Here is a 288,358-nt window from a genome sequence, read left to right on the forward strand (position 1 = left end):
TGATTGTAACAACACTCCAAAACCACAAAAATCCCTCAATCTAGATCTTGAGTGACTGTGGACAATTTTAAAATGGTTTAGACACTTTGAGCTAAATTTTTAATGGCATTTATGCAGCTCTGTGATGTCTCTTAGTCAAACCTCTTGCTGGTGATCTGCTTGTATTTGCCTTTCAAATTCCTTTTCTGCTTCCAACACACACCTTTGCTTTCCTCAAGCAGCATCTGCCAGGGACAGTTTTCTCAGCCCTCCTTCATCAACAACATTTAGCAAAATTGACAACGAGCAGTAAACATTTATGTAACATCAGATTTCAAACCCATTATGAGCACAAGCTTTCTAACTGAGCTTTTACCAATAGCCTGAGAGCTTTTCAGGGATACTGCCTGCACATCTCTTGGAGATTTCCCATTCTTCCCCCTTGGGCAGAGACATTTGTGCCACAATGGCGCAAACCACACTCATGCACAGAAGTTTTCTGTGGGTTTGGGTTTGGTTGGTTGGTTTGTTGGTTTGGGTTTTTTGTTGTTTTGGGTTTTGGTTGGTTGTTTTTTGGTTTTTAGCTGAGTTGCTTTGGGGTTCTTTTTGCACTTGACAGTCACAAGGAAAATATTGTCCTTATCCCCTTCCTTTTCAGAGCTGGAGGAAGCCAAGCACTTTTTTTTTTTTTTTTTTATGACACTCATCAGCAGTATCAAGCCATGTATCACAAGGAACCATTTTGGAATAGCAAGGTAGTTTTTAAGTGTGAATTAGTAATAGAGGTACCTGTTGCCTCATTTTTTTTTAACAATGTGAGGTTTCAAAGTAAACTGATGAATTCTATGTGGCTTTCTATAAATCCATGCCTCATCCTCTCTGGAGTTCCATCTATTCACTTTCCTCTGTGCTGCCTAGCATAAAAGAATCTTTGGTGTTGAACAAATGCAAGTAAATTTTACTCTTAGATGTTTCACTGAGAGTGGGGCAGAGATAGATAAAAAATTAGCAGCCCAGATCATGCTGTTAATGATACATTTCAAATAACTTTTCAGATCAATCATGTCTCTTGTATACTTTGGACACACGAGACAACACAAAGAGATAATCTAAGTCTCTCAACTTAACTTCTAGGCATATTTCTATTTGTTTCTTTATAACCTGCTCCTGAAACTCATTTGAATTCAATAAGTGTCACTTCTTCTGCTTGATCAGGTTATTCCTCTTCTTTCTGACAATAGTAGTCTGTGAAGAAAACTTTAAATGCAAGATTTATCTAAAAAATAAAGGTGAATCAAATCTTTCAACATTAGCACCTGTATTTTGCTCCTGTTAAAGGGGCTTAGGTAATTTTTTTCCTTCTCTCTTCTTGAAACTTCAGCATAGCTTTCACTTCCTTATGAGTCATAAAATTCAGAAATTGGTTATGATATGTTTTATTGCTTCAGTAAAAACAACTTCTCCCTACTGAGGAAGCAGGAGTCTGGGTGCAGAAAGAAATCTGCAAATATGCAGGCATGCTATTCTATTAGATAATATTTTAATTTATAGAGTTTATGTTTTCATCACAGTTGTTGGCTAATGAATCAGTTGGAAACCAGACATACTTTGCTTGAATCAATACCAGTGTTTTCAGTATCCACCTACTAACTCAGCCAGTAATTTTCAGTGGATGTAGTGTTCATGACTGATTTGCTTAGCATCCCGAGGCCACTTATCTATGTTAAATGCAGTGGTTTCCTTCTTGTGAGTAAAAGATCAAAATGTTTTATGCAGAACAGTAAAGAATAATGAACTTCAAGTATCAGATTTGGATCTATACATGCAGTTTGGTAAAGTAGACTACTGAGACATACTTACTAGCCCATGACAGTGGTACAAATAGTTGTGATGAATCAATATTTTAAGCTTAGTTAGTCAGAGAGAGCTATGGTATTATTCAGGAGGATATGCAGATATGAATTCTTTCATAATTTACTATGTATGATAGGTTTAAACCAAAAGGTCATGGTAAAGAACAAACTAGTTCTTCACAGGATGTCTGTCTCATTCAGTGGATTAAAACAGACTGTGTTCACTTACAGGCAATTATTCAACATTGTGTTTTCCCTTTATTGCTCAGTGTATATTCCACACCATATTTATTGCACACAATACAGTCTTACTTTCAACACAGATCTACTCAAGTTCTCAAAGATTTCTATGGCTTTGATACCTAGTTTTGAAGCACAATAGAGGTTTCCATAGGCCCTCAACTCGTCTTTATGGAAGATTTCCCCCTATGTGGACCCAAAATAATAAGAGATACAAATCATCCTGTAGAATTGACTTCTGCTTTTAATTATTTCACAATCTGTTAAAGTTTGTGCCATCTGAAAACAGTACCAGCAATGATTCATACTTTTTTCCATGTCATAGGTGAGAATATTAAAAAGCACCAAGCTAAAAGCAGGTCTTTGGGTAATTTGACTGTTGACAATCCTTTTGGGAGGTGATTTTTTTCCATTAAACCTGTAATTTCATATGTATCATTCATTCAGTTTAACTATCCATTTAAAAAAGGTTCCATTTTATTTCATGTAATGTTATTATTTTAAGCAAACAGTATTAGATCAACTGTTTTTAGAAATCTGTTGATATTTATCCTTTCTGCCAGTTAAGAACCTCATCTGACAAAGAATTTTTTGAGAAGTATTGTCTTTGAGAACCAAATTATAACGTACAATTTTATTGAGATTCTTGTCCAAGGAATAACATAAGCATGATTGAAAAAAATCTCAAAAGAAAATTTAAAGTGTAAAAGGTGGGAAAGTTAAGTTCAAAAGTTATTGAAATATTTATTTTTATTTTTTCTCCATACTCCCCTAAAAGTGATTTTCTAGTGCTGTTTTGCCAGAAAAATGGGCATTTTTGGTTCATTCTGCAGCCAGCTAAAGTGGAGGATTTATGATCCATTTTGAGAAATTTTATGAAAAAAACCCCCAAAGTATCAATGAAAAAATAGGCAATTTTGCCACAAAAGGTCAAACAAGAAAAGATAATTGATCTACTCAATTATGCATTAACAGATCTGTTCAACAAAGTAATTTGCAAGTGTCCTCTGAGTATTATTGGTTGCTAGGGCTCACCTAGTTTATCAAGAACTGACTCAGATAAAGGAAAACAGTGATTTTCAGACTCCTAAGCTATTCTGAGATGCCATTTGTTTACTTTTTTTCTGACATGAATATATGCAGTGGGCCTTGAGCAATATCTGTCTGGAACCTTTAGAGTCAAGGTCAACATGGATTGAACCTCATCTCTGGGTTGTTTAAGATCCCCAAGACTGCAGAGCCTGACCTTGGGCCTGAGAAGGAGTGGCAAGACTTTACCCTGTTACAGAAATGGTGTCAGTCTGCCAGCTCCCAAGACCTCAGTCCTTATCCTTGTCTGCCTCTTTCCTAAGCTGAAGAAAACCCTACCACTCCTACATTTCAGAGTGGTCATGCCAGCCTCCTTGGATAGGCCATGGAGAAAGGGGGGCAGTAGCAGCAGACTGCTGGTTTATGAGACATGCAATGGGAAGCTTAGAGAAGTGATTGCTTTCTTCCATTGGTTTGTGGGCCTGCTATATCCTACTGGCACTTTTACTGCTCCAGTGGCATCACCAACTGCAACAGGAACACAGAAATGATGATTATATCCTCTTAAATATGATTTGTAGTGGCTAAATCAAATTCTATTTAATTTGAAGATTTTATCTGAGCTTTTACTTGCTATCCAGAGACTCAAGGAGCAGAAAATGGCTTACCATTAATTATGAATATCTGTGGGAAACAGAAATCCAATGACAAATTGTGCTGCCAAGCCCCCTTGATGCCTAATACACATTGGTCATGCTTATTTTGTTCCCATAGAGTGGTTTGTCTGTCATATTCCTATCAGCTTCTTTTATGATTGCTTTTGGGTTTATATTATTTTTGATTAGCTCATGTTTTAGATCATTAGTTCAACAAATAACCTGTAGCCCAGTGACAGATAATCTGTACTGAGTGAGCATCATTCAACCAAGTCCTGACAATTCCCCCGATTTAGTTTTTAATAGTCATTTTAAACACTTTAAATAAAAAGTTAAATGAACATGAATATTGTTCTCAGTTTCAAATTTTATATATCCGTCATTTATTAGAAACCCACTCTAGGCTCCATCATGCTAATCAATCATTTTGGGTAAGTTATTACATATGCATTACGTAAAGAGATAAACACACTTTCATTTTTCAAGTGCTGTTGTATGTGCTATTCTTTCTTGTATGTACAGCCAATGACCACAGGAACAGGTTAATACCAATTTCTGTTTAAAAATTGACCTTTGAATGCCATTAATTTATTGATTTTTAAGTTTCCATATAGTTTAAGTTGCACAAATGGATTTTGAATCACCTACTGACCTATGTTTCTCCTCTAAAGTCCTCCAATTTTCTGGGAAAGAATTGGATTTGGGGCAGTAGAGTCTTAATAGAAAGACATTGTTTGGGTATTGCTCAAAAGTGCTAACACAAAGAACAATGTCCTCCATCAGCACAGATGGCCTATGGAGGAAAATCAACTGATTATAACATCAGAGAAATGGTTATCTTATTAGGGAAGTTAAAAAAGATTCTGAGTAGGTATTTGCAGCCTTGTAATGTTATATTCTACAGTTTCTTATCAAAACTGAGAGGAAAGAATAGGAGGAATATTGAGGTAGGAGGAAGTATTCAAAGGCTGCCTGCCACTAAGTTCCATGTCCTGATTATAGAATCCCAGAACAATTTAGGATGGAAAAAACCTCTAAAATCATTGAGTCCAACCATTAACTGAACAATCTAAGTCCACCAAGAAATTATGTCTTCAAGTGCCACATCTACTTATCTTTTAAATACCTCCAGGGATGGTGACTCAACCATTTCCCTGGGCAGCCTGTTTTGAAGGTCGGCAACCCTTTCCATGAAGTCGTTTTTCCTAATATTCAATCTAAACCTCCCCTGGCAGAAGTGAGGCTATTTCCACTTGTCCTATCACTTGTGCTTTAGGAGAAGAGACCAATCCCTATTGATGCCTTTTCCTGGTCTTAAAATCAAGAGTCATACACGGTTAGAAGGGGAAAAGGGATTTTACCTTGGTATTTATTTTTAAGGATCCTTAGGTGTACACTTCCAGGTCATATGCATCGAGATGCACCCCGCCGAGTGTGTATCCCCCCCAACATTGGGTATAACATAATAGGTTTTACTAATTAGCATATCTATCAAAGATTCCCCAATGAGAGGCTTGAGTGAGCCCCCCTCCCAAGGAACCTTCCCCTGGATGATTCTATCTTGGTTTACAGAATGTGTTCTGGAGAGGACATTAGGGTCTGGGGCACACTGATCCCTAGCTACAAAGCTTCTAAAATGTTTAGTCTCTCAGCTTGACAAACAAATCCAAGAATGTAGGCAAAAAGCACTAGGAATACAGAAGTTGTAAAAAAGTATAACAGGGGTATAAAAGAAAAGGCAAAAATCTTCATGGCATCACTATGTCACCACAACCTCTTTTCAGATAGTTGTAAAGAATGAGAATATCCCCCTTGAGCCTCCTTTTCTCCAGGATAAACACCCCCAGCTCCCTCAGCTGCTCCTCATCAGACTTGTGCTCCAGACCCTTCCCCAGCTCTGTTGCCCTTCTCTAGACACACTTCAGCCCCTCAATGTCCTTGTCATGAGGGGCCCAGAACTGGACACGGGATTTGAAGTGTGGCTTCACTAGTGCTGAGTACAGAGGGACAATCACTGCCCTGGTCCTGCTGATTGCTAATCCAGGCCAGGTGCCATTGGCCTCCTTGGCCACCTGGGCACAGCTGGCTTATGTTCACCTGGCTGTCAATCAGCACCCCCAGGTCCTTCTCCACTGGACACCTTTCCATCCACTCTTCACCAAGTCTGAAGCATTGCCTGGGGTTGTTGAGACCCAAGGCAGGACCTGGCACTTGCCTTGTTGAATCTTATACAATTGGCCTTGGCCCATTGATCCAGTCTGTACAGATCCCTGTCTACTGTGGACATACAAGTACTATTTTCCTTGAATGCTGTTGTTTTGAATGTCTCTGTGGAGATGGACAGAGAGGGCGGGGTTCGAGACAGACCACTATCTTCAAGTTGCACAGGGGGCATTTGTACATATGCATTATATATCTCTATATAACTCTATATATATGCCCAAATAAAATATACAGACTAGATATAATAGATACAGCATGCACACAAATTTCACAGGTACATCCATGTGCTGCATGAATATATGTTCCCACAGCCTATGCTAGATGCTGGCCAGGTCTGTGAGCATCTCTAAAGGGAAATCAAAAATCAAGGGCAAAGATGGACCGATAACTTCAGGTTACTAGACATGCTCATGCTGCAAGCTAAAGCAGAGAGAAATCATGAAAATCACTAGTTCTCAGTTCTTTGCTTACTGTCTTTCACCTGAGGCATGCTTATCTCTTTTGACCACGTAGACTGGCTCAGTGTGTGCTTGCACATAAGCTAGGGGCACAACTTAGCATGTGTTAGTAGGACTGCCATGAACGAGTGTAGTATTGAAAGGTCATTCACTAAACCTCAGTCCATGTCAAGAGATTGATGGCAAAGATGCCCTGACATTCTTACTAAGAGATCACTACCTTGTAATGCTTGTGACCATGCTGTGCCATTCCCAGAACTGTGCCATAGTCCAGAAGATAATGATTTGCAGATCCAAGGCTGAGCTAATCCAGCATACAAATGCCCTGCAGATCCCAGACAAAACTTGGAGACCATCAAGCCCAACAGAATGCACTACAGCAAGAGGGTCTTGATGATCTCAGAGGTTTTTTCCAACCTAAGTGATTCTGTTATCACAGCTGCACAGTTTCAGCACTATGATGAATAGTTTTCTGGTGAGAGATTCTTGTTTTAAACACTAAAGAGAAGCTTCTGTTTACCAAAGTGTAGGCCCCCATCCATTGACCGTAAACAATCCAAATGGATGTGTGCATGGTTGGGTGAAGAGCAAGTGATTGAATGTAAAATGTGGCATGACACATATGTATATTAAAGTGGGATGAATCAGGGCCATGGAATACTCTGATGATATTACTAGTCAGCTTCTACTTTAGTGAAAAGAAGAAAATTTCTCAGAAGCAAAAAAAAAAACCTCCCAAAATTGAAAAAAGATATTTTGATGTCATTGCAGTTATTGTCTCTAGACAATTTTATTTTATTTTCTTGCATGTTTTCCTGATGCTACTTGTTCATGAAAGTTAACACTGTAATTTCAAGAAAGTGGCATAATATTTAGCTGAAGATTTTGAAAGCCTTAAAAGGTTGCATCTTAGGAACAGTATACTCACTGGACTTTGTTTTATTTGAAAGCTTGACTTCTTAACAGAATTTATTTCTCAGTCTTGCCTTAAAATGTATGAGTTGTGCATGATTAGTGGATTCATATACATTTTCCTTGAATAATCTTTTCTCTCCTAAACCTGTAGAGTGAATTTAGTGGCTTTTCAGTGCTAAAAGACCAAAGACTGTCCTTCTTCCCAATTTCCTTTCATTGGTTTTTACTGTCACTGAAAGTGGAAGACAAACCATTAGAGAAGCAAATACACCCCATGAGGCATATTTAATTTAAGATGTATTTATCTTGCAAGAAGGACACAGAAAAACATCTTCTGAGAGACATTTGAAAAAGGAATCAAACAATACTATTGTAAATCACCAAATGCAAGTGCAGTCTTTTGAAAATTCCATGGGAGAAGTGATATGCACATGTAAAAATTTCTTGTTGAATTTCAAACTCAACAGCATTCTCTGCTCCCACTCAAAAAATGACAAGGGCATGCCCCAAATTCACAGTTACAGAATGTGCTTAGGCAAAACACTTTTCTTTTTCTGAGTGGAGGAAATCTATTGTGTGTGTCAGATTTTGAATGCTCAAGGGATACCAGTCATGATATCCATTATTATCAGACAATAAATCCTCTTGTTACTCCAACTATTCTGACAGAGGGAATGCCTCAATGTAATGAAAAAAATGTTTGAATTATCAACCTCCTGGCCATTGCACCATATGGAAAGCATTGCTTGGGAAATACTTGTCTAATTTAGCCGTATGTGGCATAAATTAACTCAATGATCACAGGTTAAACATCAAGTTACATATGATGTAATATTTAGCAACACCCAGACTAAGAAAAACTGGTTAAAAAGTAAACAGTCATAATGTCCAAGTATGTGAAACAAAACAACTACATTTACATTTAGGCATCTAATGATAAAAATTTTGCAGAAATGGCATAATGTGCTCTGCTCCCACCAGCAAAATCTGTCTGGAGAGCAGAGAGCAGAGTGAATTCAACATATGATATCAACTGGACATGTATTAGGTAATTTCTCAAATTATATGCTGGTTTATGCCGTAATTAGATACCTAAATCTCAATGCCCACATTAAATATTTTCAAAGTGTCCGTTGCATGTCAAGAAATCCAGCTTTTCCTTGGGAAATCAACTGCAGGGATAGTTTCCTCTTAAAAAAAGCCCCACAAAAGATTCTTAGTGAATGCTAAGTACAAGACTTTCCAAAGGAAAACAAACTGATGACCTAGGAAGTGTGGCTCTTTGTCTCACAGAAAACACTATAGCAACTTTTCTGGTTTATAAGGTGCAAGTTTACAAGAAGTGCAAAATGCTGCACATCTGACCTTGTTTTAAGCCATGCGTAGATTTAAAAATTCCTTGGCAATATTTTATATGTTACCAAGAGTCATGAAGCAAGGTAACTCAAATCCAGATCTTCAAACTGATTCTGATCTCACACTGACTTGGCATCAGTAGAACACTGTTGGTATCAATTATATTACTTTGATGATTTGCACTGATACCAATTCAATCAGGAAGACTCACGATAAGTAGATTGTGAATGACTGGATATCATGTGCTCTCCCTTTTGCTTTCCACTAGAGGTACTAAATCAATTTTATAAAGTGCCATACATCTTTATAACTGTGGATTTTTGTCTCCATTAGGTCCAATTATTCTTGTTTCCCTGCCTGTCATTTTTCATGAATGCTTCACAAACATTATTGCAGTGGCAAATTACCATTGCCCTTTCTTGACTTCAAAATCAGTGTAAATGTTTATGGCATTGCTATATGGTGGCACTGTGATAAAATCTGAATGTTAACATAGGCAGGGAGATACTGCACCAGGCAGGTAATGGCAGACTGAAGCCAGAGTTCAGAGCAAGTCTGAACACAGCATGTTCAGAACACCTTGGAAGTGTTTCCTCAGCTCTGGGCTGGGCCCTCCAAACTGAAAGCTGTTGGGAGGTTTACTGCAATCATGGACAAGAGATAAATAAAGAAAAATACATCTTGTCTTCTTCATATTTGACTGAAAAAAAGTGATGGAAAGTAGGCCAAGAGTAAAGAACAAGAGTCTTTGTATAAAACCATTGCAGAAATACTCACTGGCCATCACTCTCGCAGTCCCAGGAGGTCTTTACTGCTATCAGCTGGTTGACTCATTGCTGCCTATTGATTTTGACTTTTCAAATTTTTACTGAAACATTATTCCAGGTGACTGTTGTTCCTCATTTATAGCTAACTTTTGGTCTGCCCAGTATGTCTTCTCCTGCCACATACTTTTGTTTCACTCCTGCTTGTGCTTACACTTTCCTTTAACGTCAGTTGAATTTGTGAGACCTTTGTCATGAGGGAGGCTCATGAGGTGGATCTCTTTGCCATGCAAGTCCTGCAATACCCTTTCTGATCTCAGCACTTAATTAACACCCTCAGCGTGGTGCTGGTTTTGTTACTAATGAAGTCAGCACGAGAAGAAATACCACTGTGGTAGTCAGGGTTCAGAGCTGACCTCCTGACTTGGAGAGGCTGCAAAGCAGCCATGGCCAGCCTGACACATTTTTTGAGAGTTTGCAGTAACAGTAGCTGGTATTCTGCTAGAGACCTGCTACAGTCCCGGTGTTTCTAGACACTCATCTGATAGACTAGAGATCAAATCTCCAGTTTCCATCTCTTCTTATAAAAATGTGAGAAACCAAGAGATCAGTCCTTCTACCAAGCAAAGAGGCTTTTCGCTACGCTTAGTGCTCCACAAGATGATTTGGAAAACACAAAAGAAAATCTGTAGACAAAGACCCTCTTCCAGTTTGGTACTCCAAGACAGGTAACTGCAGGCAAGCCACAGAGAGGGCTGTGCTGAAGCCCATGTGGGTTTATTCTTAATCTCAAGCAGAAGTGGTCTAGCCAGGCATACAGCACTGATAAAACACTGGCAGAAGAGCCAACTTTCTTCTGTTTGAAATCTCCAAAATTCATAAGCTACATGACAGAAATAAAAGCAAATGCTACATAGCAGGGCTTAAAAAATAGCAGGGGAAAACATTTTACATTTACAACATTGAAGCAGGGGTCCCATCTCTGATAAGGGGTTCACATTTATGAGCTGACCTCGAACTCAGTGCACCCTCTCACAAAAGCACCCATTCAGTGACTTCAGCTCCCCACCTGGGCCGTGGGAATGAATACTCCCTCTTTTCCTTGGTGTCATGTGCCAGCCAAAGCAGCTTATGAAAGGAAATAAATACATGAACATTCAAGCATACATGAGAGAATAGAAGTTTTATTATCACAGAGCCAAATGTAGCTACAACATGGCTCTAGCAGCAAAAGTCCTCCGGTGAAACCGTGAGAAATGTGCTGCCAAATTCTTCTGTATGTTCAATAGCTGTGGTGAGATTTCCAGGCTCAGCCCGAGTGTGATTACCTGGCATGGGTACCACTGCTTCCCATGCCTGTTTAATGATGACACCCAGGCCCTCCAGCCTGCAAAGCTCAAACATTTGTGTCTCATCACTACAATGAGGAACAAGCACAAAAAACTAAAAGATTCATGCAGGAACCCTGAACACCTGCACGCTATCCTCCCTGGTATAAATGACATTTCTGGTGATTCCACTTGCAGCAGTTTTTATTTTCGGTGTAAAGGATATACCTTACACCCAGAATCTGTTTTGACAGAGGGAGGAGCAATATCACTGTGTCTCCCTCAGGGGCATCACTTTATCACCGTCCAAAAAACAATTTTCCTTGTGTCAGGATTGAGGCCATTGTAAGAAATGCTTGGAGCAGCAGAATTTGAGACAGAAAAAATGTAAAATGGAGGCCAACCCTCAAGCATGAGGAGCCTGTGTGAACTGAAGAGCTGGGGGATGTTGGTTAAAGCTGTGATGTCTGGCAGACCTGTCTACACCTGGCCAGCCCTTCAGACCTACTGCTCAGTGGGCTCTGCACTACCCATTGCCTCCATACATGGGATGAGGAGATCTCAGCTATGGGGCAGGTCTTTACCTGTCTTGTAAGGACCCTGGCCAAGACCTTCATGGACACAAAAAATTGTAAGCCAAACCTCCTTTTTTTTCATGATATTTCCCCTGCAGATTTCCCATTCTGATGGAGATGGTGAGACTTGCTGCAGGTGGATGAAACCTCAGAAAACAGTCCTCAGAGCTTCATTTCCCTCAAGATCCACGTAACATAGCAGACTCTAGAAATATGTTCCCTTTCTCAAGAGAAATGGAAATGGGTATCACCTGCACTGTGGGAGGTGCTCAGTTTGAGATGGAGTCCCTGCAAAGGAGTTAGTTAATACAGCTCCTGGCATTTCTCAGCATTTACGAGGGTGGTGTTTTCTATTGCAGCTGAACCCAAACTGCACCTGTAATTTATTTAGCTCTCCCAGAATGGCTGTTGATGGGCAGGAAAGAAGAAAGGCCTGTAGGTAGTTCAGATGGGCAGTAAAAAAGGAAAAGATAATTCTCATAAACTTCTGCTGCTGGTAAACACATAATTCAGACCTGAAGCTCATTTCCAGGTCTTTCATAATTCAGAAAATCCCCATATTGAAGACTTTGAGCTAAGACAAGTGTCTTGCACTTACATATTTTTAGTATACAGAGAAAGCACTTAAGCTGAAAACCAGAAAATTTGAGAAACCAGAAGTGCAACAGAAATGCCAGAGGGCACACTCTTTAACCACCCTGTAAAAGCAGAAAAAGAACTACTACCTAATTTCTATATTATTTGTTTTAATTCAAAAAATAAATAAACCCCACTGATTTATGGTTCAGGCAGTCCACTTATTCTTCCTTAAAGCAGCCACTTCAGTGAACAGATTTATAAAAAAGTCAAATCATTACAACTTTCTGAACCCTTGCAGTTTCAGATCTGTTAGTAATCTTGGCTGTTCAATAGGAAGTATATTCTATCTGTAGTTAATGACCTTTGGTTCCTGCTGTGAACAAAAATGACAGAAAAAAACCAGTGCAACCCACTCACCCTTAATATTTGCACAAATCACCTTTGCCTAGAAAGGAAATGCTCTTTTATTTTGTTTTGTGCTTCTCCAACTTCTTCAGGAAATGAGGAGTACTGCCTTTTCTGGCAGCACCAATTAAATAAGCAGGTTTGTGGAAAATTACACAGCATCCTACATTTTTAATCCAGTTGCATGAAGCTATAGTCCTGTGGTGATCCCCAGCATGGCTCTGCTGTTTTGTAAGAGCAGACAGTGGCAGAGCTGATGTGCTAGAGGCACTATATATGATAATTGCATACAGGTTAAGTGCTTTGCAAATTAGCTGTGCTTCATCATCCACTTTCTTTTTACTGCCGTTCAGGTTGGCATACCAAGTGTGCTGAAGGTGACTTGTCTAATCTGCAGCAGCTGGAACACCCTGCCATCCCCACAAAATGATTTCCTGCCATTTTCAAATGAAGCTTTAGGAGACGGCTGTTGTTCCGTCAGAAGTGACACATGGCACCACGGATTTTGTCAAGGAGCAGCCTTCTCTGGGGCTTTATGTGAATCACTCTCTGAAAGAGCATCTGGGCTTAGGAGGCCCGTTTTGGATTCAGAACAGCACCTTGAGGTGTTTCTCTCAGATTTCTGCAATCCACCTCCATCCTTCCCCAGGTCTCCCCAGCACAGCTGTGCTGAGAATTACCTCTATGCACTGGTAGGAAAACCCCTACAGTGGCTCTTGTGACTGACATTTCCCTGGACCTTCAGGTACTTCAGTGAGATAATGCAAGATGCGTGCTCTCTCTAGGTGTCTAAGGTAACAGAAAGAGATTATGTTAAGTGCTTGGTAAGAGGCATTTTCCATTTGCAACATTCAACTTCATTTAGCTGTAATGCATGAAAAAATTGACCCACGTGGGTCTTAATCTAGCCATTTAATTGTACCCCTGAAGTGTGAATGCGATAAGCATCACAGATTTTGGCACAGTTGACATTTCTTTTAAGCAGATGACAGTTTGAAAGGATGGGAGCATATCCTTTTATCACTGCAACAGATAAATACGCTGCAGGGTGATGGAAACAGCTTTACACACTGGCAAGTGACAGAAGAGAAAGTGGTGGGGAAAAAGGCACAAAAGGCAGGACAAATTTAAATAAAAAATGAAGCACAAAACATACAAGTGCCCTTAAAGCCTCTCTGATGAATTCACATTCTGAATAACTGGTGCAGTTGACCAACAATTGTCAGTGAGAAAATTACAAGACTCTTATACAAGACTCTTAAAGCTTCCTCAGAAGTGTCTTTAAAACAGTGGATTGTTCCATGGCAGGGGGGAAGGGACCCCAACAGTGGATCTTGGACATGTACAGTGGTAAAGCTGAAGGGAGACAAGGACTTTTGGTAAAGAACAGGGAGGCCCTCATGTTCAAAATCCTGTCCTCTCTCACATCAGTGTTTTAAAAAAGCATTTTGTTTGTTGGTCTAGGAGTCTCAGTCCTTTTAGCAAGCCAGTATAGTGCTTTCTGGGATAGCAAGACCTAAGAATTTCCAAGAAACATACCTTTTTTCATGGTCAGAAGCAGTATTTTCCAGTGGTGGGCTGCAGAAGAAGCAGATGGGAATGGGTAAGGAAAAGTTCTGGATGAGGATCACCAGGACCGTAGAAAACAGGAAACCTGTGTTTTTAAGGGTCTTTGGTTGCTGTGGGAAATTGCCAAAGGAATACTTTTCTGACAGCATTTAAGATTTTCAGCAACGCATTTTTGTCATTGACAATATGTTTTTTCATGCCCCCAAATCATCTGAGTAGCTGCCACCTAGGGAGAAACTCAGCTGAGACTATAAATCCTGGAAGACACAGGCACCTATCGAGTCGCCTGAAATCGGGCAGCTGAATTTCCATATTTATCAACCTAGATAAGCAGAATTAGCTGCCAGCTCAGGAAGATCCTTGGACTGAGAATCCATTATAACCTTTCCTATCTCAGGTTCTGTAACCATTGATTGTTTCCTCCTTGTGTACTTTCAGGGTGTGATAGCAGAGTTTAAATGCATATAATGGTAATTCAATTACATGCAAGCACCTGTCTAGCATATATGTATGTTAGCTTATCATTGGCTATCAACTATCTGTCAGATAACGTGGCAGAGTGAGAAAATCTATTACTAATGGAGCAATAGCTTCAAAAAGCAGTAACATGGGACCCTAGCAACTGTAAATGTGAAAAACGCCATTTGCATCTAAGAAAGCCTTTGGGTTTCTTTGTAAGAAAATTATTTGAGGAAGTGATAAATATAAGGACACAATTATTGCAAATGTTAAATAATTTCCTCACCCATTTTACAAATATTTTATTCCTCCCTACCCCCTATGAAAAAAGACCCTAAGCCTCTGGAGAAAGAAACAAATTCTAACAACATTACTCTATCAGGCAGGTAATTGGAGGGGATCTTTCTTCTCTCTTGCCACAGATAATAAATTATAGAAGTTTTTGAGAACCTAATTATGTCACTGAGGAAACACTAACATGACAATATGAATGTTTTCTTCAAGCTAACATGATTTTGGGAAACCGTTATTTTATTTTAAAAGTACTGCAGAACTCAACTCTGGTCTATTTTTAAAATGATGGATTAAACAGAAAATTTTTAATTAAATACTACCCTGGCTGCTTTGCCACAAAAAGACAAAAGACCAAATGTCAATTTGAAATTAAACTCATATAGAAGCTGAGCAAACAATAAGGGGATGCATCACTGAGCAAATTATAGCAGTGCAGATATATAGCAGATATCCTGATTATGTTTTATTTATTGTTGTTAAACCACTAGGCAAATGCAACTCCACAATACTGTGTTTCATGACAATACTTTTGAAGAACTTGAGGCAATAAAAGCATGCAAGTTTATGCTCACTATGTATCCATGAAGACTTAATGGCTGCTCAATACAGATTTGAAGCAGTTGCAAGAAAGGCCTCAGCACTGTAATACTCAGGGCAGAAAACCCTCAGCTTCCAGTACTCCAGACCAGGAGTCAGTGATGCTGTGCCAGACCAACTAAGGATGCATTTCCTTCCTGCTCAGTGCTCTCATGGCATCCACAACACCCATCTTACAGAGCAAGGATACTTAAGCCAGTCCAAAGCGAAAACTAAGAGAAGGTTGCTGCTGGAAATTGTGAGACTGACTGTGGGCATTGTCCTGAGAACTGTCTCAAACTCGTATGTGCAGATAGGCTCAGGACCACCACCACAACAGGTGGACATGCTCCTGTCTCCCAGGCCCAGGTGGCTCTGCCAGGTGGTACTGAAGGCCAGAAATTGCCTCTTTCATGCAGGTTCTAAGCATATAAGAGCACACCCCCTTTGTTTTCTTGGTCCTCTGTAGCATTGCTTCCATTCTGAACTTCTTTTTCCTGAGGAGGAAGGAGTGGTGCTTTCTTTTCACCATAGAAGCATATCTATACCAGCAGCAAATTAGATACCCCAAATGTAGGTTTCAATTCTTTCCAGGGCCAGGATAAATAAGAATTTGTATCACCTGGTTTCTAAGAAGGTGCATTTGCAGCAAACCTAACACAAAGTAGAAGAATACCTTGCCTCTGAGGCCCACTCCTTCTCTGAGTGAGTGGAAGGCTACCAGTGCTGCCAAGATGTTATTTGAGTATGCCAAGCAAGCCAGGATCTTCAGGAGACTGTGATGGGGCCACCTGTCAAATATGTAGGTGGGCTTTTAGGTAAGTGCATTTTAAGATGGGGATGTTTGTCAGTGTATGCAATGGTAAAACTCCAGGTAACTGAGCTTGCTATGGAAAACTAGGAGACTACCATCAGGTGCCTTAAGAAGGGTGAGTAGGGTTTTCTTGGATCATGCTGTTGGAGCAAGGTGTGTTACCTCTAAGTCACACTTGGTGTGACAATAGTGATTTTAGATCTCACCCTAAAAGTTTTGCTGTAGCAGGGAGAAAATCTGTACTGGAGAGAACCTGAAGATGCTGAGTCCTAAATCATATTCTAAACTGGAACAAAAACCCTTTGCAAGTTACTAGACCTTCTTTTTTTGTGTTAGGACATAAAACATAGGCAAAATATGTAAGAACATACACCTCTGTGTGGAGCTTAGGAGCAATAATGGAAAAGACTTAAAACTCATGTTGAAACAAAGTCTTGTGGAGTGAAGGATTTTAATTTTCTTTGTCTCACTCTCTATTTAAAATTATTTTTGTGGACTGCTAAAAACCTTAAAATGAAGGTACAACTCTCCTGACAGTATATTTAAGTCTGTTCACGATATATGCAATTCTCTTTGTTTCCTTCCAGAGAAATACCGTGCTCCCTCTCCCAGGGCTCCAGAGAACACCAGTACCAATCCTTTCAAAGACCTCCCTATAGCCTTCCTCCTCAATTTTTCCAGATTCTCTTAGCCAGAGGCACTTTTTTTTCTGCATTCCTGTTGTTTTTATGACAGATCTATTCAGATAAATTTTTCATTTTCTCTTCCATAGAGCTACAGTTTGAGACCCTAAGGGCTTCCAAATAAAATGTAAAAATAGCATGAGAACAAAGCTTCCAGACAGTCTTTCTTCAATCTGCGTGGAAACAGCAAGATTTTTAGCTCATTACACTACCTTTTCAAAGTCTTATCTTTTTTTGGAAGTGTTTTTGAGACACAATTTGGATTTTAAAAGTCAGGTTTTCATTCCTGTTTTTAAAAAAATCCTGTCCATCAGTGGATTCAAGTGTAAATAGTGGACTCTATTTAAAGGGGTGGAAAACAAGACTTTTGAAGTTTTGATGTAATTAATCCTTGTTCCACTGCTTGCTGGTAGATCAGGGACCTGGACTCAGGTGGGCTCAGCCCATCTTTTCACATGGTCTCAGCCCCCCCACTACTTGCAGGCACTGCTGTGACTGCCTCCATTCCTCCTCAGCTCCTCTGCAGCTTCCCTGATCTCAGCACCAGGGCTCCCCTATAACACCGCTCTAACAGATACTGTTTTGTCCTGTTGAATCCCTGTTTACTATTTTGTCTGGCATCTTTTTCACAAATTCTCAAAAAAACCCTAACTTCAGGCTTTGTCTCCCTATCCTTATCTGTGCTGAACACCTTCCCAGCACACCTTCCCAGCTTACAGAGACCTTTCAGGCTTGAATTAATCCTTTCCTCTGTCTGGGTTTGCACTTGCACGCTTTCCTCACACTATACCTTGGGAAGCTTTTCTTTTCTGCCTTCATTTAGTGCAGAGGGATGCAATGTCTAGAGAGGAAGAAGGCCTGTATGGAAGTTTTTAAGCATGGATCAGAGCATTTAATGAAGGTAAATCATGAGAGACAAAAAGAGCAGGAATCACCAGTCAAAAAACCTGAAAAAGCTAAAGAAAGTATTTTATAAAATCATACATTGCTGCCTTTCTCCTTAAGCCCTTCCTTCTACATAGAACAGATAGCCCAATCTCAAAAATAAACCTCAAAAATAAAGAGAATTGCAGAAGGAGCTGTGAAGGCAAATCCCTTTTTTTTACAAACATATACAGAGCTGAGGGTCAGAGACAGTGAGGCAGAAGGAGCTGTGAGGGCAGCACAGGCACCATGGTGACAAACGTAGTGGCGCTTTCTGGATGCCAAAACGATTCCCCTTGTCACAGTGTTTGCCAGAGATCAGGAGGCAGATGTGCCTCAAACAGATGTTTCCCAGGGACAGAGAATGGGACATTTCTAAAACATTGGAAATACCTGAACAAAGGTTTGTCTGGGGGAGTAAAGTCAAAGAGAAAGTTCCTCTGTGCTGAATTTCCTTCTGCTCCACCTCTGACAGACGCTGTGGTACCGACATTCCTTCTCCGCGCCTCGCCAACACAGAGACAGCCTGCAAGGGTTTGTGCTCTAAATTAAACATGGGGAAAACCAGGTCGCTTTTCATTCTTACAATACCACCACAGTTACCACTACTACTACTACTAAAATAATAATAAATCAGGTCTATCCCAGTCTGAGCATCAGCAGATGATTCTTAAACCAGGGAAGTCTCCTGCATATGAAAGGTAATAAAAACACTCAATAATGATGTGGGATAACTTCCCTGACTATCTGCTACCAAAAAAAATGCAAATATGATCACTGCCTTGAATTCGAACCTGGAAAACTACTAAAATGCCAAAAAGAAGTGGGATTTTGCCTAATGACTAAAAGTTTTAATCCTTCCTTCAAGTAATGAGTTTGGCAGTATTAGTGTAATGTGCTTCATACCCTTTGAAAAATAAACATTTCTGGTTTAGATAGAATCTAAATGAGCTTGGAATTAAAATAATTCTTCATTGGCTTCAAATTAGATGGATTGGCCATGTCTGAGCATTACTGGTACTTTATTTAAGATGACATATTGGCCTGGCATTTCCATTTTTAATGTGGGAAGCTGTGTTTATAAATAAGACCTTTCATCTAAGGAACAGCAGCTTAAATTTTTTGAAAACTAGCAGAGATCTATTTAAATGGTGTCTTGCACACTGCTCAGGCTGGGTACCCTGAGAACATGTAAATTTGTCTTACTTATGATAAATGGACCCATGAATAACTTCCAAAACTTCCATTTTTTGCCTCCTGCAGTTCTTCCAGCCACGAAAGCATTAAAGATAAAGTATTTCTTGGATGCTTTGATAGCACTGAGGAAGGTGTGCATTTGATTGACATCTTTCAAAATATTTCTGGCCTGATATTTTCACGTCATGTCCTGTAAAGGAGTTATATGCATCATACTGACAACATGAAGGAATTTTTTCCTCCCCAGTTACAAAACCAAAAGTTATCCAGAACAGTGCAGGAAATGTAGCCTGGAGATATTTCTAGCCCCATCTCTTCCAATTTTCTGATAGTATCTATAAAACTGTTGCTACTCTGGCCACCAGGAACTGAAGCAGAGCAGTGGGTGGGTTCTATCTGCCTTCCTTGAGGGGTAACCTTGAAGCATGTGATAGCATCAAGCCCAGCACAAATATAGCAACCATGGCCATTTTCATTCCATAAGTCATCCTACATTTTACACACTAGTGTGGAAGTTAGAGCACTAAATGAGAAAAGAAAGCACCTTGATCTCAAACCCTTCTCAGGATGACAGTATCTCCCAGAGGATGCTCCTCTGCACCACCAAGGTACAGGCCAAAATTGCCTCTGAGGACAGAGGCAATTTTTATTTGGTCAAATTGTAGTTGAATCTGATGGAAAGAGACAATCCCAGGCACATCTGCTCCTGAACAAGGGGACTTGCTGCTAGGATACAGCTGTACAGGGTGGGATCCAGGAGCAGCAGGGTGCCCAGAGCCTCACTGTGCTTCAGACTGGAAGACATGGAAGACTTTGCTCATGAAGCAGAAGTGAACTCACCCATTTTGTGAGACTCACAATGATACTGACCCCAGTGACCAACAGTCAGCATCAACATCAGAAGCAAACAAATCGCTTGTTCCTGCAGCTCTCAAATAACACCTCTCTGCTTCATATGGCTTGTAGTGGTTTGGTCCAAAATACTCATTACTGTTTATCTTCTGTGAGATAAGAATTAGGAGAAATGCAAAGCAGGCACCAAACTTGAAAGAATATAAAGAAGTTTATTAACAGACCTAAAAGAAGAAAAAAAATTACACCACACCTTCAGAACTCTCCTCCTCCCCCCACCTTCCTCCCTTCTCCCACTGACAATGTAAAAAGACAACCTTTAAGATGTTCAGTCTGTTTATCACTTCCATAACAACCTTGTTCAGTCCATTTAGAAAGAAGAGTCTCTTTTGCTCATGCTGTGAACATTATCACAACGAGACAGCCGCCCACTTCCAAATAACTTTGTTCAGTCCATTTAGGAAGAGGAGTCTCTCTGCTTGCATGTGAATCCCTTCCCCCAACTTGCAGCTTTTCCCACAACTGCTTTCGAGGGTCCACTCTTGAAGGTTTTTGGGGTACAATTTTAAGGTTGAGCCATTCAGAAACAAAAGTTCTCTTGACCCATCTCTGGGAGCACTTCATCTCCAAGAAGAGAGGCCCTTCTCCTTCCCTGGGAGCAAAGGGTTTTCCTCATCTTCATCGTTAGGACTATCTCTGGGAGCCTCTCTAGGAACTGAAGTTTTCTCCTTTCCCATTTGGAGCAAAAGTCCTCATCTGGTCCATCTCTCCCTGTCCAAATTTCTCATGAAATTACAGCTGCGTCAGCATCTGCCTATCTCAGCACAGGTGCTGAGATCATAGGTACAAGCTGAACACTCCACCCCCCATATCTTCATGAAATTACAATGGGTACTCTGATATATCATAGCTTCACAACAGAATTTCAGCTTTAAGCATCTCCTCTTTCTTTTCCCTCAGGTTTTCAGCTCTTCACAGCACTAAAAGGGTTAATCTCACCTCGGCCTTGCAGCTGGAATGTGGCTTATCACAGGGGAGAGTGGGGGAGAGCTGAGCTGCTCCGGCTGCCCACAGCAGGGTTTGGGGGGGGTGTCCGCGGGTGGAACAGGGCCCATCGGCTCCAGGATGGCGTGGCCCGGCCCAGCCCGAGCAGCCCCGCTCGGGCCCCGCAGCCACCTGTCCCAGCACCGGAAACAAGAGAGAGAGCTGGAGGGGTTTGTCTATTCTTAAGTGTGGATCACAGAGGCGGTCACAACTTTAAGTGGCTTAAAGAATTGTCCATATTCAAACTGGCCAGCTGATAGGTACGTACATTCCTTGGGGGAGTAGAGTAGAAAGTAATCTTAGACAGGCAGAAAACAGTTATTCTTTTAATTTGATAAGCCCTTTCCTAGCAGTTGGTCAGCAGATGCAAGCAGGAGTTGTATCCACATCACAGTTGCAACAAAGCCATCCCTGCACGCTAAACATTTTCAGCACTTGCTGATGAGAGTTTTGCTTTTTGGGGACCCCCTTCTAAAACGAAGTAGCCCAATTACTCAGCATGCTGGAAATGCAGCTGAGTGGGAGCACATGGGATGGAAGACCTGGGCTATAAAACAAGAAGAACACTGGTCAGAGGATATAATTTTATCCTTTACACTGGAGCCCACAGCAAGTATGCCACATATTGGAGCATCTTGAAGGGCTGCTTTAGATCTGGAGCGAGATCAATTCAAAATCTGAGAATTAGCAGGTAACTTTGTGACTGGGAAAAACTGGCTAGCAGCTTTGAACTATACTGTCTTCCAAGGCTGGGGAAAACCTGTTGCGAAGAGGCAGTGTCCAGGGTTATTCTTGTTTTATTGAGGAGGGCATCTCCCATTTTTATTCTGTGCTTGTAAAGCATTGAAACTGTGGCTCCACTGCAAAGTAGCTGCAAAGTTCCTAAGGGTTTAAGACAGCCACTTTCAGCAGCCTTCATAAGAGGACCAGAAAAAGCTCAGCTAAAGCCAAACTGCCATGAAACATCCAATAAAGTCTTCTCTTTCTGCAATGGGCAGGCAGTAGCAATGAGATACCAGTCCAAGGGACTCTATATCAAATTACAGCTGTGCTGAGGAACGAAATTGCTGCTGTCAGTTATTTGCAGTTAAAGCACAAGCACAGGAGGGGGAAATACCAAATGCTTTTACAGTGCCCTAATGACTATGAGTCAAGAGCATTATTTATGTTTGGCAAAAAACCAGCGTGAATCCAGGGAGGTAAAGCACTGTTGCTGCCACCAGGCACCACCTGCTTTTCCCTGCTGACCTGCCTGCCCCTGGGGGAGCCCAAAGCAAAGCTCAGAGGATGAGGGTCTCCAAGCGGGCGAGCAGCACCGAGCTGCCCTGCCAAGCTCTGTACTGGTGCTGGTGCCTCTGCATTGTCAACCACCATCCTCCCACGTCTCCTTCCCTGGTGGCACCAAGAAGATGGATATAAAAACTAGACCAAATAATTTTTTATTATTTTTAATTTCCACAAACAGGATCTTGATAAATTAGATTGCTAGATTTTGTTTGTAGCAGCTAAACAATCTTGTAATGGCTGAAGAGCTAATGAAATGTACTTCAGTCACTGAACTGAACTGGTACATGATTTAATTTCCCCATACGTTGAAAAACTATATAACTATCAGGATTTCTTCTCAAAAAATGTTTGAAAGACAGCTGATAAATCTAGAAGTGTTTATTCTATTCTTCACATTATTTTTCTTTTCTAATAGGGGTTAGGATTCCTCTTGACCTTCTAAATTTTAAATTCTTTTGTCTGTAGATCATATTAATTTGAATCTAACAATTTAGATCAAATCCTTTAACATCTGCTGTCAATTAATTTATGAGTTGCATTCACAGAGTACAGAAAGAGAGTATACAGCAAATTATTTTTAATTTCTTCAGTATACTAAAATGTGGAAGAATTATTAGAATTCACCACACTTGGGCCAGGGATAAGAGTTCCTTCAGGCTTGAAATTTCAAATTGGCTTCCTAATGAAGTTATATTCATAATGCAGAGTTTAATTATTACACTCGATGAGATATTCAGAAGACTTCCACTTTTATGGAGCTGCTAAAACTGTAGTTAGAGTTAATTAATAGTACAATAATCAACCAGTCTTTATGTCTGGGTCAGATTTCTTTTATATAAACATAGTCCTGAAAAATCCATATCTGAGCTCTGTGTAGTTACTTGGACTGTCTTCACAGCTGCTAGGAGAGAAGGTACCCAAACCGTGCTCAGGTGGACCCATAAGCTGGTTACTGCCTTAGGGATGTCCATCTCCTTGGCTAAGCAGGGAGCAGAGCTGGTTTAGCCCAGGTGCCTCACATTTAGGTAGCTGAAGTTAGGCACCTAAGAAGGACTTAAGTCTTCATCTCTTGGGATTATTGCAGCTTTTTTTTTTCAGGCAACAGAATATTCTCAGGTTTTTTTGGTAATTTCTAGTCATGTTAAGTCTTGTGGAATTATACACAACTAAAGCTTCAGAATAGAGCATTAATCCCATCATACAAATTTAATCAATTAGACTTTGAAGTAAAGAATACAATTCTGATTTATGCTTCTTACATTTCCTTGCCCCATGCCTGTCATCCCTGTGGAAGACTGCTTTTTCAGATCATGTATCCATAAATATAGGAATATATGTACTAGTAGGGCTATCATTCCTATTAGCAATATGTACCATTTAAACTGTTCATGAAGAAAGGATATCCTAAACTGATGCTATAACTTTTTTCAAAGTTTTTTCATGCAGTTAAGTATATTTGAAGAGATCTATAAATGACACGTATTCCCAATATGTGTATGGTATATCACTGGTTTGGATTCTTATTTATCTTTATTAGAAGTCATATCTCAGTAATTCTGCAATCTAAATTTTTGATCCTCAGATAATGATATCTTAAAAGTACCTACGAATTCTTGAAACTGGGTCCCTTGAGACTACAACATAGTGATACACCAAAGAAAGAGTCAGGACTGAAAAACTTGCCCTAGTTTTTTTGTGGTTATATCAGGTTATATACAAAAAGTTAATTTAATCATAGTGCTTTCATAAGTATTTCAAATGGTTATTTTGAATATATGTTCCAGAGAGGTATTTTGAATGTAGGATCCCATGAGGCCTGTAGCAGTAAGACCATTAAGTATCTGTGTATAATATACGAAAAGATCAAAGGGTAAGATGAATAAAAATATGGCCATGTTTGATGCTGACATAGTCTGCCAAATGCTACAAATTGAAACTGAGGATTGATCTGAAATAAAATGTTTGAAGAGGATCAAGGATTACAGAACTTTGTAAGCAGTGGTGAGGGCATCTGGAACACAGACAGCTTTTTCATCTATCCTCCCAAAAGTCAAACGGAAAGGGGTTGAAAGGGACAGTCAAATCTGGCAAATCAACAAATGGTTACAGGACTGGTGCCACAAGCCAGGGGTTTGGCTACTTGGATGATGGGACTTGCTTTGAGAAGCCTGAGGAGTGATGGGGCCCGTCTGTCAGAGAAGGGAAAGATCTTTGGTCACAGGCTTGCTGAGCTGGGGAAGAGGCTTTAAATTACAGTTGCTGGGGAGGAGAAGCCTCAATCCACCCCACTCCTACCAGTCTGATGCCAGGGCCAACAAGAAATGCTCAGAGCCTGGAGAGGATTTACAGGTCAGCAGGAGAGCACCAGAAGAGCAGCACCAAGGAATTACAGCCCCTCCAGCCAGTAAGTCATCTTCATTGAGAATCACAGAAGCATAAAATCATTAATGTTGGAAAAGACCTCCAAGACCATTGGGTTCCAACCTTTGACCAAACACCACCTTATCAACTAAACCATAGCACCAAGTGCTATATCCGGTCGTCTCTTGAACACTGCCAGGGGTGGTGACTCCAACACCATCCTGGGCAGCCCATTCCAATGCTTAACCACACGTTCAGTGAAGAAATTCTTCCTGATGTCATCTGAACATCTCCTGCTGCAGCTTGAGGCCATTTCCTCTTATCCTGTCACAGGCTGACTGGGAGAAGGGACCAACCCCTACCTGGCCACAACGTCCTTTCAGGGAGTTTTAGAAAGCAACAAGGTCTCCCCTGAGCCTCCTTTTCTCCAGGTTTAACACCCCCAGCTCCCTCAGCCACTCCTCACATAACTCACTCTCCAGACCCTTCACTAACCGTGTTGCCCCACTGAGAGTCCATCTTAAATGTCTCTATGCAAACACACAAACCACAGGGAATAAACAAGAGGAGATAGAGTTGTGCACACCCCTGCAAGGCTGTGATCCTGTTGGCATCACAGAGATGTGGTGGGATGGATCCTGGGACAGGAGTGTTCGAATGCAGGCATTTTAGGAAGGACAGGCAGGGAGACCAGGAGGAGTTGTCTCCATCTATGTAAATGAGCAGCTGAAGTACAAGGAGCTCTGCCTGCAGACAGATGAGGAGCTGACTGAGAGCTGAGGGGTCAGGATTTAAGGAAGGGCAGGGACAGGTGACATTATAGTAGGGATCTGTGACAGGCTGCCCTACCAGGAGAACTGAATGGATGAGGCCCTCAATAGACAGGTAGGAGCAGCCTCCCATTCACAAGTCCTGGTCCCCATGGGGGATTTCAGCCACCCCAGTATCTGTTGGAAGGACAACCCAGCAGGGCACAGGCAATCCATGAAGTTCTTGGAATGCACTAATGATAACTTCCTACTCCAAGTGGCAGAGGAGGCACTGAGGAGAAGTGCTGTGCTGTGCTGGACCTTGCTCTCACAAATGAGGGGCTGGTGAGGAATGTGAGGCTCAAGGGCAGCCTGGGCTGCAGTGACCATGGAATGGTGGAGCTTGAGATCCTTAGAGCAGTGAGGAGGGTGCACAGCCAGCTCAGTGCCCAGGATTACAGGAGAGCAGACATTGGCCTCTTCAGGGATCTGCTTGGTAAACTACCAACCCTGAAGGGAAGAGGAGACCCAGGAAGCTGGGTAATATCCAAAGATCACCTCTTCCAAGCTCAGAAGCCATGCTTCCCAACAAAGAGGAAGACAGGCAAAAATGCCAGGAGGCCTGTGTGGATGGATAAGAAACTCCTGGACAAACTCAAACACAGAAACAAAGCCTACAGAAGATGAAAGCAAGGACAGGTAGCATGGGAAGAATACAGAGAAATTGTCCAAGCAGCCAGGGATCAGGTTACGAAAGCTAAAGCCCTGATAGAATTAAATCTGGCCAGGGATGTCAAGGGCAAGAAGAGAAGCTTCTAGAGGTACATCAATGATAAAAGGAAGACTAGGGAATGCGGGCCCTCTCTGGAGGGAAACAGGAGACCTGGTTACCTGGGATGTGGAGAAGGCTGAGGTGCTCAATGACTTTTTGCCTCGTTCCTCACCAGCAAGCTCTCCAGCCACACCACCCAAGTCACAGGAGGCAAAGGCAGGGATTGGGAGAATGAAGAGCTGCCCACCATAGGAGAAGATCAGGTCTGAGACCATCACAGGAAGCTGAAGGTGCACGAGTCCATGTGACCTGACGAGATGCGTGCACGGGACCCCAAGGAAGCTGGTGGATGAAGCTGCTAAGGCGCTGTCCCTCATATTTGAGAAGTCATGGCGGTCCAGTGAAGCTCCCACTGACTGGAAAAGGGGAAACCTAACCTCCATTTTTGAAAAGAGGAAAAAGGAAGATCTGGGTAACTACAGGTTAGTCAGTCTCACCTCTGCACCTGGAAAGATCATGGAGCTAAACTGCCTGGAAACTATGCCAAGGCACATCGGAATTAAGAAGGTGATTGGTGACAGCTAACGTGGTCTCACTAAGGCATACTTAGGATATGTACCTAATTTCTAAGTAATAAAAAATGCTAGGCGATATTTTTTATTTGAAATAACCACCTACTATTCCAGCTGCAGATGTATCATTCAGTTCCTAGATTCTGTTCTGTAGCAGAATCATTTTGCCTTATCTTTAAATAAAACTCTATTCAGAGGATATAGCCTGGAAAAAATATGCCTTATTCATGAAATTGTTGCTGTAATCTAATCAATTAAGAACTTAATGTGTAGGCTTTTTAGCTACTTTTGACAGAGAAAAAACATTTAGAATTCAGATTGTGGTTTTGGTAACTGTAGCATCAACTGTGAAATGAAAATCAGGGTGGTTTTTTTTTTTTTAATAATTCAGAGGTTCTTTTTTATGAATGAAAGAAATTGCAGTCCTAAAAAAGTCAAAGCATGTAATCAGAACTTGTAAAATATTCCATTCTGTTTTATGACATCTCAACTCCAATCAAATAAACAGAGCCAGAAAGAACCGGAGACTTGATTGACTGTTTAAAGGAAAAGCTGTCAGTTTGATTACAGGCAAGTGAACAGACACATTACTAAATGTAAACTGCATTTAATTTTATTATGCAAGCAGCTTTAATAGCGTCACAAAAAAGTTATGCAAACTGAAACACTGGGTGCAATTGCACACAGATTTCTGATAATAAGTGGGGGCTGTGGATCAAAGCTATTTTCAATTTAAGTGTTCTAAATTTATTAGGGAGCAAAAGGTAATTAAAAATGAGTCAGCATCAGAGGAAAAAAATCCCCCCACCACGTTGTTTCCAACCCAAGTGGTAGAGCTTTCAAGTAGGTTTGTAACAGTAGGTTCTTGCAGTACTGCAAAGAAATGACTCTATGGTGCTTCTATTCAAAATTTGCAGCATTTTTTGACTCCCTTTTTGCTCTGGTTTCATTCCCCATGTGTAATTAATTTTGAAATTCAAAATTACTCATTAAGTGAGATGGATGCTTGACACTAAGCTTGTGCGGGTTTTTTGGTCTACCCACAGAAGGAAGCAAGACACGAACCATTTCATAGAATCATGGAATCATTTAGGACTGAAAAGACCTCAAAGACCATCGAGTAGGATGGTAAACACAGCACTGACAAGTGCACCACTAAGCCCTGTCCCTAAATACCAACATCTGCATGTCTTTTAAATACCTCCAGGGATGGTGATTCCACCACTTCCCTCAGCAGCCTGTTCCAGTGCTTGAAAACTCCTCTGGTGAAAAAATTTTTCCTGATATCCCATCTATATCTCTCCTGGAACAACTTGAGGCCACTTCCTATCATCCTCTCTGGTTAGGAGAAATCATTATTTTTCTTCACCTGGCTGCCCAGGGGAGATAGTTCAAACCAGACTCAGATGAGGACTTCTGAAAATGCTGGGATATGCAGCTGCTGTAAGCCCAAAAGTGGACTTTGCAGCAGTGCCAGTAGTTCTGGGTTGCTGTATGTTGAGGGGAGATCAGACTTCAGCTGGGTTCTCCCACAGCCCATGGGACCCTGGTTTGCCAAGCTGGAGAGCCCCTCCCTGCCTGCTTATTCCTTCCTCCTGACCCACCCAGCAACACAGTTACAGACCTGGAACTGCTCCAGTAATGCACAGCTGAGAGAAATGTGCAATTACAGCATCTGATGCATGTCAGACAAAACTCAGGAAGGAAACTGAGATGGGGAGATGGGCAGGGGTGGCTGCTACATGATTCCCAGTAGGAGGGCAGCACAGCTCCCTATCTGAGCACCTGTTCCCAATGCAAAGACAGGAAAAAAATGTTGGAGGGTTTGTAGGTTTCAGCCAGGGAGCCTGTAGTAAAACACAACAGTCCTGAAGCAGTAGATGGCACATTCTCACAGCAACAATATGTCCAACAAAAAGCAATTCTGTAGCAGGCTTTGTTGTTTTGGCTTTTAAAAAAAAAAAAAAAGAAAGAAAATTTAGTCACTAGAAAGGAAGCTGGCAAAGCCTGGAGATCAGTGATCACAATCTGATTACATTCAGTGTGGAAAAAGAGAGAAAAAGGGTTAGTTTTGTCAAGCTGAGGGAAATTATGAAAAGTGATTCTTTTCTGACTGGCAATCTTTTTTTTTTTTCTGGTTCCTCAGAGGACTGTTTAGAAACTTATATTAGATGACTAAAAAGACATGGATGTACAGTTGAAAAGATGTAATGTTTTTCAAAAAGCTCCTTTTAGTTCAGTAGCAAAATGAAGGTGATAATTTGAGTAACAGATGTTGCAAAGAGAAATGGGAGGAATAGACAGCAGTCAGTGCAAACTCAGGGTAAGCTTTTGGAGCACAGAAAAATGGAACAGAAGTCAGCAGATAAGAACTTTGGAAAAGATACAATCGAACAGCAGTGTGAATGGTGATATCTGTATTAGGAGAAAAAGAAATCTTAGTGTACTAAATATACCTGTCATGAAGAAGAATAATAGCACAGCTAGTAATGAAGGAAAATAGTAGAGTTTTCAACAAATAATAATAATAATAATTTTTTGTTTGGAAGGAAACAGAATAGCTCACTTATTCATGAAGACACAAGATGTGCTTATTATTCAAAAGGCACTGAAAAATAAGATATTATTTCTAACTGCCAGCTATTCTTAAACTAACTGGCCTGAGAAAGTATCAGCACAAAAGGGCTAGGCAAGGAGATGTGTGACTGATGCAGCTACCTTCAGTACTGTTAAGTCATAGTGCTTAACAAAATTCCACATAATAAATGCAGCTATTCTGACTTCAACCCCAAATATAAAAATTAATTAATAATTATCAGAACAATGAAAGTCACTCAACACAATTTGACTGCAACAAGGCTTGGCAAAACAAACCTGATTTTATTCTTCAGTGAGTTTGCTTCCTGTCTGATTGCTGTACTACATATACATAATAGATGTAATGGATGTATTTTTATTTTTTATCATCACACACACATCTACACACACATCCCAGTTGAGAAATTGGCACTTTACAATATCAATAACCTTACACTAAACTGTTTTAAGATCTCAAAGGGCAATCCATGAGGGCATACCTTAAGTGGTTTTCACCAAAATTAGTGCTAAGTGATACTCTTCATCATTTCTATTTGTGTTCTAGAAATAAATATAAAATCATTCCTAATACAATTTGGCTTAAGCCTATACACAGGAATTTATCTAATGATATCTGCAACGAGGGCAGAGCACCAACAGAGAATGCTCTCAACAGAGCATGAGTCCAGACCATAAGCTGAGTCCAAATCATTAGAGTCAAAAGAAACACTGTACGTGTTGGAACATGGGGTGCTGGTCATGCAGAGACTAAGACCCTCTGTCCCAGCACAAAGCACTTTTAAAAGATTTAAGTACCTTAAATGAGAAACTGAGTATTACTACAGAAGGTAACAGTTTTGGTGCCTATATTTTAAAGGAAATTAAAATTATTTGGGATGACAAAAATTATTGAAAATATTGAAAATTATTAGGTTAAATTAAATAAAATTAAATTTAATTAAAAATATTAAAATTTCTCATAGTGGAAAACTAAGGACTCTATTTATCCTGTCAAAGAAAGGACTGGGAAATGACATGAGCTGATTGTCTTGCTGGAGAAAGATGCAAAAGGACTCAACTTTAGCAAAGATCAGCACACAGAGAGTCAATGGTTGAATACTGAGGTCATCCACAGCCAGGTGAGAAATAAAGCAATCTTCAAAAAATGACAGGCCTTGACCATTGGAGCAGGACATTAGAGGAATAAACTTGATAACCACAAGCCAGGATTAAGTGGCTTTCTGGAAGCTGTGCTTCAGTTAACCAGGGGTAACTGGTCTCTGGGTAAGGATAATGGGACCAATATTAAGCCTTTTCGTGCAGATCATCAGGCTGCTTGTTTAAAGGTTCCCCTCTAATCTTAAACACTAAAACCTGGTAAGACAAAACATAAGAGTCAGAAGGATAAATGCTGAAAGTATTAGAGGACGTTTAAAACATGTAAATTATAGAGATGATACTGTGCATCTCTCCATCTTGGGTAAATACCAGTATAATTTTGATTCTGCAAAGATCTTAATTATGGTAATGATTTTATGTGGGTTAAGTCCTCAATGTTTCAATAGAATTTAAGCATCTGTTTAGATCAATCAAAGTTTTACCTGAATACCTAAGACTGTGAAATTTCCCTTCTCAATATTAAAATGCACCTTCTGCCCAGTTTATCATTTGTCACTGATTATAACTGATTTCCACAGTCTTTAAGGAAAGAGGAACCAGACTGAATCACATGTTTTTAGTAATCTAAACCTTTCTGTAGCAAAAAAAATTTTAAAATAGAGGTTTGTCTGAGCAGCCAGGTAAGATGAATATAATGGCAAGAGATCACACTTGGAAAAGAGGGTTTGTGAATTTACTGGAAACTTTGTAACATGAAAGAGCATGAGAAAACCTGAAAAATCATACTTAATTTCATGCTGTTTCAATATGCCCCACAATATATTCAATGTACATTGTTGCAGAACCACAAATACTGCCTCTGTGTCTGTATCAGGCACATTTGGTCTTTGATAAAACAATTCCTCCACCCTCATCCTCATCCTCAGTTTCTATATATTGAAACTCATCCTTAATGAGATATTCTTATTAACGGCAGTGGAGAGCACTGGGTCTACTCTTTCCTTCCAGAAACACATGGTAAAAATTTCCAGTTTCTCATTTTGGCCTCCAGAGGTCATCCAGACCTTTACCTTGGAGTGCAGTGTGTGCAGAGCGAGGGTGGCTGGAAAAATCCCATTGATAGCTTCAGTGACTCATCAGTCTTGTTATGGACCAGAATAAAAAGTGAGAAGATATATTCCAAAAATATACCACGTGGAAAAAAAAGAGAAAAAGAAAAAGATAAAAGAGGAGGGGGAGGAAGAAGAGGAGAAGAAGGAGAAGGAGGAGAAGGAGGAGGAGAAGGAGAAGAGGAAGAAGAAAGAAAAAAAGAAGAAGTACAAGAACAAGAACAGGAGAAAGAAGAAGGGGTAGGGGAGAAAGAGAAAAAGAAAGGGAAAAAGAAATCTAACCAATTAATTACAATCTTTTAAATATGTGTTAGAGATTTCTTTGGTTATTTTATTTCCAAAGTGGTCCCCAAATGTGTGGAGGGAATGCTCATGTGTTTCCTGGCACAACACAGAGCAATCTTTGACCACGTGGGAATCAAAGAGACATCTCAAGCAGCCAGACAGAAAAGTCCAGATGTCTTGTAGACTATTATACCATTATTTTATTCATTTGGAGACAAAATGCCAGGCTGTGCAAGTCAGATAATTCCTCTGCCCCAGTGCAGTGACAGGGGAGAAGATGTGAGCACACCTGTACCTGCAGAACCTTGTAGGTGGCCACATTGCTCCTGCCACTTCTGTCCTGATGAAGCTGGCACAGGAAGCTGGGTTGCGCTGGAGAGGCTGAGGGATGCTGAAGCCCCTCCCCTGCAGTAGGAAAGACAGATTTTGGCAATAGGTTGTTAAGTTAAGGTCTGGAGTCAATAATTACTGGACTCAAAAGAGTCCTTAGCTGTTCTGTTTGTGAAGTTAGTATGTGTGTAAAGCACCCATTTTCCTCTGAGAACTGCCTTAATCTCTTTGGAAATTTGGCAGAATATACTCAGAAAGTACATTACATTTATTCTTAATTAAGAAATTCCAAGAAAGTATTTAACCTGTGGTCTCAAAATGAAATGTGAAGGTAGTTAATGAGAATGGAAATCTAGTCTGAATCTGCAGAGAAATCAGCAAAGTTTTTTATGTAAAAGATCCAGTAGAATGTATCTATATGGTATGGAAATCTTTGAGGGACTATGTCAAATGAAATCCAGGCTATTAGGATACTTACAAATGCAATGTCTTTGTTTCAGTGTTCCTCCTTGTTTTGCTACTTAAATTCTTCCTACATAATTTGTAGTTATCATTCACAAACTGCCTCATACTTCAGCCCTACTGATTATATCATTCCAAGGGTGTCCCTAGTCCATGTTTCCTCTTCACACAGACATATTCCTCAATATAACAAAATGAAAGGAGTGCTGAAAAAGGTCCCCAAATGTGTGATATGATAATGTATAGCAAGGATAATTGCTGGAACTGGAGAGACACTTGCAGGAACCTAGAGTGTCCTGGAGAAAGTACTTCCATTTTTTACAAGTTTCTGCACTTAAACCATCCTATGGTTTCTGCTGCTTCTTAATAAGATGCCTAAGATTTTTTATCAGGTTTTGAAAAATAATGGGCATGATTTCTAGAATAACAGTATCTATTAAAAGGCTGCAGGATGTAAAGTAGCGTGATATTACCTCGAGATGATTACACATCTCTCTTTCAACATATTTGTCAGCTTCAATTTTTCTTTTAATTTCAAATTTCTACCATTTAATTATCAGGGAGACTGGAGAATGGAGAAAATTCCAGGTTTATGCAAACCACTGGATTCCTTGTGTACATGAGAGGTAAAAGTGAGGGCTGTTTAGATGGAAAGAAATCTCAATAACCTAGAGATAACAATGCTTGATACTTTCATGGCAGTGCATTCGTTCTTGTCAAATCTATGAGAACATATTAGCATACTTCAATTTAGATGACAGGTTTTCTTTGTTGCTTTTACGGACAATTTAGTCTGTTCTCAAATTCAAAAGTGCTTTAAATGACTTGTGTTGAGGTCTTGTGATCCACTTTTATGTGGTTTAGTGGTGGACTGGGCAGTGCTGGGTTAACAGCTGGACTTGATGGTCTTAAAATCCTTTTCCAACCTAAATGACTCTATGGTTCTATGATCAGCAATATCAATAAGGACATCCTGAGTAATTATTCTTTGGCTTTTGTGATATTCAGCAACACAAATAAAAGCAAGCATAAACACATAAACACATTTTTTTTCTAAAAAAATGGCAGCATATGTTATGTTTTAGCTTGTTCCTTTCCCTAGTTTTCAGTCTTTGGGATATTTTACTTGCTTTCTCTTTAAGAAAATTATGTGAGAAACTAATTCCAGATAAATGGCTCAGAGTACCTACTCCTCTTTGGAAAAATATAGAACAGAAAGGGGGAAAATCTTAGAAGACTTGCAGTTCACCTTAATATCAACTTCAAGCACAGTAATGGCACCCTGCATGTCCAGGGCAACAGAACAAATTGGCAGCCAAGGAAACCCACTGAAATATTTGAGAAGTGGAACTTGACTTCGTACTATGTCAGGGATATGGTGGCATTTTCTCCTATAAATCAGTAACAAAATCAAAATTAACTGCTCCAGGTAGAGATGCAGAAATGATGCAATTTTTTAAGCACTGTGCATATCCAGTATATGTTAGCTGATATGAAACTGAAATTTCTCATTTGCATGTTGTTATGCTTTTGTAACAGACTTGAGTGTTTGGTGGCCACAGAAGATGAAACCTATACCTCTCTGCAGAATTAATGCATGTGGAATATATAATCACTCTATTAATTTGGGAAATTTTGAGACCTATGGTATTAATTTATGCTGAAAGGGGTATTTCCACCAGAATTCAGATGAGTCACTTTCTCGGGGAAACACAAAGAAACTTTCTTTGTCTGAAGGTTTTTCTTCACATTCAATTTAATCTGTTATCAGGCAGAGAATGTGTAATAAGCTGCCTTTGGTGTTCTGCACCACGCTTACTGTACGTGCTTATTGGCTTTAGGAGATCTGCCAGAGCAGCTATCAGAGTACCTATCTTGTTATGTCATCCCTAAAATGCTCTTGTACAACAAACTCTTGTTCCTGATAACTTCTGTAATGTTTGAGTTGTTTCAATTTATTCATTGAATATAATCTCCCAACGACTTAAGAAGGTGACCTGCAAATAAAGCTTTGTGTAGTTCTATTGCGAAGAGTCTGGTATTTTTCAAAAATGCTAAAATCAAATTAAAAAGTAACCTGTATTCCTAAAGGGAACACTATGCATAAATGACATCCCTCTGGAACTTATAGATAAGATTTAAAACATCCTGAGGAATTCTGTATTTCTTCATTTAAAATCTTGGTATTTTTTCTTGGAGATTGTACCAACAAGCACAGAAAATACACGCACATTAGAACTGGGAAGGTGTATTTCATGAACGATAAACCCCATCAGCACAACTTACTGCCTATCCTGAGCTGACAGTTTAAGAACTCGGTAAAATACTCTGACAGGTTAAATAAGTGGTAATGGCATCATTATAGCTGTGATGGCCCAAGAATGCGAGTGAGGAATATGTGCAGGGAGCAGTACAGGCATTACTACAGACCTTGGAAAAAGCAGTTTTAATTTCTCACCTCAGAGGAACGTACTCCCTGCAAGGAGGCCCCTTTTTACCAGCGAGGTGGGGGCCACAAGTGCCCTGCAAAGAGCACTCACAGCAGCACCCGAGGGCCTGGCTCTGCACTCCTGACTTTTTGGTGGCTTGTGATTGATGGCTGGTTTGTGGAGGTGATTGTGTCAGCCCATGGGAGTTGGTAATTGCTGCGTTATTGCTGCTCATTTTCATTGCGGGCTCTGGTTAAGAGAAAAGAGTGGTGATTAATGGCTTTATGTTGAAGTCAAAGAGTGAAACCAGACTTTCAGTCCTCATTATTGAGAGGCCACCTATATGCTCCAGGAATCCAGCAGTTACTAATTAATTGAACAACATAATTACGTTAAACTTAGAACAAATGTTCTCCACCATACTTAGTTGAAAGATTTCTCCTTCTGTTTCAGCCTGAAAGGAGATAATTTGTGCTGGAAAGCCCGAAAAATATCTCTTCTGTTTACAAACCTTTTTAACCTGTTTTATAGTTCTGTTAAAATAATAATTTATTATATGTTTGTGAATTTGGCTTGTTTTCCTAGGACTCGTGTTTCTTCCTGACAATTTCCGCACTTACAGTTATGTACTCCAAAACACAGAGAAAATAACCAAGACAGTGAAGAGTTTGTTTAAACTACCACATCAAAGAAGTATGTAGCTAAGACCTCTTAAGGCCAGACATTGATAAAAACCCGTTCAGCAAGTACAAAACAGTAACTGCATCACTGTAATCAAAGCGTTCTCGTGAAGCCCATGATCAAGTGAACACAATACTGGGAAATAAGAACCCATTTCTTGGAAATAAAGTCACTTTTAAAAGGAGAAAATTCATTGTGTGTGTACTTGCAAATGAATTATACCTTTTTAGGTGCTTACAGAACCTTCATCTCTAGAAGGGGTAATATAATTACAGTTAACCTGTGACCAAAAGCTGAAAATGTACTTTTGGATGGAAAGATAAAAGAGTCATCTGCAATGTACAATATATTGAACTGGATAACAGCATTTGCTTCAAAGCTCAAGGACACCTCAGCATCTATAATTAGAAGGGCTCTCAAAGGGCACAGACAGATTCTTTCAACTGAGGTAGGTGACACTTCTTTTAAAACAGCCCCACAGCATGAAAGTCTGACTTCCTTTTAACCTTTTAAGGAAAGACAAGTACTGTCAGCTCTGCTTTTGACTTTACCATCTCAAAGCAGATATACCTCAATAAAAAGTCAAATGATACAGCCAATAGATGTAGTTGCCTTTTAAACTGCAATTCTGAAGTCTAGTGCTGACTGAAGGAGGTTTCCAACATTAATTTATTAAGGTGTCTGAGCTTTTATAATCTTTCTGGAATTATGTTCTCTCCATTCTTGAGTGTGACAATAAAGATTTATACTTTCCCCTCTCTCCCAAAAAATCCCTGAGATATAACCTCCTCATATCATGAAACTGAGGGACTATGACAGACGCTAATCCTGACCTTGGAGGAGGCACCTTACAAAAGGAAACACCTATTTACTTAGAGGAGGGCCCAAGAGAGGCTTTGTTGCCTTTCTAAACACTAAAGGGTGAGTGAGAAACATCAAGTTTTGAATGCTGTGCATAACAAGCAGTATTGGAATGTCATATATTTTTCTCCTTTCCTTAAGTATTTTAAGCTTCTCCTGCATCTGGATAATTGATATGCTCAAGGCAATACCTCCCTGTATGATTCAGATACTGAAAGGATCCATGAGTCTCTAATGGGAACTGCATCTTCATGCAATACAGTGAAATAGCATGACTTCAAAAAGTTCATTATTTTGATTATTGAAGTATCATCTCAGTATTATCTTCAGTACAGCTACTGTGGTACAAGAAATAAATTTATTGGCTCTAAAGGGCATATTATGCTATCAGGTTAATCTGAACCAAGTTCCTGCAAAACCTCAGAGTGAAATCCTACCTCACTTTCTGGAGGCAGACTGATTTTAAAGCATAAAATAGATAAAGCTGTTTTAATATTAAACTGTTGCTATGCTTTTATTAATTGATGCTATGAACTTAATATAATAATTTGTGTTGATTTTATATATTAGTCCTGTTTGAAGTTTGTACATTATGCTGCAGCATACTGATGGGACACAGGCAGCTTTGGCTAGCATCCAGGAGTCTGAAATCATCAGAAAACATTTTTCTTAGTATGAACCAATGCGAAGCAGATTCTGTCTAGAATGGTAGAAAGTCTAAAGGGGCAGTGTTGTATCCCCAGTGGTCTGAGCTTGTGTGCACAGCAAGGCTTCTGGGGAAAAAGCAAAACCAGTCCTTGGGCAAAGCAGGCAGGCTTTTGGCACAACTTCCCATCCCAAAAGCTCTTCTTTTGGGAACACTGGCTCCTCTTCAAGGCTGAAATAGAAGCCACAACCCAGCTGCTATTTAAAGGTTGAGAGCAATTGCTCTGAATTTAGTTTAATTCCATCCATCAATTAGACAGATCTGAAAGGAAACGCAACTGGTACCTGGGGAACGGAGCAGGATTTTAGCAAGGAAAGAAGTGATAAGGTCAGTGTCTCCCATGGGATAGAGAAAGACCACTGATTACCACCTGTGGAAGATGCAGATGCAGACTGAAATAAATTAAATTCTAGCAATTATCAGAGTATGCTAATATTAAACTGTACCAAATAGGAATCACTTGAATCAGCATATGATTAGCAAACAAGCTATTTTATTTGTGTAATGCAAGAAGCTAGTTCTATGATTCTAGGGGAGTGGTTAAATCTCTCCGTTCTTTTCCAAGCAGTTGTAGACACAGGTGGAATTAGTCTTTATTATCCAAGATATTAGAAATATTTTTTTTTTTCATCTGCACCCATGCTTTAGGGACAACATTTAGTTATCCTCATCAGCCAGAAATCCCTCTGGATTTCAACTACATCAGTACAAATGTCTGCCCAGGTGTCAGGATGATGCAAAGAGCTGCTGGCTGGGGTTTGCTTTCTTGGTGCCAGACAATGAGAAGGAAGCCCTCAGTCTCAGATCAGCCCAGATCCAGGGTATCTCATGTAGCATTTACTACCCCTCTCAAAGCTGCAAATGATGGTCTGCAGGTGAGATGCAGAAAGCATGGTCTCTCTGGAGACCCTAAAATAAGGAAAACAATCCCTGACAAGTCCTGTGACTCTGTCACAGCATGCACATGTGTTGGTAACATACTATGCAGCTGGAGAAAAATTTGTCAGACTTCAGCTTACACCAGCTTGAGCTATTTCTGAACATAGACCTCCTCAATTAGGTTGAGATTCACCACAACAGCAATATAAAGGCTGGATGGTTTTACAAATCAGTTTGAAATTATGATGCAGTAATAAAATGGGTAGGAAAAACGGTAACAATGTGAAATGAGTTTTTAATTCCAAGAAAGCAAAAGTAAGGTAATGATAAAACCACTGTTCAGTTTGCACACAGGTCTTCATTCACTCACAGACAAGAAAATTCTTTAGAGCAGGAAATTATAATGAGAAAATGAAAAAAACACTAGGCCAGCTTTAAAAGTCAATTTTAACTGCAGAAATATCATCTTTAATTGTAGAAATAGCCTGAATTCTGAGGACAAGTAGTATGATCTATCTTTTGCTCAAAGTAATTAGTTAAATTCGAAAAAAGAGGTGATTAAAGGCACATTTGAATTAGTCCTTAGACTCTCTAAGAACATTCTTGTCTATGCTGCAAAGGAACAAAAGCACTTTTATGGAAGTGAAATAACACCAAGTCCCAAGATGTCACATGAAGAGAGCTTTAATAGTTTGGATGACTCCTAGTTCAACAAGAAAACTGGCCAGGGTCATTACAGGTGGGGTGGACAAACTATTCCACAGGTATAGGAGAAAGGTTCACGAAGGATGTCTGCACTTCAGGCGGCTCTCTTGAAAGCTGTTTATTGCATAGACAAAGTTACAGCATTTCAGGGAGTGGGTATCCAGAGCCAGCCCTGCAGCTGCCAGCTCCAGCTGTGGGCATACCTGAAGCCACTTTCTGTTCAAGTTACAAAGCATTATATACTTTTCTTTGCAGAGTATCTTAATACATAACAACCAATAAGCACCATACACAATACTTTTACATTTGCCTATAGCCTATCATAACTACTACCATCACCATATTATAGTCATTATTATCCAATCACAAGAGTAAGTAAGTTACAATTTAAGCTTACAATGGAAAATTCTCAGACCTCTCTTCTTCTTCTTGCTACATCAACATTTCTTGTTTGCCTCCGATATCTTTTTGGTAAAAACATGTTTTCTATTTACTTATGTTCTTCTTGAGACTTATTTACTTGGTGAAAAACATGTCTTTGTTTGTAGTCACATACCTTTGTCCTAATCATAAAAATTTCCTTCCAACCTTTGCCTTCTCAGTTATTCAGTGGTCAGTGTTTCAGCAAAACATCTTTTATTCTATATCAAAACTTGCTTTCATTTCTATTTCATCCTTAGTTTCTACATTCAGAGATCTTTCTGCCAAGCCTGCATATCTGTGAAACTTTCTTACCAAACTTTCATCCTCTCCAACACACAGGAGAAACACATCATGCCTTGCCAGTGATTTACACAACTATTTGTTATTAGACTGAATTCATGGGGGTTTTTTCTTCATCCTGGCAAGGTATAAACAACTCCAGTGCAAATACAACCTTGACAAATTTATTCTGAAAGGCAGTGGGCTTAACAAGCTAACTGTGCCATCATGTCATATCCCTAACCATGTCAGAGTTGACTTTCAGTAGCATCTTCCATTATCCATCTGTCAAAAAAGTAGGAGCCCTCAGCTTCTTGAGAGACAGACAAAAAACTCTTACTTTCATCTGCAGTAGCAATAAGCAGCAGAAGAACTTTCTCTGGATCCTCCCTGAGCACTTCACTACCTTGCTTTGCCTTAGCACTGCACTAAGAAAGAGTCAAGGCAGAGAGGAACACGCTTGTTTTAAGATGGTTAGAGAAACCGGACCTGAGGATGTTTTTCCAGAGACTGACCACTAACCAGACCTTGTCCCACCTAGCTATGTTAAAATGTCAGAGAAGGACTAACAGTGCCTCCACCATCATGCATCCTCATTCAAGGAATAGTCCACGGGCAGGGACAGAGGCCAGGATGCTCTGACCTTCAGCCTCTGTGTCATCCAGGCAGGGTCTGTGCCAGGAGCAGAGGTCAGGCAAAAACAACTTCTTGCTTCTGAGGGGAGTCTTGTCAGGAATTTCAGCAGCAGCTTTCAAGAAGGATGCCAACGAACATGTCTGAATAGCAATGATTTCCAGGGCCAGTGACTCACTCCAAGCAATGGGTATCCTGGTGTGAAGAGCTGTGGCACCAGCCCCAGGAAACCAGTGCCTGCCTGGGGCACTGCAGGCTTGGGTTGTATTTATGCAGCAGCTGAAATCGCTGTGCTGGGGATACCCACACTGTTTGTTCTGGTTGACTTGTTAAAGCAATTTTCTGCTTCTAACAGCACTCCTGAGTGGTCATGGGAACCCAGTGCCACCATGTGGCACCTTGGTCAGGAAGCCACACTGGTGGCTTCCCCAGACACATGGCAGACAGATGGAGATCCCCACTGCTCTGTCATTGTATATGGGGGAGGAAGGGAAGGTCTCCCTGGCCTCCCTCCTCTTCTCCTGCCAGCCCCTTCTACCCAACTAAATCTGAATTTCCAGTGGCACGTGGGTCCCCACCCTCTGTCTGCTTGGTCCTGCCAATGCACCTCTATCCTCACCAGACCCCTTAGATCCTTATGTGGCCCCCAGAGACACAGACCTGTTACCATGAGCTCTCCTGGCAGAGGGTAATGAATAATGTTTCCCTACAGGCAACACACCCTGAATTTTAGCCCTCTGCTAGTCTTTAGCACACTGCCCAAGAGAAGCAGAAACCACTTACGTGTTACTTATTCTTCCTAAATTTGTTCTTGGGAAGAGCTGAGGAAATATGGTTGAAATATTTAAAAAAATCCCACCTAAGGCAGAGGCAAGCGTAGCAAATTTCAGCTTGAGCAGTTCTGTGTAGTGATAAAGCAATGAAAATAGAGCTAATGGCAAATACTAAGCAGACTTAGCCACAGGCAGTTTTATTAGCTCCAGCAGGAATGTGTGGTGTTTTTCCTACAAATACTGCATTGAAGTGCTGTATCTCTCACTCTGCTTCTGTTCAGCTAGCAGCAAAACCCTAAGCAAACTTCTCTGTATGCACAACCCTAATTGAAAACAAAGTAAATTAAATGAATTCTAAGCAATGCCAATAATAGCTACTAGTTATTTTGCAGTAAAAATACCAATATTTTATCAGTTTTCAATAACTGTGTTTTCCTGCTGTTTGCAATGACAAGAAATTTCTTCCAGTAACAACACAGTTCTTCCCATGAAATTATTCAGCAGGCCTCAAATGAGCAATATATTAAAACCATACTAAACAAAATTACTGAAATGTAATTGTGCTGCAAAGAAACATATAAAATTTGAATTTCCATTTGGTGACTTTGCCTTAATCTCATTTCCAGCTAAACTCTTTTGCAAGAGTTTCCATTCAATAACTTTCACCATCACTGATAAATGGAAAGGAAGATATAGTGCTGGGTAGCACAAAACAATTTCTAGGGAATGTATTATACACATTTATCTTATTTTATGCTTGTAATTTATAAAAATAATTTGTGATTTTTTTTAGTCTCTTCATTACCTGAAAAAAATATTTAAAGTGTTTATACAATTGCTCTGCTGTGAATGCAATTATCCTGAATGTGCAATTAGACTTTCCAGTTAAATTATGGTAATAAGTTTATTTAGAATAGTTCCAGTCAAATGTTTTTTTGAAAAGCTAAAGTTCTACGTAAAAAATGAAAGGTTGGTTCTTCACCCGGCCTGTATTCTCACTCCAGTGTCTGGATCTGTGGCACACTTCTTGTGGCCTTATGTTTTATGAGATTCGTCAACCAAACGAGGTAACAGCACTTTCCTCATGCAGATATTCAGGAACAAAATTCTTAGGTTTCATTTCCAGAGAAAGCAAAGAAAGCAGTGCTATTGTTGAGCCTGCACTGACATGTTCCCAGCTGGGGCCACTGAGCCCCTTGCTCTGGGCTCTCCCTTCGCAGAGAGCCCAGAAGGGCTCAGAGCACAGGAGATTCTTTCAGTACTTAGTCTGGGTAAGGAAGGGGTCTTCTTCAGTGATTCAGGAGTCTATAAAATATTAGAATCACAATCCCAGGGGTTATTCAAATCTGTCTTTAACACTGTACTGAAAAGAGTTTCTTTGGTTGCTGCTGAACAGAAATACTGAGAAAAAAAATCCAAGAGTGTTGAAAGGTTTTGTGGTGACAAAGAATTTCCAGATATTTCAGAGAATGTTAAAGAATAAATTATTTCTGGTTTATTGAATATTCCTCAGATACTAGTTAAATGTCAATTCAGCCCCAAACTGTCTTTCTCCTTCATGGTACCCTGCCTTATTCAGAGGCCAAATGATCTTATTGTTGAGCCTGGTGAGACCACATCACATGAGAGAATGGAGACTTATGCAACTCCCATGTGGTAACATGCTGATGGAGAAACAGCTTTTATGCCAAAATCATTCTTACAGAACTTGCCCATCCAATTCTAATTAGAAGTTGGAAAATTTTAATGAAAGAAAACCATGAATATTTAAAAGACAATAGCCTGCTGGTAAAGTATTTAAATTCAGCTCTTCTGCTTCTCTCTTTTCGCCCACCATCCAGCCTTTGCCAGTGCCTCTCTTGGGGGACTCAGAGATGCACAAATTGTAGTCTCTCTTCCAAGCACTGGCTCTGATTTCCTTCCAGCCAGCTGTGGTCAAAAGACTTGCTGGGGAGAAAAGCTCCTTCTTGCAGAACAGTACTTGTGAGGTCTTGCCAGAACAACTGGGCTTATCCCTCACCACTCCATAGTCACTGGCATGGATTTCTAGTGAGTCATTGCTGCCAAAATAATCTGAAATGGTAGCTTACATCTAGAGCTATACAAAATATTTTCACTTCAGTGACAATGCCCCTAATTTTATTGGTCATTTCCATGGTAAATACTCTACAGCATGGCTAGAGTTTGCAGTCATGATCAAATGTTGTTTTCATAGGTGGTACAAATGTGTAAGGCTGAAACTAAGTACACAGGCATGTTGGACAGCTCAAGGCACAGGTAGCAGCTAGGGAGATTTATTAACTTGGCTCCATATGGTAGGCACCTAACTTCCATACAAATTACAAAAGTTAGGTACTTAGCCTGCTTGGCTGTTTTGATATACACTCATCAATGTGTACCTACACTGGCAGGTCTCTAGATACCTTTAAAACATACTCCATTAAAGCATAAATCTCCTTACAACCACTTGAACTTTCTCTGTGCTAGGACTACCTCCTGAAGGATATGCAGGCATCTGTCTGCCCCCTCACCCCTTGAAAGCCATGTGGAACTATACATATCTCATTCTGTAGCCTTGAGAGTCTGGGCTCTTGCACACAAATCAGATCAGAAATTGGAGCCTCTTTATTAAAATGTATCTGGATTTTTTCAGTTAAAGAAAGAAGAATACAAAAATTACTCCTCTATTCTCACATACTAGCAGAAAATTAGCTTGAATGCACAGAATTATATAGTAATAAGTAAGTCAAGAAAGAATGAAGATTGCATTAAACACCAAAGTGATCATGAGCAGTGGCAGTTAGCTTCTTTAGGCTCTTTTAACCACATTTTCCCATTCTAGTTTCCATTTGTTAATTTAAAACAAGTGTGTATTTTCCCCGCTTGAGTTTTTCTTAGCTGTAACGGTCACCATGGTTATCACAAAGACAATTTAAATGTTAGGAATGCACAAAATTTATGTTTAGTGGTTCATTCCAGAATATACTTAAAACTCCTGAAGCCTGTGGATAACAAAGGTGGTTAAAGAAACCTCTCTGCTCAGTCATATTTATTTCATAGATTTGTTCACCTGGATGGTTAAGACTTTAATAGGACACATTCCTGAGAGATGGAAATCTGCATCTGGCCCTTAAACTGGCTGTATGTTTTACACCAAAGAATCGTTGTGGGTTGCAAACAAGAGGAGCTATAATCCTGGGAATGGGCCTAGGAGTGCCTTGTCCTCAGTTAGTACTTGTACCAGGCAGTTCCTTACAGAGAGGAGAATTTATTACCTCTGCCTCTTTCAGCAGTGCCTAATTTCCATTCAGTAGTTTAAAGAGGAGAGTGTTATACATATATCTGGGGAACCAGGAATTTGACTCAGGTTCCTAAAATATAGGCAGTCAGGATTTCTCTCCACTGGCCTCCAAAAAGTGCCCATCTGTCCCTCTGTCTAAACTTGGCAACCTGAATATTTCCTTTAGGAGAACTCCTTTACAAGACATCCATAATTAAGGTGCAAGATTTACTTACATCTCTTTTAAGATGTATTTTAAGATGTATTTTATCCTTAGCTGGTGGTCCTAACCCTTGTGCAGACCCTGCTGGCAGTGCTTTCCTCTCCTCCTCCTCCCCTGCCTGCCTCCAGCTCTGCGCCACTGCCATCCACACCTGCGCTCTCAGGCAGCACAGGCAGCAGCAGGACTTCCAGAGGGGGAAACGAGCCAGCTCAAATCGTCCCCACTGTGGGTATTCCTTGTTAGACTCCTTGCAGCTCTCCAAACTCATCCCTGATTGCTGTCTTTGCTTTTATTTTTTGTTAACAAAAACCATTAAGCTGGGAACACTGAAATCCCCACTGAGCCTTCTCCTTTTCCAAAACTGCCATATACAGCCTGGCGCAGCTGTAATGAGAGTCTCAGAAACACAAAATCAAGCCAATGTAGTAAATTCCCACTGGAAATGATCACTGACATCTATAAAGTTTAACATTATCCTCTGTCTAATATAAAGTCTCTTGGCAGAAATGATGTAGACTTGCCTTCACTAAATGTATTAGTGGAGATGGGGGATAACTCTTGCTAATAAATAGACTGTAAATACTCCATAGGTTTCCTGCATCTGAAATGAACAAAGCAAATGGAAAATTAAAGGAGAAGGAAGAGGAAAGAAAAAAGTGTTTTCCTCTTTTATTCAGGTTTCTGTTTGTTGGGTTTTTTTTTATTTTCTCAAGACAAAGTAGGAACTGTACAATTACAAAATCATTTTCCATGCATCTTGCTAGAGGTGGCATCAGATGAACTCCAAGATTTAGACCCAGCTGAGGGTTCGTGCAGTCAAGACCTTCAAGTTATGTGAGTTCAGTGTTTGCCCTCTTGGCTTTGATATGATTGTGGCCAAGTCACTTAATTCTGTGTTTCAGCCTCGCTTTTGCTCTGGTAGTGAGAACTGAAGCCAATTGGTTTTTGCAATTATACTTATTCATAGCAAAATCTGAAGGTTGCTCAATAATTATTATTTTCCTGTTTTGTTTTGCCACCAGGAAAAAATCCAGCATACAGACTCAGAGCAGATGACATTAACCAATCTGCTAGTAAAGCTTTGACTCAATTTGTTGGAACAGCAGTCCCTTGAGACTCCCATGGGTCCTGTTTGCTCAGGACCAAACACCTCTGCAGACACAGCATGTGGGTCACAATCTGGGGAGCTGTGATTCACAGCCGTGGCCTGAGCACAGGCAGAGGCTCCAGGGAAATGAGGCTGACAAAGGGATCCATGTGACCATTTTCATTGCAGGTGTAAAGACGAAATTTTCCAAATTCACATAATTTTACTGTCTTCAGAATTTGTCATGCTGATTTAATTTTCTTGCCCAAACAAAAAGCAATACAGAAACATATAATTTCCAAAGAAAAGAAAATATTTTTTTTCTTTTTCCTCTTAATTTTCTCTTATATAATTTATTTCCTCTCTCCTTGTCCTACACCTGCAAAACTAGGCTTTCTAAGGAATGTCCTAATCTTGCATGTTGTAGCATAGCAATGCTTTCCTTTTGGCTGGAGCTTAGAGAAGTGATGCCAAAATAAAAGAAAAAAGAAAGAAATATGGAATTACCCATGTATTGAATTTATCTCAAAGGGGAGAACAAGAGACATTACACTTAAGAAAATCCAGGTGTATGGAACAAGCATATACTGCCTTAATTGAAACCCAGAAGCATTTTAATTGCTAGAAAATGCTAATAAGCAAAACCACTGGTTTGTTAAGTGAACAGTTTACTAAATCACAGGCATTTAATTTCCTCTCATGCATTTCAATAGCCTGCATTGCCTGAAAATAAAGCACTAAAAGAAATGTGAAGATTCTGTTTACCAAAAAAAGATTTGTTGTGACAATTAGAGTTTCTTCAAAATAATATTTTAAAATATTATCCATCAGCTAAGCTCCGAGAAAGCACATAATATGACACTAATTTGCTTCTAGCTTGAAATAGAGGGCAGATTTCAGTGAAGTGTCTTGAGTAACCTTAGCAAGGGAATTGAAAGGTGCTCCTTGTATGACTAAGGAGATGGAAAGTTCTGGCACTTTGGAAATCCCAGCAATGCAATATCCTTATATTTCTAATCAGAGCAACTTCATTAGTGCATTTTTTAAAGAACTGTAAGTGATTAACCAATAATTAACCAGTGGAATTGACTTTGATTTCAGACCATCAGCCCACACATTGTTAAGGCCATTTGACTTACTGACAGATAACTTCTCTGCAATTCAGAAAAGACTTCTGGAACAGAATTAAGACATTTTGCCTAGAATTACTCTGGAAGATTTATATTAGTTGTCCATGTTTGATACGACCTCCATTTTATTGCTCTGACTGGACAATTGGAATATTTCTGGTCTTTCTACTAAAACATCAGAGTGGCCCTTGAAGTAAACTCAATTCCCAGTCGGCCTATGAATTTTCTCAGGACAAATCATTCATGCTGAAGGACAACCTCATTTCTAATCTTTCTTTCCTACTGAAAAAGATGTGGCAGTAACCCTCCCCCATGCAGCCAGTCAGCCTTGGGAGCTATTCAGGCACTGCGGTGAGACACCCCCATGTCATCAAGGCTAAGCATTCAGTATTCAGATAATGGGACTTTTCAATGAGTTCAGTGCAGGTGTGAGTTGGCATTCACTGTTTGCTAACCAGTCTTCCCTCTCTCTGCCCACAAAACCATGATTGCACTGGCCCTGCTTTATTAAGAAAATTGGGTTAATAATGTATGGGGAAATGTATGCTCCAAGAATATTGGTACAGACAACACGAACACTGACAGCTTAAAGGGACAAGCTTCTGAGGAACCAGCAGCTGTGTTTGGGCTGGGACTGGAGGTCCACAGAAATGAATGGACCAAATGACTTCAAAAAAAGCACATTTTTCATCTCAGTGGTCACATTCAGTGCTTCAATGAATTTTCTAAATTCATTGAAGATACAGAAACTGTTACACATTATTCCTCTATAAAAGGAAGTGCAGCTCTTAATCTTTTTACAAACCTAATACAAGTAAGAACTTTGGTGAAGCTATTCCAACTGGAAAAAAACCCAATGAGGATTGCTTTAGCAGAGAATGGGTGATAAATATAGCCTTGTGAACTGTGTAAGCCAACCCAGTAAAAGCGTTACTGTGCAGAAGACTGGTAAAAATCTAGCAAAAGCATAGGACAAATAAATGGGAAACAGTACAGACATCTCAACTGTGCAAGGCTTACAGCACAGTATATACAGCTTATAACTTCTATTTCAGTAATATAAAAATATATTTAATCAAAGCTACAGAGAACTGTTTTATGAAGGAATTCTGTGTTTCTTTCAGTGCTACTCTTCAGCTGAGTACTTTGCTTCCATAGGTCACTTCCACACACAAGAAGCAATTGCTTTTTTTACAACATTTACCCAAATTATTTTCCATGCCTTATAATACTAAAAAAAAATCAGCTTCCCTCTTCTAAATTTACAGAAGGTTTTTTGCATCTCCTGAATAGAAATTGATTTCATCCATGATGACAGGCTGCTTCAAGGACACTGACACATGTGACATCCACAGAGTCCATCCCCATTTCCTGGGAAGGCTGGCATAATTTCCTCAGTCATCCTCATTTTCACTTTACCATTTCCCCATGTTTTCTCACAAATGGGGGTATCTCAAACACCTTGCTGAAGGACAAATCAGATAGATCTAGATTTATCTTAATTTTCTGTAAACAGTCATTCCCACCCACTGTGTTTGCTGTTCTGCTGGATGATGTCATCTCACAGCAGGCCCCAAAGTGCTTCAGTTCCACTAGAAGTTCAGTCATGCACAAGATCTGGGGATAAAATACTTGCTGAAATCTCTCTTACTCTTTCAAAACAAAAAACCAAAATAAAACAAAACAAAACAACAACAAAAAACCCAAAACACACAAACCCACAAGAAAGAACCACAGTGCCTGACCATCTACTTGCACAGCTACTTTAAGGCAGTGTCATTCACCTGAGATAACTCCAGATCCATCAGGCAAATTTCACTGCCCAAACATTTCTCTGCATGATTCTGAATATTTCATCCACATTATAAACAAAACTCTTTCTTTTAATATTGACCTTTGTAATTTGACTTCTGTTCACTGCAAGTTCAAAACTGCTTCTTAGTTCAGATAGGGAATTGCTTTTTCAAAGCAACACCCTGAGGCACACCAAAGTAACAAGGAAATTCAGCTGGCACGCTGCTCTCTCCACTCCTTGCTTGCCAACAGGAGTCAACAAAGGGCTGCTGCCAGCAGCACTTTAGGGGCCGCCTGGGATGAGCCACCTCCAGCAGCAATGTCTGAATTTATGGCAGTGCTGGTGCCTGTGGACTGTAAAGTTTTTCTGTACATCCTCAAGCACCCAGAGTTTTGTCCTACCCCTGGCAGTGTTCCAGGACAGACTAGATGTGGCTTTGAGCAACCTGGTCCAGTGGAAGGTGTCCCTGCACATGGCAGAAGGGTTGGAACTACATGGCCTTTAGAGTGCTCTCCACCCCAAAACACTCTATGGTTCTATGATCACCTAAGGCTGTAGGTCCATCTGACATTCTCAGAGACTTGTGTTGCTCTTTCCATGGGTGACCCAACTCACCAAGGAGCCCACACTTCCAAAGCATAAAGGCAGCAGGCTCTTGTACTTGGCAAAGCAGGAATAATTTTGCTCACCCAGCCTGACAGACAGTGCCATGAACCTGCCTGGAGAATCCTTTCATCATGTCTGGCCCACAAGATAAAACAGGTGAGAAATTTTCTAAGAGATTATTGTCACATAAAGAATATATTCTTGGGCCAACAAGTCATGAAAATTAAATCACAGAAGTTTTATTAATTCTCATTCTGTCTAAAAGAAAATCAAAAATCCAAACAGACATTAAAAACCACAGGAAAAAAAAGAGTAAAGTTCTTATAAAAATAATTAAATAAATATAAAAGATTATAGTTGTGCTTAGCAAACACCCAAACACTGAGGAGCAGGTATATTTTACATACTGACCAGGAATCCTACCTCTGTTTAGGGTCCAGAGAGGATTTAACTTTGCACTGCTGATGAAAGGGTGAAAGAATCTGAGGATAAAATGAACATATATAAAGTGGGAAATGAGATTTATGTGTGAAAGTCAAATCCAGAGTCTTGCCCTTTCAAGCAAATTGCATTTGTGTAAAAAAAAATACATCTCAATCTTTAGTTCACACAGAATTCAGTAGGTTTCTACACACAGATATGGGGACCTGCTTACACAAACTCCTGTGAGGAACATGAACACAGAATAATAAGAATAATAGATTTCTATTCTTAGTATGGAATCACTAATAATGAAGTAAATCAGTGCAGAGCAATTTCTCTTTCAAATACAATTCAGTGGTGTCAACAAACACCATTCCAAACTCATAATGATTTTTTCTGCCCAAGGCTGCGTGGGAGAGACAACATCTATTTTCATTCCATGTACAGTTCTTAAAAACAACATTGTAATTGAATGATTCAGAAATGCTGAGTCTGGGAGGAGTTCTTTTTCCCAGTGCTTCAGAATAATGTTTCAAAATCCCAGAAAAAGTCCCCATAAAAATGTAGGGGTCCCATTATACATGGCATCAGTAAAAGTCTATGGTCTAACAGTCTTCATGCTCTTCAACAGGAGATGTCTTTGTTTATTTGCCCTGGAAGTTGTCTCTTTCTCCAGTAGACTCTCCTCCTCTGGCACATGGTTCCCAGGTAGCATTAAAGCAGAAAGCATCAGGAAACTACATCTACTGCTTCCCCATCCTCTGCTTAGCCTCCCAACACCATGCAAGCAGCTATTCACATTCCTTGCTGTTCCTCTGGCTCCTCTGGTCTCTCCTGTTAGGATGTGTCATAAGGATGTGCAGGTGTAGATCCTTGACTTCCCCAGGGAAGCCTTGGAACCTCCTTGGGAGCCTCCAGCGCTGGTCATCAGGCTCTCACAAAGATCCTCACAGTACACCTCTTGGGAAAGGCCAGCTAGTACTAAAAAAGAGCCCAATAGACAACTTCTTTCAACAGCTTTTGAAGGTATCTGACTTTCTTACTGGCTTTTTTCCCTTCTGTCTTTATTAACTTCACCTTCTAATTAGGTCCCATGAAGATACATCTCCTCATTTAACTTAAAAGGTTCATTGACCCTCTGGCGTACTGCTGTAACCCAGTAACCTGGGAGTACAGTAATTAGGACATTATAAAACACTGAGTTGATCTGCACACTTCACATTCAGAGGAAGAGACGTGTGCTGTGTTGCAAAGAGAGCTGGCTGAAGCAAGGGAAGCCCAAGTGAAGCAAAAATTAATATTTTAAGAAAGAAAGTTGGGATTATTCATGGGAAGAAGAGATTGATTGGAGCAACAAACTTCAAGGAGAGTTGCTAAGGACAGCACTCAACTTGCTTCAAGAAAGCTCCAGGAGCAGTAAGCAGTAAAAAGAGAGCAAAAGGCAGGAGAGGGAAGGGCAGCAATCACTCATTGACTTTTGTAACACATTCCTACTGCAGCAGACTCACAGCAACAGAGCACATGATAAGAAACCAGCCAAGAGTCACCTCTCATCACATGCTGCTCCTGGTGTGACCTGTGAGATGAAGACGAACCCAAATTGTCTTCACTGCATTCTTACAAACAGTCATGTAACTGCACAAGGATATTTATCCAAATTCAAGAGGCACCATTTAATCGCCACGGAAATCGCAGCACCTTTCCTAAAGTGTTTCTCTTGTGAAGACAACTGGCTCATTCTATTCTTATTTCTATATAAAACTATTTCATTGTTTTTCAGCCAATAAAAGTAGAATGTGTCAAAATGCCTGACAGCACCAAACACCAAGAGACAGATGAAACTGCAGATACAAGCCGGTGCTATACATCACTGTGAGTATGAAGCAGGATTTCAAGCACTTGTTTCAGACATCCCTGAAAGTAATGGTTTATGAACCACATCCTGGGCTTTTTAATCATCACAGATATACTGCCTTCAACAGGAGTGCACTGCTAAATATATGTGTACTAATGCACAACATGATACTCTAAAACAAGTGTATCGAGCTTAGATCTATGTCAAAATAAAAAGCGGATTAAGCATGTACATGGAACTGTACTTGTCCCAATGAAAATTGCAGCTCATTAAATTGCTAGATTTAATGACAAGATTGTTAACATTAAAGAGATATCTGCAAAATCCTTTGGATCATCCTGGATTATCTCTTCAACTATTCCTCTTACATAATTTTTAATTTCCTTGGCATTAATCCTGTTATGGAGGAGGTTTTGAGCAAACACTTTAATTTTTGCAAATTGATTTCCATGATATCCCTTTTCCATTGTGCCCCTTCACCACTCAAGCTCTGCAATAATATTATGTAATGGAGCCCACACATCACCCTTCCCTCTTTTATAAAACAGTCACATCACACCATGTACTTTTATAGGCACCTCAGAAAAATGATTTGCTGGTTATAAAACCCACACACTATTCTTTTTTTTTCTATTTTTTTTCCCAAAGAGATCCTGATTTGCTTCTTCAACATAAATTATTTATCCCTGTAGCAGCCTGAAAAAATAGGCAATGTTAGTCATTCCTGTAAATCCTGAATAAGTGATGTTAACGATTACAGTTTACAAAACTGTTACTGCAGGAGACACCTCAAAGTTCATCAATGAAATAAAGTGCACCTTAAAGTCTAGTGCTGTTCCTATCAATCAAAGCTTTCCCACTTTATAGAAGCAGGCACACTTTGAGAGTGTGCCTGGGGAGCTCAGCTTGCTGTAATTCCATAAACATTTGTCTTCCCTGCAGAATCATGAAGCTGAAGGGAAACAATCAGGTATGATGTAACTTAGAGCAAAAACGCTGGGATGCAGTTCAGGGACTGAGGGACACACCTTCTACTTCACCAGATATGCGCCTGTGAAACTGGGCCCTTAAAGCCCTGCATTTCATGTTTGGCCAGTAGAAAGAGGAAAGGCTGTGGTGATGCACAGACAAACTTCAATGCCAGTTCAAAAAAACCTTTCTCCCTGTTTTCGATTTTTAAAAAATTTTAATTCTCTGTTGTATTAGAAGATATAACACTACTGCATCCATAGTGCACCTAATGGTTTAAAAGGAAGGAGTTTCTGGAAGAAACAGCTATCCCAGTGTTACCTGGTATCTGACCATATTCTTTCTCTCAAATATCATCTTTATCAACCATGCTTTGTTTTCACATTAGAAGAAACTTTTCCTCTAGATGGTCAGCATGAGATCCAGGTAAGTGTGGGATGATATTTTTGGCATTTGCTTGTTTAAAACAGACTTTATGCCAATGATAAACAAGCCTCAATGGACACATTCCAGGCAAAGGCAAGACTCCAGGATTCCACCTCTCCAACAGGCTGCTACCCAGCCTTTCCACAATCAGCATAAGAACTCACAAATGTTCCCATTTCATTTCCATATTTTCCTTGTTGTGAACCAAAGAGGTTCACGGGAAGCTTTAGAAAAATCTTCCAAAAGAGATTATTCAATGAAAGCATATTCTCTGCTCAAACAGACCTGATCCCCAAACACTATGAAAAATTTTGCAAATAATTGGAACTATATGAGCCAGCTCTCATCTAAGCTGTCAGAAAAGATCGGGAAGCACTTGCAAAGGACTAAGGGCATTTGGAAGCATGCCAGAGGGATTAAATGAGGAATAAAAATTTTGTGGGTCTTTGAAGGAGATGGCACAAAGAAGAAAAGAATGGAGAGGAGAAGACAGCATAAATAATGTTTCAAAGCTGGAAGTGTCATAATCCGGTCAAAAGGGAAAAAAAGATGGCTTTAGCAATCTGTGTGGTAAAGCTTGAAGGGAGATCAGAGAGTGTGTGTTATCACAGACAAGAAAGGATGTAAAGGGATCTGGAGGAGGAGATGTAAAATTGTTTCAGTCCAAGTTTTCTCACTGTAGAGCTCAAAACCTCAGTGTCCTAGCCTTACTTGAGAGCATCACTACAAAAATATAAGCAGTATTCATAACCATTTCTGCTCCTCCTTTTTCCCAATCCCACATTTCACAACTTAATAAGTCATCATGGTGGATGAAAAGACTTTGGCAATATTTAAGCTGTTGGTCTATTTACACGGCAGGTGCAACAAAAAAAGCTGCCCTTGAGTTTCCATTCTCCATTAGCCTTGCCAGCAAATGAATTTGTTACTAGTTTGGGAAAAAATCACATTTTATGTGGCTGTGGGTAGAGAAGGAGGAGAGGAGCAGGTAGCAACAACCTTTTCTCTCTCTTAGTGTGGGGCTCATTCCAGCTGCAGTGTTTATACTTAGGCTTTGTTTCTAGACATTTTCCCTTTAATCATATATCTCTATTAACACACACATATTATGAGAAGACAAAAAGGTTAGGTGTAAAAAGTCAGCTATCAACACCAAAATTTGGGCTGTCTTCAAAAATCAGTATCAGGGTATGTAGAATTGAAGCAGCATCCTACAGAGCCACCTTGGTATAAAATCTCCCTGGCTAAAAAGTAACCATGTGTCTCTATCCTATACAAACCAGCTACTGCCAGGGACAAGAAATGGGGTTGCATAGTGGCCATTCCAAGTGTTTTCTGGCAACAGAGAAATAAATGTATGCCCTTGTCCTCTGGTCCTCCGGGTGTAGGGTGTTCAGCATCCTCGGGTCTCAGGCACTCCCTCTCTCACCACTTTCCAGGTCTCTTATTTTCTCTTCTTCCTGCCCAGGCACCTCCCCCTGCTCTGCCCTGCTCCAATTCCCAGCCTGCTCTGGCTCGTGTTTCCACTGCTATACAATCCCATTGGGGTGCTGCTTCTTCACCTTCTGGCTCTCCCCCTGCTCCCCCACCCTGGTACCCCCATCCTGTGTTGTGCCACTTCTTTTTGGTTTCTCACTAAGACTTGCACACAAAAATCCCCTGGCCCACACTGGAAGTACCAGCTTCTCATTCCTGATCTATGTTTCTGACACCATCCCCATTCTACCCTACCTTGTTCCTGACAATGTTAGATGCTCTTTTGACATTATACTTTCAGGACAAACAAATTTTTTTTCCCCTTATTTTTATTCTTGGAAACTGGTCTCCCACTTCTGCTGAAACAGAGAAAAAGTCTTGAAAGGAAAAGGCTACTTTTAAAGTCAGCTGTCCTTGCACTGATGGCCTGTCCAGGAGATCCAATCCAGTCCCATGTTGTTCAGAAAATTCTGATATTGTTTAAGTGAGATCATCAGGAAAAATAATTAAACTTGAGCACACAAATTGAAATTCACCCAGCAAAAATAAGCTTCTCCATAGCCCTTCTAGTCAAGAGTAAACCATGTCCATGGACTCTGACCACAGATGAATGTGGTGATAGGTGATCCTTTTTTTTTAATAAAAAAGGGAAACATGAAATCTGTTTGTTCAGCATGTCCACAATCCCACTTCTGGGAGCCAACACAGTCATACCAATATATCACTGTCACTGCTTGAAAAAAAGCCCCAGATTTAAGGCAGGCAGAGAACCCTAAAATAAACATACCACAAACAGTTCTGGGACCAGCAGAAGAAGCAAAGCCTGATTTATTACAGATGAATTATAGCTGAATTTGCTAACAAACTAAGCTCTAACCAATCCTTTTCCCTTGGCTGAAACAGCCAAAACACCTATTTCACATATGACCTGCCTAGTGCAGTTGGAGATGTGCTCATGTTACTCTGTGCCTTACTGGTCCCACCCCCCTTTTTTTTCCTAGTCACTTTTCAACTTCAAACCTGTTAGAAAATTGTGTCTCTAAGTCCTCTATCTCCGTGCAAAATTCAGCAAAACAGCTTGAAAGTCACTGGAGAAATTATACATATATGTGTATTTTCTTCATACAGACATTAGTCGAAACAATGAATCTTAGATCTGTGCAGGAAACTGATATTTTTTCATAATTTTCCAAGCACTGATACAATTTTTCCTTTAATAAAGGAAAGAAATATCCATTGATTCGGTAGATCATACAGGTCTGTAGATCATTTTTAGGTCATAGAAATATAAAATTCAAATTATAATATCAGTGACCTGCAATAACCAAGTGTGTTTACAGAGGAGTGTGTCACAGCCAGCCCTCGATGCCTCTGACTGCTGATCCATGTTCATGCAGCAAAGGCACACACACTGTGCTGTGGGGCACCTATGTCAGTAGCTTCTGGGTCAAGCCACTAAAGATCTTTCAGCTTGGCTTCCACGTTGTTTCTTAAATGTATTCGTGAGAATATCCAATATAAAAATATCCTGGTATATTTGATGTGATTTCTCCATATTGTAGGAGGAATGTCCAAAATGATGCCACATTCCCATAGGTACAGCTTACACTATGGTGAACAAACAATTCCAAAAGTCAATGACAGTGAAGACAAAGACCTCCTAATGTGAAGTATCACCAACAAAAATTAGTTGGGAAATAAGCAAGGGGAAAATAAAGAACTGGTAAGACATATGGAATAACCCCAAATCTCTGAATAACCTACAACAATTTACACACCCTTCAGAAATGCAAAGTTTTTTGAGTTAGTGTATTTATGTGGAACACATATTGCTATTCCACCAGCCCATGTGAATACAGATTTAAGCCCTAGGAAGAGTATGTTTTTTCAGGGCACTCACTGATACCTTTTTGAATACCTGTTCTGCCTATCCTATCCTATCCTATGCAATCCTATCCTACCAGACCCTATTCTTCTTACACTGCACATATCATTGCATCTTGTCAAAATCTTTCAGCTGAAGGTTACATAGTATTACTCAAAACTTTTACATACCACTTTCAAAGTTTTTCAGCAATTGTTTTATTCTCTGGATGATCTTTTCCTAAAAATAATAATAAAAAAAAAAATGCAAATTCATATTACACTGACTAATTTATATACTTTTTAAAAAATCCAGATAGTCTCACAAAATGCAAAGTGAATCTTTGCATTCCTGAAACTACAAGGGGATTTAATTAGACAGAAGGTAGCTCTTGGTGCTGGGGCTAGTAGAGTTAGCATCCCTACAGCCATTCCCATGGCTAGAAAATGCCAGCTGGTAGCTTTTGGTGATTTTTGTAGATCAGACACCAACAAATAATTTTTAACCTTTTGATTGCCCTTTTGCAACTAACCACTGTGCCTTGAGTGCCCTTTTTCTTCTTGATTTCAAGAAGTTCTAGGTGTAAGCTGCACATCTAAAAGTGTCTGTGGTCCTAAGCTCTAGTGACTGTAGGTTAAACACTGGAATTGTTTTGGGTTTTTTTATGAAAGGTATCTGAAAGCTGCCCCTTCCAGAATCAAAATGACATCGGGTACTTTTACTCTGAAGTGACTGTTGGGGACAAAGGCCATCTACCTAAACGTCAATATTTGCTGTTGTTTTCGAGTATCACAGCTGTGTAGCTCCTGAACCAACTGTATTTGACCTGCAAGTCCTAATGATGCACAGCATAACGTGGTGTGACCTTGTAGAGTAGACTTCAGGGTTCCAGCATTACAATAATGACACAAAAAGATGGCTATGAAACTAAATAAAGTGCTCAAAGTTAAAATTTCTCTTTTAAGATCAATGAAAAGATTTTATTTGAAGAAGTTATGGCCCATTTCTGTTAATAATGAGGCTGCTGCCAGACAACCTAAGAGATATGTCCCCCCAGGCCATGGTACAGAACTAAAACCAAGTGAAAGAGACTACAATATATTAATTAATCAGTGGACTTCCAGATTCTCATTAGCAGTCTCCACTGAAGTTTCAGTAATTCCTAAGCATTCCATAACAAAATAGAACCCACTTCAGGGATTCAAGCAGCAACAGATTAATTCAGCAAACTTCTGAACCTAGTGTGGGGATTGAGTTCTAATCCTAAATCTAAGGAGGATTAAGGAGGAAAATTCCATAAACACAGAAAGGTCAAGACAAAACCAAACAGCCAAAAAACAGTGAGGTAAGGCAAGGCAAATTTTTTATCATAGGTTCTCACAAAAACTACAGGAGTTGGATTGCCTGATGCCATTAAGAGATTTTTCAAGGGAACGCGAATACTACCATCTACAAATTAGTCTTTTCAGATGAACTTCCCTGAAAGGTTTGGGTTTTTTTTTTTTTTTGGGGGGGGGGGGGTGTTGGTGGTGGGGTTTTTTGTTGTTGTCGTTTGGTTGATTTTTTTTTTTTTTTTTACATTTTGACTTAATACATATAAATTAAAGGGTTTAATTAGTGAAAAATCAAAAACTTTAAATTTGCTGAGACATTCTGAAGGCTCCATGTCTCTCATCAGATGCCAGGAAGCCTGGGTTTCAATTACTTTGCATCTTGTGGTGAACAAAGATTTCTGTTGAGTTGTGTCAAGGCTGAAGTGTGAACTTATTAGACATGTTACCACTTATTAGAGACAAGAAGATCTATGAGTGGAGGAGTGGACAAGAACAGGAGGATTTGGCTAAGATCAAATCCTTTGATATGTGCTTTCTATGGCATAGTGCTGCTTAGTCATGAGGAAGTGATTCAGGTCAAGGAGTCCTTTTTTGGAGCCAGATAAATACAGTTTTCTAAGAAATTTTACAGAACATTCAACTCCTGTACATTTTCCTTAAGTGTCCTGTGTTTCTTGACAAAAACAACCCCAAAACCCAGAAAAACACTTTTCTTTTCCCAAGAGTTCCACTTTTCATCTTCAGCATGGTGTTACAAGTTCATGAGGATAAAAAAAGACAGCAAAAGGCAAGGCAAAGCAGTAAGTCAGTCGAGCTTATTCTAATAAACAGTGTTACTGTTTCAGTCACCATCTAGCTAAATGGTGCCCCACTTCAAATATTAGCATTATAAGTTCCCAGGGGAAAAAAATTAATTCTATAATTTTTAACATTAAAAAAGAAAAAATCTACTCAATACAAGTAAGAATGCAATACTCTGGGAACTTTGAATTAAGTTTGCCATAAATTAGAGGGCTATAGAAAAACGCATTTTAGGAAAGGCTGAGTTTCTCCTTAGCAAAAGTTACAGTCTTTTTTTTCTTTTCTAAATTAAGTCAGGATAACTCTAGAAGTGCTCTTCATCAGTTACTCTACTGATAAAATGCTGTCTATGCAAGGCAGTGAAGAGCTAAGGAAATCACAAAGGTCTCAAAGAGTCATAAAGAAAAAAGCCAGGGACTGTATTGGAGTGGTCCTTCACCCACACAATTTAAGTTTGCACATTACTTTTCGGTATCTCAGTCTCGGTGGCAGGGACTTATTCAATGCATGGAAGTATGAAGATGAACAATGGCTTTTTTCACCTTACCAGAAATCAGCTCCACAACTGCAGTGAGCAGATATTCTGCACAATGCAATGACAGCAAGGGAGGATTGAGTTCTAAGTTTAATTCTGCTGGCAACAAAGAAGTTGCAAAACTTTCTACAGAAAGTGAGGAATTTCTCAGCATGCATGAAACAGGGTTATGCCAGCTTATATTCGATCTCTATTCTTATTTTTGCCCCTATTTGAAAAGCTTTTGTTAATGATTCTGCTTTAAGTCAGAAAATCAAGCTAGGAACAGTGTAGAGAAATCTAATAGATTATCTGGGCTACCTACCTGAAATGGATCATTATTGTATTATTGCATAATATACTCTTCAAAGAGATGGTGTCTTAAGCAATAATCAATGTCTGAATCTGTGGAGCAAAAGGAAGAAAGTTTGCTGGATTAATAAATGTTCTTGACTGAGTAATTCAACAGAACAAAATATAGAAAGCAAAAAGATCTTAGTATTGTGCTAACAAGTTCACAAAAATGCAGGGAGGGTAACATCTGTGAGCCATATTGTAGGTTACGGGGGTTCTGGGGTCCAGTCGGGACGGCCGGACGTAGACGGTGACGGATGGAGACGAGAGATCTCTATAGGCAGGTCTTGGGACACAGTCGGTTTATTGTAAAGGGCGTGGGTATTGGGGCACTGCTCAGAGCTGGTAGACTCAGCTCTGAGCAGGCCCAAGAGAGCAAGAGAGTGAACGGGTGAGAGAGAGAGAGAGAGAGAGTAGGAGCAAGAGTAGAAGTGGAAGAGAGGAATGAATAGAAGTGAGAATGAGAATGAGTAGAAGAGAGAGAGTGAGAATGAGAATGTCTGAAGTCCTGGTTACAATACAATAAATCATCTTCTGCACTGAATATTCTAATTGTCACTAACCAATCTAATACAAGATACAAATCCTATAGCATTTACATACAGCCTATAAGAGTTCTTATATTACCATAGAGTGTTACATCTTAACTTCTAAAAACTACTCTTTGGACCCCTTCTGCTGAGCTAGTAGGGTCTGCTCTGACCCTTGGACCTGTTTGCAAGCAGAGGGTATTGTTCCATCAAGAGGGGATTACTTCAGTCGGCCATACCATTGTTTTCCAGTTGTTCGGTAACTAAGACCTGGTATTTCAAAAGTGGCTTTCATTTCGATGTTGCCTGTAGTTTTCATATTCCCAAAATCTTTTGTCAGGCAATCATATTTCCAAGGCTTTCCTGTTTCATCTTCCCCAACATCTCCCCCTTTTCGACGGACAATTAAGATATTAGACATAGTCTTACTCGTCATTTTTTGCACACACTGAAGTATACAAGGTACTGCTACTAAAACTATAATTATTACTACTAGAATAATCAAGCCTATTTTACAGAGTTCCCTTAGCCAGGGTGCAAAGCTCCAACCATCAAACAAACTGTCTAGCCAAGACGAGTTATCTGTTGTAATTTGGTTAGCTAGGTCCCTTAGGTTTTGTAACTGTTTGTGAATGGAAACAGAATGATCGGATAAGTTCATACAGCATAATCCTTCAAAATCTTCACAGCCATGCCCATGTGCTAATAAAAGATAATCAATGGCAGCTCTATTTTGTAAAGTGGCATGTCTGACTGCCTCTTCATCAGTTAACAAATCACTGATCATAGTAGAGGTGGCATTTACCTCTTTGCTGAGCCAACATCCCAACTTGTTTAACTGTTTTAGTGCAATTGAGGAACTTAACTGAGGAAGAAAAATGCTCGCAACAATTGATTTTTCAGAGTTCCAAGGATGAAAGTCACTATCACAGTCGCTCTCATACTGATGTCCCCAGGAAGATCTAATTTTTCTGTTTTTCTTTTTGATTACTTCTTTGACACTGGGAGCAATAATTGTAAGTTGTCCCAGAGCACAAGGGCCACCATCTATTTTTGAAGGTATACCTTGCCAGGCTCTGTCTCTACAGATGAGCCAAATTCCTCTAGGGAATCGAATAGGAAGTTTGTTAAAACGATCTGCATGAGGTTCATCATATATAAGAAGCTTAGCTTGGTTGCACCAAGAAGTTACATTGCTATAAGCTGGGTGATATGGGGTAACATTTAAATGAGGACCGTTTTCTCCTAGAAAGTGAAAGAAATAGCAGGTATCCATAGTTAACGAGCCTAGGATTTCTAGCTCTTGAAGGTCAGATTTATCAATTTTAGAATTATCAATATAAGTTTGGTGTTTATGGCTGGTAGTTGGAGAAATGTGATCATCGTATGGCCAGTACTTATCAAGAGTAACATTATCAAAACCTTCTGGTAAAGGTATTCCAACTAAACAAGTTGAAAAAGGTTTGTCAGGGCTTGTGTCAGATAGACAGATGGTATCGGAGCCTGCAGATTTGGCTAAAGCAACCCAGACATTTGTCTTTGGTTGATTTACAGGTAAAGCTTCACTATAAAAACTAAAACATAAGAATAAAAGCAACATGCACGCGCGCAGATGAGAAAGCTCCATTATTTTCTTGAGCTGTTTTTGGCAGATCGCTTTCTTCTGGTGATTCTGCGTACTTCAGGTTTGGGTGCTTGCTTCCTGGCTTCCACTTGCAGGGTCACTAGCTGGTGTGGAGGCGTCGGCAGGTTTTGATGTGTGGTATGGCTTCACGTTTTTTGCTGGAACCCACTTGAGCTCTCCACCTGTGGAAACACATGCAAACCCCTTCCCCCATGTTATAAGATTGTATGGTCCTTCTATTTTTCCTGATTCTAGATTCTTAATTAAAACTGGAGGGTGCTCTTTCAGTTTTGCTTTTTTGTTGTTTAGGAAATGTCTGAAGATGGGGGGATCAGGCTCTTCTGCAGAGCTATTCAAAAAATTATAAACATACAAAGCTTTATTCAACCTTCTTTGAGGTGTAGCCTGGGCTTTTCCCCTTTTCTGTTGATTTAAAATGCGTTTTAAAGTTTGATGTGTTCCTTTTAGGGTACTTTTTGGCAGTTGTTTAAGATACGGTGAGCAAATGCCACTGTATCTTACAGCACTTTTTAGTTCTTTAATTTGGAGAGTGGAGATGAGAGCCCACATTTTAGGACTGTCAGGCTGTTGGCTAGCTATCACAGGCTTAGTTAATAGACTAAGACTTTCATCTTTATAGATTTGGGGTCTTATTTCATGGCAATCTGTTAATTTAGAATAATCTGAGCACTTTGGAGGATTTTTTGATTCAGAAGGTAGTGCTGACAAACTTTCAGAACTCGTTTTCTCTTTCTGGGTTGCAAGATCCCCGCCGCTTGCCGGCGGGACTCTGGGGCTTATTGCAAACAAATCTGGCTGCTTTTCAGAGTTTACTTGTGTTAGTTTTAAAGCATCAGCTCCGGCAGAGGGGCTCTCCGTCTCCCCTGCCACTGGAGCTGCATTATTGCTCTCGGTTCCCCCCCTGCTCGCAGCTTCTGAGGCGAGGCTGCGCTGCGTGGAGGGATACGGCTGTACGGTGTCGGGGGACCCCGGCGGGGGCGGCTGCGGCGCGGGGATGGGACCCGGCGGGGGTGATGATGGCACGGCAGAGTTCGGGAGTGGTGCAGCCGATCTCGGTGGCGGCGGGCGAGGAGGCGGGGTGGAGCTGCGCGGCGGAGTCGCGGGAGGATGCGCGGCTGGTCCCGGGAGCGGTGCTGAGGTTGGAGAAGTCTGAGCGGACTGATACCACTGGTCCGGGAGTTGCAGCAATGGCGCATGCGTATGTTGCATCATCAGGTCCGCGCGGTAGGCTGTAAGGGCAGCAGTCCGTGTGGCGGGCGGTTCGGGCGGAGCGAGAGATGGCAGGACCGCAGAACCAGGGGCTGGGGCTGCGGTCGCAGGAGGCAGGAGGGCTGGTGGCTGGACCGCGGCGTGCTGCTGCTGGAAGCTTGTAGGCTGGGCTGGGGTGGGTGGTGGTGCCGCGGGAGACGGGGCTGCAGTGCCGGGAGACGTAGCTGGAGCAGGGGCAGGTACGGGGGAGACTGCAGACATTCGTGCAGGCAGCGCGGCACCGGCATCAAGTGGCTCGCGGAGCTGGGGCGCTCCCAGCGCAAGCGATGGTGTGCGGGGATTGGGGAACCACACAGAAACGGCAGGAGGAGCGGGAGTAGACACAGGCGGCTGCTGTGCCGCCACGGGGCCGGGGGACCGCTCGGGGCGTGCTGTGCGCGCTTGAACGGCAAGGTGGGGGGGTAGGGTTCCTGCGGTAACGTGCACAGGGGGTGCCGGAGACAGCAGGACAGCCGTGGCCGGCGCTCTGGGCACCAGTGTTTCGGGAGCGGCAGGGGACTGTGAAGACGCAGCAGCGGCGGACGGGGATGGAACAATGGCTATCATCGGCGCCGTGTGGGGGGGGGGGGACCTGGGGGGCTGGAAGAAGGGTCGCCGCTTGGCTTTGGGGGGGGCCGGCTATAATGGCAGCCATGGCCATAACCGGCGCGGCTGGGGGAGGGGTAACACCCGTAGGTAGCAGGGGGGTAGGCGCTGGCCCCGCCGGGGGTACCGCCGGGGGGCGGGGCCATCATGATGTCAGCAGCGGGGGGTGGGGTAGCAATGACGGCAGCAGGGGGGGGTGGAGCCGCGGTGACGGGACCGGGGGGGGGGGCACGGGGGGGCAGGGGCAAGGGGCGGGGGCCGCGGAGACGCTGGCACTGAAGGCGGGGGCCGCGGGGGATGGGGTAGCGGGGGCCGCGGGGGATGGGGCAGCGGGGAGGAACGGGATGGCGGGAGGGGCGGGAGGGGCCGTAGGGTCCGGTGGGGTGGCTGGGGCCGGGGTAACGGGCGCGGGGGCCGCGAGCGCGGGGGGCGGGGCGGCGCGCGTCAGCCGGACCGCGGGTATCGGAGCCACGGGGTCCGGCGGAGGGGCGGGGGCCGTGCTCCGCTGCGGGCTCGCGACGGCAAGGGGCGGACTCGCAGCTGGAACCGGGCTCGGCGGGGTGACTGCTGCGGGCGGCGCCACGGCGGCAAACAGCTCTACGAGCGCTCTGCAAGCTGGGATCAGCTGTGCAGCTGCCATATCTCGGTAGGAGATATTAAAGAGCTTAACTCCAACTGTGTCCCAAAAGTCTCTTGTAAAGACGGCTGAACGGTCAGCATTTGGGAAATTAAGTCGGGTCCATTCTAAAAGATTTTTTAGCTCCTGTTTAGGCAACTGACTTGGACCAGAGCTTATAAGTAAATGCTTAAGTTGCTTATAGAGATCTCTGTCATGGGCAGAGTGGGTTTGTCCCATTTTTTAGACCAGTATGATACTCACTTAGGTGATGTCGCAGGAGCAGCGTCCTTACTCAGATGTCTGTCGTGCGGGGCTGGCCAGGCACTCCACTCAGCACTCAGGACGCCGCTTTTCGGTCCTTTCCCAGAGCTCCGGTTTCAGGCGTCGCTTGGCAACGGCTTTCCGTGCTCAGGACCTCACGGGTAGGTCCGCACTGAGCTCCAGTGCGGGCGGTGCTCAGCACTACTCGCCTGTGCTCGGGGCGTGCGGCAGATTTCCCTCCGCAGAGCTCCGGTCAGTACTGCTTAGCAGCGTGTCCGTGCTCGAGGGGTGATACGGCAGACCTCCTCAAAGAGCTCCAGGGGGCCGCTGCGCAGCAGTGGCGGCCCGTGCTCGAGGACTGCCAGGCAATTGCCTCCAAGAGCTCCAGGTAAACCCCGTGCTCGAAGGCTGCCTCAGCAGAATTACAGAGCTCCAGCTATTACGATGCGCAGCATCGGTATGCCGTGCTCACGACAAGTTCTAGGTGGCTATAACTGGTCTTTTAGTTACCGTCCATGGAGAAAAGTCCTACAGATGGAGAAAGCTGAACCGGGCGTTCAATCACGTTGTGCGCCAGGCTGCAGGTGCTGGGTGTGGGTTCGGCAATCACGGTGGGCGCCAGACTGTAGGTTACGGGGGTTCTGGGGTCCAGTCGGGACGGCCGGACGTAGACGGTGACGGATGGAGACGAGAGATCTCTATAGGCAGGTCTTGGGACACAGTCGGTTTATTGTAAAGGGCGTGGGTATTGGGGCACTGCTCAGAGCTGGTAGACTCAGCTCTGAGCAGGCCCAAGAGAGCAAGAGAGTGAACGGGTGAGAGAGAGAGAGAGAGAGAGTAGGAGCAAGAGTAGAAGTGGAAGAGAGGAATGAATAGAAGTGAGAATGAGAATGAGTAGAAGAGAGAGAGTGAGAATGAGAATGTCTGAAGTCCTTGTTACAATACAATAAATCATCTTCTGCACTGAATATTCTAATTGTCACTAACCAATCTAATACAAGATACAAATCCTATAGCATTTACATACAGCCTATAAGAGTTCTTATATTACCATAGAGTGTTACATCTTAACTTCTAAAAACTACTCTTTGGACCCCTTCTGCTGAGCTAGTAGGGTCTGCTCTGACCCTTGGACCTGTTTGCAAGCAGAGGGTATTGTTCCATCAAGAGGGGATTACTTCAGTCGGCCATACCATTGTTTTCTAGTTGTTCAGTAACTAAGACCTGGTATTTCAAAAGTGGCTTTCATTTCAATGTTGCCTGTAGTTTTCATATTCCCAAAATCTTTTGTCAGGCAATCATATTTCCAAGGCTTTCCTGTTTCATCTTCCCCAACACCATATAAAGTAGGAGGCAGAGAAATAACAAATGAGACAGATGCTGTCAGAGATGGAAAGACTCACCTGCAGGATAAATGATTCCATCTAACCAACTCTAGCTCAGGGACCTACAGCTCTCCCATGGGCTCTGAATTTTTTTAGCTGGTTTAGAATTTTCCATTTTTTTCTGGGGTTGCAGTACTGCGAACATACTATAACTCCTTTATATTCAGGATAATTTGATTTGGTTTTTTGTTAAATTTGTTTTGTGTCAAATGAAAACCCCAGGGATATTAGCTGCATTAATACACGCAATTACTAGCTTTTTTTTACCAGCTGAATGTCATTTTGTCAACTTGGTAAAGATCAGTAAGGCTACAATAAAAAGAAATCATGATTTTCAGACACATCTGTTAACTCTGGCGGCTCTCCCACCTTCCTCAGTACAGATGATGAACTACAAGCAAATGGAGCTCATTGGTTTCTTCCTGGTAATCCCATTGCACAAACTTATTTTACATCACTTTTGGGATGAGAGACAATCAAATGCACAAGCAAATACTTCCATAAATTTGGCATTCCTATAATGAGAAATGTTTAGAAGTTCAAGGTAATTCAACATTGGAAATACAAAGAAGAATGTGTAGTTAAGTTTGGGCCATTGTATTCTGAATACTAATTTACAGGTATTTTGTATTAAGAGGAGGTAATCCACATTTTTTTTAGTTTTTCTTTTCTCAGTGAAATCTCTGTGAAAATCCAGAAGATTCCTCCCACAGTGACTTTGAACCACAAGTATGCTGACCTTTAAAAATCAACACCACTTTGTGGTTCCGTTCTTATCTTTCCTCTCACTGACAACTATGATAAAATTGTTGGCAGACTGTCAATATCTCAGACCACTTCCAGTGAGTCACTGACTGTTCAGATACCTCATTATTCACAGTCCAGTTTCCTCCTCAAGCCTCAAGGCACCACTGGTGTGGGAAGTACAAGGTGTTAGTTGTGATTCTGGATCTGGCACCTTAACAGTAAAGCTATCCTGCCTCGAGCCCTGAGGCAAGAGCAGCTATATATCCAAGTGGCATTGAGTTTCACAGCTGCCATAGTGGGGTTTTGGCACATAAAATGCCTGTGCTGCTTTGGGGTCCCATACTCAGGAAGGCTTTGCAGAGGATATTATTATATTAGTTGCACCCAAAGAGCAACAGAACAGAGAGGAATAGACAAACATTCTGTGTTGCAGTCCCCACGACGAAGCCACATCCTTTCCCCCAGCTGTGGCAATGCTGCTGCAGGAGTCCCACCAGGAGGAGCATAAGGAACAGGAAAGGTGAAGATTGCAGTGAAACAGAGCAGGACTGCAGGAACCCAGGAGGTGCTGGACTGTACAGGCTGGGGATGAGGGAACGAGACAGGCTTGGCAGGCTGTGTCTGGGATGAGCAAGGGGAAGATGAGAATATGGGGATTTGTTTGGTGAGATGTTAGGCACGTGGTCACACTTACAGCTCTGGTTTGGTTAGAGAAAAGAGGTGACAGAAAGATATTTTTTCAATATCAGCAAGAAGCTAGGTCTTGAGGCAATGTAAGTCAAAATATAAATGTAGTTGCTGACCATGACGCCTTAACACAGATTCTCACCTCTCTTCTTAACCTCTCTAGCTAATATTATGTCCCACTTCTGCTCCAGTCATGGCATTTTGTTACAATGAACTTTGTAGCTTCTTTGGCTTCCTATGGAGATCTAGTAATCTGGTTGGGGTTTTTTATTTTTTTATTTCCCCAATAATCAAATCAAGACCAGAAGCAGGTACTTTTGTACAGCTGACTAAAAAGACTCCCCATGTTTTTGCTTTTGACATGTATAAATGAATGTAATCAGTTATCACCATTGAAAGGGACTACAGTGAGCATTCACTAGGAAAAAACAAGCAAAAATCTTGTTGAAAATCCATCCTGGTGATTTTTGCATCACATATTTGTGTCCTTACAGTATTTGAACTAAATTTCTTTTTGTGATATTTTATAGAGGCATATTATAATCATACATAATTAGCTGAGTAAGAAAATAAACACTGGCTTCCTAAAGAAATACAATAGATTTTTCAGATCTTTGTTTCAAAGCACAGTAAGAGGTGTCAAAGCCCTCACACTTGAAAGTTTCTGGCCCAAGTCCAACCACTGCAGCTCAGGGCCATGCGAAATCATCTGCTGAGGTCAGAAAAAGCAGACCCCTGCTTGTGTGACACTGCCTGAAAAAGTAAACCCTGCTTCTCATCACAGAGCTGCTTCCAGGTCTGTTTGGGTTCCTGGTGCTTTCAGTCCCTCAGTCAGAGGTTCTTTGGTGTCTTCTCTGTCTGCAATCCTCATATACCCCTTCAGACTGAGAGAGATAAATACACAGATGGGGCACTCTTTAAAGCAGTATGATCAAGAGTGTCTTTCTAATGGCTTCAAGTGGACTTTGGAGTAGGCCTTGGTGCTAGTGCCTATTATCTGAGCAGAATAAAGCTTCATGGAACTGGAGCCTAGCCATATAAAAATTGTGAGCCATCCTAGGAGCTGGCTACTATATTAACTCCACAGATTAGAAAGTCTATTCCTTTTTGTTTTTCAGGGGTAGGAATCAAAGCTCTGTGGCATATTAAACATTGTCCATTAAGTATGATATGGCAGAAAACTACCACCTGGTTCTACCTAAACCTCTAAAAAATTGGGATCTTAAGCACAGAAAAGCCCTAAAATGCTGAAGCACATCCCTGCCTCAGGGGCACTCAACAACAGTACGGCGGAAGAGCTTAAAAATAGGGCCCACCTGTTTAAATCAGAGATGGCTGAAGACAGGTAGAGACAAGTAAAAGACTTCGTAATTAAACTGCAATGTAAGAAAAAAATCATCCAGAGCCGTTATGTTCCTGATTAACAATCAGTTCCTGGGCTGCTTGAGGAAGCCACTGATAAACCATGGCTGGACTTTTGACCACCCTGAGCTATGTGACTCATGTGGTTGCCTCCACCATTCCATTTCCTCTAACACCCCACACTGCTGCTTCTGATTCCTGTGATGCATAGGGGATGTCTAAACTCAGCTCTGGGGGTGTCTCTTCTGTAGTGTGCACCTCCCTCAGCCTTTGTGAGCTGAAGCTGTTAACACATCAGAGTTGCTGGCAAAGCCTCTGCATGGCTGTTTCACCAATGGCAGATGGTGACAGTAGAGCAATGTGGGAGAAAGAATGGATAGAAAAGCTTCAGCTTGAGTTGGTTGTCTTGTGTGATACAACTGCAGTTACCTTCTTTCAAGATTACTAGGCATAATACTTTTTTTCTTTAAGTGTCTCACCTGAGGCTCTTTTCCTTGTTCCTCTAGCAAATTTGAGACTATTTATGTTTCTATTAATCTTCTATTAAGACATTTTTCATCTTTCATTCTATGATCTCACATTCTCTTTTCTTTGATAAAACAGCTCTTCTGTTACGGCACTTCTCTATCACATTTGGATATAACAGGCTTTGAAACAAATTAGTCCTTGATTAGTCCCTGCCTGTTTCCCCCCTCTCTCTGCCTTTCCTTAAACTTATCACAAAATTTCAGTGAAAAAACACATTTCCACTTAAAACTTGAATTCTTGAGATTAAAACATGTGCAGTGAAACTCACTACTTTTTATCTGAAATGGTGTAGACAGCAGGTAGCATTTAGTGTATTCCCTTTTTCTCAAAATTGCTGTCTGTATTTTTTTATGCTGTTGTTCTGTATCTTTGCCATATCTGTATTGAAGAATACATTAGAAAAAGAGGATAAAGGAGGATAAAATGGATTTTTTGCCTCTCTGGTGTCATTTTTTTTGCCATTGGTTTCTGTGAAACGATCAAAGCCATCTACCAAGATTGCAGGAAAAGGTTTAAAATGTGTTTGTCCTCTGGTTTCCTGCTGCTCTGCCTGAGCCTCTTTTCCCCTTTGCCATTTACAGCATTGGTAGCTTCGTTAGCAAGGGATTACAACAACCAAAACTGCCCTGATTCTCCAAGGAGTGTCCTCCCTCCTGTCTTCAATTACCTATTTAGCTACTGCTGTACATTCAAACCAGGCCCTTTTCCAGCTAGTTTGACCCAGTCAAACAAACAAGAGCAGCCCTAACCTGACAGTATATCCCCGTTGAAAGGATCCCTGCTGGGTGAACACATCCTCACCTGACACAGAGCCTCCCCAGCCATGTCTTTGCTCACCCCATAGATTTGCAGGAACATGGATAAAGACCAGGATCAGGGAGACAACTGCAGCTCCTAGAACCTTGGCCATTTATAACTAGTTCTAAGTCACCTCTTGGACCTAAGGGTTATGCACCTTAGCCAAAAGTGGTCTCCATGCCAGTCAAATTTAAGCAGAAGAAACAGATAGTCCAGGTCTGAAAGTGTGTGCACCTTGCTCCTCACACTTCCCTCTTCCTTCTCACCACCCAGGGACTGAAAGTTTTGTCACTGCTGACAGGCTCAGATTCTCACATCACACTTATCCCAAGGAATTGTAAAATGTCTGGCTTTTCTGCATAGAAACATGGATTCTGATGCACTCCCAAAATACTGAAGGGAAACATGCAAAGTTAAGATAGCTCAACAGAGAAACCATGAGAACAATCATTCTCAGCCAGTGAAAGAAGCTGACAAAGGATTCATCAGTGACCTCTAGAAATTCAGAAAATCAGTGGTAAAATATGCTCTGCCACCAACACATGTAGCTCTCCAGTGGATTCTCATGAAACCAAGATGATGCTGAAAATAGAAGGACCTCCCAACAGCTTGTTTAGCACCAAGGAGGTATCAGCTCCTTTGGGAATCTGAATAAGAAATACATAACTAGCTCATTGTATAAAGAATACAAGTACTGTCAAAGGTGGTATCATGTCTTCTGCAGGGACCTTCTACACAAATCCAGTGAATCACAGGAAATCTGCTCTACCCCAAAAAAAACTACTTCCCCTGTGTACAGCAAAGAAAATGTCATACTCTGTTAAAATCAGTTAGTTACTGGAAAAATTTTTAGCTGGGACCAAAAAAAAAAAAAAAAGAATGGGAAAGAAAGCTACTATCTACAATCTTGGTATATTTAAATGTTTCTTGATTTTATAAACAAGGTTGCATTGATAGGTAAAATACCAGTGTCCATCCTGCATGCCTTTGAAAACAGCCATCAAGGAAGATTAAAACTGACATTATTTCCAGTCTAAAAATAAGCTCTGAAAAGCACTGTACTGCATGTATCTCTCAGTCATGCTTTGTTCCTTTTGCAATGCTCTGGAACAAATGCGCTCTCAAACCAGCTGATAACACTGATCACCTTGCAGGGAGAGATAAAAGGAGTCTCTTCTGAGAGGACTGAGAACTCTTCTCTTGTCTGTCTTACCACTGGGAAAGCACTTGCAGCACCGGACACTGATTTCTGAACCCAGGAGCATGAAGGTAGCACTGCTGCAATCACGACATGCTTCACCATGGGCAGAAAGTACAAACAAGCTCACATCCCCATTTCTGAAGAAAAATTGCAGCAATTCCCAAATCTAACTTTTTTCCTATTGGTACCTGTAAATTGACCAGATAGACCAGTTCTGCTTAACAAGTCTGGTCTTGACCAGAATATCACTAAAATTAAGGGGCCTCTAGAACAACACTGCTTTAACCATACTGATGCTCTGATTTGCAAGAAGACAGGTGAAATCGTGAGCTTGATCCTCTCTATTTCAATGCAGAGTGCCCAACAGATAAACCTTCACTACCATCAAAAATTTCTCCATAGCAGGACAGCTGGCAGACAAATCTCCCAAATGGCTATTCAGACAGATTCAGAAAAAACAGAATTTAGGCAAATTCTGGACAGCCTTATGTGTCCTCCTCCCTCAACCTGCTGGCCACGCTTCTCTTGATGCAGCCCAGGACACAGTTGGCTTTCTGGGCTGCAAGTGCACATGGACAGCTCATGTTCAACCTCTCACCCACCAGCACCCCCAAGTCCTTCTGGGCAGGGCTGCTCTCAATCTGTTCATACCCCAGCCTGGATGGCACTGGGGTTGCCCTGACCCAGGTGCAGCCTCTTGCACTTCATCTTGTTAAACCTCCTGAGATTCCCATGGTACCAGTTCTTGAGACTGGCCAAGTCCCAAGGCATCCTGTACTTCAGGTGTGTCAACCACACCCTTCAGCTTGGTGTTATCTGCAAACTTGCTGAGGGTGCACTTGATCCCTTAATCTATGTCATTAATGAAGATATTAAATGACACTGGTGGCAGTAAGGACCCCTGAGGGGCACCACTTGTCCATTGGCTGAGCTGTTGACCACGACCCTCTGGATGTGATGATCCAACCACTTTCTTCTGCACCAAAGAGTCCATGCACTGAGTCCAGCTGTCACCAATTTAGAGGGAAGGATGTTGTAAGGGACTGTGTCAAAGGCTTTGCAGAAGTCCAGATAAAAGACATCTGTATCCCTTCCCTTGTTTACTGATGTGGTCACTCCATTATAGAAGGCCGCTGGGTTGGTCAGGCAGGACTTGCCCTTGGTGAAGCCCAGTTCACCTCCCTGTTCTTCACATGCCCTAGCATGGCTTCAGGGAGGATCTGTTCCATGATCTCCCCAGGCACAGAGGTGACACTGACAGGTCAGTAGCTCCCAGGGTCCTCTTTTTGACCCTTTTTGAAGACAGCTACAGGGTTTCACTTTTTCCAGTCACCAGGGACTTCACCTGCATGCCATGACTTTTCAAGTATCATAGAGAGTGAATTGGCAACTACATCAGTCAATTCCCTCAGGACTCTGGAATGCATCTTATCAGATCCCATAGACTTACATACGTTCAGGTTCCTCTGTGGTCACAAACTTGATCTTTACTTACAGTGGGAGGGACTTCGCCCCCCCAATCCCCACCCATCCTGCTTTCTGTCCACTCAAGGTGTGGGAAGAGAGGTTGCTATTGAAGACTGAGGCAAAAAGGTTGTTGAGTACCTCAGCCTTTTCCTCCTCCACTGTTAGCAGTTTACCAGCGTTGTTCATCAGGGCATTCATCTTCTCTGGTGTTTTCACCTTCTTCCTCTTCTGGTTAACACACCTGTAGAAGCCCTTCCTGATACTCTGAGTCCCTTGCCAAGTTGAGCTTCAGCTTCGCCTTGGCCTTCCTCACGCTATCCCTACACAACCAGACTTCATCTCCATACTCTTCCCTGGTCACCTGCCCTTGTTTCCACTGCCTGTGCATTTGCTTCTTTTCCTTTAGTTTGACCAGCAATTCCCTATTCAGCCATTCCAGTCTCTTGCCTTCCTTGCCTGACTTCTTGCTCCTGGGGATTGCCAGCTCTATTGCTATTTTCATAACTTTTTGCATAGGAAGAAAGGTCCTATGAATTATATACATTGCTGTGCTCCAGAGACCCCTACCAATTCAACCTACAAACCTTAGTGCACTCCATATTTGCATCTTCTGAAAGACTTTCTGAGCACAGTGCTGGGCATTTGCAGTATTTTATGGCCACTTACAAGACCATCAGATACCAGAGTCTTGTTGGGCTGAAAGAGAAGCAAAACCTCCAATTTGCTGAAGGCCAGGACTGCTATGCTGACTTAAGTGTGTGTGCCGATTTAGGGAAACTTGGAAATATATCCTCTGATAAAAGGCAGGTTACAACCAGCCCTCCCCCACCAGGTTGGGGAAAAAATGAATTTTCCTTGAAGGAAAGTGAAAGAGATAAAACTATTTATTTAACAAACACACAGGAAAAAGATAATGATGCTAAATAAGGAAACCTCTCGCTTTGCTGAGAGAAACCTGGGAAAATTTCAGAGTCCTTTTGCAGATCTCTCTCTCCCCTCCTTGGAGCTGTGACGGGGTGGTGGGCCCACCTCCAGGGCCAAGGACTCAGTGGAAAGTCCTCCTGATGTATTCTGATGTTGAAACAGTCCAGCAGAGAAAAAGGGAAAAAAACCCAAATTAAGTCCCAGGAAAACAAAAGTTCAACTCTCCGTCTCCCTCCAGAGAAAAAGAAAGCCGAAAGCTGGCTAGAAAGCAATCAAGCAGGGTGCTTCCTCCCGCTCCTGCCACTGCTGAACACAGAGAGAGTTTTATCTGTGTCCTTGAAAACATGAAAACAAACTGCAAACTGCTTTGAAAAAGTACACTTTTCTCTCTCCCCTCTCAGGCTCAGTTTAAAGGCACAGAAAGGCACAAAATTAATTTCTGGGCATAGAACAGTGACATGGGATACACATCATAAAGTCACCTCAAGACAGTGTGCTCCTCCTTGAAACATGTTGTGGTCAGACCCCAGTGAGCTGCCTTGTAGGGGTGACCTGCCTTGTAGGGGTGACCTGAGCTGGTGACTGTCCCCTCCAACTTGGAGATTGCACTGGAGGAAAGCTGGGGAATGGAGCAGACTCCTGCTTCACGTTGGTTGGTTGGACAAGCGCTACAGCTTCCTCCTGTATGGCCTTGGCAACAGCAGTCCCATTCCTTTCCATGCTCCCAGAAGGTCAATGTCTATTCTGACCTTCTCAAACCTATTTTAGTTTTGCTTCTGACAATTCTACTGAGGCCACCTTTGGACAACAACCGTGGAGAGCAGTGAGTCAATAATTCTGCTGTGGTGGCTGTCCCTCAGTGCTGCTACAAACCCTTCTAAATCACACTGCTCAGAACATGTGGAAATTATGTGTGGTCTTCCAGGAAGCTTTTCATTTGCTATTCACTTCCAGCAGCAGGAAAGCCTTTCTCAGATTTCCATTTTAAACATCAAATCAAACTAAGTCTGAAGATTATTGTTTTCCTATGCAAAATGAATGAATAATTAATTGCCATGGGATTTCTCTGTGTAGTTCCCATCCCTGAGGAATTAGATGGAGTCCTTGAAATTGAAAACAATTAATGAACACAGGATGTGCAGTCTCTGCATGAATATTTTGGATTATTCCACATCATATTCTGCCAATAATCCCACTGTTGCTAAAGCACACATCCAAAGCTCACAAGTTATGGCATGTGTGATGACGATACATTTCCAACAATGCCCCAGATGTGATCACCATTAATTTCAATGGAACCCTGGCAACAATACACATCCAGCATGTATTACAGTGGCTGTAAGAGAGTCATTATGGTGGGATGCAAATATTTGAAATTAACAATGGACAAAATTTGGCAAGTGCTAATGGAACCATTAAAACATCTGAATAACAAGAGAAGTGTTTACTGTTCCCCACAATGGAAGGATTTAAAACTATTCAGACCCTGAAAATTAAGCTCTTCGTGTTGTTCAGGAAACGCAGCAGTGTTACCACCACTGGTAACCAGCCTCTCCCAGCCACATTCTCACTGCCCATACAGGTGTCCCAAGATCATCACTATTCACTGCCCTATCGATTTATAAAGGGTACCTTGGGATAAACCCAGTCTAAACCCAAGAAATAGAAAGGATAGGATTAGTTTACAGCTAACTATTATGGCTGCAACCCTGGCCTTGTTTGCTGCAGACTCCCCACTATTTTCTAGCACAGATTCCTTTGCAAAAGCCCTCAGTCTGGAAACAGTGTGTTTTAATATGGAAAATCTTTTTTGGCCTGTTTGTATCCTTGCTTTAACGTTAAAGGACATCCCTTTCTTATCAGGAAAGAGCATGGCCACACTGGCCTTATTCCAATTCCTAGAGAACATATGTATCAATAACACTTACATAGAAGTATTCATTTGTTTCAGTGGCTTTTGCAAGCTGAATGAACTCAAATTCTCAGAACATCTAGTCTGTTTCTTCCCAGATGTAGATGCTATAGAACAAATCCTAGCAATTAATGAGTAAACTTCAAAAAGGCTTGAAGTTGCTTTCAATGGAAAATCAAATGTTTGAACAATTTTTTTCAGTAATCAGATCCCTGATGACATAAAACTGATCTGGAAATCTCACAAGCACTGTCATTGCAAGGTCAGCAATTCAAGCCTGAGATGCCACAAAGCCAGCTCATGATATCTTGAGGGCTGCTCCTGACAGTAGAAAATGCAGATGGATATAAAAGAAAGAAAGCATCTTTAGAGTTGAACAGAAACAAAATTTCTCCGTTAATAAAACAGTGGCCCAAAACACCAGAGAGATCCAAGCATTCCACCTGAGAGGAAAATCCTTCCATTTGCATTCATAGTTTTGCAGATACCAGAGAAATCAGAGGAGAAACTTGGAAGAAGTCCCAGAGATAAGAAAAACTTCTGACAATTTTGTTCACATTCACAAATATAATCAGCGAGGAGACAATAATTCACAATTTCTGATATTTCTGATGAATATGCTGAACATGCTGGAATTTACTCCACTCTGACTTTCAGAACTGCTGCCTTTTGACTTTAGGATGAAAGCTTGGATAGCTCACCAAGTAACCCAGACTGGTTCATCTGTTTTCCCCTAGCCTGTTTCTTACCACATGTCTCATGAAAGACATTAAACACATACAGACTGTAAGGAATCAAAATACCAGATACTACTGCATAAATGTGCACAAGTATCTCAGTGAATCGTTGGAAAAAGGGAATGGATACTGGTTGAATTCATTAGGAATAAGAATTGCAAAATATATTAGAGTCCTCTAGAAACTGTGCTGTGTGCTCAAGAGCCTGGTGCTCCAGCTGCTGTTTTGTGGAGCCTAAGTGAAAGGAAAGCCTCATCCTGGGCCTAGGTCACCACCTTAAATGGTTCCCTCCCTAAGACATGTCCTAAATGCTGCTGTTATTCTTTTGTGACAATTATGCTTTGTATGAACAGGAACTTGTTTTATACAGCTCACTTATACCCAGAAGGAGAAACCTCACTGGTTTTGTGATCATTTTCAGCAGCAGTGTCCCTGAAGGTGGCACATTTGGAAATGACATTATTTCATACTGCTGCATAGCAGCAGTTGGCACCCCAGTCTCTCAAAGATACTACTTGAGCAATATAAAATAGCCAACACCCACAAGGAGAAACAGATTTCTTCTCTATCCCAAAATATACCTCTGCAGAGTACCTGTTGTATTGCATTTAATCTAATTTACTAAAGGAGAGTTGAACCCCCTTGCTGCAATCAAGCTATTTTTAAAAAGAGATTGGTGATTCAGCTGAATGGTGACTAAATCACTGACAAATTTCCCCTGTCAGCTTGTGTGTATAAAAAGATGCTTTGCTGGAATGTATCATCTGCAGATACCACTATCTTTTTGGAGTGATTGGGGGTTTTCCAGTCAAACTATATTACTTTAATAATTATTTAAAATTATATGCATATGAAGCTTTTAGCATGTTTCAGAAAGGCACCAGGTCATACAATTGAGCTGTACTGGGTTTGCATGGCCAGGTTTTGGTCACAACTGGGGCTAGCAGTGGCTTCTGTGGGCAGTTTCCAGAAGCTTTCCCCAAATCAAACAGAGCCAATTTCAGCTGGCTACAAGATGGACCCACCACAGGAGCAAGACTGTGCGAGAGGAACAGCTCTGCAGACACCAAGGTCAGTGCAGAAGGAGGGGCAGGAGGAGCTCCAGGCGCTGCTGCACAGATTTACCTGCAACCCATGGTGAAGATCATGGTGAGGCAGCTGTGCCCCTGCAGCCCATGAAGCAGAGATCCATCTGTAGGCCCTGCAAGGGATCTACACTGGAGCAGGTGGATGCCCAAAGGAGGCTGTGACCCCACGGGAAGCCCAAAAGACTCATTTTGGAGCCATTATGGAGGATTGTCTCGCATAGAGGGGACCCCCCACTGGAGCAGGGGAAGAGTGAAGAGTCATCCCCCCAAGGAGGGAGGAGTGGCTGAGACAAGGACTGACTGCAGCCTTCATTCCCCATCCCCTGAACCACTGGATGGGAGGCAGGTAGAGAAAAACAGGAGTGAAATTATGCCTGGAAAGAAGGGAGAAGTAGGGGAAGGTGTTTCTAAGATTTTGGGTTATTTCTCATTATCCTACTCTGATTTAATTGGCAATAAATTAAACTAATTTCCCCAAGCCGAGTCTGTTTTGCCCATGACAGTAACTCGTGAGTGATCTCTCCCCATCCTTATCTCGACCCACAAGCTTTTCATTGTATTTCCTCTCCCCTGTCCAGCTGAGGAGGGGAGTGACAGAGTGGCTTCAGTGGGTACCTGGTATCCAGCCAGCGGCAACCCATCACACGAGCCACAACAGAGAGAATGTAAAACAGGTATTGCACAAGATCATTAGCAGCAACTGCTTGTTTAATTTACTTTATATGAACTGAATGTATCTTCTGAAAGGCTAAACAGAGATACATTCCCATGGAGAGAAATGCAGAGTCATCCTCCATTCTGAATGTTAGTCTGCAACTCAAAGGGTGCAGGCTGAGTTGCTTGCTTCTCTGCAAGCTGCTGCCTTTGGCAGGTACGGGATTATGTCTATGGGCTAGAGACGACTCTGATGCCTCCTACAGCTGTTCCTGCCTGCAAACTTCCAGTTAATATAGCAGAATAAGGAGGGGAGAAGGTGAGTTCTTCATTTACATCAGCAGAGGGAAAGAAATTAAATCCGTAAAGTAAGCTAAACTGGAAACGAAGTTGAGCAACAACTATTACAGTCCCTTGAGTAGGGCACTTAATTACGCTATAGCTCCTTGGAAACTGCCTTCTAGGGACTATAGCAGAAGCTCATGTTTATGACATTTATCAGGATGTAAATTTGGAATATAATAAACCTGACAGTTCACTAGTGGGTTTTCTTGGTCCTGAAAAACTGATTTCCTAGGAAATTACTTTTTAAGATCTACCTGTAGCTCTGTCTGGTTTCTCTGATGATTTACAGGACCAGGTAACATGTTTTCTTGCCATGGTGAGAGAGTCTTAGAGAGCACAGATGAATGTTTGTCCTTCTCTTCACCTTGATTTTAAAATCTCCCCGTTTATGTCAGCGAAACTTGTTACACATTTAATTAGCAATTTCATTGATGCAGAGTTAAAGACAGTTTAGTAAATAGTCTGTCTATTATTTCTATCCTCATAAGTCAATAATGAAAATTATGTCACTCAGAGGACAGCATAGGCAAATAAATGTGCATATGATAGACTGCAAGCAGAATTCACTGGCATCTAATAGGTGTTTAATTGCTTTGGAGTGCTACTAAAAAAAAGCAATATTATTAGGATGTTTTTCTTGCAAATGGGTTTTAGAAGCATACGGTCAGTGCTGTATAGTCGCAGTCTTATAATTAAAACTAAATAGGTTAGAAATTACAATGTAGAAGAAAATAAAAGCTCAGCAGCAAAGCATATATACGGCTAAATAGTGTGTGGTGTGTGGGGCTTGTGGGTGCACCTAAATGCTGTGCTCCAGCACTACACCTGCCAGGAACTACCATTAGGGCTTAGGAGGGACTGTGGCTGTCTAGTGAGGCCTCAGAGAAACAAATACTGAGCTGGGGCTGGCACAAGTACAAATTAACCAATTAAGGCACCTGTATCAATATAAGCATCCTGACTCATTGTTTAATGGGATAATTGAAATTCTGTAGAGGAAATAAAGTTGATTACAGGGATCAAACAGAGGGAAAGCTCTCTAAGCATTTGTCTCTTGCTTGTGACAAGCTGTAGCTTATGAGGCTGCTGACATGGAACAAATAGCAGTATGGGGAGTGAAAGGTCAGGTCATGACTTTTTAGTGTTTACAATAAAATTGTGTACATGCTTGTCTATGAAGAAATAGACAAAGTTCTGCATGTTTAAGAATAAATGTCAAGTCTATATTACAACTTTTTGTATGTATCTGAATTCCCAGAACATCTTGGTTTTACCTGATAAATTCTTGGTATAATGCAGTTCAGCAGACTTTCCCATCATTTTGCATGAATCTAGAAAATAATTTACAATACAGTCCTAGGTGTCTACTCCTTGTTTTTGATGGGTGGATTTGCCCATGAAAGCATATGATGGTGGAAGAGAAAAAGTCAAAGTGATGAGGGGCTGGTCGGGTTCTTCAATCCAAGGAAATAAGATGCAGGTGATTTACTCCCTATAAACAGAAGACAAACGGATCTCCAGAGAGAAGGAAGAATGAAAGGGAAATTCACTGTATTCTCAGGAAGCAATCAATCACAAAAGGTCAGCAGGCCTTTCACCAGAATATGTTTGAAGAAGAAAATGAAAAGTCATCTGTGGTTTATTGTGTCCAAATGTATGATTTCCTTTGAAGGATTCAAAATACTTTTGTCCAACGGAAATTGAGGCCTACATAACTTCTCTTGCATGTTTCTGAAGAGTAAGCTGATTATTTGGGGGGAAAAAAATAAAATCAAGTGCAATAAAAGACCTAGCATTATCTTTTCTTCATGTGTCAGATGAACGTTTCAGGTGCACAAGACTTGTCATATTTTATCTGAGATATCAACAGAGAAACAATTAAAAAACACCTAATGCTTTCTTTATTTATTTATTCCCATTCTCCCATTTTTATTTGTTTTTATTTAAATCTGGCAGCCATCTTTGGAGATGGAGTTAAACTGAAACTATTTCCTAAAAAATTGGAAGGTACAGTATCCATTATTAAATACGGTTATATGGTATCTGGAGGCCAAGTACAGTTGGACTTGATGATTTTTGAACTTTTTTCCCAACCTATGCGATTCTAAGAGTTTTGTACATGCTCTCTTGGGAACTACTGACTGTGCTCATGGATTGTGTGATTAGACCCAGCAGATTCCTCAAAAAAGGCCCAGGGTCAAGCCTGGACCCTTTCTCATCTCTCACTTTGCACAGGATAAATTGTACCACTACTTGATCTAGCCTGGAGATAAACCTGGGCTGCCCTGCCTGCAAACCCAGCTCTGCATTCCGGACAATTTTTCATTCAACAATTTCACTAAGATTTGGTCAGCATGTTTTTCTGCACTGGGCCACTCTGATGCAGTGTGTTTCTCCCTAAAATCTGTACAAACTATTGTTCTCCAGGCTCAGGAGACACACTTGTGGGATATATTTTTTCTATATACTGGAAAAAAATTTCCATTTACTGGAAAATATACTAGATTTTCCATATTTTCCAGTATATTTCCCTGTATTTACACTGTTTACTTTCTAATTCCTGCCGTTACTCTTTGCAGGGCACAGATCTTTAAAGGACTCCAGCTGTAATGAGCTGTATTTCTCAGGATGCAGATCTTCCATTGGTAAGTATAAGAATCCTATAGTTCAGTTTTGGAACTGCAGGAGCAGCTGGGAACCATGAAATTGAATAAGGGCCAGTGTTACAACTCTCTTTAGGCTACAGAAATTTGCAAAGCAAAAGTCTTCCATTTGAGGAGTTTAAAAGAATTTCCTTTCAGTTGAAAATGTCCAACCTTTCTGTTCCAATTTAATGGAAGTCTGGCATTTCAAAATTTTCCCTAATTTTACATCAAAACCAAAGATGAAAAAGGATAGAAATTCTCTATTCAATAATAGAAATTCTCTACTTAATAATGACTGACATTGACTAGAACACACAGCACACCATAATGTTATTGAAACAAATAAAATAAATGAGTACTCTGTAAGCTCCAGAACACATAATGAAATGAAACATAATGAAACACATAATGAAACACAGAAGTCCATTAAATTTATTATTATTTTCTATAATGAGAGTCTACCCATCTTATCAAACTTCTGTGATAAAATTTGGCCCTTCTGGGCCTGATGAGTTTTGCAATTTGTACAAATGAAGCAATTCTTACCCAGCACTATACACACAGAAGAAAGGTGCACGCTGACCAAAAACAAGGACGTGCAGAAATTTTTTAAATGAAACCACACTGAATGAGCATTAGGATCCTTCTGTAGAAGAAAATTAGAAGAACAATCATATTAGGCATATTAGGACAAAAAGATGATGAAAAAATATGCACTTTCTATAAGCCCATGATGAAGTTAGTGTCTCAGCAGATGCCAGATTCTGCTTTGAAATCTGTTTATTGACCTGTAACTTATGCAAGCAGGATGACTCAAAGGTAATTGACAAGAGAGAAAAAGAAGTAATATGTTGTTGAATGTGCCCTGAGCTGTTTTCTCACCACAAAACTCTCCCATACATGTATGTCTTGTAATTAAATATTATACAAAATTCTTGCTGAATACAACTATCGTGGCTTTCAGATATGTCTGTCCTGGAAGAGCTCACAAAAAAACCCCAAAAACATAACAATAAAAATAATGTATTCTGCTCTTGGCATTTCATATAGTATAAGGTATACTCTTTGTTGCCAGTTGCAGCAACAAAGCCAACAACAGCAGCATGTGATTAGGACTCTGAAATCTCTCCTTTATCTGAGATTGCTTTCTGAAATCAAATTCAGGCAGAGAGAAAAGGAGAAACAAACAAGTTTACCGCAGCTCTGCAGTAGCAAATAATCAAGATAACTACTTGAGGAACATAAAGTGAAGCACCAGATTCTTCATATAATATGATAATTGAAACAGAGGTGTTGAATATCCAGTTATGTGCAGATCTCTCTCCTCTCCGAGAATGGAAAGGGTGCAGAAGGGTTAGCCCGAGATGAACAACGATGCAGGGGAAAAGAGAGCCAGTCTGTGAACTAGAGGACAAATCTATCTCAACCTAGAATTTGTCATCGCCTGTGTTGTACAGACAGTCTGCTCAAACGCATGACAAACGACACTGCTATTCATAGAGCAGGCATAACACAGGTTGCCACAATCTAAATTGTTACCAATACTGTCTGTCCCATGCACCAAGAAATGTCATGAATTAAGCTGTAGAGTACCACGGGCTGAAGGTGTTCTTAAGAGGAAATTACAGTTAATACAGTAAAAATTATCTAACAATTAGTTATGTGCAACTAACCGTTATGGGTTGTTAAAAAAACAAACAAAAACCCAACCACTGAGACTTTTAGCACCTCTTTTTACAGTTGCACTGCATTTCAGGAAATGAGAAATATTTAATCTCTGGTTATAAGGAAGTAATATTTTGTTTTGACATCAGGTCTGGGGAGAAGATTCATCCAAATGCTCCACATCAGTCCTTGATTTGCACAGCTATGAAAACAAGGGTGCATCTTTGACTTATTTGTAGCCCTCTTCTGTCTTTTTAAATATATTTTAAGACAGGCACAGATTGTCTAGCCAATGAGTTACACTGTATGCATAAAAAGATGTGGATAATAATGTTCTGGCTTCTTCATACAGCTTCATGGAGAATCTTGGCCTCAGGCCAAACAACTGCAAAAGCAAAGCTTTTTTTCCCCTCAGCATTTTAGCAAACTGCACATAATACACCTTTAAGTAAATTAGTGTTATAACAGGTTTCTACTGATCCATCTTGAGGAGTCAAATGAGAACCAAAAATAAATCCTGTTTTCAATTTCCCCTGAGCAGCAAAATGATTTGAAATCCTTCCTTGCCACAGGAAACAAACAGATAAAAACCCCAAGTTTGGCAATGATTCAGTAAATATATGTGCCTGTTTAGTATTTAAATCCAGGATCCAAGGAACTCTTCATTAGAGAAGAACTTGCAACATATCCAATAAAGGTAGGAAGCAAGTGCGACTCTCCAAGAAAACCCCTTCCTTTGTAGTCAGGTGCTTTGTGGCATTTGCAAAGGAAAACTCAACTCAGAGCATGCAGCAGATGTTAAAGCCTCCTCTGCAGAGAGGTGCAGAACACGTAAATAGCCACGTACCGTAAGTACACCTGTGCTTTAAGGGACTGGCAAAGTATAGGTAAAGATATGAGCAGATACTATTTATGGGAATAAACAGCACAGGCTAAAAAATAGATTGTAACTTCAACTTGAATTATGAAAAGGGGAAACCCCCCCCCATTTGGAAAATTCCTGCAGAACAGCAAAGTCATTGAATCAGTAACAAACACAGCAAGCATTTTGAAGCAGAAGAGCCCTTACCTTTAGGGCTGATGGAATTATATGCAGTTTTTCAAGTAACTGCTCCTGGAGTTGTCTGAGATAAGTGATTGTATTTTCAAAAATGGAAACAAGATGATCTCATTTGAAAGTTTAGTACTTCCTTAAAATACTTATGTAAAAAAAGTGGTCCCTAGCAAGGAGATTTGAATGTGTTGAAGAAGAGGACAAAAAGTAGAAACGGTAGCTCAGCATTCAGCTGAATTTTAGTACATACTTTTTTAAAAAGCATAAAACCATAGTGTATGATTTCATAGATATAGCTGAGATCAAATCCCTGAAAGGAGATTTCACTGAATGTACTTGACTGGCACAAACCAGACCATCTCTAATTTTGCTAAAAACACATGCATGTTATATTATTTTTCATAGTGCCTGTTAGTATAATTGGCATCAAGAAACAAAAAGAAATCTTTTTTTGTATCATTGTTGCTAATGTGATGTTCTGTTTGGTTTTCAGCAAGGCATATGTACAACACTCATCACTAGTGGCAGCGGCAGTGTAAGGAGGGAGCATGATTATCATGACATCAAGCTAATTAAGATTAGCCTGAAGAAAGCAAAGGATGCCCTCCTCTCCAACTCTGTAGAACTAAAAGAAGGGGGAGAACAAGGGAAATATTTATAACAGTTTATATAAGAAGTGCTTGATTTTGTTCTGCTTATGTGGAATTGCAGCTGAATAAAGTGAAAGGAGAGAAACGGAAAGTATTTCCCGGTCCTTAGAAAAATAACAAATGGGTTGTTAATTGGCAAGTGCTTAAAGGGCTGGTTCTAATCAGGGTAAATGGGCTTGTTTTTCCAACACTGGGTCCCACATCAAAACAGCAAGAAACAATTGAAAAATCTCTGCTGAAGAAAGCAAGAGGAAGTGGGTTGTCACCAGCTGTTCAAAGACAAAATCCTGCAACAAATGTGTAGCAGCAGATGCCGTGTGAAGCTCAGGGAATGTAAATGCATATGAATCATCACATAAGCTTAGGGGGGACAAGCTGCAGGCCAGATCCCGGGGGCAAAGATTTTTGTGACTTTAACCATCTCTCCACTTGCTTTGTACTTTGTTCAAGTACACAGTATATTTTTTTGGAAGAAGGCATTTTTAAGCCCTGTTAAAGAGCCCTAAGCAGAAGGAGAGTATCTTACAAAAATATTATTCTTTGGGCCTATGACATCAAAAAAGGAGATGGTCCAACATCTTTGTCTGTCCAGCAGGGAGAAGAGTTTAAAACATTTCCCCCTTCCCCCTCTTTTTTGAGGTTCATGATAATGATAAAAATCGTTAAAAGGATAATTTTTATAATTTCCAGCATTTCACTACTTGTTTTCCCCTGCAGTTTCATAAATAGCTGAACTGGCACCCTGGGAAAGGATACAAAATTGGCATAGCAGCAAAAATAGAAGAACTACCTGCTGTGTTTCACTGAGATAATCCCGAGGATCCCATCTCAGGTTGGTTGCCCCTGGGCAGAGGGATAAGACTTTCCAAAAGTTAAAGTATGATGGAACTTGAAAGGAAAGTGACAGAAGTATGCTCTCCAGGAGTTTTCAACAAAATTCTGTTTCTCTAAAAGAAGTAGCAAGACAGAGTCAGAGGGAGGAGTCCCAGACTCAGCTCTTGCCTTGGCTGTCCCAGCTGTACATATTTAGGCACTCTCATACTCTAGTCGTTATAAAAAACACACTGATTTGCACAATTCCATAATCTTATAAGAAAATAGGTCATTGGCGATTATCAAATTCTCATCCATTTAATTTCAAAATTCTCTTCTTGTTTTCCCCCAGCAACACCAAGATCTCACACAGAGAGGAAAAAAAGGCTTTAGCAGAAGAGGTGGATCTACATTTTGCATGGAGGTGGATCTACATTTTGAATCCATTTTTATGTTTTATGCTACCATGTTCCACAGTGACAGATCCTGAGAACTCCCTCCTCCCAGTTGCCCTCAAGGCAGCCATCCCCAGTTTCTCCACCGAATTCACGCTGCTTAACATGTCACAAACAAGGAGAGGCTTTTTGTGCTTTAAAGGAGAACTCCAGAGCCGACAGGAAAAAGTGATTTAATTACGTGAAAATATGATGATATTTTGATATTAAAACATACTGATACGTGATCTTTCCTAGTTTAAAGAAAACAAACAAACAAAAAAAAAACCCAAAAAAAGAGAGAGAGGGAGTGAGGAGTATGGGCCCTCAACAGCCGGTGGTGCAGACATTTGGAAATTCACCTGTGCCAGAAGGCACACTGCAGGAGTATCAACCCAGTGGGGAAACAATGACACTCTGAGCTGCACTGGGTGATGATTTTCAGGCTCCATTGGGGTGATGCCATGAACCTGGTGGAACCTGTCACATATACCTGCAGACTCTATCAGTGGTTAAGGGAGGCATATAAGATTACAGTATTCTTTGGGATATTTTATCTGCAAAGCTACCCTTTAAGAAACAAAAAGCCCCAAACGCATTTGTACCTGATCTCAGGAAGGAGGCTTGAGGACTGGGCTTTGTCATGTCTCACTGCAGAGCGCAGGCAGGAGCCAAGCATTAGCAAGTCCTTCTTCTGCACCTGGGATAATTTAGCAGGAAAGGAATGAAATGAGCTCCTGCTGCCCTTTATCCCCTGCTTGCCAGACATGTGGTTGAAAGAAACCGCTAGTAGCATTTTATGTGATCCAAGCCAGATTCTTCTCCAGGCTGATGATGTGTTCACTTCTCCAGTTGCACTTCCCATGGCTGGTAATCGGGGTCCCCCCACGGGAAGGGATGGGACAGCCCGGGGGAGCCTGACAGCACACAGGCTTGTTCCTGGATGCAAACTGTGACATGAATCCACAGCTCATGGTGTTTGGTTCCTCAGGGATGAGAGTGGACCACAGAGCAGTTACTGTATTTCCAAGGGAGGGAAATCCAGCCTGACTTGGTTTTGTCATAAGTGATTAGATTTTATAGTGTGCTTATGTACTTCTCCTAATCAAATTAGCATGTTGGCTCAAAATCAGCCTAGCAGAAAACCTCTCATTTTCTTACCCATTCTGCTTCATTTATCACCTGGAATTACCAAAGTTTTGAGGTTTTCTTTTCTCTCTGACTAGGCCCAGTTCTGCTTAGCTTATAAAATTTGAAACATTCATTGCCCAAGGTTGCAAGAGCAATGAATATTTATAATCCCATCTTCCCAGCACACTCAGAGGTGTCTCACAGTGTGACTTCACATTAGAAATGTCCCACCTGTAGGGATCACTCAGAAAAACACAGATTACAAGTCTGTACAACATAGAACAAGGTCAATACCCAAATTATGGGAATTATCACGTTAAAAAAGGTTGCATATCTGATGATGCACTGCACCAACACTGATTTATAGGTGCTGTACTAGTGACTCTCCCCTGTGAAGACAGAATTTCAGCTATTAAGTTACGCCATTATTCCCTGGTTCTTTTTCTGAGGCTTCTCATGAATCAGCTGCAAATTGTATAATGCACTCCTCTCACCTTTTACAAAGTTAGCCCCATCTCCAACAGCAAGAAATGAAAAAAGGGTTTCTCACCTGGCTTCAGAGCCCAGGGAAATATTATAGTTTAAAGAACATTGTGACTAGTGCTGGTGACAAAACACAGGCAGGACTCCAACTATGAGAACTGCTTAGAAAATACTGCAAATGAAACTTCCTGACCCTCCTGGCACCTTCTGTTAATTTGCTGCAAATATGAGTCTTTTTCTAGGCTGAAGCCACACTTTAAAAAACACAACACCCATCCCATTCATCCCCAAAAATGCAATTAAAGCTTAATGTTAATTCAGATTATTTTCCTATTCAAGACAGAGCTATGAGGATTACAGTCAGTTTTAACACTTGTCAGAAAAATATGGTCTCTTCCACTTTGCAGACAGGCAATTAACATTCAGCAGCAGCACTGAAATTAGAAACCATCTAGAGGCCATTTTAGGCCAAGAAAGTTTTGCCATTGATTTTAATGCATCAAGATATAACGTATTCTCCAGTATCCTGCCCTTTCCTATTTTTCCCAAACTTTGGGTGAACCATTAAATTGAAGCCTGCCCTGTAAATCCCATAAGCTATTAATGTAGTTCCCTTAGCTGGAAGATAGATTAATGACCTGAGACTTCTGTAGAATATTTGCTACTTCAGTGCAAATTAATATCATATTTCATCCTCATTTTATACGCACATCCAGCACTTCCTTCTGCAAAGGATACCAGAAGGAGCTGATTATTTAAATGCCAAGATTCTAAATCTTATCTTCAAATTTTTAATCAAACTGTTTAACATGAGTCTTAAATTGCTGCATTTCCATTTTTCATACTTCTCTCACCTAATTTTTCATGTTAAGAACAAAGAAAAAATTTAAAACTCAGATGTGTTTAGGAGGGGTTTTTTTTAATACTAATAAAATTTTTTAAATGCTTTATGTTTTTCGGGACTCTGCTCTCCTCCATACCTTGAGCTGGGACTAAATACAAATGTCTTTCACTTCACCCAGGTCTAAGTTCTCAGTTTTAAAAAAGGTAGTTTTAAATTTTCTAGGTATTGTATGCTATCCTGCAAATAATGATTTTGTCCACAGTCTGCTATATTTTTTTTATATTCTCAATTAAATTACCGATTTTTCTTCACTGCTTAAAAGAACATTGTTCACTAAACACATTTCTCTGACACTGAATGCAATTGCTGGAGAAAGCAAAATCATGAAAACATGAAAATGGCTTGAGACACGTTTAGTTCTAGAAAACTGTGGTCAGGCTTCCTTTCTGTAGGAATTAAAATTTATGGCAAGGTCTCCAGTTCCTCAGGCAAGCACAGCAGGCTATTAGAGGAAATAGAAGTGGCAGTGGGGGAAAAGACGAAGTTGTTTTCTCTTACTGTTCCTTCTTGCCAGCACTTTAAAAAAGTTTCGTCTTTACTTATAAACAGTAAAACTAGGTTGAAACTTCAAACTAACAGCAAAAATGTTCTTTCTTACTATACTTCAAACCCTCAATAATAATATTACTATTAATAAAAAGAAAAAATGTTATGAACATCACAGAAAACACCGGTTTGGAATGAAACTACACATTTTATTTTCTGTCTATATTTGCTATTATAAAAAAATCTATGAAGAAAACATAGTCCCTTTACAAAATTTTTATTCTTGAATCCTTATGCTCTGTTTTGGCACCAGCATTAGGTATCAAATCACAGGCACATCACAAATTTAACGGAGACTTGCAAACACATTCACTTACACTTGATCAAGCTACCTTGTAAATTTCATTAGCTGGTATTGAGGATTGCTGTGGTCAAAACAGTATTGGAGAGCATATTTCAGACACTCACCCCTCTCTTGATTAAAAATATCCTTTATATCCAGTCTTAACATATTTAGAACTGACTGTGTCATTTGTAGAGGACCTGCAAGGAACATCTCATTCAACTGGCTGACCACTTCAGGGCTGACCAAAAGGTAAAATACGTTGTTAAAGGTATTCTCTAAATGACTCTTAAATGCTGACAGGCTGGGGACATCCACCACTTCTCTAGTAAGCCTGCTGCAGAGTTTGACCACCCTCTTGGCAAAGAAGTGCTTCCTAATGTCCAGTCTAAACCTCCCCTGGTGCAGGTCAGCAGTCCCTCCTGAGTGTAGGAATTGTATTGATTTACCAAAATATGAATATCAATATAATATCGATATCCAACTGAAATGGACACAAACTCTCTAACAGTTTAGAGTTAGAAAGTGTATGTTTTATTCGGCGCCAGGCACTGCGTGGGATAGCTCCCTAAGACACAGGGCCCTGATCCAAGCAAACACAAAGCTTTTTATTTACAAAAATTATGACTATCCAAAATACAATGCATATTCATAACATTAACACCTCCCATTCTCCGCTTCGTATGGAAATGAGCTTAAATGTCATTAAGCATGCGTAGTGTGTGTTCTGAATGGAGTCGGTGGTCTTGAACTGGGTCAGTGATCCTAAAAAAGATGAAGTAACTCATCTTCCTCATTTTGACCTTTTTGCCTTTCTGAACTTTAACAATCCTAATTACTTTAGTGACCTCCAAATTTCTTCTTGTGTGACTTTTGAATAAGTTCCCACAGAAGGAGGAAATTGGTAATTGTCCTTGTTCCCTAGACCAGCTTATCAATGTTTCTGTTCCTTGTTCTAAGCACAGCTAAGCAAACATGCAAATGACAAATCATCAATTATTCAGTAATCCATTACTAACATCTTGAAAACCCTTTCAGGTCCAGCTCTCTTAACTATTCCAATTAACTCTAGCTGGGCCCGAATTCCTTCCTATTCTAACTAATTTCAACACAGCTAGCCTATAACTAAAATCTTTATGTTTCTTTTAAATCTGTGTTTCAGTATCTGCCAGGTTAGTGGTTCTTCTCTCCTCTCCTGCCACCCCATTTTCCAACTGTGCTAATTCTCACTGCACTTCAAAGCAGCTGATGCCCTCCACAGTTCTCCTTCCTCCAGCAGCTGATCTCTTCTTTGTGCCCGTATGCACGCTTCTGGACTGACTTTCCTGTGGATTGACTTTTCTATGGATCAACCTGCTACATCTTCCTGTTCAACGAGGGTCTCTGACTCTTCCTGTCTTCTCCTCTCTCTTACATAATTTCCTCAGTGGCCATCTGAATGTCACCATTTGTGTGACCATGCTGTGAGTCCTCCTTTCCAGCTTGCGAAGGTACACTTGGAAGAAGGTTGGGCCATGCCCTGAGGTTCAGTTTTCAGTGAAATAACCATGAGAAAATACTCATCAAGGCAGAAAACAGAGCAAGAAGTCAACAAGCGATACAGATGATACCATGAAGGATGACCAGATTTCACAGATGGTTAAGAGGGAGTGATGTGAAGATGGCCAAAGTGGGACGTTTAGATTGGCTATTAGGAAAACTTTCTTCACCGAAAGAGTTACTAAGTATTTGAACAAGTGGCCCAGGGAAGGTATTTAAAATATTTAAAAGTGTGGATGTGACACTTAGGGACATGGTTCAGTAGAGGACTTGGCGATGTTAGGGTAATGGCTGGACTTGATGGTCATTTCCAACCTACGTGACTCCATGATTCTATGGAATCTCACATATAATGGAGGGGAGAATAAAACACATTTTAAAGAGTAAACCCTTGCTAGGTCCCAGGGACTGCTAGATGACTGGCTAGGTAACCCTATCAGAAACACCAAGTTTGGATACAGAGGTAGCAAAAGAGACTTGTGAGGAAAAAGTAACCAGGGTACAAAATTATTTGAGTAGACACTGAGAGAGGGAGGTGATCAAGATAAATGGGAGAACAGGCATGGGAAATGTAGGGGAGGGGAACAAATGGGGACAGCTGAATTGCTGTTGCTTGAGCTCTGCACCTGATCACCACAATCCATCCCATCTTCTCATTCAACTTGACTCCTATTTTCTGTGTAAGGTGTTGGATTTGTCTACCATGAGAATTCTTGCACAGCCCCTTGGTTTGAGAAATAGCTTTGAAGTTAGAAAAGAGAGATAAAAGGTTACAGAAGCAAGAGAGGTAGCAATGTACAGAACATGAAAAAATTCAGACTGACAAACTCCCCCTGTCCTGGTTTCAGCTGGGACAGAGTTAATTTTCTTCCTAGTAGCTGGTACAGTGCTGTTTTAACTTCAGTACGACAATAATGTTGATAGCACACTGATGTTTTGGTTGTTGCTAAGGGGTGTTTACAGGACAGGTGACCCAAACTGACCAAAGGGACGTTCCACACCACAGAACACTGTGCCCCCTATATGAACTGGGGCAGTTACCCAGAAAGGAGCTGATTGCAGCTCAGGGATGGGCTGGGTACCCGTCAGCGGGTAGTGAGTAACTGTGTTTAATTAGTCTCTTTTAGGTTTTATCTCTCTCTCTCTCCCCCCCTATTCTTTTTATTACTATTATTGCTATATTTTACTTCATTTCAATGATGAAATTGTTCTTATCTCAACACATAAGTTTTACTTTTTTCCCCCCATTCTCCTTCCCATCCCACTTGAGGCAGGGTGGGGAGTAAGTGAGCAGCTGCATGGGACTTAGTTGCCAGCTGGGGTTAAACCACAACACCCCCATAAAATCCTATTCAGACACTGCTATTGTTATTAGTTCATTGGTGCCCAAGCTGCTAAGCCTTTTGGCAAGGAAAATCAGAATGCAGTTGACTCCACTCTGCTGTAGCCAGCATGCTTCCAGTGCCCAACATAATTATTTTAATGCCAGCTCGAGTACCCCTGCACTGCAGCACTGCCATACTTTGTCTCAGCAAGGAAGAGAGAGAGATAAACAACTACACCTCCACTCAAAGCTTCCCCTTCTTTTGTCCTAGAGGTAACACTACAAGCAGCACTAACAAAAAGAAATAAAAAGAAATAAATTGGCACTAGTATTGCCTCTGAGATCTCAGTAACTCTAACTGTAATAATCCAAATAAATTAGATAATTGGAAGACTCAATAGAAGCTTTCATAAAAAACACTGAGACCCAAGCTATCCTATCTATAATACTGACGAGGGGAAGAAAAGGGAAACTCACTAAACCAAAATCCAGAGGAAAAAAATCAACCTTGATTTAATAATTGAAACATCATGTTCCCTAACATTACACGTGACATGGTGTGGCATGACTTCTCTGATGCGCCAAACTCACAGACAACTGCCTGGTTTAGATGTTATTAGTCTGCTGACACCCTGTCTGTCTTAATTCTGCCATTTCCAAGTAGAAATAAAGTCACAGCTCTAAAACATGGTGTGGATACTCACTCATTGCACTTGTCTTTCCAAGCGAGCCTTCCCAACAGATCAGTTTACAAAGGCCAACCCCATTTGGCTGGTGTCATTCTCTTGAAATCTAAACTGTTTGAAAAGATAAATTATTGTTACTACATGCATAGCACCTGTCATATTTTACCCACTGAAATGTGCTATAAAATGCACTTCCAGTGACTGTCAGGGAAGGAAGGATTGGTGTTGGCTGCCACTAGTGACAAGTCCCTTCCTCCAGCCTTTTGCCTGAGTTGTGCAAAGCCCTCATGAAGATTTATCTACATCCTTTATCAGACTTGAGGAAAACCTCGACCTGGGCTCTCAGGTACTTGCTACAAATTCTTTCAACTTTAACCTGTGAAATAGATGCTGTCTTTCGACTGTTGGCAATTAGCTCAGTGTGAGAGGATGACAAGGAGGAGACTCTGGGCTCTTGTTCAGCAATGATACTGCTGCTCTTGGTTTGTCAACCAGCCAGGGACAAACAGTTTGTTGTGCAAGTGTTATCATTTTACTGAGCAGATCCCCAGTGCCACACTACAGCTGGCAAACAGCAGAAACAGAAGTAGCTCCATTAAAAGCATGTGCTGCACTCCAGCCTTCTATGGGACACACTTCTCACATCTGTCATCTTCACTCTGACTTCCCCACGTCACTCACATTCACCCTGGATTTTCCACATCCCCACATTTGCCACCTTAAGAATACCAAGTTTGAAGGTTTTCAGCCTACTGAAGAAAAAACACATTTAGCATTCACACAGTGAGAAAGCTGTCTTTTCCAAAATGTTACATTTAAGATTGATTCAGAATCATAATGGAATGAGACCTCAGCTGAGAAAAGGGAGAAGATGAAGTTAATTAAAGTGCTGTCCAGCTGGAACTTGAAAATTCTTCAATCAAGGAAATATATCATACCCTGCCTCTTCCCATGTACATTGAAAAATAGCAACTGCTGTGGATTTAATTAAAACTTAGTTTTTAGTTAATACTCTTTATTTGATTCATTATTATTCAGTCAAGATGCAAAGTTATGACCCTCATCATGAAAAAGAACGCTTTCCTACATTATGATAACCTATGTGATTTTTTTGTTGGTTTTGAATTTAGGCAGTTTCTTATAATACCTGGGGAAAGCTGGAGAACAGAAAGGTTACTAGCTCAGCTGGTTTAACTTGGCCATTTAGTTTAAAGGTGGAGGTTTCTGCTTGCTCTGTTTTGCTCAATAAATTTTCATTGTTTCTCAACCACAGATTTGAAATCAAAATGTCATATTTAGAGACAGATACTCAAAGATTGCACAAAACTCTTTCTCCATCAAAGCCCATAATCCACATTTTTTCACTAGTGAGGAACTGTGCTGCAGCTAAACAAGCCCACCTTGGTGCAGCAATGTATTAATTTTAATCTCTCTGTGGTTTCCTCATCACCTACAGAATCCAAATCCCAGCTCACCAAATACACCTGTATATAATTTTGAAAAGATTCAAACACATTTCTTCTTCCAGCTACAAGCACAACAACTCAGAGATCTTTTGGCATCAAGAGCAGTAACATTTATACCAGCATCCCTCAGCTGCAGTGCCACATTATGAATAAAGGATGAATTCAAAATCCCTGCAGGGGTGGATATCTCAACCTGCAGTTGCTCTGTCAGCAGGGCAGACTGCTCTGAGCTGGTCCCATGCTCCAGTGGCATAGACCCAAGTCTGGTGGGCTTTGCACAGCTGCATACAGTCTCACACTGACAAGGTTCTGCTGATTTCAGAGGCTATTTGGATCAAGATGGGTACGTGGCCCAGGCTAATAGGATGCTCCAGACATTAGCTGGTCTCATCCTGCTATCTGCACTGCCTTCTCAAGCATGGGCATGCTGAGGAGCCAAAAACATACCACATCAATCAGTTTTCACCACCTGAACATGCTCCCTACCACCCTCTATGCTGATAGATTGGATTCACTTTGCGAACTGAAAATAAATCCTCCTGGCCTAATTGATAAATCAAATCTACGAGCTAAAGGCACTGCTTGACTGTCTGCCTCAGTGGCTGGGGAAAATGGCAAAACAACCACATTACAGACTTACATCCTGCCTTCAGGGACCAGCATTCAGCAGCAGAGGAATCTTTTCACCCTTCTAACATAACTGCCCACCCAAACTCATACAGAGATGCTGTGTTAGTCTCTGTTAGGGCAGTGAAGAGCACAAGCAGAGTCACTGGGGCTCCTGAATCAATATAAAAAATAAGCATGGTCTTTAAAAATATGCATAGTAAGAAGACTACAGTTAAGGTGAAAATGTCCACTTTAACCTGGAGATGCAAATAACATAACAAAATAGGTTTAAGGCTTGTAAGGGATAGATGAAAGAAAATCTTATATCCAGTAGTTATCTGGGTTCCCACTGGGTGGTTGTGTAAGTACCATGCTTTCAACGTGTAATCTGTAACCCCAGCAACCGAGATTGTTTTAAAGGGGACAGGACTGGAAAATAAGGTCTCCACTCCCCAAAGCATGAGATAACCATCACAAAACAGCATAGGCTTAGGCAGGGAGACACATCTGGTAGGAAGGAGTCAAGGAGAGGCTGAGGAAGTTGCAGAAGGGTTAGGGTCAGGCAGGTGAGGAAAGGAAAATGCTCTCTGATGCCTACACACCTGCAATATGCACCACTGCTCACTTACAGGGTCTGTTTCATTTTAAATCTTTGTTGTATGATTAACCTAAGGGTTTAATAAATTAAAATGTAGTTAGAAAAAATAGAAATAAAAGAATCCTAAAAGAGGTTTCCCTCCATAAAGACTAGGATAGAAATGAGGAAAGATAACAGACAGCTGCTGCTCTCTGTGACTTCCTGCCCCACTCTCCACCTCAGCAGTTACAATTTTATGTCACATCAAAGATTCATAGAATATGGATCTAGATGCAAGAAAATGCTACCTAGATTTTAGAGAGACTATATTCTTCATATTAAGAGGTTTTAGTGTCTGTGGTTTTTCACTGTTTCATATCCTTTACAAAAGGAAAGGAGGAAACCTCACAATACTTCCTTGAATAAAAACCTTTATTTTGATGTTTTCTGTTCTGTAGACAAACTCACATAATGAAAGAATATGCAACATAAATAAATCCCCCAGTTTAACTTAAAACATGGTGGATAAATCCACAGAAAGCCCTATACAGTATTGATATACTTCTATTCAACTTTTAGAAATGTGTTTCCATGTGTCTAGGATAAACCAGAAAAATAGACAAAAGACTCAGCATGACTATAAATGTTTTTAAAAAAAGAAAAAAAAGTAAAAAACCACCAAATACATTAAGTGTGGGAACTGAAATGAACGAATTAGTATTCCTGAAATTAATTTTTCACATTCATAGTAGTGCAGAAAAACTAAATTTAAGGCAATGTGATAGAGGACATGTCATTTACATACCTCCTTCTAGAGCAGGGAGTAGTGCTGACAAGTACACATGACATAAGAGAAAAGAAAATGTTGTAACGCTCATTCAGCAAGACCCCAGGAAGATCCACACAGAAAAATGATTCTTTCTCTGAATTGTCTAGTGCAGCCTTTGAATTTTCAGTAGTCTTATTTCATTTTAACCTGTGTTAATCAAGAAAACCCAACTCACTGCCTGTTTTAGAGACCCCAGAGGCACACTCTGATCTGTGATGGTGAAGCCTTGCTACCAGGCGGCAGGAAGCAGAGGTAGGGCAGCAGCACAGCCTCTGCACCAAGGGCATGCACAGAGCAGAGTCAGTGCATCCACAACAATTCACAGCGATGTGGGTTTGAATTAAGAGCCACCACGTAAAAAAGTAGCCTGAAAAATGTGGTCCACAACACACACACTCACTGCTTACACTCGGATGAGTCTGAATATACACCACAAACATTTGCCAAGTGTCTAGACAAGCATTTCTGGTGGTATTAGCTGAGTAAATTTGCAGTGAGTTCGCACAAGCTACAACAGAGCTGTGAACATCAGCCTAGAGAAGGCCAAAAGAGGTAACAGATTAATCACATGGGATCAATTCCCATCTTTAGAGTAACACAGTGGGTCAGGCACATCCACACAAGAAAATGGTTTAAAAACAGAAGAAACGAAAAGATGATAAGATGTCTGTACACAATACCATGCAAACCAATACGTTAGGATAATGGCAAGCTCAAGTTCTACTTGCTTCAGTTTCCCATTCCTCACTGAATTAAGTAGCTAGAAGGGATGGATGATACCATGTGGAAGAAATAGGCAAATTAAAAGGATAAAATGGGGAAAGCCAGAAGGAGAAGAGAGATGACCAAGAGAAGGTAGAACAATTTTTGTCAATTCACTGTCCTTGCTATATTCTGCTGTATTTTTAAAAGATAATTTTTCCCTTTAGAAATACTCATCATTGGCCACGTGCCTGGATGAGTCAAAAAGAAGACACATGGGCACTCAACAGACAGGGAGATTTAATATATTGCCATTGTTCTCTGGAATTTATTTCAGATAATGAATGTTCTAGAACAGAATTCTTTTCCTTTGGTCCAAATATTACAGAAAATATTTAGCTTAAATCAGTCTGCTAATGTATTCTCATAACCGTGTATCTTTGACAGTAATGTTAGCAGCTAAAAATCCACAAAATAAACAATATAGAGAAAACTAGGTCATCAGTCATACTATGGAATGAAAAATGCAATCAGAGCTACTTTTAATAAATGCTCACACAGCATTTCTGCACTTCTGGGTTTCTTATACAGAAGCTTTGACATCGCTAAGTATTCGATGTTGAATTTTTATTTCCAAAAGAAGTTATAAATTAAGCAGCCTATTGTGCTTAGAGTAAGGTTATGATCACTGTACTATATGTCAAGTCATTCTTTCAGACTTTGTGCTAAAAATACAACTTTGTGAAAATCCCTGCTACTGCTAACAACCCTGTGAAGTTCTTTGAAGTGCAGTGTGGCTGTCAAATATGTCAGTTGCTGAGGGAGCCTCTCATGGTGCTGAAGAATGAAATATTTGATTTGTGAGTCAGGAAAAGTGGAATAGAGACGTGCTGACACAGAATTGAGCGGTTCAATAGCCTGATCACCAGTTCTTGAGCTGGGTAGGCAAATGTCGGATGCCAGAAGTAGATCAAAGCGCCCCAGGTTGCTGTGAGCTCTGTGTGGCACATTTGGAGCCATTAGAGAGTCTGTCCCTACACTGCACTGCAACCACACAGAAGTCTGTGCAGAACAGAGGCCAAAATGCAGGAGGAGGCATTAAGAGAGAAACACAGCGAGACAAGTGTTGGGAAAAGCAATCTGCGCAAACCAAATCAATCGGAGGGACTTGTGGCTTGAGGCATCCTGCAAGACCTTAGGTTGAATGCAGCATCTCTGGCACACCCAGCCACACTTTGCACTTCTGCTGTTTGGGAAGGATGTCCCACAGCCTCTCCCCAGAGATATGGTCTTTATAGGGTGAAAGAACATAGCTCAAATGCTGGTTGTCAGGGCCAGTTCCTACTGTTATGCATTATATGCAACATCCGAACTCTCTGATTACAACCCTGTTATGTTAATCACTGCCCAAAATACTGTGAACCCCCACTCCAAAACCAAAAATACTATTATCACTCATATAGTTTTGATTGTGCTGAGCATTTTTTTCAATATACTAGAAAAGAAAAAAGAATGAGCACATGAAGAACATTTAGTCTTTTTCATTTTTAAATTATAGCTACACCTCCTAACAAGGGACTGCAAAATAAAGTTATGTCAGAGGACTTTGAGTTTGCTTCTTCTTCTGCAACATAATGCAACACATTTTTAGTTTCTCCGTTTCTAAAGTCATAAAAGAAGCTGCTGTCACTCTGCTGACAAAAAACAGATTTCTCTTCTTATTCCCACCCTCAAGATAATTCCAGGTTTTTTCAAGTTGAATCTGAGCTAGTTTAGAAATTGTTATTGTTTTAATGTAATGGTTTGGCTCTTAAAATTTGGACGTATTTATTTGAAGGAAATAAACCAGAACAGTTTTACTTCTCTTTCTAATATCCAAATATTAGAAGTATTGCTCTATGCTTTAGTTCTCCAAGGCTCAAATCTCACTGAAAGAGTTTCTTACATTTTTCCTTTATTTTTTATATTTATATATGAATTTGAATCTGTCTTAGCAAATTCCTCCCAGCTTCTAACAGAAAGTAGCCATAAGTGAAAACTGGCATGTGCTATTCTCCTCAAAATCACTTTGCTGTGTTATTCCACCTGATGTACACGTGTTTGCTACATTATTTTTAGTATAAGTTGTAAATTAAGCAGCTTATTGTGCCTAGAGTAAGGTTATGATCACTGTACTATATGTCAAGTCATTCTTTCAGACTTTGTGCTAAAAATACAACTTTGTGAAAATCCCTGCTACTGCTAACAACTCTGTGAAGTTCTTTGAAGTGCTAAAGATGAAAGATGAAGCACTGAATTTCAAGAAATTGTAAATCCTACCACAATTAATCTGAAAATGCACATGCCAAGCATGTGCCAAGCCATGAACCCATGTGATTAAAGGAGAAAGCATCAATCTTCTTTTAACACTGCCTAGATTTTATATCACAGCCCTAATGCTTTTTAAACCAAATTTTAATATTTGACTATGGAAAGGGTGAGTTTGCTTTGTTTAAAATTAGACGTACACCCAAGGAAAGTTGAGGGAAATTGCTGGCCTGTAGGGTTAGGCAGGAAGAGCATTGGTCACACCCTCAGTAATGCCTGGATGTCTGTGAAAGTCACAAGAAACACTCAAGAGTTTTTAGAAAGAAGAATCTCTGTACGGGTGTGCAGATTAACCTTATACTCTTGCAATGAGTTCCACTATCTTTCAATTTAAATAAATAATAACTTCCAAAGAATGTTAGAAATAATGAAGTAATGATGAAGTGCAAAAAGGGAAAGTAAGCCAAACCTCAGCCTGAGGTGGCTGGCAAGTCATAGAAACATTTTTACATGCTTAAACTAGCAGGAGAGTTGAATAATTGATTGGAAAATTTCAGAGAAAATAAACTTTCATTGGAAGATAAAATTTTGTGCCCAGGGGGTTTCACTCAGAAAGTTCATTTGGTGTTCAAGCACTCCACTCCAGACAATTCATGTCCAGGAGCGGGAGTAACATATCAAGCTACAAGTCCTGACAGCTCATTAACGTGAGCTCTGTATCCCATGAAAACAGCCACCTGGCCCTCCCATCTGAGCAAGCCTTCCCAGAGCAGTGGCACAGCCTAGTGTTCCCAATCCGGGCATGCTTCCCTCACCCCAAGCTGTCTCCCCTTCAGCTGGATCTCAAGAAAACAGATGAGCCCTCACTGCTGAGCTTTTTAAAGGAATCTCACATTCCCATTTAAGACACACCTTATTAGAGATCATTTGGAGCATTTCCTCAAAGAGGAATCTTACTGTGCTTCAGTCCTGTTGCAATTCATCAATGTGGATTTTTTAAACTGGTGTCCACTGTATTTATTTGTTGACTTTTTCAATATTTACACAGGATGTAATGATCCACTGATAGTTCATTAAGTGGTTCATTTATCTTGTTACAAACCAAACTAGGAAATCTCTACGGAATGTGGCCAGCAGGCCAAGGGAGGTGATTCTCCCCCTCTTACTCCATTCCCATGACACCCCACCTCGAGTACTGCATCCAGCTCTGGAACCCCCAACATAAGGATGTGGACCTGTTAGAGAGAGTCCAGAGGAGGCCATGAAGACGATCAGAAGGTTGGGGAACCTCTCCTATGAAGAAAAGCTGAGAGTTGAGGTTGTTCACCCTGAAGAAGGCTCCAGGAGACCTTGCAGAAGTCTTCCAGTACCGGAAGGGGCCTACAGGAAAGGTCAGAGGAACTTTTCACAAGGGCATGCAGTGATAGCATATGCGGGAATGGCTTTAAGATGAAAGACGTTTAGGTTAGAAATTAGCAAGAAATTCTTTATTGTGAAGGTGGTAATGCACTGGAACAAGCTACCCAGAGCAGTGGTGGACGTCCCATCCCTGGAAGTGCTCAAGGCTAGGTTGAACCAGGCAACCTGGACTAGTGGAAGGTGTCCCTGGCCATAGAGGGGTTGGAACCAGATGATCTTTAAAGTCCCCTCCAACCCAAACCATTCAATGATTCTATGATCTACAAACCACAGATCAGTATGCAGAACCAGTGCTTTCAAAATTCCTCTGTTCCATGTATTTCCAAGAGAAAGTCACATTTTTTAAAACCACAAGTGCAATCTAGCCACTGTACCTAGAGCCTGCAGGGCAAGTGGCTATTTGGAGCACAGATCCTGAACCGTCCCTGTGCTAGATTGTCCCTGTGGTTCCCTTTGCCTGGCCCCTCTTCTTGCCACCCTCAGTTCATGGCCAGAACAACCAGGTCTCAGTCCTCCTGAGGGAGACTGAATGATATTGCAACACAAACAAATATTAGCAGCAAGATTCTTGAAACCCTCTGAAAGGGAAACAAAGGAGGTCTCTGTTCCCACCATTAGACCTGTCTGTACTATCACACAGGGAACCTAAGTCACCGTTCCTTGCTTCTTCATCAACATCCAGCTTTTCTGGTATTCATTTTCTGGTATTCAGTCTTTGGCTGGGTTGGGCTAGCAGCCACTCCTCGACGTATTCTAACTAACCCCACTGGAATCAGTCACATTTTTCCAGCTTTACCCAGAGATTACAGACAAGGACTATGCAGAGTGTTGGTCCAAGGCAATGCAGACATTTAAGATTATAGTATTAGATACATTAGGAACTTCAGAGTAATCATGTTCACACACTGCTGAAGGCAATGTATACATTTTACTTTGACTAAAGAGGTGATAAGATTTTTCAGGGAAAAGCTGGAGATTATTAAAATGCTTTGCGATTAATTATTGCATTTCTTTTATAGCTTTTTTTCAACTGGTTTGTAAAGTTGAATGTGACAAAATAGCTTCAGAACACTGTATTGAAATGGAAAAAGAAAATCCATTACCTTTGCAAGGTCCTCCCTTTTCCAGTAATTATTTGTTGAATTCAACAGAAGTTAATTAGAAATTTCAGAACTTTTTTCCAGAAAAAAAAGGATTTGTTTTAGGAAATAAAAAAATTTGCTCTAATTCCAAATTTGTTTAGCAAGGAAATTTCATACTTCCATTTCTTAATGATCAGAGCATATATAACCAATAGTAGCTGCTCTTATGTCAGCTGTCAGGGGAAAAATAATCAAAAAGACCCCATACATATTACTATTTGACCTTTCAAATTTTTATTTCAGGTATTTAAAACTGTATGCCACAGACATGTACATTTTACCCCGTGTAAAGCAGAAATTCTCACCTAGACCCAATTAAGAATTGCATCTGAGTGCACATGGTAATGTTCCCTCAACACCACATCCAACCCCAGCTTGTACCTGGACAGCCTGGGGGTCACTGGGAGGCCAGCAGCAAACTGCAGAGAGCCAGGGGATGGGTGCCTTCGCTATTCCTTGCTCCCACATGCTCAGAGATCACTGACACTTTTGAGGGTCGACATTAACAAGACTTGGCGTCAGAATTATTATTTTCTTCCTCTTCTCCCCGAAATGATTCTGCACTGTGCTCTTATATACACAAACATATGTCCTCATGGCATGGAGTCAGTCTGTGGAGTCCAGGGCACATTCACCCTGGCTTAAGGAGGGAGAGAGAAGTAAAGATCTCAGTTTTGTCATCTTCTGTCACACTGGTGTGTACTTTATTCTGCAAGTGCTTCAGCTGGAGCCAACAAACCTGTATGGACAGAGTAGAGCACTACTCAGGTTAAATAAGATTAAATAAGGGTGGCGGATTCAGGTCAAGCCAAAGGTAAAAATATCAATTTTTTTCAGAAATAAAAAGGTAGATACCATAAAATAGGAAAAGACAATACATATTTGACAAAATTTTGGATGAAGAGACAAGCCTTGTAGACCACTAAGACCTAGCAAAGATTATTGATGCCACAAGCTCCATGTCTGGAAGCTCTCCATCTCAGTGGGAGCACTGAGACAACCAGAACAACCTGCCACAAAATCACTACCTGAGGAAATACCGCCCTCATTGATTTCTTTGATTTAAAAATTATTCCTGTGCTCTAGTCAGCCAGATAATTGTTTTACAAAAAGAATTACTAGTATCAGAACTTCAGCAGCTCTGCAATGTCCCTCGTCAAGCAAACAACTAACTCTTCCACCCACTCAGTACACCTCCACTTGTGAATTGCAATTAGCATTGCAAATGTCTTTCCCTTTTCAGAACCATCGATTGTGCTGTTAAATAGCAGCAGAGAGTTTAAATGCTTAGAAATCTGCTTTAGCTTCCATCCTCTATCTACCTACCAAACTATCTATCAATTACCTATTTATCAATCTATCAATCAAAAAAAAAAATCCAATCCTATACAGATACTACCATCACACAACCATTGTACAACCTTCTAGTTATGGGCAGTATATATTATACTATAGTATTCCCACTCACATTTCAAAAGCTTTATTTAATGTGGTCTAAATTTCTTCCCACCCTTTAGGGGAAATATTCCCATTGTACACCTCCCCTGAGCATACCCTATATCAAAATTTTATGGCTAGTTAAAAGAAACTGTGAGTCTCTTTGTTTTTTCTGCTTAATACCTCACTTTATTTAAACCTGGATATATAGATATGTATGGATGTGTTGGATATAAGGAGGCAGAAAGAGAGTGAGATATTATAGTTGCTCTTACACGCAGACATTGCTTTTAAGGGTGAACAGAAAACTGTATTATGACTGACAGTTCAGAAAATTGCAATGGTGGGCAGTGAGCAAAACACCACATTGGTATGAATATTCTTAATACGCCTTGCAAAACCCTGGTATAAACCCAGCAATTTACCACACACTGCAAGATGATTACAAACATCGTCTATAAACCTGAGCTGGCCTACGGGTGGAGCTGAGAGATGAAGCAGCAAGACTAAGAAATATTAGGGCTCTGAGGAAGAGATTGAGCTGGACCCTCACTCTGCCACACTTACATCCCACATCACAACCTCCTCAATTAAGAAAAAGAAGGTGAAGTAGTAAATACCTGAAAAAAAACCTGAAAAAAATAGGTGACTCCCTTTTGAGAGGAATGGAGGGCCAATATGCTGACTAGACCCACTGTGTCATTGGTTAAAGGTCATGGGAATCAGGAGATACCTGAAAACTGGAAGAAAGCAGAAGTCACCCCAGTCTTCAAAAAGGGCAAGAAGAAGAACTCAGGGAGCTCCCGGCCAGTCAGCCTCAGCTCGGTGCCTGGAACAGTGATGGAGCAGAGAGGAAAGTGGTGGATATTGGTTATCTCAACTTCAGCAGGGTTTTCAACAGTCTCTCACAATATCCTGATAGACAAACTCAGAAAGCGTGGACTGGATGAGTGGACAGTGAGGGGGATTGAGAACTGGCTGAATGACAGATCCCAGAAGGTCACGATCCATGGCACAGGGTCTAGTTGGAGGCCTGTCACTAGTGGTGTCCCTCAAGGTTCAATACTGGGCCCAGTATTGTTTAACATCTTCATCAATGACTTGGAGGAAGGGGCAGAGGCCTCCTCAGCGAGTTCACTGATGGCACAAAGCTGGGAGGAGTGGCCGATACCCCCAAGAGCTGTGCAGCCCTTCAGAAGGGCCTTGACAGGCTGGAGAGATGGGCAGAGGAACGCTCTGAAACTCAGTCAGGGCAAATGCAGGGTCCTGCACCTGGGCAAGAACAACCCCAGGCACCAGCACAGGCTGGGGGCCGACCTGCTGGAAAGCAGCTCTGAGGAGAGGGACCTGCGGCTCCTGGTGGACAGCGAGCTGTCCATGAGCCAGCAGTGCCCTGGGGGCCAGGAACACCAATGAATCCTGGGGTGCATTAGGAACAGCACTGCCAGCAGGTCAGGGAGGGGATCCTGCCCTGCTACTCAGCCCCAATGAGGTGTGTTTGGAGTGCTGTGTCCAGTTCTGGGCTCCTCAGGACAAGAGAGACATGGAGATCCTGGAGTGGGTCCAGTGGAGAGCAACAAAGACAATTAAGGGATTAGAGCACCTCTCTTATGAGTAGAGGCTGAGGGAGCTGGGTCTGTTCAGCCTTGAGAAGAGACAACTGAGAGGGAACCTCATCAGAGTCTATAAGTATTTGAAGGAAGGATGTCAAGAGGAGCCAGGCTCTTCCCAGAGCTGCCGAGCTTAGGACAAAAGGCAACAGGCAGAAACTGATGCACAGGAAGTTCCACCTGAACATGGGGAAGAACTTCCCTGTGCAGTGACCAAGCACTGGCACAGATTGCCCAGAGAGGGGGTGGAGTCTCCCTCACTGGAGATGTTCAAGAACCATCTGGACAGAATCCTGAGCCATGTGCCCTGGGATGCACTTGCTTGAGCAGGGAGGTGGGACCAGATGACAATTCTAACAACTTCTGAGACCGAAGGATGAGCAGGGTATGGAAAACCAACACATCAGAAGGGCTTTGTTTATCTCAGTCACAGGAAAAGCTCCAACAGGGCTTCATTTGCATTTGCACAAACACCAAAGTGTGCTACAGTAAGGTTCTTGTCCTGGGTTGCAGTGTATTCTATCACCATCCCCATCAGCTGTTGAAACCAGGAGGGGCAGTGTTTCCTTGCCTCCTCCCCCCAGACTATCTTTCTGTTAATGGCCCATCATTGTCCTGCCGCCTGACTCAGAGATAACTCCCTCCGGACTATCTTCTGTTAATGAGCCTCATCAACACTTTGCCTCATGACTCATTACCCCATTGTGAGATGCTCCACCCAGAGGGAGGAACCAAGCATCCCATCGTGGATATAATCTGGGACTCTGAACACCAGAGACAACCCTTCCCACTGGATTTCCAGAGGACAGGAGCTGCACAGCCACCATTGGACTTTCTGAGGAAGAGCAGACTCTTTTTCTACAGGATCACTGCTTCAGAGGACTGCAGCCACCATTCTACCAGACTGCTACCACCACCCTGCCTAACAGGGTGTCAGGTTGTACCTTGACTCTGTCAGTTTGAACCAGTGTTTTCTTTTACTTTTTTTCCTTTTCCTTAATTTCCATTAAATTGTTATTCTGACTTGGTGCCTCCCACTGGTTTGTTTTCAAACTAGTACAGTTCTCTAAATTGATTAGCTGGAGGAGGGGAAAGCAGACCTTCCTAGCAAGTTGCTTTGAAGACTCATTTGCATGCAGCGGCATGATGAGATGAGCAATCGCATGAGGTGATCCAGAGCAGGGGCATCCACTCAGCTCCAGAGGACTCCGCCCCGGGAGAGACCACAGAGTTAATCCTCAGCTGCAGCTACCAAGACAGTTTTTCCTGAAGTGCTTGGGGGACAGACTAGTTTTTGACACAAGTTTACCATGCTTAATTTGATGCTTTCATAGAAGCACGTCTATCTCCATAATCAAGAACTTTTCTCTTTGCTTTCCTATTTTGATTTTAAGCTTGTCTAGCCACAGTATTTTGACAAATTTAGAGTACATCAGCATTAGGGATGTAATACATTCAAGTGATGTTGCAGACAAGCCGTATGCAAACTGAGACAAGTCTGGGAATCCATGGGGTCATGGTGAAGTGCTAGGAACAAAGGGAAAAACTTCACGGGGAGGGATTATTCACTGGTTTCTGACACAGAGTTTCAAGCTGAGAGAATCAGCTGCTTTGAAAAAGTCTCACATCATCACGTATGTCCCTTCTAATAAAAACATCAGGTAATCTTATGTTCCAGATGTAAAGTACTCAGATAGCTTGCTTATTGACTGCACAATGGTATTCAATAATTTACAGTGGTAAATTCTTCATTAAAGCTGGTTTCTAGCTGTGTCTCAGAAACTGAATGTTCATTTAAGTGAAAAGTGACCCTGAAACCATTGATACTGAGCAATCTGACCTTATGTGGGAAAGTGTGCAAGTCATCAGACAGATTGCAATAACGTATCTGAGAGGTGAAAGATAAAAGCCCAACTACAGTTGGCTTGGCAAAAAGTGTTCTCACAGGAACATACTGCTCCATCAACACTGCCATTCACAGAAACAGACCGGCTTTAGGCATGGTTTCTAAGATGCAGAGGAGTCTGCAGACCAGACAAAAATCCCTTCTTGAAAACGAGAACTTAAATTATTTGCTGAACTGAGATGGACCAATCAACCCAGGCGAGAAGAGAGTAATTCCCCAGGAAAACTGCCGTGTATACAGCTGGCCTGCATGATGAGAAGGGGAGCTTGAACTTGTGGCTCCTGCCTGCCAACAAACTTTTGTAAGTAACTAGACCAAGACCATTTAGTAACTAGACCATAGAGACTTGTTTTAGTCTCTATGAGTTCAGGAACTCAATGACCATTTTACATATGTATATGAGGGTAAGACCATTCACCAGGCAGGTGGTCCCACACTCTTGCATCTCTAACCTATAATTTTTCATTGGAACTACATTTCACTGCTCTAGTTCCAGCACCTCTAGGTGAGCTACATGCCTCACATTTCAATCAAGGTAATTTCCAGCTACTGATAATTTTTATCCTCCTACTCTTACACTGATTTATAGAAACTGTGATGAAAGATTAGGAAAAAAAATCTGTTAGTGTTAAATGGCTTCTTTTTTTTAATAGTAAGCTGGTTACATTAAACAAAAAAAAATATTAAACTGCCACACTGACATTGAGCAGCAAGCTGAATTAGATTTGCTTATTGAAAAAAAATTCAGCAGAAATGAATTTATATTTCCTTAAATGCTGCATACGTGCAAATATTCTTAATGTTCAGTGAGCAGGCAGTTCAGTAAACCTACAGCATGCTATAAAACCTTAGCAGCATCTGAATGGGAATATCACAGAAAAAGGAAATATGGGTGCAAAATATGCTTGGACAGAAATCACCACTTCTCTGTACAATTACATAGTTTATTACAGCTGATCTTTCACACAATTAGTAAATTAGATCAGGATGTTCTAAGTTCCTTTTTTCAGCAATCTGCAAAATATTAAAAGCAATAAAATAATAAATGCAGACATTTATACTGAAGTGCCTATGGGGCAAGCTGCCATATTTCAGGCTTACTAAGGACTTTATTGCCAAATCCCAAATTATGGGACTCTGACATAAAATGAATCCTTTTAGTGCAGCTGTGTTTATTTTAGTACAGAGTATGCCTACGTTTGTGCTTTAGCTCAGATCATGAACATGCTTTTGAAGGCAGATTGTGCAGTTGCTGCCACTTAGCATGCTTTGATTCATATGATGGAAAGGCCTCAGAGGATACTTTTACAATTAACCAGATTCTTTTCAAATTAAATCAAACTGGATGATGGGGTTGAGGAACACATTTACTGTCCTCCAGCTGCCATGACCATTTTGTCCTTTGGACCAGAACAGAGCTAGTTTGAAGCAAAACTCACCTGAAATGGGAAAAAAATTGCCCTCAGTGAGTCCTCAGCATCAGCTGGATCTCCTCCTATGGCACTGAACTTCTTGCACGTGTAGGTACAGCCTCCAGAGACCTACAGTAAGTACCAACAATTCCTTTCCATCCTTCATAAGGAAACAAAATCTCAGCCTCAGTGTCCTGTGGGTTTCCCAGGCAAGTGCTTTTGAGCCTCTGATGTACAAATGAGATCACAAATTAACAACTACAGAGAAGTTTAACCTAAGATCTTTCCCAAATGGCAATTGACCTAATATTATCCTACAAAAACACCAATGACGTTTCAAATCCTGCTGGTGTATGTCATTAGAACAACATTGCTTATGTCATGTCATATTCATGGGCTTACATGAAAACCCCCAGAAACAAATACCTCCCTTTTGTCTTTATTTTAGACAGTAAGGCCACTGGCTTAGGCACCACAACATTGTGATATGAGAGTGGAAATCCCCATTCTGTTCATGACTTGTACTTGCTGCTGCTTATCAATTCAGCAACATCACCTCCCTGTGTATGTACTTCATGAAAGCTAAGCATGCTGGTCCACACATTTAGCAATTAGGGATTTCCATCTTTAGTTAAGTTATGCACTGTTACTGAAGTGCCTCAGAAGGACAGTCAGTCTCAGTAATACAAAACCTCGTACAACAGATAATGGCGCTACTTCAATGTCAAGTACCTAGACTTGTTGAAATATTTTAAATTTAAATTTGAAATCAAACCATAAAAGTTGTACAGGACATTTTAAGTCAAGTATAAGCTCTGCTTCTGTGACCTTAGACTTATCTATATCATTTGGTGATTTTATTTATTTTGCTTGAGGATAATAAATAACGGGAGTAACAGCTAGTTTCCATGCAGCCACATAATGATTAGTGCTCCCAAGGACAGAGTTCAAGTGAATGTCACCCCTTAACCCTGTATCCCCTCAGGAAGTTTAGTTGTTAACATAGTCTCAAACAAGAGCAAAGTAGTATGTAGCACATACAAATTGCATAGTTATGTAATTATGCAAATGACACTTGCATGAAATATGTCATCCATAAGAGAAAAAATACCACTAAGCCTTGTGGAAAAGAGTTTGCTGCATTTAGAGGAACTAAATTTAGATGCCTAATCTAAACACCAAGGCAGCCATTATCTGATTCTGTTTATAATCTAACCAGGGAATAATTGCAACTCACTCTGCCGAGGAACAACATAATTTTCAAAGTAGTGGGTGGAAGCCAGTGATGCACTGGGAGGGATTAGGAAATACATGAGCTGGATGGCAAAGTCTTTGATTCTGAATGGAAACAGAAGGAGACCCTGGCACATCCGGGTCAGCAGTTTCCTACCAGCCAGGACTTTGAGGACATGCTGTGTAGACCATATTCGAGTCCTTGCCCACACATAGTAGATCCACTTCTGTAGCTTGCCAACAGATGTATTTCACAGGCTTTTCTGGATTTGATACAAGGATAGAACCAATCTTGAGTTTCCTGAGTTCCCATTGCCTACATTTTTATAAGGCTGTGACTGTGTTACTCAGTTTTGGCATCGCAAATGTACAGTTCACTTTGCTTTTACATGTGTGTGGCATAGCAAGCTTTAAGAGGATAACACTGGCATGCTCTAGCAAAGCAACCACACCAATACAATCCTCCAGGGGCGTGTTCCACCTTAATGCCAGGGCCAGCCTAGGAGCTGGTAATGCTAGAAACTGTGTGTAAGAGACATCTTTCACTAGCCAGCAGCACAGGACTGACCCTAGGAAGTTGTAGGAAAATAAGAACCAAATGGTAAAATGGAATGTCTGAACATGGAAGGTCCTCTCAGGAGTTCTTAAGAATAGCAAAGCCGAGGCAGGACTTCTGCCTGCCTGTCATTTAACTTAAATCATAGCTATTCCCTGACAACACAAGATCAATTTGCAATGCTTTGGAGATTCTGTGTGTGTTTGCTTTGCTTGCTTTCTCTTTATTTGGAGAATATAAAAGAGGATAGGAAAAAAGACAAAATTTTCAGAGGAAATCTTGTTCCCAAGGCAGAGAGCGAGCAACTGGAACAAAAAAGCCTTTTCTTGATAAGGAATAGAGTGGAATTACAGAGCCATGAACAAAGCAGCACTATGCAAACCAAACTTAACACAGCCTGATGGGCCAGTCAGGTGTATAAACATGTGGACATCAGAAATCTGCTTACACAGAAACAGAAGTGATGGCACTGAAAAACTTTTCAGAGAACACATTATTGCTGAAAGGCGGGTACAGAGTTTAACCCCGACTGGGAAAACTGCCTGCACTTTTGGTTTTCCAGTGAAGGTGGTAAAGCAGGAGTTATTTCAAGCCTAGACATGTAGACACAGGGAGCAGAAGAAGTTGTTTGTGAGAGGTAGGTGAAATTACCAAAGAACATTAGGACTGGTTGGGAGTTAAGGCTGAAATAAGTAGCTGTGGGGCATCTGAACGATCATATCCCACGAGGAGAATTGGTCATGCTCATCTTACAGAGAAGACTCATATACTGAGGAATGACTTACCTTTTTTTGAAAGTGCAAAATGTAACAGAAGATCCCAAGATGTACATTATCTACAGCAAGAGTGGAAAGCTTAGACCACTTTATCACTATACTACAAAAGAACTTGGTATATTCTGTGTAAAGAGACTTTATGATGAATATTTAACATCTTTTCAAGATGCAGTATCAAAACCACTGGAACTTCTAGAAGAAGAAGAAAAAAGAGAGGTTCATGGAAATGTCTGTTAAACTTGCTAGTTCTGCTAAGTGGATAAAGTGGAAGGAGAGCCTTACTTACACAAAGAAACCACAACAGGGGCAAAGCTAGCTTTCAGTAGTAGGGGAAAAAAAAAGAAGTCTCAGTGGGGGACCAGAAAAAAGGCAAGATAAAAAAGGCAAGAGAAGATTATTTAGGACTCATCCACAGAGCACAAGAAGAAACTAAATTATGAAGACTAGTGCAGCTAAACTCCAAAACTCAACACCTTTTGCTATTCTGAAGCTGAAACTAGAACAACAGGTGCTGCAAATCCTGTCAATCTTTGTAGTGGTTTTGTGAGGTGGGCAGATGGGCCCATTATAAAATCATCAGCTTGTACACAGCATTTCAGTACAGCTCAGTTATGACCAGTGCATCTATTCCCATGTTTCAATTCCCACTTATTTCCTTCTTTGCAGTGAAGAGAGCACAAATGCAGAGACAGAGCAATTAAATTGTCATTCACAAAGGCTGGAATTGAAGCACCTCTTCCCAACAGGGGCATCTATGCCTGCATTCACATTATCACTAGATCCTTCACTGTTTCCTTTTCAGTGGTTTTACAGTTGCCTAATAATTAGATATTCCGTTAACTGCTGAAAAAACTCCAGGAAACATGATATGAAAAAGAAAAAATAAATGAGAAAGTGGTACATCTGTCTGAGGAAATGCAAAGAAAGCCAAACTCCATCTGTCTGCATTCATCTGCCTGGACATCCAATGTAGATTGTCCAAAAGCCACACACTTGCAGAGTAGGTAGAGCTGCACATCAATTTGCACACCAGAGCTGGGCACATTAGCTTGCCACCAAGAGAATGTGCTGATTCAGCCTTTTGGCCAGCCCTGCCTCATGTCCCATTAGCCCTGGCCATAGGAGACTTGCCCAGTCTCGCTGTTCCCAGATGAAATTTATTCCCAAAATCTATCCCAACAAACCACCACAAAATACTATCTTAGTTTCTTAAGCTATAATTAGATATTTCATTCCCCTTGCACTGACCTACTGCTTTTGAGAAAATTTTGCCTTTGTTGCTAGATAGGAATAGTCTTTTCCATATGTAACAAGTTTTCATTAATTGTTTTTACTGGTGTCCTTTCAAAATCACAGGCCCCAGCATATCTCCAACTAACACCTGGTGACAGTTGCTTTAAAATCTGTTTCTGCATGCAAGAGTTGACTGGCGAAAGAGGACAAGATACTGGCATTGCAGCACAAATAAAGGTGGCAGGTCAGGTCCAGAGTGAATGACAACAGCATCCTTCAGGCTAGGTAGGGAAGGGCAGGACAGGGAACACAGGTGCAGTGCAATTGAGGGGCAGATGGGGAATAACTGATAGGAACACATGGAGAGACAACAGATGATCCTGAGGTTTATAAACCCTTCTGTATTTCTTGAGGCTTAGCAGCATTCAGCCAGAAGCAGGAGCTCATTTTATTTAAAAAGGTGCTATCTTAGCATTACAGAAATAGACTGGTCTCTGACTGGAATGACATTAATCAGTCTCACTATCACTGCTATAACAAAACTCCTCTCTGTAGCTACATAGGATATGGCTACAGATACGCAGAATATGGCTCCAGCAGAGCATGGTCAGGGACTACTGCAGCAGATGATTTCCTAACAGCAGTAGAGCCATGTCTGTATTTATCCATCCTGCTGAGCTCTGTGCCCTGCTCCTCAGAAAAGTGGCCTTTGCCATATCCCAACACGACAGATGTATCAAAAGATCTGCTTCTTGGTGACAGCGTTGCACATAATACCAGGTGCAGAACAAGAGATGATATCAAGGAGTTGCTTAGCTATCCTTGCTTGCTCAACATCTGTAAAGTAACAATGATGAAGCTAATTAATTGGAGGCAATTAGTGCAGGTATCTGAAGCAGAAAGAATATTGTACAAAATTAAACAGATTGACTTTGGATGTGGTTGTGTCTTTTTCTACCTTGTCATGATAATTTCTATTGAGTTACACAGTTGACATCATGGGAAGAATTCAGTTTGGTGTGAAGATATTTACGTATAGGCATTCACAGACAAATGCCTAAACTCTATCTTTATTAGCAAATGCTAAGGAGCTCCTTAGGGAGAGCTCACTTAGACACCTGCCTAGAATTCAGATGCCTAAACATAGACAACCCATGCTGTTTGGGTGCTGTGGAGATCCCTGGACCAGTCCCTAGCTTATGCTCCAGGGAGTGCTCCTGGACCCCTCTGATACTGGCCAGTCTTGTGCAGAGATCTGGGGGACCAAGGGGCACCTCAGAGGGCCCTCAGAACTGTGGGCAACTGAGAATTGTCCATAATGGCCTTGCTGAAATTATTTGGACTGTCTTGTGTTCAAGAAATGACTGGACAAGGCATTCAGTGCCATGGTCTAGTTGACACGGTGAGCTTCAGCCAAGGGTTGAACTTGATATCAGAGGCTTTTTCAACCTAATTGATTCTGTGACTCTGTGATCTGCAACAATTTTCTGTATTTGTTTCCATGAATATATAGCAAGGTTTTATGCTTACATAATGTACATAAAAATAATGCTCTTGAAAGTAGATGGTCTCTGTCAGCTGAAGTTTCAGTTACGTAAATAATTTACTGTATCTTCATTAAATCCATGAACTTTTCCTTTGTTTAAAAAAAAAAAAAAAAGCAGCAAACAAAACCAAACATATATCCCAAAGAAATCTGTCTTTGCACACAATTTATTTGTATTTCTGAGTTTTATAAATGAGCTCTCCACGTGTCTCCATTAAGTTTTTAGTTCAGATCAGGAATGCATTTCTGAAGCCAGATCTCCCAGTTTTGCCCAGTTACCATGCCTGCTTTCCCTCTTGATCTACACTCTCATTGTATGTTTCAGAATCACTAGACTGAGATTCTAGATATGATGGGGGATTAAAAATTCAGTATTTGGAGAGACATTTAACTACTGTTTTTCAAAAGCTGTGGTGAAACAAGGAACTAAGAAATTAGTAAGCAGAGAGACCTTCCAAAATAGAAAGAATCTTCAGAACAAAACACAAGTTTATCTGAGGGTTACTGCAAAGGGAATCAGTAGCAGGAAGAAAACATCCAGATTAATATATTGCATGAATCATGAAATATTACTGAAATAATAATGCATAGCATCTTAGTAGCTTTTTTTGGCAGATTACATGGTCAATGGAACAGGATATAAATACCAAACATTGATTTTAATAAGGCATTTGAAACATTCTGAAATATTCTTACATTCACTGGTTTGGACATACTCAGGGTACCATGCTTTATCTACCTGTAATATCACACTGAGACATCTGACGTGGTATTTCCACTATATTCACATTTGGGAAAATGAGGGGACTGTATGTTAGTTTTACAAATAACAATATTTTTCCTTGGGGATGGGACAGCAATCTCTTATTTTAAAAACTGACCAAAGAGATCTCCATTATTTATAGTCTCACGTTCAAAGCTGCAGAACCCACTTTTCAAGCATCACTGAAGGTCAACAAGTGCTGGAAAGAATTGTTAATTAATTTGAGTTCCAAATGAGGAGCATAGCAGGGAAACACGTTGAGAAACCATATAGCCTGTCTTCTTGACTAAGGCTCTGGAGAGAGACTTGGGAAATTCAAAAAGAGCAGCCAGAAACCAAGTCAAAATCTGCTGTTTGTAATGTGGGCATCATTATGTGACTTGATATCATAAAATCCAGACAATAACCAATTTCTTGGTTCATGGGAGGAGCCCACAGAACAGAAACACAAATACCTAAGGCAATGCACTAAGGAGCCTCATGATATTGTCTAGAAACACTGAAGGAGATACAAACTGGAGAAATGCAGAGAAGGGAATCTGATGAATCATACACTGCAGGATAGACACTCTGTGGGAGAAAGGGAACAGAAAGGTAGCAAGGCTGAAAAAGATATGAGCAGTATACACAGGAAGAAGGGTCAGAACTGGGACTGTGGTATTCAGTAACAACAAAAAAATAAGCCCAAACTAACAGCCAGTGCAATTTGCAGCTCTTTTATTAGTGCTCCACTGTGTGCAGTCTGTAATACAGAGCTTATGAGCAGGAAGGCACCAGGTCCCCCCCACCATGGGTTTACCAAGTCCACCTGGGAGATGGCAGGGGTTGGGTGGCACTTCCTGCTGGCATATTCTTGAAAGCCCACCCCAAACACTGCCATCTGGCTATCTTCATGCCAGGATGAATTGGAAGGGATCCAAACAAAAGCAAGACAAATGACAAAGAGCTGGAGGGAATGACTTCAAAGGAAAGATTAAATGAGCTAAAATATGCATAGCATGGCTAAGGAACCACTGTAGGTCAGGACACAGGGAATACAGTAACTATGAGCCATTCTTAGGCAGAGGTGTAAATGAAGAGGTCTATCATTAACAGTAAATAGGCAGGCAGAAGAATTTGTCATCTTATTAATATTCTTCTCCTTCAATTTTTGCTTGGTACATGGTAGCTTTACTGTATCATCATGGAATGCCAGCAGCAGGAAAGACACAGGCACTGAAAAAACACCCCTCTTTCTTACTAGTGCATTTTGAATTTTGTTTTAGAATTCATTTCATTGCCTCCTCTCCTTTCTTACTGCTCTAGGCCAGGCTCATCATTACACAGGACTAAAGAACGAGTTTTCTATGAAACCAAGAATATTTCAACAAGGCATGTTCAAAATTATTTATGAACATTTCCAGTACTGCTACAAGATTGCTCCTTCTTCTATGCCTTGCAGGACCAAAAAGTCTTGGAATTCCTTGGGTTCATATAATTTCAATGAAATAATAAATGATATAATGATTTTTCATGAGAATTCCTCCTCCCATCTGTTTTTGTTGTTATTTTTTTGTTGTTGTTGTTTGTTCGGGTTTTTTCTGTTCTTTGGGGCACAGGCAGAGACATCTGAAAACAGATTCACCCAAGTCTCACCTCTCAGAAGGAGAATCCTTGTCCTGGCATCAGTTCCCTGTTTAGGTAGATTGTAGCTAATCAGGGAGGGCAAAGACTATCTACGGAATTTGTGCCTAGGACAATTCTTTCCATGTTACTCTCCCCTATGTCCAAATGCTAATTTTTCAACAGCCACCTTTGTACTGTTTTCCTTACATCAGTTTCTTCTTTGATTACTAAAGATGGTAAACTTTTCTCAGTAAGGATTTACTTCCCTTGTAAACCTTTTGAAGATGTCACTCCCACTATACCTTTTCTTCCTTCTCACACTTTACGCACTGGTGTAATTTATGCAGCTCCTTTTGTGTTATTTTTAACATCAGAAGGCCACTACCTCGGCTGCCTATAATCACACAAGTGAATGTTTAACACTGAGGAAGGTTTTCTTGAATCATGGAAGACTGAGTTTCTTCCAGGCAGTAACATTACCCCCAGTGATATGAAAGAGAAAGACACTTGCTTTGCTAAAAATTGTTTTAAAAGTATGAGTTAAGAGCATCTCATTCTTTATGTTTAACAGCCATTTGACCAGGAACTGAAAGAACTGAAAGAAAACGACTGAATCACAGAAGTTACAGCTGTGCAAAGCTCGCACACTGGGACTTGCCTTGTCTGCTCTATGTTCTGCTCTTTATATTATGGAAGAGCTCCCTACACCACCATTTGCTTTCTTTTTCAGGTCATATACTCATGAGTTTATTTTGATGAATTTCCCCATAAAAAATTGGGTTTGAGTAATCTCTTTATGGGAGTGGAATGGTGCATTTTGGCAAAGAACCTCTGTATGATATGTATTGATACTTCTGTGCAATATTATGCATACATTACAACCAAAATTAAATTTCACACTGCGGTATTTTATATTGTCAAAAATGAGCAGTTCTGGGGATTCTATTTTATTCAGAAGTGAAAATAGATGGAATTCTATTTTTTTACAGGATCTGGTAATACCTTTTCTTTTCCCTTCTTGTTGCTTTCCTGGTGAGCAAGCAATCAAATTTTAAAACGATTATCTTTTCCCAACCTTTGGCTATAGTTAACAATACCACTTAGAGACTGCAGTTTGAAAAGTTACAGTATAATTGATGCAGCATGAAGTGAATCAAGAGGGCAAAGTTGATAAGCAGATATTAACATAATCTGCTCCTCACATTCCAGAGAAGTTCACATTCTTTCCCAGCATGTAATTTCCTTATAGCAAAATACTTCTACCTTCACAGCACAGTCCTTTCTTGGATGCACAAATGACAGCTTTAACATCCTGAAAGATACTCTGTAGTCTTCCCCGCTGACATAGCCTGGACATTTGGAAGTGAAAAATGCCCAAGTTTGGGAGGGTTTTTGCACAGAGAGCAGTCAGCCAACAGCAGCCTTCTCATGCAGCTGTTTCCACATACATACAGAGCCAAAGGCATGAATAAACCTTTTAGCTTCCTAATAACATGTAAACACACTCAAATCAGTTCTGCATTAGATTACTGATTCTCATTTATGTTACTGCCTGAAAACATATGAGAGTGACTCAGAGGAGATTATTTTTTTTTTTTTAATTTACTTAATTGTTTGAATAAGCAGACATTAAAGGAAAAGGGCAGATTAATTTGTTCTCTGAAGGGATGCATGCACTGCTAGCTTTCCAGTGGGGCACACTGTTTCCTCTCTACTGCAGGCACACTTGTGAAATTAAAAATTCCAGAATAAAGCCAAAGGTTTAGATACCACCTTATTTGGGCTCATGATTAAGCTTTCAGGTACTGTTTACTAACACGGCCATTTTCCAAATCTGACCACACACTTGTGAGATGAACCAGTTTTGAAATACCCCATTTGCCCATGCTCCACACAGAACCAAGGAGTCATATCTGTGATATCTCACTCTCAAAACCAACACAGCAAGTTTCTTCTGCTGCTTCAAGTAGTCTCTGCATCCAGCATGGGCACGAGCGTGTGAAGAGAAAGGGACAGAAGGATGTGAAAACGGACTGAAGAAGTCAAGTGTGGTGGGGTTCCTCCCTCAGCATCTCTCCTGGATTCCTACCTGGAGACTACAGTCAGTCAGAAAGCTCAGCAGCTTCCCCATATCTCCAGATGTACTCACATGGCACATGATGCCTTGAAGTGGCTACCTAAAACCAGAGGCTAGACAAGAATAAGAGACTAAAAGTAGGTATTTATTAGAAGGGCCTTCAAAGGTACACCTTGGGAGTATAAAGCCTATAAGGGGCTCCACCCAAGATGGACCCTGGGTCACAGGCTCTTCGCACTTTTATAAGTGTGGTCCATTTGCATATCAGGGTTAATTCTCCAATTAGAACTACAGTTAATGATGTAATTACCCCAAGTTTGCCCCTCCTCTTCAAAGGCTTTTAGTTTACATATTTTGGGGCCTGGGACAATCAAGGTGTTTTCAGAGAGCAAACCTAGAGAGGGTTTATGTCTAATCAGCATGAGAGAACAGCAGCTAACAGGCCACATGAAACTTCAGAGTTACACAGTAGGCAGTACAGGATTTGAAAAATGTAAAAGTTAAAACATAAGGCATCACAAATAGGTCCTGTAGTTATATGTGGCTATTTGCCAGCTAGACACGTCAGAGGAGACCCTATAGGATCTCCTTCCTGACAGCTGTTTCCCAGAAATAGAGCCAGTGTTAATAACAGAAACAGGCAGATGCAGCGGTTGCTCAGCACATCGGAAATGAGGCCACTTGCATTTAAGAGCTTATAAATGGATTTGGTTTTCTAATTTCAGGACCTGCATTTGAGGGAAAAAAATCCTAATTCATCATATGGTTTTCATTTTTAACCTCTCTGTAGATGTGCAGATCTTTAATTTTCAGTTCCGTGTATAGACATTAAAATATCTCTAAGTATAAATCAGTCAAATGGTCTTCCTGTATATAAATTTAGTATTCCCTGATCAATGTATCTTTCATATGCATGAAAGAACTACCCCACACGCTACTGTGTGTAGCCTCCTACATTTCCCTGTTCTTTTATTCAGTGGTATTGAATTTTCTTTTTTTTTAAGCAGTCATACTCCTTTGACAGTACATAGCTGTCTTGGTTCTGTCTCACAGGTTTCTATACATCAGAGACCAGCTTTAAAACTATTTTGACAGGTTAAAAGCTGGGATTTTTCCAGGGACAGGATGGAGAGAAGCAGGAATGAGAGAAGTGAAAAAGAGTATTCCTTGACACCCCCTAATCTCCTCAGAGCAGATGGCACTGTTGTTTTCAAGAGGCTTCTGTGCACAACAGCCATTGCAAAAGAGTGAAAGTTGGAATGCTGAAAATAGTCTTTTTGGGAGATACATACATATCTGTCTGTGCATCTATCCAATATGCCCAGCTGTGAATGCATGAGCAGACAAATGAGCAAAGCTTACCTTCCTTCTTCCTTCCCCTGTCCATTCACTAAAATTAATTGTTCCCCAAGATGCTGTAGGCCACATTGTTAATTATTGTCTCTCTCTTCTGCACCTGAGGCATCACACTGGTTTAGAAAACAGCCTGGAAACAGATGGAGAGCTGCTGGAGATGAATCTGAAGGTATGTGAAAAAAAAAAAAAAAGGATACAGACTTTATGATACTGCAGGCTCAGATGGTCTATTAATTTTCAATAATATTCTGGAAAGGGAGGAGGTCTCTACATGTTTTTAGGCTTAATTTGTTTTCAAAAAAGGAGTTACAAGAGCCAATTACTTTTATGATTTCATCACAATCATTTACACGCTTAAAGAATATTTATGGGAAAATATTCCAGTCATCCCTGCACCAGCCTTGCTGTTCCTTAGACAAGCCTTCCCCAGCAGGCAGCTGTACATGCACTGTGCCTGACAGCACCAAGGCTGCCTGTCTTGCAGACCAGACAGAAATGCCAGCTTGAACTGGATGCAGCCTCTTGCCTGCTGCCTTAATGCCACTGGCTCATCCCCAACACCTACCTAGCAACCTGATTCTGCCACCATGTTGCCACAGAAAGCCACAGCAGCCTGGGGCAAAGCTGTCCCTTACATGCCCAGCCTGCCTCCACCCCACTTGCATGAGACAATGTCCTGACACAATCTCAACAAAAATGCTCCACTCTTTGATCCAGCCTGGCAGTTAACAAAAAGCCACTGCAATTGTTGACACCAACTGGTTTTTCATCTTCCCATGCTGAGGATCAAAGCCAGTACAACCGTAACAACGAGGCAGGGATGTCTCTAATGGTGCTCAAAGCTGTCCTGTCCTTGCAAAGGCACACAAAGCACAGGCATCCAGACCTACCCGGTATGCATCATGCCAGCTTCAAAACAGGTAAAAGGGTTTCCCTTTCACAAGTACTTCAATGTGATCATTTTCTGTGTAAAAGTACCCAAGAGACGTATCCAAAAACCATAAGCTCTTCTAATAGAGCCATCTTAGCCTCTTCTAAGGGAAAACTACTGCTGCACATAAGGAACAGTTGCAATTTCTAAATGGGGGAAAAAAGCCTTTCAGACTTGGCTGGAAGTTCAGCTCTGCACATTAGCCAAATTACTTTAGAAAGGCAGTGGAAAAGTTATTAATAGATTTATCAAATGACTATCCAAAGGAATCCAGACATTTTAGCCAAGAAGCAAGAAAAAGCGAGTTAGATATAACACGATCTCTGATCCATATAAGAGTGAGGAAGAGAAGGTGATATTTACAATGCAATGGCCACCCTTCCTTTTCCAGTGTTGGCATTGCGCATATTTTTCTGGAGCAGAATCTACTTGGTAGAGACTGGTACACAATTTGTCATGTGTTTTACACAGTTTGCCAGGCTGTTATATGAATGTGTAAAGGAACTCTGGAACTTAAGTATGGTGTAATTTTCTGCAGTACCCAAATTCTGCATATAAGTATTTTGCAATCCAGTAGAGATTTTCAACTGACATCACTTTATGAAATTCTTGGTATAGAAACAACTAAATGCATAATGCATTGTATATGCTCCCATACATTTAGCTTAAATCACTAAATCTACTGTCTCTCACTCTTTTAAAAAACTCATCAAACATAATAATAATGTCACAAGAATCAGTCTGTATCATTATCACCTGTACAGGTTAATAAACAGTTTATTGTTGCTTGACCTTGGGATTCCTAATCAAGGACTGGAAGTGAAGGATTCTTAATTTGCCTTTTCTCCTGTTCTGCAGATGGTGCAAAACATGAACATTTAAAGCCAGTAGGGCTGGATACTTCTCCAGCTCCCCCTCTCTCTGCAAAAGCACTATCAAGGCCTCAGGCACTCCATCTGCCCCATGGGTAAGAGGTGGAGGTAAAGGTGGCTCTTGCTGAATTATCTTGCCCCTCGGTGCTGCAGAGGATGAGATGGGTAACTGGCCAGCAGTGGTGCTGAGCCAGAGCACTGCAGACCTCCAAAAAGCAGTGCTGCAAATAATACTAACATTTGATCTGGAAAGGACAATCTATTTCAACACTTCTTTAGATTCCTTTCTTCCTGCACTGAACCTTTTGTTTTATTTTGGACAACAGTTCTTCGGTAAAATGCAACTGTCTTCAACAAATTGCTTTTCCCAGCTGTCACTGTCATTGTACCAAAAATTCAGGGTGATTTATTTGACCTGTAGCAGAGGCGTAAGACTAAGACTTTAGCTCTTCTCCATTCTAACAGGAGTGTTTCCTCTGGTAGGAGCAGTCCACTGATGGGGGCTGTTGACTGTAGATAGGCACAAAAGAAAGATGCCAGTATGTGGATACCTATCAGACACTCTAAGGTTTGTAGGCTGGGCTGAGAGCAAATTTGTCCAATGGTGGGGATATATAATAGACTGTGCCCTGGCTGTCATAGGCCCTAAGACGCTTCCTCCATTTCTGCCTTTTATGAGGGAAATGAGAGAAGATCTATGAAATCAATTCACACTCTCAAAACGGTGCTTTAGTCATGGGTCACACAATTAGCCACATCTGCAAAGCAGTACATTTGCTGATTGCTAAATTCTCACTTCCAAGAACCTGGGCTAAATCTTAGTTTAAACACCTTGGTACATGGAAAAGATGTTGCCACTGCACACCTACATGCCAGGTATTTCAATGAACACATGAATAAAGGAAGTTTTTTCTCTGGGGAAAAAAAAAAAAAGGTTGTGGCTGAAAGTTCTGGTCTGTTCTATATCATTTGTATCCCCCCTCTTGCTGTACCAAGATATTTCTATCCTTTAGAGCCACATGATATTTCTGGTGAGAAGTATATCTCAGATAGACTTTATCTGTTAACTTTTAACTCACACTTGGTACAAAAACCTTTTACAGCTCCACAAAATAAGATTTTCCCTCTAGCATCAATTATCATTCATCTAGCTATTGAAGAAGCTGACAGGTCTGTATTGTCCTTGCTCTCCTTTTTCATGCATCTTCAAAGATATTTGCCTTTCTTTCACCTCATGGCACCTCAACATCCTCCTCACTTCTCAAAGATATTTGCTAACAAAGCTTTCAGACATCATCACTCCACTGTTAAAAATCCAGCATTGACATCCATACATGCAACCTGATTTAAAATTGTCTTACTTAGCCAGTTCCTCACCCCTTACACTGCTAAATAGGGTTACTTCTGTAGGCATGTAAGGCCTGGTGAAGTTACATAAGTAAAATAAGTAAATATAAGTAAAATATGCTAAGCAGTCTTGTAGTTCTGATAATTAACAATAGTAAGGCCAAAGTGCTGCTATTTACAAAATATTGGGAGTTGTTAATAGACATCACAGACTTTGTTGTATGCGTCAAACGGATCATATAGGACATCCTTCTGTACAAGCCTGCCAATGACTCCAGTGACCTTGTTGAGCTCACCAGAGAATGATCAGCCCAATGCAGAGAGGACAAAATAGAAAGCAAAAGCAGAATGAAAAACAAACAAACAAGTTCTCTGTCATACCAATTAGCAAAGCAATCTTTTGGGGGATGATGTCAGCACAAGCTGGCATCTGCTCCTAGGAGGGGAAAAAACAAAGTGAATGGCAGACAGGAGTGAAATGTTTCCACAGAGAGGGAAGACTTGCTTTAAACTTCAAACAGGAGACACTGCTAAAAGAAAAGGAAATTGAAGAGCATCAGAAGAGGCTACAAGTGATGAAAGCAAGCCAACATGAAGGAAAAGGAGAGCAATCAAGGAGGATAAAGAGAGCTCCATGAAGTAGTTCTGCCAGGGGACCATGTCAAAAGCCAAAACCAGTGCAGCTTTAGCACTTTAGTAGAGGAGAGAAATCCAACCCAATGGTAGCCAGGAGAGGACCCAGAGGTACATAAAGCCTTCACTGAATGGATGCATCATGAGCAAAAATGTAAGGAAAAGAAGAAAATTTGCACTAATGTCTCATACATTCTCTCAAAATCTGAACTTTCCCCAAACCAGCACAGCCAAAGCAGCTAAACTACTTGCAATATTTACATGTAGTGCCTGCACCTGTTAATAAGAGTGATTATTAATTTTCTGCGCATAGGTCACGTAAAAAAGTCACGTAGTTTCTCTGTGATTTAGTTTCCCATCTGTAAAGCTGCCACCTCTGCTTCATTAAAGGCAAAGAGGCAATAAATTGAGAAGGAAGAATATAAATAAAGAAGGACAAAGCAGATGATTTAATCGCAACATCAGGCTCAGATCCAGATTAAAATAAAAAGTATATAAAACAGTGAAACAGTTAACTGATGTATTTTATAATAAAAACATAAGCATCTTCCAAAATATATCTGGAAAGGGAACAAGACAATTCAAAGTCTCAGTAGGAAATTAAATTCCTCTCTTTGTTGTAGGCATTCACAAGCTCCGTTTCCTCTATTGTCTCCCATCTAGTAAGACTTTTCCCCCTTCTTTACTCTTCCTAATTGTCAAGGTTTAAAGGACACTGAAGAGCACAGGATGGGTTCATTAGAATTGCAAAGTATCACCGAATACCATTTGCAGCAGGGCACCATTTATCTCTGTTGCCACACCATACTGTGAGGTGGCACCAAAAAGCAGACGCTGCAGTCCAGAGCTAGGGAATGCTAATCATCCTACATCAGACCCAAACCATGCAGGATTCAAGGTTAACTGTGGTTGAGAACATCTGTTCAAGACAATAAATGACTCCCAACAGCAACTGGGAGTGGGCTTTATATTTTCGACATGACCAGCTTCTTTCTGTTGGCCTAGAAGACCTGGGTCAAATTCTTGGCCATTTATTTCAATCCCTTATGTCTAAATAACCACTCCTCTCTCCTTCCTTCAGCAGAGGACACAACTACCTCTCCTCAGGCTCTTTGAAGGCCACCAGGTTGTTACCCACAGTAAAAAATGAACATGACCATGTCTTTCTTTGCTTAGTTGCAGTGAAGTAACAATACAAATTACAACTCCTGCACAGACCTCAGCACAGCAGTCTATGCATAAATACCATTACACAGTTTAGCTAAAGGAATCTGTCCAGCCAGTTGCCCAGGTTCACCCTAAAGTCATGTCCAGACTGGCACCTCAGTTTAGTCTGCCCCAGAAATTTCTACCTTTCCCCAAAGTTTACTTTAAAAATATTTCTATTTTAATGTCTTTCATATTAAATGCCACACATTATGTCCTGTCCTATAGCAAAAACAAGCAGAACTGGAAAAGGTACTCAGTCAGCACTATGTTGTGGTGCCAAAGCACAACTAAAGAAGTAACTATGACATTGCCAGATCAGAGACTGCACATTAAATTACTTTGCATTTCGTCTAAGTCTGTAGTCCTGCTCTTATTTAAGTCAACAGCAAGCCTACAGCTAATTGCAACAAAAGTAAGATGTATTTTAGGGAGCCACCATAAAGCGGTAGGCAGGATTATCTAATGACATATGCGTATTTTACTAAATGTGTTACTTGTCAAGCTAATTAGTTACCCTGCAAATGAAAAGGTCAACCCTGCATAATATTTGCATCTCATCTTTCTGAGTCAAATTTCCTGTACATGGTAGGTGGAAAGAAATAAATTCTACCAAAGTTGTGAACGGCTGATAGGAACACTTTGGCAGGCAGAGGAAAAACTTGCAAAAAGCTGTTCAAGGTTGATTTGAAGCTAAGAACATGGAACGTGTCTGTCAGGACACCAATCCCATGTCCACCAGCTCCATATCGTGCAATTTGTTTTGAATAGCTCTGCAGCCGAGCAATACATTGAAACCGTCAGTCACACTTTTTTCACTGCTTCTGCTGCTCTTTACTAATCCACATGTGCAAGTTGAGGAGAGACAAGGCTCATGAAATCACTCTACTTTTGACCCCAAATTGCCATTCTCTAGAGAAGAGTTACCTGACAAGCCACGCTATCGTGTGCACACTCCACTGTGTGCATATTTCCCCCTATTTCTACAGCTGGAGGAGAAATCCATCACAGTACAACTATTCTACACCTGCAGCTCACTAATTTTGAAGGTCTCAGAGACTTACACATCTACAGCAGCCCTTTTCTTTTCCAACACCTTTCTCATTTACATATATCTGGAGTATGAAAACTTGACACAAAAACAAATGCTTGAAAGATATTGACAAAGCCATTAGAAAGAGGTTAAAGAAAAATCATCAGAAGCTTTCTTGGAAAATATCAAACTGAAACAAACAGAATGTTTCAGGGCAGTCAGCAGATTAACCAGGAAATTTGGTATTTTTTCTTTTTCAGTGAAACAGCCAGTTTGTGTTTCAGTCTGTAAACATCCTATGCCAAAAGAGGATCTTCAGAGACTCTTTGTCCTTGCTAAAGGGCTTTACTTAATGGGGTGTTACATGAAAAAGCATATCTGTCTTTCAAGAAAATGTGCCCTGCAGGCTCACTGAAACAGTGGCAATATCTAGGGGAAAAGAAAACCAGGATATGAAATATGTCCTGGCTATTGTAGGTTTAAATATATATTAAGTCACTCTGCCAGGACTGAAAACTCTGGTGTCATAAATTTCCAAGCAACCTGTGTGCATTAAGTAGGTGTCAGGGGACCCTGCTCCCTTCGACAAGGAGTCACATCTTCCAAGCAGTGAATCTCACTGGCAAAGGCTTGAGTCTTGCTTGCAGAAGCTGCCCAAGCCAGCTCTGAGCTCACTCTCCAGACAGGCTCTCCACTGCAGGGAAGCCACAGGGTCCTGGGGCGCATCCCCCTGCCCTTGGGCCGGCCCTCTGCAGCACTTCCACTGTGACTGACACATGAGCTGGGAAATTAAAGCCCTTACACCTATATTACAAAGGGTTATGTCATTCTTCAAATGACAGATCATTTGAAATACCTGAATTATGTCAGACTATTTCCTTTGTGAGCCAGGATAAGAACTTTGCACCCCACTTAGCTGGCCTATATGTAAGAGGAGCAAGTGGATTGCTTAAGATACAATATAAAGAAAGTTTAGCTGATAACTTGTATTTCAAAACCCTTCATTCCCATATGTTTGAACCAAAGTTTTAAATTCAGATGTACTTAAAGATGCCTTCTTTTTTTTTCTGGTGCATATACAAGCTTATGGACAGCTAGCACTAGGAATCAGCTAGGCTGTTACAAAGGAAGTGAACACATACTCAGTTCTAGGCTTTGGAGAAGACATATCCCCCTCCCTGTATCTTTCATCAGGCAGGATTTTCCTGAATTCAAATCGCAATGAATATGGCACTCATGTCCACCCTCCTCTACTCATGGTTCATCTAAGAAATGCTTCCTTTTGGCTCTGAGTTACCCATCTTACCTGTCAGAAGGGATAATAACTCCTCTGTGTTACATCAACTCAATTATCTAAAAAGGAAAAAACAAAATTTCCTGATCTTACTCGTAACACTTGCACAAGAGAGATTTAGGAGGTAGCAGTAAATTTTAAACTTTTTTCTTGTGTGATCCTGGCTGAAAGCTCTCTTTCCTCCCTCATTTGATTTTGATTTGGTTCAAGAGTTTCTATTTCATATGCAACTGTTGAAATCTTCTGGAACTACTAAAAGCCCCACAATATGTACAATTGTGGAATTAATCTGAAAAGGTTTTGGTGTTTGGAAGGCAAACATTCTGTGTCAACTTTAGCATTTTATGAGCAACTGAAATTCCCAGTGTTTACCTCAAGGGCCCAAGTACCTTTAAACCCAAATTACCTTTGAAGCCAGTAACCAACAGTTCCATTTGGCACCCCTTCTAGTAGTTCAGCTCTGTGTTGTGCTATTTTCTCCACATCAGTCCCAACTGTCCTATTCTTGAACTGCATTTTGTCCTGCTCTTTAACATACAACTTGCTGTAGAAAGAGAAAATGTGAACAGTAGTGCAGACTTATTCTTAAAATAAATGCTCCCTTAATCAAAATTGGATGACTAACAAGCATAAAATTATGGCTCTAATACCACATATAATCGTTTATCTCATTGCAAAGAGGCATACATCATTTCCATTGTGTTCCAGTAGTGTTTTATACCCACTTTACCATAATCTAAATGAGCATGCACAGCACAGACAAATGGAGATTTTAGCCCATCTTATACATTTGCCTGGAGAGCACAATGATGTTTGTTGTGTGTGCTTTTAAAAACTGTGTTCCTATAAATAAGCACATTAAAATGTAAAGACAAAGCAGTGGGCAATCTCACTGCCTGAGCAGTTTTAATTGTGAGATATACTTTTCCCAAAGAAGGCATGTTTTTAATTTATTTTTTTTCTGGACAGCAATTTTAATAAAGTATATTTGAAACTTATATGAGCTGCGGAATAAGTTTGTTGAAGGGAATTTAAACCTGTGGATACATCAGCTCAGCACGTGGGTACTGCCAACCATACTGTCCACTCCTCATTATCTGGGATGCATTTAACAGTCCAAACCAGGGACTCAGCTTTAAACAACTTTAAAAACTTATAAAAATGGCAACAGCCAGAGTATGTATTTCTTTCCCTGAAATTACTTCTGCACAAAGGCTGTAAGAAGCTTTCACTTCTCCATCTGCAGCATTCTTCCTGTTCCCAAAACCACCACAGCTGTGAAGTTCAATAATGCATGGTCCTTCAGGGAGAGCAAGTATGGCTTCACGTGACAGTATTTGCAAGAGCTGATAGCCAGCTCCCATGTATGACTTTACAGCCTTTTCTGACCTTGCAGATATGTGAGAAACTGGCACTTGAAACTCTGACACTTTTATGAAAGATAAGCTGATCTTATACCTAATTTTAGAGAGCTGTATAAAGCTCTTTTTCCCTCTACACAAGGATAACTCACTCAGCACAGCTGATCTTACTGTACATACTGAAGTATGTGGCTTTACAAGCAGAAAGATATGCATACTAAAATACATGGTAAAATTCTCTTCCGTATAGTTAAAATCATTTATCTGTGACATATGTGGCATGAAGATGAAGATGTGATATGGTCTAAAGGCTTTATTGTTACTTCACTTGGACTGAACTGCATTGCTTATGCTCAATGCACCATTTGTGCAACAGGCTTTTCTGATTCTGCCTACAACCTAAGGCTACCATCCAAAAATCAAAGGAGCAGTACAATCTTGACACAAATTAACCTCAAAAATAAACTATAGCTGTATTAAAGAACTGTGGAGTTCTTCCTGGAGATTATTTGCTCAAAGAACAGGAACATGACAGAGATGGTAGGAGGATGGATTGAAGATATCCCCACTCATCGCAGGGGTGTTGGTCTAGATGACCTTTAAAGGTCCCTTCCAACTCAAACTATTCTATGAGTCTATGAATGATCCTCAGCAAAATAAAAGAGATAGATGGATACTCTGCACAGCACACTAAACCCTTTAGAGTTCAGCAGAGTATCATTCCTCATTTTCCATCAGTCTTTCTTGTATGGATTTAGCACTTAAGAGAATAACTATATTACATATAGGTGTAAGTATGTTTATATGTGGAAATTAAGTATTCTGTATTATTTATCTTGGTACGCATTGTGCAGGTAGTTTATTATCTGTATGCCCAGCTCTAATTATTGATTGACATTCAATGTTCTGCTGCTGGGGATGGGTTTAATTGCATTTCTCTAGTACTTTAAACTTAACTACTGCTTTCCTACCAGCATAATATTGAAAACATTATTTTGTCTCTACACAGTCATGTTTCTGCATTCATTCTTATTTTTTCCTGCAAAGTCTGCTCTCTTTCCAATAACCTCCCTCTTGTATACCAGAGTGGTCTTCAGCTTTGACCACTAATTCTGCCTCATTTGTCTCATGTCTTCTTACAAAGTATTCCCCTTTAGTTTGCATGCTTTATTTTTTTTTCTACTAAGTTAATTTGAAATTCATTTCATCAGTCCTTGGTGTTTATCTCAGCTTAGCTTTTTAGAGAAATCAATTTTGTGGGTGTCTACATATGACATAGTGTCAAGAGACTCGTATGTCCAAGCACAACATGTCCTTTAATTTACTTCTCTTTGGCTATTCAGGACTGTCCACACAAATATTGCACATTCATCAAGCCTGATTGCTTGGTCTTTAAACAATAGTAATTCTTCTTTCCATATTACACATCCACAGAATCACAGAATGTTCTGAGCTGGAAGGGACCCACAAGGATCATCAAGTCCAACTCTTAAGTTAACAGCCCATACAGGGATCAAACCCACACCCATAATCTTGGCCTTATCAGCACCATGCTCTAAACAGTTGAGACAATGCCATGTATTTCTCCCTCTAACTTCTCCCAAAAATACAGAAAAACTACTACCCTCTTTCTGTCTTTTGATGTTTCCCTAGCTGTTAACAAGATGTGAAAAAAAAAAGATATTCTAAAGGCTTTTCTTACTTTACCTTAATAATTTCTCTGGAATTTGTGAATATCATTCATCTAGATCAGTTACCTTGTCAAAATGTAATGGTTCCATATACCTAACAGTGTTCTCTCACATAATCATAAACCCTTTAGTACCTTCTGTGGGAAAATACATTTTCATCTTCCAGATGTGACCTTCAGCTTTTTTCAGAAATGCCTATACTATGGAAGAAAAAGCATATTGAGTTCTCTGAAATATATTCTTTACTAACAATAGCTCTTATTCATGTTGCTTTATGACCTTGCAAGCTAGGTTTGACAGATAACTCTACATATTCTATGCTTATAAAACCATTTCTTTTTACCATATTAATGCCATTAATTAGCATTATTGTTACCACATTAAAGTCTAAATTTTGCTTATCAATTTATCACCAAAATCTCCAGCCTTCCTTGCAGCCACAAGAACTCTCCCTTTTTCATATAAAGCATTTTCTTCCTCCATAAATAATTTTATTGAGTGTGAGGTAAAGTCTGGGTTATCTGGTCCAAGCAATCTAGCTTACACTTGACATTCACATACTTTTCACATATGTAAGCGTATACTTTGAGAGCTTCTACCTTCTGCATCAGACTGTTGTGCAGAACAGAACCATCTGTAATGACATATACAGAAAGGGGGAAATTCTAATTTTGCTTTACACTTCCAGACTTGTGCATGGGACGTTGGGTGTTATAAGAGGGAGGCAAAAGTTTGCAGGCCTAACAGCACTTCTAGCAGTGGAGAGCACAGGAGTAAGAGGATGCATAACATACATGAGCCTGTTCATTCATGTAGTGCAAACTGACAGCTGTGAAATTCCATACTGTAGACAGAGCTTGGCCCAATGTGTATGATATTACACACATGGCAAAACTTCAACATTCCAATCCAGATTTTTTTCACACTGCTCAGGTATGAAGCACCCATCTGGCACTTTCCAACCTAAGCCTGTTGATAGATCCTGTGTTATTCGTTTTATATCATTTCACTAATTGTTCCCTTGTGAATGTTTTGTGGATATGCAGAAAGAGAGAACCTGAGTGTACAAATGTATCTGTGCAATGTACAGGGTCTGAAGAAACTAACTACACTACCAACAACAATGAAATCAAAGTACACAAGCAGACAGTTGTTACTGTGAAATCTTACAACATGACACATCACCGTACAAGACACATTTGACTATCCAAACTAAAATACATACACACGTGTATATATATGCTAGATAACGAGCTTTGCATGGTTTTCTCCACAATTAGATCGTTACCTGAGCAGTAGCAAGTCCCTATTTGAGACAGCTGCAATGCAAGCTTATTCATTCCAAGCAGTGCTATTCCATGAGTCTATGCCAGTTTGCACTGATTCCATTTGCTCCCCCTCATCAGTTCATGCTATCACCCTCACTATGTGTCTTTTACTGCTATTGTGCCTTTCATCTGCAGATCACTTCCCTTTCATGTACTGTCATCTCCACCTTTTTCCTTAGAATAGTATTTCACTTTACTGATTCTATATTTCAAGCTTGCAGCTCTCCCTGCTTGATTTGTCTAATTGGCTCTTAAAACCTTTTTCACAATGAAGTAACTAATTAAATTATTTTGACCAATTTCCAAAATTTTCCTGAGGAAATGCATAATGTATCACAGTTTGCATTATAAATTTCTTAAGTATTTCATTTAGGTCTTTTTGGACATTTTTGTCATCATTGGGACAGAGATAAAGAAGCAAGTTTGGCTCTGTAGGGAAGCTGGCTAGAGAAACTGTTTCCAAAGAGTCCTATTTATCACTCTCTAAGTAATACAATATAACTAAATTGTCCTTGAAGCATAGACTAAGTATTCCAAACCTATGGAAGTGATCTAACCGCCACACTGCAGAATCAGGGTTACACTTACTCCTACTCCTACTCCATAGAGCATTGAATCATTAAAGCTTTTATACAATCTGCCATGACTTCTGGGGCAGGGTTTGAAAGTACTCGTCCTCCCCAACAGTCTATATGCTGGGGAACTTTCCAGGTCAGATTGTGCTTGTAAAAGCAGAAAAAGGGGCTGAAACAAGATGTCCTCTTGAAAAGGCTGAGGAGGAGGTGAGAGGAATCACCACCTACTTCTGCTCTGGATCCCTTTTAATAGAAAAGATTGATTCTTCTATGTGGTTTTTCTGTGAAGAGGAGGATTAAGTTCCTACTTTCATGGCTGTAAATTATGTGTGGAGAGAAATGCATGCAGAGAAATGCACAGTTAGGCACGTAAGCCTCCAAGAGGGTGGGGATTTAAAACAGGAGTGAGTCCTCAGGGCTTTGCTATTGCTACCTCAGCTAGCTCAATGCTTAGGTTTGTGCATACCACTATGGATCATACATTCTTTCTTTGCCATTGTATAGGAAACCTACAACTCCAACTCAAGGCCACAGATTCTGCCACAAGTCTCCAAGTATTATGTGGTATCAAACTCCTTCTTTGACCAAAACTTAAATTCTGCAACTCATCAATAATGTAATTACTTCTTTTACACATGCAATATTGTATGCTTTTGATCACTCAGACACATGAAATGTTTCAGCAGCTGGAACAGAGCAGGATATATATGCAGGTATATGAATATCAGCACTGTCAGGCAACATACTGATGTACTGTATTTAAATGCTTCTGTACCAAACCTGGTAGGTGCTGAAACCATTGATATGTACCTCACCTGCCTGCTTTCATACCTTACCATCCCATGTATGACACATCAGAGGTCATGCCTCCACTTGTTGTGTGTTTTTGTGGCCTTGCTACAGCTGTGAATTTTCTTCTCATCCACTGCTCCCCTGACCACAGCCAGGATATTGCTCCCTGTGTGATCCCACTGATGCAGCAGGGGCAGGGGAAAGGAGCAGGGCAGAGCTGCCAGGTACACTGGGATGGTTGGAAGCTGTAGGTCCTGCAAGAAGAGCCTATTGTATGGGGTTTGTATTTCAGGAGTGGAGGGAACAGCAAGGTTTCAAGCTTCCTGACATCCTCATGCTACAAATTGCAGCATGATTTACAGGCCTCCTTCTCTCCCCTAGTCAGGTGCACCATCAGCTCCATAGTCAGCAAGACAGAGCGAGACGTTAAATCTCCCCCTCCACCACCCCTCCAAACTTCAGGGAAGCTTTGTCCCAAGGCCCTACCACAGCAACTGCCAGCTGGGATGATTTCCTCACACACTGAGTCACAGTGTGGGCTGGACATTCATCCTGAACTCTGACGAAACCACCTAGCTCAGAACTTTGACAACCTGTGACAATAAAGTTACTGAGTGATCATGACCATTTTCTGTTAACTCTTTTTTTGCATGTTGCATTTGCTAAAAAGACAATTTTAGCTCCTGAAGAAGGCATTCTAAGCGAAACTCAGAAAAGCGAAATGGAAAGATCATATAAATGGCATTTTCTCTGTCATCTCTCTATGCTTTTAATTATTCTTGACATTGTATAATGTTAAATTGTAAATAGAAAGCATTTTGAAAATGTCCTAATATCCTGAATCTAAGAGAATACCAGAGCTAGAAAATATGCTTAAGAAATCAAGATTACATAGCAGACTCAAGAAGAAGAATTAAACTGGGCTTCACTGCAATGGAACTTAACAGCTACAAAAAAATGGGAATCGTGAGCTCAAGCTGGAAGCTACAATTGAAATGTAAACATTACTTATTGAAAGCAAGATGCTGCATTAATAACAGCAACCACAAAAGCTGAATACTTGTGGCATTACCGGATAGAGCAGTGATGCTTTTTCACCCTTTCAAGTGGATCTAATTCAGATGATGTCCCCCAGCTAACCCAAACGTTCAAAGTCCTTGTACTTGATCCTTCAGTAGGGCATAAATTTGTTTTGGAATATTCTAGCTGAATTGATTTCTTTTTCTCTTGCCTTTCCATCTCATACAAAAATTATTCTCATCTCTTTTCAGGTCTTCTGTGTCTTAACTTTGCACAGGTAAAAGGACTGGTACTGATGAATATATGACAAGCATTTCCAATTCTTATAAATTAAGTCAGAATATTTACAAAAAATCAAAATTAATTCTGTCTTTTCTATGCTTCAACCTAAAGGAAAGAGCAATTTCTGCTTTGATTTGTCCAGAACACTTTGATAACTACATCAATAGCTACAAATTCACCCCAGACTATGTGGGACAAAGTTTGGCCCATAGAATGTGCCTGCAAGTATCTCAGGGGTTCAACACCACTCTCCAGGAGGCACCAACCACTGACTTCTCTGGAGTCTAGGGATGGCCAAGAGAAGTCACAAACATGGCTAGAATTGTTTTTGACTAGTACTGACACAAAACTAAAGTTATGATAGTAAAACCATGGCAATAAGATGATATGTGCTGATATAACTCTGGTGAAAGTTTCAATGAGCGATTTGAGAGATCAATAAAAATTAAACTCTTAACATAGTAAATAAATAGCTTGGAAGTATTTCAGAAATGAATAGATGAAGCAGAAAAATTACAAATAACTAAGGCAATTTCTGTGTATCTCTGTCCAAGTTGACATTTATTCCATTATACCATCCTATTCCAACAGTCCCTCATTTAGACAACTAATGCAACCAACAAAAACCCAATGAAAAATATCTTTTTTCTCCCTAGAACACTAGCTTCTTGATTACAGTGAAGTGAACCTAAGACTTTGGGTAACTAAAGGTGACTGGTCAGAAAAGAGAACACTAACAAACAGTACCTAAGATCAATGTAATCTGTCAGGCCCAGCTGCAGAAGGGCAAGGTCAGTCACACTGCCACTGTGGAATTAACATCCACAGTAATAAGCAAGACAATATGGGTCTTAAAAACTCTACAGCTGAGAATACAGATTTTTGTTTTTTCACCTGACCCAAGCAAAAATATTTGGCTGTAATTGCATGATGTGAGAAAGAACACACTTTGAAGTTTAAGAGTTACCTGCCTACTTAGAAGCTGTTTTCTAAGATAGGTCATTTTTGTTCCAAATGTGACTGATCTGTTCCACATGAATGCAAATTCTCATTTCTGCTTTGTTATTTGTCAAGAAAATTGCAATCAATATTATTTTAATCCACCTCTTATATACAGTGTTGAACTTTTATTTGTCTCAATGAATAAGTAATTTGAACTGAGATTGTGCTCAGTGCTTTCTGAGTATCTAAAAAAAAAATGCTGGATTCTCCTTTTTACTTTTAAGCTTTGAATTATGGACCATATCATTGCATGGCAGCAACTGAAGTTCTTAAATTATAAATAGTGAATTATCTTCTTGCTTTTTTTATTTAAACAAAAAAGTAGACAAGTTTGGGAGACAATAAAAATTTCATATAATCAGTTAAAAGTCTATATAAATTGACTTTTTTTTTTTTTTCCTTTTCAGCTTTTAAATTAGCATTTCCTAGACTTGATTGCAATAATTTAGTTTTAGAAAAGATTGCCATGTTGGACATACATATGTACCAAACCTTTACATTAACACTAACTGCAGTCCCCAGAAATTATGGGAAATTTGTGTGTACCTACCTAGGGAGAAGGTGAATTCCCACAACCCCAACATGCTTAAATGCATATAACAAAGGTAATTTTGGTAATTTTTCAGAAGAATAGAAATAAATGGCCTGCTGTGATGCATATTTCTGCACCCAGACTGACATTCCTCTTTTGAAGAGTTTTAGCATCTGTAACAAGTAATATTTATAATAAGTTAAAAGTAGGTCTTGAGAAAATCAAGCTGACATTTAGAGAGCTACATTTGGTGCAACTCAAATTTACTGCAGCTGCAGTATAAATAATCTGAGCACTGCCAAAGATGAGCTTCTTATGTCTGTATACACACAGAACAATTTAAACTTCTCCACATTTAATTTCAAATAAAGGACAGTTTTACGGCTGATCAGTGCAGTACACAGGATCTCAAGCATGACAAATCCATGAAATGTGAAGGAACTTCCATCACAAACAGCCTAAGAACACAACAATTTCTTCAAAATGACTCCACAGCCCTCTCCACTCAATCCAGCTGTAATGTGAGAATTTGGTGTAATTCCCTCTTAATTATGCTGAATACCGTTTGCAGGTAAAATGTGTAGAAATTTAGAGACTCGATGCTCTCTACAGCACTTCACATTTTTGATAGTGCTGGATAGACAGGGGTAGGGAAATGCAGGAAAAGATAGAACTGGAATTTAAGGATGAATTCTTGCTATAGAAAACACCTCCATGCTAGCTTTTCCCCAGGTACTGCACAGCAGCTGAGCCACAGATGCTCAGCCCCTCTGTGGGTTTGGAAGGGTTACAGCCAGCACTGCCACCTCCTCAGGGATGGCATGGGAGCCACATCACACACAGGGACTAGAGACTCCATCCAGTCATTTTGGCCCAAAGAAACACATGGGATGGAGGAAAATGAGACGCTCAGGACTCAGGTGGGCCAAGTCAGTATTGGAAGATTTTGACAGTTAGGGCACACTAGATTTAAGGAAGGATCTCTCCTTAACTTGTCCTCTTGAAGTCAGTTTTTTTACAATCTCAAAGTCAGTTTTTACAAGAAGTTTATGGACCATGGACTTTAAGGAAGCATTTATGCTACTACAAGTTTTAAATTAACATTTCCTGGACTTGATTGCAATAATTTAGTTTTAGAAAAGATTGTCATGTTGGACATACATATGTACCAAACCTTTACATTAACACTAACTGCAGTCATCAGAAGTTATGGGAAATTTGTGTGTACCTATCGCTGGAGAAGGTGAATTCCCACAATCCCAAAAGCCTTAAGGATAAGGGAAACAATGGTGTGCTGATTCTTTTAAAAAATTGCATTGCATTACATCAGTGCTTGCCTTATCCACATTTCAGTGTTGTCTCACCAACAGCATGGGCTGTGGTAAACTGCAAAGGCAATAGAATAATGGTGGAAATAAAAACAGAGAACTCTGCTGACAAACATTTATTCAGATGTTGTTTCTCATCATAAAAATCAAGTTCCTATTTCCAAGCTTAAAAATTATATAATTCAGATGGTATTTTCAGATGTCTTTGTCCATCTTCCTATTTTTTTTCCTTTGGCACAATTCTTAAATTCTTAGAGTTGCCTTATCATTTTAATGACATAACATCCAGATTGCTGCAATGTATTTACTTTCATTGAGAATTATTCTGAATATTTAAAGAAATAATGGATATGCTTGAAAGTGTTCCAGAATTTAAAAAAAAAAAAAAAAATTAGGCATGTGTTGATGTTTAATAGAATTTTTATTGAAATCTGTAATTTTTAATTAATTAGCTCACTTTGAAATCGTTGAATCATCTCATGAAGGAACAGAAAGCCTACGTTAGATTTAGGAGACTAATCATGCAATCAAAGAACAATTTAATCCATATTCAGTGTGATCTCTACAGAAACAGAGTCAGACTTTAAAGTGTTCATTGCAACCTTTTCATGAACATTTTTACTTTTCAAGATAAATTACTCACACAGGAACATCACTGATTTTGCAGGAGTGTCATCATCTAAAACCAAGCCGCTCAAAACCTTGTAAATTATAGCTGAAGCTACAATTAAGAGTAACTTCTGATAGATTTAGGGAAAAATATGAAGTTACATTACACAAATGCCCTTAACCTTGTCCTGCACAGATTATATTTAATAATTACATTTAAATATCTTATCCTATTAGGATCAATTGGATTTTTTAAAAATGTGTTTCTTCTTTTTGGCATCCTAGAGAGAAGAGAGAAAGTTGCTGAAGTACCATACCTATGCATTCCTTCTGCTGGCTCAGAACAACAGCTGCACATACCTGTGGGCATAATTTTGCAGCTAGGACATTAACCAATATATCTGTCAGTCAGGAAGACATAAAAATGACTTAAGTTGCATCTGTAATTGAATGTGCCTACAAAGTGAGGGCCAAAAAAAAAAACACAGACAGCAATTAAAAAGTCTACCCCTTCTGGCAGATCTGACATGACCCTGATCTCTTGTGTCATATACGTGTCAACACTGTCACTAGTGCAATTGTTCTGAAGGGTCTGTTCTTGACTGACCCCACTGGGGAAGTCAGAATCAGGCCCAGAGATGCTCCGATCACCAGATGGATTCTACAAGTGAGATGGCCTTCCCAGTCTCATTCACAAAATGATTTGTTGCTCTCAGTGCCAATGGCAGTGTCTTTGCACCATAAGCTTCATTCTTCATGCCAGATTTTTTCAAGAGCAACAAATCATCCAACATCAAGCTGTGGCTGATATCCCACGGCCTGTCCCTTAATTTTATGATTTCTCAAAATGGAGCCAAGGCATGGAACAGCATGAGGGAAAAATTTAATGCAGCTTCCCTGTTCTAAGCACTGTCTGAACTGGAAAGAGGAGGGTATCACAGCCAAAATAAACTTACTGGCACAAATGCAAAGTCTGCACCTGTCTGAACTTGCACAGAGAACAGTCTGTGATTCCCTGGTGGAAATCAGCTGAGGATGCTTATGTGCTTCTCTCCCACCTGGAAATGATGAGCAATTCAGGGTCTGAACAGGGTCTGTGGCTTCAGGGCTGATCTTGTATTGGCTGGTCCATCAGATTTGCTCCTCTTCTGAGAGGGCTGCAGATCCCAACATTAGTCTTGTTCAGAAGAGCTCAGACTGAAATAGGTACAGCAGAGAGAGATCTTTTACGTGCTTTGCCTTTTCATTTGCTTGTCTGTAAGACAGTGATTCTCTCATTTTTTTCCTATACATTTGAAAAAAAAAAAAAAACCAGAATCATGGGACAGTTTGGGTTGAAAAGGATCTGGTTTGAATTGCCAACAGCTCTGTAGTACCTTGAAACAATGCATTCGACTGCTAAAACTTGAGCAAAAGGGAGACAAAAAAAGACATAGTACATGGTGCTCATTCTATTTCTGACAGAAACATCCAGATATACAGATGGCTGGAGCAAAGGCTACTGAGTTGCTCTGCCTTTCTGGCTCTAGAAAATGTCAAACTGGTTGATTGCTGCTGCATTATGCTAAGCAACACAAGTAAAGGAGTCCTCTTCTGTCATACTGTAAGTGTGCTAATATCTTCCCCGTTATCTCTAAGGTGCAGGAAATCCTATGAGCCATATTTTAAAGGTGAGATGATCTTTAAGTTGGAGGTAGAAAACTACTTTCTTAAGGTAGAAAATTCTGTCAGCATCAAAGTCACAGCTGCTAATTGACTTCTTTACGTGTTGGCTACATGTAGCTGGGGCAGAAGAGGAACTTTCAGGCTCCTGACACCAATACACTGTCCAAACAAGCACATCTTCTAATGCAGCATGGCTGGGCCATGTCAGTTCATCTTCTACCTTATCAGTCATTCCTAACCAACTTTCTTATCATAACTACTTCTTCATATCATTTCTGGTTGCTGCAACATTATGGCCCACAGGCAAACAACTTAAATTTTTTAGCTCATAATTTCATGCATTTCTAATTTATTGTCTCACTTTAAATCTCCATTAAAATGAAAATAGAAGAAGGGAAAAAAACAAGCCCTTTGCATGCTTATTCACCAAGCAGATTTCTTAGGTTCTTAGAGGTCTAATTATGATATGAAAACATGATTTCCAACTTTGCAGACGATACTAAATTGGAAGAGAATAAAAACAAATGAGGAATAATTAGGTAGTGCAGCCAGATATAAAAAAAATTTAGACCATTTTATATTTCAGGAATAATAGATGGCAAATGCAGGGCTGTGCAAGTAAATTGAGAATAATTAGCCTCACAGTGTGGCATAAAAAGTAGGACCTTGTTTAGAAAGATAAGAGGCTACAACATGCTGAATGAGATAAATTCTGAACTTTGAATGCAAAATTTACATCTAAGATTCCCTTACTTATGTGACTTGCTTATGTGACTCCCCCAGAAATAAGATAGAACTCAGTGTCAGCAAGAAAAACACCACCTGGCCTCTGGTGAAGGAAGGGCTACATGGCATAGTCTAAGAAGAACACTTTCTTCCACAGTAATTACACAGGACTGTATTGCCTAAATAATGGCCCATAGGCTGTATTCAGTCTGCAGGATATCTCTGCCCAAACCAGTATCATTCTCTGGGGGCAGAAAGAGTGGGGAGAACACACCAAGGAAGCATTTTGTTTCTTTGCTCGACTGCTCCTGCAGAAGAGCCACCTGACTCTGCAGCAGAAATGCACTGCTTGTTTGGAAAGAGCTCTAGGCTGATCAGGAGCAGTCATTTTTTATTTCCTTATGTTATGTTCCTTAATGTATTCAGGCCTGAAGTTAGAAAAAGGTTTCCAACAGTTGAGCTGGGAGGTTCCAGGAGAGCTGTCAGTGGGAACAACAGTAGCAAGATTCCTTGCTGGTTTTAAAATGTTGCCTCATGAACCATGACAGATTAAATGCTGAGATAGCAGGGATGGCAAGGGACATCACTCAAGGAGATCCCTATGGTTTCCTACGCTGCTGCTTTCCACTCTATATGCTGCTGCCTACTTCTCTGCTCTTGACTGAAACACAACCTGTCAAAAAAGCCCTCTTCTGCATATATCAGCACATTAATTTTCAGCTATGTGATATAGGAGGTCCTTCTGTATCAACCCAAGAAAAACAAAAAAGGCTCTTTTTTTTCTTGAAGAGATGAAAATTTGTTCATGAAGCTGATTTTTTTTATTTTGTTGAGAGTTGTCTGTTTATTTTGAAGGTGGGTGAAGATGGAAAGTGGACAAACGCATGAGGGAATTAAGATCACTGCTGGTGATTCAGTACTGCAAGGGATTACTGACTATGGAATATTTTCACTGAACAGAATTAAATAGACCTCTCTCGAATAATGATGTCTAAAATCCATCATTAGTTCATGGAATTTGAAAAGTATTAGGTTGATCTGTTTGCCCATCTAGAGATGCCCTTATGGGGGGTGAGGACTTACTTTCCTAAGTCTTCTTGTGGTAAACTTTCAGCTCATTTCACAATAGCAAAATAGTGACAAAAGCTTCATTCTTAGGGCATTTATACATTTCTTTCTAGCCATGTTTTCCGTGAAATAGTTCTGAATTATTAGCCATCTTTCAAAGCATGCAAGTGAAAGGACATTCAAAGCTTCCAAATGCAATGAAATGTATTTCAGCATTTCAGCACTAAATGCCTGCATAATTTATGGCAGACTGCACATAATTTCTGTGTATGGCTATACCTCACACAGGCTCATTTCGCATTTGAAATTCAATTCTGCCAGCTGACTAATTGATTCATTTTCATAAATACTCTCAAATTCATAATAAGAACAATGCTTTGTTGTAAGATACTGTTTTGGCCAGTACCAAAATTAACTATGAATATTTACTTTCAAAAAAAGCCAGTGGGACCAAGAGCAAATAATGAAAATAGTGATTTATAATTTCTTTCTACAATCCCTATTGTTACTTGAGATTCAGCAAAATTTCAAATCCTATAAACCATCCCCCTTAAAATACAGTTATTATGTTATTCAATCTCAGTTTTCTGTTCTCTGTCACCTTCCCCCCATCCCTTCCAAGGGCCCTCCCTCTGCTGGGATCCCTCTAGCTCTGTCTCAGGATGTGAGACAGTGAACATGCTCCTGACATAAGCTTTGATAGCCACCGTGTCCATGACCCTTCACCAGAAGGGTTGAATTAAGATGTTTTCAGGGAAGGTGGGAAATAGTTTGATTGCAGAAAGAATGATAAATTGTTCCAAAAACCCTTGAACATATACCCTGAAGTCACTCTGGTTTTCAGAGCAAAGACCTGGTTTCAAACATACAAGCTCAGACTGAGGCAGTGTCCTCAGGAAGCGCTGCTGAGGGCTGCAGTTCAGTTCCCACAAGTCCTGTTGGGTCAAGTTGGGCAGCTATGGCAGGAAAGATGGGATTAACATAAATTATGGGAGCTGATTCGTTAGTCCAGTGCAACTGTTCATCATCTGGCTTGGAGAGCAGCACCTGCACTGGGGATGGACAGTTCTACCAGCTCTAGACTCTTGGGAGCATAGCCCAGCCTTGTCACATCACCCTTCCCCCCAACTGCAGTACAGCAGCTCTCCCTCCTGCCTGACCATTAGTCTGTGGCACTGACACCTGGCATTTGGGAAAACAGGCAGGATGGGCCTCATGTAGCTTTAGGACTAAAGATATTCATTTATAGTTAACATCAGTTTTAGAGTAGCATGATTTTAAGTGTATGAACAGTAACTTAAAGGCTGTGACTATCATTGAGCTCTCTACGTCCCAGAGCTCTTTAAAAGAGTTCAGGGACAAGCACACCTTCCCCTGAAACCCATCAGCTTCCCATTCTTCTTAACTCTTTGCTATTACTTTGGGTTGTTTCAGCTCCAGACCGGGCAGGAAGAGGCAGCAGAACCAGATCTGCCCTCCAAAAGGGGTCTGTAGTCTTCCATAGCCCCAAGGAAAGCCTACCATAGAAAACCTCCCTTCAAATCCACCAGCTCTGCTCTGAGTCCTCACTCTGTCTGCCAGGTACTTAGGAAACCTGTAACTAGGAATCACAACTGCTGGAAGCTGCTCCACCCACACCAGGAAGCAAGCACCCCATGAACTTGCACTGCAGCCAGCGTGTAGCTCCCAGGGAGGCTGTGCCTGTGGCCACTGCTACCATTAAACAGAGGCCAAGAGCCCAGAGCCTTGTGCTTGGCACCAGGGACCCACAGCCTTGGCTGTATTCTTGCCCTTCTTTTTCTGCCAAAGACATGTACAGTTTGAGCCTTTTTTTTTTTGTCTCCAAGAATTAATCCTGACATTTAATTCAAGTATAATTTTGTTAGTGATACATACATAAGTCTTTAATTTATTTGTTGTTGAGAAAAGCAACTCTGTATAAATAAAAATAAAAACTATTAAAAAGTTAAAAAACAGCCTGACTTGCTCTGCAGAATTTGCAATGCTCCAGGATTCAGCAAAAATAGAATGAAGTACTTATATCTTCAGAAAGCATTAAGCCAAGTACTTCATCAAAGGTTAAAGTGCAGAAATATGAAATAACTGAAAACTTGGCTCACTGGACTGCAAGCTGGCCAAGAAGAGGAAGTGATTTTGAAGAGGAAAAGAATTCATAAGAGGTTGTGACAGAGATCAGCAGATCTTCAGCCCCTCAATATTATATTAACAATGGCACCAAAAGTTTCTGCTGTCAGTTCCTGATAGTAAATTCTGGTTAACAATAAGGAAAGAACAATACAATCAGAAACAGGAAAATGTAAAATATTCATGCACTGCAGTACTCATAAATAACAATACATGAGAGAGAGAAACAGTCAAGAAAGGGATCACTTTCTAATGGAAAAATGTTGCAGAATTACAAGGAAAACAATTCTGTTCCAGAAGAAAAAGTCTATACCCAGTTCAACTAAAAGTGCAGTTCCTGTAAACAAGACAAGCTAAATCACCTTAGAACTAGGCTCAGCTCTCAGGAAAGCTGAGAAAGTCTTAGGTGTATATATAGATATATATGTGCATATATATGTGTGTGTATATGTATACATAATTAGTAAAATATAATCTAGATTAAACTGAAGTCAATACTTTGTAAAGAGTGAAAGCATATGAATAGGCACACATTTATACAGTACAAGTTTTATCTAACCTGCAGTGTCCTATTGGTCAGCCTTGCAGTGTCTGTGATTTGTCTCATAGCACATTACCAAGTATTTTCCACTCTTGCCAGTTTTGCAACCATCACAGGTGCTCTGTTTTATGTGTATGAGGTTCACCATGGGTCTGGGATAAACAGACAAGTCATGGCCACCAGCTGTCCTGCATCACTAGAGATGCATCAGCGCAGATTGTGCAAGCAGAAAGTGGCACCCACATTCCTAGCTCAAGTTTAAAAACAGGGTGTTTTTTTCCTTCAAGCCCTATAGTTTCCTCATAATCCACAGAGGTGTTAAAGCAGACAAACTCACACCTTTCTCTAATCAAAGGCTTAGGGCTGGCCTTCCAGTTGTTGCCTCTCTGCCAATGCTCTAGTGAAGTCTAAAATGAAGCATAAGATTTCAAAGAACTTTCTCACCTCTTTAAGAAAGAAAAGGAAAACAGACAAAAGAAACCTTGTAATTTAAGTTTTTACATAGTGTTTGCTTTGCATGCGCCTTTCAAATATTCCCTATGGGACTGTGTCTCTAACTAGACACTCTTTTTGCAATTTTATCATTCAAAATTCCTGAGGAGTAACATTGTGACTGACCATGTAAATGTAATAAATTTCCTTCATCCTTTCACAGGACGCTGGTTCTTTCCTTGTTAGATGCCAATGCTATTTAAAGGAATTTCTACAACTCTTTTGTCATTCTGAGTTCCAAAAATGAGAGAAAAACATGTTAAAAAACAGTCTCTTTCAGGTGTGTAACTTTTCCACACTCTGATCTTGGACAAATTTGGCTACGAATGCAGACAAACACTGAGCCAGGAAGTAGGAACCGAAATGAGATTTTATGTTGACATTGGACAAGTGGACTCAGAGAAATTATGAGTTGCTAAAATTTCAACGTGACTGGTGAGGCCATGACAAAAGGATTTTGAGAACCTCACAGAGAAGATGTCTGATGATATTAGGCTAAGGATAATATTAAACAGGAGAGAAAATACATACTACTTCTTCAGAAGAAAAACGCCATCCTCTGCTCCTGAATGGTAAAATATGCAAGTGGCACCACTGAGACAACAAGTACTGTAGTGGCTAGATCTTTGCACAGAATCGGATGGATTCCTTCACTGCAAAAGGAACCTCAGCAAAAAGAAATGAAATTTCTTTCTGGGAATTGGTTTTAATAGTGCAGGTTACAAAGAGGCAGTGCTGTTTTCAAAAGACTGTTCCTCATTTTTCCAATCAGTTCATAGCAATTTTATCCCATAATATATGATTCATGTCAGAACAATTGCAAATTTTTTGAAATCTATGACGCAGCACCTTTATTAAATATTTAGGCATGAAAATAAAAAAGGATGACAGAAATATAAAGACACCAACTGTCTAAGAAATCTACAGTGGAATAATAACCATAAAGAATATCTCCATAATAGATGTTCAAAAATAAAAGCTTTTGATTGCTCTTGCTTCTGAAAATTGTGTTTATCTAGGTAAACATCATTCTCTTTGAAGACCAGACTATCCTTTAACAAGCATTATTTTCCTGTCAGTCAACAATTTCCACAGCCATGCAGTTGCAGTGTGGCCAAAGTTCTCTGGATACTTCATTACCAATGGCTTGCACTCCTCCCAGTGCCACTCTGTTTTTAAAAACCACGCACTCTTGGAATAACTAGTTTTCATAACTGAAATTATTAATGAGAAAAACTTGGAGGGAAAGGAATGTGTCCCTAGATCTCTTCACAAAGGGCAGCATCTCAGGATATAACAAAGAGAGAAAGCAAAAGCTGAAGATGAATATTCTTGTTTCAGTTGACACGTTCATTTTCCAGGCATCAGTCTAAGAACATTCATGCAAAAAGCAGTGGGAAATAGCCTGGAAAAATTAAGTGACCTCATTGTCATAGACGGTGCCTTGTGAGAAGGAACTTTAGCAAAATCTTTTCTATGCCTTAGAATCATGGAGTGAGGACTTCCAATTTGCCTATCTATGGAAAGTCCCCACACAACAAACTTCTTGAAAACAAAAGCTATTACATGTCTTCTGGTTCAGAGCTTACCACACAGGACTGTTCTTTCAAGGGCAGTTTTCTTAATCCTTTCTCAAAGGTAGGTTTACATCTTTCCAGTGAAGGGCTTATCATTTTTCCTTTATTAGATTCATGGTCACCTGCATTCATTGCATTGACCGATGTCTGACTTCCTAGTATTACAAGCTTTATTTTGTCCAGAACTAGATTCCTGCTTTCCACTGGAAGTTATGAATCCTTTAGTAAAAGCAAGACTTACATAAAAATAACGATGTAAATTTCAAGTGGGTATGTAAAACTGAAAGGCAGAAAACTATGAAGACAAACATAAGGCAACACATCCCTAGGAACACCAGTTTCTTTTTGATGTGTCATATTATATCCCCTAATGTCATGGCTGAATGACCCCCCCCCCTGCACTTTGAAAAGTGGTTTCAGCGGGCCAGGCCTTTAATTACTATGAATGGAAGTCACAGTCATCTAACTGCACTAAATGGATCCCCTTTTTATTCCATTTTCAGACCTTCCAAATACTGCAATTTTTAACTGTATCTCCAAAAATCAGTGGTTTTTGTCAAGCTGCACATTACTTTCTCTGATTCTCATCACATATCTCCTTCCATCATCAATTTATTTTTCACCAACGAGATCACTAATAATCCAAATGGAAATTTGGTGCAACCACTTATAAACTGCTTTCCATTACAGAAAAATAACAGAAAGTTGAATAAAGTCTTTCATACATCTATGTAATCTATGAAAATATAAATAAAAGAAGCCAAAGATTGAACATAATAAACAGAAAAAAATCATGAAAGTAACTTCCAATACACTTGAGACACACGATTAACCACAAAGTCAGGAGATACTAGCCCAGAAAAGACTTGCAGGAACTTATGCCTTCTGATCAACGAATCAATATGGTTTCACAGAAGAGTCTTATTGTTTAAAATACCCCTGTGTTCACACATCTCACAACTTTGACATAATATCTTACTCATACACTCTGCTTAGTTATACATTCTACCCACTTATACATTTCACTTGCTTATCTTATACTACTTATACATATACCTATCACTCTACTTATACATTTTCTTACTTACACTTTTTACAACTTCTACATAATACAGTACTTATGCATTTTACCTACTTACACATTTTACCTACTTATACATTCTACCTACTTTTACATACTACTCTACTTATGCATTTTAAAACTTTTACATAATATAATACATACACATCTTGCAACTGCTGTGCATGAGATCTCCCATTGCTTGATTGGTTTCTCTATTTTGTCCATGAGCTCCACACACACTTTTCTGAGAATATGATTGGTTTTAATCCACTGCAGCACAGTCCTTTTTTATCTATTCCTTACTGTCTTGGTATTTAATTTTTCAGCTTCTTTCCCAATTTAGCCCAGTTTACCTTTCAGTCCTAGATGAATTCCTGAGGGCTCTAACAGGTGGGGCTCCTGATCCAGGCAAGCAGCATAGAGATGATAACGGCAACAAAACCCATCCAGTGATCGGCAGCCAAGTTAGCCCAGGAAATCCAAACAACAAGACAGCAAAGAACACGGAACAAATATAAACCTGTCCCACCTCTCCCCTCAAGCCTTCAGACTGGAGCTTAAAAACCCTCTTGGGGCTGATGTGCTGCAGCTGAAGGTGGAAAGGCCAGGTGAAGCCAGTGAGGGTAATTCCAGCCTGGTCCCACTCTGAGGGCTCTGGTAAAAATAACTAAAAATGGTTTGTCTGGGGCACGCTATCAAGGTTTAAATACTTTACAACAAAGACTACAGCTTTGGGCAGAATTTCTCCTTCTTTCCAAATGCTGATGTATGTATCAAAGAACAGTGACCATTTTTATGTTGAATCTACTTGACATAGCATGACAGATAAAATTAACCTACAATGCTAAGCAAATAAATTCAGAGCATGCTGATCTGAACACAGACTTTCTGTTCTACTGGAAAACACCAGATTTGTTTTCACTATGATAGGAACAAAAGGAAAAGCTGAATTTTATTTGTAAGGAAAATAATTGGATAAACTAATACGTTCCACTTCAAAAATTAGTATTTTTGTTCTGATTTTGATTTAATATTATATTCTAACTATAGGTTGTAAAAATAAGAAGTATTTTGAAATGAGAAACAACAGTATTTCATTATGGATAAGACTGAAAATGACATTTTTATCATTTCTCCTTAATTAGATTTTATTGAAAGTGAAGTTTCACACAAAATTTTGTTATTTATAAATAAAAATGCTTTTTCCAATGAGAAACTTTTATTTTGGAAGCCTCTCAGTTTTTACTTCTACAACTGAGAAAATAATGTGCCCATGTTATCAGTCCATAGTACAACTTTTAAATGGTCGAGAATTTCACCAGAGACAAATCAAACCAAAATCCACTTAGGTGAAAACCAACTTGTTGGAGCTGACAGACTGTTAAAAGTGTAGATACTAGAGACAAGCCAGAAATTCAGTGCAAATTGTGTGTCCTGTACACTGTATACACTGGACACCAGTAAGCAGATAACATTAGAGAATGAAGAGCATTAAATGTCAAGGGCAGCAGACACAGAAAGAGGAAGGCAACGAATGCACTTAAGAAGTCATCAAGAAGTGGAAGCAATGAAGAAACACTCACACAAATACACTACAATGTGAACAAAAATGATGCTCTTAGAGGCTACTGCAGCAATACATTATGGGAAGGAAAAAGTCAGAGTATGCACCAAGACTTTAAGTGTAATCACTACAAACCAGGCAAAATAGGAAAAAAACAGTCAAGGTATTTTATATCTTGCATAAAAATCTTTATTCAGAAATCAATCTGGGGAACTAAAATTCTGCAGAGTCCCTAATTATGCTCAGTTCTGTATCAACCAGCAAAAAAATGGGGAAAAAATCACTTCCAGCAAGAGATTAAAACAAGCAATGGCTCAAAACATTAAAACCATGCACTTAGCCTTTATTCATACATGCAAAATTAGTCTAAACACTATGAAGAAGTCCAAAAAAGATGAGCCATGAAGCTCATTAATCTCAAAATCAGATTATTATGTGCTGAATTATGTGCACTTAGCCACCCAATATTAAAAATTACAATCCAGTAAAATGAAGGAAATGGTTGTACTTCAGACTGTCATAAAACACTGCTTGGAGAAGTCAGAGCTGAAAAACAGTATGTTGCCTAGTATCCTGATAAAGGAGATCACAGGTGAGGAAGCCAAAGAGAATGGACTGGGGGTTCTGCAGGAGCAGAGGTGGCAAAGGGGGTCACTCCAAAGGATTTGCTACAAGCAAATTTTCTTTAGCAGCTGTGGGACAAATCCTGACAACCACACTGCCTTAGAGGATCAACAGAAAACATGCTTCATGCCTACTGGGTAGTAGAATGCCTCCTTTCCTTTAGGAGGCAAAAAATGCTAAGGTGAAAGACAAGTTTTCCCAAGCCAAGTTCCAGCACAAGAAAATATAACTGAAGGCACTCAGCCCCAGAGACCTGGGGTGCTCAGGCAAAGAAACACTCTTACCTCAGGTTTTAATTTTTATTTGATTTATATCAGAAAGAATATTTAATAGCTCCCCTACTCACCTATGTGCTCTGTAATGCTCACACATACAGAGTATGAAGATGAGACAGACTAATGCCTCTCTCCACTGAAATTACTGTAATAGCAAAGCCATTTTGCAAATGACAGTGTAAGTATCAGCTCAGATAATTCTGGAAAATTATTGCCTCAAATGAAATGCTGCCTCAGAGCTGAGGGTATACATTTTATTCTTTGGTCTTTTTACTCTTACTTTATATATATTGTTTACTACTCTGGAGTAGAATTTCTTTTTTTTTCACCCCCACCCTTCAGCATGAGGCCAGTGCAGTCATTTAGCAGGCTTTAAAGCCAAAAAGGATCTCAGAATCAGCTGACATGGATGCTGAGTGCTACTAAACAGAGAAAGGTGAACAGCTTGTAGGATGAGGTGGAGATCAGAGGCATGCACTCAGTCCCCCTTAACCTGGAAAATGAGATGGGAAAGCCACACACAACTCCAGGCAGCAATTCATTCATCTTAAGTGCCCTAAAATTGCTCTGCAGAGGTGCCACTCTCTCTCCACACTAATAGATGGAAGCCAAATCATTAGCATGCACTAAAGCAGCTGATTTTTGAAGCCTTAGAATACATTAAAGAGATCCTACGCTAAAGACTATTTGACCCTGCAGGACAATGACAAGGAAGAAAAATTTCACAGGACATCACCAGAAGAACAGTAAGGGTGGAGTAACAAGGTGACTGAAACAGTATACAAGTTTGCTGGTTGTTTGCTTTTCGATTTGTTGATATATTTCTATTTCTGAGAGGTAGAGTACTGCCTCATTCTATTTATGCTACTAGTAACTTGGTATTTATTACTAATAATAAACGTTTTTCTTAAAGTGAGTTTGTGTATTCCTCTCATTGTATCACATTGTACAATTATCAAACAGGAAGGGCAAATCCTTTCCTTGGCCAGATCCTTGGAGGTTCTTAGTCCACAGGACACTAAACACAGGCTTTATTCATTATGTGGAAAACATCCATAATACATTAAGCACACTCCAAGAATCCTCTAAGAGGGTTGAATACAAAACAAAATCAAGTAGGGGAAGAATATGGAGCCTATATACCTCAAAGATGCTCTGAACTGCAGCACATTATGATTTGTGTCATACAGTGCAAATAGAGAAAATTCATTCTTTCTCAAGATACTATTTACTATACCCAGTTCTTCAATGACATTTATTTTAATTTATTATCTGTTTTCTGAGCCACTTGATATTTTCTGTGCTTCAAGGCTATGGTATCTGCTTTTGATACTTTATGTGTGAGTTATCATAGAGTTTTAATTGTTATACTAATTGTAGTAATTCATTTCTCGTGTTGTCTTTCTACTGAATTCAGACTCCACATCAATCTCATAAATGGATAAAATGAACTCTGTTACTGAATTTACCTGGTTGCAGGACACCAAAGAATACTTTCCAGAAACTCAAGTTCCCAATCTACAAAAACTCTCATAATAATGGACCATTCGGTGGACAAGAAATTTGCTGAATGATAACTCTCAAAGAGTTGTGTCAATGGCTTGATGTCCAAGTGGAGACCAGTGACAAGTGGTGTTCTTCAGGGGACAGCACTGGGATCAGCACTAACATCTTTGTCAGTAACATGGACAGCGGGGTTGAATGTGACCTCATCAAGTCTGCCAACAATCCTAAGCTGTGTGGTGTGATTAAGATGCTGCAGGGAAAAGATGCCATCCAGAGGGACCTTGACAGGCTTTAAAGATGGGCCCATGTGAACCTCACAAAGCTCAGCAAGGCCAAGTGCAAGAGCCTGCACCTGGGTCAGGACAGCCTCAAGCACAAACACAGGCTGGGCAGAGAACAGAGTGAGAACAGACCTGGGGAGAAGGACTTGAGGGTGTCAGTGGGTGAGAAGCTGGATGTGAGCTGGCCATGGGCAGTTGCAGCCCAGAAGGCCAACAGTGTCCTGGGCTACATCCAAAGCACCATGGGCAGCAGGGCCAGGGAGGGGACTCTGCCCCTCTGCTCCACTCTGGTGAGACCCACCCAGAGTGCTGCATCTGGCCCTGGGGTCCCCAACATCTGAAGGACATGGACCTGCTGGAGTGAGTCCAGAGGAGGGCCAAGAAGAAGATCAGAAGACAGGCTGAGGGAGCTGGGGTTGTTCAGCCTAGAGGAGAGAAGGCTTCAGTGAGACCTTCCAGCAGCCTCACAGTACCTAAAGGGGCTACGAGAGAGCCAGAGAGGGACTTTTCACAGGAACAGGTAGGGATAGGACAAGGGGCAATGGTTTCAAACTGAAAGAGAGCAGGTCAAAATTAGACATCAGGAAAAAATTCTTCACTGTCAGGGTGGTGAGACACTGGCACAGGTTGCCCAGAGAAGCTGTGGATGCCCCATCCCTGGAAGTGTTCAAGACCAGGTTGGATGGAGCTCTGAGAAACCTGGTCTAGTGGAAGGTGCCCACAGCATGGGGTTGGAACAAATCTATGATTCTACGATTTGAAGACTTGAGGATTCCGTTCAGGGCTTGTCAATTATTAGTTCAAAGTTGGAGCTAGGAAAGAAATTTTGCCGGTTTTGGAATCCATAAATCTGTTGGTTATTTCTGACTGAACTGTTTGATAGGAAACATACAACATTATAGTCAAAAAGAATTATAAGGACAAAATTAAAAGCAAATGAAGAAAAGACAGAAGATAGTCACAAGCTATTTTGGTGCCAAAACTGGAAAGCAGGTATTACTGCATCTTACCATTTAGACAATAATTTTCTTTTTTTTCTTATCTCCTTCCCTTTATTACAGTTTTCCTTACATGCAATTACACTATTGCTTTAGTTAGGATGAAAAATAAATCTTCTCTCTCCGCTTGGGTTCAGAGAGGTCTCAGAGCAAGTGAATTAGTTTCCTAGTAGGGTTACTCAGTGGTCAGTAATAATAGGGCCTTGTACATTTAATACTTTCTTGATAACCTAAGCATAACAGAGGTCATGCTTTGCTAGATAAGGGGATGTGTGGGACTGAAAACACTGGGAGACATTAAATGCAAGATGTTCTTGACAAACTGGAGAAATGGTCTGGAAAAATGCAATTCACTAAGTGTAAATTCTAGCTCTAGATTAGTGTACACAAATACAACATGAGAATCAGCTAACTACAGCAGCAGCCATGCTGGAAAAGATCCGGAGGAGGCAAACAGAAAATGACTCAGCACTGATCTACTGCTGTGGAAATTAATGCCCCTTATGGTAGGAGCTTATACTCCTTATACAAACAGGAGTTTAATCTCTAAGTGGTACAAAATAATCCTCTTTCCTACTTTCATCACCAGCCCTGGAGTCTCAGCAGATCTGATGTGTCAGGTGTTGAGTATCCTTTCAAGAAGAATGTAGACAATCAAAAGAGAACACAAAGGAGAATGCTGAATAAGGTGAAAGAGATTTGATCTCTGAAAAAAAAATTGAAATTTGGAATTGTTTTATCTTGGAAAGAATGCTTGCAAGGCACAAAAGAAAGTATGTTCTTTGTGAATCAGAAGAAATATGAAAAATTTAGATTGTAGCGAAGGGCTTTGAGAAGTTTTTTATATTGGTTAAACCAGTAGAATAAATTTTTCTGGAAGTTGTGAACACTTGATCGGCATGGTCTTAAGCACTGTTTGATTGAAACCATCAGAAATGTCACAGGTAAAGGGATCTTGGCTGGAAGCAAGACTCCCCCATCCAGATGGCAGACACAGTTCAACTGAATAGCCTGCAGTCTGCCTGTTGCACTTCGTATTTTTGCTCTGCAGATGACAAAAAGACATACTAGGATTTAATACTTTGCAAATTCTACAAGAAGATAAACATAGGCTTGGCTGGTCCAAAACTTCCACAAGGCATTGCACCTACTGTGTATGCACAGGCAATGTTAGACGGGAGAGAGACTTCCTATACAGGATGCGTGATCATCAGACAGCCCTGGCAGCACTACTGCTCACACACATCACCGCATTAACACACTGCACATGGTGGTGCTGAGGAGGGGGAGCAATGTCCTGCTGACCTCTGCTCTTCATTCGATGACCCCCCAGTGTCTCCCCATCTGACTTTCATGTTGCTTTTGAGGGATGGTCAATTAGATCACTGCTCCTTTCCTCCTTCTCATTGTTTCACCTGAACCCCCTCTTTACTTCATTTTTCTTTTATTTTTCTATCCCTTGCATCTCCTCAATTTCTTCTACTTGTAGCAATTTTTCAGAGCCATGTCTCCTTTTTCTTCAACATGGTTTGCATCCATCTAGAATGTGAAAATGTACTATTAGCTTCTCTTCAGCTCTTGCAGCTGGGGCTTCTTTAAGGCCTTGTCAGAGATCATACCTTTAAGTGTCAAACATGGAAGGGGTTCACAATCGACATGGAGATGCCAACAACTCAGAGTAACTCACTTACCAAAGCAATCCTGCACCACGTCAGCCAGCCTGCTTAGTTTTCTGTTGTCAGATTGTTGTAGGTTATGAGCAACCATCTCCAACAGAAGTGATGGGGATAACCCAAAAGCATATCAAACCTGTTATAACTAAATACTGTTGGAAGAGGTGAGACTGGGTTCTTTGACTCCTAGTGGCTTATGAAAAAGCAATCCTTAAATATTATTGTATTTGAAAGACACCAGTTAATTCTGTATAACGTACACTATCAGCAATTGATACACTTGCTTTGTTTAGGGAAATTTGAAGAATAAAACAGATTGTTGTTTCCATCAAAACACTTCAAGCTGGATTTAATAGTGCTGAAATGCTAATTGTGAATTGTATTTCACATCATACACTGCAGACTAATTTAAAAAGAGGAAGACATATTATGGCAAATACCACAATGCATTCACTATGAGTCATATAAGCATATGATGAACTGGAACAATACCAGCAGCACAACATAAAGCAGCTGAATTTAAGCTAGAGAGAGTACAATACCTTTTGATCAGGCCTAGTATATGCTGAGAATATATACAGCTGCACATACACCATTAGGTTTCTGGCAAAGAAAACAATGTGAACATTTTTTGTCTCTCCCTCTTCTTTCCCCAGTGCAACCCTTCCAAATATATTTGCATTAAGTCACTAAGAAGCAAAATAAGTAGTCTTGCTTGTATGAAGAACAGGCAGCTTCAGCATCAGTTCCCCATGCTCCACTGTGATGCTGACCATGCTCATATTACACAGATGCTTGCTTTTAGCATCCTAATGAGAACTTTCAAGAATTCAATTACTATTAAATTAGCTTTACTGAATGTTATCAGAATGCTTCTGAGGGTTTTTTATTATCCTATCAGCACAGGAAGGAAGGAATAGCACACTGTCAATCCAATTTTTTTTTTTTGTGTACTTTTTACAAGGAGGGGAAGGGTCAAGCATATGATTTGTCTTTCTCAGGGGAAAAATATGAGGGGAGCTGACATCTTTGGGAATTCAGTACTAGTTCCTTGGAACTTGAAGAAAGCCATTTTTGTCAAAGCCTCTCAGTCACCACCACCTTTTAGTAGTCACTGTAGCATTTCCAGAGACACAGGCTCTCTGAAACAAGTAGTCAGGATCCTCATTATCCCAATACAGTGCTGGAATTCAAAAGACATTAGTTTATTCTTTGCCTCACATAACTGCAGGTCTTCTCTGAGGTGAAAGAAGCTCTGAAAAAGCCCAGATGGCTTCCTCCAGCTGGGTTCTGAAGCCCTCTCAAAAGCCCTATGACTATATGATTCTGAGATACCTGGGTGTGGAGTGGTGGTTGCTCCCAGGGATACCTCTGCTTTCAGAAGAAAGGTCAGAATACTGGTCCCTAGCCTTTCCATCCAATAATAATTTATGTTTTCCCCAGTACCTTGAAGCATTGTCCAAAGCAATATTACAAAGGGTAGTGTTCTTCAGTTATAGTTCCATGGTAACATTGTGTGAACATTAGATATTTGTAAATAGGCATTACATGAACACATTACATTTCTCTCAGCTTTCCTCCTTCACTTCCCTGGATACTCGTATTTTTCTCTAAAATATGCACTAGAAAGCTCTTTGGTACTTTACTCCTTTGATTTCCATTCTGGTAGTTGTGTTTCCACAACTTTTTTTCTGAGGATCAAGCATTAACAGGCCTCCATTGGTTCAAAATTGTATTCTGTTTCTGAGATGTGTAACAACCCCGTTAAGAACTGAGCCAGAAACTAGAGTAGGGATTTGATATATAAATCCTCAGACATCCCACTGTGCCCATCATTCATCAATAGCTCAGTCAACTGCCCTACTATTAGAAACAGAGGATGCCAGCAGGGATCAAAGCACAAGGGACGCTGAGTGCATATTAACTGAATTAAATTGTCAATGTATTAAACCTCCATGAATTCACAGGTTAATTTTAGCTTGTTTAGAAACTAAACTTCTACCGGGTGATATAAAAATACCCACATACAAATACATACCTACAAAAAGTGGGAATCAGTACTCTCAATACATTGCAAATTTAAAAGAATCAAACACAATTAAAACCTGTTTAGCTTAGCAGTAATGCAGAAGAATATAATTATTTCTCTCAGTGCTTAGATTACCTTCTCTGTTAAAACCTTTTCTTCTGGAAAACTTTAGCTGTTCAGAGAGCATAAAGAACAGTAAATAAATATGTGGCAATAGTAATTTAGTTATTCATAGTACTGGAAAAATGGTTGTACTTATTGCTTCAGCATATACAGTGCCATAAGATTGCCTTTTCTAATTTATTGAACTAAGCCAGGAAACAATTACCATCCAAAAATGCCAAATCCCCAGGTACACATACACTCAGCTAACTCATGTTGTGACTGCAATCTGGAACATCCCTGGGCCATGCAGCCACAGGGGACCTCAGTGACACTGTAAGGTGGCAAAACATAGCACTGTGCTCGTGAATCGGCAGCATGGCATGTTCCATGCAGGAGGCAGCATCCAGAGGGTGCAACATTCTTCCAGCATCAGCCACTTTTGAGCCAGGCAGGCACCATCCCTGGAGAGAGCCGATGTGCTCCCATCTCCCATCCTTCAGAGCCAAGGCAGGATGTATCCTGATCACTTGCACTCCAGGGCAGATATTTCCATGAGCCACCAGCTGTCACAGCACCAGGAGCTTCTGCCAATGAAGGGCAACACACAGCAAAGGGGTGTTAGGCCCAGGCAGCTCCCAGAGGAGGGCAGGGTTTCCATTCAGTGCTGTACAGACATGAGGAGGCACCACACAGGTAGGAGGGAGTGAACAGGCATCCAGTCTGGCTGGCCTTGTCCTTACACCTCCCTGAGAGGAGAGCATCTCCTTCTGCTGCACCCACGGCCTCGCTGCCCACCTGCCTCCTCAACATTCACGGAGCTTCAAGAGCCAAGTGATTCAGATTGTATTTTTTTATTTCAAATGAACCAAGGGGCGTTGTCTAGCATGGAGCATACAAGCCATGCATCAGCAGCCTTTGTAATGCCAGAAGAGTAAGCACTGCAGAGAAGTCTCCCCACTGCCAGTATATTGGAGAATTAGATAACACACCACGTTTTTAAAGCTGTGCAAAACCAGGAGAGTTTCCCAGCTACTTTCCTTCATACTTCTTGTACATTCATTTTTATATGAGATTTTAGACTAAACTTTGAAGGCTTTTTCAAAGTCAGACCTATGGCTTTTTCCTGTGTTTATTTTTACCCAGCTGAGCTTCCACTTAATTGATCAAGAAGAGCTTTGGGGAAACCTTGGTATGCCTGAGAACAGGGACTTCCAGCATTCCCTCCTCTTCTGCTACTCCAGGATAACTGGCAGCAGCACCACAAGCTACTTTACCTCGTCACCTCACAGCAATAATCAATACAAACTAAAAAAGGCAAACAGTGCAGCTATTATTTGAGAAAGAAACTGCAAAGACACCCATGGTCTATGGTCTGTGGAGATGACTCATTCCACAGCACAATCTAATTCCAAAACAATTACAGCAAAATCAAAATCCTCACACAAAGGAGAGACAAAACACAAAGTCTGGACCTCTGCTGAGCACATGACTCTATAAAGCTGACATGACTGCAGAGATTGCACTGCCTTTTAACCATAAAACACAATTGTCCATTTTCTTTAAACTCTTCCATGGAGAATTAAATGGTAAAGAAAACAGAATTTTCTGTTACAGAGAACCGTACAAACGATACAGGGCAGTATGGTTCAAATGTGAGTGCTTGCACACCAAATTTGCTACTGCAGTTTAATTCAAAAAGAGAATTAGCATTCTTTTCCTCCACTGTATCTAAAATAAGTTACCCGCTGACCAAAACCAATAGATTATCATATTAATTGGTAACTTCTATGTTCATTATATTGTAAGAGAAAACCACAATTTCTCTAAATACGTTCATTACTCAGATAATTATCCAAAACAATTATGCAATACAATTACCCAAACAATTACTTAGGAGGGAAATTATCTCCAGATGCATCACAAGCTATTCTATGAAGTGCTCACTATTTATCATTTTAGTTGTATTGGCTATGATTGATCAAATGAGTCATACATTGTTCTGTCAATTCTCCATTGGGAGCAAATACTTCTAGAGCAAATATCCACTAATTCTAACTTCAGGTGGTTTAACTATCACACATGTGAGCTCACACTTCACATTCATACTCTGTGGCAGAGAAAGTCTTAACTAACCAAAATCTAATCCTGGTAAAATGCCACTTGACTATGTATTGCACTGTCTGTACTTGCCCTTTTCTACCTGTGAAAAGCAAACTAGGCCAATTTCTGTGAAACAACCAGACAGATTCCTTCTCTTGATCTGAAACTAGTCACTAATTTGGTAGCAAGACTATTTTAAAAAAAGTTTTCCATGTCAATGCAGAAAGTTAAGTGGTAACTATTGTGATCTCATACAGTATTGCAAATTCTCAATCGTGCAAAAAAACCCTTCAGCTTTTATTTTAGATCTGACTTTACGAGCATCTTGTTTTGAACTTAATATAGATTATTTTTTAATTATTACCTTTTCTTGAGGTTTGGAATGAACATAGGAATTCAAAGCACAACCACAACCAAAGCAGGCAAACTTCGCCTGTGTTTGTGGGCAATAAGAATGGAAATGACAAACCAGACTTCAGCATCCATTAACTCTGAGTAAAAAATTTAACAGACTAGCTGCTTTATAATTAAAGTTTTAGGACACACTATGAAAACCCTAAGGAAGCATAGGGCTGAATCAACAAATTCTTGAGCAAGTTCACCACCAACTTATTAGTAATTCTGCATCATTGCATTTCTAACATTTTTTTTGAAGTTTCAAGGGTCATGATGCCAAGGCTCACTGAGGTCCAGTATGGTCTTTGAAACACCTTAAGCAGCAAGGTTTAAAAAGCCCACAAAGTACACCTCATTTTACTGTTTTAAAACATAGCATATTAAGATGTTCCAGTTTGATCATTACAAAGACTTGCCACAGCTTACCCTGACAGCACATTCTTCCAAATATTCTTAGGCCTTATTTTCAGATGTTTTTCTCCTAGTTGGACAGATTTGACAGTACAGATAGGCAACTAAGCCCTAGGGCTAGGCATGAGTTTCACTTCTTAACAATATTTTATCTACAAAGAGCAGCATACGAAAAGACAAGTTGCTCTGTGCTCTGCAGCTTCTATTGACTTTAAAACGCAAACTCATACTTCCTCCTCTGCTCTCATAGAAGAATTTAATTGGTGCCAAAGTGAAAGATCCCAGCATGACCTGTCTCCACTCTAAGCCACTCCAGCTGTGATTGTGAGCAAATTTGTACATTCAGACACTGCTGCATGAGAGACCTTCCTAATAAGCTGAGATTCTGCACTGATGGAGGAAAAAAAGAAGTGCTTGGTTGGAAACAGGGAGAGCTGAGACTTGGCTTACCCCACCCTTAGAATTAAACAAGCTTTAAAGGCCTCAATAAGGACCAAACGAAAATAGAATAAGGACCTGACTATTTACTCCACACAGAAGAGTTAGTACAGGTAATAGTGCTAACAACTTGTGTAGGTAAGTGTTAACCTATAGTTTATTAATCTATATTGTATAGGCATTAGGATTGCAGTTTCTCACACATTTTTTCCACTTTTCTGACCAGAATCTCACTAGGGATGAGCCTCCTTTGCACTCACTAGGTTTTTGACTGCACTGTGAGAAAGTCTGAGTTAGCTTTAAACTACCTGCTGCTGCTTATAATGAAAAGTGAGCCAGTCAGCCTCAGCATAACATGTTCACTACCTACCAGTGCAAGGTGGGCATGCTTTATCACAGAATCATAGAAGGGTTTGGGTTGAAAGGCACATTAAACATCACCTAGTTCCAATCTCCCTGCCATGGACAGGGACACCTTCCACTAGACCAGGTTTCTCAGGATCCCATCCAACCTGGCCTTGAACACTGCCAGGGATGGGGCACTTCTATGGGCAACTCATTCCTGTGCCTCAGCACAGTCACAGTAAAGAATTTGTTCCTAATAGCTAATCTAAATCCTTTTTCAGTTTAAAACCACTGCTCCTTGTCCCTGGAGCCTTCTGTTCTCTAGACTGATCAACCCCAACCCTCTCAGTCATTATTAACTACAGCGCTGCTGGATGGGCATCCTTTGCTTACACACACTGGCCTCTTTGCTCGGAGTGTTGTGAAGGGGATGGTCTGATGCAAATATACCACACACACCCATCACTCATATGGCAATATCCTCAGCCAACACATGTGTGGCAACCTGTTCCTCTTTATGATTTTGACTTTATAAAGCTTAACCCTTGCACATTAAAAGAAGAATTTAACCACAAAAAAATTTAAGCAGTAGTTTGTCTGAGTGTGTTGAACTAGGTATTAGGAAAAGAGGTTGACTATTTCTCAGTACTGTCAGTGGAGAACCACAGCATGCAGGTAAAGAGCAACAGAGTGAAGAAATTATTGGAAAGATAATTCCAGTTGTTTAAAACAGTGCTTCAGATGAAGCTAAATGTGAACACAGGCTAAATGGTCTCAGTGTCCTTATAGTCTTCTAAGGAAAAACTGAAGCCTACTGAAAACAGCCTTGCTCTAGAAGAATTTTCCTAACCTTGAGTATTTTTCTATTTATCTTTAATGTATCACAGACATATGAAAAATATACCACACACCAATCTGGACTGAATGATGATTTCATCCAATTAAATGTATTATTTTAAACTTAGGAAAACAATGACCAAGAGAAATACACAAGCAATAGAAACACCTCTAAAATTCTATGTCTTCATAATTAATAAAACATAAAACCACACAGTTTGCTGTAACTTCACCTTGAAACAGTTGAGCATTATCTCCACATGCTCAGAGGCATGCTTTCTACAACCAGTGGAACTAGAAAGGAGAGAAAGCCAGAGGTGAAAGGCAGAGCTGGCACACGGGTATTATTCTTTTCTTGCTTTTTTGTGCAACTGAATGGGTCCATAGCCTGAGTTTGTCACATTCACTCCTTTCCATCTCACTCATAAGCAGAATACCTCAAAAAGCTCCTCTTCCACTTTTGAGACTGCAAGGATGGATAAATCAAAATTTTCATTCTTCAGTAGATGTCCTTCCCCCCGGTAGCTTGTCTGAAAGAAGTTTCAGCTTGGCACGCTGGGAAGTAGTTCATTGCTAAGAAAGAAAAAGGTCTTATTGAGCTGCTATGCCATAAGAGAAGGTAAGGAAAAAAATAACCTGCAGGATGAGTTCAGGACAATGTCACTCAAATACAAATAATGGACAGAAGATTTAATGGCCTTTGGGGTACCATTACGGCTGAAACTTGTGATCCAATGAAGCATTTATTTGCCACTGACTGTAATGGGACTATGATTTAATTGTTTTTGCGTTCTCCCGAAGTGTGGAAGACTCAATTTTTGAAACTTCAGGCACAATTCTGGAAAGAATGAGTGAAAGAAACTAGTCAAAAATCAGAAAATGTAAACAGTAATTACAAAATGAGTATTTTCTTTAACGGGATTTTTGAACAGAGAAATAGCCATGTAGATAAAAGTCAATCAGACTATTTTTTGTAAAGTCTAAAATGTTTTGCAGAGAAGCATTCATTTCACTGACATTTTAAAGAGGGTCCATGCCAATTTCAAAAGGAAAACAAGGAAGAGAAAAAGGAATCAAAATGCTTCCTTTCTCAATTTGAAAACTGACATTTTGATTCAAACATTTTCACCTAACAGAATTATAAGGCTGTGACTTTGTGCCAATTTGGAACAAAAATAGATATATAACCTTCAAAAAATCATCATAAAATCAATCTCTTTCCTTTGACCTGCTCTCTAATTCACTGGAATTATATCATATAGCTTAGAAGATGCCAAGAAATGTCCAAAACCAAAGACATTATGGAAGTAGGCAAAAAATAAGGTAATTTTTTTTAATGTGACCTCACTGATTTTGAAAAAACCTTGGCTTGATGGCCTCTTTAAATTGCTTTTTTCCTCTATATGTGAAGCTGTAAATCCCTTCTTGCTACTAGATGTTTTTGAATCTCTAGTGATCTCAGATCCAACTGCCTCACTTTTTATTAGCGAAAAGAAAAAAGAGTTGTTATTTGCCATACCACCAAAATTTGAGAATATAACTGCTGTTGGATGGGCTTTAACTGGAAGCTCACTTCTGCTTTCAAAAATATGCATTAATGGCAGGATGGGCACAGAGGAGGCAAATCCCTCTTCCTGGCAGCCTGAATGTGTGATGTTGGCAGGTAGGAAGTCAATGCTTCTTTGGAAACCAATAATACAAAAGATGGGCCAGAGTTTTTCTCAGTGGCTCTACACTACGAAACCTCCTCTTAGGAACTCCCAGAGTCCATTTCCAGAGCCAGGTCTTTACTCTGCACTGCTGTTCTACCCCTGCCTGGATGGGTAGAAATCCAGTGGAGGCAACATCTGGCACAACTTGCAAAGGTGAGGTGGAAACAAGCTAATTAGGAGCCTGTCACTAGAGGGCAATGCAGCTCTACAGCTGTCCCATTCCTGTCATCCCGTGTGTCCAGCCTGCGTTCTCCAGGAGCACTGGGCAGCCCCTCGCCCGCCAGCAGCCTGGGACAGGGCGCAGCAGCACTGACTGCGGACATGGTGCCTGGGCCTTCGCACATCCTGGGGCTCTGCTCTGTGAGGAAATGAGAACAACCTCACTCTAAGTCTAGAGGAAGACACTGCTTAAACAGAATCCATTTGATTAGGTGGAGGGATGTGGGATTTTGCAAAACGTGTAATGCTTGGTGTGTAATTGGCAGGCCATTAACTGGGTCAGGGGACATCTGCAGGTAACGGGACCTCCTGGCAAGGTGATATGGTAGGAGACAACAACAGAAGAGAGGCAAGAGCTTGAGGGAAAATTGAGTCTTCATATGAGCAAGCAAGAATCCCATTTAAGATCCAAAATCACACCAGTTGTTAGGCATCCGAAACAGCATCTATTCACAAGCAGTTCTGTGCAGAGAAAGAGAGAGAGCAAACAACCAAGTTTTCAATGGGCAGAGTCCAAAGGATATGTCAGATTTTGAACTCAGTATTGAGGTGCAATAGGCTTGGTGCCACTGTTACATTACAGGAGTTTGGTCTGAGATTCTCACTACTTAAAGAAGATGCTTATTTTCACAGAAATGTAAAAATTTCTCTTTTTAATGCAGATTAAAATTCTCTACCCAGTTATAAATCAAAAATTAACAACTTTATCTAGGTCAGGGCATTGAAGCTACATTAAAGTTTTATCCTCATTCACTAAATTTTAATTTTAATGTGGCACATCTGACAAGTCTTGTGGGACTACTTAGAATCCATTGACATCCTTCTGTCACTGGTATCATTTTGTCTCTGCAACGGTGTCACAGTCGATGGCTGTGCAGGCATTCACATGCATGTCCCACATATGTCAGCTAAAGCTCACACACCACAGAAATAAACAGCTTTACCTCTAGAAACACAGATTTCTATGTAATCACTTAAAGGTGAAGCTATAAACCATTTTTTTATCCCTTCCAGCCTTTTTAAAGTTACTGGAACTGGTTGCCTGTAAATTAAAACTCCACAACAACTCTATGGTTTAATTTGCAAACAATATTTAATTACAGGAATGGCTATGAGAAGAAAAAAAAATTTGCATATGTCTGTCATCATTTTTATGACTATTTGTGGCAGAAATGTTGATGCACAATTTGACAAAACTGTCTGTGGATCTGGAAGACATCTGATTCTGGAGTAGAAACAGTACCACATGATTTCTCTAGTCAATCAGTCCAGAATTATGGCAGAAATTTAGTGTTTCAACTATTGTGGCCTTTAGTGTTTGAGCAATTACCAGGCTTAAATACAGGCCTCTCACAGAATAATAGCTATGACACAGTCATGGAATGTCAAAGTACATTCACAGATCATTCCTTGGAAAAATTCAGTGCCAGTGTTTCTAGAATACAAATGGTGATATGCATATCTATAAGGTAGATGCAAATGGATTCATATCAACTTCTTGGAAATTAATTTGACCCAGGAAAAAATCCCCAAACTTTTCTTCTCTTTGTATTCCCAAGGAGCTGCCAAGGCTTGTCATCAGACCTGCTGTTGGCATGGCTATGACTCAATAGAGGAAATACCCTGTCAGTCTGGGCAGCTGCTAATCCTGGCCTTGTGTGCAAGTGTATGGAGAGGGGAAAGATGTAGGACAGAAAGAGACATTCCTAACACATGCAAAATGATAACACATGGCAGAATTACAAAGAGATTTTCTTTTCAATTGCAGTTGTGTCCCACAGCACATTCTCACTGCTGCTGTCTTGCTTACAGGTTCCCCCTGACACACTCAAGGGAAACACCACTTGTCTTGTGTTTCACAAGATGGAAGGTGTTGCACTAGGTCTGAACTCACCAAAGTACTACATCACCCTGCATTTCTCATCACAGTCCTGAAATGTTTTGCTACTGGAAAGCTTTTAAATCTACTTCTTCCTTCTGTGACTCTGTACATAGACCAACTTTTGGGCACTAGAGGCTTCTAACAAACATGGGGCTGGGATGAAGGAAAGGAAGGACAAAACACATCCAGTAATATATGTTGTATCTAATTAACGTAAATTGGCAGTGCTCTCACCACATCTTTGACTTTCAACTCAGCATGCACTCCATTCTGTCCCAACCTGTTCACATCACTATGCAGCAACCTTTTAACCTGAATTTATGGACAATGTTAAATGTTTTGCCTGTCTCACAGTCACTTGAAGCTTCCTGCACTGTTTCCTCACTTCTCTCCTTCAGAATCACTGCTTAGTATGGGGAAATTATGCTTCACTTACTTTCTTCTGTAAGAATAAAAATGTGAAGATAAAACTCCAAGAGTGCCAAGAAATGTTTCTGCCCATTAGAAATACTGGCCTGGTTCTAGCTAGTCCAGCCTGGTCTTCAGGTGGGAAGACTAAATAATGTACCTCACAGCAATAAGGCACTGGTAACTTTTCTTCAGAGAAAAATATTTTATTTACATGTGCTTGGTATTGATAATTGACCTTCTAGTTCAAAGCTGAAGTGCTACTCCTGAACCCACCTACAACTAAGTCCCGAGTATTTGTTCTTTTTGACATGTTAGGATTACATGTATTGAACTTCAGCTTTGTTTTTAATTGAATGCTGATGCACGATCTTACCACTTATTAGCCTTTTTTCTCTTTCTTGTTGCAGACCCTTAAGCGTTCCAAGCACCATTCCTCCTTAAAAATAAAGCTCCTACTTGTTTGCTTTTTCATTTCCTTAGCCAGACTTCAGATTGCATTTGCCTGAACACCACAGCTATTTATCCAGGAGAAGGACTAAAGGACAGATTCCTTCTGACATTCTCAGCATGCTGCTGTGAAGGCTTCTGGCTTCAAGGGCCCATAATAATGGAAGATGAAAGCTTTTTAACAGTTCACCTTCTTGAGTAAATTACCAACATACAAAGTTCAAAATAGGTTCAAAATTCATATTCCCCTCCTCAGAAACTGACACCAATGAAAGCAAAATGTATCATGACCACCACACATTTTTGCATTTACATACAGCAGAGAAAAAAATTACTTTTTTCCAAAGGAGAAAAAAAGAAGTAAATAAAAAGGCCATTTTATAGGGCCTAATTTCAAGGATATTTCAGGATCCATCCTCCATTATTTGTGCCTGGATTAATATCTTCAGGCACATAAATCAGCCAATTCTTCAACTTGGCTTCCTTAAATTACTTTATACATAATTCAAGATGGAACTAAATTCTTTTCTTCTTACTTGCACCCTCCCTCTTTACACCTGCAGTCAGTCATACTACTATGTTTTGACAGATAGAGTGGCTCAGTGGCTTTTAAACCCTCTGACAGTAGCAAATGGAGAAACATTTTTTAAGCACGGCCATTCCTGTGGCTGTGGGCAGGGGGGAATTCTAATTTCCATCAGTAAAACTTGTGAGCTGCAAGGAGTACACTGAGCATTGGTACCACAGAGTCCCTGAAGCCATGGAACCATCCAAAGCGCTCAGAACAGCTCAGGCACTTTGTTCCACTGACCCACATTCACCACCAGGCCCTGCCCATTCAAATAAGCTGTTTATAGTCCCCTAAGTCCCTCTATCAGTTGATGCTTGTCACTGGTTAGGATTCTCAAATACCAAGGATATTTCCTAACTGCAAATAGGTAAGGACCTCAGATGTTACAGCAAGGGAGCAGTTTGATTAATGTTGACCAATATATGCAAAAAAGTGAAGAAAAGAGTCACCACTTTCTTTTAGACATCAAATACGGCACTTTGCACCAAGGAAAATCCCCCACTGAGTTTGTAATTGCGTGGTAGAGGACAAGTAAAAAAGGAACTCAAAGAGTTTAAAACTTCACTGATCTGTCATAATATTAACCATTTTCCAACTTTTACATGGCCCTGAATAGAAGATAGAGCTAAAAGCAAAGATAAAATGTAAAAATTCCCCAAACTCCTTCATCTTCACATGAAGATGGATTTTTGCAATGAATGAATAACCTCTTTCACTTTTAATTTAGGCCTACCCATCAACATGGCTGTTATTATTCACAGCAGCAAAGTGATGCCACACTACAGCAGAAATAATAGCTGCATCTCTGGGTTCTGTTTTCCCCAAGAATTCACAATGTTATTTAAATAAGTCTAGTATGCCATAGGTACAGCAGACAAGGCTGCTTTTAATGAAGGGCTGTTTTTATTTCTGTCCCAACTTTATATAACATGACTGGAATTTGCTTGTGGAAGAAAGGATCATTAACAGCATGCCATCTCTCCCCTGCATGCAAGGACTCATGACACCCTTGGACATTTTCAGTAGTCATGTTGACATCTATATTCTACCAAGAAGCACTATGTCGCTTACTAAACAGCACAGGAAAGACATAATCCTTGATGTTTCCATAATACATGATGCAGTGTTTTCCTGAGAGAAGCAAAGCAAGAAATAAATCTACTGCCAAGTAAGTCACAAACTGTGGAAAAGCCATCAGCTTCTTCATCTATGCTTGCCCAAGACCAAGCACAAAGGGATGCCACTATTTGGCTTGTGACTGGGACTCTGATCCTGCTGCTACACAGGACCATTGGGTCTTCTCTCCTGCATGGCAGGGGAGTGAATTATAGCATTGAGTAAAGCTTTCCCTGATCTAATTCCACAGCTCAGTCTTACAAAAGGACGTTAGTGAGACGCCCAGACCACGTGCTGCTATGATAAGCACTGGGTGCTCACGTCCCCAGGGCCCACCTGACCGCTCCCTACACGCTTTCCATAGGGATATTTTAATTCAGAATCCAGAGGAGGTTGCTCTGCAAAACTAGCTGAAACAATGTTGTATGTGTGCTTCCCAGGTTACTTTTTGAAAACAAATGCAAATATCTTCAGTCTTATTATTGACACATAAAATAGTATAGAAAAATTAATTACAAGTGATACAAGAGGCTAAGTTATTACATAGTACTTAGAATTTCCATCCTTTTTGTGGACAGCCTCCAAGTGTATTTATATTTCTTTGGGTGAACTTCTGTAGCATATTCAGTATTTCTCCCAAAGAGATAATTTGGGATGTACCAACAAATGCAACTGTAAACATATAGCCTACCTTTCAAGACAGTTGACAGCCAGTTGTGATGGAAGATAGAGTCATCTTACTGTAATTCAGATCTGCTGAAAACCAAACAGAGAATTAAGGAATGAACTGGAAAAGCACCTTGATGTGAAGATCTCTGTTTAACCACCTCAAAAATAACTGTTTCTCTGCTTTCAGATATATTATTGGCTTACTTATTCCCAGTCTGTGGGGTTCACCTTAAAGGCGTTATTTAGAGCTGCTGCATTCAGGGGTAAGTGATCACTAATCAGAGAGGAAGTAGGGAAATGTTACATAACTCAGGGAAAGGATCTCCACAGCAGGCTCTTATCCACCAACCAGAAGCAATTTTGGAACTAGCCATGACTTGCAAGGAGAGGCTAATATACAAATAAAACCCAGATGGACAGGCTTTCACTGGTACAGATGTTTTACCTTTTCACTGACTATTTGCAGAAGATACAAAATACACCAGGTCCTGAAGAAAAGGCTATCTTGAAGTGTGTAATGAGCACTGCCAGGAGGCAAGAAGTTTCTTCCAGGACCTGGTTCCCAATGCCTTAAGGCTGCAACCCACTGAATCAGTGCAGGAGAGGTTCTGCCTCCAAGTAAGCTGTAGAGGTAAAAGAAATGAAACACGCCACTTAGGAGGTAGGGCACCTGGAAGACTCTGAAGCTTTTTGCTCCTAACTTGCTGAGAGATAACCTTGCTGAGAAACATGAAAGCCCTGTAGACTGCCTTTCATGTTTTATGCGCAGGTATTCCATATAGCCAAAATGAAGAACACATTCTGAATACCTACCAACCTCAAAAAATGCTCAAAATAGTAGACACACCCCTAAATTCTACTGAAGTTAATATAATTTTGCAGTTCAAATTTTGAACTTTATGAACTTTTATGATTGCTGAACTCAGAGTTTTATAGTGGCCCAATTAGGTATTCCATATAGAAAATATTTCAGCCTGAAGTGCTGTAAAGATGGGATCCTTTTTGAGCAATATTCTGTTTTAAAATAAAAATACATGCCCAAAAGTCCATAATATTACAAGGAACCCAAGTCTAAAAATCTTCCTAAAATCAAGCATGTGTTTAAAATTATGCAACTTGTATCAGATTTAGGGCTTAAAAAAATAAACTACTTATTCAACAAAAAGTAGGTTTATGTCACAGTTGGAACACAATAGACAACTTATAGTTTATTCAGAGGAACCACAAGTGATTTTTGTTTCTATCAGTATAAGTATGTTGTGCATCACTTACATGTGCGTGTAACAGCAGTTCCCAAACTTTGATCATTTTACTCATTTCTACTGCAATGCACAGATAAGTGATTAGCTCCCCATTTCTCTGATTAAAGTAGGTAGAAAGGAAAGACGTGTGAACAGTATGTTGCTAATGAAAAAATGTGGGTGCCAAGAATGAATTGCAATAATTGTAATATTTGATATTAATAAAATGAGATAAAGAAATTAGTGACATACTTTCCCAGCTGCTCACTCAGTCACCATACTGATAGGTAAGCTGCTCAAGACTTATGTATTAGAGACTTAATACAGCTAATAATAAATTATAATGAAGTCTGAGCAAGATATGCGAAAATGACTGTGTCCACATGACACTTTGTACTGCAGGAGGAAAGGCTGAGTCAGCAGGAGGCTGGAGAGCTGTAGTAATGAAATGAAAATGAGCTTTTCAACTCAAGGAACATCAGAGAGATGGAGTTCTAACTCCCAGTGAAAGCCAGCAGGCAGAGCATATAACCCACCTGGCCCTATACAAAGTGATAAAGTAAGAAAAATGCAAGCCCTCTTCCAGCACCATGCCCGGGCTGGAACGGTGTGCAGAAAACATATTTACTGCAGCTTTGTGCCACATTATCTGCAGGGCTTCAAGTCTCTACTGCAGGGTAGGATAGTTAGCTTTCCTATTAAACATGGCAGGATATGGCTGGAAGCTGAAGCAGAAGAGATTGTGTTTAATGAAACTTCCCTGGGTCTTACACTTCAGTGGTATATTAAGACCCAAAAGCATTTTAACCGAAACCTTGGACTTTTCTGTAGAATTCAAAATACAGACCCTGTGTTCCAGTTTAGCAAATGAAGGATGCAGCAGTCTATCTCTTGTTGAGAAATACTTTTTTCCAGGTATCTGAGTACAACCCTTGGGGTGACTAATCTTCTACCTCAGTTTGAAAATCCCAGCTCCACTGGTATTTTAGCTGGGGACAGGAGTGTGCTTTTGAAGAGACTCTCCTAAGCATTCCCCGTTACTTCATTTTGCTTTTCACTGCAGGGCAATCTCAGAGCACACAGGGTGTGTTCATTTGGGATGAAACTAAACTGGGGTGCCCTGAGTGTGCTCCATTGCTCATGGGCACTCATTCAGCAGGGTGGAAGTGCATCTTTAAGAGGGTGTTAGTGTGGATGTCGGGTCTCTTGCATTCTCTGCTCACCTCTGCAGGATCATCCCCCCTGCAAATACACAACTGTGCACCATACATACAATATAATATAAATGCCAATATAAACCCCTTTGTACAGCTTCACAGGGACAAGAAGTGTTAAGAGTAACCAAGGGCATATAGACAGACTAGACAAGCATATTGTACCTATGAAATGCTCCTCACCATTACTGCAAGCACTAGTCTTTGCATGCTAGGCATGTAATTCTTGTCATGTTGTCTGTAGCATCATGACAGAGGTTATCATTTCTGGAGGGATGTGGGCTGAAGATGAATTAATTTCATATGTATTCAGATATTTTCATTTTCTCCCACATAGAAGAAACAAAACGAGAGGCAGATTAGAAGGAAAAACCTTTTAGTTTTAAACACTCTTTCCTAAAATTAAGTATTTTCTCTGGAACAGCATATTAGACTTCCTTAAAAGAAGACCTGAATAGTGAATAATAAATAAAATAAAAATATTTATTTCTTTAATAATGAGATGTTGGAGCACTATATAAATTTCTTTCCTTTGTTGTTGTTATTATTACTTGATTTTCCATTTCAGTGAAAAACTGTTTGATACTTGGAACCAACAAAGAGGCATGCTTCTGTTGAATAATGCTAATTCATATTCAAGCTGTGCTACCTAATTACAATGCATTTTCATGGTACCATCACAGATTACCATGGGTGATTCTTGGTCAGTTACAACTTACTTAATTAGCAGGAACTTAACTGTTACATTTTTTGACTTTTCATGGATTGAATAGGGTACGCCCTCCGGCTCTCATGATCAAACATACTCCCTCCACGAAGTATAGGATTAAAGCCATTACCTTGATCAAATCACAAGCAAGCATCTTTTTGCTTTGCTCCACAATTGTAAAAATGAAAGCAATATTCGCAAACCAAATGTATTACAGTGAATAAAAAACTGACTCACTCCTGGAAAAGCAAAACACAATGTATCTGAGGAACTTCACCCTAAAAAGCTTCATTCTTGAATAATTTTAAGAGTATTTTTAGATATTAGTGTAGGTGTTGGGGAAAAGCCCACATTGCTTTAAAGTCTGCCTTTTGTTTAAAACACCATTTCAAGAGATGATGTTATGCAATTAGAAAGAAGAAAGGAAAAGAGTCTTAAACCAAGTGGTTCAACCCAGTTATAGTAATAGAATTTCACACAGCCTGTACAAGGTTCTGTCTTAGAAAGCTTTAGAAATATTCAGGTATATAGTTTAGTAGATCATTGAGATTTATGTTCATGTTAGATGAAAATATCAATATAAATCTTTCTTTCCAAACAGGTTGAGACCAAATTATTCTCTTTACAAGTAAGTCTCAATCCATATGCCTATATGACTCTGTCTTAAATACCAAGTCCTAAAATACTGGAATCTTAAATAGATGTTTTTGCTACCTGCCTTAGATTAACTGCAGTCCTTTGTGTCATGCAGTGGGCACTGTATCAAAGAAAAAATCCATCTATGTCTAGGAAGAGGCTGAGCTGGTACTGGAAGGATACTGTCTATAAAAGAAGAATAATACAGCAAAGGAAAACCAACATTTTTTTCCACAAACCTTAGAGACAGTTTCTGAGGGAGAAAAGACTCTTTACTTTCAGTGCTGCTTGCACTCCTTACCCCTCTGCTTAAGACTGCCAAAAAACTTACACATACCAGGTCGCATCAATAGGACTTTCCACACCAATGTCTTTTTTTCTGAGGACAGCCATTAGCAGATACTGAATGGAAGTGGAAGGACAGAGAAGGCACACAATCATGTTTTGTTCTGATATTCCCTCTTCACTTCTGGGAGTTTGGGGACCACCAAACTAGGAGGTTACACCCACAGCATGGTGCTTTACAGGTTGTCAGCCAGCTTCTTGCCATGAATCCCCTGGACTGCTTTTTAACCCAGTTATATTTTGTACACTAATAAGCTCAGGCTTCAGTTTATGGATGAATTCTTGGTGTGGTTTAAACAGCTTTCACGGGGTATCCCTTATCTCTAGACATGTGAGAAGCAGTTTAGAGAGAAAGGGGAAGAGGGACTACAGGATTGAAGAAGATCAAATCTCTGTCTCAATGGGCTTCAAATCACAGAGGCTTTCTGATGATATTGGAAAATTTGTCCACTCTTCTCTGTGTGTGCTTACCTGGACACGAATATCTGAATTATTTAAAGTCTGTGTGAAACAAGACTGTGTAAGTTGTTGCTCTGGCTTCCAGCTGGAGCCTCCATTGCAATATATGACCCCCAAAACATGACCTTTATCTCTCAAGAAGGCATGACTTTGCAAAATTTTTGCTTTTTGTACCATAGGTCTGTCAAGAAAACTAAACTAGAGATTATTGGGAAAACACACTCCACTGGGAGCTTGGGGCTACTCAGTAAATATGGCAAACAGGTTATAAGTCAGATTTACTCCAGTGGAGCCTGCTAAATGGTGTCACCAGCCATATGGAAGATTTAATGTCTTCTCATGTATCCAGCTCAGAAATCTTCACACTACACCACAGACACTCCCATCAACTTCTAAGAAGGAGGTGTTTTAGGACAGCAGAACCTTAACAATGAGAAAAATAAGGCTTTTGAATTTTACTCTTTTTTTTAAATCTGGCTGGAAAAGCTCAGTGCCTGTATTTTAGTTCCATTCCTCTGCAGCTCAGCAGAGGTAACAGAAATGACAGGGTGGCAGGCAGGCAAGTAGGCTGATCGCATTAACTCACATCCTAAATAAATAGCAAAGGCCTTTCCTTTCAACAATTTATGCACTGACAGGCCACTCCAGCAGCTAACACATCTCTACCGAAGTCCAGAGTGCCACCTCTAAAGAATACTTTACCTTTAAGGATACAACAGATCCAAAGCTCAAAATTAAAGATTAAAATATTTTAGGTAATGACAACAACATACATATTTAAACTTAGTTCCAAATGCAACAGGGTACTTATTTACCTATGAAGTCCTAAGGTCAGATCTTTTTTTTTTTTTTTTGCTAGAAATACTAGGAGTTGTGGGAAGATGTCCAAGAATTTTAATGTCAGCAGCTCACCATGTCTATTCACCTGTCAGGCACTGCACCATATTTAGCAGCTCCTGTCACCTCCATGATGACATTTGTCATTGGATTGCCATTTTTGCCTATTCCTGAATACCCTGCAGCTGCTTCTCTGAGAGTGAGTCATCCAAAACTGTTAAATCTGAAAGCCAGTCTCAGCTTGGCTTCCAGCAAAACCAACACATATGACAAATCATCTACACTTGTGTGAAGGTGGTGGAGGTGTTCAAGGGACTTGTAGTGAAACCCTAAAGTACTGTGGGGAGGCAAAGATTCTAGCACCTGTATTAAAATGCCCTAGGGTATATTACCATGTCCTGCAGCCGTAGGGAGGAGGAGAGAAGATCCAGCAGGCAGGAACTGTGCAGCAAGATTGATTTATTTAATTATTTTACAAACTCTTTTATAGACTTTTTTTTTCATATATTTTCTTTTCGTCTAATTGGACGAGGATCAACCACGCCTTGGGGGTGATTGGCTAAAATCCTAAACCATCCATTGTCAAAATATTTTTCTACTTCACTATAAACAAGACTTTTCAAGGCTGCAGGTGTTTCATTGTTTACAGAACTCTACTATCTCTTCTGTGAGAGAGAAAAGTCTCATGGACTTAGAAAATAGCAAGAAAATTCTTGCTAGCAGCATTTTTGTATCCACACACCTGCACACTTTGCATGGTGTGGAAGCTCAATAACTCCACTGTAGTCTCCTGGGGGCCAACCAGGAAAGTCAGTCAGCACCACGTCATGAGCTGCAATTCAATTGTGGTGAGACACCTATTCCTTAAAATAGGCTTGATGGGCAAGAAGAATCCCATGCCCTCACCCACTGCAAACTTGATATGATCAGCGCTCAAGTTACGCAGATGTCCCCATTCTCCCATATGCAGAATTCACAGAATCACAGAATATGCCAAGCTGGAAGTAACCCACAAGGATGATTGAGTCCTGATCCCTCACAGGACCACCCCAGAAATCCCACCATGTGCCAGACAGCATTGTCCAAATGCTCCTTGAAATCCTTCAGGCTTGGTGCTGTGATCAGTTCCCTGCGCAAACTGTCCCAGTACCCAGCCACCCTCTGGGTGAAGAAGCTTTTTCTAATACCCAACTTAAATCTCCCCTCACACAACTTCAGGCCATTCCCTTGGATCCTGTGCCTGCTCACAGAGAGATCAGTGTCTGCCCTTCATCTTCCCCTCACAAGGAAGTTGTAACTGCAATGAGGTCTCCCCTCAGTCTCCTCCAGGCTGAACAGACCAAGTGCCCTCAGCCACTCCTCATACGGCTTCCCCTCAAGGCCCTTCCCCATCCTCACTGCCCTCCTCTGGACACTCTCTAAGAGCTCAATGTCTTTTTTAAATTGTGGTGCCCAAAACTGCCCCCAGTATTCAAGGTGAGGCAGCCCCAATGCAGAGCAGAGCAGGACAATCCCCTCCCTGGCCCAGCTGGCGATGCTGTGCCTGATGCCCCCCAGCACCCAGCTGGGTCATGTTCAACTTTCCATCAACCAGGACCCCCAGGTCCCTCTCTGCAGTGCTGCTTTCCAGCATCTCATTCCCCAGTCTGTCCATACATCCAGGGTTGCCCCTCCCGTGTCCAGAATGGAGCACTTTCCCTTGTTGAATTTCACATGGTTGGTGATTATCCAGTCCTCTGATTTATCAAGGTCTCTCTGCAGGGCCTTCCTGCCTTCCAGGGAGTCAACACCTTCACCCAGTTTTGCACAGTTGCTCAGTGTCCCTTCTGGTCCTGTGTCCAAGTCTTTTATGAAGATGTTGAAGAGCACGGCGCCAAGGACGGAGCCCTGTGGAACTGCACTAGTGACAGGTCACCAGTCTGATGTCACCCTGGTCACTATAACCTTTTGTGCCTGACCCTCAAGCCAGTTGCTCACCCATCACATGATGTGTTTATCCAGCTGTGCGCTGGACATTTTGTCCAGAGGGATCCTATGAGAGACAGTATTGAAAGTTTTACTGAAATCCAAAAAGATTACATCAACTGATTTCCCTTGATCAGCTGGGGGGGGTTACTTTGTCATGTAGTTACATTATACCAGAATCAAAGTCAAATTTAAGATCCAATCTCACCAAACTAGGACAAAACACTAAGCAGTTATGAACGCTATATACGTAGAATACTACATACGAAGACATGTGCATACGAAATTACGTGTTTATGCACATGAAGCTTCTAAGGAAGGTGCCTTCTGATCAATAAGAATATTAAGAATTATTTAAATTAATTTCCAATTGATCAATCTTTATATCATTGAGAAAATATAAAATGGAGTTCAGCTGGACATAAATTGATCACACTAGGCAGCCTCTTAAATTCTAAAAGCAAAAATATTTGTATTTGGCTGCAGAAATTCTTTCCAACAGCAACAAGAAATAAACAATAGCAATGCATTTAGTTACACACATATGGGAATGAAACAGCAAAGTTATACACTGACATTTTGCCAGTCGTTTGCTGTAAATGGTGCATTTTTAAGATTGCCAGTGATAATCACCAATTTCTTGATGTTCAATGCCTTCCCCTACAGTGATGTTCCCAGAGGCCATTTGAATTTTGCTTGGGGAGGTCCCAGGAGGTAATTTTATTTGGTTTCCGACTTTTCTCTCCTGTAGAAAATCTGATAGGATATTTCAAGTGGTAAATGTTGATGTTCTATTATTACTTTGCATATTTCAGGTTTATAACTGAACTACTGAGTGACATTAGACTATTTTGTATGTTTCCAGCTATTCCAATTCTTTGCTTCATAAACTTCTGAAAATAATAAAATCTTGTTTTGATGGAGCAGCTTCTAAACATGACCACAAGGTAAAATACCAAAAGCAAACCTTCAGGCTGTTTATGTAAGCACTAGGGGAGTGATCAGAAGGTAAAACAAAGAAGTCTCAGGAGTATATCAATCAGTGGCAACATTTTCTATTGATTGATTGATTGATTGATTTTAAAATATTAAAAATAAATAAATAAATCCTTAGAATGTACATTTCAGGCTACCAAGTGGACACCACACTTTTCTTTCTCCCCTACACAGACTACATCTCTTTCATTCCTCTCTCAAAATTCTGATTTCAAAATGATTTTGTCATCTAGGCTTTTTTTTATCATACAAGAATAAGGTTAGGCAGCCCAAGATAAGCTCAACATTTATGTATTCAAATCTGCATTTTGCAGGCACTTCTGCTCTTTTGGCATTGTTACTGTTCCTCGGTTTCTGTTCTTCCTAAGATGAATTGCAGAGTCTTCCTGCAGCCTGGCACTGGTCAGGCCTGATGAATGTGTCCCTTTGGGGTCTGGACGTGGTCAGAGGAGACACATTCTCTCCTGTGAGATTCCTGCTGCAAAATTGGGGAATATAATTCACCAAAGTCTTGAAAATCTAGAAGTGTTAAATTACCAAGATGATTAGGGGTCTGGAGCATCTCATTTATTAGGAGAGACTGAGGGAGCTGGGTCTGTTTAATCTGGAGAAGACTGAGAGGGGATTCGTTAATGCATATAAATATCTCAAAGATGGGTGCCAAGAGGATGGTGCCAGACTCTTTTCAGTGGTGCCCAGTAACAGGATGAGGAGCAATGACCGTAAACTAAAATACAGGAAGTTCCACCTCAACACGAGGAAGAGCTTCTTTACATTGAGGGTGGCAGAACAGGCTGCCCAGGGAGGTTGTGGAGTCTCCCTCTGCGGAGACATTCAAAACCCACCTGGACACATTCGTGTGCTACCTGCTCCAGGTGACCCTGCCTCGGCAGGGAGTTGGACAGGATTATCTCCAGAGGTGCCTTCCAAATCGAACAGTTCTGTCACTCTGCGAAGAAATGCATTAAAAACTCGCAGTATCTCAATATTCACTTATGGGAGAGCTGCGTCAATGGCATCTGTGAGGGCACCACTGGCTCCCAGCCAGCCAGGACCATGGAGGGCTCCCCATGCTGGGGACAGCAAGGCAGGGCCTGCAGCCCAGCCTAGCCCAGACACGAGTGGGGCAGCCGCAGGATAACGGGGCAGCCCCAGCACCAGGCATCTCCATGGGGCCAGGAACAGGAATGGCCTGAGGCTGGGCTGGGACATGGAGCTGCAGCTGTGCCTGGCTCAGGGCCCATGGCCAGGCAGGGCTGCGGGGAGCTAGAGAAAGGCCCTGCTGCAGCACCCCTGGGACAGGGGCTGGCATGGGGTCCCAATGGGGTCCCGAGCCCCGGGCAGGGGACGGGGCGCCCGGAGGGGGCCGAGTTGGCACAGGCAAGACTGGGGGTGTGCTCAGGGCCCTGACAGCACAGGGTATTATTTACATAGCTTTAGGCCAAGGATTAGATAGTGAGACACAGTCTCTCCAAAGCTGAGCATCTGGTGACTGACGAGAAGCAGTGTGTCCAAATTAGATTTGCTGGTTAATGTTTGGGCTGTTTTCAGAGGGCTGGTACTGAGTAAGGCTGATTTGATGTTTTCTATTTTGCACAACCTTCTTTCCTCACTACTGTGCTGATGACAGAGCCAGCTCTAGGCATGAGAACAGTGTTTCTACTGTTTAGTGTATCTGAGGGGGCAGATTGCTCCAGCCAGCAAAACACATGGCCTTGTAGGATGGCTGGTGAGTCTGAGGAAGATACGTGTAGGAAAGCAGGTATTTCTGGGGAAGAGTGGGCAGAAAGGCAGAGGAAATCTTCCTAAGAGCAGCAGTCCTAAGACCTCCAGGAATACCTCTCCCTGACAGTACACAAGCAAATCCCAGCTTGCCAGGGCTTTCCCTCTTTGCTCCCCAACCAAGATCATAGAATCAAAGATTCACAGAATGGATTAGGTTGTAAGGGACCTTTGAAGATCCCATAGTCCAACTTCCCTACCATAGGCAGGGACACATACCACTAGATGTAGTTGCTCAAAGCCCCATCCAACCTGGCCTTGAGCACCACCAGTGCTGGGTCCCTGTAAGAAGTAGTGCTGCCTGGCACAGATTCAGTTCTGGCTTGGGCCGGTCTCTTCATGAGTGCACTTTACTTTTTAACTCAACTTTCTGGTGAAGTGTGAAGGTGTTGGAATTGCTCCAAACTTATATTCTCCTACAGATCATTAAAATGCCCACCTCAGTGAGGTAGCATGATGCCACAACAGTGGATTTATAAAGAGAAACAGATTGGCTCCACCCTGAGACAGAAAATTATCCAACTGGATAGATTCTGAATAAACAACTGAGTTTGGACTTTTATAGAAGGAGTAAGAAGAAAATATACAGGGAAAACAAAGAAATACTGATGTCTCAAGAAACTTTAATGCTAATTTTGCACTCATTTTTCAGCAAGACTCCTACCGGGTCTTGAACAAATCCTCTATCCTCATCTCTTTTGAAATGATGTTTGCAAGCATGAAATCTAATATAGTAATGGTGTCAAGTAAAGAAAGCAGTGTCTCCTTATGTGCAGTAAGATAGTTTACATGCAGCTCAAAGAGGGAAGATATTCTCCCAGTGCTCGATGGGAGATTTTTACTGAAAATAAATGAAATTCAATGAGATTTTTATTCTGACGTTAAAAGTTCAAGAAGTCTAGCCAACTTCTAAAAGCAGTTGAACTCCCTTCAAATCACTCTTCCTCTCAAACTTCTACTAAATAACATGTTTTCATATTAAACTTGATGGAATTTCAGAGCACTCAGTTGGGTTTTTTCCGAAGATAAATGAAAGTGTTAAGCTGTGGGCATGTTTTGTCAGATAGGTGTGTCACCTTGTGATTCTGCCAGACACCAGAGCTATAGAATAATGTAGATCAATAACAGTGCAGAAATCAGAAGTGGAGGCACAGCACTTTTACAGTTTGATTTGGTTTGTTACAGTCATTTTATATTAAAGCCATTGAATTAGAAAAGAAGCAAGCGGCTATTTTAAGAACCTTTTCCAAATGCTGAAGATTGGGGTGAGTTTTACAAAAACAAAAAAGTTTTCCACAGATAAGCACCCAGCTTTTTGTATACTTTCACTGAACTACAGCACAGCACTGTACCATGATAGTCTTTCACAGACCTCTCTCCTCCTGAGGTTCCTAGGAAGGTTCCCAGGGATAGTTTCATAACAGTGTGGGACTTTATGCACAAAATTAGGCATCTGTTAATTAATGTAGGATTGCCTTTATCACAGAAGGTTACCAGTAATTTCCTAACAAGATAAATTCAAGGTGAAATAGCACAAAAAAGTAACTGAGATTAACTGAGGATATCAAGAAACAAACATGCTGATTGAGACAGCTTGTGCTCCAGCAGAGACAGACTTATTTTGTTTCCTGCAGAAATAAGATTACCATCGTTCAGCCACAAAACACAACCCTGCATTGACAATCTGCCTTAGTTTTTTTCCGTGTAACCTACTGCACATTATCATTTTCGGCTTAAAATTACCTGAACCAAAGAGGCCCCAAATGCAGGCACCCTCCTGAATGCTTTTATCAGAGAGAACACATTAGAGGTTAAAATAGTTCTAGCAACCTTAGTTTTCACTCAGATACTCAGAGCAAATTTTTAATCCACTCCCACTTTTCCTGAACAGAGAAAGGTTATTGCATGCAAGAACTTTTCCCCCAATTTTTATGCACATTAAGTAAAAGCCAGTGTTCCCCATTTAAAATGTTGCGTAGCAGAGCACAAACTCCAAAAAGTCTACAGTCTAATCAAAAGGACAGAGAAGATCATTTTCAGAGGAATACTCAAAAGGATATTAAGAACTAACCAGAACTCATGGCTTTTCAAAGTCCTTGGCCGAAAGAGACAGTTTCTGTATATTCTATATAGATACAAAAAGGAAAGGGAATTCTAATGTGAGAAGAGAGTCTGCTGAGAGGAAGGGACAGGTTGCTCTCAGCAGGCTTGAATATGAACAAACTCACAGGCAAGCTTTGAACCTTACCTCCTAATTGGTGTTGATATAAGAAGAGTGACTGTGTGCAAGAAAGGAAGATGATGCCCCCGTCCCTGAGGCATGCACTTCAAACCTGATTGAGAGAAATTTCTCCCTTGGTACAATCACCTCTACTTCAGTGAAACTCCAGCATAACAAGCATTTTATATGCACTGCAGAGGGACTAGAATACTAATTTCTAAATGGAAAATGATAAACATCTTCCTCTATTTAGGCTTCTGGCTATGACAGGGAAGGCAGGCATGGATAGAACTCCAAATAGAAATGCCTCTGCAGAGATGAAGGCATTCAATATCCAGTAAAGACACAGTTCTTTACAGCAAATAAATCCCAAACAACAAATTTTTCTGGTACCAGAACATTCATTCACAGAATGATCTTTTAAAAGCCATCACATTTGATTTTGCTTTTGGATAGTTAAAAAGTTATTATATCCCAAAAGGCAGAACATATTTGAATAATAAACTCCTTAATATAACAAGATGATTATGTATAAATATTTGCCCATCACAACAGTGTGCTTGAACTACTGCATCTTTAAAATTGTATTAGCTATCTACATATGTCAAACTGGAAGTGAGATTAATATAAGCAAGCGTCTCATTAACTTCCCTTCCTGCATTGGAAAAATGAGCCATGAACAAATTTCAGAAGTTATGAGGGTTAATTTGGATAAGCAGACAAAGTGTTGATGTTTGCCTGATTTATCTTTTGAGTCTGAACTATAAACCTCATAAGCCTGAAACTCTACTTAATTTAGCAAGGTTTCCCTGATTTTTTAGCTCAGACAGAAATGAATGGGAGTTCATGAGATTCTTGTGCCTCAGGCAGGGGATGTACAGGTCTTGCAAGTCTGGATTTTTTGTCTAAGGTGGTTTTTATCAGCAGAAGAAGTCACTTTTCTGCCTTGCCAGTGTTCAGAACAGTAAATCACATTTTTAGTGAGCCTTTTTTTAATTTTTAAAATGGTGGTATGATGAATGATACATCTTTTGCCTGACTATTTTGAAAGCCACAATCAAGTGACAGACAAGGAAGAACTGCTAGCCTCATCTTTTGGATGTTATATAATGACTGCTCCCCATTGTCTCAAGAAGTTAATCTTACACACCTCAGGTTATTGACAGACAGAAGTTTCTCCTCCTTCTCTCCACCTACACTGACTATGAGACACGTTGGTAATTCTAGTGTGAGCATGCCATCCATGCTTTCATCTAGTGTGGGGGAGTCAGAAGATGATTGGGCAAGGCACTGCAGGAACCAATCCCTTCAGCTTGAGGAGAGAAAAGATGACTTCTAGCTCTGATCCTGAGAGAGGGAAGAAGGAAGACCTTCCTTTTGGGACATGTGGTAGAGGGAGGGACGATGGCAACAGCAGGAAACAAAATGATGAATGCAAAATTCCCAAGAGACAGGACTGCAGCACAGCTACAGCATATTGGGGGCAATGGTCAGCACACAGGAACTGGCTGTACTTTCAGACTGTGAAACCAGACTTGTCTGACCCCTCTCAGTGTTCTGACAATAATAGTAACTTTTCTCTGTGTTTGTTCCCAGGGACATTCCAGACGGTTTCCATCATACTGTGTATGATCCTTGTAGACCATGAACAGTTCTGAACTGAAATACATTAATAAAATCACCACTGACAATTTAAAGACACCCAAGTTTTATCAGCTGCAGTAAAAAGAAATCTGTCCAGCTGAGCCTGCAAGGTTATGCTAGTGCTAAAATAGATTGCAATTAAAGAAACTATTAGAAGACTATTAAAGAAAACAGGATTGTCTTCAAGATACTATTTTTTCCCCAGAAGGAGCTCTTCACCATACAACCACATCTACTGGGAAAGGACAACTGGGAAGCAGTTGCTTCTGCTTGATTTACCTGAACTTTAAATAAGTAATAACAGTTTCTCACAGAATGAGCTTTGCATCCGTCATTCACTTCTACCCTGGTAGCACCCTCACCTCTGTTCTAGGCTCAGTAACTTTTCTGAACGTGATACAAAATGTATTTGACAGAAACCACTAGTTTTTTTTAGAGCCAACAGCAGTCCATCCACTTCATGCCCATAGATACAAGGATTGTTAGCACGTAAGTGACAGAGCAAATAAAATTATCCTATAAAATTCAGTCTTAAATGGATGCTAATTATTTAAGATGTCCCAGGGCACTTTGTGGGCAATAAGCAAAAAATGAAAATATCATTGCTTCCTAAGACATATATTTAAATTCCAGTATCTTGTCTTAAAACAAATAAACTAACCAATCAACCAACCAGAGAACAAATCTGCTGAAGGCAAATACAAATTCCTCTGCCTTCCTATCAGGATGACAGTAAGCCTTAAATGAAGAAGGTTCATCTCTTTTCAAGTGGAATTTAGTGCTTTCCCACCAGGTTATACATATAAGCTTGCACTTGAATGAATATACACTTTTCATCTTCATGATGAGTTATGCAGAAAGAACAGACAGATCTTGCGTATGTCTTTCCTTAAGAAAATTTTGTATTTACATGAATCTGTTCACAGCTTAAGCCATTTCTTTCAGATGTCTTCAGTTAAACAGTCCTGTTGTCTCTTCATTCCTTTTGCAAATTAGGCTGTCACTAGGTCATGCCTTGCTGTTTAGTTATTTTTAGCCTTTCCATTACACCTGGAGATGTTTGCAGCTAAAGTGCTGCCATCTGGAGTTGTTAATGGCATGCTGGTGAAAGTGTAATCACTGCATGACTTTGTTCTGCACTTCCCCGGGGTGCAGAAAAATGTGATACACATTTAATTTATGTTAGTTTGGGCTTACAGCTGCTCATGATCAAATGTTATAATATATACAGTTTGGTGCTCTCCTTCAATATCTTGCCATCAAAAATTACCTTTGACATATCAACAGTTCCTATCAGCACCAAAATACACCTGTATACACTAAAAATAGCTTTAGGCAAAACCTGTTTAATTTTTCTAGGAATTACAAATCTACGAGCCTTAGAAATCAAGATGCAATTATATTCATCTTAGTAGGAGGTTCCTCTCTTGTTTGCATTGCCACTGATTTTGGGATTGCAATTTATCTCTGCTTCTCACTCACTTTAAGCTACAGAAAGGAGATTTTATCTGCATTATCTGATTTGTCTCTGTTATGTGATAGCGGAGAATGATGTATTATTGTCTTAGCTGTAGCAATTTATAAACCAAGAACCTAAATTCTGCCTTCCAGCCAGGGGCTGTATGTATAAGCTTGGGAAAGGACATTATCACGTAGGTGCTTTGCTGTTTCATTTGTTGTCATTTGGGGGTTTTTTTTGACTACAGCATTTTACCAGGGAACAATCAAAATCATGCTCATATTCAAAACAAATGCAATCTTTTTTCCATACTAACAAGTTATTCTGACTCAAAGGAGACTTGGCCTCCTAACTGGGAAAAAAATGAAGTTTGAATTACAGAAGAGGAAACAAGAAGAGCTTTAATAGGCTTGCAACTGCATAATTCATGGAAGAAACAACACATGCAGCATGGTACCTGTTATACAGAAGACCTATACTTTGAAGTGCTGAGCAGCATTATCAGTCACAGCTCTTGTCATTGCTCAGATGTATTCTGCCTAAGCTCCTTACTCTTGGAAAAAATCATTGATTTTCACAGAGACGCTTGATTTAATTCCCCAGACTGTACTCCACTAAAGAATGTACCCCTAGCTTGGGCTCCATCCTCACAAGCTCTCTTCTTGGTCACCAAGCACCCCAAAATGCAAGTCAAGCCAGAGACAAGACTCACTCACTCTCACTCTTACGTGGGAGGTCTGCAGTGACTCTTCTCTCATGGCAGTCTTGCAAAGAGCCCAGAGGTGGAAGGATTTGCTTGAGTGTCAATAAATACCAGGTATGGGGAAAGCTGATGTTTTACAGAATGGAGGGAGCCTTCTCATCCCAGATAGGGAGCAGGAAGATTCTTCTGAGTCAACACACACACACAGATCCTCTCCCACATTAGTGCTGCCCAAGGAGGGGGCACAACAGTATCCCTGATGAGGCTGGGGCCTCCCTTTCAGTGCCACAGAAGCATCCAGCTCTCAATGAAGTTCAGTCTCTACACTTAGGAGGCAATGCCACCCAGGGGGTTTGAGACCTCTTTTTCTCCCCCTCACACAAAGTATATTCATTTGAGAAGCACCATTGTATAAAGGCAGCACTGAAGAGAAATCCCAATGCTTCGGTCTCAGGGCAAACAATAGAAAACTCAGCTGAAATTAGACAGTTTTGAAAAGCAGGGCATGTTGTTAGGTAGCCAAGCTGGAAAATTTTGACTCCTGACTTTTATACAAAAATATTTTTGACAAATAACAGTTTGAGAATTTTACTTCGTGTATAACCTACGTGTTTGAGTCACCCCTTCTCTGAAAATTCAGACATAAAACTCTAAATATCAACCAATCTGAGGAACTGATAGTGGACATGTGTGGATGAAGGGGTATGTAAATTCTTCTAGATACTATGTTGACGCAGTTGCAAATTTCCATATTGCATTACAGCAAAAAGACTATAATTTGTCACAGTCACACAAAATGAACTTGGAAAGCTATCTTGGCAGTATTTTTCCTAAACAAACTTCTAGTATCTCTCAAATGTGCTCTATATTTTCCATATTTGCCCAAATGCTTTGAAGTTTTGTTTCTAGCTCTGTTCCTTACATTTTTTTTTTAAATCACATCCTATATAAAAGTAAGATGAGAATACAGTTGAAGAAAACAGAAAAAAACATTATTTTTTTTGAAACAGATTGCTTCATTCAGACTGGTGGGAGGGAGGATAAAGGCTACTCTGCAGATCTGGTTGTCCATTGAGATGAAGGTGTTGAAAATGCAAGTGAAAATGTGTTAATGTTAACATTAATATTCTGCCAAGAGATAAACTTGACTTTTATATTAGAGGATCTTACATCAGGAGAATGCCTGGAATGGACATGTGGAGGGAACCTTTATATTTAGTTCAACATTTACATACCATAGTTTAAAAAAGGAGAAAAAAAAATGAAAGAAAATAAAAAAACAGAGAAGAGAAATTTGGAGGCTGTTCCTGTTACTAAAGTAGCAAGTTTTAAGGTAATGGAAAGAAACATCTCTGGCTGAACTTCATTTTCCACATTTGCAAAACACACACCTGTAAGTCTACTATCTTTGGACCGCAGCTGCTGTGCTTTGCACTCCAGGCTTAGCTGAAAGAAAAGAAATGAAATGCTTCTCTCTGGGAAAAAAAGCAGGTACATCATCTTAACAGAACACACCAGGGTAAGAAGATTGTGTTATATGACCAGTGACAAACTTTGGTTTTGTAAGTTCAATATGAAAACTTCTAGTTTGTTTTTACTGTATTCTTAGGTTTGTATTCTTGAAGGAGGGGAACGCACAGAGTCCCTTCTAGGCACAATTTTGGGCCAGCTGTAAAATTTGTCATAGGTGAATTGTCAGTAGGATTATTCTCCAGTGTGATCATATTGTTCACATCAACATGAGGGCAGTATGACCAGTATGGTTTTATTAAAGTTTCTTAAATAGATATTTTTTTAATCTAAGTGCAAGAAGGGAATGTATGATGCCAATTTCCTACTAGCATTCCTTAAAAAAACAGGGAAAAATTTTTATATGCCAGGTGGAAACAATGACCTTGTGAGAACTATTTACTAATAAAAGAAGCCATCAGAGGATAGAATATTCATAATAATTGGGAGCTTAATTAGATATCTGGCAGTGCTTAAGCAACTAATTTATTTGAAAAAAAAAAAAAAGCCAGATCAACTAGGGTCACCTCTCCAATGAAATGAGGAAAGTGACAGCAATGTTTTTCTTAATGTGTATTCAAAGCTAAAGTCCTTAAGTATCATTTGACTTTAAAAGAATGTTTTGACAGAGAAAAGGATTTCCTTTTGGGCTAATTTACATCAAGATTTCAACTATGGTTGATTCTAAAGGAAATAAAGGAATGTCTCCAAAAACAGTCTGCCGAAAAGAAAAAGCTAAATTGTCAAAAATACATTTTAAGCTTCCTTAAAAAAAAAGAAAGACTAATATATCTCAGGGTATGGGGTGCAGGTACCCAGGTACTGTCAGGGGCAACATCTTTGAGGAACATCCAGGGCTTCCCCATGCCAGGCACAGCAGGTTCCAGGCAGGAATGAAGGAGTGAACTTGAGCCTGCAAAAGGCTGGGGAGAGGGCAAGTGTTTTAATTTTGTATTTGTTTCCCATTACCCAAATCTGCTTTAACTGTCGATAAATCAAGTTAATTTCCCTCAAGTCGAGTCAGTTTTGGCTGTGATGATAACTGGTGAGCAATCTTCCTGTCTTTATATCCACCCAGGAGCATTTTCGTCTAATTTCCTACCCCTGTCCTGTTGAGCAAGGGAGGGAGGGAGTGCCTGGGTGGGCATCCAGGTGCTGGCCAAGGCATTATAACCCACCACATTCAGGGTGGAGGAGCCAAAGAACACCTCCTGCTGCCACCTCCCCGCTCCCATCCTATCACACCACACCACAGGTATGTCTTATCCTGCTAATGCAGGCTGAGGTCACAACAAGCAGCACAAGCCATTCCTACAGCGGGATATCTCCAAGGGAAGCAAATTTCCACTTTATTGTCAGGAAACAGCTACTTTTTAGTTCTGCACCATGAACACAACTGATAACATGAACTTTTTTAAACCACACAGAGGTCAGTACAGCAGAAGTTAAAATTCAATGCTTGTTTTAACAAAGTTAGTGAGATACAGAAAAAAATCACTCTTATGATACAATAGAAGCAGCCTTTTCTACAAAAAACTATAATTTGAAATTCCATAAAGCACCAAATGGGGAACATGAAGCCTTCTACTTCCAGGCATGTGAGCCAACCTTAGTAAATAGACAAAAGTGTACCATTTCATTTGGATCTAAGATACATGTACGTGCTACTACTGCATAGTAGCAAATTAAAAATAAAAGTACTTCAAAAACCTTTGCAACCCACAATCCTTTTGAGTTACTTTATATACCTTGGGGGAGCCCTAAGCTTTAACAGCAGAAGGACATCCGAATTGATTGAAACATGAGGAAAAACTGTGCAAGGTCAGCAAGGCAAGGTAGAAGATAGATCTCTTAATTATTAGGGGAAAAATGTATTTTCTTCAGGAGAGGTTCTGTTTATATCTTGGTTGTTTTATCCCAGTCCTTGCACTCTTCTTCACCTGAAACCATGTTTTTATTATTCTTTTTCAGGTTGCTTAATCCAATTTACTCTTGAAATAATTTCTATTTATTGCTAATGCATATGGTTTGCTACATTCTTCCCTTATTTGAACTCAAATGCTTCACTTCAATGCTTTGTCTACAAGTTTCCAAGTCTACTTGTCAACTCCATGGCATGTGACCTCACATTTTTGAAGCAACTAGTCTTAAACCACAGAGAGGTATCAATCTATAGCATTCCTTCAGTGTATTGCATCCCACTATGAGATGCCCTCTTAGCCTCAATTTATCTATGCTGTCTAATATACTACAGCCTGTAGCTAGGTCTGTCTAATCTGTCTTCATAACTCATATCCTCACAGTCCTAGGCACTTATACAATTCTTTGCTGCAGCCTCTTCAGTCTTGACAGCAGGTTTTTCAATATGGGAAAGAATTTGCTCACAGCATTTAGAAGCTGGGTGAAACTCAAATTACATTATTATAGATTTAATAATAAACGACAGACTCATTGGAAATAGTTTGAATGACTCCTTTTTGTAGATATTGTTATAAAATTTAATAAAGATAAAACTATTAGAGTTCAGTTGATAGTATCTTTCAAACATTTAAAGGAAAGTAAGGAACTTGAAATTACTGCCAAAAAATTATTTCTTCAGTAAGAACAATCAGCTTTTCAAGTAGATATTATGCTATGTGGTATCCATTTGGGAATTTGCTCCAGAAAAATCTTGCAAATATATACACATATATTGCAGTATGAAACTCTTAGAAAATGGATTAATTTATATTTCCATGGACAGTAATGTCAGTTTTCCCATACATTTAAAACCACTGCAGTATTTCATTCAAGTGAATACTTCTAAGAACAGACATGGGAATGTTCAGGTTTTTGTTTGTGGGGATCAAACAGACTGAAAGCACACTTTGCATCTGAAAATGCAGAAAACACTGAACTGGTATTGATATGGCATTCACCCTGTGCGGGGATCTAGTGAGGCACAATCCCAGAGCCAGGGTCTAACTGCTCTAAAGGAATCCAACAGTACTTGCTTTGAAGTCATTAACAGAAACACCTGCCCCACCAGATTCATCTTGGAAGATTTCTGGAGACTGGGAAGCCTGAGTTGTGGGTAAGGTGAAGATATTTTATCTTGCATTCTTTAACTAGTAGCTCATTTGCATCGAGAGAAAATCACAACAAAACCAGACCCCTCCATCCTTCCATCACCAAAGAAACGGTTCTACTCAAGTGGAAAAAAACTCCAGCACCACCCCCTTGTAATACCTACTACCAGCATTGCTTTCAGCCATTTTTGTACATACCATTACACACACACAAAAAGGTGAACAATCACTTTTCAAAGATTCATGTGCAAGAAAATAATGCGGAATGCTTAAGTAAACCAGAAGACCCAAACCTGCATTTTATAGGTCACAACAATATTTTGTGTGAAAAATCTGCTGTTAACCTCCTTTGGCACTTTGCACTTTGTTACACTGAGACAGGAAAAAATCTAGGAATTACTGTAAAATGCAGTAACTGCAAAACAAGTTTATAAAAATGCATCATTAAAATAATACTAATATTTAATCATATTTCATCACTACTGTAGTTATTCTTTTATCAAAACTCCCAGACAGGATCTGAACCAATTCCTTGACTGGATTCCCAACAAAGTCAAAAACATAACCAGAAAGGGATTAGTTAATGTAGGAAAATCACAAACACAAAGAAACGGAGCCGGGAAGATTTGGAACCTTGGTTGCATGCATAAAACTGATGTTACCTGAGGCACCACTGGACAGCCCAATATATCACAGAAATCTTACATCTATTTCAGACAGTGGGCTATTATTCCTACAGAAAAGAATGTTGTCTTGCCTGTGCTTTGCAGCCTTGTGAATGTTCGTTTCAGTGACAATGAAATTGCATGTAATCTCTTCTGATTACAACAAAATTGCTAGGATTTGCAAAGAACACATTTGAATTCATACATCCAAAAAGTAAACCAAGCTTATAACTTAGGCAACATAACTTTTGTAGATCTGACATCAGACCGTTCTGACTGAAAGGCTTAAGTCTGACTGAAAGGTTTAAGGAGGCTATTTTCGGATCCATCAATAAAAGACAGTTTCCCAAGGAACTGTGATATTTATGTGGAGGGAGAAAATCAGTTCTGCCTGCATAGATAGGAATGTACACTCTTTATCTGCAAATGTGACATTTTCTACTATGCATTTTGAAATAAAGGTTGTTCAGCAGTGTCAGACTTCCATAGCCGTGATGGGGAGCATGCACATAACTAAGCAAGGGACCTGTGCATCCAGTCACAGCTTCATTGACCTACAGCAGTACAATACAGCAATAATTACCAGACAGCTCAGAAAGAGACCTAAATAGGTAACTACCATCATCATAGAAAAGGATGGAGATACTGAAAAGATTACAGTGGCAAATCTACTACTTGCAATTTTAGCATAAAGCAATCTTTCAATGCTGAATTATCATCCAAGAAAATGAAGAAATACCTTTCTTCCATTCTGCATAAAGTCTGCTTCTGCAACACCTCCTTTTGACTTCAGAGGTGATTCACTAGGATTTCCATACCTGGATGGTTAAACAATCCAAACAATCCCTTGGGTTTGGGGTTTTTTTCATTAAGTATTATTAAACAAAACACTAATTTAATTAATTTTCTTGGGAGATAAAAATCAAATAGCAATCAGAATACCTTTAATTCCCTCTTTGCTGATCCACAGTATTCAATAAAATGAGAGAAAGGCTTTTGTTTCCAATATTACTACAGCACAGCAGTTTCTTTGTGTGGTTTTACACAGGTTTTGGACACTTGGTTTGGCAACTTTATTCAAACAAAAATTCAGATCTAACTCTTGCAGTGGTGGGAGGAGAAGGTGCTTTTAGGATTCAAATAGAAATAAAAATTCTCATGGAAGACAGGAAGAATTGTATTCCTAGTTGTTCACAAGAGTGTTAAATTTGTCTTCTCACCATCAGGACACCCATTGAAATTCCTAGCCATTAACAAAACAGTGAGGTCAGTGGCAATAAGTAAAAACAACTAATATCCAGCTAGAGAGAATCAAACAAACAGAGCCAGAAGTCAATTTTCAGAATCTTGGCTGACAGCAAAATAACTGTACGTCTCTCCTGAGGTTTCTAGTTTAAATTCTCTGTCAACGTAGCACAACGTAGCACACGCAAAGTCCTGCAGCAGCTGACTTCACTAGTCTCCCTGTCCTCTCCAGCACTAAGGACCAAACCCCACAAGCAATAACATGGTTGGCCTCACATTTAGAAGGCCTCACATGTTAGTCTATACTCACTGAAGTCTATACCCACACACATAGAACAGTTCCCTTCCTTCCTCTCCGGTCTGAGTTTTACCTGTGGGGGAGACAAGGGCCATGCACTGGGACTCTGTCCCTCTGTTTCCTCCCCCACAATACTAACTTAGAGGCAAGGCATCAGAGACAGGTACTATCATAGATTTGAGTCGTTCCTCCAGCTCAGCAGGATACAAGAGCAGCAGTTTGGCAGTGTATTTCCATTATGTTTGCTCTCCTCTGCTTCCCCATTCAGAGGGGGAAGTTCAGTCCAATCCTTTCTGGCTATGAAGAATTTTGCTTTATCAGAGTGGATTTGCTGCTTCAGTCACATCAATGACAGAGACCTTTAAAAGAAAAAGACTCCATTCCCTAATATCTTCTGCACCTTGACTGTCATGCTCAAACTTGAAGCTTGAGCTTTTCTACATAGTCAATCCACTTGTTAGCAAGATCTTAATCACTGCACATGATTAAGATCTGGGCTTAGATTTCACCCCAAAACTACAACAGCAGGAGCAAAAAAGCCTCCTCATACTAATGCTATTCTTAAATTCCATGGTCTGGACCATCTTCTAATCCTAACACAGATTTAGTGCTCTTCATCACAAAAGAATGAAGGAAAGAAATGAATGAAACAATTCTACTAGCTTCTTAACCTTTAATGCAGTTTAAGCATTGCCTGCTTTGCAAGTTACTGCACAGTCTGTTTGATCTTTAACACATGAAACTTTAAAACTTACTTATTGCAACTTTGTTCTTTCGCATTCTTTTTTTGCTTTCTTTCTGCTTTCCCTTTCTTCATTTCCAACATAATCTTTTGAATAGTCTAGCAATTTTTTTTCTGAAACTTACTGTGTATCTGTATTGTCTACAACAAAGATCCACAAATGTTCTTCCCACAGAAGTAAGTGGGCAAAGGCATATAAATCCCTTTGTGACTGTGGCCCCCAAGGCTTAGTGGATCCACCTACAAACTGGGTTTTGAACATACTTATTATTTTAAGTGACGGTCTTGTCCCCAGAGCTTATCATCTGATTAGGTAAAACAGGAGGAGGATAAGGTAAGGTTTGCTCCCATTAGCAGATGAGAATAAAGGTATATTTTCATTATCTAAGGTGATCCCAAAAGTCTGTGTTAGAAGCACAGTGAAGGTCATTTCTTCAGACTTGGCATCCAAGCAATATCCTACCTCCATATAAGATGTTTTTCTCCTTATTTGCAGTAATTCCTACTCTTTAGCTCAGGTTTTGTTTATCTAAATATGCACAGTGAACAAATTCTGATTACATGAGTCAAGTTACAACCACTTCTAAGCTGGACCAATGCATGCAAATACGGAGCAAGGAGGGGGCACCAGTCCTTCTCTCGGATATGGCCTCTTTCTTTGTAGTGGGCCACACAAGCTCTGCAGGACAAATATCCACTGTGCATGGGAACATGACTCTTTATGCCCATGTCTGGAACTGTTAATTACAGTTCACATGTCCAGCAGATGTTTATGAGCTCCATCCAACTGTTCCAGAAGTCCTGCATGGAGTTGTAAGTCGGCATTTTCTGCTTTAGTGGCTGAAAAGGTCATAAAGGATCCTCCTAGCATGACAATTTCAAGCTGAAACAGAGGTTACTGGAAGCTCTTACCACTTCTTCAGTTCCTCTTTACTGCCCCTCTTTGCACAGAAGACCTTGCAAGTATCACTATCCCACATTTGGATAACAAGATTAATGAGAGCTGAGCTCCAGAAAGTTCTTTATTAGGCATTTTTGTAATGAACTGTAATAAGTACTATGCCTACTGTGACCTACAACTGCCATTTCTGTGTGACCCAGGCTCTGAAATGTGTCACCTGGCCAATACTGTGGCAGTATAAATACCTAGAATATAGTTATAGATGACAATTCTTTTACCAACATAAATTATCTTTGTTCTATATACTTATTTACAGTATAGTTTTGCCACTGAATCTGAATTGGGAGCATTGCAGTTACATTCTATCAGTATTCTTACACTTAAGTAGCATGAAAAACAATTCTGGAAGCATTAATTAATTCTAAACAATCAGCTAGGAACCTTTCTTCTTCAGCACACAAGCAAATTCCCAATGACAGAACAGTGCAACCAGCATATTTACGTAAGGCTAACTTCCTCCCAGAAGATGTAAAATGTGTTTTTGACCAGACAAGAGTGTTATTGTTCTGCAGTATACACAGAATCTTATTAACCTGGCTGAGAAGATAAAAGGAATGGCAATAGCACAGTTAGTGAATTTTAATAGAAAGTCTATATATATACTGACTCTTGTTAAAATGAAGAAAAAGGGAGACATTTTTTTTACCCTGATGAGACAGAAGACAATTAGAGGAGTCGTTCCAAAACAAGATACAATTTTATCAACTGTGTTGCATTTTGGGCTATTGATAGGCCTTTACTTCCTTTCTGATTTTGCCCTATACACAGTGAATGAGCTGATGACCGACTGAAATGAGACAATAAACATCAGGAACTTCAGCACTGCACAGTCATTTTGTCCTTCCTGCTGAGACTACAGCCTCCATCCCTATGTTAGCAGCTTCCTCAGATCCCATTTAAAAAATCCTCTTAACACAGAGGTGTTCCTTCTTTCTCCTCTATGCTTTTCTGCTCTTCCTTAAACAGTTTTTGTCTGATCTTGGTTGAACAGGACTGTTTTGCTGAAGGTAAGAGAAGTCAAAGCCTACATACATTGACATGACTCAGTCTCAGAGTATATACTGAAAACAAAGAGGGGCAGCAATTGCTATTACTGAGAGATAACGTTAAAAAAAAGCCCTACAAGGAGCTCAGTATCAGCATATTACTATTTGGGAAGAGGACAAGAAACAACATTTTTCAGGTCATACTTGTGAGAAAGAATATTCTGTGCTCAGTTCATCAGTAACACATGGCTCCAAAGCAAATTGAATATTGCTTCATTTTCAGCCTCACTTTATATTTGAGGACTTTTTTGCTGATGTGAGCATTCACTTTATTCCCTTTGCATTTACTTGTAGTTCAATGTGCAGTGCTGATTTAAACCTCTCACCTTCTTTTGTCCCTTCAGATTGCACTCAGCTCCTTTTGTTCTTGTCATGCCATCCCTTTAAGAGTTTATGATGTTCATCCTACAATCTTCTAAGCAACTCTTTTCCTATGTAATATTTACACAACCTGGCTGAACATGGGAACAATCATGGCAGCACTTTCCCCGGTTTCTCTGATTCATTACTGGGGATAATAATCTAATTTTACTTCCATTAAAAACAGATATTACCTATGAGCAACCTACTTCAAAAAGCAAAAATTCTAATAGATTTGGGTTAACTTACAGAGAAAAGTATGTACATGTAGCACAGCCGTAATCAAATGAGGATTTGCAGTAATTTATGTTTTATAGCAGAAATTTCATTTGCACTTGTTACAATTCTTAATCAGGTCTCAGAAATACAAACTTAATCCCAGCCCTTTGCATCTTCAGGTTAATGAGCCCCAACCTGAAATAAGGAGAACTTGTTGATCAGTAAAAGACATCCCAACAACAGAAAAGCCTGGCCTTGAAAACTATTCATGCTACATCAGCAGGTGTTACAACTTCCATATTTATAACAAACATAACTCCGACTTCCTGAAGCAGTAAGAGAGTAGAAGTGTTTCAATTGTAGTAAAAGGTTAGGCAGGCCAAGGTAACCGATACTCGAAACAACACTCTCAAAAAGGGGTTCAAGCACCTCTCAGGTTTATTTTTTATTTCACAAGAATATTAAATGAAGTTTGATGAGAGTAAACAAAAGTTTCAAGCCTTGAGAACTCAAGAGGATGCCTGTTTATCACTAGTGCTCTGTGAACTGGAGCAAGCACTCTCAGATCTGCAGTGCACTGGTTGTGCTACACTTTTTGGGGCAGGGCAGGTTTTGAGCAGAAAGGAGGGGTGGAGAGAGGGTCTGGTGATCTGTTTCTGGGACACCATAAAGAAACGCACCCTGAAACAGCAATGTGTGGCCATATTACTCCTACTCTGTTGTCACACAGCAATCACACAATAATTAAATGAACAGTACGTGCCAAACAGATTAAATCAGGATTTCCTATTTTCTTATAATGAGGAGATAATTTCTTATTTCTGGTCACAAACAAAGTAAATGCAAAGAAGTAAAGCCACATTAGATGCCTTCCCTCAGAATCTCCTGAGGAGACATAGAGAGAGAAAACTGTCATCTGAGGTGAGACCTAAACTAAGAGAGACCCTTGGAGGGGGGTATAGAACCACCCACCAATGATTCTGAGCCTTTCTTCAGAGATGAAAAATAAAAATCCACCCACTCCCACCTTAGGCCCATGATTACCATGAGCATCATGATAGTAGAAAGCAGTGATAAAAAATGGTAACTTGGACCAGAACAAAGATAACTATTGCTCTACTGAGGCCTGAGACTGCAGAGTGGTCAGAGAGTCTCTGCCTTCCAGTCAGGCACTTTTCTCAGCAAGGTGCAAATAGCCTTAAGACATAAAAAAAGAACAGCTTTTCATCAGAGAGCCAGGAGATGTAATATTAATGTCAACAAGCAACAAAAAATAAGATGGGACTGCTCACCTTCTTGATCAGGAGTGAAGAGATGGTCCAATAATCTCTTGAGGAGCACTCTGGGGCCATCATCACACCAGCTTCCCAGAGAAAGGGAATGTGTTGGGCAATTCACCCCAAATCCTCACACTGGTAGGTAGTCACTAGACAACCCTCCCTTACAGTTACAACACACCCTGATATCAGAAGGGCACAGTTCTGGCCTGGATCTGGGTCATGAGGAACTTCGATGCCATTCTGTAGCTGTAAGCTGAAGTGCTTGTCAAAGGATTCATTGCATCTGCAACATCCCTTCATCTTAGCTGGTCTTTTGGCTAAAGAACCCAGAAAAAGAGGCCAAAGGACAATTTGTGAACTACACAGGTATACCTCCAAATGAAGGAGACTGATGTCTTGTGCAGTCTGATGACTGCTATGTTGTAAAATTTCCTTTTACAGTACGTGCTATCTTTACTGCTAGCAGAGGCTCTGGGGGGGGGGGGTGTTTTGTTGACTTTTCTTACTTGCTTGTTTTGGAGAATGGTAAATTGCCATTTCATAGCCTGGTAAGAAGTCATTTTTCTATGTATCACTGAAAGTAAAGGGTCTGTACAAAAATGAAACCAACCAAAAAAAATGCTATTTAAATATACTTTCTTAAAGTAATGAAGTTGAGAAGCTGCTGCAGTTACCAGCTGACAGATATGTAACTCTGGAAAAGAGTTAATTAATATAGTCAAATAGTTGTACCTTCTGTTCCTTATTATATCTTGTTGTGGACAACACTTCTAGGAATATCTCATTTCCTTTGTCATCTGAGCTGAAGGGGGAAAATGAGCTCTGATTTAAGATCCTATTTCCCAACATCTACTTCATAAGCTAGCTACTATACTTAATCAACAATGAGGCTATAAATATGCACACCTTGTTATTTCAATGTTTCACTTGATGAAACATAAGAGGCCACTAGTGGACAGCTAGAATAAGAATGAAGGATTACTGCAGTAGCTCCTAGATGACCTGATATAATGCAAACTTGATGATAGAGTCAAAACTGGGGGGAGGGCAATATTTCACTCTGCCAGGTTTCACTGACATAGACACCATATCAGGGCTATTATCCAGGATGGAAATTTAGATATGTTACAATTTATTTGGAAAAGACAGGCTGTTTAACAAGGAAACAAAAGAAATGATAGATTGAAACAGCGGAGTCCACCGCTTGTGACCAGGTGTACTATCACAGAAAAGAATAGCTAATAGACTTTAATGAAAGATGCAACACCACTTTTCCTTGGCCAGGTGTGATGTATTCCAATCTGAAAGGACCTTTTACACCTGAAATATTAATGAGAGGCATCTGAAAACAGAAAATGAGACCTGGCTGCACATAGGTGAAAATGTTATGATAAATATGCCACCTATGCATAAGATATATAGAGAAGGATCCATTGAAGAGGAGGGAGTATATATATAAGGAGATATACAATGAGTAGATTACAAAAGTGTTCACATGTGACAATCCATTTTCTACAGGAAATAAGGATGGATTGAGTTTAAGTTAATGTCCAGACCATCTTTTCAACATGTTATGGCATCAACACTCAGCACCGTTGCTATAGCAAAAGAAAGGGTGAAAACAAAATAAAGAGAGACAAAAAGATCAGTGAAAATGATCCGCTTCCTCCCACACATGCCTTTATTACAGAATTTTGCTTCCAAATGAGGCTGCCCTTCTGTACACATTCACATGAATTGAGGAGAAAGAGTTTCAAGGGACAGAGCAAATAATGAAGCTCTATGAAAATGACTTGCAGAGCCTTACATTTCTGGAATTTCTTCTATGAAAAAATGGCAACTGCATAGAAAGCCCCACCTCTAACAGGAAAACATCAGGTCCAATGAAGTATTTTCTCCCCAAATAATACATTTTTTTCTTGTGAACCTAAAGGAAGAGAGAAAAAGATTTCATAGTAGCCAGTCACACAGGGACGTGATTCAGAATAAAGGGCTGGAACACAGATCTCTCCAAACACTCCCAAATGTGCTAGTCACTGAGTTTCTGGCAATTCACTTCTGATCCATGCTGGGAAGAAAATACATTCTGAACTATTACAAAAATTTAGGCTATTTCAAATAACAGGAGATATCATCTAGCAAACCCTAATCTCCAGTCCCAGAGATACAGCAAAAGGATCAAAGCTATTCCAAAATCCACTGTTGGCTATGTAGCTCCACATCATATATTTGCAACACTTGCATGGACATTCTCTAGAAAATCAGCAGTAACCTCTCTGGAAATTAATTCTTCTCTCTTTGTACCACAAAAGAGCACAACACATTTTAATCCATTTTCAGTGTATGAAAATCTTTCCCTGATGGGATTTAAAAGAGAAATTAATCCCAAAACAGTGATTCCAGTACGATTCACAACCCTCCCATAAACTCCTCAGCACTGTTTCAGGACTAATTGACAATGCAGTTACATTGTTGGTGATATAAAAAGAACTCTACTGCAGTATTTCTTCAGTGTCTTATGACTTAAGTGCAGCAGGTATTTGCTGAAGCAAATAAAACTATCCAGTAAATCCTCTGTAACATTCTGGGGTAGGGAAAAGAGATAATATTTTCAAAAGCCTGCTACTGTAGAGTTGTTTTCATGATCCACCTGGGAAAAAAAGGCCATAGCTAAACTGAGTAAGACGACTTCACTTAGTTTCCCTGCAATAAAGATGAAATCATCACTGGGCAGCAACACACTGAATTTTAAACTCCGTGAATGGAAAGGATATTTTGAGGGGCATATATCTTTTTCCATTCATGCTGATGAATAAGTCAAGCACTTCATCATCAGACTTCATGATCATAAATGTAAAGTGATTTAAACCCCAGAATTCACAAGAAGTCACAGGAAATTTTGCTTTCTTACCATTACATTTTCAATAGATTGGCAGTGTGGCAGAGCCTCAATGCTGAATTGCAAATATTAGACTTAAAAATTCCTGCCCGTGCAGCACAGAACTATGATGCAAAGAGGCTGGGCAGGGGCTGCTATGCAGTGATCTGGTATCTGGGCCAGTAGCTAGTTCGTCTGCAGATTTTTGAGTCTATTAAGATTAATAAATATTTAAAAGCTCCACCACCAGCTCCAATGGCAAAGAAGACAGAGATCTGATGTTCTGATCTGTTTTCCTATTTAGACAGTCTTGAATAATTCCATGGCAGTGGCAGCCAACTGTGCTGATATTCCCAGTCACTGAATTAGCAGATAATGTTCTGAAGATGTGTAACACTGCATGGGTACCCCTATGGAGAAAAAGGCTCAAACACTGGGTTTAATGGATGCAGTAGCCTTGTCTTCAATGGGATCAGGATATTCTTTAATAAATATTTTTTTAAACTTAGACATGAAAAGTCCTGTAAATGTGTGTTGTAGTGAACCTGCCCTTATTACATTCAATATAAGAAACCTTCATATTTGTTGCACTTCTTTTGGTGTTTAAGACAGAACGAAAAAAGAGTCACTTTATCCAAGCTTGGTGATACCTAATTCAGTTTTGTTTGCATCCTGCTGAGATCATCCCACACTCTTGCAGACAGGAGGCAGTTAACTATTAGAATCTGCCAGAGTGAATCAGCAGGATCTATACAACTTCTCACTGCAGACTTCCATGTGTTGCAAATCAAGGAAGGCAAGAGAAAAATGCCTGGTTATATCCCTGATTCAGACAAAGTCTGAGTTACTAAAAAGAAGCTGGGTTATTTTTTGGGAGAGAAAAAAAATCAAACAAAAATAACCAACCAAGCAAAACAAAAACAAACAGGGTAATTAGCATATGCCAGAGATGGCAGAAGTATATTGCTTCCTTCCAATAAATCACAGAGACACCAGCATAGCTCAATAACAGCAAGCATTGCAAAACTGCTACGTTATATAGTTGTTTTTTCTCTCAAGTACACAATTACAATTAATAATAATTCAATTAAATGAGTGTGTTACACATTAAAAAAAATTATTTTTAGCTAGGAATAAACATCTTTTCTATAATGCCTTTGGAAGATTGGGATTTTTGTTTGGTTGGTTTGTGTGTATGTGTTTTTCCAGTGGAATTTTTATAAGCACACAACTAAAGATGACTCAGATTTTTAATGAAGAGAATTGGGATAAATATTTGCAATAAGACAGAAGGGACAAGTCTACTGCAGAGTCCCACAGTTTTATAAAAAATGCTAAAGCTAAGCTTGTTGAACTCTGGACGCTGTATTAGCAGGCAGAGGCTGGGAATACTAATCACAGAAAACTTGCAGTAAATCTGAGAGATAAACAACAGGGTCAGGGACTGAAAATTTCTGGCAGATAAGCTTTGTGCCAGAAATGTTTTAAGGATGGTAAAAAATACTGCAAAACTGCCATGCAATAATGGAAGAGGGCATCACATTCTCCCCTGAGAAATCTGTTCTCATTTGGGCATGAATCACCGCTTACTTGAATGTGAGACCCTCTTCTCCCAAGATGTAAATTACACAAGTACAGTATCATTGCCACCAGCAGCAACAGCTGCCAACAAGTCCTTCATGGAATTGCTCCCTATCCTGTTCATACGGCAAAAAGGTGCCAACATGCTGAACGTACATACACCCTTAATCGGTAAAAAAGAGAAGCTGTTGCACATACATGAGCTTTTCCCCATTATTTGCTTTTAAAAGAATATCCTCACCACCTTGTTGGAAAACCAGAGCAGAAGGGCAAGGAACTAATGGGGAAATTTTAGTGCATCTGAATGGTTTGAAAACAGAAAGGTGATGTCAATTACACTGACAGTAAAAACCATGGCAATTAAATCACTTTGGTAAACAAAATTATTACAATTTTCTGCACAGCATCACTACATTGAAAACAAATGAGAAAAGTTTAGATTTGTAATCAACAGAGAAAAAGAAACTATATAATTCTATTATCTTTAAATTAATTCTGTTGTTGGACAGATGAGATATGTGCTAGTACAAGATACCTGAATAATTAATTTGCATAATTTCAAAAAAAAAAGCATGTGAATTTATCACTAGTCAAGAAGAGTGCATTACTTTCTTGCATAATTTCAAGGTAATGTGCAGGAAAATAGGAATTATAGGCTTTCCTCTTAGAAACTTGGGGGGAAAAAACCAAATAATGTCAGGATGAGAACTGTTGAATGATTTCATAATTAAAACTGGAGTCCTAAAGTCTTTACTATGAAAATGCATGATTTTTTTAAAGGACCAGTAAGTTGTTTCTCCAGCCCCCACTGCTAGAAACTTGCACTTTTGTCTGCAATTCCTAAGCTTCAGCTTCCAGTTGTCCACTCCCAGTGTATCTACTTGTCATGGTTTAACCCCAGCCAGCAGCCAAGCCCCACGCAGCTGCTGGCTCACTCCGCCACCAGCAGGGTCGGGGGGACAGTTGGAAGGGTGAAAGTGAGAAAAATCACGGGCTGAGATAAAAACAGTTTAATAGGTGAAGCAAAAGCCATGCACACAAGCAAAGCAAAACCAGGAATTAATTCACTGCTTCCCACGGCTGGGCAGGTGTTCAGCCATCTCCAGGAGAGCAGGACCTCATTACACGTAATGGTAACTAGGGAAGACAAACACCATCACTCCAAACATTCCCCGTTCTTCTACTTCCCCTTATACTGAGGATGATGACCCATGGTCTGGAATGTCCCTTTGGACAATTAAGGTGACCTGTCCCAGCTGTGTCTCCTCCCGACCTCCCATGGACCCCCAGCCCCCTCAGCAGCATGGCAGTACAAAAAGCAGAAAAGGCCTTGGCTCTGTGTAAGCCCTGCTCAGCAGTAACAAAAACATCTCTGTATTATCAATCCTGTGTTCAGCACAAATCCAGTACATAGCCCCATACCAGCCACTGTGAAGAAAATTAACTCTACCCCAGCCAAAAGCAGCTCACTCCAAAATTCATCAGACTTCTGCTGTGAGACAGCTTCTTGCTACACAGGCACTATGTCTACTTTTAAATGTCCTCTGCAGTGAACTGAATTTCTTTTTTCACTCTCTTGAAAGGAAGACTATGATGAAGTGTCAGAAAATAGCCTTGTATTTGCCTTCTGAACTCTTCCCAGCTAGCCAACCTACTCATATGTAAGCATGCAGACAACACAATTGCACTGAGTGGCACTACTTTCATTAATGCCAAAACAGTAATAGCATGGCTATATTTTCATTCAATATGCAGCCCACTGACATTTGCTAGGACCTCACTCATCCCTGTAATGGGAGTTCAGCTCAGGCTCACAGTCACTGCACCTGCTGGGGCCCAGAGCTATTGCCCCACGTCTGCCCAGACAAGCCAGGCAAGAAAGTGCTGCTCACTGTTGGCTGCCCCCCTCTCTGGCTGCGGTTCCCACGTCATTCTGGAAAGCTCATCTTCTCCCATGATAACCCTGATACTTCTAAATGACTCTTCTGCCTTTACTTTATGCTTCATTAACCTCTTGTTTTGTGAAACTTCATCAGCAATTATTTTGTTCAACACTGGCGAAAATTTTTTAAAAACCCAGCATTTTTAGAGAAGGATGTGGGCTTCTTCACCCTACTTTCTTGATCTCCCACTCTTGCTAAGGACAAGCATAGCCTTTTCAAACAGAGCATCTGAACTTGCTCATTGAAACATCTTATTATTACATTTTAATTCATTTAATATATGCTATATTGATTTCACTTGGCAGTAATTATTTTTCTAATCAGAATGCTTCTCTGCCAAAAGCCAGTTGTTTTACTGTAGTCCGTGACAAGTGTTGCCTTTATCTCACAGATTTGTAATTTAATTAAAACTGATACCAAAGAAATAAATGAACTGTTTATTATAAAACCATGTTGAATAGCACTCATCACAATGAAGGGATTATGGCTTATATTGATTGTTATCATTCTTTCCATGATTTGTTAAGAACTGATAAAAGGCTGGCCAATTTAAAGCTACCTAGCACAGCCTGTTAATTTATAAACATACAGATGGAACATTAGTTTTTATTGTGTCCGCCATATCTTCTATAACTCTCCCAGAGATGCTGAACTCAAGTGGTTTGGAGAACTCTTCAGCCAGTTCTTTCAGCACTCCTGGCTGCACTGCAAGATTGCAGTGTTCAATGGGAGCAGCAGCTACTCACCAACAATGCTGCTCACATACATCGCCACATTTCCAGGCACTTGCTCTTCCCTCTGGGTACTGACATTTGAATTTGTGCATTTGCTGACTAGGTGAAGGAAAGAAAGAACACTACAACACTTCTTATGAGGGAAACAAAGGGCAACATATTTCAAAATTTTCCAGTGGAACCTAATTCCCAAAATTTAAAACAGTAAACATTGTCTTTCTTTTCTTGAAAATACTTGAAGAGTAGTGAGTAGCTCTGAAAAGAGAAAACAAACAACAAGCAAACAAAACCAACAAAAATGCAACGAAGAAGCCCAAAGCCAAGAGGACAAACACAAGAGAAGAGAGCAAGTAGGACAGGAGAAGACAGGTTGGTAACAAGGAGCAGCTGGGCAGTCCCCAGGGAAATCCTGTGACTGAATCACAGCTACTGACCTCCCAGCCAGGGCTGAAGCACGCAGTGAGGCAAGGCATCCTCTGGGAAACAGAAGCCTTTGCTGTGCTGCCAGCCTGAAACCTTTCTGATCGCTCTGTTAGTCCTCTCCAGCAGCTCTACACAGCTCCATATTTCACCCTCACAGAGGAATGTAACACTTGTCCAGAAACATTCCAAGGATAACAAGGACATACTTACTCCTGTGAGCACAAAAATCACCCTGAAGATTAAATGCAATAAATATGCCTACTCTAATCTTGGGATTATGGAACCCAGCCAAGAACTGGAGTTCCCATCAGCACTGATTAAAGACATGTTTTTTACAGTATGAGCAGGACATATGGTGAGTGGACGCCACATAAATTACAATACTCACCAGCAAAGGTCAAAGAAACCGAAAGTGTAGTAAGAAACAAGCAAATAAATGACCAGAGTATCTTTACTGAACCAACAGAAACTTAGGCTCTCAGTGTGCTGTTATAGCACACCATTTTAAGGAGCTGGACTGATTACTATCTCTCCAGATTGAGAGAGAATAGTAACTAACACCTGAGAATGCTAAAATAACTTTTACAAGAAGGTTTCAAAATACTCCAAACAAAAAATAGAGAGATAATGGTCCAAATCTAAAGTCTAAAACTGAGTCATAGAACACAGGCATTACATCCCTGTGATCTAAATGCATTATCTTTTCTAAAATTCATGTCAAAGTAATACATGCATAGACAGAGAGCTAACCATAGCTCTCGATGTACAAACAGAAACACATAGCCTATTTTGACAGAAGGATTTTTCAAAGTCTGAGATGTTCCAGAGTAGGAACCAGCAGCCTGTGCAGCATAGGTATCACATGCTTTCATCTGACTGCTGCCTTGAAAATGAGAGGACCATGCAGCTTCAATACCCAGAATATTATGAGACTTTATTCAGATTAAAGCTGAGTACGACATTTGCCAGGCCTCAAGGTAACAAGAAAATAGCTAACCATGCCCAAAATATTTAAATGCCAGTACAGACTCTCAGGTGACTTATTACTGATCACCCCACTTCTGCCAAGGTCTAGGAACACAAACATGTTCCTCGTGTCCCATGGGTTTTGAGTCACTTCCACAGTCATATGTTAAATAAATGTTCTTAGCTGAGGAGACAGTCCCAGTTCCTACCAAATAATGACCCAGACTGCTGTGGCAACACAAGAGAAAGAGAGCTCCCCCTTGAGTCCAGAGGAGGACCACCAAGATGATTGGAGGGATTGAGCACCTCTCCTGTTAGAAAGAGCTGAGAGAATTGGGATTGATCAGCCTGGAAAAGAGAAGGCTTTGGTGTGACCTAATTGCAGCCTTCCAGTACCTGAAGGAAGCCTTCAAGAAAGATTGAGAGGGTCTTTTCACAAGGGCATGTAGGGACACAACAAGGGGGAATGGCTTCAAACTGAAAGACAGTAGGTTTAGATTGGATACTAGGAAGAAATTATTTACTGTGAGGGGTGGTGAGGCACTGGCACAGGTTGCCCAAAGAAGCTGTGAATGCCCCATCCCTGGAAGTGTTCAAGGCCAGGCTGGATGGAGCTCTGAGGAACCTGGTCTAGTGAAAGGTATCCCTGCCCATGGCACAGAGGCTGGAATTGGGTAATACCCTTACAACCCAAACCCAAATTCTATGATTATGTGATTCTCTTCATGTCCTCACAATCACAGTCTGGTGCTTCAAAACTTCACATGTCAATCATGCACACAACAGGACCTTTACCATTGTCAATGTGTGGCTTCACCTACATGCCACACACAATCAAAACAGAGCAGTGAGGCCAAAGCTCTGAACAAGAACACTGGCAGGTGAATCTATTGAGAGAGAAGTGGACAAAAAATATCTCCCTGCATTGCTAAGAACCTAATTCTGCCATCTGATCAGTGTTCCTATCAGTGCTCCCTGAAAACAATGAGGCTTCACTTGATTTCAAGAGGATCACCTAAAAGGTCTTTGTATCCCAAAACAAGAATTATTTTCTCTGCTGGAAGTACGAAAAGGGCTGACTAATACACCACTTTTTACCCAGTGCAAGCCTCCAAAGGAATTTTGCACAGCCACCTGCATGAGCACCCAGGGGAGTCCTGTGCTTGTCTCATCAGCCATGAAATCCTGAGCTGAACAAAGCAAGGTCAAACATTTTCTGTACAGACACTGATGTCACCTTTTCACAAGAATCAGTCTTGACACATTTTTTTTATGTTGTTCTCCATTACAGTGATGCCGTATTTCAACTACTACAAGGAAAAAGAACAGCCTGTAGGCCAGAACAGAACTACAATGGAATGGCAACCTGACACACTGGATGTAAGTGCGCATATATTAAAAGAAGCCCTTTTCCTCCTGGTCAGCTGGCACTGAGGAGAGCACAGTCCCCAGGAATAACGTCCTGTTTTACATCACGTGTAACCTCTGCATCCAAAACCGAGGCAGGAGTGGTTCAAGAGTTTGTGGGTGTGTTCTGGATCAGTGCCATGCCAAAATCAACAGCAGCACTGCAAGAAGGTGACAGAGAAGGCGGAAATGCAAATCTGCAGTCAAGACCAGGAGGAAGAGGTGGGATTCTAGTTAGTTATTCTACCTTGTGGGTGACTGCATCTGCAAATTAAAGAGATGACGAAAACCGTTTGAAGTTCAGTGAGGGTACCATTATAAGAGAGGAATAACAGAAAGCTGGTCTTAGCTCGCATTCCCCAATATCATTCTTACAGTTTTCTTGCTAGACAGAGATGTTTCCTTCTTTTTATTCCCATCACCTTAACACTGGACTGAATGAACTTGCAGACGTGTACAGACTAGTGCACATACGATTAATACAGATTTGAACCTGCAATTATCTTCATTAGTGCTTGTTTTGAGTAGTGTGGATGTTTTTCTCACAAAGTGTTCCCTTTGCATCTTCCAAGCAATCAAGTGCTATAAAAACAGCTTTGAAAAACTACCATCGTTTACACTTTATTCTTCCAATAAATACTCCTGTCAATATTGATTAATACTGAATAGTTAATACTACATCATTTTAAGAGCTATTGCAGAAATTACTGAGCAGAGAGAAAAAACTGAAAACTTCAACTTTTCACTGTCTCCAATTGCAGATGTTATTGGTTCCTATTAGCTCATTGGAGGACTTCAAAAACAACTGTATATTTTCCTAAGCTACAAAACATTGAGTGAATTATCCACTGTATTAAACTAAAGATATTGTCTCCAGAATATTCAGATAGTGTTTTCCTGTTGTACAGACATTATTCTGTAAAAACATTTGTGAATTAATTCCATGCTGAAACATAAAAACAGGAGAAAAAGGGTATGAACTATTTATCTGTAAGGTAATTGTCTGTAGGCAGACAGTTGGTTTGTAGCAGACTGTATTTTTCCTTTTAATCCATAGGTCAGATCTCAGGTCCAGTATTCTGGTCCCTTCTGAAAAAACACACAGATTATCAAGGGTACAGTGCATTTCCAATGGCTCTACAGAAGTGCATCCAGTGAAATATTACTAGGTCAGGGAGGGAGCCAGGAGGGCAGCATAAGTAAGCAAAACCTAGTCTTCCTCCTAAAGCTATATGCAGTTCAGCACAACATCTTTGCTGTGATTTTCTTCCAGTTCCATGTACACTAGAGTGAAAAGGAATTATCCCTAGTGTGGCAAAACCATACAGGAGGAAGTAATCTTATATCTGTTCATACTCTATTTTCATATTTCCATGTTTACTATGGCAATTCATTGTGTTTTGTAAGCCTATCATCAAATGATGAATTTTTATTGCATTTAAGCTTCATGATAAATAGAGCACCTAGCATACCTAATTATTACAGCCTATGCTCGTTACCACAGGAAGCTACATTCCAAAGTTGTTTAGGGTAGACAGCTCCCCCGGTCCCAGGTCCTTCCTCATTAAGCCACAATTAGTATGATAAATGGGGGTGGTTATTTGGTTACAGGCAATAATGGCACTGCTTGCTCATCAAAAAATGGGGAGAAATAATTAAATATTACAAGAAATGGCTTAATAATTAATAATAATACCTCAGTCACCAGCAAATAAAGCAGAAGTACATCCAGGTGTTCATTATAGGCTGCAGTTCAAAGACAACATGGCCTTAACCTCAAAATAGCTATCAGCATTAATGTGGTAGGCAGAAGGATGAAATCGTGCTTGCCCTTGACAGGAGTGCTGCAAGGTGCTTGAGACAGAGTGTGTACAGTCAAGCTGAAGCTGGAGTTGGTAATCATTTTGGCTAAAGCAGCTGCAGCCTGAGGAGCCTGTGAGTGCATCCTTGGTGGCTCCCTAATTCGTAAGTATCATCTAGGAAAGCATCTCCCTGTCCAAAAAGAGCACTTGAGCATCCAATTTTTTAATATACATTGAATTAAGGAAGACTATTCTGAGGCATATGGTCAGTACTAGGTTAAATGAAAAGGATTCCATTTTCTGTCACTTAGTTACAAATACAGAATTACATAATCTCATTTAATTGCACTCTTCACCTCTTTAACATCCTCAGCCTTCTGTCTCAAGCCATCTCTCCTCAGGAAACACATCCTGCTGACTGAAACTGCCTTCCTATAATTAAGCTCAGCATCTTCTTTTCTCCCAGGGGTCCACAAGACCACATCCGTGTCATAGAAATCAAATGCAACAGGGCTCAGCAGCACCTCGAGAGGGTCACCTAATTCGCCTTTCGTCCCAAAGGCAGGATCAACTTCTTCTAAATTGTTCTTGACAGAAGTTCATTTAATCTGCTCTTAAATCCTCCAGTGGCTCCACAGCCTTCCTCAGCAATCCAGGCTGTGATCAGCCTCCTTTACCATCAGAAAACTCCAAATGCTCAAGGTACATTTTCTTTACTGTAATTTAGCCCATCACTTCTTGTACCAGTCTGTCAAAGATACAACTGCATCAAGTCAGAGAATTTTACTTGACTTAATTTACTGCCAACTAACACAAACATACAATCACTGGTTCACAGTAAGGGGAAAAAAAAACCAAACAGAAATCACTGTGCAAAAACCTACTTAAATTCCTGTCCTTCCCCTTCCTGCTCTCAAGTATTCTCACTTTTGCCTTTTTTTAATCTCAGTGCACCAAAATTCCTCCAGTGAGGCATGGTTGTATGGGAGGCTGAAGCAGTCTAACTCATTCTAACACTCTATGGTTAAGGTTTCCTGCCATGTTCCTTAGTTTCCCTTTCCCAGTGTGGGTTACCCACGAACCCCAGCCCCTCAGCAATGTCCCATCATAGGTCAACCATGGCCACAATCTCCCTGTTGTGCCCTTTCCCCAAGCATGTTCAAGCATGCAGGTCTGTTGACTTCTCCAAGCAAACTGGTGCCCACAGGTAGATACAACATCCTCTCTGGAGCCGCACCAAGCCGCTTTCGAGCAGCAGCCACACGCTTTGCCTGTGAGTCATGGGCAGTTCAGGGAGGAGGGGCTGGCAGCAGTGCAGTGGTGCTCAGCTGCCTCCAGCCTGAGGGCCCTCATCTCTAGGCTCTTAAGACAGCTGGTGGTCAATACCTGCAGACATGTCCCTGGTTTTGGCCTTTTGTCTTTCCCTCTGTTCCCAGTGCTGCTCCTAGAACAAGTAAAGTGTGGTACTGGTCTCAGGTTGCACAGGCAGGATGTGACTTTTGCACAGATATCCCTGGGGGTAGCCACATCCAGCTCATCTCCACCCCTGACGGAGCCCTGATCTGCTCAGCTGCTCAGAACTGCTCTTCTTATCAGCCCTGCTATTCTTGAAGTCAGGCTCTCTTCCTTCATATTTCAGTTTCATTGCTCTGCTGCTGAAGGTACTTACACATGCACTTAAGTACTTTCCTTTGCTTAATCAAAGCCTGTGTACTTGTATGCAAACATACTAATTGCAGGCAAAATTGCTGTTATGTAAGCCACTACCTGATGTTTTTCATGGAGTTAGAAATGCACAACAAAGACCTTTGCGCCCATTAAACATTTTAGGAAAAGCTTTTAACTTTAGGTGAGGAAATGTGTCATGGGGAATTTGAGTGCATTACCATCAATATCATTAGAAGAGAAGAATAATTTATTCCTGACAGTTGTCTTTTACAGCATGTCATTAGAACGATCCCTTTATAGCATCCATTCATACACATGACATCTTAAGTCATACCAATCCATCTTCCTCAGCAGATAAAAGACTATGATCTTTCTAATATCTCATTTTTTCATTTGAATGCCTGAGTCAAAAATCATTTCACAAGCATTAACAAGTCCAGCCTATCCATTTCCTGGAGTCCTCAAGCACTTTCTAGAGCCATCTTTTCTTCCTTTCTTTCTGCCCTCACCCCAATTTGTAAAAGAAAATTAAGTACAAGAGTGCAAGACACTTCCCAAATGAAGGACTAAGTGAAACAGAGCATTTTTACCAACCCAGATTACTGATAAGCATATGATTTTGTCATCAAGAAGCCTGTCTGACCAGATGGAATATACACCTCATCTGTTTGGTTTTCAAAGCCACCCCCCACAAAAATAATCTCTGAGTTGGAGAAGACTAACAGCACATATGAGGACAGCTGTCTCTCTGAGATGCTTGGAACAGACAACAAACCAGTTGGGATTTGGTGACCAGCCTAGCAGAGGCTCCTTGCTCTGGTGCTATGTAAAATTCTCATAATAGTTAATATCGGACCTCAAGCTCTCCTCAGTCCTATCTTAGACCTCTACCGTTCATTTGCTCTGATCTCTCGCTAGACATAAATATCTCTCACTAGAGAGACAAATATGTACACCTCACATTGTGCTTTCCTCACTTAAAGCAGACGGGGAAACTGAGGTAACTTCCACACATATTTACATCTTCATAACCTGGAACCATCATCCTGCAGCTGACCAGCTTGTCCTAAATTCAACGTCTTTTACATTTTTGTGGTAAATCTCAGTAAACAAATGTGCTTCCTCTCCTCTGCAAGTAAATATTTTTTCACACTTAGGTTCTTGACACAACTCTACTGGTTCATCATTTCACACCTGCCTTCTTCAAGGAGTGTAACAGTAAGACTTTCCATTCCATACACTGCATCTAGATGGGTAAGGTCCAGCCTAACATCCACTGACAATAATGGTGTGATATTAAATCAGACTCACAGGATGTGTTCCCTTCATACAAAGAAGGGAACAGGGTAACTGTGTTCAGTCTATGGAAATACTTCATGTACTGACTCACACAGTGCTTCTTTACATATCCTAAGACTTATTTGCCCAGTCTCCTGTTAATTGTTTGCATTGCTGGCCCTCGATGTCAGCATGCTGTCACTGAAGAAACATATTATTATGATAGGGCTTTTAGCACAAAGATTACTTATCAATGGAAGACAAAAAAAAAGCAAGAGTACCCGTTCAAGATCTTGTAATATAATTAGCACAGCATAATAGATAAGAGTTTTAATGCAGTAATCACCTCCTTGATTGTGGAGGGAAACATTAACAGTTTTATCTTCTGCTGCAATATTAAAGAACTGAAGTATATTCCTCAGCAGCTGAAGGTATCTCTTCACAGCCAAGTCAGTACCAACCAGAAAAGAGACAAAGAAGTAAAACCTGTACACTTCTGTAAAGGCAAACCTTCAGATTGGTAGCTTGTTTGGTGATGGATAATGAAATGCACATTTATTTCTCGCTACCCTCTGCTCCAATACGAAAATGGCAGTGCAAGCCACAATCCTCTCAGTCAGAACATACAATCAATAAAAGAAATATATGCAGAATTCACCTCACTGTGTCTAGTACATGGCACTGAATCTGAACTTTCAGTCATCCCAAAAGCAATCCCTTCCCAAAATCCACAGGGAAGTCATCTCCCTGTATTTTGTTCATACAGAAGTCAGATTTTCTAGTAGACCATCATATATATTTCTGAAATCCATGGTCAAGTGAGTTCCATTTTAAGTATTTAATATTAGGTAGAATTCTTTGGAGTTATATGGAACGGAGGAGATTTTCTCCTAATTTTTTAATGCTTACACTTAATAGTGTTGCATACTTGGAAATGTCCATTTTTCATGCTGGATACATGCAAGGGAGTGAGGCTGATAAATAAACAAAACCAGCAGGTACAGGATTCTGGGATTCTGGATAACTGGAAGTTACCCAACATTCAATAATTACGGATTTCTATCAAAATACACAATAAAAGATTGAGAGCTCATTGCAAGCAGACATTTTCACTTCTTGCTCTCATCAGCAGCAAGTAAATCCATCTGTTTGATCAAATCTTTGTCCAAGAAATGCACCAAGTACAGTTTGCTGCTAAAGTTGAAGTACATCTGAAAAGGTAAAAATACAGTCCTTTGAGTACTCAAAGACCCTGGGTATTTATGTATTTTTACAAGAAGTTCCTTCCTGTTACCATCCCTATTTTAGCCAAATTCCACTTTGAGTAGATACATTTTCCAGTCTGCACACTCTCTGGGTTTGATGAGATGCTTTGATTGGGACTCAGCTAGTACCTGAAGCACAGGATTGTGGGTGTGGCAGGTACCTCTGCTCCTGCTGTACTCAGTGACCTCTGCAGAGGGACACAGCTCTCTGCCCCATGGGCTTCTATTCTGCAGAGGCCTGAATCCTCCTGGCCAACCAATCGACCCTGTTGCCTTTATACTGGCCATGCCAACCTGAATTTAAATATCTTCCTTCTCAATCTAGAACTAAATCTTGCTATACATGGCCAAGCAAATCCTCTGCCCTCCTTTCTAAAACCCAGCAAACAATGATGTTGACATTCAACTTCTGCACAAACACCCACACATTTCCAAATTTCAGTTTGAAGTGAAATAAAAACAAATAAAAAAGCCTTTTTTTTTCCAATGTTACAGAACCACAGAATCAGAGAATTGTTGAGGTAGGAAGGGACCTCTTGGGGTTATCTTGTCCAACCTTCTCTGCTCAAGCAGGGCCACCTGGGGCTTGCTGCCAAGGAACTTGTCCTTATTTCCAAGGATACACGGATACACGGACGGAGACTCAACAACCTTCCTGAGCAATCTGTGCCAGTGGTTGGTCACTCTCATGGTGAAAAACTTATTTCCTCTGGTTCCACATGCTGTCTGAAGTAGGGTACTTTTAATGGGAACTTTAAATGACAACAAGATTCCTTGACCATGTATTGGTGAGCAGAACACTGCCATTTGTGGATGAAGATTAAGAACTACTGATCAGTACAGCACCGCTACTCTTGTGACTTGAAGAATAAAGCTGATTGTACTCATCAATATCCTCACAATGTGAAGAAATTATCTCCATAGATCTTTATAAATCTATGAAGAGAATTGAGCAAACCACAGGAAAGACTAATGTCTGTAGCATAAAAGCAGAACTGGCTTATGCAACCAGCTTCATGTGTATTTTAGTACTATTTCTTTTAAGCATAGCAGCCAATAGATTAAGTCTGAACTTGAAAGGTCATTTAAGAAAAGTAGGAAAGAAATGCTATCTTCTAATATTCATATTTTTACATAGAAAAAAATTTGATTTCTCAAGATCAGGCTGCTTTCTCCAGCTTCTTGCCTGTGGTAGATGAGCATAGCTATATTTACTTCAGTAAGACTCACCAGATGGTAATAGTGTAAAATAACCTGTGTTTTTAAGCTGTGTAGTTTTCAAATCATATCTTTATATATATAGATAGATAGATAGATATAGATAGATAGATATATACACACACACATATGTTTTAATTCTAATACATGCTAGGAAGATAGAAGACCCTTAATTAAAAAATTAAAAAAAGAAAAAAAACCAAACCAACCTACAACCATTCAGAGGGTTGACAAGAGTGCCTTTAATGGCCTTAAAATGCCTGCTAAGGCAACTTAGATATTCAAATAGTCATACCTGCTCCTGGTGCTTAGCATGTACCACCACAACTATTCTGGGCAGCCCCAGTTATTCACATTTTGATTGTTTAATGTCTTTGACTTTTTCCAACCTATGTTGATTAGCTTGCAGGGAGAGGGACAGCACAGGCAACATGGCTTCCATTTGATGTACCATTTCACAAAACCTTTACAGTAATCAATGAAAAACATGCCAGAAAAAGAGATGCTGCAATAAATGTTGTACTACATTGCAAAGAAAATCTAACTTTCTACAGCAGAGATGCTGTATGTCATGCAAATGTACATGCAAAGATGCATGTACATTTATCTCTCTGGTGAATAAAGATTTAGCTCTAGTGAGAGAAGGATACACTTGAAAGCTGGAGTCATATTTCTCAGTCAAAACAACACTAGGGTACATCTTCAACAGTTTTCATGCTCTTATGTTTTTATTATTAAGCGACTGACTATGGCCTTATCACATACAGCAAGAAAACAAGATGTTTTGCCAGCACATTTCTAATTTGATGGATCATGACTTTTATCTCCCAGAAAGGATTCGATCTTTGCATGTGCTTTTTTATGGCTACTATTTAAGGCACTGAGCCATGGCAGTATCTCACATGAACCACTTCTAGAATACAAAAAATAGTTTAAAAATGCAAGAGCAGGTACCAGTGATTTTTGCAGTAATTGGGGCTGAGGGGTACATGACCCATGACATTCACAATGACTGAACCTTATAACACACTTCGCTAGTGCTTGAGTCTCAGTTTTCCTTTGGCACTCAAGGTACTTCAGTGCCATGCTTGAAATTTAGCTGGTTTTGCCAGTGTGTCATCTTCATATATTGTTGTAAGTATACAAAGAAGAGTAAAAGACACCTTTACTTTTTGATTCCCCTACTGTCCAGTCCCCCTTCACACACCATATAGAGGAAAGGAATGAACACACAAAGCTCTTGTGACCAGAAGTTACAGGTTTCCTGGGAGGGTGATGTGGGCCACATTTTCTTCCAAACATTCTGTGGACAAATAGGTAGCAACATTTTACATAGTGCCTGTATACCTAAAGCAGCAAGTAACTTCTGCTAAGTACATACTCACCTAATCCCCTGCTGCTCCTCACAAGAGGTTGTCAGGCCCTGCTGACTTCTTGCAAAAACTCAGGTGACAAAAGAGCCAGCAGCATTTCTGCACTGGTCTCAGAAATTTAGTATTTAAGTGGAATCAAATCACTTGAGAGAGAAACAAAGCCAGAAGTCATGCAAAGGCTCCTGTTCCCTGTGTGTCAGTGCCATCCTAATTCACAAGTAGAAGGCTATTATTCTACCAACCCAGAATACTACCCACATCAAAGAATAGTGCATGATAACGGCATTAGAACAGATTAATTCTGTGAGATCAAAGCTTAGCAGTTTCTAACATTGGATGGCTCATGATGAATGGTCCATGATGACTGAACAGGCAAAGTGTTTAAGAAGATACACAAGTGCAAGTGCAGAATTATCTTTCCCTGGGGACTCCATGATTTTCCGAGGTGAGCCTATGGATATTTCTTTTATTTTTGTAATGTTTTTTAAGCTACTTAGGTTTTTGGTTTACAGACTTCCAAATTCAGTTTTGAAAAGTCACTGACAGATCACCAACTAATGGAAGCCAACAAGCAAAAATCAAGGAATGCCTGAGCAAGCCACAAGTAGTTTTTTTCTTTGGTCTTTGCAAAGTTCTTCAGAGAACAGGGTCTCTGATTTTCTTCCTCTACTTTTCAGACTTGAAAATAGCATTATCAATGAGCTTCCCTCAGCAGATGCGAATTTTGGTATCTGTCAACCTCACTCCCAGGGATCTGGACCGCAGACCTGCAATAATTGCATCCTATCTGGATGTACTATGATGCTTTCTGGTCCTACTATGTCAGGAAGCAGCATGAGGGAGCTGTTCCATGAGGAAGAGGAAGCTGAGAGCCAAGCAGGGTGACAGAGCTGGTAAAGGCAACGGTATCAGCAGCAAGAGCCCAGTCTCACCACACCGTGTGAGGTAAGATCCCAGGACAGGCAAGTTGGTAATCACAGAATCATATAATACTTTGAGTTGGAATGGATCTTTTAAAAATCAAGTCCAACCCACCTGCAAACTGATCATGAATATTTCCGTGGATGGAGAATCTCTGGGCAATCTATTTCAGTGTTTTGTCACTCTCATTGTAAAAAACTTCTTCCTTATATCTAATCTAAATCTAATCCTTCATTACAAAACCATTATCCCTGGTCCTATCAGCACGTGCCCATGTAAAACATTCCTCTCCCTCTTTCTTTTATAAATTCCCTTTAAATACTGGAAGGCTGCCATAAGGTCCCCCCATATCCTCCAGGCTGAAAAATCCTAAATAAGTAATAAGACATCAGGCCTGAGGTCAAGAAATCAGTCCACAAGTCAGGGCCAGGATCTAGTGTGTGTACAGGCACAAGCAACAGGCTGCAACACCTACTGTGGAGAGTCCCAAGCAGGAAGCAGTCTCATTCCCAAGCAGCTGTGGGAAGCCTCTGCCATGGGAAGCCTTCTTCCAGCTTTTGGTAAAAAAAGCCCAAAGGTAAAAAGGGCTTTTCAAATATCTCTTTCTGACCAGAGACGTGCCCTTGAGTGCAGAGGGCCAAACTCCTGGGAGGGGTGTGGAATTGTGTTCCAGGTTCTGCCACTACTATTCCAGAGGCAAGGGGGGCTTTCCCTGCTGTCTGCATTTCTCCATACATTGCAGTTGCTTCTGTGGAAAATGCTTTACAGGCTGGATGACTGACATGACTTCCTTGCTAAGTGTCTCCTCTCTGGCGTGGCCCTTCATTCACTCTTTAAAAAAAGCCATTGAGGAATTTCAATTTATATTATTTGAAATAACAAGATTTTAAAAGCAGTTCAAGTAGAGGAAATCACTGTTGGAAGGCCATAGCTGAACCACCAATTTCATCTTTAAAATGGATTTATAGCCCATCCTCTCAAAACTCCTATAAAAAGAAACTTTAACCCACAAGAGCTGACATCAGGTCAACAGGAAAACGTCTTCTTAAGCATCACAGTGATGGTAACAAGTGTGTTTTCAGTGACAGTTTAGCCAATGAAAAATTCCCTTGTTTAGGTGTTGCTATAATTCAAAACCTAACTGAAAGTTACACAAATACCTCAACACTTTTCATTTCTTAGAATAGTACTTTGTGAGTTAAGGGCAGGTAATTTCAAGACAAAATACGTGCATCAAAGCTACCTTAAGGAACTGGTACAGGCAATAATGACCTCAAAATGACTACTCACAGAATTAAATACTGTATACAGGAGCCAGCAATTTTAACCTCATTAACTGTAGAGTAACCTCAGTTCACTAACTCAATTACTTAAATGATTCACACAATCACTATTCCTTAATTACTAGCAAAACTTTAATAGCAAAGGTGTAAAACTGTGGAGACATCATTAAAAAATAAAGTTGCTAGGTTGGCCTCCAGTGCTTTAAATTCATTCTGCCTGAAAATGGAGCTTGGAAGAACACTGACTATTAAAGCTATGGTCCTTCCAAATTTGTCTGTTGCTTTGGAAGAATTTGAGATGCAATCTGTGAAAATGGAGAGAGACTTAACAAACTCTGGATCTGATATAGAGAGGTCATCTTCATGACCGTTTTTTTGTCGGCAGTCTTGCATACAAATTTAAGAGGGACAGAAATGGGCTCTGGATCAGTTTTTCACTTTGATTGATGTGGGCGGTATGGTGGTGGTGTTTGATCATTTAAGAAAGCAGTAGAAAAGTTTGCAGACAAATAAGTGAGCTGTCTTGAACCTGACACCCATTGAAAAAATCAGAGGTAGGAGAAAATATTATCCCGAAAAGAAGGAGACAAGACAGCCATAGACACCTGCAAGTTTCAGGGTAAGGATCACTGTTGAACTACCATCTTAGTAACAAGTTCATTGTGCATGGAAAAACAAAGGGATAGAGGAGGAAGTTCCAGGACATCTCTTGGAAAACTAGCAGGGAATGGAAGGGGAGAGGGAAGGAAAAACGATTTCTCTCAGGGGTACGCTGAAGAAGCAATTAATTACAGAGTGAAGAAGAGAAGCAGTACCACAATCACAGCTGAAAGCATCAGAGGAGTCAAGCAGATCCCTTCTTTCCTCATTTCCTCATTTCCTCAGTGCTGCAGGAAACTGCCCTGTCATGTCATTGGAAGTCAGATGCCAATTTTGAGCTTAGGTGCATAAGGAGGCCTTGGGAATGTTTTCAATAGAGCAGACCGAGACACAGAACTTGCTTCAGTTTTAGTGCAAAAACAAAGTTTGCATGAATTGGTTCCTTATAATACTTTCATATGTTGTTTTTTCCCCTGTTTTCTACAGCTGTGTAAAGCATGACAGTAAGAAAAGTGTCCCCATTAGATCTATTCATTCCACAACAATAATACATACAGTACAACAACAGAATATGAATGAGCCACAAAATAATGAGCCTGTAAAATTTATGGAGGCAAGAAGTCCATTTTTTTAACCAGCTGAGAAAGAGACTACAGAAGCATTTAACCAATTATCTGTATACTCTGCCCTTTTCTCAGCATATCCGGAAGCACAGGCTCTCTTCCCTGACACCTCGGGAGAGGAGCTGCCAAGCATGACTCTGCCTCCACTGCTGCAGCTACACCCACTCCTGTACTCTGTGGCAGCATCAGGGAGCAGCAGTCTCCCTTTTCTTCCTGCAAATGTGAGTGAATGTCCACCAGTCTAGAACTGAGAATCCCAGACACATTGCTGCCAGTGACTAACCCAGCCTCCGTCACCCTGAAATCTGGAGGGAACACAATGAATTTCTCCATAAGGCATATCCGTTTTTATTGATTGCCACAGTTGTGGGGTCTCTTTTTAACACAATGCACTTAAGAAACTGTCATTTTTGTTTCACACCAGATATGTGCACATGTATGCAATTTTTATGAACTACTTTCCTTTCTAGAGATGAAAGTTATCTGCCTCTGGTGTCTTTCTCTCTTGGGTTTTGTATCCTTAGTGATGCTCCCATACAGGAGCTCTGTTTTTCTCCCTGTAAGTGCCAGTCTGGATTGATTTCTGTTCCTCAGCAAATTCTGGTCACTCCCTTCAGAATGATTTCCAAATCTTCCTGTGATCTCTCTCTGGCAGTTGGCTGCAGTCCAGGTCCTTCTGGAACCTGACATTGCACTAAGGTCACTTTCTTAAGTGTAGGTTTGTGACTAAGTTGTGACAAAAGGGGAAATAATTTTACTTTCTGCTTTCCCCTTTTACTTAAGAACATGCTGTATATATAGATTTCTGTCTCTAGACCAGCTCATGAAATGTTTTAGTGCTCTTTCACATTTAGCAGTGCTGTAAAATAGCAGCAGCTCAGTTCAGTGCTTTAGCAGTATTCCTGTTACTTCCAGTGCCTGATCCAGCTATTCTAAAGTTAGTTCATGGATCTCAACACTTCCCTCTGCCTGCCTTTAGACTATAGCCTTCTCAGTGCCTGCTGTGTTTGTACAGTCCTGACCAAAGATCCTCCCTCACCCACAGCAACTGTCCTGAGACCCAGCAGTAATGTCTGCAATAGAACTAAATGTGGTCTTTTTCCTGTGTCACACAGAGGTGTCAGGCTTAGAAATGTTTGTTATACTGTCCTAGGAGTGAAATTTAATGTGTCTAGCTACTCTTAAGTTTGCAGGATTGATTTCCAAATCCAGGGAGGCATATGCCAAACACAGCATCAAACAGACGCAACTACCACTGCTCCAAATTTTGGCTTCACTTCATGTCATTACAAAAAGCAGCTCATTTCCCGCTGTGGAGGAGGTGCAGAATTATGCAGGAGGTCAGACTCCATCATTCTGCTGATCATTTCTGTCCTTTACTGTCTAAAAATAAGTTTTCAAAGCCCTTCTTAGGTCTAATGGAGGCTTCATAAGAAATCCCTGAACTGAGATCCATTTCTGGATTCATGCAAACAGCTGAATGGATCCATTTGCAAGCCAAGGCTCTGATCCAGCAGAGAGATACATTCTTATTTCCTTTACTAGCTGTTTTTAAAATTCTAAATGTTGATGCTTCATTCTTCACTTTCTGCAATTTCTTTTAAGTGACTTTCACAAAGGACAGTTGGCTAATATTCAGTCCTCAGCTTTGTACAGGAGCTGGTGGTCACAAAAAGTGCAAAGCAATATTCCAGCAAATTTCCTTGTCCTCCTGCACTTCAGTGGGGTTATTTGCTGTTGCTCATGAACATTTGATTTGCAGCAGCAGCACAGGTGATATTACCAGTTTCTTCTTATATCCTCAAGCTAATAATTCACTGTACCACAGGAAGCCAGTATAAGATGATTGAAAAGGGCAAAAAAAAGTTTTGGGAAATATCTAATTCCTGAAATGGTAAGAGGTTGGATCAACTTTTCTTTTTTTTCCTAACCAAAAATCACAAATTTCTATTTTCACATTATATTTATAGCAGCTGCTGAATATGCTTATGGCAACTTCCACTTAAAAGAATAACCATGATTTTTGTAGATTTGCCCTATATTAAAATTTTTTGGCTTAGCAGTATCTGGTATCTGAGCAATACAATATTACATAAAATTCTTGGATTTTAATAACATTTCTGGATATGGATCAGTTAATAAACTTTGTTTTACCAACCACCTAACAGATACCCAGCTACGACTGCTTAATGAATGTTTCCCTGAAATGAAATCTGGAACATTTCGAACTATCAGACTGATGGAAAAAATAATTCTCTGTAAGAAAACCCTGTTGCAGATTCAGTTCTACATAGCTGAAGCTCACTTTATTTCAATTGGCAGCGTCTTCACGTTTGAAAATCTTCTCACATGGCATTGTGGCAGTCTTTTATGTTCACAGTGATTATTTACTGAACAATATGCTAAAATAGGTTGCTGGAAGTGCAAGGCCAACTGCTCCCACGCAGTCTAGCTTCCGGAAGTGCTGTATCCCTTCTGGACCTATAGGTTCTGCACGGTAAGGTAGGCACAGAGCCTTTTCCAGGGGCAGGCTTGAAATGCTTGAACATTACATTAGGACTAAAAGTCTGCACACTTTGAAGTGGTGTTACACAAAGTCAAGTGGCTGAGCTGCAAATGTTAAGCCCTCTCCCTGCTCTGGGGTGAAAAATGCGGAGCCGCACCTGCAATGGCAGCTGCACCTGGTGATGGAAGCTGCACCTGCAGTGGAAGCTGCACCTGCAACGGGAGCCATGCAGTCCACGACAGCTGCCTCTTGCTGCCCTCAGCTGCAGGTGTCAGGATCATAAGGCCACCTATGCACTGCCTGGAAGGCTTGCAACGTGCCCTGAAGAAAACTGTAACACCTTGGGCTGCCATGCTTCCATCTTTCTTTTTATGAGAAGGAAAGACTGGAAAGTGGGAACAAGCTCCAGTGCCTGAGCTTACATTACAAACCTGACAGGGAGATGCCAGCCAGCTCTAGCATGAACCCAAGCTGGATAAGCACAGGCTTGCTTTGTAGTCCTGTTGTACAATCCTGAGCTCAAGGCAATAAATCAGCTTCCTTGTTCCCATCTTAACACTTTTATAGCCCCTGCTACAGACACTGCCTCATAATATTATCACAAAAAATAGTATTTGTGATAATGGTGGAGTTGAACCAGCAGTGAGTGCAACTTAGGCACTGAGCTGATGATGAACACTGACTGTGAAGAGGCAGCCACAGCTACAGTAACAAAACATTGGGGACTGTGGTTCCTGTGATAAACAACATGCCACTTCTTTGCTGCTTCCACCAAAGCATTGTATAAGACACTACTGATCAGCTGCATGTAGGTGACATAGCAGTTGCCAAATTGCTAATTTATGGGGGTTTGTCAGGCAAATAGCAGCAGTGGCTGTGGAAGAACTATTAGCAGATGTGAAAATGGATTTTGCTTCATAATTGTCAGGACACTGTAATACATCGGTAATCAGACAGTTTAGGCAGCTCCACCTTTTTTCCAAAATCATTAATTAGAACAGTTCAGCTAAGCCAATGGTGTACATTTCTCCTGAGTTCATGAACTGGCTTTTGACAGAAAAACATGCAGACAGGAAAAGGGGGCAAAAAACCCACAAAGGTGGAACTAAGACATCCTAGTTAGGGACTGCCTTTTTCTTTTATGGCATAAGTGAAAAGATACCAAAAACGACCTTTTCACAAAACAAATACCTTTCAATCTTGTCAGCTCAACATGAGTGTGGGTATTTCAGCTGCTGGACTGAACTACTAAATGTCACAAACATCAAATGCAGGTGTATTCTCTCTGGTATAGACACTGGGGTTGTAGTGTCTTTTTTGCAAAAGTAACAAAACAAAACAGAGCTTACTACACCTGCTGAGGAAGGAAGGCAGCACAGGAGAACATCTAGTCCAAGGAAAGAGATTTCACAACCTCTCTGGGCAACCTGTGCCAGTGTTTGATCAGCCTTTGAGAAAACATTTAAGTGGAACTTCCCGTATTTCAAATTGTGCCAATTACCTCTTTTCCTGTCACTGAGCACTAGAGTCTGGCTCTGTCCTCTTCCCTCATCCCCACCCAATCTGGTATTTACGCCAATGGGTAAGATCCCCTAAATCTTCTCTTCTCCAGGCTGTACAGTCCCAGCTCCCTCAGGCCCTCCTTACATGCCAAATGCTCCAGTCCCTTAATCTTCTTTGTGGCCTTTCACTGGGCTTGCTCCAGTACATTCAGGTCTCTCTTGTGCTGGGGAGCCCAGCAGTGAACCCAGAACTCCAGATACGTCTCACGAGTGCTGAATGGAGGGGGAGGATCACCACCCTCAGTCTGGTGACATCCTGCCTGCTGCAGTACATGGGCACAGCCAAGCAGGTCCCAGGGGCCAAAAGACAATACAAAACTTGTCATAGAATCATAGAACCATTTAGATTGGAAAAGATCTGTAAGATGATTGAGTCCAACTGTTAATTTTGCACTGCCAAGTACACCACAAAACCCTCCTCCTTAATGCCCAAGCATTTATAGAAATTGGAAACTACTCAGCCAACCAGCTAGGAATGTGAAGGCAACATCAGAAAGCTGGTTGGGGGAGAACTTTTTCAAGTATTCTGGGGAATAATGCTGAGGGATTTATTTTATTCCTATACTTAATCTACCTAATCTTTTGTCATTTTCAGATAACACTAGTAAACTTTTACATAAACAAACTACTCAACTATTCAGCTGGAAGCCATGTGTGGAAGCCATTCTCTAGCCCTTCTCATTGTACAGAGACTACAGCTGTTAAATGTTGACACTTTTTTTTTTTTGCCTGTTTAAGAGACATTCAATTTATAGAAAAATTTCACAGGTCTATGTAGTTTATCTTCACAAGCCTTTTTACTTTAGCTTTTGGACTGAAACACTTCAAGCACTTCAAACAAGTATCACATGGCGTTCTGAAGCCTGCTACAGAAATCATAATAAACGGCCTATTGTAGAAGAAGCACCTAAACACACAAAGAAGACATGATTCATTGGAACTGGGACAATTCAACATCTTCTGTAGAGAAGTATTTACTTCTTTCTGATTCACCATTACCTGAGGTGTTTCTCTAAGCAGCAGCAAAGTATCAAAGGTAAGAAGAATTTTAACAGCTCAGCATATGAATAACAGACTTATAGTGAGACACAGCAAACCAAAGCTGTCATAAGGAAGATGAGACAGACAGGTTTGCTCAGGGATGGAACACTATAAGCAACTCAGTAGTGCTGGCTGCAGACGTGCCTGTGGGAGAAAGGCAATGAAAGCCCATAAAAAAGGATAAGAGAAACTTTTAGAGATGCAGTGCAGCCTGGAAAGGGGTGTGGAATTATGACCAAAACTAGACTCCTACTCTATTCAGAGAAATGGGATTTTGTAGGTGTTTGAAATAACATTTGTAGTAAAGAAAAAGAGGGCTCTGTATCAATTCTTTTTTTGAATGAAAAAGCTTGTAAGACCCTGAATAATGACTAAACCCTCAGGTCAAAGGTACACCTACCCGGACAGGAGAGAAATTGAGATGCTATTCCTGCTGAGCCAAGGTGAAAAGAAGATATTCATTGAGCTTAATCAAAAAGTTAACTGAAAGTATTTAAACAAACCTGGCAGAAGAGCTAGAGGCTTTACTGCAGGACTATGGAAAGCCTGAGAATGTCTCCAAAGGCCTCAACACCCACAGCTGCAATTTTTGCTGCGGAAAAACATCCAAAGAATGGTTGAAACCTGGCTTCTGAATTGCTTTTGGAGGTTTTAGGAGGTTTGATCATAGGTTTGCTATTTATAAAAAAAGAGCCAGAGTCAACACATTTCTGGACTAAAATCACTGTAACTATAAAAAGCCATGAAATATAATTTCTAAATATGCATCTTAAGTATCAAGCAGATACTTGATAGCAGATACTCATACAAGAAAGGAGTTCAACTATTGATTTACACAACAAATTTTTGTTCTGGAGAGAAGGACAAAATCCTTGTTATTTTGCACAAAATCACCCTGGGAGGATATGAACTACCTACATTTTTATTTAGAAGCCTCTTAATGCCTCAGATTTCATGGGTGATGGATAGCTGTCTATATTTCACAGGAAGAGCTGCCATGCAGGAAGGCGCCCTTCAGACAAGAATCACAGAATAGCTGCTTGTGATAATGGTTTACAGTGCACTTGCAGCACATATGAAATCCCTTCAGAAGCAAAGATGGTTTTTATAAAAAAGATAAAACCAGAACTGAATTCTAGGGACAATCAGGCAATAATTCCATTGTGAACTGTGATTATGGAAGAGCCATAAATCAGGCAAAGATCTGCCCAGCAGTGTAACCCACTTGCCAGCAGAGTTATCTGAAACATTCAAGTCTCTGGCAGCAATTTTAACTAATGAATCCACTGTAATTAACTCATTAGCAGTTGTTCCAATGACTTTAGCACTGTAAGCCTCTGAGGCTCCAGAAAGCTAGATATTTTAGAGGTTGTAAATTTTGCTAGAATGTGGCAGATATTTGCACAAGGCTCTCCTCAGTAAACAGAAGTGAGTTCAACCACCTTCCCCTTCTTGGGCAAATGTAACATTTGTGGCAACCCTTCCAGGCAGAACACATCCTATGGTGCTTTTCCATGGCTACTCAGGCTGCACAGCAAGGCCAGCAATATACACACATCCTTTTATGCTTAACAGTCAGGTCTTTCTTTACTTTTGGGGCTAAAACAAAACCTCCTACAGCTACAGCTCCATTAGGGACTACAGCAGCTGGCAGTCCTGACTTTGTGCAGCAAAGAACAATAGATGTATAACACACAAAGGTCATTTCTGTGACGGAGTGGGACCTGCTCTAACAAGTTATGAATATGTAGCCAAAAATGGAGTTTGACAGGTGTTTTCTATTCTCTAGGCTGAAGGCCTGCACAATGCACTCTTCCCTTAACTGGGTCTTGCAAAAGCTACTGAAACCCACTACAGCATCATACCAAGCCCCATATCAGTCGATGCTCCTCCTTGACCAGGACTGCATGACCCAAAGGCTTCCTTGCAAAGCATCCCAAGCAGGAGCACCTTATCCAAGTCCATACCGCACAGGTTCAGGCACTGAGAGAGGACAGGCCACTGGGGGGCCAACTATGCAGACACCAACTGCATCCTCACTTAGATCTCACCCAGATTCTCTATATGTGCCGTGTACAAGGCCAGAATGCTGCCTAGCCAACACTAATCCCAGTGTGCAAGTGGGACCAGAGGGTCTTTCCAACCTAGGCAGCCCTCAGCATCCCCTGCCCCTTTTCATCAGGGGTACAGCCTTCCAGTAAAAACATATTGCAAGAAAAGAGGGAGAAAAGCCACTCCACACCAGGACAGCTATCCACACTTATCGTTCAGAATCCATTCTTGCCAGTACTCCCCAAGGACACCACATGCAAGTCTTGGCCTTCACTAGGCTGGACTCCTTGAAGATCCCTGTTCCACAGGGGGTGCTCTCTTCCAAGTCTTTCTGGCACATGTGTGTTTTACCACCATACCTGTCAACTCTGCTGCTACTGGTTATGTCACACTCCTCCCCATGGAGAGACACTGTGCCATGTTTTCCCGTGGGACTCGCTCTAACATGCACAACAGAGCTAGAAAAGCCTAGCCTGCCCTCGGTTCATATGCCTAGTACAATCCTTTATACCTAAGGCAGAAGATCTGGACAGACTTGTTGCTTTGAGAATAAAAACACGTTTCAGCACTTAAGTTGTTTCTTGTATCAGATGCTTAATGCAGAATCATCTGCATTTTATTTTTAAATATTGAGAGAAACATTTTATGAACTGTCACTATCGAGTCTGGCAGATAATAAGTGTAGCTGGGCCATAGTTTCTAGAGTTTCATCACAGTTTGGTAGTAGTTAAGCATTTTCTAATGAAAGATAGAATTTGTAGACACTGACAACATACCGGAACTGCAGGGGGTAGAAAAACACAAAACCAGATAATTCTGAAAGATGTCAGTGACGATCATGAGAATTTGCAGTCCAGGCAATGCCTGCCCAAGTCTGGGTACAGCAAAAACAAGCACCCTGGGGTGCTGCTCTATTTCTTTTAGATCTGGACCCTGCTGACACTAAAAGAGAACTGGGGGAGGAAAGGACAGCTCGGTTATGGAGGCTGGAAGGAACAGGACAGCCCAGTCAGGACACACCCGGGGTGCTGGTCTGACTTTGTTTAGCTCTGCCTGCAGCCAAACTCCGGCTCACAGTAGTGATTATATAGCTCCTAGTGCACCAAAAGCATGGCTCCTCAAAAGCCATGAGGAGATGTAAGATCTGTTGGGCCAAACAGTGTCCAGAACAGCTGGCAGCTGGCAGCTCAGCCACAGACCAAACACACTTAGAAGAGGCACCAAATCTCCCCTGATCTGCTGGCAGAGCAGCAGCTCTGTGCCGGTGAGCTTGAGCCCTTCAGGAAGATAACCTTCCACCACTCCTGTGGTGTTGGCACTAGCTAACTGGGCAGACAGGACAGATGACCCCAGAACAAAGTAAAAAGCAGCAGCAAGTGCCAAGCAAGACAGGACATCACTTCAGCTCCATCAGAGTGTGCCAGACAGGTGAGGATACAGTCCCTGAAGCAGCGATCTCAAACCTCTGGTGTAGCAGATAGCTGAGGTAGCTGTCCCCACATCTTTAGCTAATTTTCATATGCAAATAGGGTCTCATCTTGCATGTTTGATAAATAACCTTTACTACTGCTACTGATGTCTTCTTCAGCACAGATAGACTGTGCACTTGCCACAATCAACTGATACAAACCTAGTCTTTCTCAGTCTGCAGCATTCCAGTTTTTGGAGGAGGAAAAGACTAAATTTGAAGCTTAATTATTTAAAATAAATTACTTACCTCACTTAAGAGTTAGAGATGTGATTTAACAAGTTAAGGACTGACATTTAAAAGTTTAGTGGTGAGTCAGACTGTGCCAAAAGGGTGCAATTGAGAACAGAGTGAAAAGTGAATGTAAACTCTCTGGAGCTTTAATCTTGATTGCAATATTACTGACAAAACTCAGCCCAGAACTGACCCAGATTCATCTTGCCTAGCTTTTTAAACATAGATGTGACACCCCATTTAGAAACTGTTGTCCTACACACCATCTGTAGTTTATGGAGAAAAATCAAGACCTCTGGGGGAAATCAGCCTGATCTGAATCCCAGATCTCAACAGCCTGTTAGCAATATTCCCTTCCCGTTTAAAAGAAGTCTCCTGATTGCATCACCCCTTGCATCTGCGAGCTGTAGGAGTCAGGCTGTTCATAAAAATCTGCTTTAGACACCACAACATCTAGAACTTACCCTCTCTACTCAACTTTCCTAGCTTGCTGTGTTGCCTGCTCTGTCACTCTCCTACAATGACCACAGAGGATTCCTGTGGTTTAGGGGCATGGCCCAGCAGGTGCCATTCTGCACACACAACAGGTTAAAGCATGGAGTTTACACAGCCATCTGGAACACATCTCCAGTTCATTTTGAGCACCCATAGGCACAGGACTCCAGATGAAGCCTCATGAGCCTTTTTTAACAGCTGCCAGTTTGTGGTGGCCCCATGGCCACCAGGGACACTGCTCTGCTGTCCAACTGGACCCACACTCCTCTTCCGAAAAGCTGCCCCAGCCTGTACTGGTATTTGGGGTTATCCTGCCTCAGCTGTTGGTCATTTTGGCCAGACTGCCAGGATGCTTCTCAATAGTAGCCCTGTCCTCCAGCCTATCAGCCTGGTGTCATTCAGGGAGGGCTCTGCTTCCATTTACCATCTTTCCAGGCATTTCAAAAGGTAAAAACATCCCACCTTTGTTTCCTTTTGCCTCTTTCTGAATCCTCCCATACAAGGGGCATCACTACAAAGTGGAGTAAGAAACTATGTGTGACAGATTGCATTAACAAAGCTCAGAAAAAGGAACAGAATGGGAAAACTTTCACTATTCTTATGTTTTAAGCGCACACAAACAATGCAAGATTCCTATTTGCCCTAAAGGTACATAAATTTTTACTGGCTTTATTTGCTGGAAACAAAGCGTAATGTTCAGTATCACAGCACAATGATAGGGGTCTGTCAGTTGTGCAGTCACTGGCTAGATCAATAAAATAAAAATGCAGTTTCAAATCGACCAAACATAAAATAACATCTCTGAAGGCAAAGAACCAGAACAGTCTACAAGTTTGATGGACTGTTGAAGAAAAAGATTCAAGAGTTCTTTCAGTAAAGTTCTTCAATTTGCCAAGGTGTAATAAACTGGTATTTAAAAATATACACTGTACTATGCTTAGCGTGAAAATCAAGAGAGACCATACCACCAATATAACTAACTAACTAACTAACTAACTAAATAGATTCTACTATCAAAACACTGTATTCATTTTGCATTTTCTTGAATAGGAAAAGAAATATCTTTTCCTTTAGTGAACTCGAGGTGAAGAGGGATTAAAGTGATAACATTCAAAAGAAATGCATTTGTTTATATCATCTAAAATAGGTGGGAAATAATGACACAGAAGAAAATATCAAGATGACAATGTAAGCTATGGAAGATTTTAAGATGCCCTTTCATGCTGAAAAGCAATGCTGTAATAGCACTTTCCAATTCCATGTATCTCTGTTTTCCCTAATTTTTCCCCAAGATTCTCCATATTTATAAGTGGTTACTGTTTCAAACTTGTGATCAGACTTTCAACACTTTTTTTTTTTTTTTGCAGTGGGGATACTGCCCAGTTTCAGAATTCCTACAGGAAATTAAGGTTCTGCAATCACAGTTTGCATTTAGAGATAAGAAAACATTGAGTTGTCCCCATCCTATAAACCAGCTCCCCAGTTAGGGAAGACAGACCCTAAGAAGGTCTTTTTGTTTCTGTTTTTTCTGGAGAAAAGACAACAGACTAGTCTTTAAAGCACACCTACATTACATATGGAAAATCTAATTCCAGGTGTTTCATTGGTATTGACCACATCAGGGATTCAAACACAGGTGTCACAGGGCAGTGTCCTAAGTGGAATCACACAGTGCTATTAGGAGCACTTTGCAAATGGTCCATGAGCTGAGAACAGCAGGAGCATATCCACATATTGCACTGATGCTTCAGGAGTTCATGCGGTGAGAAGCACAGCAGGGCTGGGAACAGGACACTGGGAACAGGCTCCAGATTTTAAGGATAGAACTCCATAGGAAGAGATTGCTTTCCTTAGAGTAAAGAGAAGAAAGTCACAAGAACACTGGCTGGAAGACACCCCCAGTGGTCACCCAGAGCAACCTCCTGCCCAAAGCCAGTACCCGCTCGGTTCTGCCATGGCTTGGTCTTGCTCAGTCTTGAATACTCTGACAGGCAATGAGGGCATCACCCACCCATAGATAAGGCTTCTCCTCGCATTTAATCTGAGCCCTGCAAGCTTCAGTGCAGCCATTTGTCCCTTACCATATGTTTTGACTCCACCAAGAAGACTTGGGCTCTGTCATCTCTATCCCTGTTCTTTAAATAGCTATACACTGCTCTATACCATACCCACCCTTCGACTTCTTCACTGATTCGCTCAATCTCACACTGTAGTGCTTGTTGACCCACCGGACCCTCTTCTGTAGGTAAAGAGATGCTACTGCTCCTCTGAGGGATATCCAAACAAATCAGGAAACACTGCATTAGGTCACTTCAAGGTTATTCTCCTTTTCTTTCCCTTCCCTGAACTTTTTTTGCAAAACAAGCATATTACCACAAATAGTTGCAATGATACAAATTAACCTTATCTGATAAAAATTAACATGACCCAAAAGCTGTTCCATTGATCCATGACAAAATATGGGGTTATCTTCTTTACTTGAGGTGCCTAACAAAGACAAATAAAGAAACAAAGAAAGATTTACGCCTAGGCTATTATTTTATTCCTAGCTGAAAATTGAAAAAAAGCACCTGAAAAGAGCAATTAATCTTCCTTATCTGAGCTGACTTATCATAAGAGGCATCGCCTTCTGGAGTTGTCTGTTCACTTCATTGCCTGCAAATGGAGGGTGATAGACTTAGGCTCAGGCATCGAACTTAGTGTAGATGACTCCCATGTTACTAGCAGTGTTCGCTAATAATATGCAAGCTAAACAGACAAGCTAACTTCCTCTCCTAAATTCAATCTGGTTTGATAAAGCAAGAAGGAGTAAAAATGTGGTTATGTTTTGATAGAACAAGAAGCAGTTACAAATCTAAATGCAAGGATGGCATTAATGGTGCAATTTGCATCACTCTCCAAAGCTAATGTGCAGCCATTACACTTTCTTTTAGTACAGTGTAAAATGTACATTGTATATTTAACTCAAGAGTTTGGAGACTCTGGGAAGCTTCACTGCTTTCTTACTACAGTGGACACCTTAACTCTGTTCTCTTACTTCATTCATCTCCTCTATGAAATTCCTATACATTATTAAAAAAGGAACACATGACATCTCCTAATGTTATTCTCAATTGCACATTGTTATTTTATATGATTTGTCAATATTACACTCATGATGTGTAGAAATGTAAGCCCTTCTCTACTAAAAAACCACTCCAAAGCCTAAGCTCTAGCATTATTCATACCCCTGCAACATCATGGCAGATTTAATTTATCAGCACCAAAGTGTTTTTCAAAGCTGACAGCAAGGAGTAAGAGCATTGTGAGGGATCATCATATACCATAAATGTTTTGGCTGGGAGAGGTAGATCAAAAGGCATTTTGGCAAGGAAAAAGAGGACCCCTAGGAACAGAAATGTAAGAAAAGTACCTAAGTTAGGAATTTATCCACCTCCTCGCTCTGGAGTAGAAGCAGTGAGGAACTGAACTGAAACCCTGGCTTGCCCTCAAGCAGCCAGGAGGTGTGATGGACTGGACTAGACCAAGAAAACTGAAAACACACGGAACAAGGGGGCCGGAAAGGGAAGATGAAGAGTGGTACCTTCACTCCAGTGCAGAAGCAGCCCTTCCTCAAGACACGATGCAGTGTCATCTGAAAGCCTTTATGTGCAAGGTCTGATTTCTAGACAAGGTGTCTTTCAAAGCTCTTCAATCGTGCAGATCACTGTTTCATGATTGATATTGCCATTCTGTCAAAGAGAAATAGTTGGGACCAGTGAAAAAACTTAAATCTTAACTACTACAGGTTTTTTTCTTCTATAAAATGCTTATTTTATACCCATTTATATACAGGAACACCTATGAAACAAAGTAGACAGTACAGAATTGCAATTCTATGCTTTTTAACAGAAACACTGTAGTTCTGCCTAAGCCAAAATTATTCAAAGGCAAAACATATTTAACTGATGAGATGAGAAATTCAGTGTGGCAAAGATCTTATTTAGCCTCGATAAAGTCTGAGCAAGAAAGAGAATGAAAGAGAGACAAATTCACAGTAGCACTGGCACTGAGGATACAGAGACAAGCTTGGTGGGGAGAGGGCCAGGGTGAGATGGACATTTAACACCATAGTTTTGGCAAAGACTCATATCCTATAATTTTAGCTATCAACAGAGCATCCTCCAGAGAGTGGTGTAAAGCCTAAATTCTGACTCCTTCCAGTCCCTTCCAGAGAAGCAAAGACAAACTCGATTACTAACAGAGGGATCTGTAATTGTTGACTGGAGTTAAAAAGAAGTATTAATTTTCTTCTGTCAAATTTAAATAGATTTATATTTGGCTTATCAAAGGTATTCTGGTACATAATGGTGCAAAAAAAATATCCAGCAGAGAATTGGTAGCAAAAGCAAAATACTTCAAAATTAAGCCCTGTGCCATACCTTGGAGTCACAGCCTTCAGCTCCAGCAGTTTCTGCTTCTCCAGCTCCCTTATCTACCTTTCTATAACGAGTCCGGCTCACAGAAGGTGAGTTCTCTGAGCACATTTTCAGATCAAGAACCTTATTAAAGGAACATAATGTGAGGAAGATAGGACCAAGTGATTGACAGTAATTGTATTGGAAATGGGAAAGGCTGCATAGCCTTTTTGAAATGCAGATGTTCCAGGAGTGTGAGAGGTTGAGATCCAATGCTGCACTGGGCCCATTAAACAGCTTTTTAGTCCAGAAGGGCCTTCAGAGTCTCACTTCACAGGCCACAACATTTCACTGTTTAATTCCTTCATTAAAGCAGTAAGAGTTCATTGTGCTGTATCATATCTAGATTAAAAGGATTTTCAATGAAAAGAATAATCTATAAAACTCCTAGATAAAGTTATTCCAACAGTTATTTAGCCTTGCTGTGAAAAGTCCTCTTTTTTGTCGCCTGAAATAATCTGGTTTTAGAGATTGAGTAGCATCATGCTTTCATTCACTGGATTAAATTGTCATCCTGTATCAAAAAATGTCACTGTGTAGCAACTCTTAAACCACGATAAAATAGCGTACCAACCTTCTCTTTGTCAAAATAAAAAGATTGTGCTTTCTCACTTCTCCTCACAGGCAGCATGCCCAGACCTCTGACTGTGCTGGAAGATTTCAGAGGCATTTGAAACATCAGCACCACAACTGGACTCAGACCCCAGCAGCAGCTTCACCAGGATAGAAGTCACATCATACCTTAACTCCTACAGGATATCTTTCACCAGATATATTCAGGTATCCCTGGTTTCCTTAGTGCCACACTGTACACAGGGTGGTTCCAGAGTTCCCTGACAGCACAATGGCTTTGTACCACCAGTCAGAGGTGACAGCTGTAGAAAACAAGAGCCTGAAACAGCTGAGTGAACGCTGTCTTATGAAAGACTATGTTGTGGTGATGCCTAAAGACTTTTAGCTTTTTTCATGTATTTGTGGCCTTGTAGATTTTTAACATATAGTTGTATAGTTTCTAGTACTTTTCCTGCCCTTTCTCACATTTTAGAATAATGAGCTAACCCTTTCTAACACATTCTTGAAATTCTGTTTAGTCTTATTCTCAAGAAGAGAATTTCTGACAAGGACATCTTGTTTTTCACCAGAATTTGAGAGACATAACAAGATATAGGGCAAAGAACCTCCTGGACCAACTCCAAGGGGCAGACACAAGGGTGGGTTACTGGGGCAACTGATCTCTTATTGGATGTACCTGCAAGATATACTAATTAATTAACCTTTTAATAATTGTGGAAATCCTGTATCACATGTGTGCAAAGCCATATTTGTGCACCTGAAAGCTTTCATTAAAGAACTGCTTTTTATCTTACCCCTCTTGTTTGGAAAGTTTTTGTCTTTTGAGTCTAGGCAGCAGTGGAATCAGAAATACCTGAGCTAGCTTTTAAAAACTTCACTGTGACAGCACGGAGCTCCATACAGCTAAATTTATCTTGTTTCTTGGCAGTCTACAGCATAGACATACTGGGTAAGATTCATCCGGCCAAGTGTAGACATACACATCTGAGCCAGACACCCTTGGCTCCTATATGGACATCTTCTCTGAGAGTAGGTGTTTGAAATAGATTACATGAGTCACCCCTTAAAAGAGCCTACTTTTCTCCATGGATCATACAGGGAACCTAGAATAGCTCAGAGGTAGGCACCTCCAGGATATAGTAAAGTTTGCCAAATTGAATCCCACCCACTCCAAGGAGAGAGGAGAGACTCTTGAAAAAACCCATCAGAAAATTTCAGAAGTCCTGTTTTTGCCTTTTTCTTCTTCCCCCTTCCATCAGGCTAGGTATGAAAACAGTGAGCATTTGAGGCAAAATAGAAAAGAGTTTTGTCAAACTTCTTCATTCAAAATGAACTTTTCCAAGTACTGCTTCACTTCAAACTTGCATGTATTAAGAATTTCAGATTAATTTGCTTTATTTAAAGAATCTCTGGTGGAAAGTTACACTTTTCCATATAACTTTCTACCTTGTTTAAAACTATCAGCCTTCTGTCATTACAACATTTTGGTAATTTCTTCCATTTTTCTGTATGATTTCAGATAAGTCTGGAAAAAGGTGAGTGAACACTTCAGTGTTTGCATTACGACACTAATGTGTATCAGGGTACTGCACCAATTGCAGCTTGGTTATTTTGGAGACTTTTCTGTTTCTCATTTGATTTTGGCAAGCAAAAATAGTTATGTGCAATGTGTTGCTTAGGAACTACATACTAGATACTGCATGAACTCAATAATTATTACTGCAGTTGACCTTCATTTCTTTGTAGACATTAATAATTAGAGTACATATTTTCATTAGGATTAGGAAAAAAAAAACCAACAACTTAAAACACACAAATCCAGATAACACAGTATTTCTTTCTGCTTACAACTTTCCAGTCTCATACTGATCAAATGGGAACAGTGTGTAAGTGGGGCTCACAACCTGAGATTCCAAGAGGTCCATGCACCTTCTTCATTTCTTTGATTTATATTGTGAGAACAAAGTGATAGGGCAGGTTGAGCTCATGGTGCTGGAGATAAGGTGTTTCAAGACTTAGTTCAAGAGATTTCAAATGAAGTCCTCTGCTACAAGTTGCTTCAGTAAAAACAGAATAAATTATTTTTAGCTGAAAAAAATCCGTTTTAATTTTTTCTTCCTTTAGATAGAAAAAATTAGTATTTTATATTAAAAATGATTATTTTAACCCCTCTTCTGTGCTGTTCTCCTGGGATGCAATAGTTTAAGAGAATCAGGAAGATGTGGCCACAGAAATGCCATTTATTTGCCAGTATCAATTACTCCATGTGCTACTGATCTTAAAAGTTGTGCTAGGTAAATGAGCTGGAAGAGACTCACAAATACAATGTTCCTGTTGTCCTCTCTTTGGTTACTCTGATACATTCATCTTCCACGTGCACAGTTTTCTCTTACTGGCCTATCAAGCATGTACATTTGAAAGAAGTAATACTTCTTCCTGTACTACATCATTATTTCTCTTCTTCCCTGTTTGAAGAAAACAACCAAAGATGTTCTCATTTTAAATGGTGACTGAAAATACAAGAAATTCTCAAAATTGCTCTAAAGCAAGTTAAATTAAAGTTTTGCCTTTGAACTGGGATGGAACATTATAGGTTAAATTTTCATTTACTTTGGGGTATATTTAATCTGAAATTTTGGGTGTTCTTTTGGTCTTTCTCAGCAGCTTTTTTAAGTTTCAGCAATGAAAAAGGTTAGCAGGCAAAAGCTGAAAAGTGGGGTATTTCTGAGTACACTAAATGAAATGCACCTTTTACATCATACCATAAAATTAATTATGCCAGAGAGAAAGCAAACGTGTGTTAGACAAGCTCTCAAAGACTTTTCCGTGAAAAGAATTCAGACCAACAATCAACACAGACATATAAAACTGCATTGTTACAAAGGTTTTCTCCTCAGAACTTATAATTAATGTAAATTTTAATTCCACACTGCAAGATAATGCTGAATGCCCAAAAGATAAATTATGGCAAGGTAGATTTCAAATAGAAGAAACTATGAAGTATTTAAGAAACTAGATTACATAAACAGTGCTACATTATAAGCATCCAGCTTGTGTGGTAGAGTCCATTTTTATTTAATAACAACATAATGCAGGATCATTTACAGATAAAAGAGCAAGAATCCCATTTTTAGACACAAACCAGTTAGTTCTTTGAATGAGACATGGATCGTCATGTATTTACATTAATTAAAAATGACATGAAATCTTATCTAAAGACACTATTGTATCACTATGAAGCATCACTTATACCTTTTACTTGTCAAGTTGTCAAACTTTTTATGAGTAATATCTGAGTTTCCTCAGTCATTCTGTGATTGGTATACAAGCACAGAGCAGTATTTAACTTTTTGACCATGTAACTGCACTTGTTGGCTGACTTGATTGTTTCTGTTGTGGATAGGACAAATTACATTGCACTGGGCTTTGTTGTGGTACAAAGATTGTGTCATCCCTTTTCATTATTTAACTTTTTTTTTTTTCCAATGGACTCACACTGTAGCTACATCAATTATAATGAAAATTACTAATTATAGTAGTAATACTCATTATGTTGTGCATATATTAACAGCACAAGCAGCACTTGATTCCTGGTGTACAGCACACCAGAAATTCAGCTTGATTTTTGTGGCCCTTACTGCATCCCAAAACTGCTCTTGCCCCCAGACAGACAAGATCCTTGTGTTACTGCACAGGTTTGTTTCAGAATTGGCACTAACTTGTACATTCATTTTATAAACTTTGAAACATAAGCATTTTCTCTTCACCTCCAGATTTTCTCACCCCTTGACACCGGTCAACTCTTCAAAGCACCGCCTGACAAGGAGACAGAACAGCCTGCACAGAGGCATCCTGCTGGGAAACAGCAGCACCCCCTGACATACATCTGCCACAAGTTTCTTCTAGCCCATCATTAAGACCAGTGGTCATAGACCAAGATTTTTTTTGAAGTCTAATTTGATTTCACACAACAATATTCCAGCTATTGTATTCATTCAACAGGCCTAGTGCCATGATTTAGGAGTGTGCTTTTACAATGTACACAGAAAACATCTTCCCAGGGTGTGAATTCTTTTGTGGTTCAACATACAGAAGCCAAAAAAAAAGTTCCTGGATTTTATGTTTCCACCTTGGAAAAATTTAGTGTTTCTATCCTTCAAAAAAACCGAACAGTTGAATATTTGTATCTTCTGCAAAGATTTTCCCCACAAGATCAAGTTTGAGAGCTTGATCTGGGGATGCTCAATAGTCTACAGCCCTGTGTACTGTCACACACGCTCTGTCTCTCACCAGGCATGGTTCTGCAGCTCAGAGTCCAGAGAGAGGGGCAGGGAGGCAACTGCAGAATAGGAGTTGCTGCAAACATTGAAAGAAAGACAACCCAGTAGGACAAGGCATCAAGATGAGCAGAGGAGAGCCCATGTCATGGTCTCCTCTACTCCTCAAACATGTTTATTTGTAAAATAAACCAAACTGCCAACAGCTTTCTGTGTAAGAATAAAAATAAACAAAAAAACAACCCTAAACCAAACAAGCAATCAAAATAAAAAACAAACAGCAAAATATATGTGTATAGTCCTGAATACTCAGTAGCAGCTTTAAATGGACTGAATAAACCTCCTAAACAATAAATCAATGACCATAACATGAGCACACATCTGCCTCTCATGTGCTACCTGGCATATATAAATATATTTCCAAAAAAAATTTCACAAGGATTCACTTCTGTCTCAACAGGGACAAGGTAAAGGAAGGGATGATGCTTTAATGCAAGAAGTTAAGGCTGACAGTCTGGAGCAGTACTGTTATTACTTGGCTCTCAAGCACACCCAAAGCACACAGCTTTGGTACCTACCAGGTAAAGAGAGCTTTTCAGGGTGCTTACTGCTGCAGGGCTGTCCAAGACCTTCACTAAGCTGCAGCATTTGGCGTAACTGTTGCAGCAATCCTGCACAATGCCTGTGTGTTTCTCAAAGCCCTTTTCCAAGTCTCTGCATGATTTAACTGAGAGCCAATATTCTATTTCCACCATATTTTAAGTTAACAGCACAAAATTCTGGACATATCTTATTACTCTGCTCGTCTTTTCCCCCAGGGCCTTTCGGCCGCCTCTGACAGCTTTCTGATTGCAGCCTCTCCTTGCCCAGCAATGCTTCAAGTTTCATCATCCAAATTACTGTACTTTAAGTCCCCTGCAGTAACTGTGTTTATTTCCAATATCCCAACAGGAAGACCCCCACCAAGATGAGTCATTCTTATTTCCAAGGGTGTTGTGCTGAGGCCACTCAGAGGAAGATGCCACAGCAGCTGCTTTGTATTAGCCTAGTGGGGGGAAAAAAGCACAAGACCCTGCTTTCAGCTAAATTTCTTTCCAGCAATACAGACATTTTTTCTAGAAATGATGAAAATTACAAACACTTACTCTAACAAAAACCCTGTTGGAAGCACCAGAGTCCTGAAAACCTCTGGACTTGTGCCACGATGTGCGGAAATGGGAAGCGGCTATTTTAAACTTGCTGCTGTCTGGACAGAAAGCGATGCTTTGCTGTGAACTTCTGGGCCTCTGAGCTGTTCATTCATGCGTTGTTTTTTGGCAGCCTTCACCATTTCCACAGAATCACTGGCAGCAGCCTCACTAGAGAGCAGGTAATTCTGACCCTGCAAGTTATCTACCACTATTAATCACAAACAGGTTTTTAGCTGCCTCCTAGCAGTGATTACTCAGAGCTGTTTTAGGATGGTCTAACACTGCCATGAAATCTCACACATACAGATTCTCTGAGGATTCAGAATAATCCTTGCTTTCCACTCAAAGGAGCACAAGGCAAACTTTTCAGCATGTTACTGATGTAGCACAGATAGAGCCAGCTCATGCAGACCTTCAAACAATGGAGCTAGAATTGGGTCAAGATGTAGCAGAAGTCTGAAAAGTTTAGGTTCTAAATCAAAGATGGATTTCCAGCCCTAATTCTGTTATCTTTGAAAAGAATCCTTGCATATTATACACAGGCAGCACAGACTAGTCACTGGACTATAGTATCATTTACTCTTGGGCTCCAGAGAGGTAGTTAAAAATAAACAAATGCCCATGTGTATCAGCATAAGAACCCCACATCACCAAAACTTCAAATATCAATGGAAAATTTGTCACCATATGCATGCAGTGCTTAGGTGTGATATGATGTGGCTTTCTGGAGCCACTGCAATTAGTCAGTGATACACAAAATGAGGAGTCATGGTAAGTGCACAGAAAACACAAGCAAGGCCACCCAACAAGCAGCTGAATTTTCGAAGTGCTGCTTAAACTCTTACAGGCGGTTCTATGAACAGTGGGACAGCCCAAGGTCAGAGATGCAGGATACAGTTTCAGAGACGTGGTGGGGAAACATCTTCTCTTAGAGTCCATCTCACATACACAACTTTGAAAGCTGTCATTTTAATTGCAGACTTTTGTTACATTTCCTCTTCCTAGCTACTCTTCTTTTCCCAAGTGAAATAAAAGTGGTGCCTGACAGGCTGTTTGGAAGATTAGGGATTTCTTTGTTTTTTGCTCTTAATGTTCTTGCTGAATTTATTTATAGCTTGGCTGGTTATTAGAATTTGTTCCATATGGTAATCTGGCAATGCCAACACAAGGATTTAAAATTAAAAAATAGATTATTTCAGCAAGAAATATAAAGAATATTTTGTGATTTGGAAATTCACTCAAAAGTATTGGGACAAACACTTTAACCCAGCTTTTCAGGAGAGAAGTGAGGGAGGAAAGTAGCCAGAGGGTAAATAGGAGACTATATAAAAGTAGAAATTTTCTTTCATGTTGTTGGAAAGTGGCCCAAAAGCTCATTGTGTTGAAGCCTACTTCAACAAGAGGAAAGAAGACAGCTTTTCTGGATTAGAGGGTTTTCCAGTCTTCTGCTTCTGTAGAAAATGCAGCTATGAACCCCTGGGAGGAGAGCAAAAAGGAAACAGTCCAGGAAGCAAACAATTTGGATCCAAACTAAGACAAATTAGATACATGCCCATATAACAGAAAATACTAATAAATTACATGGTTTCAGTTTTAAGCATATAGAGAAAAGGCTGTTCTGCAATGCCAAGGGGACAATAAGAAATAAGAAATTATATACATCTAGGTTACCTTGAAAATTATGCTTTAATGTTTCAAATGACATAGTAATACTACAATGCAGGTTTTTGACCCCTGCTTCAAAGATGCCTGGACTAGTTGACCAAAAATCTCAGATACACATTTGATGAGGGGGCTTTGACTAGAAAAGAGAATGTCCCGCTTTGTAACTGGTTAGAATAGAGATTTGGTTTGCAGCCTACCTTCAGCATAAATTTATAAAAAAAGGAAACACACAAGCAAAACATAACAAAACAGAAAACAGATTTCCAAGTCCCACATGCTTTTGAACAAGTATGTCACAATTTCCCCAGAGTATTCAAACCAGGATGGCAGCAGCACTGGAAAAATATATTGCACAGACAGCATCAGTAAGTGAAAATTGTATTTTTATTACCAATAAAGTAAAAAGTCTGAAATCACAGAAAAAGTACTTTTCCCACACGGACAAAATATTAAAAAATAAACTCATTTAAAGTGAAGACAACATTCTCTATTCCTCCAATTTCAACAATGGAGACCGATATGTAGAACAGAAAAGACTGATCAGTACAATCTTTGCCAAATTCTGAACAAAATTGTACAGGATTCAATATTATCACTAGCAGTAAGGTCAATGTGACAGTCAAATATGACTGATTGCAGCCATAAGGTTTGCTTTTTTGATTTCAGAGTCTTTTGTAAATCCAAGTAAAAATACATAGAAAGCAGGTGTGCTGCTGATTTTGTTTCTATTTTGGCCAATGTGCAAAATAACAGTATCCAGTAGCATCAGTCAAAAAATACAGGTATTAGTGTACTGATAAGGAAATGAATCTTTGGGTTTCATTTCCTCACCTTGCACTTAAAGGAACAAAGGAGTTTGTTACAAAACTAGTCCTAAGAGAAGTGCTGACACATACTGCTCTCGGTTTCAAGACTTTTAAAAGGCATTCAGTTATTGTGTTAGAGTTTTGAACAAAGGCCAAGATTTGTGATCTTTTACAGAAGTCAGTGAGAGCTGGTTGGCTTATGGGGTCCAGGAAGAAAACAAAACTGTTCCAGAGAAGGGGGCCTGACACACAGAGATGGGACATCATCTGGCTTGATTATTGGGTTGCTGCTATCAACAAGACCCAGCCAAGGGTCCCCAGGTCCATCAGAGAGATGGTGATCTGTCCCAGTCTCTGGGGATCCCCTCTGAGCCAAGCAGCAAGGGAGTGCTGGTCTTCTCTGCCCAGCACACAGAGGAAGTGGCACAACACACTGAGGGACAGCGTTATGGTGGGTCAAATAATCCCATCCCTGTCTGCACCTACACAGTGACAGAGCCCTGAGGCACATATCCCAAGCAGCCTGTCCACCAGGAACACATCCATCACCCTCCAGTGAAGCGAAGAGATGAGTGAGTGCAGAGAGGGACAGAAATATTACGCTGTTCTTGGACAGCAAGAAACCCTGCTGTAGGAAATGGCACAATTGCCAGTGGTGGTTTAAACCAGCTCAATACACCTGAAGAGAAAGCAGATAATACATCAGTAAAACCACAATGGATATTAGAAGTGCTCAGGCAAATTTTGTACTCCATATATGAGGGGAGAAGAAGTCCTGTGCTCTTCCCCTACTCCAGCAAAATCCATGTGATTTTCATGCCATACTAATTCATTCAATAGTTTGCTCTTCAACACATCTCAACTGTCATTAAGGTTACACCAATTACAAGGACAATCCCTTGCTTGTATGAAAACATATTTTTATATTTACAACTGTTCACACTTTAAGACTGCCTGGCAAACCAAAGCACAATGAGTTTAACAATTACAGGTTTGTTTCTTGCAGCAATCAAAGGTAAATGATCCTTTTCTGTTCCAGTCTTTCATGCTGATACCAAACTGGGAAATGCTCTAGGCAGGTGGGACCACAAATTCCCGGAAAAAATTCCTCTTTTCTCTGCCCTAGTCAGTGGGCAGGTCAGGGTCAAAGGCTATTGCAACACAGAAGGGGAAGCCAACTAAATTCTAATATTTCCTTTTATCCCCCCATGAAATTTCTTCCTGAGACATACTTTCACATACATGTTTTATAAAAGTGTAAAGGTAAAAGAGATTTTAAGGTCATAATAGGGAACAGCACATCTGTGAAAATTCAATTTTTGTGTAAGTATATGCTGCATTTTCTAGTTTCTTCCCTGATCCTGCAGAAGTCAGTATCTAGTGCTTGCCATCTCATGTATGCACCAGTTTTCCATTTGCCACATCCTTTTACAGTGAATGCAGTACTAATAATGTTCTTATCCCTTCCAATAGAGCGCATTGCAGCAGTAAGAATACTTCAGGCAAAATAGGATTATCATATCTTACATCCACAGCACAGGACATGTAAGGTCAAAAATTTCCCTTGATTATGGATATCCCAGTTGAGATACCACCCACCTCATTTTTTGAGACTACTTAGCATTCTCTCTGCTATTGTGCTGACAGCAAAAACTTTATGCACTGCAGTAATGGCCATGAGCGCTCTGTATTTTCTAAAATAAGATCCCAAGAACATTTAGTCTAACAAAAAATTAATGACAAGCTTGAGTCGATGAGAGTGGGGTTAGTGGGTGTACTGGCATTATAGAAACACCAGCAGAGAGATTGTCAAGATCTCCTTAAAGGTGCTCACCTCTCCCCAGAAGGAAACCACTCGTCCCCTCCTCTTCCAGTCCCCCATATCATTCACACTAGCCAGATCTCAAAAAAGATGCACTTTGGTGTCAGGACCACTCCTCCAACCGACCATTCCTTGACACAATTCAAAAATAAGCACAGTTTCCCTACAGAGAGAGCTGCCATGGTGCTTAGCCATGCATTGCTGCAGATGGGTTTATGTTATTTCCAGTTCACACCACTGAACAGGGAGGTCTCCTGCCAGCAACAGACACAGTGCCAGGATGAGATCTGTAGTGTGGATTGTGGACCCTGCTCAAGTGTTTACATGAGTCTCCCAAATAGGAGCACAGAGATTTTTCCCACCAGCTGACAAAGGATGATAAAGTGGAAATGAGAGCAGCTCCTTCCAGTTCCTCTGCACACAGTCTGTCAAAGTTATAAGCAAGCAGGTCTGTGGGACAGCAGTGCTTTCTGTCCTGCCACAGAAAAACAGGCAGGACCTTTGAACTTCATGGAGGATCAGTGAAGAAAAAGGGAAGAGGCTTGGGTATAATCCAGTCCATGAAATTAAAAAGTATTCGGGATGAGATGTGTGGGACACAAAACAATCACTGCCCATAGCTGTGTTCTACCTGGGGAAAAGGGCTGAGAGGAACCAGTTTTATTACCCCATGACTTATCTGAGCCAGGGGAAATACAGGGACACTTCTGACATGGATCATTATCAGTGAAACTGCATAGCTCCTACCACAGCGTGTTCACAGCACATCCCTGAGAGACACAACTCTGCCTCTCAATGGTCTGCAAATGAATGAATTCCAGGAAAAATTATACGCTGCTCTTGTTCTTATATGTAGTCTTGTTCTACTCCACAGGCACGAAATCCTTGCTGCCTGGCCTGGAAAGAGAGGTGAAGTTTAGCACTCCTCTCTGGCAAAAACTTTGCCAGTGAGGCATCCAGCATTCCAAGAAGTCCAGAGGAAACACTATCAAAAACACCAGCAGAACCTGCTGCCTGCTGCTTTCGTCATGACTTCTCTGGTCTAGAAGGGATTAGCCTTCCTACACTGCAGAAAATGGATGGTGAGGAGGGAGGATATAAAGTGGTAAATGAGTGGACAAGATGGACACATCAACCACTCAGGGCTGTAGCTTCCATATGCTAACACAGGAAAAGAAAGAGAAAGCTCTCAAGGAAGTATCAGCATGTAATCCTGATGACAGAGCATTATACTGGATGCTGCACCCAATTTCTTCCAAGAAGAGAAATAATGGTTACAAGAGTAGGAATTCCCTGCTGCAGGACTGCAGAAAAACCTCAAAGAGTATTTCTTCATTCGTGGCAGGGTTTAAAAGACAGTGCCTATTGGCTCTGGCACAGCTAGTGTATGTGCACACACACAAGCACACACAGCAGACTCAGCCCTTCTGTCCTGTAGTACTAAAACAATATTTGCAAAAGCCTAGAAAACCCTCAGCTCCTGTCCCACAGGGGACACTCAGACAAACCATAAAAGTGTGTCTGAACGTATTTCTGGCTTCCCACATTTCTGTGCTGCTCAGCATTCTTCTTGAGTCTACCCCAGATCTTCGAGTCCATACATACACTCTCTGGAGGCCTGCAAAACACTCTCTGAGCAAGCATTGAAACACATGGCTTCAGTCTTCTGAAACTATTACAGCTTAAAACATTGGAGCAAAACAAATGAAAAGGGGGAACTGTATAGCCTGAAACCCATGCATGCAAAGGTTCCAGCAACGGAAGTGGGGTCTCCAGTGCAAAATGAAATTCAGCCCTCACCTCGTCTTTAACTTCATTCAAAACCTTCACTGCTTGATGATCAGTAACATTTCATAAAGCTGCTCTGTCTGTGAGTCACAGTGGCTGTTCAGACACACATACATGTGTGTGGGACAGTACAGCGCAGCATGGGAGACTGCAATCACAGGGAAAATGAGTAGCATTCACAGGCATCACAGAGCTGCAGCAGGAAGCAGTTCTGCAGCGACCTTACAGCTCTCCGTAATACCTAAAGAGCTGCTGTTTTCTCTTATGAGCACCACCTGGAGAAGTCTGGAGCCAATCACTGTCTTCAAGGAAAAAAACTCCTCCATATTATGTCTTGTCTCCAGTGAAAAACACCACTATAGCATCATTAACCTGAAGGATATGAATAGAATTCCTGTAGTATTAAATATTTTAGGCTTATAAGATAGGTGTGTGTCAGGGTTCCTTCCCCCCACCATGTAGCCCTGGGAGAGGGGCCCTGAGGGCACAGGCACGGGGTTTCCCTGCCCCTGCTCAGCCTCGTTCCCATTGGTTGGTTTGTGTTCCCTGCGCGGGCAGAAGGACCCTCGGTCCCGTGACTGGAACAGTTCCTGGGCAGAGATCCCGGCCATGCGGCTGGAGAAATAAACATCTCTGAAATATCTATCAAGAATTGGTCCATATATATTTCTTTCCCACAGGCCTCGTTGTCTGATATGCGTGTTACAGTATCCACACTGTAACAAATGGTAGAGAACGTGGGCAGACACCGATCCCTAAGGACAGAAAATTCATGAGTAAAAACCGCTCTAGATCTCTCTCTTCTCACCTTGGTTTGGATATTCTCTCTGGACTATGGAAGAATCATGGGAAATGTGGCTCTCTGAACCACAGAAAGAAATGTACCTAGAAGTTAAAGGAATCCTTGAACAGCAAAAACAAGATAGTATTTGTTCTGGGAGATCTAGAACATTTTTTTAACTGGCTTTTCAAAAATTTCTTCTATATTTCTCGAGACTTACTTTTTGATATTAATCTTCCTGGAACTATTTACGGGTGGTTTTGGTCCAAGATCTTGTGTGAGATGAAGGATCAAACAGAACATGCATTAGTGATTGAACCCCTCTGTGGATGCCTTGTAATCACTGAAGCTCTTCAGGAGCATTTGTATGGTCCCATTACCCCTAGAGCAGAGGATGGCCATAATCCCGTGGCCGAGACTGTGCAGCCACCATCCCAGGAGCGCGTGACTGCAGCCGTGCCAGCGGAGGTGCCTGTGCTGGATGCGCCCGGCACCCTCGGGAGCGCGCACCTTACTGCGGACCCCATCCGTCTCGAGGTCCGCGGCCGCTAGACCGCGAGTGAGGGAGCGATGCCACAGGCGCCGCGGGTGCCGTGGGCCACGAGCAGCCAGGAACCGGGCATCGGCGTGGCAGCCCGCTCTGAGCACACGGCTCGGAGAGCCCTGCGGAGGGAGAAGCGGCGGTTTCCACAGCGACACGAGAAGCCGCGCAGCGCAGCGCCGAGCCAAAACGGGGCCGCTCTCAAAGCAGCGTGGAGTTGGCGGAGCGGAACCGCTCACAGGGCACGGAGCCACCGGCGATGGCAACGCGGGGCCGCGCAGAGCCCAGACACGCGCCGGAGCAGCGCCGCTCGGAGAGCGCGGAGCAGCCGCAACGCGGGGGCCCGGCCGAGACGTCGGAGTCAGCGAGGCGGCGGCCACGCGAGACCAGCACCCACGACGAACACGCAAGCACGTGATAGGAGGCGTTATAGCAACGAAAATCACAGGAACTGTGAAATGGTACAATGTAAAAAACAACTATGGATTTATAACACGAGATGATACAGGGGAAGATTTATTCATCCACAGAACTGCCATCAAAAGGAATAACCCTAAAAATTACCTGCAAAGTGTAGGAGATGGAGAAGTTGTACAGTTTGATATAGTGCAAGGAAAGAAGGGTTTTCAAGCAGCGAACATTACTGGGCCTGGAGGTATTCCAGTCAAAGGCAGCTGTTATGCACAAAATTATAAACAATATCCATCCCAGCAATTTCCCTACCCACAGCCTGCTTTCCCCTTTTACCCCATACCCAGTATGAAGCCCTTCCTAAGTTTACCCTATCCCCAGTTTATTCCTAATCCGTTTTTCACCCCATGGCTTCCCTATACAATTCCCTTTCCCTACAATTCCTCTCTGATGCCAAGGGGGGGATGAAAAGGGGGAGGGAAGAAATTAAACCCTCTCCTGCCTCAGTTTCCCCAAAAAGCATGCCCGGAGAGTTCTGTCTCCCTTCTGTCAGCCCTAAGATGTTCCACAGAATCTGTTTGGACATTTAAAGACTCAGAAGGGGGGCTTGTTTTGTTTTGAAACTGTCCTTGTTGTTTTCAATGTTAAGTTTTACATCTCCTTTTATTAAAAATAAATGGGTGAAATGTGGAGTCCCTCCCCCCCGCCATGTAGCCCTGAGGGGAGAGACACAGGGTTTCCCTGCCCCCGGCCAGCCTCGTTCCCCACTGGTTGTTTTGTGTTCCCCTGCACGGGCAAGGACCCTCAGGTCCCGTGATTGCCTCAGTTCCTCGGCAGAGCCCCGGCCACGCGGCTGGAGAAATAAACATCTCTCTGAAACAGCTATCAAGAATCCCACGGGCCTCCTTGTTTGATATGCGTGTTACAGTATCCTCACTGTAGCAGGTGTGACCAGGCTTATTTATTGACAAATTTATTTCTCAAATATTTCTTCTGGTTCCTAGAAGATGCCCAAGCTGCTTGGCACCAGTCACAGCTGTGCTGGGCACCATGTTAACAAGTGAAGAAAATACATGGTCATGGTGCAGTGTAAACTTTTTGGTCGGCCTAGAGAGATCACACAAATGATAGATACCTTGCAACCACTGCCTGTGACACTGATTGATACCAACAGCCCAAACAGATAACAGATAATGCTTTGTAGGTGTCCTGGGGCAGCTCTCAAGTCTCCCTTTCCTATTCATTAAGGCTCAACCCAGAACTCTTCCAGCACTGTTGTCACACTTTCTCCCTCAGCACAGATAAGGCTGCTGCTCCCTTGATGAGTCTGTACTTATGTTCTTTACCAAAATATAGACTAACACACTGCCATCACCCCCCACTTAACCACTGTCAGTGGGAAAGAACTGCAAGTAGAGACAGTCACTTTATGACGCAGAAGAAGAAAGAGGTGCAAGAGCTATTAACTATTTGAAAATTAACTATGTATCTCTCAGGCTGGGAGAACCAGAAGATGAGGCACTTGCCATAACAGCATCAGCAGAGTCCCCAGAAAGGAAAGTTGAGTTTGATGCCAAGCCCTGTGCGCCTGTTCCTTTGCTGCAGATGATCCCACAGGACCCCTGCCATTCCCTACAATGCCTTGGGACATTCTTGTACTCTGCTCTGCAATGGGAAGTGGCAGCTGCTCCTCCCCAGGACAGCCTGGTCTTGAATCCTCTTAGCTGCAGCTTCATGTTCTTACAATCAGGCACTGTGTCCAAACATCTTTTGGTTTATTTTGTTGTTTTATTTATAAAAGATAAACACCTCATGGGAAAGACAGGCAGGCAAAACACAAATCTACATCCTTTCTGCATTTATTAAAAATTGTGAAAAGCAAATAAATGTTTTGCTGGGAAAAGTAAATGTTCCAGCAGTCAAATATGATCTCATTCTGGTACAGTGTTCATATGTTAGTTGAGTCTCACAATGCCATTTCAGACACCTGCATGCTGTGTGCATCTCTATTTCTCTCTTCTCCCATATTTACGCATAACATATTTAAGATACGGACACTGCTGGCAGAAGAGAGAGCAGAAACTGCTCTTATAAACACATCAGTAGTCATGGAATTTCAGAGCCTAAAGAGAGAGTTGATAATTTCAATACCACAAACCAGCACATTCCCCAGTGGCAATATATTTCTAGCATCACTAAGAACTACATGTCCTTCCCACAGTTATTTTCTTCTGCATCTGTAACACCTTGTTTTCTGTAGCCATTTCATTGTGAATGGAGAGACAGTCAGGAAACAGCTGTAGATGGAGAGGGAAACAATCCTTGAAAACCTTGTGTCACTTTCTGATCTTGTTGCTGCAATTTTAGGAATGGAGGTGGCCAGCTTGTTTGCCTTATAACACACAGGAAAAGACTACAACTATGAGCTACAGCCTGCTAGATTTTCTACAACATCCCAAGACCAGAAGGAAATTAATAATACCAAGAAATATATAGAATATCTTCTTCATTATAGAAAGGAACTGTGCTGAGGACTATTAGATGGCCCGTAATCAACAACCTGAAGAACTGGCTAACTAAGACATTTATTTGAAAATTTCACGGAAGTGCCAGTGTTAGAGAGCACTGCAATGGAGAGTTTGATCAACTCCAGTGTTAGAGGAAAATGCCATCCATGTTTGTAAATGCATGACCAGAGAGCCCACTCAAGCTGCTGTAATATCTGGTGCAGTTCTGATACTGTAGTCTAGGTAGCTGATAATCACTTTGAAACAATGTTATTACCAGGAGTTATCTGTACAGCTAGAGAGGGAAAATTTCTATTGTGTGTGTCTTCAGAGAACAGGTACAACAGCCTCATGCAAATACACGTGCCTTTGTTTCTCTCCCTTTACAAGACTACCCTCCATAGCACTCCATCTCTTCCCTTACCATCTTCCAGTGAAAGACAGCCCTAAAGTCTCTTTTGTTTGTTCCAATACTTGCAAAAATACCTTTCTTTTGATCTAAGGGCTGCCTCTCTTTGTGAACTCTTCCAACTGAACATCCCATGAAATCAGTCCATTAGTCCTTCTTGAAGCACATACCCTCTGTACACACAACTTTGTTGTAGCTGCACAGAGCCCAAAGCCTCAGCCCAGCAGCTGAGGGACTCTGGCTGACCTTCTCATCATAAGCATGTGTTGCAACACCACTAAAGTGTTCACACCATCCATAATACACAAGGTATTAAGGAGTTCTCAGCATAATTTCTCAGTGTGACTTCTCACAGTAACACCCTGTCTCTTGAAGATGACTACTACTGCACTATTTACTTTCTGGATAGGAAATAAAACTACTTGAATTATAAGGAGAAAGAATTTAACTAAACCTAAGAAAATAATTTTTCTTAAAGTAATACCAATTGTGTGAGTTTCTTTGCATGCATACAGTGCACAATACACACACAGAGTTTGAATCTTTAGTAAATTAAAGAAAAAATGTCACTGCTCAAGAAGCTGCAGCAAAGTCCTAAAAAGTGCAGAGTTCTACTGTTTTTATTCTCTCCTTTCTTCTGTCATAGATCCTGTAATACTGATTTTGTCCCTGCTTCCAGTTGCTATAGATGGTGGGTGATTAAGATTTAATTCACAACCATTTATGCTAGCATGTCTTGAGACAAATCTGTAAAGGTAAATTGGGTGCATTCATTTAAGTCTCAGACATCAAAGAAACTAAGATGAACCTTAACCAGATTGCTTTTCAAAAACTAATTTTAAAGCTAGTCTCATGTTTTTGATCATTCTGAGCTGGAGGTAACTCAAATAATTTTCTCTCCATCTAACCTTCAGCCTTGCTCACTGTTCTTCCCATGTGCTGAATGAGAAAGGAGATCAGCAGATCAATTACTTAAAGCCTGTTGTAAAATGGCTGCATGCATTTTATAAGATTCATATTTGCTGTGGAGGATGATCAGTACAGATATTTATCGTGTAGTGAGGATGCAGCAGAAAGATTAATTCTTGGAAGTAATTCAGCCTGACGGATAAGGTACTATGCAGATACTGTCCATGTATCAAACCATATCCTGCACACTAAGATAGACAAGGCTGTTCACACACAGCAGTTTTGGAATCATGTTTTGGAATCATGTCCTCTGATAAATATGCCTAGTCCTGACCTGGCTGCAAGAGTGCAAACACTGAATCCAAATAATGCTGTAATTCCTGCCTCCAGCCCCACCTTTCTTCAAAGAGAGAAGCAAAGTACAGCTCAAAGACTATCTGAGGTCTGAACACGGTCTTTGCCCCTTCCAGCAAAACAGCTGCCAGTTTCACTTTGTCAAAGGTCTCTCTTCAAAATGTGCTCTTCTGCATTGATATAGTTCCTGTGCTACCTATAAGCAAGGAAGTTTGAATATCCTTTTAAATTCAGAAATCCCACAATACAGAAATCACTGAAGCCAATTTTTTGAAGTCCTTTTGTTTTTCTTAAATTTAGGATTCTTAATGTCTTTGCTGTCCCAACAGATAGGTAGCTAAAAGGAAGGCAAACTGTTTAAAAAGAAAAAGGGGGATATGAGGAAACCGTACAACAAAGTAACTACAAATGGGGCACTGCTGTAGGACTCCATTTTTGAGACACAGGAGCAAGGGAATAAATCAAATAACTCAGACTGTCCAAGGCAATATGACGGAGCACGGAATTTTTGGCACATAACAGTCTCATGATGAATGAAAACACAAATAAAAATCAATGGCTGAGTTGTTCAAAGAACAAATTTTCCCTAGCAGTAAAAAGACTTGAATACTGGCTGCCAGCCTAATTTCATTAGGAAATGCATTCCAATTAATGGAAGCTCTGCAAACAAGAGATAATTACTAAGGCGAGACAGAGGAAAGGCCTTATAGCCTTTCAGCCTCTCTTCTTTGGCTGCAGCTTGCCCTTTTCTCCATCCAATTCATTACAGATGGGGTTCATTGGAATTCTGTAAGTGTATTTTCCAACCGCCTCCCCATTCCTGCTGCAGAGGACTCTCCTTGCCTGCTTCTGTCATTGGCCTCATCCCCCATAAACACTATGTACTGAGAAGTTTCCCATGCTAGGGAGGGATGTGTTTGTTCTCACATCTCAGTGTCTGAATGCCAGTTGTGCCATTATTTTTGTGCTACTTGTTCATATTCATTTTGATGCTACATTTCCTCTGCCAAATTAAATACTGGCACAGACAGGTGCCTGAAATCAAAGTTGCGCCTGCTTATGCTCTGGCAAATTTAGCTTTTTCACTTCCATGATTTCATTTCCCAGGAAAACAGCAATTATGTAACCTTGGTAGAAACAGAGGCCAACAATATTAAACTCACAACTGCACTCCTTTCACCCCAAGGGCTTCTTTCAATGGGAGGATGGAAAGTTTCTTAAAACCAAACAAGCCACCCGGACCTTTTGTTTTAACAGACATGCTTCCCTATTCTATCTGCACGTAGGCAGACAGTTGAGGTACTCTGCCTCCCTCACGTCGTCCCCTTGAAAGCTGGGCTCTTACAAAGTGTCTCTGCCATGTCTTTCTCACAATCAATATGGGCCTTGACCCATAGGATATTGGACAGCCCGTCATGAAGGTGTGCAAATTAGTGCCTTCTGCAGAGCTCAGCAGTGAGGAGGAACCACCCCTGAAGTCCCTCCACTGCACACCAGAAGATGCTGCTGCCAGAGACAAGGATGCTTGGCAGGAGCTGCATCTCACTTGGGTTTTTTCACCCTGCAGCTCTGCAGAAAACACTCAGTTACATCCATCTATACAGCGAATGAAGCCTAAGTGGCTGCAACTCCATTCTCTTGCTCTCTGATGTGCAGCACGAGCTGATTGTCCATGGACCCAGTGACTGCTATGTTAGCTCACACGGGCCAGCATGGCACCCGAGGGCTCAGCACTAACAGTCCTGTGCAGTGAGGGTGCTGCCCTTCCCTGGGCTGCTGCCAGCTAGCCTGGGTATGGAAACATGTGGGTCAAGTCTACGAAAACCAACAGCAACATGAGCATAAAGACAACCCTACTGCTTTTGGGAGACATAAATCTCAGCAGGACACCCACTTCACCATCTGTTTACATTTAACTTACTTATTTGAAAACTCAAGAGTCTGTCCACAGCTACCACATGGCATTACATACTTGCAATATCTTTCCTAACAGGCAAAAAGAAAGGGTAAGCAGAAAAAAAGCACTGGGTTTCACAGAATCATAGAATTGTTATGGTTGGGAAAGACCTTTAAGGTCAAGTCCAACCATCAACCTAGCACTGCCACCATCTTCACCATTAAACCATGTCCTCATGTGCCATATCGTCATGTTATTTGAACACTTCCAGGGATGCTGACTCACCCACCTCCCTGGACTTCCTTTTCCAATGTTTTACCACCCTGCCTTTGAAAAAACTTTTCCTAGTATCTAAGCTAAACCAACCCTGGTGCAACTTAAGGTCACTTCCTCTCATCCTGTCACTTGTTACTGGGAGAAGAGACCAAGTCCCACCTGGCTACACCCTGCTTTTGAGAGCAATAAGGTCTCCCCTGAGCCTCCTTTTCTACACACCAAACAACCCCAGATCCCTTAGCAGCTCCTCTTAGGACTTGCACTCTTGCCCCTTCACCAGCTTTGTTGCCCTTCTCTGGACTTGCTCCAGGGTTTGCAAGGGATAAAGGCCTAATTTACCAATGCTAATAACCTGAGGCACTGATTAAAAAAAAAAAAAAAGAAAGAAAAAACCAAAACAAACAAAACAAAACAAAAAAAGAATCAGACAAAAAAAACAGCCTATACCACAGACAGCAGTAGCACTATGTTAACTACTGTGATGCCATACAGTGCCTGTTTCCAGAGGCTGATCAGCTCACTATGTGCATTTTAGACATGGCTCTGCAGTTCTGAAGTGTTGGGTCAGATGTGTAATACATCTTTCTCTCCCACTGTGGCAATAAGAGATCATCATTTTAAAGGTCTTCCCTGGCATGGCTGCCAGGGTGTTTGTCTGAGTTGCAGTGGTATTTTTGGAGACAAAGACTTGGACGGGGCGCAGGACAGGTGGCCTGGCAGCAGTGGTAGGAAGCTATCAAACCGCGCAGCGTACATTTCAAAACACAAACCAGAGGAAGAGGAGATAAATCATTTACTGTATTTAACTTAGCATATTGCTACTTTTTGTGACTCATATAGTCTTGCGGAAGACTACCCAGACAGGTTAAGCCAAGTTTGAAAGAAAGACGATGTAAAGTTTACAGACTGCCAGGCATTTGTGAAGTTAGTATGCATAAATGCATAGAGGCAGCAGCGAAAACAACAAAATTGAAAATGGGGAGGAATCTGTATCAGCCCATCTTCCTTCACTCTCCATGGGTTTCAAGGACCTTTCTATGCTTCATTGGTCAAAAATAAACCTGAACCATCCTCTGAAGGCCAGTGCAAAGAGGCAACAGCCAGAAAAAAGCATCAGTACCTTGCACTCCACCTGAAGAGTCTGTTCACAGCACTGCTGTTGGTTGTACCAGGCGAAGCAAGTCCCCACCCTCCTTCCAGTTGCAGGGCTGGACACCTGCCACCATGTCACCAGGTCATTTGGCCAGAGCTGGTGTGCACCCACAGCACAGTCAAGCCACAGGTGGCCCTGACCTGCAGCCCAGGTGCACACAGGAACCATCTGGAACCACATCCACAGCAGGACTGAGAGTGCAGGAAAGCTGGGGCTCAGTGGAAAATGTCTCACACAGCACCTCTGTGCTGTGCCCAAGCCTTGAGCACAGCTCCCTCAGACACTTGTGTATCCCACAGCTGATTACCCTCTTACTGAAGGTCTTCTCAGCAGCAGACAGCAAAAAGAATTCTGACTGAACTGAAAAGGTATCCTTCTGTTTCTGGGGTACTTAGAGCCTCCAACTCAGCATGTCACTAGAGATGTACTTGTGGTGTGCAGGGGGCTGTCAGGCACATCTGACCGGACTACACATGATATGAGATTTGCAAACCCAGGCAAAGTGCACAAGGTTTTCCCTCTCAGCCCAATTCAAGTCAAAAAATTCCAAACTAGGGCCTCCTTGGGAAGACTGCACTGGATAGCAATTCTTTTGAAGGCAGTTAGTTTTAATCCAGTTACCAAGAGCTACACTAATTCTGTGTTCTTCATTTTAAGCTGAATTCCTTGAAAAACAGGATTTTCTGCACACTGGCACTTTTGTCCCCATGCTTTCAAACATGCAGGCTGTTCTCAGCTAAATATGACAAAGGGGAGGCATCACCAACCTGCTGAAATTCAACAAGATTCAAGACAGATGCGGCCAGACAAGGGAAGCCCAAACTGCAGTCCCTATACAAGAAAAAATAATCCCATTAAAACAACCACAATGCCAGATACTAGAGTGCTCACGAGGTGGAGAGATTTTATTGCAACTTAGCAGTGCGTAAAGCTTCAAGCAGACCTCATTGCTAGTTAGTCACAGGGTAATGCAAATACAAGACACAATACTATGAAAACAATCTTGTGCAGAGCTGCCCCCATCTCACAGAACAATTTATGAAAAAATTAGGATGTCACACAATGCTTCCTGCCCTGCAGCATGTGGAATTATCTTTACCAGACAAACTTATAAGAGAAGTCATCAGCTATACTTGGCTAGACATTTTCCCTGCATCCTTCAATAATTTATATTGCATTCATAAATTTACTGACTGGGCTGTCTCTCTCTCCCCCTGACCCATCTCAGCCTGGCCCAGAATGGACACCAGAATAACCTGCTATCATTTCCAGGGTCATCACAACAAGTGTGCCCTTGCAATCTCTCATTCTTTTATTGCAAATGCACACTGTTCCCATGCCGGGTTCTTTCTTCCATCTGAGTCAGGAGAATGAATCATCAAAAATGCTATTGTCAAATGCTTTCTATGAATTATGCTCTGCACTGCAGTGGCTTGCTCTGCTCAGGATTCTCTAGTTTATTGGTATTTCTCCGTGGGATTGCTTTTTGAAATCACTGAACCAAAGTCTGATTATCCCCAAAAGGGGGCAGCCCATTTTAAGCCATTTTTAATGGGCATGAAATTGAAAGCATAAGCCAGTTTGTTACAAGACTGATGTCAAAAAGTAACATCCCCATAGGTGTCCATAAAATATTATTCCAAAAATATGGAAGATGTATTATATATAGACATTATATAACTCAGCAACACCTGATACCCGTAAGCTCCAGGAGCACACGTACCAACACACAATACCAGCGGCTGTATTTCTCAGCCTCACTTTGTTTCAAGGGCATTTGCTCACATCGGGTACCTGAGGTACAGAAGAGAACAAAGCGTTGCTGCTGATCTTTGATGTACAAGTTTATCCTATTAATATTCTTTAGCAAGTACAGACCATTAAGAATTCTGTGTGGGTTTTGATCCCTCTGACCCTGACTGGGGTAGGAACTGAAGGTGCTGAATGACCTAAGTGAACCAAAACCTGCACCTCCTATAAACCATGCGTACACCAAAATTAGGCATACTTGCTTATTATTTTGATGTTGAATAAATAATACAAAAGACAAAAATATTGTAAAAAAAGCAGAGTCTAGAAACTAAAACTAGATAGTCTGAGTCTAGAAACAAGGCATATGGTTTGAACAATGAGAGCTTACGAAATGAGAAGTCCAGTACAGCAGAAGCCGAATTACATCTGTGTATTAATTCTTCTTTGAAGCTACTCTTTCTCAAGACTTTAAATTGTTAAGATTTTTTTTTTTAAGGTTGCATGCCTGTGACAGGCAATTCATGTCACAAATAGAAAGTTATTTCCGTTATTTTCAATTTCACTGCTTTTCACCCAAATAAGTAGTCCCCCAAAATTGCTCTGCAAAAGCTTGTATTAGATCCTCCATCATTTACCCATGGCAGATCAAAGCTAGATGACTTTCTAGCAATACAGAGTCAGATGCAAGAATCCCTAGATCTCTTTCATTCTGTAAGTCAGACTAGAGAAAAACAGGTCTTTTCCTTCTTAGTGTCTACAACATGAAAGTCCTGATCACTTTTTCTTATCTTTAACCAGCTATTAAAGCTAGGTCCTAATGAAAATAGCATCCTAAGACAATTATTTCTTTAAACAATAACATCTTTAGAGTGCCAGGAAAGAATATCATTTCCTACCAAACTCCACCTATGCTACAAGACACAGAATATATTATGAGAAAATAATTATATCGGGCCTTAGGAATGTAAAAATTGAAAAAAACCAGAAGTGATAACATTCCCTGTGTAATGATTGTAAGGAGACCAGAAAATGGCATTAAGTATATCCATTCTCATGACAAAGGCTGTAATGAGAAAAAGAAAAGTGAAAAACTAATCTGCTTCAGAAGTCTGCATGATCTGATCATCCATCAGTTACCTATTCCAATCATGTAGGCAAGAGTTTCTGTCTACAGAGCAAATCCACTCTGACAGTTAATCCTGTTGTCTTGTAGCTACCCCTGAACACCTGAGGATACAAAGTATTATGTCCCTGTGTAGCACTGTTCAGATCTAGTTTAACAATTCCACTCATCAAATCCTTGCCATGTACGTATCTCCTTGAAGAACACAGAGGATGGCAATCCCATCTCAGCCACATATTGATTTCATTCCAAGCTGATGTAGCAGGAGCCCAGCTTCCAGGTCTGTCTTACTCCTTTGCAGCTGCTTCTACCAACATACTCCCTGCACAGCAGGAGGCTGAAGCCACAGCTTTAGCTCTTCCTCACGCTATCAGCTGCTTAGTGGAATGTTCTAGGTCATGAACATTTGCAAATTAAACATCATAATGGGATCTCTGAACTACCAGATAATCAGACTAAATCTCTTTTTCTGAAAATTATATACCTCAACTGATACAGAAATTAAAACGCAATAAATAGGATACAACCTTTCCCACCTGTGCAGTACTGTTGGACTGTGAAATTCCCTTCACTGTTTGAAGTACCTAGTTTCTAAAGGCCAGTAACTCTTCATCACATTTTGGTTTGTAGTCTGGAAAAGGCCTCTTTTTTTTCTTGCAAACGTACCTCTTTTGTGATCTCATTTTTTCTTTCACCTGCCTTTTGACACACAGACCTTTTGAATGTGACAGTGGTTGTTATTCCTTTCCCGTTTTACATCGTTTTTTCTTTGAAATTAGCATTCCAGTTTGTAGAAATAAAAAGCACCTCATATACTAACTTCAGCATGCCCATTTATTTATAGCTTGTGCATTTTATTCCTCCCCTACTAGGCATCTTCTTCATTGGGGCTTTCAATTACATAGAATTTCATCTCAGCAGAACTTTTTATTACATGGTGCTCAGATCAAATAGTAAGCCACAGAAGATCTTTATAGACAGAGTACACTGCATTTAATATATGTGGGATATGAAAGATTTTGTATATAAACAGCTTTTTAGCCCTAAGTAATGTATTTCCAGTTACGTTTTTTTTACTGAACTAATATCTTCTCAATTATCTACAGATCAACACAGCTGATCTATTTCCTTAAAAATCATACATATGTAATTTAATATCACAATAACCTTCAAATGTAAAGCCTTTTCAATGTAACTATTTAGCTTCTCATGTCTTATAAAGATATTTATCAGAGAACATGATTCCAAAACAGATTTCAGACGACAGAAATCCTTTCCTTTGTGCAGAATAAATATTCATATACTCACAGAAACACCACTTAAAGAATTTAGGAGACATTAGGAAACATTTTCCACCCAGAGGAAATAGCATTTTAAAAAAAGAAGTAAAATGTTCTCCTGATTTTGATTCAGTTACATGGAACCACAAAACAGCAGTAGATTTTTAGTTACATACGGAAAAGGGTCTTTGTCATATCATTCTTCCCTTTATCAGTCTATTTTCAAATACCGCCATCAACAACCTCACCATTTCACTTTTTTATATTCTTCTCCTGCTCTTTATCTTCCCTTCATATTTTAAGAAATAAGGGGTTTTGGCATTAAGAAAATTCTTTGTAGTTCTTTAACTTGGTAAGCTTTTCTGCCCTTGGCCACAAAAGACCTTCAGTCCTAGACAACTTCTCCAGGAATTATCTTCTCCTTGTTAATTTTATTCATGTAAATACAACATTTAGCTATAAACATATATATGAACACACATACACATGGACCCATCTGTATTTACCTCTCCCTGAACCAGCCTTGAGCTGGCAACATGTGCCTCCCAGAACTAAGAAAGTGGGCTGGGGTTAAAGCTATGACAACATGTCGTAAGATGTGAATTTGCATCAAGGGAAGACACAGCTCAGCCACTTCCAAAAAAAGCACATCAAGTGCACTTTATTTAATATATTTCTTCAAATAAAGTGTTTGAGCAGCAGAGGAACTGCTGGGAGCTCAAGCTCAAGCACGCTGCACTGTGCCCCTGCTCCCAGGGCTCTGCCCTGGCATGCTCTACCTGACGCACAAGACTTGCCCAGCACAGATAAACTGACGGTGGCTGGGGCCTGCCCATGTCCCATGGCATGCACAGGCCTATTGTTTTCAGTCAGCTGCTTACAATCACTCGTAAGTCTGTCAAGATTCATGAGCACTTCTTAAATACAATTGTGGGAACAGAAGTTCAACTTCCATGCCATTTTGCTCCATGACAAATAGCGCTGATCTTTAAAGCTTGGAAAAAAAGAATATTTTTATGACCTCATTGCAGTTTTCTCTGCACTGTGACCCTGATGTTTGTGGAAAGGGCAATGAATCACATACCATACATCTTGCTAATCCTTTCAGTCCTTGTGTTTAGGAATCATCCATAAATAGCTACTGGTCATAGAAAATACTCATGCACCTAAGGCTGGGTGCTAGATTGCAACCAGAAAGTTCCTAATCAGTATTGCTCTTGGCATGTATGCCTATGACATTGGTATGTGTTTCTTTTCCACCAAGGTTGGTCACTATCTTTCATATAGATGATTTAATATCATCTGTAAAATGCTCTGAACAGAGGTATCAGACAGGCGAACAGAAGTTCTCTCAGGTAGGCTTGCAATGCCTGCTGGTGGGAAGGTCACTGGAATACAGACATGTACAGCAGGAGCACTCTTGTCTTCTCATCAAGGGCAATGACAGTCCTGGCTACACATGAGACAGCCACAGCCAGGTTCATTCTTCCGGCAAGATAGAGAAAATAGAAAGAGATAAGGATAGTCATTTTTAGACTGTAACACTAAAAGACCAACACACAAGACTAAGAACACTACACTAAGCCCCAGCTGAACAACGCAGTCCTTTATCAGAGGCACCTTCAATCCAGCCGTACAGCAGGAGGGCACAGTTCAGCACAAATTGAGGGGGCAAAAGAAAGCAACTTGATGTTCTTCTTAAGCCTGATGGGAAGTTAACAGTTCTTATAAGAAATTAAACTTGTGGCAAAAACTGGGGAGAAAGGATCATTTTAAGGCATGACTTCATGGAGGAGAAAGAGATAGTTCTACTGATGTTACAAACAGTTCCAATCTGTAAGTGTTGCTGCAACTGCTGGAGAATATAGACTGTGCATGTTGTAGGCTGCTACCACTGGTAAACTGAAAATAGGAATTGAATATAAAAAAAGAGTAGGCTTCCAATGCAGTAACTGCAGTGGGGGTAGGGTGGGGAAGGAAGTATTTTTACGGTAACAGGAAAAAAAATGTAAATTTGTTCTTGCGAACAAACATCAAGGGACACATTTTCTGGTTTTCATAAATTAAAAAAAAAAAACCTATTTGAAAAAGAATTTATCAACACAGTTTAAAAAATATTCTCAGTATATTCCTAGAGCAAGACCTGAAATTTGGTTATGCATTTGCTCTTGGGTACTTATCAAATTTTGTATTTAGTGGTGTCATCAGCATGGTCCAGTGGATAAAAGAGCAGCTTGAGACTCATAGATACTACCCATGGCTCTGTTTCTAGGTGATCTCGGCATGTAATTTCAAAGTCCTCTGCAAAGAAGGCCAGCTTCATTATTTTCCATTTTAGTAGGATGGAAGAATAAATTGTTCCAGTGGGCAAAAGTGCAAGAGAAATGGCACATACAATTACTAACTGTACTAACTGTATATTAAATACCTGGATTCAACTGAAGAGCATTTTTCATTGCTTTAGCAAAAAGGTGAAAAACATGCACATGAATATTAACTGTTCTAGATGCAAAACATTTTCATGCATTAGTTTCAGAGCCCTGTCAGTAGTGAATAGCATTAACAAAAGCTGAACACATATTCAGGGCTGTACTTAAATGTGATGGCCTTTCTGAAGATCAAACTTCTAAATTCTTCTGATTCTTGAGAATGTGGAGCAGAACCCGTTTCTGTGCACTGAGATCCTGTGGACTGATCATGATGTCTAAGTTGTAACTCTGAAGTTGTTTTTCCTTTCTGTCACACACCATTTCAATATTTAGAAATTTCAGTATAATCTTAAACAATCACAGCTCTGAAGAGAGCCACAAAATTCTTACAAATGTAAGCAACATAAACATAGTCACAGGAAAACTCTCTACCAAGGCTTTCATACAACCTCTGTCAAGCACAGCACAGAATCTCATCTAGCCCAATGTAAAAACTTCATCTTTGTCCCTTACTGCATTTAGCCAATTCAGAAATCTTGCCTGAGTTGAGCACTACATTCAGCTGCTCTGCTTACAGGCCAAAAACAGCTGCATCAGAGAACAGAAGGAATAATAAGTCAAATTCCTGGTTTCTTTATCCTGGCAATTTAGGAAGTCTCAAGGAACATGGCAAGAGAGCAACAGGAGAGGGGAGTATAGACATTAAGTCTTAAATTCTAAAGCATACACGTGACTTTCCTTGCTTTCATTTCCGCCAACAAAAACCTTGAACATAAAGCCAATTCTTTAATAAAATATCTGAGAAGAGCAAGAGACTACAATAAGTTTCATCAACATTCAGAGACCTGAATAAAGCTCCAAAGTTCTCTAATCAAATAGAGAATCATGGTCCTCTTGGAAATGGCCATAAATTGCACAAAAAACCACCCTGAATTGAGGTAATATTTTTTTATATGACAGAAGTCTCTAAGAGTTCACATCTGAAAAATACAAGTCTTCCGAAAATCAGAGTCCTTTTTAACTAGAATTTATTTTTACATAATGTTTGTACTGTTACTAATATTCCAATGGTGAATTTACTTCACTGTTAAAAAGACAAACCTTGCTTGCTCAGTTTCACCTTCTAGACAGTGCATTTTAATGGACTTGTGTTAGCTACTCTGAAGAATTCCTTTCCCTATGATGAACCAGAACAGGTACTTAAAACAGAGCAAGCGAAACGGGGCCATCCCTCTTTGGTAAATCAAGCAGATGGACCTTGGGGGTCCATTTTTCCAAATCCTTTACTGTCATGACATTATCTAATCCCTTTTCTCCCTCTTAGTAGCAATACAATGTACATGTGCAAAATACTTCTCTACCCTTACTCAGTATTGTCATTACACGTCTAAGAGCCACAGCTCTCAGACTAAAACCTCACTCATGGCACACTACAGCTTGCACCCACTTTACTAACACTGACAGATCCCTTTGCATCAGATAGCTTTCCTCCTTTCTTAAATTTACTGAGGAAAACTGATATTGTTAACATCTAGGTAATCAATAAAGTGCTAAATAGTCATTGCTAATAACCAGTTCTCATAGGATCCAACAGAAAGGCACACACTCAGTAAGGATTCCCCATTTACAGTCATGTTCCATAGCCTGTCTGCCAGCTTTTAGTCCATTTAAGAAGCATCAAATTGATTTCATTTCAGTCTAGACACTTGATCAAAAAATCATGCCTCACAGAAGCATATTATATATTACTTCCAATGCAATAGCATTGATCAAACTGTATTTGTTATCTCTCAAAAAAGAAAATAAAGATAGGAATAAAAAGGCAGGTTGATAAAATCTGTTTTCCCAAGATCATGGGTGACTAGACTTAAAGAATGATAGGAAGCTTAAATGTAGTCCAGTTAGAGAATTTCTTTCATTTTTTCCAGGACCAGAGCCAAATTGATAGGCTTCCAAATATCCAGAAGATTCCTTTTGAAAGCATTGGTGACAAATTTCCAAGTTCACTGTAATTTCTCCATGTTTCAAAGCTTTATAACCCAAAGAAGTCTACAGTGAATTCTGTAAAAACTTCTGGGTATTGGTCATCAGGTCCAGGTGTTTAAATAAGTCAAACAGGAGCACAACAGCAGCTCACACAGCAGAGGTGGAGGAGGCTGTTACGTGCTTCACCATCACCACCAGCCGAGATACAGTCTCGGTACTTTACTATCCTTTGCTGACACCTGAAGAAGAGACGTAATTCAATGAATACTCTTCTCTAATTCTCATAGACATTTTTCAACCAGCAACAGCCCACTCATTTTTTCAGACTCCTTTTGTTCTGACTAGGCTTCTTTGAAATAAAAAAGAAGACAAGAAAAAGGTATTTCATCCATTATTCCATTCACCATTGAGATATTTGTCTGCCTTTATCAATTTCCTGAAGTACTTAACCTTTATTTTATAGAACCTTCATGCCCCTACCTTCTCACTTGGTGATTTCCATAGCAGTAACTTTTCTGTGTTGGGTTTCCTTTGTCTTTTTGGTCATCAAGTCTAACATTCCTAGACAGAAAAAAAAATGGTTTTCCATTTTTATTTGTCTTGAAACTTGTTTGCAGCACTATGAAGTTGGACATTTTCATAAACCAGTGAGAATAGGGACTTGAATATATTTATTACAGGAGAACAGAATAAAATCATGATCACTTATGCCTAATTAGCTACTCATTAGTGATTTGCATGTCACACAGAGAAGCACTGTAGGAGAGGAAATGCTGTGGTACTGATGACTACAGCTACCATAACACTCAGTACAGAACTTCGCTGTCACGGAAAATCCTTACGTGCATCCCCTGGAGTTCCATTCTCTGCTGTGGAAAATATCACCCAAGAGAAGCTGCTGGTCAAAGGCTCATGGCACAGATGGGGGCTTCTTACAGGCCATACCACAGCTCCTCAAGGAGCAGCAGCACAGACCAGATGGCTCCTGGCTCACCCTGCAGCACCCTGCATGTTCCCTCAGAACAGCCTTTATAATGGCCCTCTGTAACACAGCAGAGCAATTCTGCCTGCAGCCCACCGTCCCAGGAAAGTTAAGTACATCCCATTGGATCCAGGGATATTGTCTTGGCTCTGGCCAGCTGAGACACACACTAGATAGCAGCCTGAATGGCATTTCAAGATAAGATCCCAAAAGAAAAATTCAAGAACAGGGTACAAAAGTCAATGAATATCGGATCCAGTGAGGAAAAGAGATTCTTAACCAGTGTGTGTAAGACTCCACAGTGGATGGACTATATTTATTAATGGTAGTTCGTTATTTATACTATGTCCCAGGACTGTTCTTTCTGCTGTGCAAAGATCAAAAGAAGCCTTTTTACTTTAGCAAGAAAAGAGTAATTTGCTAGATGTCAATGGACTGTGTTTTCTGTTCTTCTGCAAGTTATTCTTGAAGTTATTCTCTGAAGGCTTAAACGGATTGTTCTTTAACCATAATGTTGTTAAAGAAATGCCAGGAAGTTTATTCATGGTTTATTAATACTGCAGAGGGCCCAAAGCAGCAAGATAATGTCCAGACTTCCAAAAAACAGGCTTGCCAACCATCCCGTTGGCCCGCTTCCAATCAAAGGAAGAACATGATAGCCAAGCTGCAGCTACAATGACTTCAGAAACTGCTGAAAAAATAAAAAGTAGAATGATCCAAGACATAGAGCCCTACTCCAATTTTATACACAAACACCAAAAAAAAAAAAACAAACCAATCCCAAAATGCCACTCACATTTAACTTGCACCATCACATAAAGTCCAAATTGGGTCTGTAAGAATATTTTTTCCCCAAATGCTTTTTTCAGAGATCAGGTTAGTGTTCTGACACCAAAAGGCAAACCCCCTAACTAATCGCAGTACATTTATTCATCCTACCATATGCTTTCTGTCCCTGCAGAATATTGATAATTCTGTCATCTGGGCTCCTCTTATCTTTTTGATAAATGAGGCTATTGCCTTCCTAACTTATTAAGGCGTTTAGCCTCTCCTTTACATTTGAAGCATGTATCTGATATACAAAATAATTATGAATCCCTTCACTAGAAAATTAATTTGGTGAACATCAACTGGACTCAGGTTTGCAGTTTCTGAGACCTTTTAAGATTGCTCACTAACAAGATCACCTGTATTTCTTCTGTCAGGGCCAAACATGTTTCCTTTTCAAGGTTAGTGCTTGCAGATTTTTGTTCATCTCTGGCATGCTACAGGATTAAAAGTGATAGTTTTCCCATGAAAAGTAGCTCAGCTTCTTCTGAAGGCACATTCTACTATTGATCAGTCACTTTGCTTTCCATGAAAATGAATGACCGTATGAAACATAGAAGTGTGCTATTGTATTCCTTAATAGAGAGAGGCTCCCAGCACAAAGTCCAGGAACAGACTCCAAAGGCATTGCAAGGCTGTCCCTCACCACTGGGGAGGCAGGGGCCAGGGCATGGTACCTTCAACAGAACAGATTCCACTATGCCCATTCCCAAGCATTCAGCTCCTGCCACCAGGCAATGCCTCCTCGCTTCTTACTCCTCCATATTCCAGAGATGAAAGCAGAGATATTTCAGATGTAATTGCCTGTCCCAGTTGTTTCAACTGTTCATAAAGGAAAGAAATTCCTTTATTATAAAAGTTGCCCATAAAATGGTGGCTGTTCAGTATTTCTGCTGGATGAAAACATTTGTCACTAGATGACATTCAGGCAGCCTTTCTTATTTTTCATAACATATGCAATGAGTTTACCTGAGTTTACCAGGGCTCCAAGTCCTGTAAACACAAGGTGTTGATTTTTTAGAGCATTCTCAAATGCAGAACTGCTTCAATAATGCCATACAATTTAAATCCAAGGATTATGTATCAGCGTTTCTTCTGTAATCCTTTTTCTTCAAAGAAATAAAAATTGACTTTATCAAACTGCAGAATCACAAGGAAAAATCTGGGAGCTTGACGGGCAGAAGCCACTCACTTTTCACGGTGCACTGTTCCTCACCATCTCAGTGCCAAAACATTTCTGCAGAGCTGTCACAGGGGAACTTGAGGTAAAATCCCTAAAATGCATATTAAGCAAGAGTTTGGGTATCAGGAGACAGTTATTCTTCCTAATGAGGTCATGAAGAATTTTGTTTTCAAACATAGTATTTCTGATTCCAAAACTGTAACTTTTAAATAATCTGACGGGTTTTAGACTGTATTTTAACATGTGTTTCGAGATGTTTTTAAGGTTCATTTAAGGTAGCAACTACCTTTGAATATGTACCCAGCTCTCCTGACACATAAGATGAAACAATTGTTCAATAAATCTTGTCATTTAGCTCATGGGGATTGGGATTTCACTTCAGGTTTTGGCTTAACGAAACCAGGGAGAGCATCCTAAGAGTGGACCTAGCACTTAGAAAGAGGACAAAAATCTGGAGAATTACAATCAAGAAAAGTGTGAGCGGCAGGTTGAGGGAGGGGATTCTGCCCCTCTACTTTGCTCTCATGTGACCCCACCTGGAGCACTGCATCCAGCACAGGAGAATGAGGAGCTGTTGGAGCAATTCTAGAGGAAGGCCACAACGAAGCCTGGAACACTTCTCATATAAAGACAGGCTGAGAGAGTTGGGGATCCAGTACCTAACAGAGCTGGAGACGGAATTTTTACAAAAGCCTGTATTGGCAGGACAAGCAGGAATGACTTTAAACCACTCTTTGAACTTAAAGGAAGGCAGGTTTAGATCAGTTCTTAAAAAGAAATTCTTTACTGTGCGGGTGGCGAGGCACTGGCACAGGTTGCCCAGAGAAGCTGTGGATGCCCCATCCCTGGAAGTGTTCAAGGCCAGGTTGGACAGGGCTCTGAACCACCTGGTCTAATGGAAGGTTCCCTGCTTGACAGGGCTTTGGAACAAGATGATCTTTAAGGCTCCTTCCAACCCAAACCATTCTATGATTCTGTAATTTTACTATATGGTTTATTTATTCAGTGATGCCAAGGAGACAGCCTTAGCAGTCTTTGCATATTTCTCCTATAATGCACAGGGACTTTGTTTGTTTTTGTTTTTTTTAAAGCAGTAGTAAATAACAGTCCTAAACAATGCAGTATTACTTCATGGTGTTAAACACCAGTTCATGTACTATGTATTTTGTTTTCTCCCTTCTACTCTAGGCTGCTATGAAAACATAAACAAACTTAAAACATTTGTTGCTCTGCTATGTATAGCTCTACTCAGCTCGGAGTCCTTTTCTCTTGTTCATTATTTCTATCTGGAACTCAGAAACTTTTCTTGAAGCAGTATTGTTTTTCATTTGGAAAAAAAAAAAAGGAAGGAAAGAGAAAATGAAGTATTTAAAAGTCTCGCATCTTACAGAGTACACCCAGTTATAAATGTGCTACAGTCAGCACACTACACATTTTATGTAGAAAGAACCAGATGATGGTGGAATTCAGTTCGTGCTAAGAAAGCAGGAACAGGGCTTATAAGAATGCTTACATCTGTCCCTAATTTGCTTGCACATAAACCCACAGTAATCTGCTTTATTGCCAAAGTCATATAAAGAAATTGGGCACCAAGCAGCATAGGTAATCTTGAACTGGAGGCCCTCCAGCCTAATTAGACACAAACACCCAGAAGGCCTGAGACTGAAATATGGCATGTAGATTTTGAAATGTATGAAGAGACAGAACAGTCTCATTAGCAGCCATCCGAGTGTATGCTTAAGCCTCTGAAGTTCCTTTTTTGACTGAGAGAAGGCGTAAGCCATGTCTATGCCCAAGGCTAAGCACAAGCAAAAGCATCCTGCTCTTTCTGGAAATGGCCCTGATCTCCCAACCCCCACCCCTGCACGTTCCTCCTGGGCTTTGTGCAATTCCTGGCCACTCTCTTTGTAAAGACATACCCGCAGTCAGCCAGCTGATTTAGTATCAATAATGCTGGAAAGCCAAAACGTTACAAGTCATTGAAAAATTAGACACAAGTAATTCTGTGGATAGTTTATAGAGGTATTGGTTCATCATTCACTATTTAGTAGATACATTTCTTAAGAAAGTTAGTCTTGGAGTTTTGCCAGAAGCCATTTAAAAAGTGTAGTCTTCCTTATTTCAAACCGCTGAATGTTTTTTATTTTTATGGCATCAAACAACTATTGTTGGCTACTTTCTGACTACAAGCTTGTCTCTCTTTGATTTCATATATGCACCTACTTCATAGTAGTATGAGTGAATTAAAGAAATAGACAGAGGAGAAGTCCATGACAATTTTAAGGCAGAATGGCTGTGGCAGAAAAGGCTGTACACAGAACTGACCTCCATGTTGCAGACTTCAGGCAACATTCAGGGACTATCTATTTTTGGAACAGTAATAGCTACACTTAACTAACCAGAGGGTGTGATAGAAATGTTTTTATCAAGTTATCTCCCTCTAAGTTATTTGGAGGAACAATGCAAGGCAACACATTATTTCCTTTTTCAATTGAATTTTAACATTATCAGGAAATATCACACTGGCCACAAAACTATAAACAACTTTTGCTTTTAGTAAAGTAAAAGGAGCTTTGTGCTTATTTTCTTTTTCTGCAAACACAACACAAAGGAAGCACAAGGGCACAGAAGAGGCCAGAAATCTTGTATGATATAAAAAATTGTGGATAAAGCCTTCTGTTAATTGACATTCAAGGTCAATTTGTATCTTCATCTGTGATGCCATTTTTGTATCACTGCCTGAGATCACCAGTCAGCCCCATTTTCTTGATAAATTTTATGGGAAGACTATTTGACATCTAACCTTAGCAGCAAGTGCCGCTGAAGCATTACTATTACAAAACAAATAGGCAAATGTTAAGTGGGGATAATTTTTTTAAGAACTTTTCTCAAAGATTATTTTTAATGGGTTTTGCATTTGTAAAGGTCTTGTTCAGGGTTTTTTTAAGAATACGTACCAGGATACCCACTGTTCTCTTTTGCCCTTCACTGTGCCTCACGTTTGAGTTTCACGGAAAGAAAATAAAGCAGTAGGAAAGGAGTTACTTGGCCACAACGTGGCAAGCCTTACAGTACTGGCCATCGCTGCGTGACCTCACCCAGCAGTGCAAATCGGGGGATGCCCCTCTGGTAGGGGACCCGCAACCCGCCGAGGGAACAGAGCCTTGGCCCGCGGGCCTGTCTGCCTCCGGGGGCACGCGCAGACAGACATGAGCTCACCGCCCACGCAGGAGCCAGCTCTGCTCGGGAGCCACACAGCCTCAGCATAGAAACCCGTGCCCAACCTGATGCGTCTGTGCCCAGCACAGGGAGCCGAGATCAGGCGGCAGGCATCCACCCCGACGTGCCCGGACTCCGCACAGAAAGCCTGGCGGGCGCCAGGAGGGAGCGCACGGACCAGGCAGCGCCGCTGCCCCGCTGACGATGGGGGGACAAGGCACCAGCGAGGCCGGTGGCCTGCCAGCCTTCGCTAAGGACAAATGTGAACAAGAAGAAATTCGGGGGAAGCGGACAAGCCTTGGCTGGTTGAAGCGCATGAAAGGGCAGATGCCACCTCTGTGGGCCCAGGCCCACGCAGGAGCGAAGCGGCCCCGAGGGCACACACAGGGGCGGGTGTCTGGGACGGGGTCGCAGGTGGGGACCGAAAAACCCGCCCAGGCACGAGGAGGCCATCGGCGAAGCCAGGCAGGGTGGCAGAGGCTGGGAAAGGAGACGCCACGGGCGGGCAAAGCAGGGCGGCGAAGGCAGAGGGCAGTGAGGGGGAAGTCTGCGAGCCCCGGCAGCAGGGAAACGGGGCTCAGCTCTGTGCTGAGGAGCTGCACCCTCCCCGAGGCAGGTGCACCATGCACGGCCCGGGGCGAGCCCCGGTGCCTGACCCTAAGAGCTGCCCCGGGCCCCCTGCATCGCCCCGACCCCGCCACGGGCAGGACCCCCCTTACCTTCCGCTGCGGGCGGGGCCGCTGCTCGCCCGGACCCCGGCTGCTCCTGCCAGGGGCGGCGGGACCGGCCCGGGGCTCCCCGCGGGGCAGGGGGCGGCCGGCCCGGCCCGGCCCGGCCCAGCCCGGCGGCGAGGCGCTCCCGGGGCCGCCGGCGGCGCGGAGCCGAGCGGGGAAACCCGGGCTCTCCCGGCTCCCCCGGCCGCCGCGGCACCTGTTGCCAGGGAAACCCAGGTGTCTCCTCATCCGCGGCCATCCCCGGCGCAGCGGAGGGGGCGAGGGGCGCGGGGGCGGCGGCGCTTGCGGCGGGGTGGGGGCGGCGGAAATTTAACAAGCAGCTTTTTCTACGAGGGGCTGGCAGCGTGTCTTTGGGCAGGCTTCTCCCAGTTTGGGGCTCAATAAACCCCGCTCGTCTGTTAAACTAGCGCCTCTTTCAGAAAGAATATTTGTGATTTGGGCAGGAGCTGCCAGTCCCTGCGAGCCGAGTGAGGCTTTTGTGTCCTGGCCTTGCTATGCAGGACTGTGTGAAACAGGTGGAGAAATCATGACCGGATTTCCTTTGGCTTTCTGACAGTGGAGAGCGATGTCATTGCATTGACTGGTTCAGCAGCAGTTCTCCTATCCGTAGCATAAGGGCATGTCAGTGTGGAGGACAAATCACAGGAGAAATTACACCACTCAAAAATGGCCTCTATTCCCTTTTGCTGCACGACTATTTTCCTTGTAGTTAACAAGTAATCAGTTCCAGGAGTTTGAGGGAGGCTGTGTATTAAAGTAACTCTGCAGCTAGCTGTTCTTGCCAGCACCCACTCACTCTTAGGGTTGATCCCTTGTGCCAGTCCTGGCTCTCTCTGTCTTCTCCTTTGCATTTTTCTTTCACAGCAGAAAGGATGGGTCTCTCCATTTGGATCCTTGTGGTATTCCTTTGTTTCCAAAATCCTGTAGTACTCTGCCCATAAACTAAAATAGTGTCTTATAATAAAAGTAAAAATTAATTTGACAGTTTCTGATCGTATATTCATTACAATTAATTTTCTTTTAAGCACTTGAAATTAACTTTTCCTACCCAAGGAGAAGTTTGAAGTTGTTTTATATATTTCCTGCTTCAAAAAACAAAAATGAGGCATAACTGTATATATTTTGGAGATGTTAATAAGCAAGAAATATATATGATTTTGTTCAATTTAATATGTTGAGACCTGACAGTAATGATTTACAAACCATTGTTTGAACCACTCACAACTAAAGCAGTTGGGAAATGTCAGAGCAGATCTTTTTCTCCCTCAGAAAGGCCAGCTCTGCTAAACTAAAAGTTTTCACAGAAGCATACCAGTTTTCAAAGGAATTTTCATCAGAAAAACTCCTAAGATCAGACTCCAACTTCTTTTTTAGGCAAATAGATATAGCCTCTGCATAGGCAGTGTCTTGGCACTGGGGGCCCAGAAGGAGGTGTTACAATCCCGTATTCTTCTGCCAATAGTACTGAGGAGCAGCCGACACTCTGGACAATACTGCTTTCTGCCCCATAGACCTTTTAATCCCATTAAAAAATCACCAGACACTGGCTGGCACTCCTTATCCCAGGAAAATCACATCAGGTTTCAGCATGTGTGCCTCTTCCACATGGCTGGGCTGGAGTGTCTTCTGAAACTCCAAACCAATCCTATCCCAACAAAAAACTGCTTGTAGAGACACTGCCATTGTTGCCTTGGACGGGAAGAAATGTGGTAAAATTAGAGAGATAGCGATATTTTATTTCCAGATATATCCTCCTGCAGCAGTTGCTATGGTTTTGCACATTCTGAAGTAGTTTTGCTGCATCAGCACTAAAAACTGTCGTAAAACATCAAAGGCATCAGCTGAACAAGGGGCAACTCAGTACCCGTGCTGTGTGCTCGTTTCAGGGTTTCTGTGTCAAGTTATGCCACAGGTGGTAGTTTTCAGAGTCTATCAGACCTTCAGACCCCCTCCACACTGACCCACAAGACAAGGTCCTCTACTTTTCCCTTGTTTGTGCAAGACTAAAAGCTCTCTTGTGAATTAGAAGGACACATGCAATGTGTAGCATGTGCACTAATAAATGATCAGTAATTCCTTTGTCCTCACTTCTTTGCATAATTATTTCACCTTTCTCACAGTGTGGGAAATGACTCTTCAGTTTAATAAATACCCCCAAGAATGTGAAGTGCCTTTCACTGAGCTTGGGGCAGTTACAACCCATCCTCCTCAAGCATTCAAGTTACTGAGCCAAGAGAGAGGAGCTTTATATACTGATGTGGCAATTACCTTTCCAGAATGTAAGATTGCTTCTCTCCTCTCTGTTCTTGTTTCTTCACAGGCTTTAAAAAAATGCACATGGAGGGGGGGAAAAAACAAACGCAAAGTTTGTTCTCAGTTCAGTGAAATTGCAATGGGTACTGTTCATTTGCAGAAATACCTGACATAGCTTAATTCTAAAGAATACAAAAAACAAGAGGAACTTTGGAGAATTTTTTCTAATGCTTTTTGACCATGACTGTTGTAATTCTCATGAAACTTCTGTATGTGTAATGCCAGAGTGTCTTGGGGTGACTTTATGACGTGTATCCCATATCGCTGCCCTATGCCCAGAAATTAATTCATGTGCCTTTCTGTGCCTTTAAACTGAGCCTGAGAGGAGGAAGGAAAAATTGGGCAAAACTTTTTGAAAGCAGTTTGCAGCTTGTTCAAGGTCACACAGAGATAGGTTCTTCTTTTCCAGCTGTGGCAGGGGAGTGAGGAAGCACCCAGCTTGCTGCTTTCCCGTCAGCTTCTGGCCAGTTTCAGCTTCTTTTTCTCCAAAGGGAGACTGGGAGTTGAATTTTTTTCCTTCCCTGGAATTTCAGGTTTTCTCCCTTTTCTGCTGGACTGCTTCAATATCAGAGCACATCGGGAGGACTTTCCACCGAGCGCAGAGGGCCTGGCCCTGGGCCAAGCCCCAGCTCCGAGGAGACCAAAGGGAGGACTCTAACACTTTCCCAGGTTTTTTCTCCACAGTGAGAGATTTTTATTATTTAGCATTATTTTCCTTTTCCCGTGTGTTTGTTAAATAAATCTTTTTATCTCCTTCACTTTCCTTTGAGGAAAATTTATTTTTTCCCAAACCTGGTGGGGGAGGGGTGGTGACCTGCCTTCTCTTAGGGGATATATTTCTAAATTTGGCCAAACTGGCACACAGAGAAATGGTACATTTTTAAGCTCCCAGTTTGTCACTTTGCATGAACTCACAATTCATGATATGAATAAGGCTAGGAGTAAAAGAAAGATTAAAAGGGGTATGAAAAGAGCTAATAGTAGTTTTTTTAATATGCTAATTCTTTGTGGCTGGTGTTCAGATGACAGCTGACCTTAAGAAATCTACCAGTGATGAAGATTTTTACCTGTCATTTTGTCTTGCATACAACAACAGCACCAAGTCTGAAGTATTTTTAATAAGGGTGCCTGCAGGATATCACAAGGTTTAGATAGTTTGGTCATTTGTCTCATGCACTCTTTCATCTTTCTCATACAAGAAGGATTCAATTAACTGAGTCACAGCAAAGAAACCATGCAGAATTTTATCAGAAGGGTTATATGCAAGAACTATGTGCTACTTCACTGGAAATCAATGGCACCAGTCCAGCAACTAACATATGCTATGGCGACGGTGACACCACATGGGAGTGATGTGCTGGGCTGCAGGGTGAAAGGAAGTGCTAAGCAAAGTACACGGTAGACGGAGGGAGCTATTCCAGGTTTATATTCCCAGTGCTATTTTTAAGTTTTTAGATGAAATTTGATCTCGATACAGTTCTTCTTTCCACAGATACAGTCATTCTTTCCATAGATTTGGGAGTCAGCACAGCACAAGCACATGGAAAATACTTTCCAGTTACAGCATGAACAAGCTAAGCAGCAGGGACTCACTTCAGGATTTCCATCCACATCGCCATCTGCCCAAGGGAAGGGACAGCATGTAGTTGCACTATTCCTGGAGCAAAGAAAGGACCAGGTAGTTACCAAGTCTTCCTTGCTCTCTGCAGAAAGTTGGTACAGCCCACCTCAAGAGGTTTTTTCCTGCACTGGCTTGTTCATGCTGAAAAAGCAGCAGCAAAGACACAGGCAAACTTCTCCTTGTGTCCCTGCCTCAAAGTCTCTTTATTGCAAGTCCACCGATTTTTTAGGGTGGGGAGGTGAGAAACAACAACAAAAACAGAAGAAAGAGATGGTAGGATGAGAATATATTTCCCCTTGTACACATATGACATTGTCCCAGCCTGCATCTTCTGAAGACATTCACAGGCCAGCCCTATTTTTTATTGTTTACTGTGACACAGTTTCTTCAAGTAACAGAGTGCTTAGGATAAATGTCAGACCTTAATTTTGGAAAAAGCAGTCTGAACATCTATTCTTTACATAAACAAAGGCTTCTGTAAAAGTTATTTGGCCACTTAACAGTGGAATTACACCATCAAAGAAGAGGAAACTCTTGCAGCTTATTTTTTGAAATGAATGATCTGTCTACAAAGAGCCATTCATGGAGCAAGTCCCTAAGACTGCAAAAGGGATAGGCTGTTCAGTTACTCAGTGTAATCTCTACCATAAGCTCTATCTTATCCCACAGGTGTAAAATAACAACATCTGATCTGAAACCATCCCTAGAGTACTAAGTGAACATATAAAAACCTAAAACTGTAACTAAAACTGCTGCTAATTGTTAGCTGTTGCCTGTGTAAGTGAAGGTGTAGGAAAAGTCAAGAAAAGCGCATTTCATTCCTCACTTTTCCTCCTGGCTCTCAGCTGCTTTTACTCCAGAAGTGGTCAGACCCCAGAAGCTATTCGGTTTCTTACCATGTTAAGAAGCTGGCCTAGAAGGCATAGACAGGTAACTTATTCCAGTGAAACCCCTTCCTCCCTAGTAGGTCCACGACACTCCCTAGCTTTCATGGGGGCATAGAGAATTGCTCCTGCAGACCCACCCACATCAGCAGGATTCCACTTACCATTGGGTAGAAACTGGGGAGCAGCCAGTTACACCATCAGTGCTACTCTCTTTCCCTGCTGTCAGAGAAGCATGAAGAGCTCATGGAAGCTGAGCACTGAGTCTGACATTTTACAGACTGAGAGCAAGGCTAGCTGCAATGTCTACAAGCATAGAACTTTCACAGTTTCTAAATGTTCTGCTTCACAGAAGTCAAAAGCTCACACTGGTCCCTCAGGAGCCTACCTGGGATCAGAAAATAATTTTATCTAGCACTGAAGACAGCTGGACATTACCGTGATCAGGTTTGGCACGTTCTGGGAGGTTGGTAATTCATTGGACAATATTGCCGTTACGTAGGGTTTGTGTCTCTGCTACATGGATGCATAATTTAAAACAGTGAGATGAAACTTAGCACACAGTATTCTACTTGCTTTATTCTTATCTTAACCATTGCAGTCAGTCAGTCATTTTATAACTGTATATAGCACCTAATCCATATTGCAATAACTTGTGTACCATGTTATATCGCTGCACTGAACCTCTGCCAGTTTCAGATCAGTCACCTCTGTCAAGTCCCATAGGATAAGAGGGCCTGTAAGATCTGTTCAAAATAATTTTTTAACCTGGATGGCCACACATGATCTAATTTCCATCACCAGCCAGGTGCCAGGGGAAGAGCAACTGATGTGGGGAAAGGCTGTTGGAAATGGTATTCCTGCCTCTGTCATAGCAGCTGCTGAACTTCTGCTCTTTTGTTATCTGAATCTGCACTTGCAATGGCTGCCTGGATAGCCTCTTATTTTAATTGCTATTACTTTCAATGACATTAATCTGGGGGAGGGAACTTAGAGTTAAAGCAGCATATTTTATGTTTATAGAAACGATAATCATGTTCAGAGAGCAGATTAAAAGGGCTCTCATAATGATGGCAGTGAAGGCAGAAGATAGAGCTTTCATTTCCATAAAGCATCAAGCAAACCCTACTTTACTGCCAACACAATCTGCTGCTGGCTCTAACTATTTATGTTTATTTTTATGTATTTATTATGAGTCTGTCCCCTGCTGTCAAGGAGACAGGCTTCTGCTCCTTACCTTTCAGGAATGCATTAATCCTGGTGAATGGTTAATGTATGGGGAGGGAACAGAGCAAGGGGAATACAAACTGCAGCAACCTAGTGCAGTGTAAATCCTGGGAACAAGCTGAACTAGATAGAGATTAAATCTGGGAACTGTTCTTAATCCTGACAATTACAAGCAATGAGAAAGCACAGAACCCAAAATAATTTTGTTTTTTTCTCCAGGTGGAAATTTAATTAATGCATCCCAGGTTGGGGTTTTGAAACAGCAAAATACAAGTTGATGCAGAGTTAATTCTCGTTTCTGCTGCTGGCCCCAAAAAAGCAGGTGTCGTCATGGGCTGTTGGCTGCCTCCTCCTGTGCACAGGGTACAGTGATTAGAACAGCATGAAAAGCCCGGTGAAGCCACCAGAGCTGGCACGGGCCAGTGTGCCTAACAGAAAAGCAGTGGGGGAAGTAGTCTCTTGATGGGTGATGTCGCTGTAAATAAGCCTTAGGTTAGCCCAGAAAAATTCCGTTGAAACCTTACTTTTTTTCCTGTTTGCTCAGTTGCCAAATTTGCTGAAACTACACTGGCTGTATGACTAATCGTGCCTGTTAGTATTTCCCCCACTGTGAGGAACCTAAGTAAAGTTACATTCAGAACACTCATTGCAAACCCAAAAGCACTGAAGGAAAACACAAAGAAGGGAGTCCTAAATTCTAAAATTTTCTGTTCCTGTCCAACTGAACATTTTTCATCTTCTAAACCCTATGAATGCCTCAACTATTTTTAATTATGTGATAGTTTAATCCTTGCCTTGCTGGTTCGTCGTAGAGACATCAGTGATCCAATCAAATGTTGTGGGAGGTGAATGGATCAGGTACACAAATGAGCTCTAGTAACAGCAATTTAAATGTCTCCCCCACTCCATACCTCTTCTCCACAGCCTCCATAGCAACCATGTTTTTGAGAATCTTTGCAAAGATTCTCAAAATTCAGTCTCCAGGGGAAAGTAAACCCCTAAAATCACATTAAAAATCTGAAGCCAGAAAACCAGAGAATTCTTGCACAAAGCACAAGAGGGAAACATCACAAAATCTGAACCTCCAAGTCACACATCAATTCCAATTTTACAGTTTTCAATTCCATCAGTGCCAGTTTTCAGCATCATTATAGCCCTGTGATGCCTTTAAAAACTAGGAGGGAGGGAGGGCTTTTCAGTGCAGCTCCACTGAAACCTGTGTCTAATGATAATTTAAAGTAATTTATAACCCATAAAGCACTCACAGCAAGGCCAGTATCACAGTATCTAGTGATATTTATGAGTTTGCAGGTCCCAGTTCTGTTAATGTGAATAATATGCAGATTATTAATGAGATAAAAGAGTGTTTATTGTTCATCTTTCATTAAAAATACTAAGCGAGTGATCTGCAACCTACTGACATCTGGAATTATGGTTTGTGTTATCTGCAGATTTTGCTTTGTTTGCACTGAATGGGTCAGATCATAAGTGGTTTATGGTGCTCTTTAACATACAGCTATGGCATAAATAGGCTGAAAAGACAGATGCTATGCAAGTCAGCAGTTTACTGATTTGACATTCACTGCATATGCAAGGTTAACACAACTTCTGTCCTGAACAAAAAGAAATCAGGGGCTTCTACATTCCCACTGAACCAGATGAGTGCTGGTAGTTTCAAGGAATAAGGGCACTGCTGCCACACAAGAACCTGCATTATGGCAGAGAAAAAGCCCAAAGGGCAAATATAAAATTCTCTGCTTTCTGAAGCAGCATTTGTGCAAAATGTATGTATGCATAAATACTTCTGAACATTGTTTTATTGCCTTTCATTTAGGGAAAAATGTGGTGGTTACATAAAAGCAAGCATCAAACATTCTTTAAAAATAAACTATAGTATCAAGCCTAAATTAGCAAACCTGTAAGTGTTCTGTAATATCCTCCTGAACCTAAATGTGTGTTATAAGAGGTCTTTTGTATAGAGGGCATGACATGATTTAACACAAAAAGTAGGGAACCTGATATGAGGTAAGGTACTTAAGCCATGCAGAGGGGAGATTTAAAATCAGGCCTGCGTATACCAGGTAAATAATAACAAGTATGTCACTAGAACATCAGGCAAAGCCGATGTGAAGGCACCCTTTCTGCATTTATCTCCTCTCTCATACAAAGTACAGCAGCAACACTTTGACTCTATTTTGCTAGAATGTAATTTCTGGCATTGTATATTGTCCAGTGCCTCTGCTGGCATTTGTTTTTGGATCTCTCTAGACCCACACCACAGCAGCAGCAGCATTACCCTCATGATGTAGTGCTGCAATCCCTACAACTGTGTATCATTAGTGGGAAATCATTTAAATGCTCTTGTAAACACCATCAGAGAGCCAGGAGACTATTTGTATTTGTTTTACTGTCACAGACTAAACTGCCTTATTCCAACCCTGTCCATCAAATTAGTGTTGGACCAGGTTCAAAGCACTCTAAACCTGCCAACTCCAGTCTGGCTTGAACTTTAATAGAACCAGGCAACCAGTTTCCAGTGCAGATTCTGCAAGCATATCAGTTGCAAATACATGTATTGATAAGGTGCCCTTTCTCCATCAGACAGAAGACTGCGATCTCCATGTTGGAGGTACAGCATTTTGCTCCAAAGGTTTTGTTACAGGTTTTGTACTTCACATTGGTAGAACTTTTTTGTTTTCCCCACATGGAGAAAATGTAGGTGTATAAAATATTGGATAATCTTCTTACATAAAACATCTTACACTTTTATGTAAGAATACAGTCTATATTTAGTCCAAAGTCTTCCCCTCTGAGGTAGCTCTTGGTTTTAACCCAAGAAGGAGGAGAAAACTTGGCAGAGTGTTGAAACAGAGATTTTCTGACCTGGTCACTGGAAGAGATGGTATGATTTTTAGGAAAAAGTTTTACTTTTCTTTCAAAAAGACTGAATATTCAGTTCAGCCCACCACAGTTAGCTATAAAACACAAAACTGCTAACCAAAACATAGTTGCTGAGATGGGTTTTCCAGCCTTAGCTGAGTGGGAGGAACAGGAGCCTGGGAACCTGGGACCACAGCTAGCCAGGGAAGTGGAAACACCATCCCACAGAGCCACCAGGATGAAGTTTCTTCGGCAAAGTGGGGTGGCACTAATAGCTGCAGAGCACCCCTGAGGATGTGCTGCAGTGGTGGTATACCCCGATCTGCAGTTCCAGCTCTTCTTTAGCCACTGCTGCTGGAAGTTGAGAAGGAAGCCTCACCTGCCCAGTCAAAGGCCAGGTCTATATTAAAAATATTTGCCAGAAAGAACTGCAGTTACAGGGAACAGGAAGACATAGAGGTGATTAATGTATTTTTTTCAATGCTGAAAAAGTGCCTGTGGGCAGTTCTCAGGAGCAGTGCTGGTAACAAGAGAAATTCTGAGTGACTGCACACTCAAGCACATTTCTTTTAGCCTTCGTTCTTGATCTTTTTTGTTCACTTTCTGACAACAATAAAATGTTCAAAGCTAAGCTCCACTGCTCATGGAAAGCAAGATGCTAGCTCGCCTCTCAGCTGCAATCAAAATTTGAATTGTATGTTTAATAAATTGGGATTGCGATGGTTAGTTACAAGAGCTAACAAAAGTATCTCTTAGGATTTGCATAGCAATCCTATACAGGAGGAGCTTCCAAGTACAACTATCAAATATTCACAAGTGCTTGTAACCTTTTCACTTGTGTCCAGATGCTCTCCCCCATACCATGCTGTTCAGGAACTGCCACTAAAATCAGCACAATTCCCAGCAGAAAATACTACTCGGCTTGAGTATAGGTGACAGAATCGAACCCTTGCAGGGGGAGGATGAGAAAACTCAGTATTAGTTTGAATAATTAATGTATCTGAGAATATCCTAATCTCCTTATGAACAGAGAGGCAAAATCTAAATACATTATTCATTATGAATTATTCAGTCAGCTGTGTATGAATTATCCTGGGACTATTTCATTGGCTTTTAAAACTTCTTTCTTAGAACAAATAAATCTAGCTTGGGAAAAACATCCCCTTTAGTGGCCAACCACATTTTCAAACTAGTCTGTCAGCCCAAGAGAAATTTAAAATGTTTCCTAGCATTTATATCTACTGTAGCATCATCTAGGAATCCAAGCAAAACATTTACATCATTGTAGCATCATGTAGGAATCCCAGTAATAGCTTCTCATTATCTTCAGTGCAGTGCAGACAAAGATATGACTATAATGCTGTTAGACTCAAATGAAAGTGTAAATGTATTCTAACACCATGAGATTTTATAAGACTAGGTCTAAAATTCTGGAAAGAAGGATTAATTGTTGACTAAGCATACAATTAGATATGCACACCTTCAAGGCCATCACCATGAAAAACAGGGTCTTTGCAATGTCACACCTGCCACATGTGGTGAGAAAATTTTTCCTAGGACTCCTTTACTAAGCCCTACTGCCAAAACCTCAGAAACTCAAGGAAAGGATGCATCTATGAATAAACAAGATAGCTGGATTTCACTTTCTGAGCTCTGAAATCCCTTGAGTGCAATATACCTACTAAAATTTTTTTTTCAGAGATTTGTACAGTTAAAATTATCGAGGTGGGAGAGGTTTAATATATTCATGCATAACAAAACAAGCCCACTCCAAAGTCATCAGAGAAGACATCAGATCAGGCAACTGAGGTTTCCCCATTCTTTGCATCCATCTCTTTTTTCTTCGGTCGGACAGTTTACGTCCTACCACAAAATGTTGTGTCCCTAGTAGAATGTAGAAGAGTAACACAGCTTTCTCCTTTGCTTATTCTAATGCAATGAAAGGCCTATGGGATGGACTAGTGGGAATGTCAGGTGCTTAAAACTCTTACAAAAAATACCCAAGAGCAAAACCTTAGTACCGCAATGCCACAAGAAAAGTGTCACCAAGCTCAAAAAAAAGAAACAAGCTGGAAAAAACTTCTTAGCCTTTTAAGTTAAGACAGAAGAAGGAAAAAGGGAGGATAAGAACTGGCATCACAGATGGAAAGTGGAAAACAGCTATGACAGATCTCAAGCTTCTGTGAGAAACTCTGCTCTGTCTCAGCAGGGGGACCTTTTGAATCACATTTGTGATTCTTACTTCACTTATTTGAGGTCTATTTAGCTTTAAATCCTGTGTTCATTCCTGGGTATTTTCTCTCTCTTAATTAAACCTTCATATCTGACTTTTATTAAGATAGAGGCAAAGCTTGTACCTTCCTCCTTCTCTCAAGGTTATCTTCTGAAATAGGATTGAATTCTTTTAATGGAAAGAGACGGGGGAGAGAACTGCTAAACCTGTGGGAAAGTTGTAATACCACAGTTATTTCTAAGAATACAAAAGATTATTCTATCTTGTATCTGGACAATCCAATTAGCCTAATGTCTGGGAATTAAGCAGGCTGCTGATCATATTGGAGAACTGACCTATTTCAATGGAAAACTGTTGTATTTGCACAGCAGTCTCACTGTGGCTTGGTAGCTGAGTCTCCAGAATCATCCTGAAATTAACCATGGACCATCACTGCTCAAAGAAGGAATGGTAACTTGTTCTTGAAAATCACAGGCACTATAATACCTGTTCACTCACTGGCATGCACCACAAAAGTCAGTGTGGTCAGATTTTCAAATAGGTATCCCTGCTTGCTGAATTCACAGGGTTTTTTTCTAAACAAGTATTTAGCTAATGGACTCAGGATCCATAAAATATTTTTAAAGTTTTTCCATTTCAGAGTGTGAAAAGAAGCCTTGCTGGTTTGAAAATTTTCAATAAATACATATCTCAAAAGCAAATTTCCCTCCCCTTTCCATTCCTTTTTTTCCATCCTTGAATGACATGGAGTGACATAGAGTTACTGAGTGTTATCACAGCTTAGGAAGTGTGTTTTGGAGGGGGCTTTTTGTCCTATATTTGGTTTGCTTTCACTAGTTCACACTTTGGAGTGTTTCCAGCTGCAACCAAGAGCAGAACCATGCAAAGCTGGTTCCCCTCTGCCACCCACTGGGAGTGCCTTTTCTGCCAGCAAAGGTGCCAGAGCTCTGGACTCTCCAGGGTGTCACATACTTCCGTGGATGGCCACAGCCTCAGTGACAGCTCATCCCCCTCAGAGAAGGGATAAAGAGCCATACAAAGTTATTGGCTATGCTGGGACAGCACCGTACACAGCATAGGGGTTCTCTCACAGAGAAACATTGCTCTCTTCATCCTTTCTTAAATGTCATTTATAATACTTAAAACATTAGCATTTACCTTCACAAGCCCTCCTGATACTTTTTTAATCAGTAACAACACAATTGGAAATTACAGAGAAGTAATTGTTTATCAAAAAGATTTAGTTAAATTTTTGGTGAAGAAAGTTTCACAGTTTCAGAGTGGGGATTTTTGTGTCACCTTCACATTTTATTTTCATTCTCAAACTTTGTGTTGATCGCCTTCTAGACAAGATAATTACTCTACAGAAGACCTTTTTTAAATCTCTGCATGCTTTAAAAAAAAAAATAAAGAAAAAGAGGAAGAAAATTTAAAAAATCAGAAAACATAGACAAAATTAAGAGATGGTTGCAAAAGTATAGCAACATATCGTGCAAAGCATTTGACACTCACACATGACGTCTTTGTCTACAAACTGGAGAGACATGGATTTGACAGATTGACCACTTGGTGAATAAAAAATTGACTGGATGGTCACACGCAAAGAGTTGTGTCAATGGTTCAGTGTCCAAGTGAAGGCCAGTGACGAGTGGTGTTTCTCAGCAGTCAGTGTTGGGATCAGCACTGTTTAACACCTTTGTCAGTTACAAGGACAATGACAGCAAGTTTGCTGACAAGGCCAAGCTGCGTGGTGGTCAACATGCTGGAGGGAAAAGATGCCATCCCGAGGAGTCTTGACAGGCTTCAGAGGTGGATCTATGCAAACCTCATGAAGTTCAGCAAGGCCAAGTGCAAGGTCCTGCACCTGGGTCAGGACAATCCCAAGCACAAACACAGGCTGTGCAGAGAATGGATTGAAAACAGCCCTAGGGAGAAGGACTTGGGGTTGCTGGTTGATGAAAAGCTCAACATGACCCAGCACTGTGCCCTTGCAGCCCAGAAACCAGCCACGTCCTGGGCTGCATCACAAACAGCGTGGGCAGCAGGGCGAGGGAGTACCCCTCCCTCGCCCTGCTGTCCACTACTCTGCTCTCATTAAACCCCATCTGTAATGCTGCATCCAGCTCCAGGGTCCCCAGCTCAGGAAGGATGCAGATCTGCTGGAGTGAATCCAGAGGAGTCTATGAAGATAATCAGAGGGCTGGAGAAACTTTCCCATGAAGACAGATTGAAAGAGTTGAGTTTGTCCATCCTGGAGAAGAAAAGGCTCTGGGGAGACCTTCTAGCAGCTTTCCAGTACCTAAGGGGTCTACAAGAATGCTGGAGAGGAACTTTTCACAGACACATGTAGGCATAGGACAAGGGGGAATGGCTTTAAGATGAAAGAGAGTAGGTTTAGGTTAGATACTAGGAAGAAATTTTTCACTGGTAGGGCAGTGAGACACTGGGACAAGTTGTACAGAGAAGTTGTGGGTGCCCCATCCCTGGAAATGTTCAAGTCCAGGCTGGATGGAGCTCTGAGCAACCTGGTCTAGTGGAAGGTATCCCTGGCAGGGACATTGGAACTAGATGATTTTCAAGGTCCCTTTCATTCCAAACCATTCTATGATTCCATGACATTAAGAGGCCTGGTCATTCAATATAAAGGTAATAAAAGATCTAACTACCAGAAATACATAAAGTTAATAAATAAGAATCGATATCACTTCCTTATGTGGCACTCTTCATAAATAGACCTCAGAGAGTTTTGTATGGGAGATCACTCTCATGAAGATAGAGATCATTTATCTTCAGGTGTATTAAAAATACCGCTTAGAATTTCAGTCCAGAAGGTGACATATCTCCGCAAAAAGACTTGCTTTCTGAAATCTCCTCTACAGCTTGAGCATATATATTGTCATATATGTAAGCTGGATGAAGAACAGTCAGGTGAGGAAAGAATTGGCTCATATGGGAAAGAACTGGCCTCATATGAGGCACCAGAACTATTTCTCTTCTTGACCATTTTAGCAGTTCTGAACAGAAGGCAGTTTAACTGCTCATGTCTTTCATGATGTAAAAAGTCTTAAGGCATAGAAAGTCATCTCTCATTTCCTCCATAAAATAGTTTACCATAGAGTTTTTGTAGGAAGGGATATACCAGAAGATTACTGGCTATTTGGATTACTCATCAGGGTCTGATATTATGGTACATTTAAAAGAATTATGAGAAATTTAAAAATAATGTCCCTGTTCATTAGCAAGAAAAAAAGTTGGGACTGTAAATTGTGATGTTTCCTGCTAAAAGATCCCCAAACTCTTTCATTCATCCAGTGCAAACTGTTCAGTGCCTGAACCCTCTTGTGCAGCAGTAAGCAATAAAACTGTCATAGGTGGAGAATTAGCCCAGCCATCAGAGCTGTGCTTCTTACTTCTCTCAGTTGGCCCTATCTCTGCTTTGAACAGTTCACTTGATAGAAAATTCAACAAATCAGCATGCTACCTTTTCAGTGATTTTATTCACTCTAAGTCAGAACTGTACTGCAGGATGGAAACAAACCCTAGGGAAGCCATCTGATCCAGCCGGGCATGGCTGGCTCCCGCGCTGTTCTTCTGCTGCCAGCCATCATAGCAGAGCTTGATGCGATCAATACCACATCCCAGCAAATGCCAGCATTTGTCATCTTAGTGAAAAGGGACATGGCTCAGAAATTATGACTTTAGAATGAAATTCATACAGCAACCAATGAATACCAGTCACTGAAAATAAAATTGTATTACAACCAGTGGCTAACCCGCCAGTGTCCCCACACTCCAGCTTTGAAGGAAGCATTATAGTTAGAAGAACAGCATTTCTTGAGGTGGGTGGTTTCTGTATCAGGCTTCAGTCCTAAGGGTAGATATATCATCTTAGATGTTACCTGAATATCTAGGAAGGTGTGAGATCTTTGGAAGCTTTTAATCATTTTGGAGTTTCTTTTAGGCTGAACTTACTGTCTCTGCCTTCTGTTTTGCTTTTCTCCTCAAATTCTTTGATTAATCTGATCCACTTTTTGTTCCTGCTGAAGTCAATGGGAGTTTCACCTTTGATTTCATGGAGCTTTGGCCTTGCCGATATAAAGGAATTAGCCTTTTCTGATGAGGGTAGTTAGCTGTTAATGGGCATAAGACAAGGGAAAGGCAAAGGTCATGGATAGGAGGACTTGTATCTCCCGTACACAGATTAGATAAAGCCGAACAGAAGCGGGGGAGCAAGTAGACACTAATAAATGCCAACACTACAAAGCCAGCAGGTAAGGATAGATGTTGAGAGGGAAAAGGATGGGGTCCAAGATCAAGCAAAAAAAACCCATTTCAGGCCAGTGCCATCACAGGAGACATTACACTGACATATTGATTACATATTGATGAGCTCTGGTGTGGATGGGGGTGCTGCTGCCCCAGCTTGAATCCTCTCTATCTCCTGGGAGGAGAGAAACTGCCTACAGCTTTAAATATGTTGGTTTTGTGCCACAATATCCACATATTCTATGTGCTTTTGATACTGCCCTATGTACAGTACTTGTCACAACTACAAGCAGCTCCCTTTTCAACTACTCACAGGACGAACGCAGCCACATGGAAGAGTTTTCGTCCTAGAGTTTGTGTTTGCCACTGAGGCCCACCCTGTCACCTGACCATTTTGCAGATATGTCCAGGAGCTGGAAGCAGCACCCTCATGTTAAAATCCTATCTGCATCCCCGTTCTCTCACCACAGCACCTGCCACATTTGCAGGGAAGGATGTCCAAAAAGAGAGAGATGATTAACAGAATGGAAAAGGATTTATAAACAATGAGTCATTCATATTCCCTCTGAGACAGAGGCAAATCTCAGCAGCTGCAGAAAGGAACATAAATGCCAATGGAGAGGGTTTGGATGGAACTATAATGTGCATGTTTGAGCCTACAAACATGACCCTTTGGGGCAGTTACCTGTCTACCAATCATTTGAGGTCCCAAGCCTTAAGCTCATATTCAAACCAAGCTAAGAAATGAGCCAGCACTGTGGTAAAAGCTAAAAACAATGCAGCCCACAATGCATTTTGTTTGTAGAAATGAAGCTCAGTTTTCTATTATACTGAGACTTTTATTATTTTCTGGTAAGTGTTTTCTGATACACTTTGTTAGAAAATTATGATACTGTCGCAAATAGATAGCTCAAGTTCTTGCCTTCCATTTGGACATTTATTAGGGAGTGAAGTCCCTTTTGGGGGGTATTAGTTGTCACAGGTGGATACAGATCAGTGAGGTATAAGACCATTTATTTGTTTGATAGTCTGTAAAAATGTCAAGTAAATTTATCCTAGTATTTTAATGCTGAGAGATACAAAATGCAGAAGACACAAGGAAAAGGGAGAGGAAGCAGTACAGGAAGAGTGTGAGCCAGGGAATATAGAGGGTATCTTCCTATCCTTGGTGCTTTGGTCCATACACTGTTTCTGTTTGGAATGCAAAATAAACCTGTGCATGGCTGCACCCTGATCTGTAGCAAATATAAACTACCACACCACTACTAAGTGGCAGTTTCTCGGACAAATCTTCACTTTTCATGACGACAGATTCCCTTGTAACAACAGTCTAGGGATTTGCTTGGTTGACTTATTGATTACTGAAAGCAGTGCTTTAATGCTGACTTTCCCAGAAGACCATGCAGCATGTTTGATTTTAACTATCCCTTGCTATTAGTAAGTGTAAATATTCATTTTCAGAATTTAAGCTTATTAGGCACATATCTACAAAAGAATAATGGTTCATGCGAGATGAAAGCAACCAGGGATTTTGTCAGATGAGATCCAATAAGAAAATTAATGTTATAAGCTCTTTGTCTCCATTTGCCATCAAGCAACATGAGCTTAAAATATTGGCATAGATTAGCCTGGAACCATTCAGGCAATATATTCTCCATGGAATAAGATCCACTTCCTGCAAAGATAAGCACACATATATATGCACACACACACATATTCTTATATCCATGAACTTGGATCCCTTTTATGATATGCAGATGTGTAAGTATTTACAGAATCCAGTGTCAAAGGTACCACAGACCCAGAGAGCTGCTGTCATGCCAGGGGCTAAACTAATGGTTACAAATAGGGTTTTTCTCTTGCTCTTTGACAGAGAATTATGTTTACACTGAAAAAGGGAATAAAATTACTTGTGAGGTTTTTTTATACAGCTGTCATAGCTACCTCTTCACTCTAGCAATGCCTTAGCTTTAGGGAGAAAGGGTCTGCCCACAGCTCTGCCAGGCTGGGTGGCAGAGGGTCAGCAGGGCAAGTCAGAGCTGGGACCTCTCTCCACGGTCCCATCCCGCTGCCCAGAGGTGGCAAGCGGAGCTGGACTGGGGTCTGTGGCCCCAGACATAGGAATGGTGCAGTTCTGAGGCCAAGCAGGGATTCAGAATCAGTGAAAGTTGTGGGCAGGAGTGGGCAGAGCTGCAGAAAGCTCAGAGAGTGACCAGGGGCAAAGGCTGAAGCTGAAATGCAGCTGAAGCTCCCAGAGGCATCCCTGCCCCAATAAGGTTTCCTGCAGCCTTTCTTACACAACTCTGCCTCTGAGTTCACACAGTGTTACTCCACTGCACCCTGCAGCCTTGGGCACACATCTCAAAACCCTTTGGGGCTGTGCAATTTCTTCAGGACCCCATCAGAAAAGCACATCATTTTATATCCTTTAGAAGGCACTTTTTCTTCTGTGTGTAAAAAAACCAACAGTGAGCATGAACAAGATTTCATGGTTTTGGTGATCACAAAATATATTTTTCTTTCTGTTTTTTGTGGGTTGTTGAGGTTTTTTATGAACTAAAGAGGTGATTTCTGGTATGCCTTTTGCCTGTTTTGTAGAAAATGCCTTTAAAATCTTCAACTATTGTATTTCTTTTAACTCCAAATAGTGAACAGTATTGGATTGCTGCCATAAAATACGAGTCTCCTAAGGAGACAGACATGATTACCATATTAATATTCCATGTAGTAACAAATATATGAAATGGTAACTCATTGCTCTGGGAAGAAACACACTCTGATGATTGAAGAAACACATCTGAGAGAAAGGCTGCTATTAACACCAGTGTAAGTGACTGGACATACAGCATGCAATAAATCACTTGAGGGTGGGATTTGCAAAAGTTTTTTGGATGGGTGGAGACTGCAAATGTTGAATTTGGCAACCCCCATCCTTCTAGAGTATTCAGTAATAAGAATGACCATAAATGTCCTTCTTCTGATATTTGTATTCACAAATGCTATGAAAAGCATAACGTAATGCCTCAAGCAGAAATAAATTTTTAAACATCTTTCTCCTTGAGAGGAGGCTTCTTGAACAACTTTATATCCCACTTCATAAATGATGGGATTTTGTGGAAAGATGTCTTACAGTTTGTCCTTCTTGGCTCTTAACCCACAGACTTCATCTGTTTCTGCCATTCTTGGTATGCCTTTACTCATCCTGTATAAGCATTCAGCAATCCCTTATTACAGTCTTAGAGCTCTTTATTAACAAGGATTTTGATCCTGCTCTGCCAGGTTGCTGTTGTGCAGCCAGTGAAAGCACATCTGCCCTCTCTCCCCCCCAGCAGTATTGCCTAAGCCCACCTTTCCACCGTGGCATTGTCCTTTTCCACTCCTGTAAGGCTTCCACGACCCACCCTGAGATCAGACAAACTCCAGCACAGCCCCTCTCACACCGCACTGTTCTGGAAAACCCTCTGAACTGCTGACAGTGCCATCTGCAAGCAGTGCGCTGGCACAGCCGGCACAAAGAAGCACCACTGAGGCACTCCTTATCTTTTAGCAATCTTCTAATGAACATGTTTCAAAAAGCTCTAGATTCAAAAACCAGAGGCATGAAACACCTTTAGCAGACCTCAATGGAGAGAAGTTAGAGTGCAACAACCCTGCATCTTCTATCACAATTATTAGTTTAAACGTAGCCAGGAATATTCCACATTAGGCTTCTAAATTTGATGCCCACAAAGGGAATTGCTAAACTGACATTGCTGGGAGCTATTACAGTGAAGGAATGATGCTTGTCTCTGTCTGTATCTTGACATAAGTACATGCAATATATATGAAATGTTTTTCAAAATTACTATAAGCCAGCATCTAGGAAGCCTCTGATAAGGGCAGTCATGCACTTTGCAGAAAGGTCTATCTATGTAATTTTTACCTGCTGCATTTCTAGAGTGACAATTTTAAATCCTAAAAGATTAAAGATGCTTGAAAAGGGCCACCATCTCCTGATGAAGCAGCTTCAGAGCTAACAATACTTACACTTTTCTTCTAAAGTTGGGAGTGTTACTCTATTGACTTCAGATCTTCCCACCACTTTTGTCACACTAACTAGCAGTTTGCTTTGTTGCAAAGAGGGTGAATCCATCTTTTCTCTGTGGTCATAGTGCCTAGGGGAAGTCACCTAGGCCCACATTACAGCAAGAAAGATTTGGACTGGATAATAGTGGGAAAACTGTTCTAACAGTAGAGTTCCTAAGTGGCTGCACTCGTAATTCCAGAGGCTGTGGACCCTTTCATGCTGGAGATTTTGAAGAACTGGGTACACATTTGCCAAGAAGTGTGTTAACACATCTATGAGGGGACAGAAGCTTCTCAAGCTTCTGGTTGCCTATGAATCTCTGAGACAGAATATGTCTTAAAGCATTAGACTGAAATAGAAGAGCAGTTTTCCTTTTTGGCCAGTCCCAGAAGAAAAGCAATATTCCTGTGCCTCACAGTACTGCAATGAACTCAGCTGTGAAAGCTGTCATAACAACATTCATCCAACTGTGCATACAAAATGCACACTCAGTTACCACAACCATTGTAAGACTAAATGTGTGTTTACCTACAGCTATTCCTTGCCCAGCCTTGCATTTTTGTGCAGGCATTGACTGATAGGTGCAATTACAGGAGCTGCATGCATAATTCAATGCACAAAGACCGGGCTAGGTTCATAATTTTTTTCCCCAAAGAAGCATCAATCTTCTCCTTAGAAAGAGGAAAAACAGGAAAGACTGGTTAACAAAAATAGCAAATAAGCTAGCTATCACCACTAGCCCAAGTGTTTCAATTACAATTCATTCCATTTCAGCTGCAACATTCAAGACATAGCATGAGAATCACGCAGTGATGTGTGTACTCCCACACCCATGGAAAGTGGATCATACATCAATATACCATATACTACAGTCACTACCTGTATTTTAAGTCTCCATTCCTTAATAAAGACTTAACAATTTCACTAGATTTTGTGGAGTTTATCTAGATTTACTTTGGCAGAAAAGTAAAGGAATGTACTGCAGAGATGCCTGTTTCACTCAGAAGTCATTTAGTTCTTAGAGACAAAGGTTTGGCTGAAAACAGCATAGAAATCCAAAGATCCAAAGTGTGTTGGAAAAAAACAGAGCAACCCATCATAACCAAGCAAGAGATTTTCAGTGACTAATGCCATAACTTGATGGCAGTCTTGAATTTAACAGAGAGCTTGGGAGTATATGAGTGTATCAGAACAAGGTGCTTGACTCATAAATAAACCGCTTTAAGTGATGTCATATTTACAGGCCAAGATGCACAGCCTGCGTTTATTCTTGCTGAATGCCAGGCACTTGGTGAGTAAAAAAAATAATTGTAATTACAATTTTTTCTTTTTTCTTTTTTCTTTTTTTTAAATTAGGCTTCTGGATTGGCCAATCGTGCCATATTGTGGAGTCTTGAATGGCTGTTTCACTGCCATTTCCTTCTCATGATGCTTCTGAAAAAGCCATTTTTCTATTCTTATTTAAACATAAGGCTTTCCAGAAAATGGGGAGCTTACTTTGAAACAATTGTTCCTGGATGGTTTTATTGATGTTATAGAATCTTAGCTGAAAGTTTTCATCAGTCTTCACCAGATGATGCATAATCAGCTTAAAAGAAAGAGCTTTTAGTCTTAGAGAAGACTAAATCACCCTTCCCATTCCCAGTGGGCTGAGCCCCATCCAGCACCTCATAGGATTGCTGCTTCCCAAAGAAGCTGCAAACATCAAAGTAGTCTGATGGCAACAGTCTGGCAATGAACAGAACGACATGGAAGGTTTCCACTCACATGCTCTGGATTTACTGTTCAGTCCCTCGATGTACAGAATCATGTCTTGACCCTTGACAGTGATCAATGATTATCCTACAGAGTGTACTATTGATAATCTCCTTGTTCTTACTGCAAATGCCAGCAGAAGTTCTGCTGCTTTTACAGTCTGTCCATGCTCTTGAACTTGTCTTTGAAGGCTGTACTTACACCAGAGTTGGCTGAATGACTTGGAGTCTGTCACCCATGCTCATGACTCTGCAGATCGTCTTCATCAGCTGGTATTGCTTTCAGTCTTCATCTGGCTGAACCTGTTGATTGATTATTATATGAATGAAGACTTGGAGAGATGTGTAATGCAGTATTTGTGAGGCCTTCAATTCTACTTTTGAACTTGAAATTTTATATTTCCCAAAGCACTGCATTTAATTTTGCAAGACTTACTTCAACAATATGCGTGCATTTTCTAGAGCAAGCAAATATTAAGCTTCTGTGTCCATATGCCAGAATGGCAACTATATTTGTGTTCACTTGAGACAAACAGTGAGAACATGTGCATGTGTGTGTATAAGTTCTAAATGTATAGTATTTATCAGGCACATTATCCATACATTATTGATGAACATCAGAATTCCCAGCCACATTTCAAACAGTTTTCACAGCTGATCCTATAGCGGCTAAATTCTTCTCTCCATAAAGATTTCTAGAAGGACTCATGGGTGCAGAGTCTTTAGCACTGTTGTCACCTCTCATTGTCATGTTGTGACATGAACATGAATT

At 40.7% G+C, this 288,358-nt stretch overlaps 1 protein-coding gene and 1 long non-coding RNA gene across 4 annotated transcripts; one reads left to right on the forward strand and one right to left on the reverse strand.

Moving 5' to 3' along the window:
• Positions 1 to 27,104: 27,104 nt before the first annotated feature.
• Positions 27,105 to 232,451, reverse strand: LOC125317800. Of its 3 annotated transcripts, XR_007200184.1 has the most exons (16): positions 232,359 to 232,451; positions 228,594 to 228,741; positions 166,108 to 166,169; positions 159,496 to 159,631; positions 152,940 to 153,000; positions 137,258 to 137,396; positions 118,370 to 118,526; positions 107,246 to 107,347; positions 101,235 to 101,592; positions 99,480 to 99,672; positions 91,821 to 91,913; positions 90,419 to 90,533; positions 58,873 to 58,952; positions 34,854 to 35,073; positions 31,899 to 32,008; positions 27,105 to 28,461 (listed from the first exon to the last, which is right to left on the reverse strand). XR_007200184.1 is itself a non-coding variant. In XM_048287906.1 (5 exons), exons 2-5 carry the CDS (start codon positions 118,392 to 118,394, stop codon positions 28,199 to 28,201), a joined length of 624 nt encoding a protein of 207 aa, XP_048143863.1. In that variant the 5' UTR covers positions 118,395 to 118,526; positions 125,692 to 125,835; the 3' UTR covers positions 27,105 to 28,198. The 3 variants fall into 3 exon arrangements, 1 of the variants encoding a protein (XP_048143863.1); XR_007200186.1 differs by lacking the exons at positions 228,594 to 228,741; positions 232,359 to 232,451 and adding an exon at positions 166,531 to 166,621; XM_048287906.1 differs by lacking the exons at positions 58,873 to 58,952; positions 90,419 to 90,533; positions 91,821 to 91,913; ... (7 more) ...; positions 228,594 to 228,741; positions 232,359 to 232,451 and adding an exon at positions 125,692 to 125,835 and having other exon boundaries at positions 31,893 to 32,008.
• LOC125317822 lies at positions 80,227 to 84,948 on the forward strand. The gene is made up of 3 exons (XR_007200192.1): positions 80,227 to 80,290; positions 84,377 to 84,491; positions 84,825 to 84,948. It is a non-coding gene; the product is annotated as an uncharacterized LOC125317822 (long non-coding RNA).
• Positions 232,452 to 288,358: the final 55,907 nt, after the last annotated feature.

This window comes from Corvus hawaiiensis, chromosome 2 (assembly GCF_020740725.1).
Source record: "Corvus hawaiiensis isolate bCorHaw1 chromosome 2, bCorHaw1.pri.cur, whole genome shotgun sequence".
NCBI lineage: Eukaryota > Metazoa > Chordata > Aves > Passeriformes > Corvidae > Corvus > Corvus hawaiiensis.

Coding starts and splice junctions, on each gene's coding strand:
- LOC125317800 (XM_048287906.1), bottom strand. CDS start 118,394: ATGGACAGGGGAAGGAAGAAGGAAG. Junction 35,074..118,369: donor CAGGGGAAGGAAGAAGGAAG/GTAAGCTTTGCT, acceptor TCTCTTAACCAG/AGCCCGCAATGAAAATGAGC. Junction 28,462..31,892: donor ACAAGGTTCTGCAGGTACAG/GTGTGCTCACAT, acceptor TTTTTTTAAAAG/CCAAAACAACAAAGCCTGCT.